Source organism: Cynocephalus volans, chromosome 1 (assembly GCF_027409185.1).
Source record: "Cynocephalus volans isolate mCynVol1 chromosome 1, mCynVol1.pri, whole genome shotgun sequence".
Classification (NCBI taxonomy): domain Eukaryota; kingdom Metazoa; phylum Chordata; class Mammalia; order Dermoptera; family Cynocephalidae; genus Cynocephalus; species Cynocephalus volans.
In genome coordinates, this window is record NC_084460.1 from 241592959 (window position 1) to 241843326 (window position 250368).

General features: G+C 36.7%; 1 protein-coding gene, 1 non-coding gene and 1 pseudogene across 4 annotated transcripts; all 3 read right to left on the bottom strand.

The window, feature by feature from the left end:
- Positions 1–33594: 33594 nt before the first annotated feature.
- LOC134369378 (heterogeneous nuclear ribonucleoprotein R-like) lies at positions 33595–34977 on the bottom strand (annotated as a pseudogene).
- A 5058-nt stretch (positions 34978–40035) lies between these two features.
- OLA1 (Obg like ATPase 1) lies at positions 40036–211028 on the bottom strand. Of its 3 annotated transcripts, XM_063099352.1 has the most exons (11): positions 210876–211028; positions 209586–209686; positions 188621–188764; positions 183130–183257; positions 115903–116078; positions 86122–86202; positions 85705–85802; positions 46747–46887; positions 45961–46057; positions 43768–43890; positions 40036–40555 (listed from the first exon to the last, which is right to left on the bottom strand). In XM_063099352.1, the coding sequence occupies exons 2-11, from the start codon at positions 209684–209686 to the stop codon at positions 40454–40456; spliced, it is 1191 nt and encodes a 396-aa protein (XP_062955422.1). In that variant the 5' UTR covers positions 210876–211028; the 3' UTR covers positions 40036–40453. The 3 variants fall into 3 exon arrangements, with proteins under 3 accessions (XP_062955422.1, XP_062955432.1, XP_062955440.1); XM_063099362.1 differs by lacking the exon at positions 188621–188764; XM_063099370.1 differs by lacking the exon at positions 209586–209686 and having other exon boundaries at positions 210876–211026.
- On the bottom strand, positions 168099–168205 carry LOC134365056 (U6 spliceosomal RNA). The gene has a single exon (XR_010021922.1). It is a non-coding gene; the product is annotated as a U6 spliceosomal RNA (small nuclear RNA).
- Positions 211029–250368: the final 39340 nt, after the last annotated feature.

Sequence of the window (250368 nt, forward strand, 5' to 3'; positions counted from 1 at the left end):
AGAAAATCAGAATGAAATATGGACTTTAGTTAATCATACTATATATCATTATTAGTTCATTAATTGTAACAAATGTACCATGCTCATGTGAGATGTTAATTAATAATAGGAGAAGCTGGGTGTAGGGTATATGCAAACTCCCTGTGCTATCTTCTCAATCTTTCTGTAAAATTAAAATGGTTCTAAAAAATAGTGTATTTAAAATAAAAATAAAAAGCTGCCCCACCTGTTTCTAAGGTAAGCAGAGCACAGAGACTCGCTATGGTTCAGCAGAGCTGCTCTGGTTGGGACTTGTGAGGGTGCCCAGAGAGAGAGAATGTGACGTGTGGCTAAGGAAGAGCCATGGAGATGATGGAAAGACAGGGGGAAGGGGACACAAGGGGTGCAGGGAAACAGAAGAAGCAGGGGTGGTGGCTTGGCAAATAAAAGGACCCTATGCTCCAGACAGTTTTTTTTTCCTTGGCTGCCCTCCCCGTGACACCTCTGCCCAGACTCCTTCCCTCTTCCCCTGCGCTGCTCTCCTGCTAGCACCTCCTGCCTTCTCAGAGGTGCCTTCTGTCTGCCCCTCCAGACTCACTCTCCTCTCTTCTCCCCCTACTTGGCTTCTCTGGGCGGGCCAGTGCCAGGCACAGTGAGAGCTCTGTGAAGGGAGGGGAGTGGGCCCAGAGTCAGCTTGCCTCTTGCTGAGCTGGCCACATCTCCAGCAGAAGCCACAGCTCCTATCAGTGGTCCCTGCCTACAGCTCCTCTCGCTGGGTCCTGGGAATTGCCCCCTGCTCTTGCCCCTTCAGGTCCAGCAACAGTAATGGCTCCCCGCAGTGGGGAGCGCTTGGGTACTGCACCAAGCGTTGCTGGTTTCCCTGGACTCTGCCACATCTTGGTAAACTCTCCCTTTATTAAACTCTTCTCAGTTACTCATCGGTTTCCAGCTGAGACTACAACAGATAGAAAAGTTCCTTACTCATTATGTTTACTGCTTACTGTTTATCTTCCCCTTTAAAACATAAACTTCACAAGGGCAGAGACTGTGTATGCTTTGTTCACTCACTGCTGTGGCATTCCATAAATATTTGTTAAATAAATGAGTGAATGCTCATTTTGTCTGTTCTGTCTCATACAGTATGGTATCACTAGTTGCATGTGGCACTTGAAATGTGGCTGGTGAGACTGAAAGACAGAATTTTAAATTTTAGTATACATAGCCACCTGTGGCTAGTGGCTACAGGGCCGTCTAGGGAGATTTCCTGTGTTTAAGCCTATTTGCCAACTATCCAAGTCCACTGCACCCCTACAGAGGTTAAGACAGCTGCTGGAGGCTGGGCAGAGAAAGTCACTCAATAGCTTGGGCTGTTTCCCTTGCTCTGGGGAACTAGGCTGCTAGGCTTTCTGGCTTCTCTCTGGGCAGACAAACCTGGGAATGTGTGCCCTGCTTTTAAACATTTACATTTTAATTTCCCTGCAAACTCTCTGCTTCTTGGATAATAGAGCTACAGTGTGCTCACCAGGCCTTTAAAAACGTGCAGCTCATAAGAGCTCTGGCCCCTAGCCAGGGAGTCTCCAGCTGCTCACGACCCTGCCTGCAAAGTCAACTTGGAAAAGACGTAAATGTCCTAATCCTCTTCCAAACCTCTCTAAGTAGGTTTATCCAGTGACCTGTAAAACCAAATTAGTAAAGGGACACTTTAATTCCAGCTCGTTAAAGAGCTTCTAAAATCGTTGAGAAAGCCAACACAGCAAATTCTGCGCTGGGGGGGCTGAGAAACACATCCCATTTTCAAAAGCAAAATGTCCTTGCTTTCTCATAATTCCTCTTACCCAAGTAATACAGCACACAGAAGACCTTTTCTGAGGCTTTCACAGGGATCCCCAATGAGGGTGGGAAGGAGTTTTTGAGAAGGAAAAAATATGGTGGCCCAGCGAGGTCAAGTGATTTTCCCCAAGTTCTGCCGAGTCCAGTCGCAGCGCTGGTCTCCTGACTCTAGCAGGGGGAGCGTTTGCACCGTTCCTATTCCTTACCCCAGGAGCTGGCTTATTGCACAATATCAGGAAATAGTCCGTATGAAATCCTGGCCCACAGAGCGTACATGTTCTGTTTTTTATTCCGCAGCCTTTTTATAAAGTGTGTTTTCCTTTCCCATAATGTCATCTGGAAGCAATTCCTCCCAACAGCTGGATTTGCTTTCACAATTGGTAAACACTTAAAATGGAAGGCCAGGGAAGATGCAGCGTCTCACCAGAGTGGGTTTTCCCCACCCGCTTGGCTGGTGTTCTGAAGCTTATCGTGGGTCTCAGCCCAAGCCTCATCAAAACAGAGGCCGTCTTCAAACAGGCGACCCACACTGCATTCCCTCCTTCAGAGGGTCAACATGTTCTTTGGAGAAGAAATTTTCTGAATACTTTGCAGATAAAATTGATCAGATGCAGGCCAGATCGCCAGCTGCCAAGATCTGCGTGCTCCACGTGGAGGCCTGCAGAGCAGCCTCTGCCCAAACTCCCCCCCACCACGGTACAGTCAGAACCTCTGGGGTCCCACAGGAGGCCTTCCCAGTGCCGCTGCCATCGAAGCCAAGAAAGAGAGGACGAAAGCCCAAAGAGCACTTACCGGGTCATCAAGGAAGAATGTCCCCCCGAACATGCTCCTCAGGAGCAAGTTTTCACACAGATACAAATGGCCACGCTGGCCAGGCTCTGGATGGCTGAGGCCAAGGGCACAGCTGTCTTGGGCGTGTTGGCTCTCCCTGCCCACTCTGCCTCCAGGTCCATGGAGGCCGCTCCTCTGGGGCTCACCAACGCATTTAGTTCTGGTCCAAGAGGCCCAGGGGCACGCTGTAATCTGGAATACAGTACAGGGAAAAAAGCTCAGGCTCCGGGCACTCCATCCTCTCATGTAAGAACAGCTATTCTTTTGACCTAAGTTTCTAACATGGGGAAACCAGCACAGCCCATGGCTGAACTCTCAGAGGGAGCGTGGGAGCACACCGCAAACCCGGCCCAGCTGCGCTCACGATCGCAGTACAGTGCTGGCCAGGGTCAGGGGTGTGTGGGACAGGCTTCCTTCCAAGCACCATCTATGCTCTAGGTAGCCAGGGCCCCAGCCCCGTGAAGGGGACTTCCCAGTGCTGTGGGCCTTTGACTGCAACATTCTCCAGGTAGAGGTGGGCATTCCTCCCACTGGACAAATAAAAGGAGGCCATCAAAGGGCAAAACTCACCAGAAGGCCCTGAGGAGGGTGACTGCCTGGCTTCTCACCATGAGCCGTGAGTGCACTTGCTCAAGTGCAGCCCACTTGCCTGGGCTCAAGGTGTGTGGGATGTGATTTCTCTCCCTCCATCTGTCCTGTGGTCTATCTTGCGGTCCCTCTACTCTGTCCCTTCTCCAGCCTGGTGGGAGCATTATCTTGTCTGCGGCAGGGGACAGAAGCTACATCATACATTTTTCAATATCTCAGGATGTCTTGCCTGGAATTTTGAAAATTTATGAGTTTCTGGTTGCATGCCAAGGCTCCTTCCTTCAGAGCCTGTTCACTCTGGTCTGGCCACTTGGACTGTTAGGCAGGGGCCTTGGAGTACACTTGCAGAAATTCACTGAAGCCTAAGACAGAGGGATGGGGAGGGAGAGCAACCCATGGTTAATACTTCAAAATGATCCTCAATTAAAGAAACTGAAGACATGTAACAACCAAATGCAATGTGCGGACCTTGTTTGGATCCTGACTCAGACAAACCAACTATAAGAAGGTATTTTGGAATAATCAGGAAAATTTGAATTTGGACTGTGTGTTAGAAAATATTAAAGAACTATTGTTAATTTTGGTATGTGTAATAATAGTATTGTGGTTAGACAAGAAAATATCCTTATTATTTTTTTTTTGAATGGCTGGCTGGTACAGGGATTGAATCCTGGAACTTGGTGTTATCAGCACCATGCTCTAATCAACTGAGCTATCCAGCCAGCACCCATCCTTATTTTTTAAAAGGTGTACATTGAAATATTTAGGGGAGAACTACAATGTCTGGGATTTGTTTTTGAATACTTGAGGGGAAACAAAAGATGAAGCAAATACACCAGGGTGTTAATAGTTAAAGCTACATGACAAGGATATGGGATTCTTTATACTATTCCTTCCACTTTATATATGTTGAACATTTTTTATAATAAAGAGTTTAAAATATAGACAATTTTATCACAAAAAGTCATAGAGGAGAACCAAACACATGCCTGTCTATGCACCCCAGTGGTAACCGAATTCTGTACTTAGGTTTTTAGTCCTCCCAGGGCCAGCTCTCGGGTGCATTCGGGAGGTGACAAGCTGGGGGCTGGTCAAAGCTGACTCCTGCGAGCTTTGACCAGGGGTTGTAGTAGCAGCCTCAGCCCCTCTGCCTGGCAAGAGGGCAAGGGAGCTTCTCCCAGAACAAACGTGGCCTTGTGGCCTTGTGTGGCCTTGTGCACCCCAGCTTTCGCTGGCCTTTAGGGCCACACTTTGTTCCTGTGCAGGTTGCATTGCTGCATGAGCAGCTGAGAGGCCTGCACAAGGGAAAGTAGGACACAGACCATATACCACTGAGTGACGACTAAGTTCCTGTTATTACAGCTCTGGATTGCTCCTGCTGCCCTCGCCGCCCAAAGTTTATATACTGTCCCATAAATGTGCTGGCTGTCATCCTGCACTGACTCATTCAACAGACCTGTATTCAGCAATAATGCTATGCCAGTCCTCTTGCTAGACACTGGGTACAGACAAGGGCAGGATAAACACTGTCCTTCAGGAGTGATGGAGAAGGCCTCTTGTCAGAAGAGTGAAAGCAGGTACACACATTCTCTTCCTGGCCCTGGCCCTTGGAACCAACTTCCATCTTCCCATTCTAGGTTGGTCTACAATCTTTAGCCTTAACCTGGTCTTGAGAAGAATGAGCTTCTTTGCAATTTTCTTGTCTCCTCTTTCTGGCCTATAATGTAGGCTTTTCTGGGAAACAGGTTTTTTCCTTCTGCACTGAAATATGCTGGGCATTCTATTTTCCTGTATGTCTGTGAGTAAAAAGTAAGTGCCTGAAGGTCTGGGCCATGCCTGTGTCCTTTCTAAGTACCGACCACGGCACCCACCCCTTCAGTGTGGAAAGGAAGACGATATGTGTGGAGGAGGTATCTAGAGGACGATATTGACAAAAACCTGCCTGAGCAATGGCCAACACGTTAAGAAGAAAAAACTGTTCTCACAGAAACAAAAACTAAATTTAAAAAATCCTAATTATAGGGGCCAGCCCGTGGCTCACTCGGTAGAGTGTGGTGCTGAGAACACCAAGGACACAGGTGCAGATCCCTATATAGGGATGGCTGGTTAGCTCACTGGGTGAGCGTGGTGCTGACAACACCAAGTCAAGGGTTAAGATCCCCTTAGCGGTCATCTTCTAAAAAAAAAAAAAATAAATAATAAAAAATAAATTAAAAAATAAAAAAATTTTAAAAAATCCTAATTATACTTTATCTGTCCGACTCGATATATGATGTCCCTATCATACTTTAAGTGGGTTCTCTTAATTTGCTTTTTCTCCTTTCTAATGGTTTCCATCTTTGTCTTAATTATAAGATGTTAATGAGAATTGTGAGTCTTGCCAAAAGCATCCACACTCTCATATTTTAAATTTTTGCTCTTTTTCTTTTTTTGGCAGCTGGCGGTACGCGGATCTGAACTCTTGACCTTGGTGTTATAACATTGTGTTCTAACCAACTGAACTATAAGGGCACGGTCACCACAAAACAGACAAGAGGGCTGACACTGCACAGACTGAGCTGGAGTCTCACTGGAGTGCGGTCACTCAATAACTCAGACATTTTGCTTGTCAGTGGTTCTCCAAAGTCCAAATTCAGTCCACGAAAGGTGATTGAAGGTCAATGTACAGCATGAAGTCTGAAAGTGTGGGTTGTAAAAAGCTGAAAATTGACCAGTCCCACCTAGAACATAAGTGCCTTGCAGGCAGGGATGTTGTCCATTTTGTACACTGCTGTATCCCAGTGCGCAGGACAGGGTCTGGCCTGCACGAATGCTTAGTACCTACTGAATGTGTGAACCGCCTACGCTTTGGAATTCTTGCAGCCACTTGTTCCATTCTACCTTGTGTTACCGTTATTGCATTTTACTTCAAGACTGAAAGTTTTTGAAAGCAGAAATAAATCTTCTCTCTAATAACACATACTTCATCCATAATCAGAATTCAATGAATCTATAGTAAATTTTCTAGTTTAGCTGATGATTTAATAATATACATTAAAAGAAATCCTAAATGGATCATGAGAAAAACCATGGCCCATGAGATAGAAATGGATTACCGCTGGAGTCCCCAGAAGGCCTAAAGAACTGTGTGGCAGGGAAGTAAATTTCCTGCCCCAGAAATCTGGCAAAAGAATTCACTTGAGGATTTAAGTGTCAGAAAAAAAGACCAAGGAAGGAGGCAGAGAAGGGGAGGTCTTTTCCAGGGCCTGTAGATTAAGGGTATTTAGATACCACTTAAGAAAGGGACCAGATGCCAGCCAGGTTTTTGCTTCAGTTTAACCGTGTTCCCTGCAAAACTTGCTTACGGGAAGATCAGAAGCTTTGACGATCATTACTGAAGAGGATTCAGAGAAATTATTGCCTACTCCAGGTTAAAGAGAGAACAAGTCCTGGTCTTTTTTTGGTGTCAACCTCTATTGAAATGTGCTGTCGTCAAATCAAAAAGGGGACAGATTCGGAATTTTACAACTCTGATGAAAGTGAAATAAAAGGAAATCTGTATCATCTTAATCAAAGCATGTGCCACCTGAGTCGGCTCCCCGTCTCGTCCCTTGGCCTTGGTGACTCTCGTGTGCTGGAGGTTAAGGGTTTGTTAAAGAAGATGGGTTTTGATTAAGTGTCACATTTAGTGTGATGTGACATGCTCTTTATCATTGCAAGGGAAGATTGGGGGCCGGGGGAGCTTTATAGCTAGTTCCCAATATAAATTAGGAGTCTTGGGGAATGGGTGCTTTGCAGTTGGCCTTGATCTTTCAAGGGCCCAATGAATGTGTGTATGTGAGAGTGTGCACACGTGTGTGTGTGTGTGTGTGCGTGTGTGTGTGTTTGGCAGAAAAGTCAGTTTCCAGGTTCCTGCGCTAATGGGCTGGTTACCCCTCTCGGAGTTTGACTTGTAATTGTTACACAAGGCTCCAGTTCTAAATTTGTCCACATTCTTGATGTAGCAGGCAAAGGTCTTTGTGCCTTTTACTCCTTTGGAATCTCAGTGTTGCCACTGGACAAATCTGAAGAGGGAGAAGCAAGAGGAAGAATTCCAAGTGCCAAATGCCATTTCTAACCAGAGGCCACGAATAATGCCTCCTCTGACTTCACCTAGAGAAAGGAGAATGGGCAGACCCTAAGCCTCCTCCCTCCAGATCTCAGATGGGCCACACCCCTTCAGATTCTGATTCTGGCTTAAGTTGGAGCAGTGAGAGCGCAGAGAAAGTGGGGGCACAGAAAAGCCCCAGACTGATTTGGAGTGCTCACAAGGATGGGGAGGCAGGGGGCGGGGATCGAGTGGAAGGGGCCACTCCCTCCCAGCGGGCACCCCACCTCCAGATTACCTTCTAAAATCTCACCCTCATTGAGTCCATTCCCTGCCCAAAATCCTTCAGTAGCCCCCACCCCAACCCTCCCACTGTCTACAAAAGAAAATCCCCACTCACCATCCTGGTATTCGATGCCCACATCCCGGGCACTGCCAAATCAGTCCGTTCACTGTTCCTGTCTTCAAGCATTTGCTCACGTCACTCCCCTACCTGAAACGCCTTCCTTGTTTCTCTCTTGTGTGGAAAACCTACCCATCTTCCAAAGGTTGACTGAAGCCCTTCCTGTTTAATGAAGGAGTCACAGCCCACTGAGATAACTCCTTTCATTTATTCCCAAAATATGAATTGATCAGGTGAAAAGCAGCCATACAAAAAATATGAATCGAGAGCCTACTAACTGCCCAGAATTGCTCTAGGAATCTGGGATACGTCAGAGAATAGAACAGATGAAGATACCTGCCTTCAAGGAGCTTGCACTGTAGTAGTCAGAGGGAATCTGAGAGTGAACACTAAATATACTGCCTTATATAATATAATGACTTAGCTAGTAGCTGACAGTCGCTATGGAAAAAGGGACAAACTAGAGCTCAGCAATTCAGGGCAGGGGCCAGTTGCAGTATTAATAAGGATGGTCTGGGTAAGTCCACTGAGGCGGTGTAAGACTCCAGTAAGGTGGGGAAAGCCAAGCAGGTACCTGGGGGATGAGAGTTCCAGGTGGAGGGAGCACCTGGAGCAAAGGCCCAGGCAGCATTGCCCAGTCCTCGGGAGGGGTGGAGCAGGGCTCTGTGGACATGAGCGTCCATGGACGAAGAAACTATAGGAAAACCCATGCAGTCGAATACTGAACGGAAAGTCCTCCAGTGTTTGTTATAGAAATAAAGAGGAGTTAGAAGGGTAACAGAGAAATGCTTGGGTTTTTATTGCTACGTTCAAACGCGATTTTTAAAAGACATCAAAATTATAAAAATACTAACTGGCAATTGTTTCTTGATGTGGGCAAAAATACTGAATACACTTGTGAAATGGAAAACACCCCTTTGCCCATAAAACAGCCCCTCCCTGTCCCCTCCCTCACCTTTGACGGACTCACCAGTTCCCCTGAGCTTGGCTTGGCCTCCCGGGGACACCTCGTCAGAGCTCTCTGACAGCGTCTCCTGGGACGCTCTTCCAGCCTGACGGCGGAGTCCGAGCTGAGCCGCTGCTCCCCGTCCCACCTGCGTGACTGGGGCGGGCCCGGGCCCTGCGCTGCGCAGCTGGCACCACGGGGAGCTGGGGGGTCATGCGCCCGCGGCCAGCTTTCCCTCTTCCTGCTGCTCACGGCCCTGCTCCCTGTCTCCACTTTCTGCCCGCACTTCCGACGTGGCCTCTTCACAGCCACGGCCGTGACCTCAACCACCGCCCATTTATGTTAGCGGCCTCCACCCCCATTCCTGCGTGCCAGCCCCTGGCCTGAGTCCCGGACCGGTATATCCGCTGTGTACCGAGCACCCACTAGAGGCCTCAGCCCACTCGATCCGTATCTGCCTCGCTGACCTCACCCCACCCCACCCTCTCCTCCTCCTCCTGACGCCTGCACATCGTCACCCCTCCTTCCCATCCATTGTTGCGTCCTTTAGCCACCAACACTCTGGAATGTCTGCAGTGTTAACAAAGATCTCTACGATGTGGTCCCTACCCTCGGGGATATCCGAGGGCAACAGACAGAGGCAGATAATTACAAGTCAAAAGTGGTCAGACAAAAGGAAGCTTGGGACTTAGGCGAGTGCAGCAAAAGGACCTACCTAGCCCAGGGACTTGGGACACTCTTTTTTTTTTTTTTTTTTTTTGGCGGCTGGCTGGTAAGGGGATCCAAACTCCTGACTTTGGCGTTACCAGTACCTGCTCTAACCAAGTGAACTAACTGGCCAGCCCTGAGACTCCTCTTAAGAAGACTTAGGAGCACTGGCAAGATGTTAGCAAGACCAGACTGGACCTGAGTACATTTTCATTTTGGAGCACTTCATGGGTGGGATGAGAGGACTCAATCAGTTGCTTATTGCCTTAGGAAAGAAATAAGACTGGCTTGGCAAGACTTCCAGGCTCCAGGCTCTCTTACTCGAGGAGACCCTGCCCCACCTGGGAATAGGCATTAAATGCAGGATTATACCACATGGCACATGATTATACTGCTGTTGCCGAGAGATCTCTAATAACTTTGCTTTGTAAAATTATTTGGCTACAGAAAAACCTAATTTGATATATTCTGGCTATGATTTCTCTCAAATGAATAGTCAAGGGCTGGCCGGTTAGCTCAGTTGGTTAGACAATGGTCCCTGCACTGGCCAGCTGCCAAAAAAAAAAATAAAAGTGAAAAACTTTTGTATATGAGAAATCTAAACTACAAATTGCTCTCAAATGTGATGAAATTTTTATGAAATCAAAAGTTTATTAAGGGAGCTGACATGTTTTACATTTTGTAGCCAGTGAAATAAATATTTGTTCATTTTAATTTTGCACTTTTCTTCTTATATTTTGGAACCAGGGTTTCCCCTCCCTCACCCCATCCCCCAGGACTTCAAATGTTTTAGTAGGACCTTGGCAAGTTTGTAGTCCTGGTGATAACGGGGCCCTCAGAACCAAGCCTGCAGCAGCCAGGGTGGAGAGGACAGTTTATTCTAAAGAGATATTTAGGAGACAGAATTGACAGGATTTAGTGAAAACTCAGGTGTTTTGCAGAAAGAATATCAGGGTGACTTTAAGAGTCTAGGTGGCTGATGGGGCCATTCTGCAAAGACATAATTGAAGGGAGAGGAAAGATAAGTTTGGTTTGGGACACATAAACTCCAAGGCTTCTGGAGGATCCTGTGATATTGTGAAAATGTATATTTGGTCTTTATCCCCAACTCTTGACATAGAACTCCTAAAATCCTAAGAATCTCCAAAGTGATGGGTCACTTCATCTGCTGATGGTAACTGGCAGCCCCTAGGTAGCTTTAGGATGGAGCTGGTCATAGGAAAGACCAAGGCAGGACTTTCACTCCCACCTCCCCACCACCAACCTCCAAGGAGGAGAGAGGGACTAAAGGTGAAGTTGATCACCAGTGGCCAATGATGTAATCAATCCTGCCTGTGTAGTGAAGCCTCCATAAAAAGCCAAGAGGCCTTGGTTTGGAGAGCTTCCCCATAGCCGAACACGTGGAGGTTCCCGGAGGGTGGCGCACCTGGGAAGGGCGTGGAAGCTCCATGCCCCTCCCCCATATCTCACTCCACACATCTCTTCATCTGTGTCCTTTGTAATACCCTTTACAACAAACCAGTAAACGTTAAGTACGTGTTTCCCAGAGTTCTGTGAGCCACTCAAGCAAACTAATCAAACCCAGGGAAGGGGTTGTGGGAATTCTGATTTCTTTTTTCCTCTTTTATTGGAACCCTGATTTATAGCAGGATGGTCAGAAGTTCCAGAGGCCTGGAACTTCTCAGTTCTTGGGGGACTGAGTCCCTCCCAGTCTTGGGACTGAGCCCTCACCGTGTGCAACCTGACACTATCTCCAGGTAGATAGTGCTGAAGTTAAATTGAATTGGAGGACACCCCACTGGTGTCCGCTGAAGAACTGCTGGCTTTCTTGCTGGTGGGGAGAAGTCCCTACACATTTGGTTACAGAAGTTGGTCTTCTGTGATGATTGTGATTGTTACTGAGAGAGATTAAAGATAGCATGTTTTTCCCACACCAATACAGACCCCCAAGTGGAGATGTCCAGGGGACTTTTGGATGTATGGGTGTGAGGATGAGAAGAGATCTAGGCTGACTCATAATCATTACATTAAAAGTGACTAACACATATTGCAGACTCACGAAGGGCTAGCCGCTGCACTAAATACTTTTTCCTCTCAACAACCCTATGGGGTAGGTACTGCCATCATCTGCACATTACAGGTGATATTGAGCTGCAGGGAGGTGAGGGAGCTTGCCAAGGTCACATGCACATGTAGGTGGTAGCACCCCATCTACTCTGAACCACTCCATTTGGGAGATGGGAGGAAATTGGAAGTAACTGACGCCTTGGAAATGGAGGTTAAGGTTATAGCAGACAGACAGAAGGGATGACTCCTGAAGGAATGCTCAACATTTTAGGAGAGTCCCTGGAGGAGAAGCAACTAGAGAAGGAAGAAGAGACCTGGAGCGGGTTGGGCCCTGGATACTTTAGGGATGCTGGAAGGAGGGGATGGAGCCAACCTGTGACGGCTGCCAAGACGGCGTTGAAGATCCATTTGGCAAACTGAAGGTGAATCAGCAGGGCTCCACCAGGGCCATGGGAGCTCACGAAGACACCTAGACTAGAGAGAGAATGAGGGAGAAAGTCTCGCCAGCATCCCTCTCCCTACACTGCACACCACTGTTGAGGCTGCCTCCCCACCAAGTACCCTATGGGCCAGAGCAGCCCAGGATCGGTGGCCCTGCTGAGAATGGGTCAGGGCAGTGGAATGCAGGTGGGGCAGAAGATGGATTTTGAAGTTTATAAAAACTTGACTTCTTGGCTGGAAGGAAAGGAGAGAGAAAGTGATGTCTAGAAAGGGAAGCAGAGTCCAACTTTTCTCCTTGAACTGGAAGAGCCAGCAGACCGAGAGGATGAATGAATAAACTGGGCACTGCAGTTACCTGGTCACCTGGCACATGACTTTCCAAGCAAGTCTTTCTCTACAAACCGTAGAACGCAAAGCTCCATTCTAAACTCCCTACACTTTCTTCAGTGTGCCCCTCAGAGGGGACAGTTTTCAGTCAGCACTGCAGAAAGAAGGAAGCCAGACAGTCAGTTTGTTCCTAAATGTGCCAGCTCCATTCAGCCTGGAATGGTGACATTAGGCATCAAAGCATAGACTGCCCAGGGTGCTGGGGGCCTGAGAGACCCAGAGGGCAGTGCATTCTGAGACAGAGTGGAAGGCACGTGGCTGACTCTCAACAGTCCCTCCTTCACCAGGGAAATACAGGCTCATTAAATAAAATGTGGAAAACAGTGGAAAGTAAATTAAAGAAAATCTATCACCCATAGTCCTATTATCCAAACTTAATCATTACTCACTTATTTACTTTCTGGTGATTTTCTCTACATAGGGTTGTTCCCTTTTTTTTTTTTTTTTTTTTTAATGTAGCTGTAATTGTGTCTACAATTTTATATCCTGCTTTTCCTACTTACTATATTATGTTTCCTTCTGTCATTACTCTTTTTTTTTTTTTTGCAGCTGGCCAGTAAGGGGATCCCAACCCTTGACCTTATCAACACCACACTGTAACCAAGTGAGCTAACCAGCCATCCCTCACTTTAGTTTACTGTAAAGAGTACATAAAATGTTATCATCTGAATTTATCAAGGTTTGCTTAACCATTGCCCTATAGTTGAACATTTACATTGCTTTCAATATTTTGCTATTATACATTTTTTGTTATTATAAATGATATTACAGTGCATATGTGCATATAAACCTTTTAGGGTTATTTCTTAAGACAGAGTCTCAGAAGTAATATCACTGAGTTAACAAATATTAATGCTTCCTAGGATTTAAAATTCATATTGTCGAATTGCTCCCCAAAGAGGACTATATTAATGTACACTGCGATTAGCAATATGTGAAAATTTTAACTTCATGATAGCTTCAATCATACTGGTTATTATCACTAAAAAAAAAAAAAAAATTTTTTTTTTTGCTAACTTAGTGAGCTTGTTTCTTTTTATGTAAACTTTATAGTAAGGTTTATCATACCTTCTGAAGAGTACACAAATCATAAGTAGATTTTCATAAAGTGGACACCTCTGAGTAACCAGCACCCAGATCAAGAAACAGAACATTACCAGCCCCCAGGAAGCACTGCCACGGCCCCTTTCCCCTACGCCCCACCTAAGGGTAGTCGCTCTTCTGACTTCTCACGCCATACGGTGGTTTTGAAAAGTGGCGTTGTTATAATTTTCATCTCCTGGATTACTACGGGAAAACATTTTTCCACGTCTTAGTCGATGAGTTGTAGTTCCTCTTTTGTAAATTGTCTTTCCAAGTTCTTTGTCCAGGAAATAGTTGATTTGTCCAGCAATCTCCTAATGTCAAGTTTCGCTGAAGTTGGAGTGTAGTCAGCATGACAATGTTCAAGACTGGAGGAACATGTTGTACTTGTGTGTGTTTCTGTGCTCCTCATCTCACCCTGACAACTCTCCTCTTACTTCTGCTGCTCTACTGCAGAGCAAGATGGCACCTCTCTAGCAACACCTGGCAGGGTAACTTTTCGGTGACACAGCTGAGCCTAAATAGACTCTGCTTTTTTTTTCAGTGTCTTGAGAATTACGGAAATAGGTCACTGAACCTTTTTAAAAATAGAACTGACACATTCGGGGAAAGCATTTTTCTGCTGAGATTGCACACAGTACAAGATGAAATGATCTCTAGAGGGGAGATGAATTTAGACATTTGGAATTAGAAATAAATAAATATTCTTAATGATAATGACTTACAGGAAATATGGTGTCTTTCATAAGAAAGGTCTCTACACGTTGTTACCTGAACAACCTACATCAAGTTTTTCCACTTCAGTTTTAATGTAGATTCCTCCAAGGTAGGAGCAGTTGCTTGCTACCCCCTGCCCAGCCACACCTGGCCACAGCTTTTGGGGAAAGAGAAGGCCACATCATCAACTGTGGGTGGTATATGCTCCCTCACCAAAGCCAAGATGTTCCGTCTGTCACACTGGGTTTGCTTTCTCCCCTTCCCTCTTAAGTTACGATATAGCCCACCAGCTCATTCTGGGATGGTTTTCCACAGCTGCGACAGGCAGGGAAAGGTGATCTCGCTGCCTGCGAGCAGCTCTGGAGTTTTGACTGATCTGTGGCAGGCCAGCACCAGCATCCTTTGCCCAAGGCGCCCCAGGAGCTGTCGAGGACCCTGATCTGCTCCATGGGACCCCTTTCAGCCTGCTCCTGAGCCGTCCTTTGAAAGCTCTCTCTGCTGTTTCCGCCCACCCCTCCTCCCACCTCGCCCAGCCCTGCTGCCTTCAGAAGCCCCAAGAATCTCACGATCACGTCTTCTCAAGGGATTACCAAGGAACTGCCTAGACCGCCATGCTTGGGCGCCACCACTGAGGGAGCCAGGCCTGCTGGCTGGGAAAGCGGAGCCTTGGGTAACTGTGGGGAAGACACTTTGATTCAGCCCCGAGAATGGTACAGGTCTGTTACCACCAGGTCTCCGAGCAGCAGCCATGGGAAGGTGGGGAGTACAAGGGGACAGAAGGACAGGTATGAGACATTTCCAGAGCAGAACATGCTTGATGACAACTCAGATGTTGGCACCCAGGAAAAGAGAAGCGTCAAAGGTGCAGATGCAGTGCTTTCTAACAAGAACACAGTGTCTTTTATGTTACAGCGGTCCCCCCTTATCTGTGGACGCCTGACGCTGCGGATGTTTTTTTTTCTCTGCGTACATACCTATGATAAAGTTTAATTTATAAATTATGCATAATTAACAACAATAATAATAAAATAGAATAATAAGAACAATATGCCAACATCACTACTCCTGTGCTTTGGGGGCATTATTAAGTAAAATAAGGGTCACTTACAAGCACTGCAAAACCTCGACAGTTGATCTGATAACTGAGAAGGCTACTAAGTGACCAAAGGACAGGTAGAGTCTACAGCATGGAGATGCTGGACAAAAGGAGGATTTACGTCCCAGGCAGCAGGGAACAGAACAGAGCAAGAGTTCATCACACCACTCAGAAAGATGCACGACTTAGAACTTAGGAATTGTTTTCTTCTGAAATTTTCTATTTAATATTTTTCGACCATGGTTGAGCAAGGGTAACTGGAAACTACAGAAAGCGGAACTGCAGATCAAGTGGGACCACTGGACATGTGTCCATTCAATAAGCATGTGTCAAGCACTTATGTAGTGTCGGATACTGGTGTAGACTCTGGGAATAACATCGTGCTCACTGCCCAAAGGATGTTTTCATTCTGTTGGGTGAGAGGTGGCTGTGCAAACAAGAAAATAAACAGAACAACAAAAAAAGATTGCCCATGGTGGTAAGTGCTCTTGAAAGATCATTTGGGCTGGGGGATTGTGTGATTAGGGAGGACTTTTGTAAAGAAATGACATGAATGAGATCTAAGCTGAGACCTGAATGAGAAGGGGCCAGTCAAGGGAACAGCCCAGGTGAGAACATTCTAGGGAAATAAGATAGCTTCTGCAAAAGGCCCCAAGGTAGGAAAGGCCTTGGCACATTTGAGGAACAGAAAGAAGACAACTGTGGCATGACGAAAAGAGTCTTGCAAAACCACATCATTTTCTGACCCGTTTGCTAAGCTGCCATTGGAGCCATGCTAACTTAGAGTTTCATCTTAGTTTCTAGACATACAGGCTCTTCCTGAACCTTTTTTCTCTTCCCTCCTGACCAGCTACAGCAAAAAGTGAGACCAGTAGCTGTAAGACCCTTCCTGGTTATTGGGGAGGGACTAGAAACAGCTCAGTCCTTCCAGAAGCCAAATGAGGAGGGGCTCTGGGGCCTGCTTGGCTCCTTTTTTTCAAGGCTGAGGTTCTCAACTGCTTTTGATCTATGAACCCCTTTAGCAAACTGACACAGGTATGAAAAAGGCACCCAACTTCAGGGGGTTTGGTGACCCTAGGAAAGCTCATTGTAGACCCTCTCCTGAGGTGTCTACTTTAGCAATCACTTTTAACCTAGTCCATTTTCTCACTGAGGCTGTATCCCTTCCACAAAGACAGAATACATGGAAAAATCATGCTATAAACATCAAGTCAGCCTATCAATACAAGTTCTTATGACTATTATATCTTTCAGAGAGATATATTACATATACAACAAAATGTAATCATAATAATGGTAAGAACATATTTGCACACTGTTTCTTTTACATTGCAGCACACGTATATCATTTTTTCCCATTAATATCTTTGGCACATGGTTAAGGAAGGCATTGTTGTCCCACTTTACAGAGGAGGAAACTGAGGAATAGAATGCTAAGTGGCATGCCTGCAATAACAGTGTCAGTTGGCAGCAGCCACCGGGACAGGAACCAAGGTCTTGTAACTCCCAGGCCTAGGCTTCCTAAGAAGCACACTTCAGGGCAATGCCATTTTGACTTCTCTTTGACTTCTCTCTGCCATTGCCTTTCCCCAGGGCCTGGAGACACTCACTGCAAAGGCAATCTTTGTGCACACACACTTGGCCCCTATTGGCCTCCTAGTGGAAAATAGGGAAATGATATTTTCTGACGCAGGGAAAGAAGCACAGAACCTGCCTCCAGAAATCAAGATTGCATGGATGGTGGGGAACGTCCTACTAAGGCTTCCTCCTGGCCAATTACACCTAAAGAGTCATTTCCATTTCCTTCTGAAGACTTACAGCATTTCCTCCTATAATCCCACAGAAATGAACCTGGAGAAATGACACCTAGTGGCCCAGACCATAATGATCATTGCTCATTTCCCCCCAAGCCACCCTACCCTATTCTGTGAGGACATCTTGCCTATTAGAAAATTGGACCCATACCTCTTACCATGCACCAGGACAAACTCCAAATGGATCAGAAATCTAAATGTAAAAAATAAAACTACACAAGTATTAGAAGAAACATGGGTGGATTTATTTATAACCTGGGTGTGGTCTTTCTATGCAAACCGAGGGCAGTTCTGGGTACCTTCTCCTCCAGCTGAGAGAGGAGACATGGGGAAGCTCTCTCCCCCATGTGGCATCTGCCCTCCCCAGTGAGAGCTAAGTGACTGTCCCCAACCTGGGCTCCTTGGGTCAAGGGAGGTATTTTTGGCAGCTGGCCAGTACAGGGATCTGAGCCCATGACCTTGGTGTTATAAGGCTGTGCTCTAAACAACTAAGCTAACCAGCCAGCCCTGGGTAACTTATAACTCATAATGAACTGAAATTTCTGAAGGTTGGGAAGTCCAAGATCAAGGTCAAGATCTGTTGCCACCAGTCTCTGTCCTCGAGCACCCATAGCCCCACCATCACCACAGACTGCAGGAACTGCTGCTTTCCAAATTACACATTTCTTTAACGCATTAATTTTCTTTTTGCCACAGTGTAAATTACTTTTGTAATCAGAAAAATATGACCAAAAGGGGGTGGGGAGAGAGAGAGAGAGAGAGAGGCCCCAAGCACCCACTTTCCACACCAATGTAAATTTATCTTCCTAAAAAGACCTATTTCCTCCTGGATCGGTCCCCCTATAATTCCTGCCGTTCTCTACCTCTCCTCTGCCCCTCTCTCCGTTTCCAGATTGCCACAAAGTAAGGGACGGAGGGGGTCACAGAGGTCTGACCTCTGGTCCTTGCTGGGGCAAGCACGGAGGACCCCAGCCCTTGCCAGCCTGGGGCTGAGAACTCCCAGTTCCCTGTCCCTGAGGGCATGTCGCCCCGTCGCTGGGACCCTGGCAGGGTGGCCACGGCCGTGGAGGGGGCAGGCAGCCTCAGCCCCCGCCGGGTGCGCACCCGCAGAAGGAAGCTTCTTGCCTAATTCCAAATCATTTTTCTAAGAACAAAAACTATGTACAAATGAGTATTTCCATCTTTATTTCAAATTCTAGGTTTCAACTGCAATATTAATGCTGCTCCACAGTGTAATTTACTTGTAATAATATATCATTATTTCTATTTTACAGTTCTCTTCTTAAAGTAGTAAAGCAAATGTTTAAAACAGCACAAATCCGCAGCCCCACCATCCTCCATTCAGGCTCAGAATGTGTGCTCTCCTTTCAGAATTGCACATAATTGAAAACAATGAAAACCCCCGATGTGCTAAATGCTCCAGTCATTAAAGTATTTTTTTACTCTGGAATAAGAAACGGCTCTGGTGGTTGTGGTTATTCCTTATTTATTTATTTTTAGAAACCCCAAACACGCTCGCTTCCTGTTCCCAGACTGACATCTGCTGGGGATGTCAGGCTGCCCGGCGACCGCGGCGGGCCCGCAGCCGGCTGCCACTCCTCTGCTCGCGCCCTCGCCCCGCGGCCGGGATCCGCCCTGATTTCTCTCCTGCAGCAGCAGGTGAGCGAAGCCCCAGCATGGGGTCCGTGGCTCAGGCACGGCCAGGTGAGAGTTTGGGGGCAAAAACAGGCACGCGGGCAGGACGGGTGTCCCCTGTGTGCTCCTTGCTCCAGTGCGCCCAAGCCGGCGGAGAGACGATGTCTCCAGGCGCATTTTTCACACTTTTTTCTTCTTGGGCAGCCCTGGGCATCTGGTCCTGTAGGGGCGGGTCTCCGTCCCTCTCCACTCAGATCCCGATTCCGGCTGTCTGACGGCCAGAGCCAAGCTTCCTTTTCCACCTAGAATGAGGGCCCCTCTTACTATTTCCCAATTTGTAGGACCCCCCACCCCCACCCCATTTAAACGAGGTGGGGAGGGAGACGTGAGGGGTTGCAGAGTGGAGTGCTCCTTTTGCCTCTTCTGGAGATGTGCTCCAGCTCTAGGGCCTATGACTACTGCGCAAGGACGGCATCTAAACCTGAGTCTGTGGCTCTGAGCTCTTTCAGCCCTTTGCAGGACATTTTCCGTGACATGCCCTTGGCCCTCTTAAAGTCATCATCCTACCCAGCCAGCCCCCTAACACACTCTCCTACACTCACACCTGCCCTGGGCCTGGATTCCTGCCGCTCTGAACCCTCCAGTCCACCTATGTCTGTTCCACATCTGTCCCCTTCTCCCTGTCAGAGGTCCAACCTGACCAATCTTTCCCTCCCGCACCCCAGTCTCTTCCCTCTCTGGCCAAACTGCTCATCCCCCATCCCCTGACAATATTCTCAAATCCACTTAAACACCTGTAATGAAACCTCCTTGCCTCAATGCCTCAGGCCATTGCCTCAGCCTGTTGTCTAGCGACAGCATGGTGTAGCCTGGCCCAGTCCAGCCAGGGTTTCCCAAAGCCTGGGAGCCTGTCTTGGGGGAGAGGGAAGGAATGATCTTAGGGGGCATGAAGAAGAGGCATTAAAAATGGAATCTCCGGAGCTGGCCAGTTAGCTCAGTTGGTTAGAGGGCAGTGGTATAACACCAAGGCCAAGGGTTTGGATCCCTGTACTAGCCTGGCCAGCTGCCAGAAAACAAAAACAACAAAATGGAATCAGTGAATGACAGAGTGATTCTGTGACAGAGGAAGTCTGGTTTGGTGCTAGCTGGCTTTTCTTTTTTTTTTTTTAAAGAGACTTTAAATTTTAGAATAGTTTTAGATTGACAGAAAATTGTAAGAACATTACACAGAGTTCCCATCCACACCACCCCGCGTTCCCCACATAACATTGCTAGTGGAGGCTTTGAACACCTCCCTGATGCCCGGGAATCTCCTTCTCAGCAAGGACTGCACCTCTGTGGCCACAGCTGGAGGGTGAGCTGGACTCTAATAACATTGCTGTTTGCAGTGAACATATTTTCTGTTTCCTTCTAGTTCCAGCAACTGATACTACTCATCCACATTCTAAAAGCTCTGAAAAATGAAAGTTTTTTCCTAAGTTTGGAGCCAAAGCTCGTTTGAGGAAGCTGTGTACAGTCTTTATCCTACTTGGTATAAATATTCATACATTTCTCTGAGACATATCCATTGATTCTTCTGCCCTCTGCGGGAGTTAACTAACGTTGGGTATATGCACTATATCACCTTTCTAAATCAGAAAAAAAATCTGAATTCCAAAATACATTTGGCACTGTGAGCTTTCTATTTATGGTTGTGATTTAAAGTTTCTTTAAAAAATAAATTTAAGTAAAAAGAGCAAGTCATTTAAAGAAAAACAGTAAGTAATAAGTACAGGTGATCTATATATTTAAGTTTCTCTTTCACTTCTCCCACTCTTCATATAAACACATAAACAACTAGCACCAAAACCAAACTAGAGAATCTGTATTGCCCTTCAGGATGCAATCCAGACTCCTCAGCTGGTATTCATATGTGCTCTGCCCCGCTCCCTCCACCACCCACGAGCCCCTCGAACCCCCCGCAACACACCAGGCTTGCTCGTGCCTCCAGGCCTTTACACATTCTGCTTCATCTCCGTGAAATGCCACTTCTGTCCCTGGCAAACTCCTGGCCCTTCTTCCATACTCAGCTCAAATGCCACCTCCTGCAGGGAGCCTTCCCTAGTTGCATCCAGTCCTTATCAGGTGGTCATTCTGTGTGGTTCCCATGGTATACTGCACACAGTACTGTGGGTAAGGAAGGGGTTTGACTCCTAGCTCTGTCCTTTTTTAGCTGGGTGATTTGGGTCACTTAATTATGCTCACTAAACTTAATTAGTGGGATTAATAATGATAGCTATTATGTATTGAATTTGTGCACTATTCTAAGTGCTTCACATGTGTAAATTAATGTAATCCTCACACCAAACCTGAGAGGTAGAAACTTTTATGATCCCCTTTTAACATATGAGGAAACTGAGGCCTGGTGAGAGCAAATTCCTTTCCCAAGGTCACAGTAGGCAGGGGCAGAGCTGGCCTGTTAGCTCAGTTGGTTAGAGCACAGCCTTATAACACTAAGGTCATGGGTTTGGATCCCCATACTGGCCAGCCACAAAAAAATCCAAAACAAAACAAAAAAAGAATCAGTAGGCAGGGGCATCCCTCTTGCTCCCCACTAGAGAGCAGCTGGGGAAGTACCTACATCCAGGGTTACTGGGAGAATAACACGAGATAACTCAGGTCAAGCGCTGAGCCTCATCTTCACAGGCTACTTCCGGCCAAGCCTGAACTCAATACTCCAGACTCGAAAGGCACCTATCTATTTGCTTCTGAGGATAGCTCAGCCAAGGGCCTGCAAGCCGCTGTTCTCTGCTGCTCCTCGTTACCATCTCCTCATTGGAATCTACCTGCCTGGCCCAAACCAGGTGGGTCCTGCCCACAGTGCTTTCTACTGTCATCAGTATTTAGAATTTCAGCCTCTCCCTCTGAGCTCAGCAGAAAGAAATGTGCCCGACTCACAATTGTCTTTCATCTAGCACCCTGTACAGGGTCTGAACCAAAACATAAGAAGATATAATGAAATAAAAGGATGGATGGATGGATGGATGGATGGATGGATGGATGGATGAACTAACAAGAAATGGACATATTTTTGTCTTTAGACTTTCTAACACATCTGACATACCGTGACTAAAGCAGAGTGAAAAATAACACTATCCAGATAATACTCTTCTAAGCAGATGTTCGGAGACTGAAGAAAAAGGGAAAGAAAGAAAGCAACCCTTCACACTGCATTGCACTCTATGTCTGCATTTCTAGTGAAGTAATGTGGTAGTGATATTCAACCCTCATGATCCTTCCTTACTTGAGATGGGAAGCTGGGAAAGGAACAATTGACATTTATGATAAAGTTAAAACATATTATCTAGCATTGAATAAATTTGATGGTATAATAGCAGTTGTTAAACAAAAATTATAGGAGGCCATTGTTTTGGACTGAGCTCCTGCACTACGCCCCAATTAAAAACCAAAATGGAATCACTCGTGCTGAGGTTCCACATCACCAAACCACAACTGAGTTGTTATCTGACCTATTGAGAAATCAGGAGGGAGATAACAGCCTAATATCCCAAACAGAACAGTTTCAGTTGGCATGATAATTAAGTTTCCTCTGCTTTAATTCTCGCAAAAGAAAGGTAACCTGAACTAACCTGATATTAACCAATCAGTTATTTCTGTATTATTTTGTTTCCCTGTTTCCCCCTTACAAGGAAAATAACTTCGAAATGATCAATCCACTTTTTGTTCTTTGTTCCTGCTTTCTTCAGCCCTTTTCTGTCTATAAAACCAAACTCTTCTGCCTGGCATTGAACACTTATTCTATGTTATGGAATGAAGTGTTGCCCAATTCTAGAATCATAAATAAAGTCAATAAAGATCTTAAAACAAATTCTTTTGCAACTTTGTCTTTTGACAGATTTATAAGTGAATCCCAGGCAAGATTCTAAATGGCAGTGAACAGCTGTGGCATGTGAGCAGATGCTGAAAGGCTTGGGGCCACACTAGTCTGGATATGGTGATTGCCACACTTCAGCACTGGGAAAGCACCTCCTTGTGGAAAAACCTCATAGATAACCAAATCATAATCCAAGAGAGAAAGTCTGTATTTCAATGACTGCAAAAGGATGAAATGTCATTGACATTCTGCTTATTAGATTACTGTTCCTTGTCTTTTTTCTCCTCTTTTAAATGTGGCAGTTGGGTAGCATATTCATTAATGATTGCAGTTTTTAAAGGTAAAAATGTCTAATTATGGGAAAAAGAGGAAATTATTTTGCTGGAGAGCGTAAAGCAGTCCATCTGGGAATGGCACCCTTAGGCACTGCTATTTAATTTATAAGCTATTTATTTCCTCACCTATACCCAGCAGAAACAATTAGCACTTGGTAATTAGTTGATTTTATCTAGGCCCTAGATGTTTTATCATAGATGCCACTAATGTAAAGACTACACTAAAATAAACAATTCAGAAATGGCTGGCTATTAAATCATGCCCATTTAAATGATTTTGAATTTATTTTGGTCTCACTTCTAAATCAATGTATTGATTTTCCAAGGGATTTTAAGATGCTTTCAGAGCCTTATAGTATCACAGTAGGGATCAAACCCTTTTCATACATTTGGGAAATGCTTATTTCACAAAGCTAAACAAATTTCCTTATTGTACAACTTCTCAGAAATTTTAATATGCTAAAATATCACATTCTGGATCTCTGAGAAAGGGGTTCAGAAGATCACTGTGTGCGCTGGCAAATGATTAAAAACAGACTCAGGGATTAACTCAGGGATTAAAAGTCCCTGATCTGTAGCTTTGCCAATTTCCAAGGTGTAAATACCCTGAAGGGCCATCCTAGCTCCAGAGCACCCCTTGGGATCTGCTGAGGCCTTTGTTGTTCTACAATTTCCTGATCCCAGTCCTCACTCCTTAAGTCTTGTTTTTATATAGCATCATCAGCTATAATTAGAGGAATCAGCTTCCTGATTCATTATAATATTCCTACATAGTTGGGTTGTTTTAAGTGATTATACCTATGTCAATATCTATGAACTATAAGGCATAACATGAAGAATGAATAAAAGACAGAGTAGCCAGCCTCTCGATGGCCCCATGAGAGGGAGCTGTCCCCTGTGTGGGGCCTCCAGCTCCAGTTGGGCCCTTTGATGACTCAGCATGGCTGAGCTGCTCCCCAATTTCTGGCTCACAGGAACTGTTATTTGTTATTTAAAACTGTTATTTTTTTATATAACAATAACATTGTAAATGTTATTGTTGTGTTAGGATGCTAACTTTGGGGGTAGTTTGTTATGCAGCACTATATAATGGATATAGCACCTAATCCATAGGAACTTTATAACTCCAGAGGGCAGAAAAGATGGATATGGATATATATTTAAAAATCCAGTATGTATATAATCATATACTGACTGTTACCAGTTCTGAGAAATGGGGGTGGGTACAGGAGGGAGGAGGTTGTACAGCTGAAAAATAAGAAGCTTTCCAGAGGCCAATTTTGGAAAAAAAAGGAGGTTTGAAGAAAGGCAGGACCACATCTTGAGTTTTCTCCTTTTTAGAGAAATCAAATTCTTGAGGAGTTTATGCAAATGTTCTTTGCAAACTGTGAAATTCACTTGAAAATCAAGAATATATCTTTAGAACAACATACGAGTTAACCTGTTGAAAGTAATTCAGCCTTTTATGAAAAATACAAAAAAATCTATTAGTATATAAAAATGGTTTACCAGTCTGCTATCTACCACCCTTTATGATGGGTTGAGAAATAACAAGATATTTTATTTATTAGATTGGTTTAAATGAAAGAATAAAAAGATTCAGTTCTTGGTGGGTTGTTTTCCATGCTGGAGAAATGGATATAAGCTGAAATAAAGGGAACAACTTCTATTTAGTTGAGAGGAATAAACAAACAAACAAAATCTCCTCCATGAACCAGAGAAAATTAATATCTCTTTCCAGCCTTTATTGTTTTTCATTTTGCTTTGCTTTGTTTTTATTTCATTTTATTTTTGGTGGTTGGCCTGTCCAGGGTTCTGAACCCTTGACTTTGGTGTCACACCACTGTACTCTAAACAACTGAGCTGAGAGGCTAGCCCATTCTTTGTTTTTATTTCTTGAAGAAAGTTTAAAACCATAGTAGAAGTATGGAAATGCTGGCTGAGAAAGCATCCTGGTATCTTTTCATTTGGCCTGATTTTCATTCAAGATATCGGTTTCTGATGACATGGGGAGGTTTGTTTAAATCAAAAAGAAAATTAAAGCACATGAATAAGCAGCTTGAAGAAAAAGTACTATAAATACAATAAATGTATAAATATATATAAAAAAGATAATTAACCTCACCAGTAATAAAGAAACACAAACTAAACTACAGGAGATTAAATTTTTAAAGACCTATCAGATTGGTAAAGACTAAAAAGCTTGATAACGCTCTGTAGTTGAGAGTACGTGGAATTTTATGCATATCATAGGCTAGGGGTGCGAATGTAAATTGGTACAACCATTTTAGAGAGCAATTTGACACCACCTAGGAAAATGTTCGAGGCACATACGCTTTGATCCAGCAATTCCACCCCTAGGAATTTATCCTAGATGTGAATGTATGAGTAAAAGCTCAAGGATATTTGTTTCAGCTTTGTTGAAAATAATGGGACTATTAGAAATGTCAATGTGCACCCTAGAGGGCTGGCTAAATAAACAAATAAATGACAATAAACACGTGGTGCTTGCTTATTTTGTGCTCTTTGTATGTGAAATCATGTGATCTCACAAGAGCCCCTAGTTCTTGATCCTGTCTTGTGATGGTACAGCCATTCAGGTAAATACCATTCAGCCATCAAAAAGCTCAGGGGTAGGTCCAGATGTGCTGACACAAAGAATATTCATGAAATAGAAGTGATAAAAGGAAGTATCAGAGAATGCTGTGGAACACAATCTCATTTATGATTAAAACATAATAAAGTGTGCATATATGTTTATATTTATGCAGAAAATGTCTAGAAAGATAAACCAGAAAGAAACAGTTAACAGGGAGAGAGAGAGAGCCTCTGGAGAAAGCCAGGAAAGGGAGAAAAAACTTGCACTTCTTACTTAAAATTGGTGTCCTTCCTTTTGATTTTTTAAAAGCAATGCCCAATGTTAGCCAAAGTGCAAAGGTTGAGGTCACAATCCCCAAGCCTGCCTTCGCTTCTGACACCAGCTGCATATTTCTGGGTTCCCCAAACCACGCTCAGGTTGGATAATTCACTAGAAGTCACGGAATTCATATTTCTGGTTTATTATAGGAAAAGGTTACAGATTAAAATCAGTCAAAGGAAGAGATGCATAGGGTAGAGCCTGGTAGGTTCCAAACATGAAGCTTCCATATCCTCACCTGCATTACTCTCCTGGCATCTATGTGTGACAATACACATGGGGTAGTCCTGACTGGGGAAGCTCATGTGAGTTTCAGTGTCCAGAGTTTTTATTGGGGGTTCATTATATAGGCATGATAGATTGATTGATTTCCCACATGGTTGATTTCATTTCACAGGTCAACTGAAACTACGTGACCTAAAGCCTAACCCTAAATCACCTGGCTGGTTCTTTCTGACATGCCAGGCTACACCCTAAGTTCCAGTGTGGTCATCCCCTGCCCTAAGCAAAAATACTCCTGTCATGTGTGACATAAATTAATCCGAGAAGCTGAGGGTAAACACCAGACCTCTTTTTGGGCAAGGTCACATTCTTCATTACACAGTATTATAACTAAAACATGGAAGAGCTATGTGGTTAATTATTTTTCCATGCGTTCCTTGGTGAATGGTATAGTTTCTAAGCTGTGTTTTTACGTAAGAGCATTGATCTGCACTGAGACTCTCTGATCATGTGGACTTTTGTTTTAAGTATGCTTTCTTAGATTCTGTATTTGTCTACAGGATATCCGTTAGTCACAAGACCAAACTAAAGGCCAAAATTGTTTACATCTCCCCTGAGATCCAGCTTTCATGAACACACAAAAATCATTTCACAAACCCCCTAACCAATCACAAGTCTGTACATTCGACCACCTCCTTACCTCACTCACACGCCAGCCAATATTTCCCCTGAAATACTTCACCTAGGGCTGGGTATCAGATGACTAGAGATCACCCCTACAGCCCAAAGCCCACTAAAATTATTCAAAATAGCCCATCCTAAGGGGTTTACTGCCCTGCTTTGCTTCTCCCAGGAAAACACAACAAAGTCTCTGGGCTCTGCTGCTCCTCAGTGCTTTCTCCTCCTGACCAAACATGGTGCTTTCCCATCCGCCCTGCATAACGCAGCACGCCCCTTTCTCTTGGGAAATGTAGGTAATAAAAATCTTCTTTCAATGGCATTGGCCTCTTGGCGCTGTCACTTAGTCACCTCCATAAATTAGAATTCCACAAGAAATTGAAGCAACTTCAAAACTTTTCCATAGGTCTAGGTTTTAAAAGGTCAATAGTCCGAACTGCCTGGTACAGGCCTGGGCTCATAAGTGCTTGTTAAATTTGTTAAATTTTATAAACAAGTTTTTTCACTACTATTTTTTGCTTGAGTGATGCAGGAGATAAATTATTCATCTTGCTTGATGCAATCAGTGCTCCACTTGGAATTTGAAAATAAGTTCAATAAGCCACTTGCAGAAATGCTCATTGGCCTACAAATCTGCACTTGCCAAATTTACTGGAAGTACTTCTCTCCTAACTTTGTCAGTGCTCTTTTGTCACGTCTGATTTCTCCTCCTCCTCCCTGCACTCCACCTCTAATTCATTTAGTTTAGCAAATAAGCTGTGTCTACTGCCAACAATTAAATCTGCCTTGACCACCTTAAAAAATAAAACCCAGAGTGAAGGAAAAGCTGTGCTTATTTCATTTAGGCTTGATGAATGGTTTCTTTTAGGATCGGAGCAAGTGTCAGCTTGTGATTGTTTTTATTTATTACAAAATATAGGGCATTTCCTGGAGTTGATTTTAACCTAAGCATCTTTGTTATACTCTCAGGCAAAAATATGAAAAACAGGAAACCTGGTAAACTGAAGATGTACATTTGGTAGTTGATTCTATAAATCTCCACAATGTTGTCATCTGCTAAAGTCACCCAGCAGTCCTCCAAATGAGGTTTGGTCACATTCTCACATTTTCAGGGACACAGGTATAAAGATATGAATGAGTTTGAAAGGAAATAAACTGTGATCAAAATATTACACACAGAATAAATTTAAGCCCCTAGTGATAAAAATGGGTAAAGTGCTGAAGTTATGGACAAATAAGGTTATCAAATGCCAAGCCATAAAGAATGAGGAATATCTGGGATTTTAATAATGCAGGTGAACTCTTACAACAGTAAAAAAAAAAGTGACTGCCTCAGGCAATAGTAGAGGATGTTTATGGTGGGTTTCCAATCATTTCCAAAGGCTGACCCAAGTAAGAACCAGAACGGTTAAAAAACATTTTAAAGAAAAAGCCTCTAAAATGGCTAACTAGGAGTACTGACATTCTCTTTTCTATAGACAGTTATTGAAAAATCATTTTATGTATAATATTACACTTAGCTAAGGTGCATTAGCAAACCAGAAGAATTAAAACACTTTGATTTTATGGTATTCTTGGATATTTAACAGTACCTAACAAGCTTTAAGGAGCCATGGCTTAACAGCCAAGTGGGTATGAGGAATTGTTTTTGTTGAGCCAGGATAAGGGGGGAAATTTATAAATGCTCTTGAGCATAACCAAGTTCTGTGAATTCGGGAGTATCTGGAGGCTTTTGGCTGCAAGTAACAGAATACTCAGGTAAAAGTGACTTAAGCAATGAGGGCATTTAATTCTTAAACAAAACAAGAAATCTGATGGGAGGCTGATCTAGATTGGTCAATAATAGATTGGCTAATAACAGTTAGGCGTTGCTTCTCTACCCATCTCTTGGCTTTCCTCTACCATAACTCCAAATACAGTTCTTCACTAAATCTATTTTCAAATAAAAAAGGAATGATGTCCAGAAGGCCCTGGAATTCACCCCAAGTCGTCACAACAGGAGGAAAAGAGAGTGAATATCTCTTCTTGTCTCCCTCTTTGTATCCAAGAAGAAAATTATTCCCCTAAAGCTCTGCCAATCCCTCTCCTGAGACCTCATATTTCCCAGGCAAGAGTGGCTCATAACCTACCCCGTCACTGGCAAAGAAGGAGTGGGAAATCAGGATGAATTGAGACCAATAACGATTCATTTCCTGGAGCTAAGCACACTCACTCTCTATTGAACAAAATTGAGATTTTGTTAGCAAGGAAGGGGGGGCAGGTAGGTGGATATGTGAGGTGGTTATGGGTAAACAGTCAACAGTGTTTGTGATATTTAGAATCATGAGCAGGTGAAAGGTGGGACATTGGTTCCAGTACCTGAATTGGTCACTACTATTCAAAGCGTGCGTAAGAAGAAGATACATCTTTCATTTGTTCTGTCGTTCAAACTGTATAAAGACCTCAGTCAAACCAGCTATGATATGTGGCTTTGTAGGAGTTAAGCCACAGGATAGGTTCCTTCCTTGGAAATATAACTCGGCCAAGTCTATTCCTTAGAAATACAGCTCTTTACGAAATCTATTTTCAAGTAAGTAAAAAAGGAATGATGTCCCTAAGTCCCTGGAATTCACCCCCAAATGACACAAATACAATAAGCCAAATGGCTGAAATCGCTTACACACAACATTTGACCAAAGCAAATAAGCTTGCTCTCACGCTGTGATCAGAAGAGCAGCAAACTGGAGGCTTTGTTCGAAGCAAAGAGAACACTGAATTCTAAAGACAAGGGTCCTTAGAGAGGAAGAAAGACATTAGTAAACAGGGCTAGCTAATCCACTCAGGCAAGAGCCTTGAAAGTTCAAGAGGTGGTCTCTTGTCTGCACTTTCATGGGATTTCAAAAGATTGAAATGAAAGGCTATGAACTGTACACACCAGTGCCCACCCCGTCTGTTCACATCACTGACACCCCAAGCCAGGACAGCTATGCTCCACTGAAGGGACTGAAACTTTTCGGAAGAAAGGTAGTTGCCCTGAACAGAAACTGCTCAGATTTGGCAGGCCTCTTGAGAGCAAGAACTGAGGGATATTATCACAAAAATAGAAAGATAAAAGGCAGAGCCTAGTGAGAAATTACCTTAAACTTGTCTGTCTTATTCCCTGGAAAAAGGCAGAGAAGAGGGGCAGGAGGAGTCAGAGGTACGCGTTCTCCCAGGACGGCCACTGAGCTGGGACGTGCAGGTGCACCGTCCAGGGGCACTGAACGTTGGAATCCTTCTGAGGTAATTGATACATGGTTGACTCAAACTCCAAGTGCTCCTCCACCTCCCCAGGATCCAGTGACTAACGGGTTCATGAATGGGGGTCTCAGCTCTTGGAACCTAGATTAAAAACACAAAAACGAGGGCAAGTTGAAGAGGACTATGTAAAAACCTCTACCTTCCTTCATGGCCACTGTCTGCACACCCCCTGTGCTGAGGGCTTCAACTCAAACTTCACTGAGAAAACGGAAGCTACACATCCCCATGTCTTCCCTGTCTGCCTTTCTATCCCAGTGGAAGAAGCATTCCTGCACCTGCTAGAGGCTCCACCATTGCTCCACATCCCATCCCGTCACTTCTCAAGGACTGTTTCTTCTGTCACCCCTTTCTCTCTTGCTTCATCAGCCTCAAACTCTCCCCTCAGCATTCCTATCGACATCTGAACACGTGCTAGCATTTCCCATTGCTAAAAAAATCCAAATTAACCAACCCATCAACCCCAAACCCTTTGCCTGTACATCTCCCTGCAGCCAGTCCCCCGTTTCCCTTGTCGCCTCATGGCAAAGCTTCTCAGAGAGTAATCTGAGCTTGCTTTCAAATGAAACAGAACTTGTCGAGCAGCACATCTCTATCTTCGTTTTTTGCCAACTGGTCAGCAGCATCTACTGTCTTCTTAAAACCCTCCTCAGGGCTGCTCCGACGTCAGGCTCTCGTGGTTTGTTCCATCCTCACTAGCAGCTTCTTGCAGTGTGTTTTTGAAGGGCCTACTCCTTTCTGAGACCTCTGCTCAGGCTCATTCCCAGGCCCTCTCTTCTCTTTCTATACTTTCTCCCCTCTGGTCCCCAGGATTTAAATATCATGCATGTAGTCACGATTCTACATTTATATATCTGCTTCCTAAATTTTCCTCTGAGCTTCAGACACATGTATCTAGTGGCCAGCTTGAATTCTACTCAAGGGTGTTTAATGGCCATCTTGAACCTACATCCACAACGTTTTTAAATTGGGTTGTTCATTTTCTCATTGTTGAACTTTAAAGGTTTTTTATATATTTTGGATAACAGTCCAGATATGTCCTTTGCAAACATTTCCTTGTAGTCTGTGGCTTATATTTTCATTCTCTTGACAGTGTCTTTCACAAAGAAGTTTTTAATTTTAACGCAGCCCAGCTTATCAATTCTTTTATGGATCATGCCTTTGGTGTTGTATCTGAAAAGGTCATTGTCAAACCCAAGGTCATCTGGGTTTTCTCCTATGTTATCTTCTAGGAGTTTTATAGTTTTGTGTTTTACATTTAGCTCTATGATCCATTTTGACTTAATTTTTGTGAAGGGCATAAGGTCTGTGTCTAAATTCATTCATTTATTTATTTTTTATTTTAAAGAAAAAGTTAAAAAAAAAAATTTTGTAGAAAACAAAAGCAGAAAAATTAAAACCCCAAACACCAGAAAAAGCCCTTAAAAATGTTTCCTTAAAAAATACCGTATAAGTCTCTACTGCTCTCCCCCCACAGCCATTCTTGTGTCCTTTCTTCTAAGTGCCCTGTACTTCACCCCACCACTCTTCATTGTTCCTGCTGTAATGCCCCCTTTTTCTAGTATCTCCCCAGGATGTTCACCCCCATCTCTTACCTGGCACCTTACTTTGTACTCCCTTGAATTTCAGCAGTCCTTAAACCCACAGTCCCATTTCCCTAGCGTGCAAGCACTGTCTCCCCCTTCCTTCTCTGGGATTCAATAATCTCTTCCCCTACCACTCCCTCTCCCCAGGATCAATATGTATACACATATATGTGTATATATATATAAACTTCATTTCTTGACATAAGCTCCATCAAGTTCAAGACACTTTTGTAAGCAACAATACCAGCCATTTAGTCCATCCCTAAAGAACTGAAAGTCCTGGGAACAACCATGTCAATGTAGCCTTTTTTTACATTATTATTAAATTTATTTTTGGCGGCTGGCTGGTAAGCAGATCCAAGCCCTTGACCTTAGTGTTGTAACACCATGCTGTAACCAACTGAGCTAACTGGCCAGCTCTTTTTTTTATATTATCAACTGAAGAAAAATGGTTGTCCTTTAAAGATTTTTTAAGATTGGGAAACAAAAAGAAGTCAGAAGGAGCCAAATCAGGACTATAAGGTGGATGCTTAATGACATCCCACAAAAACCCTCACAAAATCACCCTTGTTTTATGAGAGAAATTAGCAGGAGCATTGTCATGGTGGAGCAGGACTCTCTGGTGAAATTTCCCAGGGATTTTTCTGCTAAAGCTTTGGCTAACTTTCTCAAAAACACTCTCATAATAAACAGGTTATCATTCTTTGGCCCTCCAGAAAATCAACAAGCAAAATGTCTTGAGCATCCCCCAAAACTGTTGCCATGACCTTTGCTCTTGACCAGTCTGCTTTTGCTTTGACTTGAGCACTTCAATCCCTTCATAGGAGGAATGGCTTTGATTGTGCTTTTTCATCAGGATCATACTGGTAAGGCCATGTTTTATCTCCTGTTACAATTCTTTGAAGAAACGCTTCAGGATCTTGATTTCACTTGTTTAAAATTTCCATTGAAAGCTCTGCTCTTATCTGCAGCTGATCTGGGTGCAACAGTTTTGTCACCCATTGGGCAAAGTTTGCTAAACTGTAAGTTTTCAGTCAGAATTGCATAAGCTGAACCAATTGAGATGTCTATAGTGTTGGCTTTTCTTTCTATTAACTGTCAGTTCTCTTCAATTAGGGCATGAAGATGAATTTTTTCCTCAGAAATTGATGTGGATGGGCTGCTGCTGTGAGCTTCATCTTCAACACTGTCTCACCCCTTCTTAAAATGAGTTATTCCTTTGTAAACTGCTGATTTCTTTGGGGCATTGTCCCCATAAACGTTTTGTAAAGCATTAATGATTTCACCATTATTCCATTCAAGCAACACCATAAATTTGATGTTTGTTTTTGCTTCAATTTTAGCAGAATTCATGTAGCTCTGTTAAGGGCTCTTTTCAAATTGATGTCTTATCCTTCTTAGTGTCTCGAACTAGATCCTGTTCAGACATGTTATAACAAGTTAGTATGAGTTTATTTTGGTGTAAAAAATATTTTGAAATCCATGCATAATTGTTTTTATAATACACATCTCCTATGAACTTTTTGAAGACTCCTTGTACACTCCAGATTTTGAGGACTTAGTATGAAAGAAAACAATCTAAAATATTCTATTAATTTTTAGGTTGAATTACATATTAAAATGATAAAATTTTGGATATATTGGATATATAGGTTTTTGTTTTTGTTTTTGTTTTTTTGGCAGCAGGCCAGTGCAGGGATCCAAACCCTTGACCTTGGCGTTTTTAGTACCACATTCTCCCGACTGAGCAAACTGGCCAGCCCCTAAAAAATTTGAATTGCACACATGGCCCCCATTATATTTCTCTTGGCCAGTGCTGCTTTGGACAGTAACCCATGTCCTTGCAGTTCTCTGGCGCCCTTCCTGCTCCCAGGGCCTCTCCTGCGTCTGTCTGCACTTCAGCCAGCACAGTTCTTTCTTTCTCACTGGTGGCTCTCGTGACTGGAAGGACTGGGTAAAGACAGCACATGGGTCAGGAAGCCAGGTGATCTTTCAAAATATAAATCGGATGGTATGACTCTCTTGTTCAAAACCCTCTAATGGCTATCCATCTAAGTTAGATATAAAATCCAAGCTCTTTATCACACATAGAAGGCCCTGCGTAATTTCCTTTACTCAATACACTTTAGCCACCCAGCCTCTTGTCTGTTCCTCCAAAACACCAGGCTCTTTCCTGCCTCGCAGCTTGAAGACCTGTCTAGCAGCTTGCCGCTCTTTCCTTGTCTGGTGGCTTGGCCAAGACCATTTCAATTTCTTCCCCTTCTATTTGCCATTCTTTTCACCCATAACCTTAACAGCTGCTCCTCTGTGTTCAAAATGAACAAACGCATAATCTTTCAACTTCTTCACATTTTCAAGTTTTCCAAATTCAGAAAATGACTTTTCCAATATTCCTCCTCTCACTGTAGTAGCCAAGTTTCTCACAAACAAAACTTTCACCTTAGTCGTGACTTCTGGATCTGGTTCTCCCATAGGCTGAGCCCATATAATTGTACCTACATTTCCCCGAACTTTTACTTTTCCACTCATCAGCTGACATCTGGCTTGTGCTGCTGACTTGTGAGCCTTATATTCAAGGAAGCGGAACCCTCCACTCCTCTTTTTGTCATTGGGTTGATGATAGAGAATAACGTTCACCAAACCCTCTATGACTTTACTGAATTCTTCCAGAATGTTTTCTTTAGTTTTATTCTTTGGAATGGATCCAATAAAGTCTGTTGTTTGCCACAGAAATGCACACTCCCAGGTGTTTACCAGGGTGAATTTCATAGCTGTCGCACACTTTAACAGCTTCCTTTCCACAGGTGATACATGCATACCCTCTGTTCTGACTAGACGCTGGATCCATCATAAGACATAGACCCCAAATGGGACCAGCCTTCTCAAAAAGGGGCACCACCTCCTCACATAAACCTTTTGGTATGTTACCTACAAAGACCTCTGTTCCAATTCCAGGTTGCACTCCATAGTACACAGTCTGGTCCTCTGTCCTGTGGTCACATCCAGAGTATAACCAGTCCTCTCAAGCCGGCCTTGATCTTTGCTTCATCAGGTCCCTTGTGGACTCTCACATCTCGCTCCCTTGTTTCTCTCTTTGCCTGTAGGTCTTTATAGCTCCACATAAAAATGCTCTTTTGTTTTGAACATACGATAAGTCACTTTGAACTGTTGTAGTACAGACAGAGCTCCTTCATTAAATTCTCTGAGAGCATCAGCTGCTCCTTCGTCAAGATCGACACAAGCTACCAATCCTGTCTGAAGCATGTCAAGTCTTTCTGCCACCTTCTGTGGGAGGCCTGCCTCTATCAGTGTCTTGTAGCGTTCTGTGTGAGTTACACTGGAAGTATCCATTGGTTCTTCCTTTTCTCTTAATGGTTCTTCCTTTTCTCTTCCATTCACCCGACTAGGCAGGCGACCTGCCCGAAGCAGCGAGGCACTTTGAAAAGGACTAGAAATGGCGTGCGCGCCACCCCTCGCCCGCTCCCCGGCAGAGACCATCCCAGACCCCCCGGGTGACTGAGGTTACTTCTAGTTCACTCTTCATTTCGTTCTGTAACTTACTTTTTCACAAAGCAACAAGAATAAGAAATCTTTCTAAGCCAGCTCCTATAGATGTACTTTATTCTTTCTAATGGCTGATGGTATTCTTTTGTATGAATGTATCATAATTCATTTCACCATTTCCTCATATTATTGGATATTTAAATTGTTTCCAGTTGTTTTTGATATTACAATTGAATCTTATTACAGTTGATACAGATTTCAATTCTTTGGATCACAGAAAATAATTTGCCTTCTCATCTATGGGAACCAGTATTTTATAATAGTTTGTGAAATAATGTATTCTGTTCAATTGTGAAGTTTGCTCATCTTAAACATTAACAATTTTTTATATATTGCTATCATCTCTAACCAACATCTTTAAATTTTTAACATACATACATACATAAATACTTTATAAAGACAATATTGCCAATAACATTGCGTGTATAGGGGCTTTACCAACCAACCATTTAATTGAAGGATGCATTTTTTTTTTTTTAAATTGAGGTATAACTTAAAGTGTACAAATCTTGATTGTACAGCTCAATGACATTTTTATACATGTATACATCCGAGTAACTGTTCTCCAGATAAAAACATATAATACTTTCTACACCCTAGCAGGTTGAGGGACAGCACATTTTCATTGAATAAGACACTTTTTTTTCCCTCCAAATTTCCACAATTTTCATTTCTTTTTTTCTGGCAGCTGGCTGGTATGGGGATCCAAACCCTTGACCTTGGTATTATAACACTGTGCTCTAACCAACTGAACTAACCTGCCAGCCCACAATTCTCATTTCTTTAGGATGAATACTCCTTTTTGATTCTCACAGTACTTATAATTTGGAGAAGAGAGAATAAAGTAAAGAAATAGGGGAATCACAACAGTCTGTATTGGGTATTTTCTCATCTCGATGTATGCCTAATACTTATTTTTTTAAAGAAACTGCTCATAAGTACAGTAGGCTGGAATAATAGGAAAATCATGGATTGCTGAAAACTTTCAAGTTTATTTGATCAAGGCTGATGGGATTTTCATTCTACTCTCCCAAACTTATTTACATTAAGGCCAATATGGGTCATTTAATGCAAATAATGCTATACTGTGCTAGTTTTAAAATTACAGGAAATTATTTGTTTTTCTGAGAGGAAATAATGAGCTGTGCAATTTTGGTTAAGAAATTTAATTTCTCTGTATCTATAAAAGAAAAGGAATAATGGGAGAGAAAACTGGAGAAGTAGGCTGTGGCCAGATTATCAGTGGTTACTGGGTAGCTCTGCTCCCCAGAGTCATTCAGAAATGCAGGTTCCTCCCATATGGTTGCTCCACTGTCCTCTAGGGTGTTGTCCTAGTGTTAGTGATGAGTCCTCTGGAAGGGACAGGGTATGAGGGGAGCACACATCCAAGTTTTTAAGGCCCAGATCTGGAATCAGCCTACATCACTTTGTTCGCATTCCATTGACAAGAACTTAGTCATGAGAACTCCATCTGGCTACAAGGAAGCTGGGAAATAGTCTAGCAGGACAGCCATGCACCTAGCTATATTCTAAAATTATGAAGAAAGAGGAATGCACTCTGGTAGACAACTAGCATACCCTCAGATAATGTCCTTTTCTCAGAATAAAATCAATATGGAATGGATAACATAACCTACAAATAACCTCCTTTAAACAGACAGGACTTTATAGTCATGATCCTTAGAGTGTTTTATAAAACTACATCAAGAGGACTAGGAAAGTATGGTGGTAATTAAATGAAGATATGGCCTATTCCTTGGTTAGGCTACCAAAACGGGTTACTGCACCAGAAGAAAAAAAAGGAAAAAAAAAAAAAAAAAAGGCAATGTACATGAACACCAGAAGGAGAGTCAAAGATAGGACATATCATTGTTTCTCCATCTTTCTCATATTTTGTGGCAACAGAATGCACTGGCTTTACTAGACGGGCTCTATGGGCCTTTGAGGGCAGGTCACATACACAGGCACCTTACGAAGGCTACTTCTTTCCTTAGTTGTTTGCCAAGTGTGAAAGAAGCTCTACAATCCATAACACGAAAGCAGATACAGAAATGCTCCCATGAATGGCATCAAATAAATCATTCCCTGGTTTGGTAAGCATAATTCAGAGTGAAAGAAAGAGCTGTATCTGAGAATGACAACTCATGTGACTACAGAGTTCCTTTCATATTTCATTAAGGAATCTGTTGTTTGTCCCAGAACTGGAAGTCTGTAATGCTGAAGAGGCAAATCATTATCTCCTATTCTCATGTGTCCATAGAAATACCCATAATTAAGTATTTGTGCCTATCTTTTCATTGTGACCTGACAGAGGCAAGACTAACTTGCCTAACCAAGGTCATACAACTAGGAAATGGTACAGTCAAGATTCAAACTCTGGCCTCATGACTCCTGAGTATAGATGGGCCATACCCCCCATCTATTATTTATAAATCAGGAATATATTCTAATGTAAATGAAGAATTTGGCATTCTAGTTTATAAATTCGACTCTTAGAAGTTTGGAAAGTGTTACAACCATAGTATTGCTGAGATGAAAAAATCAGTCCTAGCCCTGTAAAAGATCCAAGGACCAGATCTGATGTGTGGTTTGAGAACACTGACGTGCTGACTGGGTGACAAAGTGAATCTCCTCTTTTTTTATATTTCCTAATTGCAACACAAGGCTGAGATACCAATTTACAAGTACTTTGGGATATTCACAGACTAGGAAGGAGATTCAAGAACTGACAATTTTTATAAGGGGCCCCAAACCAGTGAAGGGACAAAAAAGTCACTTAAAAGTCAAACCTAGCTCTTTTATTCTGTCACCATTATGCATTTTCACAAGATTAAAATAAGATGAATTTTCCCATCTAAAGCAGTTTGCCATTAGAAACAATCATCTTGCAAGTCTCTGGCAAAATAAAAAGAGCATTAAGTAAATTTAAGTAGACCAATCAGAAAAATATGAGGCAGGAAAAGAAGGGATTTTCTCTGTCTCTGACTTTCTAAATGAGGGGAGACAGACTTGTTACAAATTACTTTGAGAATATTACATATACAGAGACAACTAGAGATAAACATCAACTTGGAACTGTAGTAGAGTAACATTGATTAACCATGTGTAAGAAGACTTACTCCACAAGTGGAGCTGGCAAATTATAAGTGAACAGAGGCTTCACTCATAACTAGGTTAGTGATGAAAAGTATCTGTGCTTCTTTGGGAGACGTAGTTCTCATCTGAGCCATGCCCAAAGTGCAAGTTATGAAGCTAACGTGATAAAGCTCAACTAAATGCTATCACAAACTTTTTTCAAGCTTTCAGTACAAATCAATTTCTTTTAACTACAAATTTGATTAAGACGGATATACAGATAGGTGCAAAAATATTTACTTATAATCCTAAAATATATTAACTATCACCGATATTAAAGGAGGAGAAAACATTCTGATATAGGCATATATTTGGTTATCTATATGTAACTGTTCTTGGAATTCTCAACTTTTGTTGAAAATAAAATTTTGCACAAGTATATAGAATGGTGCAGAACTTCTAACCAAATTAAACATTTTAAACATTTAATCTCAGCCCCTAATGAATGCAGTTACCTCAAAACTAACTTCTTTCTCTTATGAATGGTTATTTTCTGCAATGTGCAACTATCACATTAGAAGTTAGAAAAAGTAAAATTACACAATCTTTAAGTCTTTTTACTGAGATTTCAAACTTCTATGCAACTTACTTTGGAGAAGACTCAACAGGAAGATATTTGATTTCTTCTCATACTGTTGAAGTCCCTAACAACCCACTAATCTATACATTACTCCAATACAGAAATATAACAATAATTTTTCACAGCAAACTTGGTCAACTATGCCTGTAGCCTAGTTTCATTTATGTTTTATTAGGTTTTTTTAGTCATTCACTTAGTTTTATTCTTATTTTCTCTGCTGTAGTTTACTCATTTTTATGTTAGCAAAAAAAGAACACTATTTGACACGCAAAAAGATCAAACTCATTAGGGAGCTTTTAAATTATATTCAGTACTCAACATCATCCTCTTTAATTACCCTTTCCTAAATATAGCCAAATTTCTTTGCCTTTTGTGCCATGTTAGGTACCTTTATGTATTAAGTTGATGTGTATTTCTTTAACACTTCTCTATCCTTAATGTGACAAACTAATACAGTAGAGGCAAAGGCTAGCCTGGATGTGATTCTGCACTCCACGGAAATGGTCCTATGATTCACAAAAGGGGTGGTGGACGGGGACAAGGTCTCACAGGAGTGTTCACATGGCGGAGCAAGGGAGGACTCAGAGATAAGAGAGCGCTAACACTACCGTAAGAGAAGGCTAAGTGACAAATGGTCTCCATATAACTAATTTGTCCTTATTCTTTCTTTCACAATTTCCTGTTACAATTTTTTAAAAAGTTCTCAAATTATACACACTAAAAGTTCAACTAGTATAAAATATCTTAATAGCAAGCATTAAAGAAGTTCTTAAATTTTCAAAGTCTAATCTTTTTAGTAATTTCAAAGCCAGCAAATGTACTTTTGTGCACACTACTCAATTAAAACAAAAATATAACCCACCAGACTTCAATGGGTCAATTTTCACAATTTAATAATTTCAAAGGGAAGATTAAAAACAAACACTCTTTCCAAGATGGTCAGAACAACAATAACAAACAAAATTTCTTAATTTTTGAAACAATTTTTTTCCTTGTGGTCAGAGTTACCTATGTATATCCTCTGTAATATCACTGCTATCACCTTTCAATAAATGTTGAACTACAAATTAATTAACTTTTTGGAGACAAATCCCTGGTATACTGTTCTCCTGATTCCCATGAAATACTCACTTTCAAGATACAATTGCAGCTGCCCCACACTGCCAGTTACTGTGTCATACACACGCCTTAAAATTCTGTAATCAGCAACCACCAGGTGCCGTATCGCATTCAGCACACCACAGTCAGTCAATACAGACATCCCCAAACACATCAAGGCTGGTTTTGTCAAATGTTTTATTGAGTGTAGACATCTGGAGTACTGTAAAACATGCATTATCTGTAGATTCAAAAAGGAGCAAGCCACATTGTCCTCACTGTCAAATGTGTCAGGCTTGGCATACATGATGGAGATTAATGAAGTATCATGAGAGTAATATGGTTCCTGAAAAGCTTCTACAATTTAGAGTACAGTCTTAATCATGTGAAAAGCAAAGCTGTTCACATTTAGTGAACTTGCTTTTCACTGGAGGTACACAGTGTTTTAATTTTAAAACAAACAAAAATAATTTGTTTGTAGAAGATTACCATCCCCCCACCTTTATCTGTCCCTTCGGTTTTCAGAAATTTTAGTTTAAAAAAAAAAAATCATATGTTTTTTGGAAGTTGTATATTTATCTGAGCAATAACTAAAATTTATTTCTTCTTCGGTTGTTGAGGTGTATTAAATTTGAAGAAGATAATATCTCCATCTTCAACAATATAATTTCTGCCTTGTTGTCTGTACTTTCCAGCAGCCTGCAAGTAGGAAATATAGAGAAAATGAGTTATTATTTTATAACTAAATACATAGGGTAAATGGTATGAGCAGATGCAGAAAGTATTATACTACTTAGGTCATATTTAAAAAAAAAGAAAAGAAAAATGAAATATAAGAAAGAAGGCATACAAGTTCAAAACTAGATTTCGAGAGAAGCAAAGTATTCCTGATTTGGGCAGAACTAGATTTTCCATATATGCATAATCATAATGTATTCTCCACTAAATTGTTGGCACATAAATGTAATTATACCAATATCATTAAGTTTCATTACATGCTGTTTATGGTACATTTCTGATGTGTCTGCAAACATCTAGCAAGTCACTGTAACAAAACAGATCAAACCAGGCAGGGGGAAAAAAAAAAAATTACATAACTGGTTAAAAGCTGCTTTATTTCCTTAAAGAAATTCTTTGATGACTCTGGTGATGCCAAAAAGATAGCTTGCTATAAGGAAAACTATGATCAACTGTAATGTACAGAAATATTTTGAACTATTATTTCCTTATAGTTTTTAATTTTGTCTTGACAATGGTTATTATATATAGTGGTGTGTACAAAAATTTATCATGAAGTTTATTGACTGATGACCCTAGTTACAAGTAGATTCTAACAGGTTGGAATTGCAAAGAGTTATTTTTTCCACTTGTACATTAGTCAGCAAAGCAACTGATTCCACCTGCTGGTATGTTGATCCAGACATGCAATCTGCTGGTAATTTTAACACAAACAAGCAGCAGTTCCAGAAAACCCAGTTCACCCCATTGCACAGCACACACACTTTACCCTAAGCACAACAGGCTCCTCTGTACCCCCACAACTGACATGGTCCCACGTGACCCCACCATTGGCTACTCAACAATAAGAACTTGATGATCTTTTGGAAAAATCCTCAATTATTTTCCTTCTGTTAGAATTTATTGAGAACTAAAAACTTTTGTCCAGCAAGATTAGTACTTCCCTTTGATGCTATTGATAAGAATGTTCAAAGTCAGGTGAAATTATTCTAATCAGTAACAGAAACACTAACAAAGATCTTATACCTGAGGTTAAAATCAACAAACCAGATCACAGAGCTCTAGTAAGCCTATTTTCAATTATCTAGACTACATATAAAATCACCGAACAGAATATGTTATTAAAATGAAGCTTATTTTTAAAAAGTCAATGTACCCTACCATTCTAAAAGGCATATGTAATTATATATTCACATGATTTTTGTAAAGACATGTGATATATTGAAGGCCGTATGTTACTTATTTCTAGAATCCAAAGACCACTGTTAAAAAACTATAGACAATCTAAATCAAATATATATTGGCATGACAAATTAGTGTAAGTTTATATACTTTGTTACCACTCAAGTTTAACATTAATTAAAAGTGTCAGTGTTCCTTTAAATTCTCTAGAGACCATTTAATCCATTTCCACTGCTATCAGAAACACTGGTTGAAAAAAAAAAATCAATACCCATTTGTGAATCTTGAGTATGTATTAAACAAGACACGTCTAACCAGTTCATTTGCACTTGAAAGCAGCCATCTGTAGAAGCCAGCTTTGCCTAAGCAGATATGATTGCTAATAATGTGATATCCCTGTAGACTACAAAGCCCACACAGAGCTATTCAGTATATAGTTCAGAGCACTGGCATTAAATTAGTTATGCTGCACTGGTGTTAGAACTACATAGACATACATACATATATATATACACACAATCTTGCTCTCAAACCTAAAACCTACTTGATAATATGCTAGTAAACATTTGTTAAATAAAGGAGCATAAAGCAATTCATAAATGCTTCATTTTACTTGAAGTTCAAATTTTAAAATTTTATTTTGGAGGTTAAAAAAACATGAAATATTTGATGGTATTCTAGGTTGAAAAGCCAGAGGTCAAATTATTAAAGGAGGTATTCATAATTCATGTATCTTTCAAGTTTACTACAACATAAAATCAACTAAGGATTGGTAAAACAGGTTTATCATGCAAGACTATAAAAAAGAAACATCTGATCTCTGAATTCTAGTAATAGAAAATATCCTCATTTTTATCTTCTTTACTCTATAAAAAAATGCCAACACAATGAAGCATATTAACAAATAATCTGAGATTTTAAAAGTCTAATTAGTATTCCTGACAAAGTTCAATCTCAATACATATCTATCGGCATTGGTACAGATGACACCCCTGAAAAATTAATGATTTGTTTAGTTGTAAAATGTAACTTCTTCCACTCTTTTAAAAAGACAAAATGGCTCTCACTCAACACTGACCCAATTACACCAAGATTTTTTCCCTCCTCTTCTTGGGGTTCCAACAGTTCAATTAAAGTCCTGCTGTTCAGTATGATCTTTCCAATGATACCAATGAGAACAAACTAAACGCAAAATAAACTTTTTTGTATGCTTTCAAAACATGAAACAATAAACCCAAGAGAGTTTTCTTTAAATTCTATAACATTTTCTATGGTAGTCTTCAGATATTAAATTAAATTAAAGATAAACAAAATCTTCCTACAATGTCAGTTTAATAAGCTGAACTACCTATCCATTAGAGGTTACTAGATTTCTCTAAGCAAAATCTAATAATCCAAGGTTAATTCTGCAAAATACTTACATTAAAAAATCATTTACAACTTGTGTATAACATTGCTTCACTATTAGTGTCTGCAAATCAAATTATATTTATTAGCTAAAATGAAGTACAATTTTGGACCTGCCCTCTAGTGTTGAGAAAGCAAATCAAATTCCCAAAGATTTTCAAACAAAAAAAAGTAAAACCATGAAGTTTCAGTAAGAACAGGTTTTATTTAACTAAGTTTCTATCCTTTTCCTTGAATTAACCATAAGCATATACTACTTCTACTTCACATATTCAGATGTATAAGCATAATTTTTCATTGGCTATCAGTGAACAAATTCTTTGAAATTATTTACAATTATTTCAAACCAGTTTACTTTTATTTTCAATTATAGAAAGAAATCTAAAAAACTGACAATTCACACACATTTTAAATGACCTAAAAGCATGTAAGCTTTTCAGTCAATTGATAGCAACACTAAACCCTGATAATCTTATTTTATTTTAGACTACACAGTTTAAAAGACAATCATCATTCATTTTTATCATGAATATCTTCACATCAGCGGAAAAACTGAAATATGAAAATAAAAAATAACTCCCTACCTTGACCGCATTTTCAGAACCTTCCTCTTTAAAATCTTCATATTTCATTACTTCGGCCATAATGAAACCCTTTTCAAAATCTGTGTGAATCTTTCCTGCAGCTTGTGGAGCCTTCGTCCCTTTCTTTGAAAAGAAAGACCACAGAAAACTAATTGCATTTAAGGTGACTGATTGTAAGCACAGAGTTTCTTTTCTCTGATCTGCAGTCGGGGTCAACTAAAACTTAGTTTAATATCAGTTAAGACGTCAGGCATACAATTAGTACATGTTCAACACTAGGTACTATCTGTGCAGCAGATTTAGCAAAGATAGATCAGTAGATATTAAAGAAGTGTAGCTTTGTTTTTTCCTAACAGTCATCTACAATTTTATTGATTTAGATGCAGTGGTCTGGTTTTGGTGTAGGTTTCATTTCGATTTTCTATTCTTCACAGCGGAAAAAATAAAGATTTTTAGGTAACTTTCATGCTGAATTATCAAAGGTTTTAAAAAGATTTTAAAAAACCCTCAAAATTTCAGCTCATCTAAAGAACATACAAAAAATCAATACATAAAAAGGACATTTTTAAGGCACTTCTAATAAAGCATATAATCTATATTCATTAAATAATTTTGAAACTCTCAAAAAATTTTAATAATAAAAATTTTTTAACGTTTTACATGATATACCTTGCCTCTAACCATCAGGAAGGAAACTCAAGTTGATATAGGATGAGAAATGTCTTACAATTATGCCATAAGTTAAATTACAAGGATGTACATTCCAGACACACATAACCATGGAAAGAAATTTGAGAAATAATGGCGACCTAAAGGCTGCTTAATAAAGCATGTTAAAGTGATAAGGAGTCTGACACTATAAAGCACAGTTTTTACAATAAAAGATGTATTGGGTTAATATGGCTACTCACTGATGCTTACCTGACTAAATATCTTAGCACATTAAATCACGGATACTTACAATCAGTCTTAAGATAAACCAGCTTTCACATTTTCAGCACAGAGCATGCTATCTTTCCCACTTCACATACTTACATTTGGAAGTTTTAAGGCTTTAAAATAATACATCTTTAAAATATATAGTAAAAATAAACCCCAGCAATTTGTTTACCAACTTGGATTTGCTTTGACATTATTTTTTAAGTTTATATAAAAGGACCTTGGTTAGAAGTCAAACATTTTTTTTACAAAGGGGAGAAGGGATAAAAGAAAAGTGAATCTCACATTCACAGAAGGCACTTAACATTATGTTGAACTGCCTCCATGTTTCTATCTATATTAAATCAAAATAATTGTAACAATATATTAGTCATCACTGAAAACAGAAATCAAAGCAGCATTAAAATTTATCATGTAGCATATATTTAAAAAGCATAATAAAAGATTGAATAAGACACTGAGTATGCCTAAAAGTTCTTGCATTATTTTTATATTCTGTAATACAGTATTTAGGATTACATATATTTCAAAATATTTTTCAATAGTAACTACTATATTACAATATATTTACATTTAAAAGCAAACCATTACAGTTCAGTTTCTTTTGTCCTCTGGGAATAAATTAGTCATTCTCGCTGGTTGTATTCAGTATACATCAATATTTAAAATACATATCACATTTTAAAAGAAGATTGAACATATAACTCTAAAAATAAACATTACTTCTATGAACTCAAATTTAAAAAGGCATGAATTATTACACATTGAGTTTATTAGCTTTTTGAGCCCAACTGTGTATCTATGAAGAGCATAATGATGTCATATTGCTTTTATTGCTGAAAATGTAATCCGAGCAAAGCAAAGGAGGAAAGAAACACCCGCAACCCAAACAAACTTAGTGAATACAAAATGAAAAGCAACATCAATTTCACTGCAGACAAACCCAGTCACACAGATTAAGCAAGCACAATACTGGTCCGTCTTATCTCTGACCACAGGAGGAGGGTAGACAGATTCTACAGGATGAAGAAATTCAGACTATGTAATAGGCAGAATCAATTGTTACCTGCCTCAATCAATGCCGCTCCACTTTCACTGTTCAGCAGCTCACAAATAATTAAAGTTATCCTGGACAAAAACCTCATCTGTAATGACTAGCTAACCGCCACCATGACAAACTTCAAAGTCAGTGATATCAATCTGAATTCAATAGTGTGGAACTGGATATAGCTGATGAATAAGTATGAATCTTACCCTGATGGTCCATGCACGCACTTCATCTGGGCCTGCAGTGAAAAAGTATTCTAGTTGGAGTGCTGCAAACCCAGCCTTAATGATCTTTGGCAGAGCGCTGAAATAAAATGAAACAAATTCACTCAACACATAAGTTGATTATGCCAGAGAACAGTATAGAGCTGAAATTATTCATTTCAAGGAGAAAATGTTAAAGATGTTAGTAAATGACCATTCACCTTTCATAATACACTTGAAGAGATCAGAAAGCAAGAAACTATTTCTAAAAACATCCCTTCGAAAATTGGTTTTAATTGTATTAGCCTGAAAATATCATTTTCAATTGTTTAGTATAAAAAAAAGAAAAATTAGATCTACCCACCCTATGACTATTCTTGTCCAATATTAGTTATTTCCAGGACTGGGCCACGAAAATAAAATTATTCGATTGAAATCCAATATTTAAACAATATATTACTGTTACTCAGAAAAAATTACAGCAACTGATTCACCCTTTCCCCTCCCCCACCGAACATGACGAAAGAGTTTTGGCGATCATTCCTCCTCAAAAATATACATAACTAATACTTATGTTATAATTAAAACACCGTACAGAGATGACAGATGACAGTTAAAAACTTAATTTAAAATAAATCTTTTCACTCTGTCTCATGGTAAAGAAAGGAGAAGATTCCCTCTTTATAATGGTAATTACTCTGTCATTTATTATTCTATCAGCGCAAGCAATTAAATTACTGCAAGGAAATAGTTGATAATAAAGTGTAGGGAAAATGAATGCTAATTAACCTTTGTGTCATGTTCGCTTCCAGATACTTCTGTCTCTCCTCAGCACTCAATTCTTGCAACTTGAGTTCCAAGGCTCCACTAAAAGGAATGACCAAGGCACCTGGGTCATACTTGTCCACCCACTCTTTAATTTTTATCAACCTGTAGACAAAAAAGGGCACAACATTATCTTGTAGTGCATGCATGACTGTACCACATTCATTATTATCAAGTAGCACATACATATTCATAAGAATTGCACAGTTTTATGATGCCATCTTTTTGTGTATAGCTTTCCAAGGTCAAGGCATTAACAGGCAGCAACTGCTTCAGGTATACGCCATAATATTTTATTGTAACCTAGTTTTACTTTAGTACATTATATATAAGAACTACTACACAAACATTTTAAAACTTTTTTCAGTTACACTAAATTCGTTCAGCATAAACACCTGTACTCTTGTATAAAGCCTCAATTTCATAATTTCTTATTTTCCTTACTTTACAAAATACATATTTTAAAAAAAGAGAAAACAAAGTTCTGTTGTATAGGAATCACACCTAAAAATCCCAGCTGATATTAGAGTCCTTGAAAAATAAATATTTGTTCCACACAGATATCTACATGCTTGATTTAGATCCTTCTAGGACTAACAATTTACAGTTGTCACTGGTTTTGAGGGAGACTTTTGCTAACCAAAACAAACATGCAGAAATACAGATTTTACAAATATAGTTGATCATGTACACTCTTCTTATGAACCTGACTTTTGTAGGATCATGAATAACAGAACTACAGAGGAACTAAATTCCTTTAATCACGAAGTATTTGCAAAGCCAAATCAGTTAGAAAACTATACCAGTTGTTACCTGAAAAGATATCAAGTCTTCTTTTTTTTCTTCCAAATCATGGAATATTATGGCAAAGTAGTAATCAGAACATAAATGAAATGAATGTAGTGAATAATTAACTAGATTCCAATCCTACCGCTTCCTAGCTTTTTATTCCTAGGAAGGTTACTAAACCTTTCTAAGCCTCAGTTTCCTCATCTGTAAAAATGGGGGTAATAATAGTACATATTATATTGTAAAGAACCTAGAAAAATAATGCCTGCAAATATTAAACAAATAATTGACAGTAATTACTATTGTTAATTTTCATTCTCAGATAATCATAAAATATATTCCTATTATTCTGGAACTGAGTTTAGTATAGAACTGATTATAGATTCCACTGAAATTTATATCAAAAATCTTAATGTATGCCACAATCTTACTTAATTCCATGAGCCTCCTATATTTAGACCAAAGTTTTAATAAGTATTATGGCAAAATAATGTGGCAGAAATCCCTTAAATAATCAATATAAATGCCAATTTAAGAGAACAGAAAAACAAAAACTAAATCATAAATCCATTTATCAAAGAAAATCTATCCAACTATCAAAGAAAATGGCAGGGGAGCAGAATCATTAGAAAATTAAGAATATGGCCCACCGAGCAGGATTCAGAACAGGAGAAATGAATGAAAAATCCACACAAAAGTTTGCACATGTTTGTTATACAAAGGAAACTACTTAACATGTTATAGTGGTTTTTGTTCTTAATAGTAAGATTTTTTTTTTCCTTTGTTCACATCCTAAAAGATGGACCAACCCCTAAGATTTATTTTGGAATAAAGTATGTGGACTTTAAAATACAATTCAAACCAGATATTTTCTCATCCAAAATTATGAAAGACAGGTTAAAAGGGGGGGGGGATTTAAATTGGTACTTCTGCCTATAATAACATCATGGCATCTAAGTTACTTCATACATTCACACTATTCAAACAAAACTCTATATTAAAATATTACCATCAATGGTTTAGTAACACTGTTATTATACCAGTTAGAATAAAATATGCTATTAAAAAAAGCAGATCACATACCAAATACAGATTCAATGAAAGTGAAATAAAACAAACCCATGTAAAAGGATAATATAAAAATATCATACACATTTTGTTTTATAAATATGGTCAACATAACTAATAAAACTAGAAGTGTTATGAAACAACAAGAAAAGAAATAATTACTTTGGCTAAAACATCAGTTCAGAATAACAATAGTTCTACTCTGTCATTTTAACAGCCTTTCCTGCAGCGTCCTCTGAGGGATTATTTGCATTCCTCAGGTGATCTATTGTACAATTCAGATGAATAAAGACTTACAAATCATTCCTCTACCGCCAATGTGAGACTTTGATCTGGTGAATACACCATTGTACCTTAACTATAATTGGCAAAAAAACCTGACAGTGTAGAGCATCACAAGCTTAATAACAAAGGAGAATATCTCAAAGTGTTGACAGATGATCTTCATAATGCAGAAGCAGAGCTGGTACATTTTAGCAATAAATGAGCATGAGGTCTAAAGGTCTCTAAAGTGACTGACATCAGACCTGCAATAGCCTTACTAAAAGAAAAAGGTACCGTAGCACTCTCCGTAAAGTGAGTTAGGCTCTTTGCCTGCAAGCTTCACTTTTGTGACTTTCGCTGTCATAGAAAACACAGGGAAGATGAAAAGTGAGTTAGGTTCTTTGGCTGTCTGCTTTACTTTTGTGACTTCTACTATCAAACAAAAGTGAGAAATGTCCCAAAGTGATTTCTAATTACATATTTAATCCTTGGGTAATTAAAAAATGACAATTTCAAGACTGTAGACTGAACTGTATATATTATATCTAATTAGGTCTGATGGTTACAAAAGTGTGATAATGAGGCCAAGATCACAAGTTTGAACCCCATAGGGACCAGTTACCTATTGCAGAAAAACGTCTATTCTCTTGCTACAAACCATACTCCAAACTATAGCTAGTCATCTCAAAAATGTGTGCTACTGGCACATGAGGGATATGGAAAATTAAAGTTGAGCTCAGCACCACTACTAGAAAAACAATTCCAAGCATATTCTGTCAAAGTGCCTGAATAATAATTGCCATGTACAAATGTTAGCAAATGTCTAAAGAAAGCCGTCTAATTGCTAGTGACCAAAATAATGATGCTGATATAGTCACAGAACATCAAATTATATGAGGGAGGGAGAGGAGGAGAAAGAACAGTAAAGTTAAAAGAATCCCAAAGAGTTAAACTGTAAAGTCTTTTGTAGTATTCATTTTGCAAATTTACATGAACAGATTATTACAAGGGGATCCATCCTTCTTGATAAGGACTTGAAGCCAGGTTTTCTTCAAAGTCTTATGGGCCGAGCCCGTGGTGCACTCAGTAGAGTGCTGCGCTGGGAGCGCGGCGATGCTCCTGCGGCGGGTTGGGATCCTATATAGGAATGACTGGTGCACTCACTGGCTGAGTACCGGTCACGAAAAAACGACCAAAAAATAAATAAATAAATAAAAATAAAAGTCTTATGAGTGACAAATGGGAGAGTTGTATTTTTCTCCCTGGTAGTGATTCCACAGCAAGGGGACAAAGCAAGGACAACCAGTTTTAAAACTAAAAGGTGATGCTTTGAGATACACTGGCAGGTTGTGATGTTAGATTCTTTGGCAGAATGAGATCTTTAGTATCAAATTAGTATTAAATTTACAAAAGATCATATGTCAAATTTACCTTTAGTCTTATAATTTGGTCTTCTTAGCTAGTCTTGAAATTCCAGATTCCAAAACTTGATTTTCCCAGGGTTAGTTTACATTTTATATTTCTTTTCCCAGATACTAATTTTATTACTAAAAATTCTATTTGTTCTTCTTCAAATCTATCTGCTCTTTTTGGGTAATATTTTACTCTTGTTTAATGAATTCTTTGTCCCTTTTAACATTACTTTAAAAGTTCCTTTAAGACTGCTCTTTACTTCTAATTTCTTGAGAATAATTCCCTCCCTCCATTTGTCATCTGCTAACAACCTCTCAGGACAGTTGGTTCGTGTGTGTGTGTGTGTGTGTGTGTGTGTGTGTGTGTGTGTGTGTGTGTGTGTGTGTGTGTGTGTGTGTGTGTGTGTGTGTGTGTGTGTGTGTGTGTGTGTGTGTGTGTGTGTGTGTGTGTGTGTGTGTGTGTGTGTGTGTGTGTGTGTGTGTGTGTGTGTGTGTGTGTGTGTGTGTGTGTGGTCATTTTAGCAAAAGCAGTTACGTTCCAAGGGAGTCCTGTGATCCCCTGGGTTGAGATGTATCTATGGGATACTTTCATGGTTGCCTTTTCTGGGGAGATATTACTATAGAGTCCCAGGCTCTGGGTCAGCTCACACATTTTTAGGCTTAGTGCTTCTGCACTAGGTTATGGGTAATGCATCTTACAATGCAGGCCCAGTATCTAATTTCCTAAGAACACCAACCAAATGGTAACTAAGCAGATGTTGACTACCTATCCCACTGATATAGGAGAAGAGCAAAAATGACAGAAAAATTCCTGGTTCAAAACCAGAGAGAAAAAAGTCACAAGAATCCCAGGAAGTATAAGGAAAATGTTTGTTCCCTTGTCTGAAAGGGGTGGGGGGCATTTTTCTAATATGTAATCATGGAAAGGACGGCTTCTTCTTCTTCTTTTTTCTTTTTTAAAGTTAAAGATCTCCATTGTTTTACCGTGATTCTAGAATCTGGCAACATGAAGAGCAGCTTCTTCTAGGCTTTATGAGTGAGCCTAGCTCTAGTACCTATAGCCTGAGAATCTGTACCTTGACTCATTTCTGTATGGACACTCAGGCCTCTAAATCACACATTAGCCCAGTTTTCTGAGGGCCATACAATGTCAATTTCATTCTCTACTGTCATTGAAATTCCTTCTTGTTTTTGGCACCTAGAGAGTCCTATTTCTTGCTTTCAATTTTTGCTGTGTGTTCTAAAACTACCACACCACCATTAATACCACCTTTTTCTGGTTATTTAATCTGGTATTTCTATACATTAAGAACAATAAAGGAGCTTCCTGTATCGGCTCAGCAAAACCACCTTAACTGGAAGGAGTTAAATCTCCATTTTATAGTGTTCTAATACAATAGCTTTCAAACTTTTTTTGACCACCACCCACAGTCAGAAACAGATTTTACACTTTGACTCAAACATATGGTATACAGACATATTATTTTCACACACATATCTAAACTGAGACAGGTTTCACAAAACAATACTAACCTTTATAAAGGAATAGAACAATCCCAATAGTGTTATTTGATATTTTCCATAAAACCAAATTCTTGCAACTTAAAATAAATCCCTGAAATAGTTTTCTCTGGCATACTTTCTTTTCTTTTTTCTTTTTTTATTTCTTGTTTATTTTATTTTCTCTGGCATACCTTAATAAGAACTTTAATGTCTTCTTTTCTACACCTCATGCCCTACTAGCCTTTCAGCTACCTTCAGTCACTCAAATTCTGACTATATTTTCTGAAAATCCTTTAAAGATAGGTCAATCCAGCACTAAAGCCAAGTTATATTACCATTTATGGTATCTTTGTTGAACATTAGAATTCTCCCAAATCTGCTTATTCTACTTTGTAACATCAAAGTATGTTTAAAATCTTTTAAAAATGTTACATATGGTATTTTATTATTAAACCCTTATACATACCGTACACAGTTTCTGTGTGAACCTTTGTTGTCTTCTTTTTTTTTTAAATCATCAGTGACATTTCTGACTGCATATAACTGGTGGCAAGAACTGTATGTCAATATTCAAAAAATGATGCAACTTACACAAAGGAGGCTCCAGAGCAGGTTAATTCAGTGACTTAACATCACTCAGGCAATGTCATTAAGAACCTGGCCTTTACTAAACTAGCTCCCTTCATGTTGTCCATGGTTTGGATATACCATTAATCCAGGGGCACTGATAAACACAAATGTCGTTTCTACTTTCCTCCCTTGCAGTTTTACTCTCATTTCTATTACAACTGCTCAGAGTCCCAAAGAATGACTTCAAGATATCACAATCCTCTTTTCCATTTTCCAAACATGATCTATCCAAATTAACATAAATTTACAGTGTTCTAAAAGAAAAAGAAAAAAAAAAAAAAAGGTAAGGCTTATCGAAGGTAAGATTGTCTTCTTAAAGATGACATATATATTTTAATTAATCTAGTTATTTCACAAACGGCAATAAACAATAGTGGAAACCTGCACTAAAATTAATACCACAAACAATATACAAAATAAAATATGTCATAAATGATGTTATCCCAAAGTAAAATAATTAGCTCTATAAAATCTACAATTTTCAACTCTTCAAAATTTTTTGTTTGAATAAAGTTATTAAAATATATCTTTACTTTCATTTTATTTCCTCTTGTAAACATTCTCTGAATGGAAGTCATTAAGGAAGTCAGTGATTAAAAAAAAAAAGAGGGAGAAAGAAGAAATACCAAAAAAGTAAATTCTAGTCTAATTGACTAGTGTCTGGAAATCTAATCCTTCTTTTAAAGGCAGCCCCATCTTTGATACATCTAAGAGTCTTCAAGTTTCAGTGTTCTTGCCTGACTTCATGGAGTTGTGTAGAATAACAATATAACTTTGCTACTCAAAGTATGAGCATATCACTTGGGTGCTTGAATCTTGGGCTCCACCCCAGATCAGAATCTGCATTTTAACAAAATCCCTAGGTAATTCATATGCATGTTTTAAAAAAAAAGAAAAAAGAAAAAGAGAAAAAACATATACATGTTAAACTTCCAGAAGCATTGAACTAAAGAACTTTAAAAATAAAAGCACATCAACTAAAAGCATGGAAATGTCTGAGTTGGTTATGCAGACAACCCAACTGGTAACAAAGCAGATGTTGACTATCTATCCCATTGATATAGAAGAGCGAAAATAATAGAATAATATATCTGGTTCAAAATCAGAGAGAAAAAAGTCACTAGAATTTCAGAAAGTATAAGGAAAATGTTTGCTCTGAATCCACTGCAGTATTAAAGCAGCTTCAGGTTCACAGTAAAAATAATTAAATAATTTAGACAGAATTACTATGGTCAACAGTTTTTAACTTTATAAGACATAATCATGCCTCTCTTATTCTAATAAGCCTCAAATCTGGAAAAACATTTATAGTAAACATTTTTAGCTTTCGAGTCTAGATTCAGAATTCAGGAAGTGATTCCAGCAGAGAGAACTTTGTGAAATCTGAATTCATATCAAGTGAAAGGAATATTACCACAAATTGTTTGCTATGAGGAACCACTGTCTGAAAAGCCCCATTTCATTTTGCAGTCACTATAGCAAGGTGGAGGGAGGGAGGGAGGGAGGGAGGGAGAGTGTGTGTGTGTGTGTGTGTGTGTGTGTGTGCGTGTGCGTGTGCGTGTGCGTGTGCGTGTGTGTGTGTGTGTGTGTGTGTGTGTGTGAAAGGAAATAAATTCTAGAGAAATGGATATTCCTTTTGCAGCAAATAAAAATCAGATTTCAGACTTTGTATTTCAAGGATTAACAAGCTTTCTGACTCTTGTGATAACTGAAAGGCTAACACAAAATTGAAACAACAGGCATTAATGACAAGCAGGCAATCTTCAAAGCAAATTTTAAAAACTGGACTATACTTATCCCAACACTTTGGGCTAACCATGATTGCGATTTCTTTAACCCTCAGTATGCTTAAAAAGATAACATATGCAATTAATCTATATGTGATGAACATGTAACAACTGTATAAAAATAGTTTCTATAACAAAAAGTCTCCATTTTTTAAAAAGTTCTTTGTAATGAATAAACACGTGGAAAGGAAACATCAGGGTAAATTCTAATTAGTTTGAGTCAATTATAGTTCTCCATTTTCCAGCTGGCAAATGGTTTGAGAGTGAGCATGTGAACCAATTCTGGTCAATAGAGCCAATGGGGCATAAGGGGACGCCTGCTAGGGGGCTTCAGAAAAAGGTTTCAAAAGGTTCCTTTGGCTTAAGAAGAAAAAAAGAAGAGAGTCTCTGCTGGACACTATTTTGGATCTTACTCCTGGAACTCTAGCAGCCATTTTGTGACCATAAGAATAGACATGGGGAAAGATGGGAAAAATCCTTGTTCTTGATTATATCAAGAACTGAATTAACTAACCCAGGAGACAAACTACCTTGGGTCTTATTAGGTACTGGGATTGTTTCTGTTATTTGTAGCTGAAAGCATCCTGGTACTGACAATGATGACATTTTGTAGTTATCCTCATTTAAATATATGACTATATCTCCTCTTAACTGATTTAACTCCAATTTGTTTTTTAAGACAGGCTCCTCTAGAACTTTCCCTGAGCTCTCATATGGGTAGGCACTATCATCACCACATTCCACTGTACATTATAAATTGCCTATTTTCTTTACCACCTCCCAGTATAGAAAAAAACTTCTTGAGGTCAAGGGCTATGTCTTTGTTCCCTGCTATATCCACAGAACCCTCCTAGCACAGTGCCTGGCACATAGTAAATGCTCAAACATTTTTTGAACGGATAATATGGTGGAAAGAGCTTTAGCTAGTAACTAGCTGAAAGACTCCAGAGAGTTATTTAACATTCTTAGTTTTACTTTACTCATCTGCAGACTGGTCTACACCAGTAGTTTTAATCTGTTCTGAGTTCCCTAAAGAATTTCCCAAGGTAGGAGGAGAAAGGGTGGGGAGAGAAAGGGAGGAAGAAATAGTGAGGTTTTGAAACCTCCACTTTTGCATTTCAACCAGAGCTGCTTCATTTCTATATACTGGGCTTCCGCATAAGATTTCAACTGAAGACAGGGTTCTGCTATTTTTAATGACTCTAAAGTTCACTGATTGAATGATACTTTTCAGATGGAAAATTTTATCATTTTATGGCTATGCCAGAAATTGAACAAGTACAAATGTTGAGATTTTCAGGCACTTCATTCAGATTTCTGCTTAAATGCTACAAGGGTACTTCAAAAAGTTTGCAGAAAAATAGAATTAAAAGATGAGGTAAAAGAACATTCAGAAGAACACATGATTTTTACAGACCCTATGTACCTTTCTTTTGCCAGAGTCAACCTTTAGAAATCAGTAAGGTATAATTGTCTTGACCATTAGAGGTATGCTTATTTTTTAGCTAGAATGGTGAAGTGAAAATCACAACAAAACCTAGGGGGAGCAAACCTAATTGTTGTAAGGCTATATTAAAAAAAAAAAAAAAAATTGATAGTACAGCGAGATTATTTTTATTTGCAAGTTATATCTGTGGCTTGAACTACTTCAAGTCTGAACCATCAAGCTACTAACCACCTCACGGGGTTCATTGTGAATGTACCAAAATGAGCACCTCAAACTTTTAGATGCTCCCTGAATCTCTGGCTTCTTACCCTCTTTCAATGTTATTAAGATTTGTGTTCACACTAAATGGCCCCAAGCAGGCTATATATTTATATTTGAAATTCTGGAGCAGTGTTTCTCAAAATATAGTTTGTTGACAACCTGTGAATCCAGGGCTTTACAAAAAAGAAACAAAAAACCCCCTAAATTTACTATTTCTGGAAGTGGGAATTTGCATTTAACTCTTACAACTTGTATTAGTCTGTTTCTGTTGCTTATAACAAAATACCTGGAACTGGGTAATTTGTAAGAAAACAAAATTTACTGCTTACAGTTTTGGAGGATGGGAAGTCCAAAGTCCAGGGAACACTTCTGGTGAAGGCCATGGTGGTGACAACAGTGACCCAGGGATCTCACATGGCAGAAATGGCAGAGCAGAGAGAGAGAGACTCTCACGTGCTTTCCTTTTAAAGCCCTGAGAAGCATGCCCATGACCACCATTATTAATCCACTCATTATGGCATGATCCTTACAATCTAATCACCTTTTAATTACAATAAGGTTTCCCACTCTCAAACACTTACAGTGGGGATTAAGCTTCAATGACTTTGGGGGGCCATTCAATCCACAGCATAGCTCTTTGTACTCTGATGTCTGAGAGTCACTGTTTTTGAATTTGTATCTGTTCTTTGCAAGTTTGTATTCTAGTCTTAAACACTACACATACAAATACTCTGTAGTTACAGGTATCATGAGGTATGAAACCAATATTTTTATCTTGAGACTATGAAACTCTGTTACCTGTGAGAAATTTTCCTATGTTATGATCCTATACACAATATGAAATTATTTCTGGCCATGTGTCCCTAGGATAAACTATCTCTCTTTTCCATTTTTGTTCAAAGAAGACAACATCAGGTTAACGCAGTCTATAATTGAAATATAAACTTATAGAGAGAGCCACAAATCTTGACTCAACTATCACAGATATATTTTCTGAGAATGTAGATGGTGTCAGAAATGTGACTTCCATATCCAGACTATTTATGAAGATGAAGAAAATCAAAAGACTACCTTTGATATTTTGGGAAGATGGGGAGAGGATGCCAGGAATAAAAGTGAGTGTGTCTATATGAGGAAGAGAGGAAGATCATGTATTGCAGCATATGTGCCATAGTGGTAATATGCCAAAAAAACATAGTACCATAAAGATACTGAGTCCTTTTGAGACTAGCCAAAATTTATGAAGGGCCAGTAAATGATAAAAACTAAACTGAGATAGAAATATATTTAACAAAACATGTGTAAGATTTATACACGGAAAACTACAAAACACCATTGAAAGAAATTAAAGAACTAAGCAAATGGAAAAACATCCCATGTTACTGGATTGGAAGACTTAATATTGTTAAGACAGAAATATTCCCCAGTGTTCTACAGATCCCTGCCTTTTTTGCATAAACTGACAAGCTGATCCTAAAATTCATATGAAAATGCAAGGACCAAAAATAGCCAAAACAATCTTGAAAAAGAACAAAGTTACAGGACTTGCCCTTCCCTCTTTAAAACTTACTATATATGTAACTGGTATAAGGCTAGACATATAGACTGATGGAATAGAACTGAGTCCAGAAATAACCCATATATCTATGGCCAATTGGTTTTTAAAAATTGTGGTAAAAGACACATAACAAAATTTACCACCTTAACCATCTTGTACATTTACCAAGTGTACAGTTCACTAGTGTTAACTATATTCACATTGTCATGCAAGAAATCTCAGAATTTCTTGATCTTGCAAATCTGAAACTCTATATCCATTGAACAACACCTCCCTGTTTCCCCCTATCCCCAGGCCTTGGCAACCACTATTCTATTTGCTTTCTGTTTCTACAAGTTTGGTTACTTTACATTCCCCATATAAGTGGAATCATATAGTATTTGTCTTTTTGTGACTGGAATATTTCACTTAGCATAATGCTCTCAAGGTTCATTCATGTTGTAACATGCGACAGGACTTCCTTCTTTTTTAAAGCTCAGTAATATTCCACTGTATATCTATACTACATTTTCTTTATCTATGTACCTGTTGATGGATATTTGGGTTGCTTCTATCTCTTAGCTATTGTGAATAACGCTGCAATGAAGATGGGTATGCAAATATCTCATCAAGATCTTGTTTTCAATTCTTTTGGGATTGCTGGATCATACGGTAATTCTATGTTCAGCTCTTGAGGAATCACCAAACTGTTTTCCACAGTAGCGGTACCATTTTACATTCCTACAAGTAATTAATGCACAGGGGTTCCAATTTCTCCCTGTCTTTGTCAGCACTTGTTATTTTCTAGTTTTGGAGTTTTTTTTTGGCAGCTGGCACATATGGAGATCCAAATCCCTGACCTTGGTATTATCAACACTATGCTCTAATCAAAAGAGCAAACCCACCAGCCTTTGCTGAGTGTGAGATGACACCTCATTGTGATTTTGATTTGCAGTTCTCTAATGATTAGTTTGTAAGCCATTTGTATATCTTCTTTGGGAAATGTCTATTCAAGTCCTTTGCCCACCCACCCACTCTTTTTTTTCGTGGTTGGCCAGTTTGGGAATCTGAGCCCTTGACCTTGGTGCTATAACACTGCGTTCTAATAAACTGAGTATTCTGGCCAGCTCCCCCTTTGTCCATTTTTTAACTGGGTTATTTGTTTGTTTGTTTTTGAGTTTATGGTAAGTTGAATTTTGACAAGCGTACTAAAACAATTCAATGGGTAAAGAATAGTCAACTAATGGTGCTTAGACAACTGGATATCCACACACAAAAATGAAAATTGACCAAACACCTAAAGGTAAGAGTTTAAAATTAAAAATTTTGTGTACCAAAAGACACTATCAAGAAAGTGAAAAGACAATCCACAGAATGGGAGAAAATATTTGGAAATCATGTAGCTGACTGGGATCCAGTAACCAGAATATTCAAAGAACTCTTACAATTCAACAAAAAAAAGGAGAAACTAAACTTAACTACAGGCAAATAATTTGAATAGACATGTCTCTCAGAGGACTTACAAACGGCAATAAACATATGAAAAGGTGTTTATCATTAGTCATCAGAAGAACGCAAATCAAAACCACAAGGAGATACCACTTCACACCCACTAGGATGGCTATAATTACAAAGCCAGACTATAATAAGTATTATATCCGTACAATGAAATACTATTCAGCCGTAAAAAGAAATGAAGTACTGATACATGCTACAATATGGATGAACATTGAAAACATTATGTTAAGTAAAAGAAGCCATATGCAAAAGGCAACATATTATATGATTCAGTTTATATGCAATAACCTGAATAGGCAAATCCAGAGACAGAAAGCAGGCTAGTGGTTGCCAGGGGCTAGGTAGAGGAGCCAAAGGGGAGTGCTTGTTAATGGGCGTGGGTTTCTTTCTGAGGTGATGAAAATGTTCTGGAATTAATGGTGATGGTGACACAACATTGTGAATATATTAAAAAACCACTGAATTGTGCAATTTAAAAGGGACAATTTTGTGCATGTGAATTTTATCCAAAAATAAAAATCCCCAAAACTAAACTGAGAACTAATCTAAAGATTTTAAAAAACGGAAATGCTAATATTCCCCACATTATGATTCTATTAATGTCTGACCTTCCTTCAGAGGTAGTATGGGCCAATTAAAAAAGCAGAGATTTTGGAGTGATGTAAACATCAATTCAAATTACAGCTCAACTGCATACTAGCTATAAAATCTTGGGAAAGCCATTTAAGCTTCCTGAGCCTCAGTTTAATCGCCTATATCAAAAATAATACCTACTCTCACAGGTGGATGTTAGGACTAAAGTGCCTTGAATTGAATATAGGAGGCCTTCAAACGTTAGCTCCCAATCTTAGCTGTCTCCTTTCAGTGAGTGGGTCATTCTCAATAGTTAGAGTTAAAAATACTGTTAGATTGCCTGACAGTAAAGAATAGGAGCTCTTTTTAAGAATAAGGTCTCTATTTCTGAGAAGTCTTGCTTAAGTAAATTTTTATAGATAGGGAGGTAACTGGGAGGGAAAGGATTCAAGCACAAAGAGTGCAAAAATATATACTAAGCAACTGTGTGTATTAATAAGCTAGATCTTGGGGATGCAACTTTGGAAAAGGAGTATAGGGGTGGGGAAAGAAAAACAGGTAATTGTAAAAGTACATGACAAGTGCAATGACCGGGGAAGTGTGATGTCATAGGCACCACAATGGGGAGAAGGTGTACAATCTCAATATAAGATTTTGGTCTCACAGCTGGTTAGAGCACAGCTTTAAAACATCAAGGTCATGGGTTCAGATCCCTGCATACCAGCCAGCCACCAAAAAAAAAAAAAAAAAAGAAAGAAAGAAAAGACCCAAGATATTTTGGCCTCATTTTTTAAATCAAGACTTTTAGGAAAAAAATCTAATACATTTAATGGTCTTTTCAACTGCATACTTAAAACATTTTTTTCAGGTCAATTTAGTTAGAGTAAGAAAGCAGAAAAGGAAAGGTTTTTGTTCACAACAGAGCTGCAATTTTGTGGGGCTAGTAAGAAACTCCCAAGGGAAAGATAAAGATTGGTGTATGTATCAGAACTCACTTACATAGACATCCTTTCCCAAATGGATCCTTCTTCTCAAAGTTCTTCTTTAAATTAAACTTCTGGAGGATGCTTCCTTATTCTAACAAGAGTCCATTCCATGATCCTATTTATCCAAATCCCCTCACTATTTACCATGTGGGGTATATGTGAGTTTCTTAAATGAGCAGACACAGGAAGATACAAAGCCAAGGCAAACAGTCATGTAAAAAAGGGAAAGTCACTGTTTCTGTATCTTTGGAGAAAAGGGATTTAGGGCAGGGGAGAAACAAGCAGCACTTAAAAAGGAATGGACTCTTCTCAAACTTCAATAGTCACAAATAGAGACATGAAACTATTCCTACTAACATATTTTCAGAGCAACTAAATGGAACCATGTTAGATGAGAAATGTCTTGAAAAAACAGCTACTCTATATCTTTTTATCTATCAGTCGTGTGTAACCTATGGCAAAACTTTCAGCTGCTTCTAAAAGAAGACTTATTCTTTCTTATCAGAATGTTTATTTTAATAACATAATTTGTGTGCACAGCCTTACACAAAGTGTCAACTAGCTTAATGGAATATTTTGGACACAAGAAAAGGAATAATTGGGAAATTTGTGAGAGTAGAATCATATCCGCCAAAATTTGAAGTTGGTTTCATAGCTTGCAGTTTGTCCTAGCAATCAATAATAAGCCAGAGCTCATTATTTCACTGAAAAGACATTGTATGTAAAATGAACTTTTGTAAATAAAATACAAAAGTTAATCTATTTAATTAAGAGGATCCTATAATTAAAGGACTCCCACAATCTGTTTGCAAAGGAGGCAGTATAGAATAGGTTACAGAACACTGGGGACCAGACAAAGGAGGGATCCTGGCCACACCATGGAACTTTCTAAAGTCTCCGTTTTCTCACCTATAATTAGAGATAATAATAATATCTACTTCACAGAGTTGTGAAGATTAAATGAGAAAGTACATGTAAGATGCTTAGCATGGTACCTGACACAAGGTAAGTGCTCAACATGTATTAGCTATATTACTTATAAAGTGAAGAACGGCTTTGTCTTCTTTGAACACCTCGATGTTCAGACCACAATTTCTTAAACAGAATTGTGTTGTATTTACCTGTGATCTGGCTGTCAATCAGATTTATCTGAGAAGGCAGGTCTAAGCACTAACCATTTCAAAGGCATTTCTTTTCTTTCTTCCTTCAATTGTCCTGTCTGCAGTACAGACAAATAGCAAATTTTGCTACTCAAAAATCACTGCTGATTGATACTCTTGCAGCTTCTAAGAAGGGGCAAAAACTACTTTAGTGTTGCAAATATCATACAAGAAATAGATTTGAAGTAAACCAATACAAAGCATATTTGACTTTGTTATATTTTCTAAACCAATATCACTTTAAGTAGCCAGTCGAGGCTACCTGGCTCTGGGTATGAAGAGCGATTTCCCATATTTTGTGCCCACATGGGGAGAGACAAAACCAATGAAACATTTGTTCCTTAGACCCCATTCCCAGTGCAAAGGTTTCTCTTCACCACCCTGGCACATTGCCTGTTACACTTTTTTACTGTTTTCAAATAAATTAATTCATTTGAAAGGAAATTGCCAAGAATAATTTCATTAATATTATAATTAAATGAATATTCTTGAGTGGTTTCTCTTACTTTAGTACAAGATTTGTGCTCAGAGTAAACATCAGAATAATAATTATAAATCAGAAATCAAATGCTATGCAATTTACTTAAGCCCATATTTAATTTTGTTCCCAGTGTTGATACAGAACAGTTTTCCATCTTCTAAAAATCAGTCTAACAGTCATTAAGTGTACCTTATCTTTCCACTGTAATCAAAAAAAGAAAATGAAAACAGTGTATCACTGTTTGTCTATCAAATCTGTAATTAAAACAACAACAGCCCAGTGTTGGCTGGGGTTAAGGCAAACATACTTTCTTGGATGGCTACATGGTTGTTCCTTGTACTTTATTTTTTAAAAAGTCAAACAACCAAAAGAAAACATAGTATATCAACATAACAATATATCACACAGCAATTAAAAACAGTATTATAAAATATGTGGAAAACATTCATGATACACTCAGAATATTTATTCACAGGAGAAGTATTCACTATGTATTAACTATGTATCAGACACTGTGCTAGCTGGCTAGATGCTGGGTTGGTGGAATTAATAAAACACTCATTGTCCTTGTCTCCACAAAGATTACCAACTCCGTCTGTTTATCTCTCTAGGTATTTTATATGCATATTTATACACACCTGATAGGAAATGAGGAGCCGCTGATAGCTTTCTAAAGAAAATTATTTTTTATTGAGGTAGAATTAACAAAGAATTACAATGTATAGATCTTAGATGTTTACTTCGATGAGTTTTGAAAATTTTATATACACATGTAACCACCCCCCCAAAAAAGATATAGAACATTCCCATTTTCCCAGGAAGTCCCGTTATGCCCCTTCCCAGTCACTCTGCACCTCTTCTTCATGTTGCTCTGTGTATTTTATTGGGAGGTGTATGATTTCCATATTATAAATATACCACAATTTATTTACCCGTTCTCCTATTGATGGACATGTGAGTTGTTTCCAGTTTGGGGCTATCATGAATAAGGCTGCTATTAATATTTCTGTGTAATAAAACATTGATAACGCATGAACATGTTTTCTTTTTTCTTGGAAATACAGCACTGAAAATTGGAATTACTGGATTACAGTGTACGGATGCTTAACTTAAAAGAAACAGCCAGTTTTCCAAAGTGGCTGACAGTTCATGTTGTTCCACTGCCTTGCCCACGTTTGGTGCTGTTGGTAATTTTGATTTTAGCCATTCTAGGAAGTATGAAATCATATTTAATTGTGGTTTTAATTTGCCTTTCTATGATGATTTAAAGTGCTAAGTACCTTTCCCTGTTTATTCATATCTCTTCTTTTCTGAAGTGTGTTCCAGTCTTTTGCTCATTCTAAAAATAGGGCCATTGGTCTTTATCATTCATTTGTAGAAATTCTAAACATATATTCTGAATACAAGTTCTTTGTCAAATAAATGTGTTGCAAATATATATATTTTTCCAGCGTGTGGCCAGTGTATTCGTTTTCTTTTCTTTTTTGTGTGGCTGACTGGTATGGGGATCCGAACCCTTGACCCTGGTATTATAACACCATGCTCTAATAACTGAGCTAACTGGCCAAACCTCATTTTCTAAATGATCCTTTTTTTCCTTAATTTACTTTTTAAAATTGACAGATAAAGTTATATGTATTTATTGTGTACAACATGATGTTTTAAAACACATATACATTGTGGAATCATTAATTAACATACGCATTACCTCACATAGTTACCTTTTTTGTAGTAAGCTTAATGATGTTTTTTGATGAACAGAAGTTTTTCACTATAATGAGGTACATGTTTTTTTCTTTTTATAGTTAGTGCATTTTGTGACTCATTCAAGAGATCTTTGCCTATCGCAAGTCACAGAGATATCTTCTTATGCTTCAGTGAAGGATGTGAAATGAGAAAATGTCAGAGTGAAAATGTTTAAAGTGAATCTAGAATGCCCTGTAGACAACAAGAAGCTACAGAGTCAAAGATGATAAGGTAGGAGGCTGTTACCTAACTAAAAAATTAGGTGATGAGGTTTTAGTCTTGTTTGATAAGCAGTGTAACTGAAGAGGAAGGAATAAACGAAGGCCAGATTTAAAAGGAAAAATATGGAACTTGGTGATTAATTGAACACAGAATATGAAAGAAGATATGTTAAAATGATTTGAAGAACCTAAGCCTGTGAAATGATTCAGAAAGTAATGATACTATTAACAAAGATAGGAAAGTCTGAAACTAGACTCTATTGTGGATGTTATTATAGGAAAAAATAAGGAGTTTAGTTTTACACATATTACGTTGAGGATGATAATGGAATATTCAAATGGAGATTTCTTGTTGATAGTCAGGAATAATGAGAGCTGAAAAGGACAAAGAGGCAAGACTAATACTGTAGACTTATGAGTCATTAGCAGAAAGCAATGCTTTTCGAAGCACCCCTGTACCAGGAACATCAGTACCACCTGGGAACTCATTGGACATGACAGTTATCAGGCCCCATCCCAGACCTACTGAATCAGAAACTCTGGAGGTGAGGCCCAGCAGTGTGTGTTTTAATAAATCCTCTAGATGATTCTGAATCACACTAAAGTTTGAGAACCACTAGCTCATAGAGTAGAGTTGAGGTATAAGCACAGAGGGCAAATGAAAAAGTTAACAGAGTCCCTCAATTACCAATCCCTAGGGAAGAGTCATGGCAGGTAGAGAGAAAATCTGTAGAGAAGGGATTAGAAGTGAAAGGCTAATATATCCGTCACCTAAAAGCCAAGCAGAAGAGAAGGTCACGAAGTTTCTAAGTTCAGCTTATTCTGCGACAGAGACAGAAAGACAAAGACAAGCATACAGAATGAAAGTACTCTTTCATCCACTACTGACCCATCTCCCCACCCCTACACCCCAAATGCGGGTCATATTGTTATGAAGAAAAAATATTATTCATGATTTTTCCATCTAGCTTTCCTTTAAATAAGGGAAATCTGCAAAGTAATAACAAAAAGTATACTGAAATACAACCACATTTCTTTAAAAGAGAAAGGAGAAATATAATTTCATTTAATACTTATAATAATGCTTTAAGTTGATATAATTTGTCTACAGCACTGGACACAGGATTCAGGCCCACTTGACTACAAAGTTCCCAATATTTCTACTATGAGTTGTCTGTTTATTTTAAAAAACTCAAGTTGTAAACGGAGCTATATTTTTCAAATGATATTTATTCTTCATGAAGCCTGCTGAACTTTTTTGGCTGCTCAAGCGACAATGAATATATACAATGCTTTAAAGGAGGAAGGAAAGAAATGAGCTGTAGTATGAAAGGCAAGTGGCGTCAAAATAAGTTGTTCTAAAGATTGGAGAAATAACATCATGCTTATATGCTACTGGGAAACATCCACTAAGGAAGGAAAACCTGATAATATAGGAGAGAGAGAGGAACTACTTCAGTAGCTGAATGGGGACATATAAATCACTTGTACAACAGACAGGCTGTTTTTGGCTAAGCACATAGCCTGGGGTTAGCAAATCACTGCCCACATTTTGCATATCCTACAAGCAGAGGTTTTTACATTTTTAAATGACTTCTAAAAAACAAAACAAGAATAAAATTTTGTGACAGTGAAATATGAAACTCAAACTTCAGTGTCTAGAAATGAAATTTTATTGCAACAATGAAATGCCCATTTGTTTATGTATTATCTGCTTTCACATTTCAATGACAAAGTTGAGTAGCTGCAACAGAGACTGTGTGGTCCTCAAAGCCAAAAATATTTACTATCTGACCTAGTATAGAAAACATTTGCTGACCCCTGGCATACAGAGTCCATCCACCTGTGCTCTAAACCACACATGTATCTAATCAGAATAGACTGACTTCTAATGATCTGCATATCTTATTAATGAAGACTAAAAGTCAGTGTTGAAACAAAGGTGATAAATTCAATGGATTTCATCCAGCCAGCCATTTGATCATGCAACAATAATGACTGAGTCCAGTGCCAAACACTGGAGATATAAAATGAACAAGACAGGCATGATTCTTATTCTCATGAAATTTAAATTTTTATGAGACAGAAAAACAAGAGACAGATAAGCAAGACTATGTATACCTTGTGATAAGTGCTCTGAAGGAAATAAACATGATGCTGTAATAGAGAACAAAAGGGAGTCTGGGGGATTACTGTAGACAAAGTAGTCAGGCAAGGAGTTTTTGAAGAAGCACAAGGAGCTAACCATAGTGGGGGATGTGGCTGGATAAAGCAGACAATGAGATGTTCATAGATTTCCACAGACATAGAAACAGGCTAGGATGGAGTTATTTATACACTGTGAGTAGCATATGCACGGACTACTTTCCCTGAAGAATTTTCCAATGGCATTTTTACTACAAAGCACACACAGTGTAATTTAATTATATAATGGGTCCAAATGGTTCAGGAACAAAATACAACAAACAAACAAACAAAAAATACCCACTGTATAATGACTTAATCACCCGAGGGGTAGAAATGGTTCCAGAAAGCCATTCCCACTTATCAGGTATATACAATAACAGTTATTTTTTTTTAAACAGGAGAGAAACATTCCACACAATGTAAGTTTTACATGATTCTGGCAAATGCCATTATGTCAAAGAAAGTATAAATGGCAAGCATTGCTTAAAATAAAATTAAGCTTTTCCTTTTTTTTTTAATTCTATGAGCATACTACAGCAATTAAATATCAAAAATGATCACAAGAAGATAAATAACTGTAAACACTAGAATGTTCTTTGGTTATAACTCATACTTAGCTAATGCAGCATAATAATACCAGTTGAAGCCTGACAAATAAGATAAGAACTTTGGAAAAGAGCTAGTGTCATTTAGTTCTTAACTCAATTTCTTTCTTGGCATATACCAACATAACTATTTAAAATAGAATCTGTCCATTTTGTGAGATGGCTATGCAGTTTGCTCCATGTCTTAAAATAATTCTTTCCTTATCTTGTTTCTAGACTACAAGCAACTTTCAACTCAAAATTTAAGTGGATTTAAGTAGCACAAAATCAACTGTTCAGTAATCTTTCAGATATTTATAAAATAATTATGCAATTCTAGTTTATTTCTCCTTATGAAAAATGATAAAACATGATTTTAGACCATTTTAAAAGCCAGATACAGGTCTATCGAAACGTAAGGTACAATTCAATATAATGATTCATAGTGTTTCTAATAGAAAGATTCAGCAGTTCTCAATCGAGACCTTTATTCCTTCTCTGAATAAATGATGCCTGAAATTTTTATTCTTGTTCTAATGGAATTTCAATGGCCTTCACTGCAAATCTACTGGAAATTTTTGCATATTAAGTAGAAAAAATTAAATGATGTTAACCACATTTTAATGTGATTAAGGCTGACAGGGTCATTATTTCTGCTAATCACTCAGTTTAAAAAGCTCAAACAAAACTTTGTAACAGACAAGGTTTTTAATTTTATGTATATCTTGTTGAAATTAAAAAAAAAAAAAAAACTGCAGAAGGAAAAGGGAAAAAATCATCCTACAGTCCTTGACAAAACCAATGAGTAGTTCCTACAATTTGCAGATGTGTTTCATTATACTTAATCTGGTGATGTAAAAACAAAAATGCAAAACAATCTTACACTGCACATGCTCCTCTGGTTTCTTTCTTTTTAAACACGAAGAGGGTAAGAAAATGTACTTTGTACAATTTTAAGTTCTGTGTTTCCTATTTGCTGCTAAATGGAAACAAATATAGTTTTTTCTTTAGATCTTATAGCAAATTAAAAACAGAATTAATGCATAATACCGCCTCAAACAATTCTTCAATGTTCTGGTTTTTGGATTAATCTATGCCATGGAACTTTGAATATTTCAAATAAATTAGGGTAAACTAAAAATCTTCACTGATAAAAATCTCCAGAAAGAGTGACACACTGCTATTAGAAGAATAATACTGATTCTAATGATCATCAATACTTATAGGATAATTTGTCTTTTCTGTTTTCTGAAAATAAATTTACTTTGCTCACTGGCCATTCTATACTAGAAGCTTAATATTAAATTAACTCTGTAATCACAGGTGTATTTAATGTACTTTTGGTGTTCCATTTGCAAAGAATTATTTCTGAAAGTACAACATTATGATATTCTCAAAGCACAAATGAGTGGAAACCCAGCCAAAAAGACTTAGCCACGATCTTCTCTAATTTTCTGGGCATTTCAATATTTTCCATAAAGAGCAACAATTAAGCTAGGTACATAACACACAACTATACAAGAATGAATCAAATACCTCACTACCTCTTTGTTGGCTGTCAACTGCTTTACTGGTTGTTGAAAATTATCTTTATCTTTCAGCTACTAAAATGATAATTTCTAAAAATGATTTGAGGATTGTAATTCATTTTGACATATGAAGTAAATATGACTATTCCTAATCTAGTAGTTATAGTTTTTCTAGAAACAAAATTAATTAGCTTTTAGAAAAATATGACGAGCAAACAATTTTTGAAAGAAACACACACCTGAAGTTCAGTCTAATTCATATTGATTCACCCCAATCTAGCAAACTTAAACCAAACTGATTAACTAAAAACAAAACACCTCATATATAAAAAAAGATAAAGTAAACATTTTGCATTGTAGTTTTCTAAAGCAGTATGTAACTATGATCATTGCAAATAATAGTCAAACTAACAATTATAAAACTTAAGCTACAGGTGCAGTACCTTTATCCAAAAAAAAAAAAGATCATCCTTTTCATGGTAAATTACTCAACTGCATGCAAACAGATAAATGAGTTTAACTCATTGATCATCATCTAAGCACCTAACAAAAGCAGAGCACCTGGCCATAAACAAGTCCTTTGAAATGCAATTTAGTACTAAAGTTTGAGAAATTACTGTTCTGCTTTCATATTAAAAACCATAACCAAACTACTTTTCAGCAAGAAGCTCAGCCTTTGTGAAGAGAAAGGCATTAGAGTGTGTAGCAGATTATATAAATATCAAGAAAAGAAGTCAATATTAATGCTGCTTAGTGGCCATAATCTTTGGTGTCTATAGAAAGAACGAGTAGTGTTGAACTTTTTTTTTTATTTTAGTGTAATGCTATGCACTGGTGCATCAACTAATAGCCCTCCAGAATTTCTGCGCTCATCTAAAAAGAGTCCCTGCTGAATGTTCTAATGCATCTTATTGTGAATCTTCAGCAAATAAAACTTCATGTATGAGCTCATGATGTGCTTTGCTGCCGGAAAGTCACAGACTCTGTGGGAAGCTCTTTATCTTCCCAGCAGTCAGTTCTCTGAGAACATCAGTGCAGCTACTGTAGTTACCTGTAGATTACTTGTATTTTCTCACATCTGTGTCCAGCAATCTAAACCATGATGATAAAGGGTCATTAGGTTTTGAGTGAGGAAGGGGACGGGCTAGACAATTTGCTCTGATAAGCTCCTTGTTGGGAGCTCCAGTTTAGAATGTGAAATGTCGGATATGTACAGTTTTACACTAAAAGGAAAAAAGAATTTCACTTTTCTGTACTAACAATTAAAAATGATGCGGTTTGACATCTCACTATAATCTACTAATTCACATTTTATTTGGAGGCTTTATAATTAAAAGTATTTGAGAGAAATAATTTTCTGCTTGTAAAATGGACGTCCATGCTCTATTAGCCACAAAGAATTCAGGTACAATTACTAAGATAACTGCTGTTTGGAGCACAGCAAAGCAATTTCCCACAGTGGGACTTACGGTTCAATTTACCAGTTGGGCAAATATTTTGTGCTCTGTAGAGGCCTAGAGAGTTAAAAGCTATAGGTAACGTTCGAGTAGTGTTATACTTGGTGAAAAGTTTCCTCAATCCAGATGGATGGTTTGGATTTTAAAGTAAAGACAGTATCCCAAAAACATTCCCTCAAATTAATATTATAAATTTTAAAACTAATAAAAAACACAGTTGTCACGGAAACCTTGGCTGACTTCTTATCCCCCCAAAACAGAGGTTCAGAATTTAGAACTCAACACGTATTTTATTTTCAGATTTGTGTTGAATCCTAAAGCATTCTGATACTTAATCACATTTTCCCAGTAATCAGCTGATAGATTATGTTATAGTCTTGGTTAGAGTGTAGAATGGGAATACTGATTACTTAATTTCAAATGGCTTTAATAATTCTATCAGATTATAGAAATTTAAAAATGAAAAAAAATTTTGGCATCTGTCAGTTATTATACACCATATAGATAGGATGACAAGAAGTGCTTTAGTTAGCAAAAGACAGAGGGGCTTAAAAAATGCTCTCTAGATTTACATTCATAATTTACCTCCTTTTTACATATGGTTATTTTAGTGCAATAGTATGTTTTTTCTAAATATCTCCTTACCTTCCTACAAAAGGAAATCTTAAGAGAAAACAGTGACTGGAACAAATAAAATACTGCCCTGTCTTAAAGAACTATATTAAAATAACAAAAGTATGTGCATAAAAGCATACAATATTTCAAAATGAAACATCAAGCACGGATTTGGGGTTTTTTTTGGGAAATAGTTTTAAAATGGTATTCATTTAGTCTGTTTGAAGACTTTCCAATGCTGCTGAAGAAGAAAAATAAAAATACTTATTTTCAAAGTTGTTTGCTAGCACTAAACACAGGCAAGCAATATTTTCCAACAGATTAAAGATAAAGTAACCATTTAAAAGCTCCTGTTCTCCCTTTTGAATACATGAATTGTCTAAAATCCTTTTATGAAAGTCTGTAAGATGGAAGACATGTCACTATTATCAATGTAGAGACATCTTAAAATAAAAATTATAAAATATAACATTTTGGTAACTAACGTTAACATCTTAAGCCAACATGAGAACACAAATCCATAATAATTATTCATACACCAAGCCACTGCAAACCTAAATCATTTCTGAAGACCTGAATGTGTCAAGAACTTTGACAATTATGACTGGAGCCAGGAAACTAGCAGTGCAGAATTTCTTATGAATTTCTCCAGTTACTTTTTATAAATGCTGTCTTGGATGACAGCTTAATGTGTACCACATGCAATATTTATTCTTCTTCAGTGTCAGACTGTCTAGCCATCCAGGGGAATACAAAGAATGTCACTTATTAGGATAAAAGCACAAGGAAGGTAATCAAGGACATATGTAACATCAGCCAATCATGCCCTATTTCAACATCCTATTCCATTCATAACAGTTCAACAATTATTTGCTTACTGATAACTTGCTTTCAGCCTGTTTGTGTTCACCATAATGGTGGTTTGCATTTATTTTGCTCTTTAGAATTGGACACTTGCTGTGCCATACATGTTTGTCAAAACTTTGGATCTTCTGTCAGAAATGGCTTAGAATATCAAATAATTTCTATTTGTCAGGAATTACTAATACAAAAATCAGTAACCCTTGATGTCAATAGGGTACAGAAATAAGTATAAAATAGCAAGTGAATAACTATTAAATATTTTGTGGCAAAAAAATTCTATAAATGATACATAGTAAGAAAATAGGTATTAATAGCTAAGCTACACACACACTTTCTATTGTATATAGCTAACAATGCTTAACAGGCATTGGTTTTTCTGTTGTTTCAGTTTTACCAGATAATGAAGCTGACAGAACTTCCCAATCTAATCTGGTGGTCTTTAAGCTATATATCCAACATGTCCAAGAAATAACAAGCTCCGCATTAAAACATATATAACAGATTTAAAATAGAATGATGTCCCATCATGCACCATAATCATGAAATGTGTAATTGTAAAAACATAATTACTTAATCATACTTAGTCAGAAAATTTTAACCAGATATGATTTAAACAATTTATTCTAGCAACATTTAAAAGCTTTTAAGAAAGGGGAAAAAAAGAAAACCTTTTAAGAGTACCAATTTCAAGAGATCTAGACAACTAAGATGTCTACCTCTGAGAACAGGAAAGGAAACCAATGGTTAATATTCTCCATATTCTCTCTGTTGGTCTCTTTTTTTCTCTTCTGTCTCTATCTCAGACTTGGCCTGCAGTAAATTCTACAATTTAAGAAATATTCCATATAAACTACATAATTTCTCAAAATATGACTTGGAAAAAAAAACACTTTTAAATAATAAAAGCATTATCACAGATTTTTCTTTTCTGGTTTATATCTAAGAGCGGTCTTATAAACCAGTGATTTTACAAGTTATATAGTATAGCTTGTAATTATCAATCAATCATGTATTAAGTGATTTTCTTAGTTACATAGTATTACACTGTAGCTACTGACTTGAAAAGTAAGCATTTAGGACTGGAACTGAACATCCATTTGGACAGGGTCGGGAAGGTATAAGGACTAATTTTGATGAAAAAAGAAAAAGCAAGTCTTTCTGAACACTGCTGTTCCATTTAAAAGTCTTGAGCATCTACAAAACAGTATAATATAATTACAGTGTTTTATATAAGCAGGACTCAAGTTAGTTAAGAAAATTTATTATGTAATTACAACTGCCAGGCACTAACCAATTAACTATCAATCTAGCTATGTTTATACACATACATATACTTTTCTCATAGAATTGTGAGAATTAAATAAAACTATATTTTAAGCCAAATGGGTCTATTTCTGCCACAGAATAATTTCATTTAATATATGCAAAATAAAATTTTATTTAATTGTCATAATTCTATAAGAAAAACATTATTCTCTCTGACAGGTGAGGAAACCAAGGGCTATAAGAAAATCAACCAAACTCTCCTGACACATGCTTATACAAAGCATCACAATTATGGTTGCTCTACAGCAGGTATGGGTTTCTTTATAATTTTCACTAGGATACAAACAACATGGAAAACTCTTTGTGTACTTTTTATTGCATGAAAAGCATGCTATAAATGCAATAAAATGTTTTATACTTTCACTCATGAGTTTGAGCTAAAAGAAGTCTTTCAAACATTTAATTAGGTTTCTTACTTCACTGAGCCTTAGGTTTTCTTTGGTAAATGAGTAGAAATTTGCCTTCCATTGTTATGAGGATTAAAACAAATAATAGAACATAAGTAAATAAATGCCCTAAACAAAGTCCAGCATATAATAGATGCTCAACAAATGGTAGCCATTATTTTTGCCCAAGACTTGGATGTATATGCATGTATATACACATATACGTGTATGTATATATATAATGTTCTTTCCATTATAGTGCTATGTACTAATGTAGTATTGAACTAGAACATTATACAAATCATCCATTTGTATTCCAGCTAATAAAGGAGATATGTACATACACACACACACACACACACACACACACACACACACACACACACACACACTCTCTCTCCCTCTCTCTCTTCTCTATTTCCCAAAACAAATCTAAGTTAATGACAATGTAAGCAAATAAAATACATCAGTATGTGGTTAAAAAAAAACACACAAATAAAACAAATAAGTGGTTGAAGAAAGTAATTATCTTGAAAAAAGGATCAATAATTATATTTTCTATGTAAAAATATAAGCTATTTTACTTTTGTCTCTACAAAGGGCTATTAAATTGGAAAACAGTGTTTAGAGATAAATCCATAAAAATAAAGACACAATTTTAGATACAATTTTTATAACACCCTCAGTTGATACTCTCTAATCAGGTTATAGTGAATTTTTAGTCTCAAATGTTACAGTGCATGAACTAACAAGAACAAAACCTTATCTAAATGAAATTTATAGTGATATAAAATGTGACTAGCATATGACAGATTTCTCAGGCCTTGTCTACCTTTTCAGCATCACCACTGACCCAATGCTGAGATACTATGGCATAGCAGTAAAAACCATGAGCTGTACAGATGAACTGCTTAGGTTTGAACCTTGGCACCGCTGACTGGCTATGTCATTTTGGCCAAGTTCCTTAATCTGTCTATATTTGCTTTCCCTTGACCAAAATTTCTATATATGGTATATGATTAAAAATGGATGCTAAAGTGGGTGCTAAAATATACTGCTGTTGCCTCTTAACAATAAGGTATTATAATAGTTAATAAAATTACAAGACAAGGCAAATACAGCAGTAACAAAAGCTTATTATCCTAAGAAAAGCATAGAGTTGTTGCTTAAGAATTGTTCTTTTTATTAACTAAAACCCTGACAACAGATGGAGATGAAACTTTCTGAGATAAAATGTAGCAAAATGCTAAAGTTGCTAAAGCAGTATTTTCAAAGGTTTCTGGAGATTCACAAATATATTTTGTGCTGTCACTTGGTCATCAGTCATCACATGTGGAGCAGGCACAAACATTCAAGTCAAATGGATCTATTTCTACCACTTACCTGCTACAAGAACTTGGGCAGTCTCGCTTTTGCAGTCTCTCTAACTGCCCTATCTGTAAAATGGGCATGATAATATGTTTTATAAATATAATACCATGAAACCTACATTCACATAAGTTTTACCTATTCCTCCATTAACATCTCTGCAATTTCTAAGCTCAGCGTGCTTGTCCCACAGCAGGAACACAATAATAAATATTGTTTTTCTATGTATGTGTTTTGGTTTGGCACAGACAGAAAAATCTAAATCAATGACATTAAATGGGGGGAGGGGGAAGCAAGACAGACGGAAGAAAAATGGCACAATTTGGAAGGTAACAATTTAAAATATAAATTATGTTTGAAAAGCACTAGTGAACTTCATGTCAAACATCTTTTAAAACCATCATAAAAAAAAAAGACTAAAAATGATTACCAATGGACAGATGCTACTTGATCTTTTCCTTTTAAATTTCAAAATGAACTAAACCCAGTGATGTTTTTCCACAGGCCATACTATTCTTTTAAAGGAATTTCTAAGGAAAATGCTGATTATTACCCCCAAAATATTGATGGCTACCCCTTGATTTCAATGACAAATATTTGAAGTATTGAAAAGTTACCTCTGAATCTCTAATAACAGAAAGACAAATCTTATCTTTCTGTTGGCATAACCCATTCCTAAACTAAAACTCAGAACTCTTAATCCAGTATGAAAATGCTTCATTTTAGTAAAAATTCAATTCAAGGTCAATGTAATAGTATAATGAGGGCCTTCAGAATCTGAGGCTCAAGTGAAGTGTACGCTGAAACACCATGAAGCTCTAGACAAATGTAGGCTCTTGTTATTATTTCTTAATAAAGTTCAATCTATTTATTTGAGATCATATATCAAAGGACTTAGAAGTACTTTATGAGTGGTAATGTGGATCATCAAGTCACTAAACAAACATGGAAAAGGAAAGATGAAATTCAAAATAAACCTAACAATACTGCAAATACTACTTTAAAGATTATTTAAAATACTTAGTAATCAAAAATATTTCTGGACTATAAGAAATCAACTACAGCAAACTAGAAAATAAATGACGGTCATTCTTAAAACCCCAAATAAAATTTTAGAATTTAGGATATGTTTAAGATCTATTTAAATACAATGTATTTGAATAAGAATCTACAGGTTCTTCTCAAGTGGCTGTATTCTTTTTCAGCGCTCCATAACACTCAGAATAAAACCAAAGGTCCTTACCATGGTCTATTAAGCTCTACACGAACTGACCCCCGTCTCACTCTCTAACTTCTTTTCCTATAACTCCTTTGCTTATTTACACTATCCATCTACCTCAGAGCCTTTGTACTTGCTGTGCCCTCTCCCTGGACTGGCTTTCATCAGATTCTCTCACGGTGTATGCCTTTTATAAGGCCTTCCCTGACCACCTCAACTAAAATAGCCTCCCCTACTCTGTTTTGTTTTTATTCATTGTCCTGATCATTTCTTGACATCATATTAAATGGTTTTTTTGTTGAGTTTCTATTACTGCCAGAAACTATAAGCCTTATGGGAGCAAGGGCTTTTTCTGTTCATGACACACAGAAAAACTAAATGACTATTTGCTTCAGAAAAGGAAAAAGAAAACATAGTACCTACCTCCTTGAGGAGCTCACAGTCCTCATAAGAAACATAAATTTGAAATTTATATTCATAAAGACAGTTCTTATGAAGCTGATTTCTTTTCTTGATATAAAGCATTAAAAAGACTGAATAATAACCAGTGTGTAGTCCCAACCTTATAAACAGGGGTATGTATACTTGAAGTTCATAAGTCAGTTATAACATTTTGTTATGTTTTTTTTTTTTGACGGCTAGCTGGTACTATAACATATTTTAAAGCAGAATTTAAAAATAGGTGATAAAAATGGCCCCAGATACCAAAGTATGTCTCACCTAAGCTGTACTATTTCTTCTACATTGTGAATTAAATAGGCTTTTGAGGGTGAATCTCACAATCTAATGTTTTGATAGGGAAACACTTTGTGAGTCAATTTAGGATAAAGGAATGCAATAGTCTGAGTAACGTTACTGGCCTCAAATACAGATATTCCAATTCTACAAACAAGTTTTGTTTTTGCTTTGTTCTCATTCTTGCAAGAGCAACAGCTACCCACCATGAAGAAAGATGGAAATAAACATGGGGAGATTCAGAAAAGACTTATTTCCAAGGGGCCAAAATAAGGGAGAATGAATGAGAATAAGGGAAAGACCAGGTATTATCTTTAATCCAGTCCAGAAGAGCTGCTCTTAAACTGGGTACCTGCAACCTAAGTAATGTTCTTTGTAGTTCCACAGTTAGGAAAAATCCTACCATGAAAAACATACTTGTGTGGCTTGACAAGATACTAGATATTTGCATAAGCATTTTTTTTTCTTTATGTATTTATTATGGTCCAATTCATTAAAATCATAAAATCCTAGCACTGGAAGGGAAACTTAGAGATGATCTCTTTGAATTCTTTACTTTTACTGCCTCACCGCCAACACACATATATACACTTCAAAAAATACAGGGCCGGCCCCATGGCTCACTAGAGAGAGTGCGGCGCTGGTAGCGCCAAGGCCGCGGGTTTGGATCCTATATAGGGATGGCCAGTGCGTTCACTGGCTGAGCGTGGTGAAGAACACACTGTGCCAAGGGTTGCGATCCCCTTACTGGTAAAAATAAATAAAGAAATAAATAAATAAAAATACAGAAGCTGAGATACAGGAGCACAAGAGATCATAATGGAACTGTTTTTAAAAGGTTTTTTAAAGGACAAATACCTATTTTTAAAATATTATGCTATTGTAACAATTTAAAAATGATTAACTTTAATGGAAGCCAAGGGGTGATAATGAAATCCTCTAAGCTGCAAATGGTGAAGTTACAGGGCCCAATCTAAGAGAAAGATGGGTGTGGGGTCGTATAGAAGATGGCAGTGACAGGGCCAGTCCATGGCTCAGTTGGGACAGTGTGGGGCTGATAACACCAAGGCCACGGGGTCAGATCCCTATATAGGGATGGCCGGTTAGTTCACCTGGGATAGCGTGGTGCTGATAACACCAAGTCAGGGGTTAGGATCCCCTTACTGGTCATCTTTTGGGAAAAAAAAAGAAGAGGGCAGTGACATCATGGGCGTCTCACTGCTATATGTACAGTATATATGTGATATATTTTGTTCCTTAATCCATATAACAGAAAGGAAAAACCAAGGGAATGTATCCAGAACATGCATTCAGAAGGACAAACAAGTCTTTTCTCTGTTATTAAATTCTTTTTGAGCTATGATAATTAAATTTGGGAAACACTGTTTATACAGAGCATATTTTATTTTATTTTTTTAATTTATTTTATTTATTGAATCAAAATCGATTATACATATTTTGGGGGTTGAACATTGAGATATGTTGATTAAATCAATATTACTAGCATATATATTGCTACAAATTGTAATTATTCTTTATGCCCCTTGTCCAATCTCTCCCCTTCCCCCATTCCTTCCCCCTCCCCCCTCTAACTTCCCTAGATTTCTTCTCTCCTTCTGAAAGAATAACGGTTACTCTGTTAACTTGTTGCCTAGATGATCTGTCTAATGCTGAGAGGTGTGATCAGGTCCCCCAATATTATCATAGAGCAGATGCTTCTTCTGTCACTCTGAAATGGGTTTTGTAGAAAGAGAAATCCTCTTCTTTTCTTTGTCTCTGCTGGTGGCTCTTTTTGTGTGAATGAACTCCAGTGGTGGGCGGACCATCTGCGTGATGGTTGGGGCATCTAGGCACTTTTGTGGCAGCCATGGTTATTGTGGTGGCTGTTGTGGGTCACCCACGTGGAGGTGCTTTTTTTGGTATGCTCCTTGGCACTGGCAGTGTGCCTGGTTGTGGAGTGTGTTTGGTCCCCTTCTCCATGCCTCTGGTCCCTGGGCAGGCCCCAAGGCACTGGCTTAGTGTGCCTGGTTGTGGGAGGAGGGTCCATTCCCTGGCTCGATGCCTCAGGTCACAGGGCAGGACTTGAGGCACTGGCTTGGTGTGCCTGGTTGTGGGAGGGGGGTCCATTCCCCTTCTCTGTTCCTCGGGTCCCTGGGCTGGCCCCGAGGCACTGGCACAGTTTGCCTGGAAGCAGGAGTGGGGTCCAGTTCCCAGATCCACGCCTTTTTAGTTCCGAGGCAGGCCCCAAGGTGCTGGTGGTATGCCTGGGCTGGAACTAATTTTTTGTCCTTTGCTTCTAATACAGGGGAACTTCCTGTGGGAACCAGTACTTGAGCTGTGTGGTTGTTTAAATTGCTGCTTTGCTGCTGTTTCCCTACAGAAGGCTTTTTGTGCACCTCAGGGTTTAATGGTTGATCTTATAGGTACTTCTGGCTCTCAAGAGACTCGGTGCACCTGGGTTGTATAGAAATTCTGATCTGGGCCTGAGTTTTTTCATCAAACTGTACCCCATGCAATTCTGCATTCCTGACCATTCTCCTCTGAGTGGTCCTGTGCTGACTGGGAGGCAGGTCGGCTGTCCTTGCTGTGTCCCAGTGTTCTCCTACTATTCCCATCTTGCCCACCACCCGTGCTCCAAACACCTCCCATGGGATGGGCCCTGCGCTGGTCCCTTGCGATGACTCACCGGCCTCTGAGTGGCTCCCTTTTTTCAGTTGTTCTGGCTCCTCGCTCCTGTGTGGGTCCACGTGAACTCTATTAGTGGTCTTGCTGTCCTGGGGGCCACCAAGGCCGTCTTCTCTCCTGCTGCCTCCAAGTAACTCCATCTGAAGGACACAGCTTCGGCTTCTGCCAGCTCCTGCTCCATGTGCTCAGCAGCTGGAGCCTTAAAGCAGCCGTGGCCTAAAATGCTCAGAGCAACTTTTTCTTTCTCTCATCGTAGTTTCTCCCGCCTTCATGAACTCCGTAGGTCTCTCCTCTTCCCCTAAGCTCCAGCGGCCCCAGCTTGGCTGATGGTACATTTTTATAGTTGTAAATTTGGTTGATTTGTGAGAGAGAGTGATGCTGGGAACCATCTATTCCGCCATCTTGACTGGAACTTGCCCAGAACACATTTTATGTGAACAACCCGAATAAACTGTCTTCTACATGAAAGGCTAAGTAATATGCCCAACTGTCCAAACAAGGACCATAGCACTAGAATTTCAAATTCTGAAGTAATAGTCTTCTTAACACGCCAAACTTCCTGATAATATCTACTCCCTAATTTATAAATATACCATATTTTCAAATTTCTTAGAATTCATTTTTCCTTACAGAAACAATGTTATTAATGGCACCCAGCATTTCTGTCTAGCTTTTGAAAGTCATTTAACTCACTGAGTAGCTAAACTACGACATTAACTCCAAAGGTAAATCTTGTTGTGACTGGGGACATGTAGATAGAGGGCAGAGAAAATAATTCTCCTCTCCTATCATGCCACAGCAGGAGATATTAGGATAACACTGAAATTGCCCAAATGAGTGAGCATCCTCCACCTTTTCTATAGCCCAAGAAAACCTGTTATTCATCCTGCACACTGCCTTAAGGCTCCATTCGAAACTCTTTACAAGGTCCTGTCCTATATCTCCTATTCCCAACAGTCCTAAGATTTCTGAGCTTCAAAACTTACCTCTACCTCTACTAACTACTAGTCAAAACTCCCGTTCTATGTCATAAGTGTAGCTCATCCCAACTCACAGTTTTGGAAGCAGAATCTGGCTCAAAGGTCCTTAATCTCTGAAGCACAGATTTTTAAGAAGATGGTCCTTGAATTATTCACCAAAATGGGTAGGGTGGGGAGAAATTCTTTATATACATAAATCATTCTTAATTTGAAGAACACTATATAATTATAAACCAAACCATGTCTTTCATTTCCTAAATCATAGATGTGTACACATGTATAAGAAATATATGTTTTAATTTCACATGAGAGAATCCTAGGGAATACTATTTTTCTAAAAAGAGCTTAAAACTTTTAGTCTCTTAAAGTAGAGAAAAATTTATAAAACTTTTCCTATTTATGTGAAGTGAAATTCTTCTAGTTTAAAAAAGATTAAAGTCTTGACATATTTGATAAATTATATCACACATAGGTCAGTAAGTAAGCAGATGGTGCTAATGAAGATTACACTGAACGCTTTCAAATATATCACTTTCTTAAATTCAGTGAACCATCTTGCAAGTAGAAATCACTGGCTGTAAATGGTATCGTGCAAAATGCAAACAGGCCAGGGGAAATTTGTAACACACATATATTGTGGAACAATCATTTAAAAAGGTATACTTTCTTCTATAATTATCTTTTTCATAATATGAAATCAGAAGTACACCAGTATGGTTTGATAAGAAAATGAAATTGCTGAAAGAGTAACCAAAAACCATTTAATGAAAACTAGACAGAAATTCACAAATATTATCTCATGTAAAACATATATTGAAATGCAAAAGTACATTTGAAAAAAAAAAAAAAGATTCCTAAATGGGCAAAGGTTTTTCCCCACCCCTACTTCTATCAGCTTTCCATCTCTTGTAATAAAAGGATTGATTTTCTTTACTATATTCTTTTTAACTCTCAAGATATTGACAAGAAAAAGTAAGAAATAATTCCACAAAATTCACTCACCAAAACTGAAATCCTAATTCATAGTGTGTATAACACTGTTTCAACACTTCATTACAACACAAATTAAGAAGCAAATAATTGAGATTGTCCACTAGTAGAAAGAAGAAAGTGTAAAATGAAGAAGAGGTCTTAAGAAAATATTTTCTTTTTAAATTCATTTACAACCTAGTTCACTCAAATTAAGAATATTTTGTATAGGAGTTCACAGATTTAATCAATCCCACTTTTTTTTTTTTTTTAAAGAAAACTGCTCAGATTAGACTTCCATAATACCCTTGACCTGCCCCATCACCCTTTCCTGTCTGTCAAAGGAACAAGTCCTCATACAGTTACCACTACTAAAATGGTATTTAGTCTATGAAAACCATTAAAAAATACAGTTTGAACAATTAAATTCAGCTAAAAAGCCTCACATGTTAAAATAAACCTACCAAAATTATGTGATTTCAAGCAGGTAAGAACACACTCAGAATAAACAATGTGTATCTCGCAGACTTCAGAATGTTAGGTACTTCAAGATGAAGCTGACATAATAACCTGTAAAACCACATGTGATAAACAATAAAAATTATAATCCCAAAGAAATCTTGCATGAATATTTCAGAGGTTTTATTTTGCCAGACTAGCAGATGATAAAATGAACTATTTAAAAATCTTATACATGTATGTCTTGCTTTATATAATAGGGTATGTTCCTCAAAACTGTTTATAGCAATTGGACCTTATTTTAAATCTACTTGGGAAGCCTCCAGAATCTAAATAAGTAATTTACTTAAGGATAATCAATCAGTCCCATTTTATTTGCTTCAATTAAATAAAATGTGTAACAATGTGATTTTTCCAAAGTAGCATGTCTGTGCTAACATTCTAACTTAAATGAATAATCCCTGTCAGAAATCGATGACCTCTTACAATAGTTTTATATTTATAGACATATGCGTATATACACATACACACAGACATACCAAATTATGTGTCAAAAATAAACACATTTCCCCTTACATACACAGTTGGTGAGATATAGTAGCTGTAATTCTTACAGGCAGCTCAAAAAACCAAGAAAATATTAGATCTATTCCATGACTCTCTCCCTAACCAGGCACACCATGTATAGTATACCCAAACCATTTTTAGCGGTTGTGTACAAATTATGTGGAAAAATAACAAAAGTAGAGAGGTGGGGGGAAAACTGAATCATGGTATAATAAGAATTAATAATAAAACCTTTTTCTATTTAAAATTCATTTAGTCAACTTGACACATTGCCCTTGATTTTACAACAGCTTAAAAGACTTTCCAAATATTTGTCTACCTATCATGAATCAATTTCATCAGTCAGATTAATTGACTAATATAATATTAACCACAAGGTAATGTTTAGGGCATATGCAAATGTGTGTGTATAATACCCACCCTCTGGAAGTCTGAATGTGTTCAATTTTAGTTATTACATTTTCCAGTTGGACATGGGTATGTAGTATAATAAACAATGAGATATAATTATTCTTTATCAACAAGTTTTAATAAAGATGGGGACAAGAGAACACAAAAATGAAACATAATTGGTAGCTATTAAGAGTACAAAATATCTAAAATTAGTTTGTTCTACTGTTTCATAATTGGATGGCATACACTCCTAACAGCAGCAAAGGTGAAAAGATTGAAATTTAAACCCCTAATTAAGCAATGGCTTGACAGTTCTAATGTCCTGTACCTGCTTGACACCACGACTCAGTCCAAACTCTCACATGAAAATTAAGATAGCATATAGTATAATCTTAGTTATAAGTAACAACTAATCATGTTTAGAAAACAAAAACCTCAAGTGTTCAAAAATCATTAGTACTCACCAAAAACAACAAAAACTTCTACATAGTTTTATTCATTCAAGAAACAGCAATTTGTAATAATAAAGAGTTCTGTGGATTTCCTTACAACATCTTAATTACTGTCATTTGATCATAACACAACTGTAACCAATCCGGCTACCACATCAGCTTCCCTTTAGGGGCTAGGTATAATCATAAATCAATGAAATGACTGATTCAACACTGTTAAAAACTAGTGAGGAGACACTTGGAACATTTTAGTTTTTACATCTTTCAAAAGGTCAATACACCTACTCGATAATACCATAGATTTATCTTTCAAAATGCTTCCTTCTTTTCTAGGATTGAAAAGTGAACTTAAATTTAAAGTGAACTTTTAACTAGTAATTAAAATGTTCACTACTTTTGAAACGGTGACCTGCTAAAATAAAGGTAGTTCTAGTATTCCTCTTGTGGCCAAAGTCACAAATCTCTCCTCCTCTTTCCTGACTGTTTAAAATAGTTTTCTAGATCTAAAAGACTCATGAAAATATTTATTACTGCTTCCTGCATTAGTCTTAATTTGCTACAGTAACATTACATATTACCTTTAAAAAGCAAAAACTTCTTCTTTTGCTAAAGGAGCAACTAACGCAAATGGAGCTTAGATATAAACATTACCAAAAAACAAGGTGCTAACACAATTAAAGGATTTAGTAGTTAAAATGAATTTTAACTATTTACATCTGCTTGCAGTGTTATAAATGATGAAAATCTAGTGTTCATATCCTTCATAATAAAAATTTATTCTGTACTTTAATATAAAGGCTATGTTGCATAAACAGAGGATTTAAAGCTGTAGCAAAGTAGCTGAATGAAAGGAAAATGGCAATCTTTCTGGCTCCAGTAGACGCCATTCCCTATCACACAATGTTTCCCACTCATAAATACATGACAAATACTTCCTCAATCATTTTTTACGAGCAGGGATGCACAGGGGGTAGTCAATGGCTAGCTTGAGGGAAAATAGGAACAGCAGGCGGCAGAAACTGTACAGAAAATGGCTATGTGGTAAATTCTCTTCTGGAACATCACTCAGTTACCCAGTCTTTGATCTTTCAGCTACAATTACACTAACTTCCATAAGATCTGGATCCCCCCCCCCCGACCCCAAAACACACACACACCAACCCCCAGCCAGATCATTAGCTATACATAAAACCCACTGAAATTTGGTTTTATAAAAATGGGATCATTCTTACCTCTACATTGTTATGAATTAAAATTTGCTATTTAGACAAGAGTTTACTTTCAATTGGCTATAACCATATCATCATCACAACTGGTCTTACAAAAAACATGGGGTGTCTGGCGACAGCTAAATCACAGACTGGCGTCTCCTAAGCAGCCTGTCTACCATTAGGGTCTGGGAAACGGTATTTACTATACAATTAGAGCCAGGGAGTTCTACCTGTAATCATCCAAATACAGGTGTGAGAAGCCCCTTTGGGCAAGGAAACTGACTCATCCCTTTTCATGTAAACTTTGATGTCTGTATTGTTTCATGGAGCCTCAGGAAACCTTACCATTCATACCACAATGAGAAGATTTATTAACTGAGGTCAAGTAATAAATTTAAAATTCCTTCCCAAAGGTAACAATTTTTAACACATTAATCATCAAATTTATAAGAATTTGAAACAAGACAGAACTGATTATTTGCAAGTTAATTACTTGCTGGAGGACACTGACCAGTCTGAACTAAATTTTTATGTTAAATTTATGCTTTCTAGAACATTACCAATAAAGAGGCTAAATTCAGCTATCAGGAACAAAAAATGTCTTACAGTAATATCAACAGGGCATTTTTAGTTGCAGTAATTTCACAGGATTTATTCTAATGATTTATTGGAGTTAACCATCTGACATTAATTATTGTTTTGGCTTCCAGTCTATGAATGTTTATTTTTCAGTTTAAAGCCTTCTCACTCTTTGATATCATATGGAAATGAGAATTTTTAATGGAAAATTGAAACCATGTGCATCTAAGTACTTAATGAAGTACAGGGAGAAACCGACAACATATTTTAGAGGAATTCAGATATTTGGCTTTGGATAGTTTTGATTTGTTTATATGACTCAATAGTATAAAATACTGAGGGTCCACTGAGGCAAGTCAAAGTGAGTACTACGCCAAATGTGTACATGCCCACATGTCCATGAACACATGATTTTTGAAGTAATTTATTAAAGAAAACAAATCTTGTACATTTTGGTTACATGTCAAAAATGACATCAATACATGAATGCATAGTTTTTACCTTAAGACACTTTTAAAGTACCTGGAACAGGTACTTTTCTTCCCCCTGACAGCTTTTTTTTTTTTTAAGTATTCAATCTGGATTTTAAAATTTATGTCCAGCTACAACTCCAAGTGGGAATTTTAAAGTCACATATAATATCAACACAACTAGAAATTTCTAGCTTAAAAAGCTTTATCATTCCAACTACACTTATTCTCATTTTCCATCAGAAATAAACAATAATGTCTAATAAATCTGATAAGTAAATATGTATGATTCAATATTGCTTAACTCAGTTTTTTTCAGTTCTCTCAGTGTAGACTCATCTCTGAATGTAAACACCAGGGAAAGCTTTCTCCTCCATTTAAAATGTTTTAATAGTAAGGAGAAAAATGTTAAAATCAAACATAGCAGTAAGTACATATGTATGTGTGTTTTTATGTGTATAGATATGACGTGTCTGGGTATATATCTGGGGAGGAAAAACTTACCATTTGTTTTTCTTTCTAATGTAGTCTTTCTCAGAAAGATTAACCAAGTAGACCATTGGTTTTGAAGTCAAAAATAAGTGTTTATTCAACACTTCAATCTAAAGTGGGAGATGGAGAAAGAACCCCTTTTAAAAGCTGAGTAAACATGGAGTGAATTATCGAATAATTTGAACGTAAACTTTTTCTAAAACAAGTAGACATTTTCATTTTCACAACTCTTGTTTCCAAAAGATTGGTTGTTACGAAATATCAAAGGGGACGGGGGGAATGAGAAGCCTGGGAATAAGCAATAAGCAATCACCGACAGAAATAAAAGTTTAACTAGATATAATAAGTGTAAAATAATGACAACTGTAATTCATTCTCTAAAAAATCAAAGCAAAGGCAATAATAGATGGCATAATGTTTATAACTTACCTCTTTGTCATTCCAATCATGATAGAAGCGAACAGGTTTCTTTTGATCTGTAACCCAGGATTTGACTTTGCACATTATGTCCTATATGTGATTGAGAAAAAAGTAAACAAGATGAATACTAAGCATTTAAATATTAAATATTTTAAAAGTCTTCACATCCTCAAAATAAAAATAAAAATTTTTAATAAAAGGATAACTGAGCCACACAAATAATTGTTTTCTATATCTCATTAAAAAATGAAATGCCAATGAAACATTATTGTAGCATTAAAATTTTAATACATAAAATGGAAAATATTAGCAAGATTAGTAACAGTCTGAAAAATTCCAAGACAATTCAATCACACCAAAGACTAAATACAAGAGTTAATAATATTTCAACATTACCTCGTGATGCCACATGCAAGACAACCATGCTATTAGGAAATGAAGTGAGGGGAGAGATGTAGGAGAAAGACTAAATTATATATTTTTTTCCTTAAAAAGAAAAACTAAACAGACAAAAGTGAGCCTATTATTGATGATCTACCCTCCAAAATATTAAATCAACTGACCAAAACTCTTTTTATACTGAATTAATTTTTTGCCAACACTTTCTCCCTGTCCACTTCTCCTGCAGCCGGACCTCGGCCCCCCTCCCTCCCAACCTGCCAAAGCTTCCATTACACAATGGCAAGAGCCCTGCACTGGTGACCTCCAACCAGCTGCATTCACTTTCAGAACATCTCTCTCTGCTGGAAATCTAAAGGCCTTTTAGTTAGCAAGCTAGTGTGCATTCAGAAGGAGTAACTGCAGGAAGAGCCCAATGTGCTTTGTTTCTCTGGCCTTTCTTCACAGAAAGATTAATCATCTGTGAAATGGAAACGGCAAACAGCAAGTGACACAAACTGAACCCTTCAAGCCTTTCCTCATCAGTTTTGTGGTTCTGAATCTAAAAGCTGCGTGTGGCAAGGTTTTCCTTACAGGCAGGTGTTAATAAAAGGCTCTCGGGTCTGAAAGGTCAAACTTAGCTCTTCCAGGAGAAGTGCACTGAGAGTCATCTGTTTTGTTTGGGCGGGGTGGTTAAAGATAATTTATGGATATGTTTTAAATATGCATTTCTCAAAATTTATTGTAACACACTTATTAGTAATAGATTTCTTGGATTTTCATCAATGTATTTTACTTTACCAGAATCAGTTATTCTCCTATAAATATCCATTTGAATAAATTATCTCAATATTTTGTAACTTCCTCCCAAATCTTGCTGTTACCAACAGGAAAAATAAGGAAAAAGCCCTATATCCTTAGATCCTGATTTGAAACCCTCCAGGAAAAGGACTTCCCACAGATTTTAACAAGGAAGGGGCAAGCTGAAAACTTTTAATGAAATCTAACATGGTCTGCTCGAGAATAATCACTTTTACTTCTATAACTGAATTTCACTCATAAATGTTTAAAAGTGGCTAATGTAACACCATTTCCTACAAGGAGAAGATCAAAGTGCTATATTACAAATGCATTATGATTAAAAAAGCCCTGTGCAGCCTTGCTATTAACTGTTCTTTAAACCCTAAAAGGCTTCCCATAGATCTCACTTGGCACTGCATATACAACCTTTGACAAGTAATGTAGACCATTTTTATTCATTGCCTAAAATTGTAGGCAATTATGTGCGTCACACTGGCCACCTGCAAATTCTGAATGCCTGCTCCAGTTGTCAGTGCAAAAAACTAATGTCGGAGGGGATTAATCTAGGGGGAGAGAGTCCTCTTTAATGGCTCCAGCAGGTGAAATGGCCCAGCTGGTTACTATGATGAGTGGCCAGAACAGCTTATGTAGAGACACGCAACAAGATTATACAAAAGAAGGAGAAAACAGTGGTACCATCTTACATTTGGTTCCATTAGTTTTTTCAAATATGTTTTTAAAAAAGAAAATATACAAAAGAAAGCAAAACTAAAAATAAGACAGGGAATTAAATTTTAATCACATAAAAAGTGTAAAATACTTTTGTAACTATAAACATTTTTACAAAACTAAAGGGTCTCAATAAGTGCTAATCACTAGTGAAGGAATTTCAGTATTTCTCTTTAATTTTAAATTAACTAGACCATTACTTCAGACATAGAAATCTTATCACAAAAGCATTTTGGCATTAGTTTTTTTACTCACAACATATATTACAAATTAGGAGCACTCAAGTTTTAATTAAAGAGAATTAACTCATAATTAAAGTTCTCAAACATTATATTCCTTAAAGCCACATTCAAATCTGTTTAGAAAAATTTACAAATTATAACCTAGTTTTTGAACAGTTGAAAGCAAAGTATTTTGTACCCAGTGTTCTTAGTCATCCCCACAAGAGATTAAACAGTGAAGAGACACCTTAGATTTACCAAAAGATGTTAGTTTTAATTACAACAAACCAAAAACAAATTGCTCTCAGATGAGATTATCTTACATAAATGATCAGTTTATGACATCGTTTCAGTGTGCTCTTTCCCTTACACAAAGAAGGTAAAAATTTTAAGTTTAGCAAAAATTAAAAGATGTTATATTCCTTATCTAAAAAGCTTCTAAACAGATGAAAAAAATTGGGGCTTATTTGGATACTTAATGGGTTGAATAAATTTTTTTCCTTATGTTTGTATGTATAAACACATATGAATAGTGATGGTTAGAACAATAAAAGTTAATTGAATTTGGTTAACTGAAAAATAAGTCTAATACATACTTTACCCACTTTTAACAAATTAGAATATAATAAAAACATAAATAGTACTTTAATCATTGATGCTTTTAGAAGTTACTTTAGGATTTCTTATTTTCTTACTATCATTATATAGAAATATAGATGTAGAAGTATTAAATCGAACTGTTCTGATAACTGTAATAAATTCCTCATTTTCAAAATAAATTCTGTACATTAAGGACATATACAAAAATTCCTGGTCATTTGAACTTTTCTGTTAGATTGCAGTTATATGAGTGTACTAATATCAGAGTTAACAGCATAATGATTAAACGTGGGAATAAAAAAAAAGTGTTGCAATAAATCCTAGGTCTACTACTTATCAAGTGTGTAACCTACTTCATTGATAAAATGCAGATGATGACATCTACCAACCTGGGGGTTGTTGTGAAGACCAAAGGAGATAATGTATAGAAACTGTTTAGCACAGTTCTTTGCACAGAGTAAATTCTCAATAAATGTGAATAGTTGCCATTGTTGTTATTATTGTTGAAATATTAGCCATCTGGTCAAGATGGCAGAATAGATGGTCCCCAGTGTCACTTTCTTTCCCACAAATCAACCAATTTACAACTATTAAAAAGCAACAACAGCCAAACTGGGGCCGCTAGAGCACAGGGGAAGAGGAGGAAAGGCCTATAGAGTTCACAAAGACAGGAGAGGCCATGATGAGAGAAAGGATCGCTCCCACCATTTTGAGCCCTAGCCACTTCAAGTCTGGAGCTGGTGAGCACACTGAGCCTCAGCTGTGCCATGCATATGAAGTTGCTTGGAGGTGGCAGGGGAGAAGAGGGCCCTGGTGGCCCCCAGGCCAGCAAGACCACTAACAGGGTTCCTGTGGACCCATATAGGAGCAAGGAGCCACAGACAACAGAAAAAAGGAGCCACTCAGAGGCTGGTGAGTCATCACAAGGGACCGGCCCAGCATGGACAGCTGATCTGCCTTCCAATCAGCACAGGACCATTCAGTGGAGACTGGTCAGGAATACAGAACTGCAAGGGGGTGCAGTTTGCTGAAAAGACTCAGGCCCAGACCCAAGTTTCCACACAACCCAGGTGTACCAGACCTCACAAGACCCGGAATTACAGATAAAGTCAACCATTAAAACCTGAGCTGCATAAAAAGCCTTCCCCAGGGAATCAGCAGCAAAGCAGCAATTTAGATCAACTACAGGGTTCAAGTGCTAGTCCCCACAGGAAGTTCCCCATTTTAGAAACAAAGGACAAAAATTAGTTCTAATGCAGAGTTTGAGTGGTGGGAACAGTGAATAATCCAACAAAGAACTGAAAGAAAAAACAAAATACCCACAGATCAGAGACAAAGTTTGATATTAACTAGTAAAGCTCTAACATCACCAAAGAACACCTATAAAACCTAGAAGGACCAGAAGCCCCCTAAGCTCCCAAACCAGGGAGAGGGAAGGCCCAGGGCCTCGGCCACACATCCCCGACATCCACAACCAGACCAGCAATGACCACTGGCCACAGCAGGAAGCACCCTGGGCTCCAGAGCTGGGGCAGTGGGGGGACTGATGGCCTCAGCACCCCACTTCACCCCGACATCCTGGGGAAGCTGAACCCAGCTGCGACCAGGTAAAGAGCACACCCAAAACACCATTTCCACACAGGCAGTCCACCATAGCCATCACAATTGCCATGGCTGCCACAAAAGCAGCTAGTCTCTATAGTAGCAGTCACAGCCACTGTGCACATGGCACACCAGACTCTCAACTTCATTGACACAAGGAGAGGCACCAGCAGAGACAAAAAAAAAAAAAAAGAAGAGGTCCTTTCTCTCCACAAAGCACAGTCCAGAGTAATAGAAGAAGCATCTATTTAAGATAATAGGGGAGGACTTGATCACACCTGTCTCAGTACTCGACAGATCATCTAGGCAACAAACCAACAGAAGAACAGTTAACCTATCAGATGGAAAGAACAAACCTATGGTTATTAGAGGTGGGAGGGGGAGGGCAAGGAAGAGGGGGAGGGGATAGATTGGATAAGGGGCATAAAGAATAAGTATGATTTGTAACAATGAATATGCTAATAAAAAACAAATTAAAAAATAAAAAGACAAAAAAATCCAAATTTAAAAAAAGGAGAGAAAGAAAACTACAACAATCATAATAATACGTGGGGAACGGGGGGGGGTTGGCGAGAAATTGGTAAAGGGTCACAAAAAATAATTACATTGTGTAATGCTGAATATACTAATTATCCTGATTTGAGCATCACATATTGCACACAGGTATTAATATTCAGTACTGTACCACACAGATATGAATAATCAATTATGTTTCAATAAAAATAATTTTAAAAGACAGAAAAAAAGAAATATTAAATAACAGCGATCTACAAAATTGCAATATGTTCTCTTGGGTGCTCCTTTAAAGCACATACACATCTTCTCCAATCTGTATCAATGTTCATTAGACCTTTTCTTCATATTTCTGAGTTATTAACAATAATGGCTTTCTTTATGAAATCTCAAGCCAGGCTTCTAATCTTAACATTCTACAAGAACTAAGCTTTTAACTGCAAAGTTAAAACTTAATCCAAACTTACCTTGAGTACTTCACTCTTCTGCTTTGACGCTTTTTAATGATAGCTTATAGCTTCACATTTAACTTTAGAAATGCTCTATTTTCTTGATGTATTTTATTATTGTTGTTGTTGTTAATAGCAACTGTAATGTATTTAGACTCAGGGAGTATGTGTGACTTGCCTAAATTTCCATGGCTAGTAAGTGGCAGAGATGAGATTCAAATTCAGGTGTAAGTGACTCAAAACCTGACTCCAACACTCTTGCCTATTTGTCTTCCTTAGTGCTTTTCTAACTGCTCCTGGTTTAGCCTAGACATTCCCAAGGTTGTTTGTTCTTCAAAGTCCTCATTCTCATTAGGGTTATTAGAGAAATTCAATATTCTTATTTTATTCTTTGGGTATAATATGTGGTTGTTAATCCATGTTTTACAAAAACAGTAATATTTTTCTTTGTATACAATATTGTTATAACCAAATCATTTACTAGACATTCCAAGACTACTTAGACTTCTCTATTTTAGTATTCTTCAGTTCCCATAGCAATTATTATTAACCTATGATCCATAAACGGGTTTCAGGGGTTCCCTAACACCCTGAAATTGTATGTAAAGTTCTATGCTTATGTGCCTTTACGGGAAGACGGCACATATCTTCCAAATGCTTTTCAAAGGGATCCATGATCCAAAAATCCAAGAACCTTTATTGTTACTGACTCAATGGCAATACTCAAATGCCCCAACAATAGCCAATTAAGTAAATGTTCTAGGTCCATGAATTCTCAGACCAGAGGTTTGAGACACTGACCCAAAACTTGCTTTAGCCAGACCCTGCATTCAATATTTATCTCTCCTGATCAATACTGTGCTTATAAAAATTCTACACATTATAATGTTTATCTAACACAATTCCAGCTCAGATCATAACAAGATTGTTGCAGAACATTATAAATTGAATATATCATTATTTTAAAAGAATTAATTGCTTAAGGGTTAAAAAAATGTTTACAGAAAAATATGTAACTTGCCCTACTATATATTAAAACAAACCATAAAACTACAGGGGTTAGAATAGTGTGACACTAATATAAGAGAGGTATAGATTAGAAACAATCTAAAAAGCCATTTATTGGAGACTTGCTTATGAGACACTGATATAACAGAACACTTTGTATCCATTAAGGGCCGAGCCCGTGGCGCACTCGGGAGAGTGCGGCGCTGGGAGCGCGGCCACGCTCCCGCCGCAGGTTCGGATCCTATATAGGAATGTCCAGTGCACTCACTGGCTGAGTGCCGGTCACGAAAAAGACAAAAAAAAAAAAAAAAAAAAAAGACAAGCTATACCTCTGTATGTACATTTATAGGGGAAAATGTCCAAAATATACTGAGTGAAAAAAGCATGTTCAAAACAATGGAATAAGGTTAAGAATATAGGATTTTGGTAACCAATCTGAGTTCAAGTCCTGGCTGTACCACTTTCTGGCTGTGTAATTTGGGGGAAGTTACCTAACCTGTCTAAATTTTTTTCTATAAAACTGGAATAATAACTCCAATTGAACATATGGTGATTGTGAGGATTAAATGAGAAAATACACGTAAAACAACTGGCACAGTTCCAGGCAAATAGTAAACACTCAATAGATAATAATAATAATAGATTAATAATATTTAAATAATATTTAAAAAACACTCAATAGAAAAAAACACTAGAATTCATAATGTGATTCCATTTGAGATTTTGAAATACATATAATACATATAAATAGATATATTCAAATAATAAAACTGGATAGAGACCACACCAAATTTTTAGCAATAGAAACCTCTAGAAGGTAGATCCCAAAGAGCTTTTCCCTTTCTGCCTCCTTTTTAAAACTTATAATGCTGTTTTAAAATTTTTTAATCAACAAACATTTTTATAATAGGAAAAATAAAAGATTCACAAGGTGACAGAGAAGGTAGGAATTTCATCTATTCTCTGTTCTCCATTTGTAATCCTAAAATTTGATGGCTAAATGGATAGACTTGGCAGTTTATCAAGGGGATATACTTATTCTGTAATAAGAATAACTTATAAGCCTGACATTTCCCTCTAACCAAACCCACCACTCTAATATCTGATGCTGATATCCAGATGAGCTCACTTATGCTAGTTAGATGGCTTTAACATAGTCAACCAACAATGTACTCAGACCAAAAGAACCGGGGCAAGGTCTCAGCTCAAAATATTCTCACTAGTTAGCACTAATATACTGCCTCTACCTCCTCCAACTATCGACTTTAAATATCCAAAATTGATTAAAAACTGAACTAGGCTTTTTCTCATAAAATGGATGTTTACTATATACCCTAACTTGATATTTAGGATCTGTCTGAATCATAGTATTAAGTATTTGTTTATTGCTCTACTGGATGAATGCTGCTGTTTACGGAGGCCAGAGTACTGATCCCTGACTGCTATCTTTCCACATACTTTAGCGGTTGAAACTCCCAGAAAAGAACAGAACTAAGACAACTGGCAGTAATGCTATACATGACTGTGTGTGTATGTATGGGAGGATGGGGGTGTATATCTTCCAAGAATTAAGACAATAGATTAATGCAAGCAATAACCTGGGTTGAATGTATTTTGACAGTTGTGGCTTTTCAGTTAAATGATTCACTGAAGCAGGTAGTGAGAAAAACACCTTAACATAAAAAAGTTCCTCACCTGTCTGTTATAAAGTGGCAACCAGAATGGACAACAATTTGCTCTTGAGGTATAGATCTCAGTAGAGGATCTGACCATTACTAAGGAGAAGGCAATTGTCCCTATGATTCCTGAAAATAAGTCTGAATGGATTTTACCATGTTCAAGGAAGTGGTATGGGTGGATGAAAGCCCACAAAAATAATTTTAATAAAAGGGCTACTGAATAAGGAGTTATAAAGGAAGAACACATTTTTGAAAATGATCAAGAAAAAACTTCAATAAATTATTTGGCACACTTGGTAGAATGTAAAAACAGTATCTATGAAACAGAAGCATGAAGCCATAAAGAGAGAGCAGAGTGAGGTTAGAAAAAAATGGATGAGATGTCAAGACAGTTGATGGAATAACAAAGATTTTTAAGGAAATCAAAATGAAAGCAGGAAAACAAAAGTGCAAACTGGAGACACAACTGAAACTGCAGAAGATAATCTGTGGTCTGCAGGTCAAACTTGACAAGGGGATATACTGAAGGATAACATACACTTGTTATAACACACATAAGTGTACTGTTCAATGAACTATCAAAGAATGAACAGATATGCCTATAATTACCACCCCGATCAACATATAGAATATTACTGACAGTATACTCACAATATTCCATTCCTCCCTAGAGACAATCACTATCCTGGCTTCTTGGTTATTGAAATTTACAGAAATAGAATCATACAATGTGTATTATTTTGTGTCTCCCTTCTTTTGCTCAGTTGTTTGTGAAATTCAAACATGTTGTTACATGTAGCAGTAATATGTTTCTCTGCTGTATAATATTTCACTGTAGTAATATTCCACAATTTATCCAGTTTACTGTTGATGGATATCCAGGTTGTTTATACTATTAGGCTATTAGTAATAAAGCTGCTATAAACATTCTTGTACATGTATTCTGGTAAATCCAAATATGCGTTCCTCTTGGGTACATATCTAAGATGGGAATTGCTTGGTCATAGGTCATGCATTTACTCAACTTAGTATATATCACTAGTCAGTTTTCAAAATCAGATGAACTAATTTACACTCCTATCAGCACTGTATGAAAATTCCATTTGCTTCACATTCTTCCCAGCATTTGGTATTATTGCTCATTAATTTATGGTAAGTGTATGGTATCTGACCATTGTCTGAATTTGCATTTCCATAATGACAAACAGGGAATTTTCTCTTTTGTGAAGTGCTTGTTCAAGTTATTGGACAATTTTTCCATTGGGCTGTCTGTCTTTTTCTTATCTATTTACAGGAGTCCTTTGCATATTCTGAAAACAAGTTCTTTGTCAGATACTACAAATATCTCCTTTCTCTGAAGCTTATCTTTTCTCTCTCTTGTCTAACAGAAGTCCTAATTTTAATGTAGTCTAATCTAAAAACCGTTTCCTTTATGATTACTGCTTTTTGTGTCCCTTTCAAAAAAAAAATTTGTTTATTCCAAGGTCATGAAGATATTCTGTTATTTTCTAGACATTTTATTCTGTAAGAGCTTTGCTTTTTTACTCTATATAAACTTTTTGTGTATAATGTGAGGTGGGTAAGGATCCATTTTCTTCACCATTTCTTGAAAAGAGCATTCCTTTCTTCACTACTCTGCAGTACCACCTTTACCACAACTCAAATTGGACATGTATATTTGTGTCTGTATATACATTCTGTCCCATTGGTCAATACAAGTCTATCCTTGCTGTCTATCCTTGACTGTCTTAATTACTGCAGCTTTATAAGTCTTAATACATGGTTAATGTGTACCAAGTCCTCAAACTTTATTCTTCTTTGAGACTGTCTTGCCTATTCGGGAACCTCTGCATTTCCATGTAAAATTTAGAATCAGTTTGTTACTTTCTACAAAAAACAAGCTGCTGGGAATTTGATTTGGAACATGCTGAATTTATAGATCAACTTTGGAAAGATTTGACATTTTTAAAATATTGAGTCTTCCAATCTAAAAACATAGTAAAACCCTCCATTTATTTATTAATTTCGCTCATTAATGTTTTATAGTTTTCTAGGTAGAAATTCTAGTAGAGCTTTCACTAGCTTTATCCCCACGTATCTGATTTATTTGTTTAATGCTACACCAAATGGTATCCTCTAAAAAAAATTCCTTTCAATTCTGGATTATAAAATACAAATCATTTTTTATATTAACTTTGTATTTCACAACCCAGGATGACTTCATTTACTAATTCAAATGATTTACATCTAAGATTCTGTTATACTTTCTAAATACACAATCATGCTGTCTGTGAGTAATGGCATTTTTATTTCTTCCTTTCCAATCTTATTTTATTTCTTTTTCTTGCCTTATTGCACTGGTTCAGAATTCCAGTACAAAAACAGTTATAGTAAGCATCCTTGCTTTGTTCCTGATATGAAGGGGGAAGCTTTCATATTTCACCATTAAGTATAATTGTTTATGCAGGTTTTTATAGATACCCTTTCTCAGACTATGTAGATTAACCTCCTTTATCCCTAGATTGCTGATTTTTTTTAAAATCATGAGTGACTGAACAGCATCAAATCCTTTTTCTAATGAACAGAGATAATAATATGATTTTTCTCCCTTATTCTTTTACATTAATTTGGTTTCAAACCTACTTTGCATTCCTAGAATTTTAGTCATGACAGAATATCACTTACTATTGGATTCAGTAATAATAATATTTATTACTGGATTGAGTTTGCTAACATTTTATTTAAGAATGTGTATTTAAGTTCATGAAAGAGATTTGCCTGTACTACTTCTTTCTTATATTGTAAGGTTTTGGTATCAGACTATTCTGGCCTCATAAAATCAGGTGGAAAATTTTCTCCTCCTTTTCTATCATCTGGAAGAGTGTGTATGAGACTATAAATGTATAGAGAAATCATCTGGGTCAGGAGTTTTCTTTATAGTAAGGTTGTGAGTTTTGGGTTCAATTTCTTCAATAGGGAACTATTTATATATTTTATTTTTTACATTCGTTTTGTTAAGCAGTCTTTTAAATTTGTCCATTTCACATATTTTCCAAAATCATTGCCATAAATTGTTTATAATATCCTCTTATTAGCTTATAGTCTATAGGATCTGCAGTAATACATTTTCATTACTGATGCTGGTTTTGTGTTTCTCTTTTTTCCCTTTCACGCATCTTACTAAGAATTTATCAGTTTTTTTAGTTTTTTCAAAGAACCAACTTTTGGCCTTTTTGAGCCTCTTTATTATGTATCTTTCCTATTTCATTAATATCTGCTCTCATTTTTATTGTTTCTTCACAGGGATACTGTCAGACCACTGATTTCACCCTTTCTTATTTTTGGATATATACATTTAAGACAATAAATTTATAAAATGTGAGTGCAATACACCAGAAAAGAATACCACAAATTTTGATGTATTACATTTTCATTATCACAGGGTTAAAAATATTTTATTCCCATAGTGACTTCTTTGAAACATGAGATCTTTTAGAAATACAGTCAGCCCTCCGTGTCCTTGACTCCAAATCCATGAGTTCAATCAGTTGCAGATTGAAAATATTTTTTAAAAAAATTATAGTTGTGACCATACTGAACATGTACAGACTTTTCTTCTTGTCATTACCCACTAAACAATACAGTATAATAGCTATTTACATAGCATTTAAATTGTGTTAGGAATTGTATTAGTAATCTAGAGATGATTTAAGGTACATATGTAGGAGAATGTGCATAAGTTAATATGCAGATAATACAGTATTTTACATATAAGTGACTTAAGGATCTGTGAAAAAAAGTTTTGGGGTCCAAGGGAGGGTTAATGCCCCACAGATAATGAGGAACAACTATATACTGCTTAATTTCCAAATATTTATGAATTTTCCAGTAATCTTTTCATTACTGATTGCTAATTTTAATTCCATAGTGGTCAGATAACATATTCTTTATGATTTCAATAGTCTGAAATTTGTTCATTTGCTTTATATCCAATGATATGGTCAATTTTGGTAAGCATTCCATTTGTATTTGAAAAGAATGTACATCCTGTGGTTATTGGATGCAATGTTCTATATATGTTAATCAGATCGAGTTCCTTAATCGAGTTGTTTAAATCTTCTATATCCTTACTAGAATTTTCTTATTCTATCAATTAGTAAAAGAAGTATTAAGATTTTCTATCATGACTGTAGATTTGTTTTTGTTTTGTTTTGCCTTTTAGTTCTGCCCCTTTTTGTTTTATATATTTTGAGGTTATAATATTAAGCACATTCAAACTTAAAAAGTTATTTTTCTTCCTGGTAGACTGAACATTTAGCATTATGATATGCCTTTTTTTAACTCCTTTAAAATCTACTTTGATATCGGTATACTGATATTACCCCAATTTTTTGTTTGTTTGTTTGTTTGTTTTTTTTTGTCTAGGGCTTGCACATTATATACTTCTCTATTCTTTATTTTCTGTATCTTAACATTTAAGATGTGTGTCATATAAGCAGCATAGACGTGGGCTTTTAAAAATCCAATCTGACAGTCTTTTTTAATTTAAAAAAAATTAACTGAGGTGCAATTCACAACATAAAATTAACCATTTTAAAGTGATTTAGTACTAAAGCATTTTGTAAATTCATAATGTTATGTAACCACCAACTCTATCTAGTTCCAAACATTTCCATCACTCCAAAACTAAAACCCTGTACTTCATTAAGCAGTTTCTCTCCATTGTCCTCTCTTCCCCAGCCCCCAGCAACCACCAATCTGCTGTTCTGTTTCTAAGAATTTACCTATTTTGAACATGTCACATATATAGAATCAAAAAATAAAGGATCTTTTGTGTCTGGCTTCTTTCACACAGCATAATGTTTTTTTTAGGTCCATGCACATTGTAGCATCAGTACTTCATCCTTTTCATGGCTGAATAATATTGGATTGTATGTATGTACCACAGCTTGTTTATCCATTCATTCCCTGATGGACATTTGGGCTATTTCCACCTTTTGGTTATTGTGAATATTGCTGCTATGAATGTGCATGTACATGTATCTGTTTGAGTACTGTTTTCAATTCCTTGAGTATATACCCAGGAGTGGGATTGCTGGTTCATATGGTAATTCTATGATTAACTTTTGAAGAACTGCCAAACTCTTTGTCTTTTAACTGAAGTATTATTAACACCTTTACTCCATTTATCTGCTCCTACCTGTTGTGCTATTATTGCCATGTATTTTAACTGAACTCCATACATTAAAGCCATAAGATGTTATTATTTTGTTTTGTTTTTACTTTTTATTTTGAAGTAATTTCACACTTAGAGAAAAGCTGCAAGAATGATAGAGAATGTTAGTACACCCAGATTCATTAATTTATCACTGTGCCATAAGTTAATTCTTCTTCTCTCTCTCTGTATGTTTATATGAATTCACACAAGAAAATATAGGAACACTTAAATATCCATATATACAGATAAACATACACACATATTGACAGAACTCAGGGATGGACTAGATATGAGAAATGATGGAAAGAAAATGGGTCAAAGATGACTAGTTTTCTGGTTTGCATAATCTAACAGGGGTACATTTCACTGAGCTAAGAAACACTAGAAGAGATTTAGGTTTGAGGGAGGGAATACTCTTAAGTTTGGTTTTAGATGTGGTAACTTTGAGATATCTCTGAGAAATCCAAAAAATGTTAAATCAAGAATCAAATATAGTGCTGCACAATGATTTTCAATCAGCAACAAACCACACATATGACGGTGATCCCATAAGATTATAACAGCTCTTCCATGTAGTCTAGGTATGTAGTAGTCTGTACCATCTACGTTTGTGTAAGTACACTCTGTGTTGTTTGCATGATGATGAAATCACCTAAAGATGCAGTTCTCAGAATGTATCCCTGTCATTAATCAGCGTATGACTGTAAACTAGTTTGGAGCTCAGAGGACAGATCAGGGCAAGAAATACAAATGTGGAACTTATTTGCAGATAGACAGTAATTGTAACCATGAATAGGGATGAGATCTCATAGGGAGAGTATTTAGAGTAAGAAGAGAAGAGGGCATAGGACTCAACTTTAATGCCAATATTTAATAGCAAAGGTATAAGAGGATGAGTCTGCAAAAGAAAGTGAGGAGTTGCTAGAGAAGGAGGAGAGAAATGAGGAGAGTGTGGTTATGGAATCCAAAAATGACCCAACAGTGTCCACTGCTACTGACAAATCACAATGACTGAAAATGCCCACTGGAAATAACAATAAAAAAGTCACTGATGACCCTGGTGAACCTGTTTAAATGTGATGGGAGGATAAGTCAGATTAGAGTGGACTGAGTTATTAGGAGGTAAAGAAAACGGACACAGTAAATATAAATACTTCTTTCAAGAGGTTTTTATGAAGGAAGATAGAGAAAATGTGATAGTTGACAGGAGAGGGATGTTTTTTGGTGTTTTTTTTCAGGAATTTTTTTTTTTTTAAGATGAAAAAGCCACCTTTAAATGCTGAAAAGAATCTAGTTTGAGAGGAACAAGTTATATATACAAAAAAGAAGGGATCAGTGGTGATCAAAACATAACTTTGTGAATATACTAAAAACCACTGAACTGTACACTTTAAAAGGTGACCGAACCAGCCATCAGCCAAAACAACAACAACAACAACAAGGGCGAACTTTATGGTATGTGAATTACATCGCAATAAAGCCACTTAAATGCAAAAAAAAAAAGAAGAAGAAGAAGAAGAAGAAGAAGAAGGGAAGAAAGAATGACTGATAGTGTAACATTTCTGAGAAATTAGGAAATGATAGGATCCAAAACAATGACAGGATAACTGGCCACAGATAAAAGGAGTGAATAAGCAGGCTTTAGGTTTGATTAGTGAAAACATGAGAGAATTCCTAAGTCTGAAGGCTTTTACTGGGGTAGGGATGGAAGGAATTAGTATGCATAAATAAAAGGTGTAAGGAGAAAAGAAAAGCAATTGCAGCAGAGAGTAGGAGTACAAATGGGAAAAAACAGGGTCCATGTAAGGTTGGTAATAATGAGTTTATGGTGATACTAACATGTCCTCTTCTTAATTTTCTACATCTGTGTTTGGTTGGCAATAGGCAAGGAGAAAGTGAACAGGTAGAAATAACCAAGAAAATATTTCTATAATATATGCACTATAACATGAGTTCTTATATGAATCATTTCCTTTCATTTCAGGGTATATATAAATTGATGATACTAAAGTAGTCTGGTCTCAAATTAATCTAATACTTGTGACCCTTGCTCCAAACACAATATACATGCTTCTGTACAAATATTATCCTGGGGCCGAGCCTGTGTCGCACTCGGGAGAGTGCAGCACTGGGAGCGATGCTCCGCGCAGCGACGCTCCCGCCGCGGGTTCGGATCCTATATAGGAATGGCCGGTGCACTCAATACATAATAGTGAGTACTAAGGACCTACAATGCACCACATCTCATACCATTTACACAATATACTAAACTCATCACCCAACATGGTGCTTTGCTCGCAGTCCTTTTCCAAAGGTATGTGACTCAGCCTACTGCTTTTACTGAGGAGACAGTCTTACCCATGACTCTTAGCCAGAAGTAGTGGGCACTTAATCTATGAAGGGGTCTGGGGCAAAAACCTCTGCCAAGATGGAAATTACCTGAGGCAATTAGATGCTCTCAGGAATCTGAATTAGGATATACCAAGAGAATAGAATAGGAGACTTAATGCTGAACAAATACACTTAAAAAATACAAGATAAACTACATAAAGTTATAAACAAGCTAATTGTAAATAAACAGAAATTATGAAGAAGCAAAAGGCAGGAATAAAAAACAACACAAAAACAGAAGATAAATTCTAGTGGAAGCTAGCTGATTAGCTCAGTTGGTTCAAGTGCTTTCTTATAACACGAAGGTCAAGGGTTCGGATCCCTGTACTGGCCAGCCAACAACAACAAAAAAGACTAGATTTAAAAAGATTATCAACATCATTTTTTTAAAAAGAGCTAACAAATTCTAGTAGCAAAAGAAGAAAGAATTCCAGTGAAGCAGAAATAGAGAATATCTGAGTTATATGAATGGCAGAGTACCAGAGAGAAGATGCACAGACCTGTTGAATTCTTGGGTGCTATCCTGGGTTATTTACAATTCAACTCCAAAAGGCCTGACTATAGCACAATTCCCACCCTCGAGTATTTTTGCATCTCCATTTCTCTTATTGCTTCGTGTTTTAAAAATAATACTCCATTTCTTAAAGTAGCCTAACTTGAATCTCTGTTCTTTTTTTTTTTCCAATGCATATGTTTAGTCTTTATTTATAAAACTACTATATTTTTTTAATTTTATTTTGTCGATATACATTGTAGCTGATTATTGCTCCCCATCACCAAAACCTCCCTCCCTTCTCCCTCCCCCACAACAATGTCCTTTCTGTTTGCTTGTTGTATCAACTTCAAATAATTGTGGTTGTTATATCTTCTTCCCCCCCCCCCCCGGTTTGTGTGTGTGTGTGTGTATGTGTGTGTGTGAATTTATATATTAATTTTTAGCTCCCTCCAGTAAGTGAGAACATGTGGTATTTCTCTTTCTGTGCCTGACTTGTTTCACTTAATATAATTCTCTCAAGGTCCATCCATGTTGTTGCAAATGGCAGTATTTCATTCGTTTTTATAGCTGAGTAGTATTCCATTGTGTAGATGTACCACATTTTCCGTATCCACTCATCTGATGATGGGCATTTGGGCTGGTTCCAACTCTTGGCTGCGATGAACATTGGGGAACAGGTATACCTTCGACTTGATGATTTCCATTCCTCTGGGTATATTCCCAACAGTGGGATGGCTGGGTCGTATGGTAGATCTATTTGCAATTGTTTAAGGAACCTCCATACCATTTTCCATAGAGGCTGCACCATTTTGCAGTCCCACCAACAATGTATGAGAGTTCCTTTTTCTCCGCAGCCTCGCCAGCATTTATCGTTCATAGTCTTTTGGATTTTAGCCATCCTAACTGGGGTTAGATGGTATCTCAATGTGGTTTTGATTTGCATTTCCCGGATGCTGAGTGATGTTGAGCATTTTTTCATATGTCTGTTGGCCATTTGGATATCTTCCTTAGAGAAATGCCTACTTAGCTCTTTTGCCCATTTTTTAATTGGGTTGCTTGTTTTCTTCTTGTAAAGTTGTTTGAGTTCCTTATATATTCTGGATATTAATCCTTTGTCAGATGTATATTTTGCAAATATTTTCTCCCACTCTGTTGGTTGTCTTTTAACTCTTTTAATTGTTTCTTTTGCTGTGCAGAAGCTTTTTAGTTTGATATAATCCCATTTGTTTATTTTTCCTTTGGTTGCCCGTGCTTTTGGGGTCGTATTCATGAAGTCTGCGCCCAGTCCTATTTCCTGAAGTGTTTCTCCTATGTTTTCTTTAAGAAGTTTTATTGTCTCAGGGTGTATATTTAAATCCTTAATCCATTTTGAGTTGATTTTAGTATACGGTGAGAGGTATGGATCTAGTTTCATTCTCCTGCATATCGATATCCAGTTATCCCAGCACCACTTGCTGAAGAGGCAGTCCCTTCCCCAGTGAATAGGCTTGGTGCCTTTGTCAAAGATCAGATGGCAGTAAGTGTGTGGGTTGATTTCTGGATTCTCTATTCTATTCCATTGGTCAGTGTGTCTGTTTTTATGCCAGTACCATACTGTTTTGGTTATTATAGCTTTGTAGTATAGCTTAAAGTCAGGTAGTGTTATGCCTCCAGCTTTATTTTTTTTGCTGAGCATTGCTTTGGCTATTCGTGGTCTTTTATTGTTCCATATAAATGTCTGAATAGTTTTTTCCATTTCTGAGAAAAATGTCTTTGGAATTTTGATGGGGATTGCATTGAATTTGTATATCACTTTGGGTAGTATGGACATTTTCACTATGTTGATTCTTCCAATCCAAGAGCATGGGATATCTTTCCATATTCTTGTATCCTCTCTAATTTCTCTCAGCAGTGGTTTGTAGTTCTCATTATAGAGATTTTTCACCTCCTTGGTTAACTCAATTCCTCAGTATTTTATTTTTTTGGTGGCTATTGTAAATGGGCAGGCTTTCTTGATTTCTCCTTCTGCATGTTCACTATTGGAGAAAAGAAATGCTACTGATTTTTGTGTGTTGATTTTGTATCCTGCTACTGTGCTGAAATCATTTATCAATTCCAACAGTTTTTTTGTAGAGGTTTTAGGCTGTTCGATATATAGGATCATGTCATCTGCAAACAGGGACAGTTTGACTTCATCTTTTCCAATCTGGATGCCCTTTATTTCCTTCTCTTCTCTGATTGCTCTGGCTAGTACTTCCAACACTATGTTGAATAGGAGTGGTGAGAGTGGGCATACTTGTCTAGTGCCTGTTCTTAAAGGAAAAGCTTTCAGCTTTTCCCCATTCAGGATGATATTGGCAGTGGGTTTGTCATATATGGCTTTAATTATGTTGAGATACTTTCCCTCTATACCTAACTTATAGAGGGTCTTTGTCATGAATGAGTGCTGAACTTTATCAAATGCTTTTTCAGCATCTATAGAGATGATCATATGGTCCTTGTGTTTGAGTTTATTAATATGGTGTATCGAATCTCTGTTCTTTACAACTAAAAGACTCAAATTTAAATATACAATAAAACTTTTGAGACTAAATGACTCAGAAGTCTTTCATCTTTAGCAGTTCTTACATGTTCACATAATGTATTACCAAATAAGTCAATTTTTTTTCTTAAAACCTTGAGAGAAAAATAAGTCTTTGCTTAAAGTGACCACAAACTGAGAAAGCAAAATATACCAATGGACCGTTAGATTAATTACACTCACACTCTCATTCTTCTTATACCAGGCCAAGAAAAAGGAGACACTTTAATGTGAGCCTTCCCTTTGCTGCTTAAGCACATCACTGTCAAAATCCCTCATCAATGCTTATAATAATTACTATAATAATCATGAAGTAGTCCTACCTACCAAAGGTTCACTCTCACATTGGTATTGCCACATCAAATTAAGAAAATTTTCACTCTCATTAAAAAAATTCACAACCTCTTTCCTAGCTTTGGGATATGTATATTATGTGGACTCAAATAATGAACTACAATAATTTTGAATTACATTCCTAGTTCATGCACTTTTAAACAGGCTGTTGTATTTAAAAAATATTTTTAACTTTGGGGTTCATTTTCCATAAATATATTTTATAAAAGCAATAAAAACAAAGAGGAAAAATACTTAAGAGGTAGGCATTCAATTCTACTTCCCTAAGTCACTATTATCACTTACTGTTTCGTTCTAGACTATTTTCAATGAAAATTTCTTAATAAATGTTATAACCACAATGTATACTCAATTTTCTGTTTTTATCATTTCATACGTAAATACATTGTCCATCTCAGACTTGGGGGCAGATTATAATTAATCTTTCTGGGCCTCAATTTACTCATCTATAAAATGAGGTAATACTTAAAATGTTGTGGAGATTAAATGAAAGCAGGGACTCCAATAGATACTTGTACAATAGTGTGAATAGTAACAGCATTATTTACAATAGCCAAAAGGTGGAAACAGCCCAAATGTCCACAAAATGTGGTATATACAAACAATGTAACAATATTTAGCCTTCAAAAGGAATGAAATTTTGATACATGCTACAACAATAAGCCAGACACAAAAGGACAAAAATTGTATGATTCCACTTACATGAGCAACCAAGAACAGGCAAATTCATAGAGACAAAAAGTAGAATAGAGGTTATCAGGAGCTGGGAGAGGAGGAACTGCGGAATTACTGCTTAAAGGGTACAGAGTTTCAGCCTGGGATGATGAAAAAATTCTGGAAATGGATAGTGGTGACAGCTGCACAACATTGTGAATTGTACATTTAAAAATGATTAATGGTAGGGCCGACCACGTGGCGCACTCAGGAGAGTGCGGCGCTGGGAGCATAGCAGCACTCCCGCCACGCAGGTTCGGATCCTACATAGGGATGTCCGGTGTGCACACTGGCTGAGCGTGGTGTGGGGCGATCCCCTTACCGGTCACAAAAAGGACCAAAAAAAAAAAAAAAAAAAAAAGATTAATGGTGAATTTTATGTTATGCATAGTTTACCACAATAAAAAAATTTTTTTTAAAGAGTAGGAAACTCCTGATACAGGTTATGTCCTGAAGGATGACAAAGAAATGGGGATGGAGGGGTAGCAAAAAGGTAGTTCTAGTAAATGAGCTCATTGGAAATCAGTATGTTTAGAGCCCTAAGTTCACTGTCAGGAGAGCTGAGAAAAAGACAATGTTAAGTCGGGCAAGGCTGAATCAAAAAGAACTTTGTAAGCCATGGACTTTATGCTGGCAGAATCTTATAGGAAGGTGATGAGGTATTTCAATCAGGGGAATAACAAGTTTAGGTCTGCATTTTATATTGGAGTAAAACAAAGTTAAGAATGGAGGCAAAGAGATCAATTAAACTGCAAAAATAAATTCATCATAAATGATGCCTAAACTAAAGAAATTGTCGTGAAAATAAGGCGGAAGGAAGAGATATGGGGAATATTCAAGAGATAAAACCAATAGGGTGGGATGTACATGGTAAGGGAGAGAGAGAAATCAAAGATTCAGGTTTTTAGTTCAACAATGTGGTTTCACTAACTAGAAACTAGGAGGACAGAGAGGATATGGGGAGAAAGATGAGTGAACACAGTTCACTTTCACTGAATACTACTCTTAGTTATTTCATGTTTTTAGAAATGATCTTTTAAGTCATATAAGAATAGTCCAGGACACAAGAGTCTAAAGAGGAGAAAAGGGTAAATGAGAAGACAAGTAAAGAGAGAATTATATTCTTACAGTATACTCTTTCGAATCTTTCAATTTTACTTAAAAACAAATATTTTAAAAGTTTTTTTCAGTTATGTAAAAATCAACTTTTAAAACTGCCTTAAGAATAATAAGAAGTGATGACACCAGGGCCAAGGATTTAGATCTTCTGCATAGCAAAAGAAACAATTAGCAGAGCAAAAACACAATCTACGGAAAGGGAGAAAATATTTGCAAACCATGCATCTAAGAAGGAATTGATATCCAGAATATACAAGGAAATCAAACATCTTAATAAAAAAAACAAGTAAACTGATTAAAAAATGGGCAAAGGGGTCAGCCCATGGCTCACTTGGGAGAGTGCAGCGCTGGTAGCGCCGAGGCCGCAGATTCGGATCCTATATAGGGATGGCCGGTGCGCTCATTGGCTGAGCATGGTGCAGACAGCACCATGCTGAGAGTTGTGATCCCCTTACCGGTCAAAAAAAAAAAAAAAAAAGGGCAAAGGAGCTGAACAGACATTTCTTGAAGGGAGATATATATATGGCCAACAGATACCTGAAAAAAGGCTAAATATCACTAAGCATCAGGGAAATGCAAATCAAAACCACACTGAGATATCTCACTCCAGTTAGGCTGGTTAATATCCAAAAGACTGAGAATAATAAATGCTAACAAGGACGCAGAGAAAAGGGAACCCTCCTACACTGTTGGTGGGACTGTAAAGTGGTGCAGCCATTATGAAAATGGTATGGAGTTTCCTCAAACAACTACAGATAGATCTACCATATAACCCAGCTATTCCACTGCTGGGTATATACTCAGAGGAACGGAAATCATCACGTCAAAGGGATACTTACACTCCCATGTTTACTGCAGCTCTATTTACAACTGCCAAGAGTTGGAACCAGCCTAAATGCCCATCATTGGACAAGTGGATAAGGAAAATGTGGTATATCTACACAATGGAATACTACCCTGCTGTAAAAAAGAATGAAATACACAGCAACATGGATGGAATTAGAGAAAATTATGTTAAGCGAAATAAGCCAGGCACAGAAAGAGAAATACTGCATGTTCTCATTTATATGTGGGAGCTAATAAAAATAAACAAACAAATAAATAAATAGGGAAAAAAGATATAATGCACATATGGAACATAATAACAATAAATAATGGCTATTGCCATTGTCTATATTTACCTTATTCCTAATTTATAAAGCCATATATTTAGCTTTACTTTAGTCTATTATTATTTTAATCAAACCCTAATTGTTGGTAAAATAATATGGGGTTTCAGATACTAAATATTACTCATTGCCTTATTTGTATTTCAACAATTGTTCTGGGATTTGCTTTGTTTCATACCATGTTAACAATTACTTAGGACAACCTGATTCTTACTGGTTTCAGAAGTATTTAATATAACATGACTCCTAACCTTAAAAAAAAAAAGTCTGCTAATAGCTATCTATTATTGAGGACATTAATTATTTACTCAGAGATATTTTCAGGAATAAAAAGACTCATTAATTACAACTTCTGGTGGCCTTCTTCAGTTATTTAATTAGATAACTATTAGTTCCATGAACATTTTTGAAGTATGATGCTTTCCAAATAACCAACACAAAATAAATTGTTCCTTAAACCATTCTAATTTCATTTCCCAAATTTTGTCTTTCCAACTGTAATGTACACACAAACACATTTAAAATAACCTTCGGCCGGCCAGTTAGCTTGGTTGGTTAGAGCACAGTGTTGTAACACCAAGGTCACGGGTTCAGATCCCCGTACTTGCCAGCTGCCAAAAAATAATAAATAAATAAATAAATAATAAAAATTAACCTTGATGCTGATGCCTTGGTGTTATGTGTTGACTTGTGTATGCCGAAAAAATACGTTGAAGTCCTAACCTCTGGTACTTATGATGTGAACTTATTTGAGAAATAGTTAAGATGAGGCTATATAGAGTAGGATGTGCTCTTAATCCTATATGACTAGTGTCCTTATAAGAAGAGGGAAATTTAGACAGAAACAGAGGGAAGATGACCATGTGAAGACTAATTGGAGTTATGCTGCCACAAGGCAGCAAGCTAGAACAGGCAAGGAAGGATTCTTCCCTAGAGGCTTCAGAGGGAGCATAGCCCTATCAATACCTTGATTTCAGACTTTTAATCATCCAGAACTATGAAAGAATAAATTTCTGTTATTTTAAGCCATCCAGTTTGTGGTACTTGTTACGGCAGCCCTAGAAAACTAATACACTTCACTGATAGCAATAGGAAATGTTTATCCCACTCCTGCCTTCTTTAGTGCCTCGGTTTTCTTTCAGACAGCAAGACCCACTACAGAAGGTCTCTCCTATATCAGAATGTATCAACCTCACTCTTAGGAAAGATTCTGTTTTAACATTAATAATTTGGCTCATGTTTTATACTAGAACATATCTAATTCAAGCTTTTCCTTCTTATTTTCATAAAAATACATGTGACATCCAAATCTAGAAACTGGAACCTTTATAGAGAAAGAGGTTTGGATACTGAATTTCTGAGACTATCCAGAAAATAAAGACATATTTGAATAAACAGGAAGAGATCAGTAATATTAAAGAATAATCAAGTAAACCTGTAACAAAATGACCTACCTATCCTTCTCATAACTTTCAAGTAGGAATCTCTTTTATATCCATCACATTTTTATACCTTTTGGCCATTTGTTAGAGAACATAAGAAAACTTTTCCTAATGAAACTCCCCTATAATAAATAACTAGTCAATATTACAATTATCATAATCATATAGGTACACTCTATTGGGAAAACTAAAGATAAATCAGAAGAAAAAAATAAAACACCACCAAAACACTTTGTGATCCAAAAGAACAACCCAAAGTAAGCACAATGATTAGGATTTAAAAAATATAAATGCATACTTAGTGAAGAGATGTTGAGCAGACGATTGGTGACCTGCCCATATTCCCTTTGCCTTCACAGGTCCAGTACATGCTGATGGCTTCTTTAGGTAAGCATCTGTCACTCTACCTGAGCACTGTGCTCAGATCACACAGACATCAGGCACCATGGAGTTAACTCTTAGGACTAGCCCATAACCAGTAACTGATGGAAATTAGTTGATAATTACTCCAGCTTCCTCACCCTTCCAACAGAAAACTACGAGGCACTTTGTACACTGTTTTCCTGAGGTCCCCAGCAGGACTGAGCTCCAGCTGCCTAGGCGTGGGGGCCCTGCTCATTTACGTACTTTGTACTGGTTTCTTTCCCTTCCCGGTCTCAATTCCCCACTCCCTGATGTGTGCCTCCTTAGACAGCTCCCAAGGAAACTATTTATTCTAATCCTTGTGTCAAGGTCTGCTTCTGAGGAAACCCAATTTGACATATTGTCTAGATTAGAAGGCAATGAGTCTTACGTGTGTTCACGTTTGTTCAGAACGACACAGTCATGAGAAAACTCATGAGTTTTCTTCTTAATCTTTATTTGCAATTTACATTGCCTATACTATTTTTCAAAGCAGTGAAGAGAAAATTGATCCTAAAGCCTATGACTTCTCATCCAGTCTCACCTCTCTCTCTAGCACAAAACCAAAATTATAATTTGATGAATAAAGGTCATAAACAGCTAAGGACAATGTGTATGCATTTAACACTTTCTTTGGAGGCCACCTAAAGGAAATAATTCCCTTAGACATTTTTTTCCTAAATAAAAAATTTCTAATATAAAAATAATACCCTGCTACGAAAGAAAGACAAGTAACAGAGATAAAGCAGGTAAACAAAGTGCCTACCCAGTCACTCACTCTCACACACTCACTTCCCTTTCCAAATACAATTATGAGTGTATTTCCATTCCTCTTTTGTTGCACTTATAAACACACACCTACCACTTTTTACATAAACAGAATTGTGCTATAAATATTATTCTGACTTGCTTCTTTTTTTTAAAGCAAAAGAAGTTATAATGTAAAAATATTCACTAATAAATCAACTACTTATAAAATTAATCCACTCTCAAACATGTTTCCCTGGTTAGCATTGGTTTCTAGCCCCACCAACTGTCATATTGTTATTTATATTATGACATAAAGCAATTTTTGGTAAAATTAAACCCAGGAGCCACAGTTCTTTGATTTATGACAGAGATGGCACTTCACTGGAGTAGAAAAAGAACAGTTTTTTAAATAAATGGTGTTGGAACAACAGATTTTCCATATGGGGATAAAAAGAAAAATCAAATCGGATGATTTGAATATCATTTACCAAAAAAAAAAAAAAAAAAAACCCAATCACAGGTGGGTTTATGACTCAAATGTGAAAGGCAAAACAATAAAACTTTAACAAGATAGATCATCTTGATGACCTTAAGGTAGGAAAGTTTTATTAAACAAGATACAGAAAAAACTAACCTTACAATTAACACCCGTTCTTCAAAAGATACGATAAAAAGAGCCAAAAAAAAAAAAAAAAAGCCACACAGAGCAGGACAAGATATTTACAATCCATTCATAAGAAAGAACTTATATCCAGAATATATAAGTAACTTTCACAAATTAATAAGAAAAAGATATTAATCCAATAGAAAAATGAGCAAATGAGCCAAAGAGTTAGAACAGACATTTCACAAAAAAGGAAATCCCAAACAGCAAATAAAAAAGATACTCAATTTTAAATAGTTAGGGGACTATGAATTAGAACCACAAACAGATACCATTACATGACTATCAAACTGCAAAAATGAAAAAAATCTGACAATACCAAGTGTTGACAAGAGGATAAACTCTCATACAACAATAGGAAAACAGTGTTATCCAGTAAAGTTGAAGATATAATACACTACTGACTTATAGATATATACCTTAGATCACCCTTATGTATGCCCTTATATAGTCACAGCAGCACTATTCATAATTATTAAAAACATGGGGAATGCCAAAACAATAATAAAGCGTAAAAAGAGAAACAAAAAAAGAATGACAATGCCAAATGGCAAAGATATGAAGCAACTGGAAATCATACATTGCTGGTGGGAATACAAAATGGTATAACAACTTTGAAAACCAATTTAATGCTTTAATATAAAGTTAAACATACACTTTCTATTATGACCCAGCCATTCCAGTCCTAAGTATCTACCAAAGAGAAATAAAACATGTCTACAAAAAGACTTGTACATAAACGTTCACAGCAGTTTTATTAATATAGCTCAAAACTGAACACAACCCAAATGTCCACCAACAAGTAAATGGATAAACAAATAGTGGTATATCTATACTATGGAATACTACTCAGCAGTGAAAAGGAACAAACTACTGGAACATGTAACAAAATAGAAAATCTCAGAAGCAATACATGAATAAAAGAAGACAAACATAAAAGAAACACACTATATGATTTCATTTATGTGAAATTCTAGAAAAGATAATGACAATCTATAACAGCAAAGAGCAAATTGGTGGTTACATAAGGCCACCTAAGGAGGGATGTGTTGATCGCAATAGGGCATAAGGGAACTTTGGGGGGTGATAGAAATGTTCTATATCTTGATTGGAGTAGTAGTCATTCATGTGCATATATTTGCCAAAACTCATCAAGGTGAACATTTATAAGGGTGCATTTTATTTATAAAATTATGCCACAATAAAGTTGATAGAAGCTTTTGAACATGTGTGGGGCAGGGAACGGGGAAAATTCAAATGCCAGTCAACAGTAGAACAGATTTTAAAAGGTACATAACCTTTCAATATAACATTTTACAGCAAGGAAAATAAATGATTTAAAGACAGATGCAACATGAACGACTTGTACAAAATAATGTGAGTAAAAAATGCTCACACACATATATACCATTAATATAAAGTTTAAAATCAGGCAAAACTAATTCATATTGTTTTAGGTGGTACATACACTGGTGGTATAAAAAGCAAAGACTAAAAAAACACTATTTTACTTTTAAGAACAAAATAAAAGATTTAAGATGAAAGAAACAACAAAAAAAGCAAGAATATTATTACTATAAAAGTTAGAATAGTGGTTAGCTGTGGGAGGATGGAGAGAGTTAAGACTGGTAAGTGACAGGGAAACCTGGGGTGCTAATAACGTTCTATTCCTTGATATGCAAGGAGGTTTTACTAGTGTTTGTTTTACAACTATATATTAAACTATACATATGAGATTAATGCATGGGGGTGGGGGGCCAAGTACAGTGATCAAACCCTGGACTAATGAAAGTTTTTGTGTGTCATATTTTACAATTAAAAAACTGTTAATTAAAAAAAAATTTAACCCTACAGCTAGACTGATCTGGTTGAAAACCTTGATCTACAATTTACATGTGAAATCTCAAACAATGCACAAAACCTCTTGAAATTTGGGTTTCCTCAACTGTAACATGGAGGAATATATATATTGCATGTTGTGTGGTTTAAATAAGATCACATATTTTAAAAGTATACAACAGTGCCTGGCTCAATAAATAGAAATATAAGATGTTCCTGCACTGAAAGATTCCTTTTTTTTTTTTTAAAGATGGCAGCTGCTGTTTTTATTTGAATTTTTTTTTCATTATACGTTTATGGGGCACAGTTTGTTGTTTCAATACATGCATATATTGTATAATGATCTAATCAGAATAGTTAGCATATCTATCACTTAAACATTTACCATTTCTTTGTGGTTATAACATTCAAGATCTTCTTTTCTGGCTATCTTGAAATATACAATGTAATATTTTTAGCTATTGTCACCCTAAGGCATTCGAACTTATTCTTCCTATGTACCTTTAACTTTGTAACTTTGTACCAGTCTACTAACCTTTCCCTGGCCCCCTCACTCTTTAAAAGATTCAATATTGTAAATGTTAATTCTCCCCAAATTGAGTTACAGATAACCAAAATCCTGTTTTTGATAAAAAGCAAACCAAAAAATATTTCTAAAAAGCCATTTGTTTTACCATATTTACATGTATTAGGTTGGCTATAAGATAATTTATACCATGCATTCTCAGTGGGGGTAATATTGCCCCCAGAAGGGCAAAAATTCGTTCAGGGGTGGGGAGAGGTGAAAAAAATCTTAGATACTTAAAAGAGTTTGCAGCACTTGAAAGCGCAAACCCTACCTGACAAAATCTTACTCATTAATATTTAATTAATGTAAATACAGCTTTAATTTTTTTCCTTAGAGTTGGTAGTAACGAAAAAAAGGTTGAGAAATACTGATCTATAATTTGTTCTGAAGCAGCTGAATCTAACATGAGGGAAGAAAAAAGTGGAATAATCCATTTTTGGGAATGAGAAAATTAGGCTATAACGCTTTCCATCTATCCAAAAGAGTTTGACAGTGAAAGGAAAAATGATTGGGGAGACGGTATTTAGATTTTTTTGGAAACACAAGTACCAGCTACACTTTCAAATCTTGTACAGGAGTTTTAGGAAAATGGTTAGAAATGGGAAGAAAGTATTGTCACAAGGAGTAACAGCACTCAACATTCTGGTTGAGTGGAGAGAAAAATCCAGGAAATGGTAGCCCGAGAATTTCAAAAGAACTCGATGCCCTTTCTCCCATTTAAGTAAAGACAAGATTGAGAAATTTATTTTTAAGTCAGTTAATGTTTCTATTATTATCTTCTCTCTTTTTTTGGCACTGGCCAGTACAGGATCTGAACCCGTGACCTTGGTGTTTCAAGGATGGGTTCTAACCAACTAAACTAACCAGCCAGCCCCTGGTTAATGTTGCTGAAAGACCTATGAATGTCAGTTAAGTTTCAATGACCAAAGGGGGGATGACATAGGATCTGCCCTAATCAGTAAACATGTTGGTTGGGGCAAATGAATTGCTTTTAATCCCAACATCTTTCTTACAATTTTTTTTTTCCCTTTTCCAAAAGGAATATTCCTTATACCCATACTTTTAATCCCCGTCTCCGTCCTATCCTTGTGCAATTTTCTCAGACAAATCTCTCTAATCTCTATTCTATTTGAATAGGAAATGAGCATGATGTTAAGAGAAGTAAAGTGACTTGGGCTTGATCCAGGCCATCAAGGATATTAGAAGCTCAACACACGTCTTCCTATTTCAAGTCCACACACTTTCAACCATAATTTATTGAAGGTGTGCTTAAATTTAGAGGTTGATTCTGTAATTGATTTCTTCCCTAACAGTGTAGTTTTCCAAATTTACTAAAACACGAATGAGGAACAATCACAGTCTTTGAAAATGAGTAAATTAAAAATAAACGGATATATTAAAAATTAATACATAAAAAACTAAAAAGAAAAATCTTTCTTATGACGGATGCATTAAAAAGTAAGAACACATTATGGAAGATGTTAATAAATGAGAAAATGTACAATTAAGGCACTGCTTTTTTAATGTAAAAGACAATTAAATCATATTTGAACTAAAAGCATCAAAACTGGTTTTGAAACATTTATTACAATGTTACTAATAATTATTCACTAATAATGTGATAGAAAACATACTTGAATATTAAGGACAATGATGCAGGTTTTCATTCCATAAAAGATTAAAATTATCTGTCTATTTTAAGAGTGCATTCATTCAGTCAACCCCTATGGAAGACCAATTCTTTATATAAATCACTTCTTCAAATCCAGGAAACCCACATATTCAGTTATTTTCTTCAAATCTGTTAAGCTTTTTATCATAAAACCACATTTCATGAACACTAGAACTGGAAGATCTACATTGTAACCATAAAAACAAACAGTGTCACTGTTAACTATGTATGGCTTGCTAAAAACACCTTAAATACCCTATCACCATGACCCTTGGTTGCCAAAAAGAAAAAAAAAGAAGAAAAAGAAGTTTCTCAACAACTTCTAAACAGAAATAACCTTCAGATTCTAAAATTCTATAACTATTAGATATTTTATGTGCTTTATTTTTAAAGCTTTTTATCGAGAAAAAATACACACAAGTACCTAAAAGAAGCTGTAAATTTTTACTTACATATTCAGGTTTTAGTTTTTTATCGCCTCCTCTCACAGCCACCTTTTCTAGTTTATCTATAATGGGCCCAATCATTTCCTCATCTTTAAGCTGAAGCTCTTCGTGTATTATTTCTATATCTCGAATAGGATCTACACTTCCTTCAACATGCGTGATATCATCATCTTCAAAAGCACCTAAAATGAATTAAAGGGAAGCAATTCAATAAACAAATAATACAGAGGGTCATATGATTAGAGCAAAAGATTCCTAGAAGGTTGAGAAATAGCTATAGTATGAATTCTAAACAAGTAGGACATAGTATTTTTTTTCCCATTTAGTAATACTTAGCGTACTATAAACAAAATAGCAGTTTAGAGCCTCAACATTTCAAAAACTGATTGGAATAAATAAAATTATGGCCTTTACAGAATGAAAATTATTTTCCAGAACTACTGGCATTTCTAAGTTTGGTACGTTGAAAGATACTGAATTCCAGGCATGAAAGCCTGAAGTTCTAAACTGCACTATTAGGGTTTCCAAGGGAAACCAGATTTGGGGGGGAGGGGCCTGAAATCATCTGGCAGACCTCTTTCCTGCTTCAATCTACTTTATCACTGTGGTTCTGACGGTGATTAGATAATGAACCACTCAGACACACAATTTACACAGCAGCTAATTTCATCGGCCTGATTTGAGGGTATGGTTTTTAGGGGGCTATCAAAGAAGCAGATGAAGGTGCATTTGTCATATATGAGTGACAACCATTCACACTATCTGATCAAAATGGTGCTGGCCCTTATTAGAAACACATGCTATTATTACATATTTAAAGTGCAGTCGAAGCCATAATTTCAAATTGCCAACTGGAAACATAAGGGTAAAACAACCAGATATTACTGAAGCATGTGTACTGACTTTATGCCCTTTTGAAGACATAATGTGGCAACATAATTCAACTGGGATTTACTCAAATTACCAGATAAAGAACAGTATCACAAAAAATGAACAAATACTAAGAAATGTTATAAGCAGAAAGCAGTGATATACCCACAAAATAATAAATACATTTATAAACAAATTAATTTCATTAAAATTACCAATTAGATTATACTTCCAAAATGAGATGTTTTCAAACATAAAGTAACAATCACTTTATTTATTTATTTATTCTGGCAGATGGCTGGTATAGGATCGAACCCTGGACCTTGGTGTTATCAGCACCACACTCTAACCAACTAAGCTAACTGGCCAGCCCTATAACAATTATTTTATATAGAAGTATCACAGAAATCATGAGACCATTTGATTGAGTTTGATAAGAGAAACAGTGAATATAGCTCATTCTTAGATACTAAAGACCAACATATTCTTGTTACAAGTTACAAAGAGTTTTTAAAATACAATTTCCCAGAATTAAAAATAATTATTTGTATTTTAATGTGAATTATTCAGTAATAATAATAAACATAAGTATATTATTGTAATTAAAATATAAATATTTAAAGTATTATTTAAGAATTTTTGGCATAGAACTGATCTTATGTCAAATTCATATGAACAAAATTGGCAAAAAATGAGGAGGTACATTATATTTTACTAATAAACACACTAGACAAATGCTGATTTAGGTAAATTGTTTGAATCTTTGAAAATATAAAAGAAGTCCCCATGAAAGCACAGCATTATTTACTTTTTGTCATGATTTGAGGCATCTTACACAAATGGCACATTAAAATAGGATAATAAAGGGCCGGCCTCGTGGCTCACTCGGGAGAGTGTGGCGCTGGTAGCGCCGAGGCCACGGGTTTGGATCCTATATAGGGATGGCCTGTGCGCTCACTGGCTGAGCGTGGTGCAGACAACACTGAGCCAGGTGTTACAATCCCATTACCGGTTAAAAAAAAAAAAAAAAGGATAATAAAAGTAAAAGCTTCCCAGCAGTCAAAGCAGTGCAAGTAACATATAGATAGAAGTAACTAAACTTTCTATGACACTCAGAACAAAAGAGTAGGGGCCACTGACTAACTACTAACTATAGTGATGTCCCCAACAACATCCCTACAGTAAATGCATTAGCAGGTTTTAAATAACAGTTTCTTAATTATAACCCTCAATTTTAACCAAGTGGATAATAGAGAAGAACTTAGTAATTGCAATTCTTCTGGAAGCAAAAGAAAACAAAGCGCTCTGATGATCAGAACTAATACAAAGGGAAAACCTAGAATAAAAGGGGAAGGGAGTGAGGAATCACTTGTCTACATTATAACCTCCAAATTATCTTCTACATTGCACCTTGCCTAGACTCTGCCAAGGATCAGCCTAGGAAAGGAGTCATGACTGTATCATCTCTAATCCATTCTCCCTACTATAAGAAAAACTCAAACCACAGACTCTGGATACCCTGGATTGCTCTGTTGTTCCCACACACAAGGTTAGCAGTATTATTATATTAACTTATTTCATAAAATGGTAACATACTATGTGAAGAATTTATTTTTGAAAAGAAATATTGCCAAATATTAAGATAAAAATTAAGCAAAGAGAACATTTAAGGCTGTCCTTTAAAACTGAATTCCCTTGTGATGACATGAGGCCTAGAACAGCTGAAAATAAAAGATCCATATAATTTGGTGGATTCCTTAGAGCTAAAAAATTAGAGGTTGTTTTCCAAAGACATGCTCCTGGGTCAACAAACTTCACCAAACAGGAATGCTATGTTATACCTTCTCTTCACATCTTGTCTTTTTCAGTCCAAGATTTAGTGGTTAAGAATATGACCTTTGAAGTCAGACAGACATACTGGCCATAGAAACTTAGACCTAAGATTACCTAACCTCTAGCTTCACATCTTTAAAATGAAAATGCTTCTACCTCTCTGAGAATGGGTATGATCAAATCAGGTAATATATGAGAGGTCTTCAAAAAGTTCATGAAAAGATTTGTATTGTCTTTTAGTTGTTTTTCCATGAACTTTTTGAAGTGCCTCATATGTGAAGTGCTTAGCAGAGAGCCCAACACTAATTTGAGAGTCCTTCACTAATTTGGGGCATGTACTATTTTTTTCATGATGTAGGAATTAGAAATTTAGAAGAATTCCACAGCAATATAGTTAAAACATTGATATGATTTGCGAGTTTACAGGTTTTTTCCCCAGTAATTCTTACTAGTTCACTAACACTAACTGACTAGCACACTTTTACCCTAGTCCATGGCCAAAGTTATTTATTTCAAATTTACATCAACTAAAACAGTGTTTAGTTTTAGTGCACTGGTAAGTTTAGAAGACAAAGACTATATGCTACATTATACTGAATTGTTTGGTGAGAAAGTTACTTCCATTTCAATTCTCTTTCAATACTGACTTTGTCAAGGAGAAAGTCATGAATTGATGCTATTGGCCTTTAATGTTTAGCATTTATAAATCAATCTTTTTACCAACAGAGTAGTCCTTAGCCTCAGAGCTTCTAAAGATTAAAAAATGTCATAAAACTGTAGTTTTTATTATATTTATACTTATTTTTAATATGTTTAATTTTGTCAAGTGATACTAATTTTCCACTCACATTAGTGACAAAAGTTTCCTGTTTAAATAAATTTAGCCAAAAAAATGAGTTATTACGTATAAAGTATTAAATTTGGATCAACGTGTATAAAATAATCACCTTTTGGGGCAAAATTACTTCTATCAAGGTAAATGTAAAACATTAACTATGGTCATTTTGATGGTAGTGGGATATTACCCAATTTTTTTATTTCTGGTACTATTCTGTATAAAATAGGGTAATGTGATACAGCATGTAGGTGTGTGCTGGAGAGAGGGAGGAACTGCTCTGCGGTATTTCAGCCAGAACTGGCAGGGAGACTTCTCTGAGGAGATGACATTTGAGCTGAGACCAGAATGGCCTGAATGAGGCAGTAATGTGACAATCTGATGGAAGAGGGTTCTAAAAAAATATAAAAGCCCTAAAATGAGAACAAGCTTGAAGTGCTTCAGAAATAGAAATAAGGTGAATATTGGTGACTATGACTCAAGGATATAAACATAAACATATCTACTTATTTCTTATAACTCGAGTCCAAAAGAGCAAAATTTTAGCACTTCTACATTCCTCGGGTTTTGAGAACATTCTTCTCTCTATACCATAAGTGGACTAGTATAAAAAGTAAGACATCTTAAGATTTCTCACAATCTGTAAAAGGGATCCTATCAGTCAAGAAGATGGAACACTTAGAAACTATAGCCACCTTCAAGTATCACATTTCAAGCCAGCTGGCATAAACATTGAAACAAAAATTAAACTTGACCAACTGCAGTTTGGTCAACCAATGATACAGAATTATCAACACCATACACATCACCAAGAACAAAAGAAGAATACTACATTCATACAAGCCTTAAAATCAAGTCACGCGTAGGCTTCAGAATTCTCCAAGGTAACACTATGCCTAAGGACCGTGGGGCAAAGTCTTCAGAGTTCTAAGGAAAGAAAATGTGACTTGAGGATTTTATATCCAGCCAAGCTGTTCTTCCTTGTCAGAAATAGAGGCCAAAAGTGAACAGACTGTGCACTCTCTATATAATTAAGACTAAACAACCAAAGAAATTATGTTAACAAAATAGAGAATACAGATTATAATCTATAAAAAGTTAAAAATAATAACATAAAAGTTGGGGGATAGAGAGAAGTAAGGTAAAAGCATAAGTGCACTCATTTCCTCATCTTTTATAATAAGGAATCAATAGATGCTATATAAAGATGAACCATGTAATTTAAAAATAATTTCTCCAAGCTTTTAGTATTTTTATAATCCTTTTTCTTTCTTTTTTTAAAAAATCATCTCAATAGATGCAGGAAAAAAATGATCCTTTTTCTTAACTATAGCAGGACCATTCAAGAACATATATTCTGAAAAAGAAAAAAAAAAAAAAAAAACCCCTGAATTTCAGTAATGTCTTCTGTATTACTTCAATTTTTTCTTTCAAATTCAAAACAAAATTAAGTATTCTATTTAAAATAGCATATACACCATATGATCACATTTATATAAAATCACTTCTCATTCTTAATGACCCCAACCAAATGCTAATGAAAATAACTTCTGGGCAGGGAGCTACTGACAAATTTTTTAAAACTTCTTAATCAGTTTGGTCTCACTTAAACCTTTCATAATGAACAATATGTTATTTTTATAAAAACAATCATTCTTTTTTAAAAGTCCCTTTTAAAAACACAATTAATTTGCAGAAAAATTTGCACAAATTTTAGTTAAAATTTTCATTTTGTAGTGACTAGTTACAGGGAGAAAACCATTATTATCACAAAAATTATTTTATGCCTAATCACTGCCACATATGGAAATAGGTGGCTGAAAATAATATTAACTATTGTAAACTCTCATTTTTAAAACAATTTGTTATAGAAGAAAATTAGCCATGAGCTAGGCTTAGGCTGGATTCTATCACAAAAATTTCTTAACTCAGCAATCCTACAATGTATCCTTTCACAAAAAAGTACTCTTTTCAAACCTTCTTGACTTCTCTCACATTTCAAATGCTTTCTTTCCCTTTCTCCCCTGCTACTCAGCAGATGACCTATCCTCATTTCTGAGAAAATGCTTGTCATTTTTGGAGAACTAACCCCCCTTTTTGTGTTTACCTTTCCTTCTTTACAGCAGTAAAGTGGAAAACATCACCTTTAAAAAAAATTTTACATTTAACGTTTACTTGTACATATTTGTGGGATACAGTGTGTCACTTCAATACATCCATATACTGTACAATGATTTATTTAGGGTAGACAGCATAGGTTTGTATCCATTAGTCCACCACTTCTCTTCTCAATTTCTCCTCCCCTCCTGGCCTCTGGTAACCATTATCCTACTCTCTACTTCTATGAGAACCACGAAAATACCACCTTCTATTATTTGTCGTCAATCTCCCTACCATCTCTGTTCTGGATCCTATCCCTCACCCCAGGGAAGTTTACTCCACATATTGTTCCTTCTATCTCCTAAGACCTCAATCTATTATGCCAGTCTCACCTACATTTGTATCACCTACATTTCCACTAATACCTTCCCATCAACATTTAAGTAGGCTTAAGATTCTATATTAAATCAATCATGTCAGTCACCCCTGGACATTAATTCCCACTCCAACTACTGCTTTCTTTCCTCCAGGACAGGAACAAACCTTCCGAAAGAGCTGTCTGCACCTGCTGTCTCCACTTCTTTACTTCCTATTTATAACTCAACCCACTGCAGTCTGCCATATACCTCCACCAAACTACCAGAAACTGATCTTAAAAAGAACAGCAATGATTTGCCTTCATGACGGTAAATCAAACAGTCATTCTTCAGGAATCCTGAATGACTGCTTAGTAGCATGTAACTTCAGAGCATTCCAATAGTCTCTTCCACTGCTTCTCTCTAACTGCATTCTCCTGATTTTCTTCTATTTTTTTCTGGTCATTTCTTCTTAGGTCGTTCCTTTTCTTGCTGTAACTTCCCCAAAAATGCTGATGTCTCTCTCAGTTCTCTTTTCTTATCCCTCTGTTACACTCTAACAGAATCTTCAACCCATAACTCCTCTGAGTGGCTCCAGTACATTTAAAGGCAATACCAAGTAAAATGAACCAAAAAACATCTTTTAGTTATGATGGAGTTTGGATGTATTGTCCTCCCAGAACTCATGTGGAAATCTGATCCCCAGTGCGGCAGTTTGAGTCATGGGGACAGATCCCTCATGAATGGATTAAGTGCTCTCTCTAGCTGGGAGAGTAATGAGTGAGTTCTCACTCTTAGCTCCCAAGAGAGCTGGTTGTTTAAAAGACCCTGGCACCTCCCACCTCTCTCTCTTGCTTCCTCTCTTGCCATGTGATCTGCTTGTACTCGTTGGCTGCCTGCCACTTTCCGCCATGAGCAGAAGCAGCCTGAGGCCCGTGCCAGATGCAGCTATCCCAGAATCACAAGCCAAATAAACCTCTGTTCTTTATAAATTATCCAGTCTCAGGTGTTCTGTTATAGCAACACAAAATGGACTAATACAGTTAGTTATTTAAATTATTTTCAATATAAAATCTATTCACTAAGTGAATAAGAGCAAAATATCAATGCTTATACTAAGTTGTGACTTTTGTAATTTCTGTGCCTCCTTCACTGAGGTCCAGTCAAAATACATATTTTGTGAGGTACATTTGAATATCCATATGATATTGTATGCTCTGCATGATATTTTCTGGTACGATGCAGCAGAAATGATGAGTCAGCTATTTTCAATGATTATAAATGAACTGAAGATTGATCAATTTACTCATTCAATCAAAGCCTGTCTTATTCCATAAAGATTTGAGTAAAAAGGATCTGCACTCTGTTTAGGATACTAAATCTATCCGAAGTTCAGAAACAAAAAAAGACTTCAGAAATAACAATAAACTTTGGAAATTCAGGACTTCAGTCAACTGGTTTGCTATATGCTACTTAAACTGGAGTTGTATTAAGTTTTCAAAAGCAAAGCATACCTAGCTAGATGTAGACACAGATTTTAAAAGACATTATGTGTTGAAAAGTACAGACTTTACAGCAGTACTTTATAAACCATCTGTCATAGAAACCTTGATATTCCAAACAGCATGTCTAGGGCTGGCCAATTAGCTCAGCTGGTTAGAGCGCAGTGTTATAATATCAAGGTCAAGGATTCAGATCACCATACCAACAAATAGCATGTCTAGAGGTTTCCTGGGAATAAGAGAGTATGTGGTCAAGATGGACCTATGTGACTTGTGCTCCTTCCATCCTCTACCACTATACAGTACAGAAATAAAGAATTCCTTAATATATAAACCAATGCATAAACTGCCACCCTTTCATACGTATGCAAACCACAATATGCTTTGCCAAATATAAGTTTTCCAATTGAAGAAGGCTTCCTTATATATCTAACAATGTGCTAAGCCTGTGAGAATTGAAAACAAAAATCAAAATAATAGAATCTTAGTCTCAGTAAGTAGACAATCTGGTTGGGAAAACAAATCTATTAAAAAGGGAGAACAATATTGACTAGCAAGCACTTTAAATATAAGTATAATTAATAACAAGTAATCAACAAGGCCTTTACAAATAGAAAAGGTTAGTACAGGTAAAGAAGATGAAGAAAAACATGACAAGTAACTAGGGAAAGTGTCAGATAAAAAATAAAGGTTGACGGATGGCTGGTTAGCTTAGTTGGTCAGAGTGCAGTACTATAACACCAAAGTCATGGGTTCGGATCCTCTTACCCGACAGCTGCCAAAAATAAAAATAAAAATAAAGGTTGAAATGAACAAAGCTTACTGGAGAACTGACAACAGTGATAAACTGTACTGAAGAGTAGCAGAATTTATTACAACAGCTAGTGGTGGAGAATAGGGACATCCAAATATCAGGGTAAGCCTGGATCTGATCTGCTAGTCAATAAGGAGACAACAATGGTTTTTATTCTAGTGAGTAATAAATGGAAAGCAGCATTTTAGAAAGACTAACCAGAAGTAGGGACCCAAGGGTTCAGTTCCTCTACTGGCCAGCTACCAAAAAAAGAAAACGTAGGAAACCTGCTAAAAGGGAATTGCTGTAATCCAAATATGACGAGAAGAACTGCACTAGAGTACTGATGGGAAATATGAAGACAGGATGAATAGTGAGACATAACTAAAGTGAAGTCTCTACTTCACTTTAGTTTTATCTAGTCAACTAGATTTTTAAAAATGGTAACAGGAGGGAGGAAGGGAGGCTGGGAGGGATGGGGGGGGAGAGAGATCACAACAAAGTTTCAAGCCAAAAGATCTTCATTTGCATTTATGGTAAAGCCAATACACGTAACATTAAAATCCCAAGTCAGGTATGACATCAAAAGGTATTATATAACCAAAATGCAGACTCTAGAAAAAGAGAAATAAAATTATTACAAATATATGGTAATATTAAATCACAGCACCAAAATGTCCTGTATGCTACATTATTTCACATTGCTTTCCAGTTTATCCTATGTGATGAACAGTAAATGTATTGAATTATCTATATTTTAATCCCGAGTCCCACCAAAATTACTAAAAGTTTTTAGAAGCCTCATTACTAAACCAGAAGAAGATAAATTATTAAATATAATGTTGGAAATCAAGATCGAGGATATCTTGCTCAAAATCTTTTTCAAATTTCAAATATATTCTTCAAAGCAAAGTCCTATCTTATGTCAGAACTCTGGTTTCCAACTTCCTTACAATTCTGTAGCTCATTAATATTGAACAAGAAGGGAAAGAGCTAAATATGCATTGGCTTTATTGACAATACTGGAAGATGCAAGTTCCTATTTATTTTCCATATGTGACATGACAAAAATTCTTTACTACATTGGGGAGAGATGGCTTACGGAGGGAGGGGAGTTAGTAAAGCTATTTATTGCACACTTCAAATGCAATGATTTAAAAATGTAGTTTAAGTTCTGGTTCAGAGGTGCACTGTAAAACTCTAGTCTTCATCTAGATAAAGCAACTTCCCATCTTGACAATAAAAGCAATTTGAGTAAAAACACGATCTAATTCATAGCTGGACCTCGAGTTTGCAATATTTATCTCTGCATTAAATAAGATGTGTAGTTTTAACTATTTTCCTTAAGTTCAGAAGTGAGAGAAGGGCATTTCAATTTATAAAATTTATTTCAAAAATCAATTTGCCTTTCTTATCAATATCAGGGAACAAGGCAAATTTTAAAACACACAAAAGAATAAATCATTCTCATAACAATATTCCCCTAAAAAGGATGTAGATTTAAGTTTCTAGCCTTCAGAGTTTGAAGTAAATGAAAAGGGTTGCATCAATCAAATTTTAATTACTTTAAGTGGATATATCTACAGATTTTTTGAGAAACAAAATATTTTGTAAACATATAAAACTGGAATAATTGGCCTAGTAATGTAAACTGTTAATTACTTGATGCAAAAGCATAAATGGAATAGTGTAAGAGGACTTGATGGGTTGTACTTATTTACAATAAATCAATCAAAAGTAGTCTTTAAAGTCTTCAACCTTCATTTTCTATGGAAAAACCTATTACCTGAGATATAGCAAAGGCCCTAACATAACCCAATCTATGCTACAGCCTAATGGTTTAATTCTGACATATAAACAGAACTGTGGGTTACCAAAAGAATTTGCTTTTGCTTTGCTTTCCTCCTCCCTCGTTACAGGAAAAGGCTCTACAACTAAATCTTGGCCAAGAGGAAGAAAACTACCATCTCTCTGACATAATCAAAAATTGATCAAGGTTTTCAAAAAGTTTAGAAAAATAAAATGAACAAGTGGCTGATTTTGAGGGACCAATCTAAAATTTTAAAAATTAGAAATAATTCATGCAGGACTTTTACACAAAGCAGTTAGCTTATATGGAAGCAAGCTATGCTATAAGTAAAAATAATTCCAAATCTTGAGACAAATATACGTTTAGTATAGGAGAGAAAAATAAAGTGGGTAAGTCCAGCTCTGAGAAACCTTAAAATTTTTTTCATTACTTTTTCCTAATTTTTAAGAGTTCATTTAAATTAAAAATAATATACTTTTAAGCAGTGAATCAAACAAAATATTGAATAGGTAGGATGTGATAAAAAGAGGAAAACAGAAAAAAAGAAGCAGGGAGAAAGTCATGAATAACGTTAAAATTGAATCTTAGAGTAGTAGCAAGCAAAAAAAGCTTTTTGGTTATGACTGACACCACTTAACTGACAGGAAGTAACAACACATTACAATATTACACAATGTGATTCTTTTAAATGTGTAGAACACCAGAAAATTCTGCCTGACAGTTACTGGTATTGTACTTACATTGTAGATAATTACGCATCCACACCATTAAGAAATCCTTAAAGTAACTTAAAAGTTATGAATTATAACCCAGAGTCAACACCTGTACTTAATTATATTCAATTGCTCAAGGGTTTAACATTTTTAGTTGCTACAACATATCAACTCTTTCCAAAGAAGTAGGCAGAAAAAAAGCACCTTAATGAGAACTAGCATTCATCTCTCAACAAGATTTTCACATCTTGTTCTATATTAATATGTTAAATGTGTAAAAGGCAAATTTAATCAATGTTATTTTAATTAATATTGAGATTCTACCCTACTTCCAATGTTGAGCAAGCTGCCTTTCCTGTATGTATCCTTCCCAATAACCACTCTCACTCACACTAACTTCCTCACCTCTAAAACATCACTTAGCCTTCTGCTAGTAGAAAAAAAACCCTGTTTACAGTGGCTTCATCCCACCCTTCCAACCTTACCACCACCACCACCACTCTCCACAAATCCTCTGGTTAAATCACACTCCTGCACTGACTCATTAAGCCTGAAATTTCCTTATGTTTAACTGTCACTGTAATTTTTGCCTACTCCCTTTCTTGGGCCTCAAAGATAATATAATATATCCTTTCTTTCTATTAGAAATTACATTTGTTTTTAAAATGCATAGCTTAGTTTGCCCTCATCTACAAGGCAAATACAAGAGAATTCAGATCTAAGAGATCTCTACCATCCTGGAGTCACAGAAGAGTTGTAGAGACTTGTTTGGAATAAAGCACACTAAAATTGATGGGTAACATATTGCCCTAAATATGGCTTCTGAGAAAATCTATTTTTATGTCTTTCCAAGGAATAATGTAAGGAGGAAAAAAAATGAAAGAAAGAATTTTAAAAAAAATAGAATTCTGTCTTTACTCCCAGTACTGTAAACAATGAATAAAAGAACTGATGAATGAATGAATGCCCCAAGAACTTATTAGCGCTCAGAATGCAAAACTGTTAGAAGGGAATTATAGATTCTACATGAAGCTAAACATGCAGCACAACAGCAAAGGATCAATTTTACAGCACATAATATGATACTTAGAGAGCATTTTAAAGAAACAAATGCTAAGCATATCAATCACATAAATTAGCAGAGAAGAAAAGTATGAAATATGGCAAATTGCAATAATACAGGAAAGAAGTTTCTTGAGTCTTATCTCTTCACCTCTGAATTGCTTAACTATTAGTGATATTCACTTCATTATTTTCTGATGACTTCTTGAGTGTGTAGCACTAGATTACATATTTCAGTAAATACAATTTTTTAAATTTATAAATCAAATTAAGAAGAGGAAAAACATATATATTTACTATAACTAAGATCAATAAATGTAACAATAAAAAGAGATAAAGGATTGGTCAGCATGAATCAGGATTAAGGAGAGAAGGCTTGAATAAGGGCTTTCAGGGACAGATACTAGCAAAGGGAAGCAGAGTGTCAAAAGGAGTCTGCTGGATGGAAGTATAAGTATGGCAGAAGTGATTAAGGGCACAGACTCTGGAATCAGAACATGTGGATTCAAGTCTGGGTTTCAGACTATCCAATTAATTATGTGATCAACTTCTCTGTGCTTTAGTTTCCTTCTCTGTAAAATGTAGATACTAACAGTACCTACCTCATAAGATAGTTCTGAAGATTAAAAGTGATAATATACGTAAAGAGCTTAGGATAGTGCCTGGCACATAGTGGGCACAAAAATATATTAACTATATTTACAAATGAAAAGCTAATGACAAGGTGTAGACCAGGGTTTCTCAACATTGGTACTACTAACATCCTGGGACAGATAATTCTTTCTTAGCAGAGCTGACCTGTGCATTGTAGAATGTTTAACAGGACCCCTGGCCTCTATAAATTAGATGCCAATAACACACATGCACACCACAAGCACCCCAGCTGAGAAGATCAAAAATGTCTCCAAACATCACCAACCTACGGTTAAGAAGCACTGGTACATATTAAAAGACAAAGGTTGTGCTACGTAGCAACCAAAAGATGTTACCACAGGTTCAAGCACGCGGATGTCAATTGATGGAAAGGTTCTAACACTGAGCTGAGGAGTTGAAATTTAATCTCTTAGATTATAAAATCCCTATGTAGATTTTTAGAGAAGTGTTCATGTGATTTTGTTCTTGCTCATTTGTTCACCCACACTCTCTTTAAATGATTCTGTGTAATAGGTTGGAGAGAAACTGACCATCACAAACAAAGCAGTTGACTGCTGGGTTCTAGTTACAGAAATGACATGAAAGCGGTAAATCCAAAAAAATACATATTAAAGAAAAGAAAGTAGAATTTACAGAGATTTTTTGTCTAGTGAGTAGGAAGCATAATATCGAATTGAGAAGAAAGGAAATGTAATTGTCACCTAATTGGAGGTGTACAGTAGCCACTTAAAGGTAACACATTTTAAGAGACATTTAACAAATGTTTACTGAATGTTAATCACAAAGAGAATGGTGCTAGAAGCTGGAAGGCAAATTTCAGAGATTAAAAAAAGCTGAATAAGATTAGTTTCTACTTTCAAAGGTGTTTACAGTCTAACAGGAGAGACAAATCAGCACATAATAAATACAGGAAAGTAAACCCAGGCTGAAGGGAAGCTGGGAGGCAGTCCGTATTAAGCGCCAGTTGATGGAAAAAAACAGCCTCAAGGTTTCATATTGGAACACTAATGTTATGTAGAATGCCATTTAAAATTTAGATTAAGATTCATGTAGAGGTTTTGATGGAACTATAAATTATTTTTAATCCCATATTTAAGTGTATTGATGCTGTGAAGAGATAAAATATTGTCTCTGCTAGAATTTGGAACTGGTGTTTAAATGCTTGAAAAATGTAAACATGTGACAGGTATTAATCAATCAAGTAAATGGCTGGCTATTAATTTTAAAAATAACTCTTTTATAGACTTTATTCATAATATCAATGGATTCTGACTTTTACCTGGTTTACCTAGTTTTTCTAAGACATAGAAGTGGGAACAGAAGGAATGTAAAAGGGAAGATTCACCAAAACATCTGGTGTTAGAATAGGAAGAGATGATGGTTTGACTAAATCCACATTACTAAACAGGAATCACATTCTTGGGTCTGAATGAAAAGCACGTGTCCTAAAACCAGATAACATATCTCACAAAATAATTACATCCTTAAATACAATAAACCACAGTTTTAAAATGAGAGCAGAAACATGGAAAGAAGGATAAAGCCTACAGACTGAGGACAGGCAAGTCTTTTGATGCAAACCACCTTAATTGGCCCAACAAAATGAGTATCACCTATGTGAGAAATTTCTAAAATATCTACCGCAATCCTAAAGTCCTTGCCAGCCCACAAGATCTAGACATCACCATCAATACCTAAGCCAGAGCAAACAATCACCACCAGGTGGTGCCAAATCAAAGCCAGTACTAGAATGGATCTGGATGGGCCTGGACCTTGTGACACCCTCACCCCACTAGCTATGCAGCTGCAATATGCAGGTTCACCCCAGTCATTTCATTCATCTAGCAATAAAGTGAACCCATATTTTATGCAACTGAAACTTTTGGACCCACATAGCACATTATAGCAGTGCAGGGTTGGTTACTGTATTAAATTATTTCGGGGGTAAGGAGGGGAGGGGGTACAACTGGGCTTATTTAAGAAGACTAATTAGAAATTGATACATTAAATTTTTCTTTGTTTTATGCCATAATTCTCTAATATAAACTCAGATACGGTCTTAAAAATAACCAGGAAATCATAAATAAGAATGCAGTATACAAAAAGTTCTCACATAATCGAGACTTTAAATATGACTATAATTAATGCTTCAAGGCTTTCCCACATGGCTCTACTAAAGAACCATAATCTTCAAACCATGATCCTCAACAGAAGTGAAAGGTTATAATATTGCTGGTTCCGCAGAAAAAAGATAAATAGTCCCATTAGCTCTTTTGTTTTTAGGGCTATTTTGTCTTGAGAGCATAAAACAACGGGACTATAGTAATAAAGTAAGACAAATCTCCCTACCCACCCCCAATGTAGAATCAAAACCAAAAAACTATGGAATAAAATTCCTTTAAGAATCACCTCAAATTTTCCAGTAAAATACTTCATGGCAAACTTATTCCCCTCTATTTCCATCCTATCCCCCCCACCACCAGATTTTAGCACTGCTGATATGTTATACCTGTCAAGATCTGATGACTGTATGTTATGTATTCATCTGAACAGAACCACTACACTTAGTTACAGGCTATCATCAACCAATTCATTCTCTTGCTAAAATCAAGTCATCCAATTACTCCTTGACTAATCAAGGCTGTTTTGGCTTTTTCTTTTTTCAAAAGGTACTCAACAGCATAAACAGTTCACTTACAAGAAATGGAAAGGGGCTAATCAGCAGAATTATTGTTTTGCTGCTACAATTTGCAGTATTTAAATTTAGTTGCTGATTGGACTGAAAGTTTTATGATATAGCATATGAAACTAGTTTAATACAACTGTGAAGCTGTGTAGCTACATTGTCTTGCCATGGCTATACTGATCTGTTTTGTAGGATAATTGACTTCTTTCTTTAAACAGGGATATTTTAAAATAATAAGTTCAGTCTACTTTCCCAAACACTGGTTTTATAAACAAAGGTACACAAGCTATTGATTCCTGAGCATTATTTTTAAAGTTAGCAACTGTGTGCACATGTATGCAAGTGTATTTGTTATGTGTGTATAAAAACCACAATCACTTGGGTTTTTCAACTACATTTATTTTGGTTTCTATGCAACAATAAACTAAGGAGACATTACTTAATTATTATTTAAGAAAATAGGTTTATCTTATACAAGTACATGTTTAAAATAAATGTTACCCTTCATATAAATAAATAAAATAGTGAAGATTACATTTCTAAAATGGGGAGTATTTCAAATACAAATAATTCTGGGTGTACATAAAATACAAATAATATTATCTATCAATATTGCTACTCTTATCCGTATAAAATTTCTGAGAGAAAACCTAACAGAATGACTAAAGTCAAAACACCAAACTAAAACCTTGTTATATTACATATTTATGTTATGTTTATATTTATTATAAATTATTTAAATAAACTATTTTTATACATGAAGCTATGACTGAAATTTTCAGAAAATTTTGAAAAGAGATGGGACGCAGTCTTTAAACTGAGATTTATTTTGTTAAATACAGAGGTACATTAACTAAAAGAACAAATTTTACTCAGCAGGAGGAAGTAAAATTACTTTTTTATAAGATTTTAAAATCCTGTTATATTATAATAAATAGTTTAGCTTTTTTAAACCTTAAACCATAAACCAATTCTTTATACATTAAAACAACGCTATGTACTAAGCATTAACCAGAACTTACACCATAGAAAGGGAAATAGGCACAAATAGATTAAACCAATTTCTGAATCTTGTATATATGTGCACGTACAAGTAATAGTACATATAAGTAATTATCCAGACTTATACGTAGTAAGACCTACCTAAAAATGAAATTCATACAGAATTATAAAACTATACTTCCATTAAATGTCTGATAGAATCATCCAACATATACATAAACATTTCAGAAGTCTTAATTTCACAAATGCATTGACAAGGCATACAAATGCCAGTACATTTCAAACAAACTGTCCTTAATATCCAAAAAAAAACTGCTACCATTTTAATAATTTTCTTTCAAAAAGATTCAATCTGGTTATCTACGCTAAAATTCAAGGAAGCAAATAAATTAAAAACCGAAATAAATTAATAACAGAACCAATATTCTTTAAAGATGACTATTTCTCAGAGTAGGCACACCTGCCAATATACTAAAAATAAGTAAAATCAACTACAAAAGTGATAAATCAAATGCCATGGTAGACTTGACTTCTCGAGACAGCATTTTCAGCCGTCTTTTGTGGCTTTGTTTGGCGCCGTAGTCCTTTAAGTTTTGTCTTCATAGAGCCCTAACTAGTTGTAATCATTTGCAGCCTAATTGTGGACATTTATCTGCTTTTCTTATGCATAGAACATAGCTATTAAAGCTGAATGGTGATGGTGTGAAGTATAGGTTAAATTGGGTGAAATTAAAGCAAATTACTCCGGGATGTGGAAATCTGAAAATAGAAACCACCAATGATTTGCAACCCTCTTGATGATCAGCTTCACAGAACCCTAAACGACAAGAAAACTTACATATTTTAAAGTTAACTAGGTTTTTAAAAATAATATGTATAAATGTATTTTTAACTACATGCACCTCTTAGTAATGGTGGAAAGATTATTTAATTCAGCTGCAATGTTAAAAAGATCTCAGGTTTCTATTTTAAATAGTGCGGTTTGTCTTTAAAGTAAGATTTCCTTTCCTTCATATAAATTTTTACCGAATGCATCCAACTATATCAAACACAACAGTTAAACACAGTATCATATTATTTTGCTAGCTAAGTTTTAACCCTGAATAAAATTGTTAATAATACTGGAGAAAATAACACTGAAGTTACAGTAACAATGGCAAGTTAATAATGTAAACAAATTATTTTAACTATAAGCCTATTTATACGTATGCCATATATAAATCTGCATGTGACTAGCATAAAGAAAAATATACAGAAGCCTAGCAATAAATGTAAAACATTAAAACTCAAGAATTTTATTTTCATTTATCTAAAAATCTTACTGCTTGACTCATAGATTTTAATAAAGAGAATAAAAATACATATTCATTTGCACCTTGCACATTCTCTTAGGCAACCAAGCCCCATAGTATGTAAAATATTTACTAGACCACAATTTAGACCAGCTTACTACTCTAAAGTGGAGAAAATTTTCTAGCAATGAAACGATATCCTCCTTGTTTCATTGATGGTTATGTAAAAAGGATATTTTAGGTATCTGGGAGAGACAAAATTACATGACATGGCCCATACCTTCAAGGAGCTTACAGTCTAGTTGAAGAAATAAGACAAGCATATATAACAAACTATGGCTGCATAAAATGATACCTGCATAAAGAGGGCTCTGGATCTCAGAGGGAAGAAAGAAAGAGCAAAAAGGGGATGGAGGCAAAGGGTTCACAGAGGTTATGAACCTTAAAGGATAAAACTTAGGCAAAGGTGCAGCAAAGACAAGGGTGGAACGCATATAGTACATTCAGAACACAAAGAGTAAATACGTCTGAGGAAAATTTAGAAGAGAAAAGAGAGCTCTGGAAAACATGCTAATGCTGGACAGTGAAGAGCCTTAAGTACCAGGGAGAAATTGGAATTCCCAGGAAGGTATGAATGTTTTACAAGAAGCACTGACATAATCAAATGCAATGACTCTCAAGCAGTGATACATCTAATTTCTCAATGGCCATATAACAATTAAAGGTGATATGCCAAACATGTAGTCCTCTGGAATATTAGCAATATCCCTGGACCCTAGGTGTTCCCCTTTCCTTGCCTCATACCAGACTATGAAGGTACTGCTTCCTATTTAATAACTGTGTGCTTAGGTATTCATTATCTTTGTGTTTTACAATTAGCATGGTACAAAACTTAATATTCATTGTAATATTCAGCAACTGGTAGATTTTTATTTGTGTATATATTTTAAACCATAGCAATAATATATACTTCTAAGTAATACTGCAATTGTAATAAAACTTAAGTTAGAAATTTAACAAAATGCATACTATTATTTCCTACTTTGTGAAAAATAGTCTTTCTTCCTCCTCTGGGGTATAAGACCCAAATTCTTGGACAGAGTAACTGCGGAATATAAGAGAGAACCACTGCTCTTGAAGGAAAAAACGGGTGGGGGGGGGAATGGAACAGTGATTCTCAAAAATCTTCCAGGGTGCATATGTTTCCCAGCCCCCTCCGTGATTCTGAATTACCAGGGTGCTACTTGGGATTCTGCATTTTAAATAAAGCATGTGACCAAGGAAAGTGGCCCCAGAGTCATACTGATCAGAAAAAGAGAGCCCCAGCAATAATCTTTTACTAAGGTCAGTTAAGTGGTAGTGGAAATAGAATGAAGCAAAATGGAAGAGAAGCACTTCCAGAGAAGACCGACAGAGCCTGATGACAAATTATAGCAATAATATAAATTAAATCAATACTCTCTAAATAAAAGTATTTCTGCTTAGAAAACTAATCAAAAAGAGGTGTTTTTTTAAAAAAATTGGAGTAAAGAACTTTATTTAACCAACCAAAGATTGTTTAAAAATACACAAAAATAAAACTTTTAAAACATGACATTTAATAAAGTTGTAGATTTATACTATGTCCTTTTTTACCCCATATAGACAAGCTTAGAATTGGTACTAACCAATACAGAGAACTATGAAGAGGTTTAAATACTATTCTGCTTTATGATTGGTGATCCCACAAAGTAATATATCAGTTTCGTTTTTATGAACAATAAACTTCACCATATATTTAATGAAGAGGAAACATTTTTACTACAATTCTAGTAATAAAATTTAATCAAAATTATATCGCTTGCTTCCTAGGAATTTCAGTGTTTTCAGGTTAAATTATTCCATCTGCCACAGTGATTGGTTAAGGACTGGGCATGTTACCTAATCTAGCCAAAGTGGAATGAATCTTGAAACTTTTTATTGGAAGCCTGGGACAAAGTTACTCTTTCTTCCCTGATGGATATAACTAAACACCACGTGGCCAGTGAGATGCAGGAAGCCATCTTAGGACCATCAGCGTAACCAGACTTAGGATGAAGCTGGCCAAGGCAGAGAATAGACACAGAAAGAAATTAAGTCCTTAGGTACAATTTTGAGTCAGTGGATCAAGTACTGCCTGAAACCATATATCCTGTCTTCTAATTAATGAAACCCAATAGACTACCTTTATTTTTTAAGCCATTCTAAACTGGAATTCTATTGTAAATGAAAGTATCACAGCTCATACATTATGCTTCCTACCATAAATAGAACACTGTAATAATGAGTACCTACTATCTCATATTTATAAATGGGATACAGCAAAGACAAGGGTGCATAAGGTACATTCAGGACACAAAGAGTAAATCTGCCTGAGGAAAATACAACCAATTGGTGTAAGGAGTGATGAAGGAGGGTATGGTCAGGCCAACAGTCCCAGCTTCAGAAATTATGAGTCCTGCCATTAACTTGCCCAAGGTGGTGTAGCTAATAATCTTTCTGACCTTAAGTTCCTTCATCTCCAAAAATAGATAACTTGTACTGAAAAGAATTGTGCAGCAAAATCTCTGAGAAAAAGAAGATACAGACAAATGTTTTTCCTATTCCCCCTTTTCTGGAGAGGAATGTCCATGTCAAGGGAATTCTTGTTCCCTTTCATCTAACCAAAGTCTCTCCAGTTCAAGTTTTATTTCTTAAACATTAAATGGTTTGTTTAAATAATGTTTAAGCCTTTATCATACACAAGAGTAGCACCTATCAAAGAAATTGGATTAGCTCGTCAAATTAAATAATTTCAGTAATAGAGACAAAAAGAAACACTTTGTAAGATAATGAGAATGTCTTTTCTCTTTTCATTGTTTAGCGAATGATTATCATTCATAGCTCAAATGTCACCTCCTAGTAATACTTAGAAGATATTATCTGATCAATTTTTTTAATCTACCTGAACATTTTATTTTTAACCCAATTTAGGGAATTTCAATTCACATACTAAAAATATACCAATTTATTTACAAGTGGGACCTATATTTACTTCCTGCAGGTAAGGAAGCTATAACTAAGGCTCTGAGAAACAGTTTCCTAAACAAACTGAGAACAGTTATCAGCAAGCAGATACAAGAGAGGAATAGGATCCTCTTCCAGTACCCAACTATGAAAAGTGGCAGTACTGGTTCACACACTTGGAAAATGTGATCCAAACGTGAACTAGGAATTCTTAACAACAACAAAAAAGATTGAAAGCCAATTAAAATTCCTTGGGTATATCATAGATGTAGCTAAGCATTTACTTGAATGGGGTTCTGATCTCCAAAAGGAAAGTCATTTCTATTGCTATACTGCAAACAATACTGTTTCCTTTATCATTTTGCTAGGTATCGCCATTGATATCATTTTAAATATCTGCAAAATTCTGTTCTATAATAATACAGATTACTATGAAATTTCTGTTAGTTATAATCATCAGTATTATCTTTCAAACAATGAAGCACAAAGATGTGGCAAAATGTTTCATGTACTGTTGATTTACCCAGCTACTATTCCAATTCATGGCCTCAAATTACCCTGCTAAAAGATTTTAACCTAGACCTTCTTTAAGGAAAAAATATATTAAAGTTCTCTACTTTTCTCCTACAACTCCTGTTAAGAATTCACTTAATATCTTCTTTTATAATAGTGTTGTAATAATTGTTGTGCAAGATAAAGATTAAACTCACATTAAAAACCATCAACAATTATGTCTTAAATCTGGAGTAAACTGAAAAAAAAAGAAGAAAAGGAAAGAACCCAGAAGTCATTACAACATTTAGCCTATCCCCAGCAAAAAAAAATTACCCCATTAGATATCAGTAAATATAAACTAGTTACAATTTAATCACTAACAAAATGGACTGAATTGTTTACATCTTCTTCAATTAACCTCCAAAGGCTACATCAGAGAGAGCACACCAGTCCTAGTAAATTCAGAATCTTTAGAAATATAATCCTTAGAGTTATCGATTATTCATTCAACAAAAATTTATTATATAATAAGTAAGGTTTGATGGTAATATATTACTACTAAAGATCAAATACAAAATAATAATCAATATAAGATTATGATTATATTTTGGTAATAAGTTGAATTTAACTATAAATTTCAAATGCCTTTTTTGGGGGGCTCAAAACCCACTGCTTTATTATGCATACTGTCACTACAGGAAATAAAGTACTGGTGTATAAATCTGGTAAGAAGAAATTTGAATCCCAGTTTTGGTTTGCCACTGACTTATTAGGTAGCCTAAAATTCTATCCAGGGGCTTTAATTTTCAATATAGCATAGTAAGATCCTATGGAAAACACATGGACAAGATACAAAAAGCAGCTACCTAAAGACACTGAAGAGCAAAGAGAATAAGACTCACTGGTTGGGAATACATGCTCAAAGGATGGGAGTTATAAGAAGTGAATTCCTCTTTTCAAGACTTTTGTCCTGGGGCCAAGTGTTGGCAGCACAGCCTGACAAGCAAATAAATCATACTCTTTCTGGCCCGGGGAACCAGAAAACTAAAGCCACAGAAACTACAGCCATGGAAGAGTGCAAAGGGAAGAGAAAGAGCCAGGAAAAATAGAAAGAATCCCCCAAATCAGCACACACACCTCTTTGACTGATAGCAGAACCATGCATAGGCAGGGCAGACTCAAAGAGGACAGACTGAAAGATGTGAAGTGAAGACTGGAGCTACCACCTAACAAATAGAGTTTATAGTTCAAGTCCAATTGCCTACTAATACAAAAGAAACAACAAATATCAGAGAAAAACAATGGAATCCACCACAACTTAATATTCAGAATGTACAGGGTACAATCAAAAATCACCTAAGGAAAATCAAGTATATTATTAAGAGAAAAGAAAACAAGTGAGACTGGACTTGAGATGACCCAGATATTGAAAGTAGCTGAGAAAAAAATTTTTACTGCCTTTTAAAACTATCTTCAATAAATAAAGTTAAATTAGGCATGCAATAAACAAAAAGATAGGCATTCCCAACAGAGAAACAGAAATGGCAGAACAAAGGAAAGAAAGAAGGGAGGGAGGGAAAGAGAGAGGGAGGGAAGAAGGAAGGAAGGAAGGAAAGTTGGTGTAGAACTGATAAACACAATACCTTACAAAAAGAAACTACACCAAGAAATTGGTTAATGGAACAAAGAACGATTACATTTTGTAATGATGAATATGCTAATTATCCTGATTTGATCACTACATATTGTACACAAGTATTGACAGTCAACCCTGTACCCCACAAATATGTATAATCAATCATGTTTCAATTTTTTAAAAACCTATAAAAAAAGAAAGACAACACATAGCTATACTCTAAAGCCAGGGTCAGAAAACCGCAGACTAATGGCCTGCTGTTTTTGTAAATAAAGTTTTAGTAGAACATACACACACAAACTATATGATTATAACAGCCAAAATGAGATGAATGTAGAAGGAGTATGTTAACTTTATAAACTATCTAGGCTGAATGACACAGAGAAATAAGACTGAGCAAAAATGAAGAGCCTCAGGGACCTAATAGACAATATGAAATGGTCCAACAGGCATGTAATTAGAGTCCTAGAAGGAAAGATAAGGAGCAGAAAAAAATATTTGAATAATAAAATTTAACTCAATTTATTGAAAGATAGCAATTTAAAGACTGAAGTTCAATGACCACTAAGGAGAATAAACTCAAAGAAGTCCATGTGGAGACACACTCAATGGCAGACACACAATAGTTGAGGTATGAAACAAATGTCAAAGGTAAAGAGCAAATCTTGAAAGCAGCAAAAGAAAAATGTTTCAATCAATGGCTGATTTCTCATCAGAAATTAAGAAGGTCAGAAGGGAGTATGACAGCATTTTTAAAGCAGGGAAAGAAAAACAACAACAAAAAATCTGTCAACCAAGAATTTTACATCCAGCAAAAATATTCTTATAGAATGAATCTGAAATAAAGACATTTTTAGATGAAAGAAAACTAAGAGAATTCATTGCCAACATCCCTGATTGATTATACACTTACAAATTTTCTGTATTTTATATGAAGTGATACAATATAAACTGTACATAAACTATAAAAAACTTAAGGACATCTGTACAGAAACTGAAAAGTTAAGAAAGTATATTGCAACTGCTAGAGCAACTACTATTAAAAAAAAAGGTCTAGAAGACTAGTTAAAAACCAAGATGAACATTAAAATAAAGTCCTAAGGGGCCGGCCCGTGGCTCACTCGGGAGAGTGCGGTGCTGATAACACCAAGGCCCCGGGTTCGGATCCCATATACGGATGGCCGGTTCGCTCACTGGCTGAGCGTGGTGCTCACAACACCAAGTCAAGGGTTAAGATCCCCTTACCGGTCATCTTTAAAAAAAAAATAATAATAATAAAGTCCTAAGAAATGTTCAAGTAATCAAAAACAGGAACAAAACAGAAGCAACAAATAGAACACAAGTAAAAAGAACAAATCCAAACCTATCAATAAGTCCATTAGACAACAGACTAAGCAATTGAAAAGGTGCTGCCAGAATTGGTAATAAAATAAGACACAACCACACTCTGTATAAGAGACACACATTAAATATAAAGATATGGGTAGGCTGAAAGTAAATGGATGGAAAACAATAAACATAATATAGCTCTAGTAGCTATATTAAGATAAAATTAATTCCAAAATAAAAATATTGCTGGAGATAGATATTTTATAATGAGAAAAACAGTAAATTCATCAGGAAGACATAATATATACCTAAGGCATAATATTCATATAATGTGTATGTGCCTAATAACAGCTTCAAAATACAGGAAGCCAAAATTGATAGAATTAAAGAAAAAATTGGCAATTCCACAGAGTTGGATATTTTAACAATATTTTCTGAGCTTAATTGATAAAACAAGACAAAAAAACCAGTAAAGACATAGAAGACATGAACAATGCTATCAATCATCTGGACTTATTTATATATTACATCCAGTAATAACTCAAGAGCACATAGTTCATCTGGCCCAGACTACATGCAGAGCCAAAAAGCATGTCTCAATAAATTTAAAAACACTGAAATAATATGGAAGATGGTCCCTGACTGTAAAGGAATTAAATTAGAAATCAATAATAATAAGAATACTAGGAAATCCCCAAATATTTGGAAATACACATACTTCTTAAAAATCAATGGACTGAAAAAGAAGTCACAAGAAAAATAAGAAAATATTTAAAACTAAATGATAAAAAAGATACAACATATCAAAATATGTGGGATGCAGCTAAAGCAGTGCTTAGAGGGAAGCTTGTAACACTATATTTGAAAAGAAGCTTTTAAATCAATAATCTGAGTTCTCACTTTAAGAAATTAGAAGGGAAAAAAAGCAAATTAAAACCAAATAGGCAGAAAGAAGGAAATAATAAAGACATGAAAAGTAACTGGTAAAACAGAAAACGAATAAAGAAAAATCAATGAAACCATGGTCCTTTAAAAAATAAAATTGACAAGCATCTAGATACTGATCAAGAAAAAATAGAAGACAAAAATTATATTTAATTTCAATATCAGGAATGAAAGAGGGGACATAATTATAGAGCCTTAGTCATTAATCATACGAGAATATTAACAACTTACTGCCAATAAATTTAACAGCCTAGATGAAATAATCAAAATGCCACCAAGAAAAAATTACCAAAACTGAACCAAGAAGAAATAAAAAATATGAACAGTCCTATATCAATTCAAGGAATTGAATATGAAATGAAAAGCTTCTCACAAAGAAAACTCCAGGCCTAGATGGCTTTACTGGTAAATTCTGTTAAGCAATTAGGGGAGAAATAACACCAATCTACCACAATCTCTTTCAGAAAATCCACAAGGAAATACTTTCCAATTGATTTTACAAGGCTAATATTACCCTGGTATCAAAATCAAAGTACACAAGAAAAGAAAACCACAGAACCAATAATCCCTCATTAACAGATGTAAAAATCCTTGAAAAGAACTTTTAGCAAATCAAATCCAAAATTGTGTAAAAAGGATTATATTCATCACATTTATCTTGGAAATGAGTGCTTTATCATCCAAAAATCAGTCTATGTAAATCACCATATAAATACAATAAAAAAGAAAAACCATATGATCATTTCAATAAATGAAAGAAATGCATTTGACAGAATTCAATACCCATTCAGGATAAAACCTCCCAGCAAACTAAGAAGAGAAGATAATTACTTCAACCTGATTAAGGGCATCTATAAATAACCTATGATATCATTTATAATAGCAAGAAAATATGAAAAATTCTGGATACATTTCACAAAATATGTACAAAATCTGTACTCTACAAAATACTGTTGAGAAAACACCTAAATAAACTAGGAAATTTACCATGTTTATGGACTGCAGTCTCCATTGATATTTTCAATACAAAGTCAAAAATCAATGAAATTCCAACAGGCTTTTTTATTAAACAAAGTGATTCTAAAATTTATACAAATATGCAAAGGACCTAGAAAAGGTCAGAAGACGTATACTATCTGATTTGAAGACTTACTATAAAGCTACAGGAATCAAGAGAATGTGGTATTGGCAGAAGAATAGCAAACAAACCAATGGAACAGAACAGTTTAAAAACAGACCCTTCACTTGATCCCCCAAAATGGTCAATTGAGTTTTGACAAGGTGCCAAGTTAATTAAATAAGAGAAAAGATTTTCTTTCCAACAAATGATTGTGGAACAACTAGATATCTATATGGAAGAAAATTAATGTTAATCCCTTATCTTATGCCAAATGCAAAATTAACTAGAAATGGTTGATAGATCTAAATGTAAGAGCTAAAGTTATTAAACTTTAATAAAAGAAAATCTCTGTGACACTGAATAGGGTAAAGATTTCTTAAAGAGAACACAAAAAGCATGAACCATCAGAGAAAAAAATTAATAAAATGAACATCCTAATGAAAAACTTTTTTGTTCTTTGAAAGACACAATGTAGAAAACAAAAGGCAAGCCATGACTGGGAGAAAATTTCACATAACGTACATTTGACAAAGAATTTATATTCAGAATATATTAAAAACTCAGCTCAAAATAAGACAAACAACCCAATTAAAAATGGGCAAAAGACTTAAACAGATACTTCACCAAAGATGATACACAGATGTCAAGTGAGCACATAAAAAGATGCTCATCACTAACAACTTGGAAAACAGAACTTAAAACCACAATGAAATATTCTCTAAGATGTTTAACGTTTAAATGGCTGACAATATTAACTGTAAGAGAATGTAGAGGAACTAGAACTCATACATTGCTGGTGAGAAATCAAAATGTCATAGCCACTTTTAAAAACAGTATGGCAGTATCTTATAAAGCTAAACACACACTTACCATATGCTTCAGCAATCCCACTTCTAGGTATTTATCCAAAAGAAATAGAAACATATGTCCACACAAACACTTGTACACAAATATTCATAATAGTAAAAATTAGAAACAATCCAAATGTCCATCAACTAATGAATGCCTAAGCAAATTGTGATATATCCATACTGATAAAAGCTACATAGCAATATGAAGAAACAAAATATTAATACACACAGTATGGGTGAATCTCAAAAACATTATGCTTGGCTAAAAAAAGGTCAGACAAAAAATTGCATAGTAGGAAACTCTAAAAATGTTAAAACTATAATGATAGAAAGCAGATGAGTGGTTACTTGAGGATAAGAGCTGGGGAAAAGAATCAACTGCAAAAGGATATGAGGAAACATTTTAGGATGATGAAAACAGTATGTATTTTTATTGTGATAGTGAATACATCACTGTATGCAATAATAAAATTCAAACTACACTAAGAATGTGTTATTTCATTATATGTATATTACGCCTTAATAATATTTGAAGAAAACATGACAGAAAAAAATTGATATATATAAATTATCTTTGATAAGGTTTCATAGTTGATTATTGAAGCTTAACATTATAGGCTCTTATGAAATTAACTGAGATTAAATTTCACCTATTTTGAAATCTTAATTTGGGAGAACAGCAGTTTACAATGATTTGCTGTCAAATGAACTTCAAAAATCTTTCTGGTCTCAGGTTTCTAGAAATAAAACTGAAAGTCAATTTTAAAAATTTAAGTTAATGAAAGCAGTAGAAGAAAATTTTTAAAAATTCCCAATTCAAAATACATGTTGTCACAAATATATATAATGAAAAACAATTTCAGGGGAGCAATCTGCAATAGGGGGATTAATTACATTCTACTCCTAATGATTTGGGAACTTTCCTAGACTCGTTCTCAATGATTTGACAGCTTTTCTAAACTCCTTCTCAGGTTACCCTGTGGTTATGCAAGAAAGCTCTTCAGATAGTATTTGGGATGTTAAAAACTGAACATTTCACCATGGTCAGGCCTTGTACCTAAAGAGATAAAGAACTTCCTATCCCAAAAGTGATAGGAAGGGATGGGGTTGGGGTCGGGGACGAAGTATGGATTAAAAAACAGAAAACAAAGCAAGTTTCTGCAAAAACTTTAAGAAGTAACCATTTTATTTTAGATGTCAAATTCATCAATACAAAACTTTTGTTTTCAAAAGATTTCCTCAGTAAAGCAGTTCATTTCTGTGCTATTTAGTTCACTGTATTTTTACAAGCACCAGGCTGAGCAAACTATGATTGAGAGAGAGAAGCCATCTTATGCACATTGCTGTTGTCCCACATCATTCAGAACAAACCTTTTTAGATCGTTAACTACCACAGGAGTGCTGATTACACAGGCACCAGCAATTTCCTAACCAATGACCACCTGAACAATGATGTGTTCAGCTTCTCAGACCCTGCAGCCTTTCAAAGGTGAATCATTTCACAGTTTGGAACTAGATCTCCATAGCAACTTCCCTTTGAGGGTTTTAGAATCACCATCCAGTAATTCTATGATCATCAAGCTCAACCATTCCCAATGGTTCTTTTCACAGCAGATGGAAAAGGAAGCCTTGAAATTTTACAGTCTATTTCAAGCAATTCATCTGGCAGCCTATTAGAATTCAAAATATTTCGACCTTCAATCACAAAGCATGTTATCTGAAGCTGTGGTGATCTCAAGTCAAGACAAGCAGACGTTTTAGTCTAATCATCCATGATGAGAAGAGACTGACAAAAACTCTTAATTCAACCACCATCAAAATGCTTATTTTAACTGCATGAAAGTCTTTCAACAGGCAATGAAAACACACCATGTACCATTTTATCACAACCTTCTGTCCAAGGAAAATATGAATTCTGAATATTGACATAGATCTCTGCACTTCTTTACACTGCTTGGAACAAATATGCTTCTTAAAAGTTATCATAAATCCAATTTAAGAGCACTATTATTCTCTGCTGCAAAAGCCAGAAACCATAGCAAATAGCAATGGACTTCTGATGTCAGTCAGTTTAATAAAATCAAGTACATTTGGACTGTTTACATTTTTTTCAGGCACACCCTACCTAACCTGATTAATCAGAAAACTAATATCAACTCCTCAGGAAATTGAAAAAGACAGATCTTTAAAAAAACCTTAATTGACAAAAAGTTGTTGACTATTCCCTAATTCAAAAAGTGCTCTAATGATTTTAAAATACACTCACCCTCCTATTTTTAAAATACTGAATTCAACCACACAAAAAAGCTGTATATTTCAAATTGCTGTTAAACTGCAGTTAACAAGTTATTTATCCAAACCCTTTTATACTTGAAGGTCCAACAGTATATAATAATTTCATCAAATAATGTTCAGTATTTATTATAGGTATTAACCAAATATATAGGTATTTCACTATTTATTATAGATATTTAGCAGCATATTAGAAACCTATGCAAAAATTAAAAATACCTATTTTCTAATTACTAATTAAATCAAAACAGTTCCCTTAAGAATAACTAAACCAACTTTAAGAATAAACTATATCAAAATAAACACTGGTAAAACAAGTCAGTTTTAATCGGTAAATCTACTTCTTTCCATAAAGGAACACTATAAACACCAGTTCCAAAGCCTCAGTGCTTGGAAAAGTAAGATGTAAATGTAATCATTTCATGAGCAAGAAAAATTTTAATAGACTTACTCTACTTCCTTAAGACAATCACACAAAGACACAAACATTCACATAGTTCACACAATCAAACTGTTATCACTTATATCAGCTAACTTAAATTGTCTTTATATGGGCCTATGAACTAAAATACATTTCAGATCAAGTATACACATTTTATTCTCTGTTCAATATCTCTGTTCAAAGCTTTATGCTTGATTTAACATCTAATTACAAATGAGAAGATAGCAAAATTATTTTATGTCATAGAACTAGTTCCAAAAAATCTGTACAAACTAGATAAACTCCTGACTGCTGAAAACTAAGTGCAAATTTTGAAAGGAAAAATAAGCAATTTAACAATTATTTCAATAGCAGCAACACTAAACTTTGCTTCTAAGTAGCATTACCTCTTATTTTCAAAAGTTCCACTTCTACCAGAAAGGAAAGAGGATAGCAAGAAAGATGCCATAAGATTATGCCTTTCTTTGGACTGGTTTGGTTTACATTCTGAGCTTTGTAACTTTTATTAAAACTGTCTTAGATATAAAAAAGAAAATATGAGTAGAAATTTAAACTAAGGATAATGCTTAAGTTAAAAGTATAATGAGCAGAAAATTATACATACATGCATGCATGCATTTTATAACTGTAAGTAGTTTATTTTACTCATATCCAGGAGTAAAATACAACCAAGGAACTAAAACAAACAAACAAAAAAAAACCTTACTAATGAAATTTTCTAATACCCCAAATTCTCAAAGTACAATTTTATGGTTACAGTTTGACAACAATGTGAGAAATTACTGGCTATTAGTACCACACATCAAAGTTTAAATAAATAGAAATTTCTCAAAATAGTTATGCATGAGCATTCTTTCATTATATCTGAATTGAGTTTATTGAATATTCCAAATTTCATGTCCATATGGTGGATATTCAGATACATATCTCTGTTAGCTTAAAGGCTCATTTATGGGAGCCCTATATTAACTTAGGAATACTTAAAAATTCGTCAATATCCAACATTCTGGACTGGTAATTAAATGTATTTTCACTTGTCAGTCACATAACAAGAACCAGAAATATAGACAGATTAATTTAATGAGAAAGCATGATAAAATAGAAAATATAGTGATATATCTTCTTTTTACTTCTATCTTCATCTTTCCTCCCAAATTTACAAGAAATCCACTCCTAACGGTAAGCTAACATACAACTACTGAATTTAACAGCCATAGGGTAACCTTAAGCTTATTTTATAACATATAATCTAACAACATAATGTAATTGAAACACACTGAAAACAGCAGTTACTAGCTAATTAACATTAGCAAAAACATTCTCAATGACGGTTAAAAAAATCCAAAGATTCCATAACAAAACATAGTTTGTTATAAATATTATATTTGTTATGTAGAAAACAATTTTACATTCAGTCTACCACTACTACAATTATAAAACAAATGTATCCATTTTTATTCTTATCAATAGCTTTATCTACATTTTGACTACAAAATTCTGGGAATGTGTAGGTAAAACCAGACTACTCAGCTTTTACTACAGCACCAAAAATCCAGTCATATAATCAGAGACCAAATTTGTTGTGTGTATGTGTGTTAGTGCTCTATTTCTTCAATCAATATAGCAAAAGTGTAGTTACCACAGCACTTGACCTCTGACTGGGGCAGCAATCTAAAGGAAAGCACCTCTAGCAAATGTGTTATTCCTCAGATTAGACAGCAGGATTCAGTCTAATGGCTAAAACCTTTTTCCTAAAGATAGTCATACTGCTTCAATGATATCCTAAGTCTCCCCTGCCCTATGAACACAAAACTTGACAAGAACTTTTTTCTGTGAGACTATCTAGCCCTAACAGAATATTAAAATATGAAACTGCAAATTATACTGGAATTCTGGCATACATCATTTGATCCTGGCAATCTGGGAAAAGATATAAATCAAAAGTAGTAAAAGTATTTATTTTAAGAAGTGCTCATGGTAAGTGCTAAAGCCTTAAAAATAAACAAATACTAAAAGTAAGTATGTTTTGGTTAAGGAAGTAGCTTACTAACAAGTAACAAAAGCCCTTAAAATGTGCATACCCTTTGACTCAGTAATTTCTACTTTTAGGAATTTATCCCAAGGGGGAAAAAAAAATCAGGCAAGTGGACAACGGTGCATATAAGGTATGTACCAGGAGGTATCATTGTTCACCCAATCATTCAAGAAATATTGAGGAGTACCCATGTGCCTATGGTCATGAGCTTACACTCTAGTAAGGTGAAACATAATAAACAAATAAACAGATGATTTGCTCATACTTAAACAGAAGGAAAAGGAGCATTTGACAACACAGAGACACTGGTGACCTAGACAAAAGCATCAAGGTTGTCATCTATCAGATTAAATTTAACATTTAAAATAAGCATTTAAAAATGACTATTTCCCCCTCCTTTGAGAGTGGGCTAACTTTGACCTGCTTCCAAAGAAAAGTAAAAATATGAAGAGGAAAACAGTAACTTTACAGTGGAAAAATCTGGCAAACACTACCTCAACCAAGTGATAAAGGTTAACATCATCACTGATGTCAGGTAGGTATCACACACCCCAGAATATGATGTGAACTGCACTTCACCTCTGAGATTGTTTCCACAAACCCACAACTCCAGTCTAATCATGAGGAAAACATCAGATAAAACTAATTTCATATTCTACAAAATTGATATTCTACAAAATACCTGAATAGTCAAAAAACTGAGAAAGTATCAGGGAACAAGAGAAGACTAAGGAAACATGACAAGTAAATATAATGTGGTATCCTGGATTGGATCCTGAAACAGAAAAACGACATTAGTGGAAAAACTGGTGAAATCCGAATAAAGTCCAGAGTTTAGTTAACAGTAATATACCAGTGGTTGTTTCCTCAGTTTTGACAAATGTATCACAATAAAATAACTTAATAAGAGGAAACTGAAACTGGGTGAGGGGTATATGAGAACTCTCAGTATTATCTTTGAAACTTTTCTGTAAATTTAATATTATTCCAAAATAAAACATTTAATTAAAATGGGCACTGAAGACATGGCAAGATATCCAGGATATATTAAATGAGAAAATTTATTATATTTATATTATATTATATTATATTTCAGTATATAGGCACAATATGTCCTCATGTTGTTTAAAAAATCGTTTTTTAAAAAATTATAAAGTAATGTGTGCTCACATTCACAGAAACACACATATTAGCTATAATAAAACTAAGCTACTGAAATACAGAGACCCAAAAATAGTTACTTAACAAACAGAAAAAGTTATTTCTCTTTCATTTCAATCTTGAAATGAATAGTCCAGCTTGATGAGGCAGCTCTCTCTGTTCTTTGTAGCCATTTACAAAACCAGGTTCCTTCCAACTCATGGCTCTGCTATTCTGTTAAGGCCTTGTCATCACCTGCATGGTCTAAGTACTTCCAACTAAATCAGCATTAAAAAAAAAAAAAGCAACTAGTAGAGGAGGCACAAACAATGTCTTGAGATGTAGGCCAAAAAGTATCATATACTTTCACAATCCATCACTGTAAACACAGACACATGTCTATTCTCAAGGTAAGTTGGGAAATGGGAAAAATACAGTAAAGATGAGCAGCTACGTGCCAGGAAGGAGAGCACGGATTTTGTTCAACAACTAGTAATTGCTACTAAAACAGGTAGGAAAAAAAAAAGGAATTATCTAGAAATCTATAAATAATCATTGTTAACATCTGAATAGTTATTTTTTGAGACTTTTTCCTAGGAGGCTTTAAAAAACAAACAAACAAAAAAAGTAGAATACTCCTATGTATACTGCTTTGTATATAACCTGCTTTTTCACTTCAATGTGTGTCACAGAAAGCTGTCCACTTTAATATGGACTGCATAGTATTGCACTGAATTAGACAAACAAATTGATCTTTAAAAGTATTTTAATACACAAACAACAATCAGAAAATATAACACAAGAGAATACCACATTCATAATGCCAATCAAAAAAAGACAAAATACCTAGAAATAAATTTTACAATGTGCAAAACCAACATGAGGGAAACCCTTTAACATATTTCCAAATGCTCCAAAAAGTAGACTTAAACAAGTAAAAGAACATACCATGTTTCTGAATGAGAAGATTCTAAGTAAGTGAACTTACTTAGTTTAAGGTCTTCATAATAATAATTCCAACAAGATTTCTCTTTCTGGGATGAGGAAAGGTGATTCTTAAGTTTATATGGGGAAGATAAACAAGCAAGTCTAGCTAGGAACACTCTGAAAAGGAAGTGAAACAAGCTCTACCAGATATTACTATATACAAACTTAATTATATAAAATATATGATGTTAACAAATTAATAAATTGACAGACTGATGAAGCAGAATGGAGAGGTGTGAATAGACCCAAACACTTACAGGAAACTAGCATATGGCAAAGGCAGCATCTCAAATCCACAAGTATAACCTTCTAAATAAATATTATTGGACAACCAAAGAGACATTTACCCCCCCCCAAAAAAAGGATCCATGTCTTTCAGTGTATATAAATAAACTTTAAATAAATTAGAGATTTACAAATAAAAAATAAAATCGTAGGTGAAATATTTTATAAAGTTGGGTTGAAGAAGGCCTTTTTGATAATAACTTAGGTTCAACTAAAAAAAAGTTTTGAATAGCACAACACACCATAAACAAAGTCAACACAAATGACAAACTTGGAAAAAATGTGTGCAACTCATAGAATATAGGGCTGGTATCCCCAAACTATAAAGAATTCTTAGTTGTGAGAAAAACATAATAAAATGAAAGAACCAAATAAGAAAATGGGCAAGCTACATAAACACGCAATCCATAGAAAATTACAAACAGCTCTTAAACATATGAAGAGATGCTCAATCTCACTCATGAGAAAAGCAAAGTAAAACTACACCAATATACCAATTCTCTCCTAGTGAACTGAAAAATCTGTAAGTTTAACACATATCCTGCTGGCAAGGTCATAGAGAAATAAGGCATTCTCATATACTGCTGGTAGCAGTAAAAAGTGGTACAACTTCTAGGAGGGAAACCTGGCAATAGCTCCCATAATCACCAACGCAGTTTCCCTTTGACCCAACAAAACCACTTTTGGAAATCCATCTCCCACTTACTTATACATGTATGAAGTGACATATATACTAAATTATGAATTGTGGCATTATAATCTGAGCATAAAACTGGAAACCCAAGTATCCAGCATTACTGAACTATTTGAATAAACAACATATAGTCATGCAAATAAATACAATGCGTATGTGTAGAAAAGTGAAAACAATTTCTGCACACTGATATGAGAGTTCTCCAGGATGTTTTAAATGCCAAAAGCAAGGTGCATGAGGCTATGTGTTGTTTAGGAAAAGGGAAGAAAAATATTTAATTGTATTTGCTTTATCTGTATAAAGAAACTGCAGAAGATTAAGAAAGAAACTAGTAAAAATAAATATTATAGGTGTGAGGGCAGATATAAGAAGAAAGAAACTAGTTAAAATAAATACTATAGGTATGAGGGAGTAGAGACCAAGAGCAACACTTCTCAGTGTAAACCTCTACATAAGACTTTGACTTTTAAGTCACATATATAATTACATTTTCAAAATAATTACTTTTGAATTTAAATTTGTATAGTATCTCTTGGTATTTATTGTTTGACATAGAGCTGGCCAGTTAGCTCAACTGCTTAGAGCATGGTGTTCTAACACCAAGGTCAAGGGTTTGGATCCCCACACCAGCTAGCTGCCAAAAAAAAAAAAAAAAAAAAAAAGTCTGACATATATTATATCTCATTTAATCCTCACTACAACAAACCAGGTATGATAATTGTCTCCATTTCACATATGAGGAGGAACCTGAAACTCAAGGAGCTTAAGAGTTACCGTTTACACAAAACTAGTAAGTAAATACAAACCTGGAACTACAAAAACACAGATCTGTTTCCAAATATTAAGCCACTTCTACGCTGAATATGTGAAATTCTATATAAGTACTGCTTCAAATAATTTACATAAAAGTTATGAACACAATATTAAGAACAGATTTTGATCTAGTACCCATTAGTATTTATCAAAGAGTAACATAGAAATATTCCTATTATAGTACACTCAGCAGTATTCCAAAGGAAAAAGTATACCTAGCTCTAGGAATGGGTGTTGCTGAGAAAATAGAATAGGGGTCTGGTGATGCAGCCTGGTGTGTGGAGGGTCTGGTGACCCAGCCTGGCGTGTGAAGTGTTTGTGACCCAGTCTGTGAATGTGCTTGAGGGGTCCTAGCGCAACAATCGGACCAGTTGGCAGGATTACCGGCAGATAAAAGAGCCCGACAACTAGCGTGGCTGTGTAGCTAGACAATTGGTGCTATGTAAGGATTCCAGGCTTTAGCCTAGCCAGACAGGGGTGTACCTAATAATATTTCACAAATAAATTTTGAAAACTTCCTACCTTAGGAAATATCTCCTGGTCAAAGGATACAAAATTTCAGTTACACAAGAGGAAGAAATCCAAAAGCTCTATTGTATATAATGGTGACTACAGTTAATAACAATTTGTATATTTAAAAATTTCTAAAAGAGTAGATTTTAAGTGTTCTCACAACAACAAAAACAAGTATGTGAGTGATGTATATGTTAAACAACTAGATTTAGCCACTCCACAATGTATACATATATCACAATATCATGTTATATGCCATAAATACATATAATTTATACTAGTCAATTTAAAAATATGTATTAAAAAAAACAAAGTAACTCCTAATCCAATGTCATTTTGGAAATTAACAAGACAGAAGAGCTTCAATGTACATTTACATTATTTCAGATACGTGTTCCTAAAGTCTGAAACACAATGTGCAGTTTTACCTCTACCCACACTCACCTGGATCAACTTCCCCCCTAAAATGAAAATCATTTCTTGAAGGGAAATTACCATTACTAGTAGGTATCACACAGCATTATCTGAATTCTTCTTTGTGCATGTATATGAGTATCTAAATTCTAGATAACCTGTAAGTCCAGGAACTCTCTTGATCACAGGATATATGTACAAACAAATGAAACTAGTTGGCAGCAGTTTGCCAATCTCTGGTTTAGATCATTCACATTTAATATTATTGATACAACTGGACTAAAATCTACCATCTTGCTATCTAGCTACATTCCACTTGTTCCATCTACTCTGTTTCTTTCTTCCTTTTTCTCTTCTCTTATGCTCATTATTTTTTTATGATTCTATTTATCTCTTCTATAGATTTATTATTTAGGCCTCTATGAGGGGATCTCAAAAGTTCATAGAAAGATTCATATTATCTTTTAATTCTATTTTTCCATGAACTTTTTGAAGTACCCGCATATTTTAAAAATTTTAGTAGTTGTCCAAAGGCTTACAATATATATTTTTAATTAATCCAAATCCACTTTTAAATGGTATTATAACACTTCAGGTGTAGTGTAAATACCCTATAGTGATATATTCCGAATTCCTCTCTTCAATCTTTTGTGCTACTGCTGTCATATCATTCACTCTTATACATGCTATAAACACATAATACATTGCTACTATTTTTGCTTTAGACAGTTATCTTTTATAGACCAGGGGTGGGCCAACTAGAGCTGATGGGCCAAATCTGCTGACCCATCACCTGTTTTTGTAAATAAAGTTTTATTGGAACGCAATCATGCTCATTCATTTACATATTTCACACTACAACAGCAGAGTTGAATAGTTGCAACAGACTGTACAGCCCTCAAAGCCTAAAATATTATCTAGCCCTTTATATAAAAAGTGTGCTGATCCATCTCAGAGCAATTAAAAGATCAATTATTTTTATTCATTCTATTCTCAGTGATCTTTGTGTACATCTAGTGTAGATTATATTCTTTCTTATAGAGTAGGTCTGCTGGCAATGAACTCCTAGTTTTTGTTTGCCCACAAAAGACTATTTCTTCTTCATTTCTGATATTTTCATTAGCTATAGATTTCTGGCTGGCAGTTTTTTAATTTTTTTTGTTTCAACACTTTTAAAATGTCACTCTGTCTGCCAGCTTCCATAATTTCTGACAAAAAGTCACCAGACAAAATTCTTATCTTTGTTCTCCATAAGTAATGTTTCTTTTTTCCTCTGAGTGCTTTCAAGATTTTCTATTTGACTTTTGTTTTCAGCAGTTTGAATATGATATGTCAGAGTGTGTGTGTGTGTGTGTGTTTGTGTGTGTGTGTGTGTGTGTGTGTGTGTATTTATCCTGCTTGTTATTTTCTGAGCTTCTCAGACCAGTGGTTTTGTATATCTCATTAATTTAAAAAAATTTCTAGTCATCATTTCTTAAAATATTTCTTTTACCCCATCCTCTCTCTCTCTTTAACTTTAGATATTCCAACTGTGTGTATATTAGACCTTCTGATGGTTTCCCACTGCTCTTGGATATTCTTTTCAGGTTTTCCCCCAAGTTTTTTCTCTCTGTATTTCAGTTTCAGTAATTTCTATTAGCATTATATATTTTTTTAAATAATCATATTTTATTGAAATGTATCTATTGACCCATCTTAAAGTTCATTGATTCTTTACTCACTGTGTGAACTCTACTAATGAGCCTATTGAAAGCATTTTTTAGTTACTTTTTTCATTTCAGTTTTTCCATTTAATTCTTTTTTTCCTTCGGTCTCTGCTGAAATTACCCATCTGATCATGCATGTTGCCCACCTTTTCTGTTAAAGCCTTTAACATATCAGTCATGGCTATTTTAAACTCCCTGTCAGACAGTTCTAAAATCTGTGTCATGTCTGAGGCTAGTTCCAATGATTCCTTTATCCCTGAGTGTGTTTTTTCTTGCATTTTTGAATGCCTCATGAAAGCTGACCATCTTGTGAGGGACAGCAGAGACAGAAGTAAATAGTTTTTATGCCTGAAAAAAGGCAAGTCTTTTCTTCCCCTAGGCCGTTAGTGGGGTGTTTGACTTTATTAAATTAGGAGTTGGACTAGGTTTGAGGTTAGCTCTATTGTTACCACATTGTACCACGGACTTTAAATTCCTATAAAGAATACCTTGTGTTTAGGATGAGAGTTTGCTTATCATCATAATGTCTATTCAATTGTGAGTTTAGGTCTTTCCTTTGCACTGTGATTCTTTGCCTATTCTTTATTCTCTCCTGTCCTTAATCTAGCAGTACTCTGCTGTTACTTATTATTAAAAATATGCTAATTTGGTGATAAGAAATGGTTGGGGAAGGGCCCAACCTCTGTTGTTCTAAGCAATCCTCAGTCTCGGTCACTCATGTGTCTCTGGGTCTTAATGCTGTAGCTTTTTCAGTTCTCTTACCCCTGACCTAACCCTGCAGTTGTGGGCTCAGCATATTCCTGAGAAAGTAGGCACATACACCACCACCCCACTGTCCTTCCCCCAGTTGTAATGTGTTTCTTCAATGCCATAAGGCTTTGTTGTGCTGGTTCCCTCCTCCCCCACTCCCAAACTCCACTACTCACAGATGAAAGCTTTCGTTCTGTAGTGAAGAGACAGGAGAAAGAACCTGGCATTGCTGTTCTCCTCCCCAGCGTGTGTGTGCTGCAACGCATACTTTGGGGGCCTCTTTCCCTTCTCCCATCCCATAGGGATTAGCTGGGTTACTGCAGCTTTCATGGATTTCACTAATTCCTGACCTATACCCAATCTTCACTAATTTGTCACAATTCTAGCTGAACTCTTCTTACCGGTGTCCAGCACTGTCTACTCTAGGTGAGTGAGTGTGTCTTCTCTTTCCCCACAGGCACTGTGTGTCTTTAGATTTTGAAGTTAGTCGGGCTATTTTTCATTTTAAGGGTGTGAGTGATATTCTTTCCAGCTCTCTACATCCCAGGGGAAAAACTGGAAGTCCTCTTTAGGAATAATAAAAACATTTCCTAATGACTGTTCTATATTTCAAAGATTTCAAAATCCCAATATGTAAATTAACATGTGCCTAATTCTTATTCTACTTTAATTACATTCATTATTTTCTTATAAAAAAGTTCAATTGAACAGCTAAGTATAAATTTTTAAGGAGAGAAAGGCAGATTGCTTCTTTAGATTGAACTCTTCAGTGAAAATTAAAAATGATCACAAGAATTTGTCTTCTGTGGCTTGTTGATTATAAAGAATAAAACACACATTCATGTATTACAACTCTCTCCATGTCATTATCATCATCTACCATTTTACAATGTGCTTTTAGTTAAGAGTTCTTACTTTGTACAAAGCTCATGAACATGCACATTCACACTCTCATTATATCTCCCTCTCTCCCTCTCTCTGCAATTTTAAAACTATAGGAATGTTCCAGTTCATCAGGGACCAACAATATGGTCTTCTGTTTTAGTTAAATATCCTATGTGAATCCTACTGTGATTAAATATCCTATGTAAATCTTACTGTGATTCACATAGGATATTTAACTAAAAATAAATATTAACTGTGAAACCTGGATTTCTCTCCTCTTATAATACCAGTATTTGTAAGAATATATCCTCTGGCAAGACATTAAGACCTAAGGTCTGTGATGTAAAATTCTATCATAAATAACTGTTTTAAAGCATGTAAAAGTTAAAGTTTATACATTTATTGCTACCCCTTCTTTATTACTATACTTAAAACCCATCACTGTAGTTTTTTTATTCAGATATTCTGGCACAAATTTTCCAGTTGCATGCATAAAAAAATTTTTTTTAAATATGCTGTCTTCATTTAGTAACTAATCCAAAATAGAAAACTATCCTCGTACCAACTGAAGTCTCAGGGACAGATGCACTGATTAGACTTCAACAACATAACTCATGCTGTCTGAAAGGCCTTTTGAGGCAGATGTTCTTATGACTCATCTAATCATTTACTTATATACCAATGTCCACTATATTATACCACTCACATAAAAGCAACCAAGTAGTGAAAAAGAAACCCCATATGTTGTTTCTGCAAATATAAAGTTCCCACTTATATTCAAGATTACTTCTACAAAGAACAGAAAAAACATTATTTGTAAGTAGTTTTCTGCTTTTTAATCACTGAATTCTATAGAGTTTCTATATACAAACAATTATTGAGGTTTATTTAGCAAGCCAATCATATTGCAGAGGCACAGCAGCAGCTACCGTGGAAACATCCTTATAACTATACTGTACCTTTTGCCTATTATTAAAATAAAAACTAAACAGTGACATTCTCAAAGCTTTTTTAAAAGTATAAGATAAACTTGCCTTAAGTGAGTAATTATATTCCATTAGTTCTGAAACCTCTTCACTAAAATAATTATCTGAAGAAAATACTTGTTAATTTAAATAATGTCAATATACCAGTACTGTTAACTTATTTAAATAAATTATAACCAGGATTATTCAACAAGTCATCAAAGCGAAAAAAATTTAGATGATTTAGAATCCACTGGTAAAGTTCTCTAAGCATCTAGACTGCTATGTAGAGTTCCTGCTACTGTAGAAAAGTTATCTAACAGTCGAAATATTTATTCTATTATCAATCTTAAGTCTTAAACAATTATACTTTGTTCCTTTTCAACAGAAAAATGAATAAAAATGACTGCAAAACGTTTTTAACTGGAAATTTAAAAATTAGGCTTCCGGTCAAGATGGTGGAATAGATGGTCCCCAGCATCACTCTCTCCCACAAATCAACAAATTTACAACTATTAAAAAGCAACGACAGCCAAGCTGGGGCCACTAGAGCTCAGGGGAAAAGGAGGAGAGACCTATGGAGTACAAGAAGGTGGGAGAAGCCAGGGGAAGAGGAGGAGAGGTCTACAGAGTGCATGAAGGCAGGAGGAGCCATGATGAGAGAAAGAACCACTCAAACCTCTCTGACTGTTTTGAGCCCTGGCTGCTTTAAGGCTGGAGCTGGTGAGTGCATGGAAAAGGAGCTGGCAAAAGCTGTAGTTGTGCCCTTCGGATGGAGTTGCTTGGAGGCTGTGAGGAAGAAGAGGGCCTTGGTGGCCCCCAGGCCAGCAAGACTACTAATAGGGTTCCCATGGACCCACATAGGAGCAAGGAGCCACAACGACTGAATAAAAGGAGCCACCGAGAGGCCAGTGAGTCACCACAAGGGACCAGAGGACAGGCTGCCCCATGAGAAGTGTTTGGAATATGGGCAGTGGGGGAGACAGGCCCACTGGGAGAACAATGAGGCACAGCAAGGACAACTGATCTACCCCCCAGTCAGTGTGGGACCACTCACTGGAGATTGGTCAGGAATATAGAACTGCAGGGGGTGCAGTTTGCTGAAAGGATTCAGGCCCAGACCAGAGTTTCTATGCAACCCAGGGGTAACAGATCTCTTGAGTCCCAGAAGCACCTATAAAGTCAACCATTAAAACCTAAGCTACACAAAAAGCCTTCCCCAGGGAATCAGCAGCAAAGCAACAATTTAGCTCAACCACAGACCTCAAGTACAGGTCCCACAGGAAGTTCCCCCATTTTAGAAGTAAGCAAAGGACCACAAATTAGTTCCAGTGCAGAGTTTAAGTGGTACGAACAACAAATAATCCAACACAGAACTGCAAGAAAAAACAAAGTACCCACAGACCAGTGACAAAGTTTGATACTAACTAGTAAAGGTCTCTCATCACCAAAGAACATGTATAAAACCTAGAAGGACTGGAAGTCCCCTGGGCTACCAAGCCAGGGAGGTGGTAGGGCTGGGGGCTTCAGCCATGCCCCCCACACCCACAACCAGTCCTGAGGGTGGGGGGCCAAGGGCCTCAGCCACAACCCACCAGCAGCCGCAACCAGCCAGTGAAAGACCATGGAGCTGCTGCAGGAAGCTCCCTGGGCTCTCCCAAGCCAGGGCAGTGGGGGCCAAGGGCCTCTGCCATGCCCCCCAACACCCACAAACAGCCCAGCCATGACTACTGAGCCACTGCAGGAAGCACCCCAGGCTCCCGAGCTGGAGCAGTGGAGGGGGAGGCTTCAGCCACACACCCCTGACATCTGCACCCAGCCCAGCAAGGATCAAGTCACTGCTGGAAGCCCCCTAGTCTCCCCTGCAGGAATGAGGGTGATGCCACAGGCCTCAAACCCCACCTCTCCTCCTTCCTCCTTTTCCCACCCTCTTTCCTTCGCCTTTTCCCTTCCCCCCCAACTGCTCCACAACATCACAGAATGTATTTTTTTTAAAAAAATTAATATTAATAAACTTAAAAAAAGAAGTTAAATTTCAAAAAAAAAGAAATTTAAAAATTAGGATACTATTAAAGTGATCATGAATATATCATATTAGAAGTATTAAACTTCTAAAATCAGATTGTATAATTGAAAGATTTTTCACACATGACTTTTCTACATTTTATTGCTTAATGTAATATATGTTGAAGGTAAATTTTAAAATTGAGAAAAATCTTTAATAATATAACCACCTTCTTACTTGCTACCAAAATAAAAGAGAAATTTTTATGAAACTGTGATGTTAAATAGTAGTCAATAGCCGCATACAATCTGTAAACAAATTCAATTCAAGGCAAGAAGAACTACATCACCATTTAGTGGTTGCAATTTAAATTATTCTAGCATGTAATACTTTAATTGTATAAAACAAAGCTGATGTCACAAATACAAAAGAACTTCTTGCAAAGCAAGTACCTCAAGTAATTTCTATGCTGCCACTGATGGCTGACAAGTGATGAGCACTTTGTCCAAATGTATACGCTATGCATGTAAGACAACAGGTGGTTTATAAAAAGAAGATACTGAAGAGAAGTTTTTAAAATTTTCACAATCAACATTTTTATAATATACCTTGTCAGAATATCTGCTATAATCTCTGAATAGCTAAAAGATGTCTTGAACAAGAAGATATAGTATTCTCAACCTATAAAAGGTAAACCTGCATCAGATAAGCTAGGATTAATACTGTACTTAAAAATGTTTATGAGACAAGTATTGATATATCACCAATGTATTGATATGTTACCGATGTATTGTATAGATTAACAATTTATATTATAATATTTTCAAGTATTTTTTCAAATCTTTCCTTATTAATTGATATCTGCTTACTGTTACTCAGTGCTGAAGAAAACTTCCCCCCAAAAGCAAGGAAAGAAAGAAAGAAACACCCAAGCTCTTTAGGCCTAATTAGCTAGCAGTGTTACACATGTTTCCTCACTAATGGAAAAAACTGCAACAGATGGCAGTGTCCAAAATGACTGGCACTCTCCACTACTATCACCACCTAAGGACTTTTAATAAAGCACTAGTAGCTATGTTGTTTTGATGATGCTGTTTCTTTAGAAAAAGAATAATGCAAAGTCAAAATGAAATAAACTTGAAAAGTTTGAGACATAGGTACTCACCCATTCCTATTCTAGTCAATCTCAGGGAAAAAACCTGATTAGGAACAGATTATGTTGTAAAGGATTCTTCCCACTGCCGTAACCCAAACATATTCTTACATACAAAAGATCCTTATTTCTCTTAAATGATGTTAGCTGTCCTAGTTCAAAGGGCAACAACTGGGAATGGAGAGGGATGGAATTCAGCCACTGAAAAATGAAGAAAAATTAAACAGGCAAGTGTTATCTACAACTTCGCTTATAGTCATATTAATACAACCAAGGAACATTGAGTTACCTCTAAAACTCACAATAAAACTGTTTAATTCTGGGGTACATATGTAACACCCAATTTATTTACACACTCTAGACAAATATTCATTTGTAAGCCAGGGGGCTTGAAACACACAATATCTATTCAAACTCTTTTCAAATGACCATGTAACTGAAAGCTCTGTACATTTGCAGTGTAATTTTGTATGCAATGCTTGCAAAACAAAACTGGTAAAATTGAGTAATAAGCTAATTTCATTTACCTGGAATATTGGAAATTGAAGAAATCTAGGTTAAAGAAAAGAAAGTAGGCAGATTCATAAAGACTTCTAGGCATTTCCAAATCATTTAGAACAGTGGTTCTCAAATTATGGTCCATGGACCTCTGGGGGCTGCAAGTTCAAAATGTTATTTTGTACTAATACTAAAACGTTCTTTGCCTTTTTTACTGTCTTGACATTTGCAGTCATGGTAAGAAAGCAATGGTGGGAAAAACTGCTAGTATCTTAGCATCAAGGCAGTGCACCAATGTGTACTGTTAGTCATTTTTATAAGAAAGGATGCAATTACAAAAAAAAAGTATGTCAGTTTCAGTCACCTGCCCTCCCAGTGGAAAGGTAGAAATATATCCTGAAAGGAACTGAAATTAATAACCTCTAAAGCAACGGCTCTCAAAACTTTTTGGTCTCAAGTCCCTGCTATACTCTTAAAATTATTAAGGGCTCCCCGAAACTTGTTCAAATAGGTAAATCTAAATCAATATTTACCATATTAGAAATTAAAACTAAGGTTCAAAAAATTACTTTTTAATTCATTTAAAAATAATGATAAATCTATTATATGTTAACATATTTTTTGAAAAATAATATTTTCTAAAACAAATATTTAATGAAACAAGTAGAATTGTTTTATGTTTTTGCAAATCTCTTTAATGTCTGGCATAGTAGAGGACAGCTGGATTCTCATATCTGCTTATACATTTAATCTACTGCAATATATTGTTTTGGTTGGGGTATATGAAGAAAATCTGGCCTCATACAGATAAGTGGCTGGAAAAGGGATGAGATTATAACAATCTTTTCAGATCATTATGGCTATTCTTCTTTGATACTACATCAAAACTTGACACATAGCAGTTTCTTAAAAGTTAACTGGATTGTGTAATCTGCAATTATAGCAATATTTTGTACTCTTGTTACATTGAAGTCCCTTAGTCTATCTTGTTCTTTGAATGGCTCTTTTACCCATTTGGTCATTTGGAAAATACTGATCTTCCAAATCTTGACACATTACATTATACAACATATTAAATAAAAATCACATCTGTTGATCTCACCATAGATCTCAGAAAAGACTTCAAATATTGGGAAACTGTCAAGCTCATGATGGTAGATGTAAGTTTTCAAAAATTCTAAATTTTACTTGAATGCCTGAATTTTATCATTTACAATAAAATGATTGCCAGATATTGAAGATTATATAATCACAGTTTGAATGTTAGTTGTTCTTTCAAGAAGAAATGGTGTCTCACAAAAAACTGGCTTGTTCTGCTTGCAACTCAAATGCTTTTCTTTGACAACAATTATTTGGTATGCAGCGTGTTTTATGCGTACTTCTATATCTTTGACCAGCATATTAAAAAGATGTATATGGAAGGGTTGAGATATAATAAAATTAATAACTCTTACTGATTCATGAAAGACTTTCTTAAGTGAAGCTGGATTTTTATTAACCTTTAGAGGATGCTAATAAACCAACTTATTATTTTGACAACTTTATCCTAGGAAAACATCAATATAATCCCATTTTTTGTATCCCGCTCACATCCGCAAGGGGGTGAGGGGGAGTTGTAAAAAAGTAAAGCTTTTGGATGGAGTCCTTATTTGGTAAAAATAAGCTTCTGTACCCTTAAATACAATTTTTAAAATTCCTGACAAAATACTGATACATACTGATGCTAATTAACAGTAAGGATCCACTTTCTAAAGTTGTATTTCCTCTACCTTACATAAATCGCCTTCAAAAAAACCTATACAACACATCTATCTTTAAGAACCAAACAAAATTACAACTTCTCTGACTAAAGATGATCTCTCTTGCACTCTGAACTCTATCCCTAGAACTGCTTGTCGACATCAAAGTATTTCCATGAGTACTTTAGATTTACATCAAATTCTATTGAGAGATTAACTGCAAAACCCTGCCAATTACAGCAAACCAGGTACAAGCCACTGCCCTAATAAATTCCAGGGCATTCTCGCCCAACAACATTCTAGCCATCAGCTTTAGAAACAGTTCCACTCTTGGGAATTCTCCAGCTCTTACTTTATGGTGGTCTCCAAGATCCTCCACTTTACTCTGGATACAGTAGTTTTTATGTTATTTTATTTTACTGAGTTATATACACTTTAAATTGTTCCCAAGGTATATTGTACAATTTTACATTCACAGTTGGTTAAATAGATTATGGTAATTTCTACAAAAAGTAAATTCTGGAAATCAATACGGCATTGTATAGCAAGAACCACTAAGAGAGAAGTGTATCCTCTGATTCATTAATTTCTCTCCAATAAATATTTTGTAAGGAAATAATTCAATAAAGGCAAAAAGGATAGTCATACATGGACAAAGTCACTCACTGAAGAGTTATCTATAATAGCAAAATAACTAAAAACCTCCAGCTGTCCAATATTTAGAGAATAACAAATTGTAGACCACTGACACAATAAAATATTACTCCTCCATTAAAACTTATTGATATTAAAGCTATTCTAAAATAAGAAAAATGTTTTATAGTATAATATTAATAAAAATACCTTTAGGAAATAGGGTAGCAGGAAAAGTTTGAGTTTTGCTAAAAATCTTGATTCTGTCACTTACTAGCTGTGTGATTTTGGACAAGTTTTTTAAATTCACTGAGACTCAGTTTCCTCATCTCTAAACTGGGGTAATAACATCTAATTCGCAGAGCACCTATAAGAATCAAATTATATCACTGAAAAGTTCCTGGCCCCATAACTCAATGAATTCCCTTCCCTATTACTCAGTTGATTCCCTTCCTATTACTGCAACCAAGAGTGTATAAACAGCAGGCCATATCTAAAATGGTGTTGGAGTGATAGGATTGTGGTTCTACATTTAAAATGATCACCTATAGTAAATTATTGATTGTATTTCCTCAGGTCTTTAAAAGTAAGATATCAACGCTTGGTAAACTGTAATCCCTAATATAACACTGTTTCAATTGTTTGAAAAATCATATTCAAAATAATTTCAATTTAGAATTCTTTCCCAAACAAAATGGTTAGCCACAATACACAAATCAGAATTCAGCCTATATATACAAAAATGGGGGAAAAAATCAAATTAGTAAAATGGATGAAGTACATGTAGTCCCCTGCACTTTCACAGCTAATACTCTTATTAGTATTTGAACAGTAAGTTTAGTTGGAGGATGAGGGAAAACACTAATCCCAAAAAAGCTATAAAGTAACATATAATTCGTAGTTTTTGGTTCTATTTATCTGTCAACCAGGAATGCAGGAGAAAACCTTCACAACTGGCCTGAACAGAAGGTGAGTACAGTTGTCCTTCCATCGTAGGGATTAGGATAGAGGAACAAGACTATGTTCCCCTGACCCAACCCCTTACCTGTGGGAAGTGCAAAGTAATCTAAAGCTCTGATGGTACATAATGGGGTCTTCTTATGTCCTATGGCAAGAGCTGAGTCAGTCAAGTCCAAGACAACCAGGTAATGCTCCTTCTTCCCTCCTATGGAGGGAGTAAGGACAGCAGAGACAGAATTGAGGTGGGAAGAGATGGACCAGGTAAGAGGCCATCATGGCCCTGTACAAGCAAATACCAGGCTCATGGCCAGTTTGGGGGTTCTGAGGGGATATCCCAACCTTACCAATGTAAAGAGAGAAAACTTCTGATTCTAAAGGACCAGAGCTGCTACACAGCCCATAGCCCTTGGAAACTTAGAGCCCTAAAGCCCTGCCTTTCCCTCAACTGCCAGGGCTGGCAAGTGGCACTACCAAACATTAAGCTCAAAATTATAAGTCACTGACATAGGAAAATTATATCTGGCATACAATGTGTGGTTTAAGGGTGTCAATGTAAAATTTGCAAAAGGACAGGTTTAAAGGAAATTAAAGACCCATTGTAATAAAACAAGTGCTCATCTGATTTTATCCATGCAAATTAAGTAGAACAACAAAATGCATTGGTTTTCAAAACCAAATCGTCTCAATACTTACATTTTTAACTTAACATAACGACGGTGTTCTGACAACTAAGAAAAATGCAGCTCAAAACTTGATCTTTAAGCAAGATCATGAGACTGCCCAAGATCTTAGAAGTTGCCCTCACATCCCTATGTAATTTCAACTTGTTAGTGACACAAGAGTTTTGAAAAGAACCCATATACTTGGCTATTTTGGGCAGAGAGGCCAGGAAATGAGACCTCTAAAACATGTCAGAAAGACACTCAAGAAAAAAATTAAAATGTCTCAATCACCTAAAGTAGATATTACACCACCATGAATATAAGGGTATGTCTGAGCAATTAAACTGTAAATAGCTAATAGATTAATTAGCTTCATACGATATTACAATGCCAAGTAGACAGAACTGTTTCCTAATGTTACAATATTTTCCACAGTAAACAGAAGTTGGTTATTAGAATGCATTGTATATGTAGATTAGAACCACTGCATAATTACTTAACCCACTGATTTTGTACTGAAGAAACAGACAAAACATATGTTTTTTGGTCAGATTGTTTACTGCAATCCAATACCAGATTAATTTAATAAATACTGCTGAAAAAGAAAATTACAGGACCCTAGGAAAAAACTCCATTATTTTAAGATACAATCAAAGACAGCTTTATATTGGCAATTTGTGTCTAGGCAAAAATGTGTGACTCATTTAAAACTTTTAAATGACGTGCTTATGGGGAAGGGAGAAGGTGGGCTCTTGAAAATAGTAATTTATGTTCACAGTAATTAAAGGTGATTTACAAAACATATAAACAACACCTAACTTTACCTAAGGTGGGGGCAATTAAATGAAGGCATTTTTACCCTCTCATTTAGCAGTTCAATAAAGTTGTGGTGCCTTGAGGGCTACAATTCCATATAAACTAGAAAGGCAACTTAAAAACTATTTTTTTCCATCACTGCCACCTTCATCTCTTTTTAGCCAAATATCCACAACAAAACTAAAGGAGCTCTCTAGAATCTTATTGTCAAAGCTCTAACTAAGCAATTTAGACATATGAAGTTCAAGCAGATACTGAGGAACAGTAATATAAAACAGAATAAAAATATATCTGTTGTTAATAACAAAGAAGAAAGGATAAGGGCTTTTATTTTTCCTAGCCAAAAATTCTAATTGTCTGCACAGAAATAATCTCTCTCAATAAGAACTTGACCAACTTAAGAGGGGTAAAGGCCAAGAAAGAAGTGATATTAGTAAAGGCTTTAAAATCATATTTACTGAGAAGGGGGAAGAGACGAAAATATTTTCAAAGACTTGTAAAACTGCATCAGAACTTTCAAAATAAAAAGAAATGGCATCAAAATCAGACAGTACAACCAGCAGTTATTCCAAAAACCGAAATGCTCTACTTACTAAAGCAGATTTTTTTTTAGGAAAATAGACACTGAAAAGTAAAATCAAATAGAAACTAAATTATTGGCTAAAAAGAAGACTTAAGTTTAATATTACAAATCTACGAGAGAAAACAGGTAATTTATTTCTATGTTCCAAAACTTGCATGCTTTAGATTTGCAAAGCAGCATTAAGAATCATAAATACAGTTAACCGCCAACTTCCGCCATCCATGTATTTAAATACAGCAAAAAAGTGGTGTTATTGCTGGGGAAAGGATGAATAGAAAACAATAAAATGGTCAGCTATGATCACTTGTCTTATCAGCCTCTCAACTCTAGACATTCAAATGGGTCATCAAAGTCACAAGTAAATATCATGTACTAAATCTTCATGACTGCTTAAAAATAGTCCAAACCATTAGTATTAAATTACAAAAGGCCAAGGTATACTATAATGCTTATATTTCCCTCCTGTTCCTTAACTTCTTTGCCCCCCAAAAAGGGGAAGTAATATGAATTTTCCTCCCTGGATTTCAAACCTCTCTAATCAGCTATACAGCATACCATGCTATTCATGACTCTCCTCCTCTCACCTCAAAAGAATATAGGGCTTGTTGTGCACATGGGATTTCAAACCCGTATTTAGTGTTAAGGCTTTATTATGGTCACCCATATCAATTTACCATGTGATGGGAGCAAAGAAGTACACAGTAGTCAAGCCCAAAATTTAAAAAGCAGAAGGTAGATAATACATTCCACTCTTCATATTCAAAACTCCACCAAACCTAATGTTCACAAGAATAAGGTTTGTTCTGTTCATACTCTATTATCTGCACTCTCTCCTCTATGCACATCCACCAGCCCCCTCCACACACACACTTATCTATTCCCTTAACCAGTTCTTTTCTCAAGGTTTTGCCAGATTAGAACAATAGCTTTAATGTCTCAGAACAACAAATAAAGCGGAAGTACACAAAAACTGTGTTAATATTAGTAAAAACTCTACCATCAACTCTAAACTCAAGTCTAAGTCAATCAAGCCTGTCCCTTCCTTTCCATTTTGAGGCTTCTAACCTGTACTGTTAAAACAATATTTTAACTGATCATCCAGCTTACAGTCTTCCTCCAATCTAGTGTATTTACATTTCCTGAAATGCTTGCAACTAGGTATTTTCCTGAATAAAAATCATTAATACACCTTACTACTTCTAAAAATAAGCCTGTATTTTTTTAATCTCGATATCCATGTGTCCTGACCCAGCCTATCTCTAGAATTTCTATCCCTTCTTTGATATTCTGTATTACTAATTTTATGCACCATTCATTTGGCACTTAACACATGCTGTTTTTCATACCTTGGATCTATATAATTTCCAATTTCATTTCTAGGCAGATGAAAGGGCCCAAGAATCCTAGTCTCAGCTAGGTTTCCTGGGCACACACGCTAGGCAGGTTAGGCTACCTGCCAAATCAAGGGACCACAAGAAACATCAACTTTCCAAAAAAAGGGGAGATTAAAAACTCAGTCTGCAATTTAGGAGATTCAAGAAATGGAGTCAGAAGAAACTCTCTATTGGTAGCTGGGTACAAGTGGGATCTTCTTTTCTAAAGAAAAAAATAATAATGATGCTGGTCCACTATCTCCTCCCAGCTGGGCCTCAGTAAGGCCTTAAAAGTAGAAGACCCTGGGATTTTCCTAGATGGAGAAATAAATTGTTGATGTGATTAATAAACTGATACGTTTTTAAACTAGTAATTTCACTTAGGATTTATCCTTCAGAACTATTCATACATGTTTGCAAAGGTTTCTTTGTAGCAATGTTCACTTCATGATTGTTTATAAACTATATAAATGACCATTTATAAGAAAATATTAACCAATGATATATCCATACCATGGAATCTGTTGTAACTGTTGAAAAATAGAGTACCTTTCAATACTGACAAGGAAAGATAAATTATATTAAAGGCAAAATTAAATTATCAATGAAGTATGTATAGGATCATTCCATTTGTGGGAGAAGATTATTTCTTTTTTTTTTTTTTTAATTTTATTTTGTCGATATACATTGTGGCTGATTATTGCTCCCCATCACCAAAACCTCCCTCCCTTCTCCCTCCCCCCCTCCCCCCCAACAATGTCCTTTCTGTTTGCTTGTCGTATCAACTTCAAGTAATTGTGGTTGTTATATCTTCTTCCCCCCCCGTTTTTTTTTTTTTTGTGTGTGTGTGTGTGTGTGTGTGTGTGTGTGTGTGTGTGTGTGTGTGTGAATTTATATATTAATTTTTAGCTCCCACCAATAAGTGAGAACATGTGGTATTTCTCTTTCTGTAAAAATATGGAACGCTTCACGAATTTGCGTGTCATCCTTGCGCAGGGGCCATGCTAATCTTCTCTGTATCGTTCCAATTTTAGTATATGTGCTGCCGAAGCGAGCATGAGAAGATTATTTCTAACAACAATTTACATTGATAAATTTGGAGAATAAAAATAAATCTGGAGGCATATGCTCTAAAACTACTGACAGTGGGTGTCTTTGAAATGTAAGATTTCACTTTCTACATTATTTCTATCACATTTTATTGAAAATGAATGTTATACAGTATACATGTGTCACACATGTAATCAAGAAAAGAAAACAAGCATACATTCTTTCTGATTTTAAAAACAAGGAAAAGCAGTTACTTCGGGAGACTGGGAACAGGAGCAAACATGAAATTTTATTGTGAACACCTTAATATTTCCTATTTCTTTTAAAATTAGTATATATCACTTAGAATTTTTTAAACATAATAAATATTTTTTAAGTAACTGTTTGGTCTGTTTGGTCTGTTTGGTCATTTATAATCAAAAGAGAGTATAAAACTGATAAAAACCAAAACTATCTACTTACAAGGTATGAGGGAAAGGGGTGTAAACACATAATTAAATTACAAATTTATATGTACAATGGAATGACCCTCCTTTTAATAAAGTACAAGGTTTTGTATTTAAATTGCATATAATTCAGTCTATCATAAGAAAACACTTTTTGTTATCAAGTAGATGACTACTGATTGTATCTTACACAACAGTGGGCTGGCATGACTAGCAAGGATTTCCTTTACTTTGACAAATCAACAAAGGAATTTTGTTTAGGTGATTCTGTGTTGTTCGTATTAAAACAATTACTATAAAGACAATTAAATTGCTATGGATCTATTTTAAAGGCTGTGCTTCTTTCCCTATCATCATTCTTACTCTTGAAAAAGAAAAGGCCAGATTAAATGAAATAGAATTATCAGTGATACATATAGTATGGAGTGCAGCTTTGTAATACCAAGGTCAAGGGTTTGGATCCCCATACCAGCCAGCCACTTAAAAAAAGAAAAAATAAGCAGCAACAGCAGCCAGCAGAACAAAATAATAAAGAAAATTGAAATTCACATAAAAAGTCCAAAATAAATCAACAGGCAGAAAATTTAACTACAACAAGCAACTGGCAAATAGAACTCAGGAAAGACAGGGGCAGTATCTTACTCCCACCATCACACAGACATATGCACAGGCCAACAGAGTTGAAAAAAATCAAATTGTATTTGAAATTTTGTTTTTCACAACTGTAACATTATGTACTTTATAGTAACAGTTCTGTACATCAGAACCTCCTATACGTGTTTCTAAATTGGGAATGAAACTGTTTGACAGCTCAGAAAGCAGAACTTCTTGTTTCTAGCCTACAAGGCCATATTCCTAAGTACCCGATGAGAAATTTTACGTGTTTTATCTGTAAATAGCTTGACAGTAGGTACAGTGATATTGCCAAAGGTGCTGTCCTTCAGATAACACACAAATGACTCAGCTTCCTGTTGAAATATAACTTCAAACCTCCTACTGCCAGCTTTAAAAAACTCAGAATTCAGTGAAATCAATAACTTCATCATGTCCAAAGCTTAAAAAATATAACAAAAGGAAGTCATATTATTTCTAAAAATTGGTGTAAACAAGTCACATTGGCTCACTAAACCCTGAAAAAAACATTTTTCTAAATAACACACTTGTTTTTGGAGAAGTTACTACATGTACGAATTTTAAAAGAATTTGCTTCCCATAATGTGGTTGTTGTTTCCCTATTCTATATTTAATTTTTAGCAAACAGTCTTATCTAAGGAGAATTCTACCTATTGGAGATGAAAGAGCTTATCATTATGTCCTATCCCTTTACAAAGTCTCTCAAGTTTGATTTTTCCCTCAACTACCACTGACAATTTTTTGAAATCCAGCCCTCATTACTTCCTCCATGAAATACTACCATGACCTCCTGACTGTTCCTTCTGCCCCAAACTTCTTCCCATTTAAATCCATTTAGAGTGGATTGATATGTATTTCCTTCTACAAACTAGAGCTTTGTTAACTAAGTGATATAATCCTGAATATTGGCCTCAAAACGGGTAAAATCCAAATTTCTGACTGACAAAATTACAAATTATCAATACCAATATGCACAATAATAGGTATGAATCTCACAGACACTATATTGAGAAAAAGGAGGGGCAAAAAAGAATATAGATTGTATGGTTACATTTATACAAAGGTTAAGAATAAATAAAACTGATGATGATGATACAAGTCAGAGTAGTGATCACCCTGGTAAGGATGACAGAAATGTTCTATATCTTGGCCTACGCAATGGTTACACAAGTATAAACGTGTGTACAAATGCATCTAGATGTATACTCCGGATTTGTGCATTTTATGCACCACATTAATATATTTTATATCACAATAAAAGAATGAGGTTAAATTAACTAGAAGAACAGAGTTGTGAATATTTGCCTGATCTCTCTCAGGGAAAATTAAAAACTTTCTAAGTAGAAAAGTAGTAGAAGAAATCCAAGGAAAAGACAAATATTTTCAACAAAGATGACACATAAAATTACTCTATACCCATATGCCTGTACTGCATGAACAAACCACAGGATTCCAAAAATTTTTCCTTGAAGTGAGTATCTTGAGTTACACTACGTACACCAAAAGCCCTCATGTTCCTCATCCTTGGCAGTTAAGGGCTTCTGGGTGAAAAAGTCTGACAAATACAGGAATCTTACCATTTTCACTAAATTCTGTATTTTCCAGGCATTTTATATGTTTTTAGATATAGGCAGCTCTGGCCATTAAGTTTAAGACTTAGTCTGCTTTAAGACAAAATTTTACTAAGAATTTTTAAAAGTTAAACTTTGGAAGAAAATAAAAGCAAAATTTCCAAAAACAGCAAGAGTGAAAAGAACATTTTGGTATTTAAAGACACCTAAAAGACCCATAATAGAATGGAATTAAAGAAAACTAAAAAAGTAAAAAAAAAAACAACACATAGAAAACCAATTCCCTCTGGATTAACCTCACCCCCCCCCCCCCAGACAGAAGTATGTCTGACGGATGGGCCCAGAGGAACTACTAATAACACCATTACCTTCCATCTGTAAACATCTTATCAAAACACAACAAAAAAAGCACATTCCTTTGATTTCATTTATGTAACTCTCAAAAAGAAAAAAACTACAGTAACGGAGGAGAGATGAGTAGTTGCCAGGGTGAGGTATGGGGAGACTGTGACTATTAAGAGACAGCATAAAGAAGTTTTTTGGGGCGATTAAAGTGTTCTGTATCGTGATTGCTATGGTGGTATCACAAATACATACATATGTCAAAATACATAAAACTGCATACCCAAAAAAGGCAATTGTACAGTATGATAATTTTAAAAATAAAATATGTACATGCCTAAACTTTATAAATAACACTTTTTTAAATGTTTTGCCCAATTAATCTACTAACAAACTTGCCTATTCCATTATTATAGAATCAAGTTTAAAGAATTCTCTGGCTGAAAAGATTCTGTACTTACCAAATTAATGTATGACAGCGACAGATAATTTCACTGTAATTGCACCAAAATTGAAGATTCTTCACAAAATTTTAAGACTCATGAAAGTCAGGTTAATTTTACTTGTAAATTAATATAAATAAGATGACAGAAAGCGTACTAAGGGACTTCAGTGGCTGGGGGCAGCACTCCACCATAACAGCAGTCAGCAGAAAGTGTGTCCAGGGACCTCAGCAGCTGCAGGCAGCTCCTGCAAGACCTGCAGATGGCAGAAAATGCTTCCACACAGGTGGTCCACCACAGCCACTGCCACTTCTGACAGCATCTCCATGCAGACAGACACACACCAATCAACTTTAATGACATGAAGAGAGTCACCCATGGAGCCAGGGAAAAGAGGTGAGCAAGTGCAGACCTGCGACCTGTGGCCCAACTCACAGGGGGAATTATACTGTCACACACAGTACCATACCTGGGTGTAGAAGGTATGTGCAGAGCCCACATGACTGCCTTGATCCGGGGAGAGACACATGCAGAACCCACAGAGAATGCAGTAACCAGGATATCCAAAAAAGAGAAGGGAAGAAAATTCGCAATCACCACCAACCCATCCCCAAAACGGGGAAGCAAGGACCTAAAAAGAGCCTCTGCCTCTATGAAAGAGGAAAGAGAACCTCTATGAAAGAGGAAAGAGAAACCCCGCCCAGGGTCACCTATTCAAACTGAGGAGCTCCAATATACCCAAGTACCCACCAGGGTAACAGGAAATTAGCCAGGGTACCAACAAGCCCACCCAGGGCCACCCACCCCAGCTAAAGGGCAACAGAGCACACAGGCACTTCCCCCAAGAACTTGAGAGCTCACCCACACCCCCAACAAACCAGCACAGTGCTACTACCCTCAGCAAGGAATCACTAAGTGCTCTAGTGCTAGGCCATGGAGGCACACATGCAACTTAAACAATGAATATGGACAATGAAAACAGAGACAAACAATAAAAGGGAAAGAAACCAACAAAAGATATTAAAAACATCCAAATGAAAATTGATAAAACGCCAGGAGTAGACAGTAACTTTCAATAACAACCCTAATTGTAAATGGATAAAACTCCTTGTTCAAAAGACACCAACTATCTGATTGGATTAAAAAGCTAGACCCAACTATATGCTATCTTCAAGAGACTCACCTCACCTATAAAGACACACACAGACTAATAGTGAAGTGGTAGAAAAAGATATACCACATAACCAGAAACCAAAAACAAGCAGGAGTAGCTGTTTTTATATCAGATAAAATAGACTTTAAAACAAAAACCATAAAAAGAGACAAAGAAGGCCATCATATAATGATAAAATGATCTATCCAGCAAGAAGACAAAACAATCATAAATATATATGCACCCAACATGGAAACACCCAGATGTATAAAGCAAACACTATTAGGGCTACAGAAATAGATAGACACCCAATATTATAATAGTTGGGACCTGAACACCCCTCTCTGAGCATTGGACAGATCATCTAGGCAACAAATCAACAGAGAAACACAGGATTTAAACTACACTTTAGGCCAATTGGACCTGGCAGATAACTACATAACATTTAATTCAACAACTATAGAATATACATTCTTCTCATCAGCACATGGAAAAATCTCCAGGATAGACTACACAATAGGTGACAAATCTAGTCTCAACAAATTTTTAGAAAATGAAATCATTTCAAGTATCTTTACAGACAACAACTGATTAAAACTAGAAATCAATAACAAGTGAAACTCTAAAAATTATACAAATACTTGGAAATTCAACAACATGCTCCTGAATGTCCTATGGGTCCAAGAAGAAATTAAATAGGAAATTTTAAAATGTCCTAAAACTAATGAAAATAAAGACACATCATACCAAAACCTACAAGATATTGCAAAAGCAATACTAAGAGGGAAGTTTATTGCAATAAGCACTTATACCAAAAAGAACAGAAAGATTTCAAATAAAGAACCTAACACTACATCTCAAAGAACTAGAAAAACAGGAACAGTCCTATCCCAAAATTAGTAGACAGAAAGAAATAATTAAAATCAGAGAAAAAAACTAAGTGAAATAGAGACCCCAAAAACAATTTAAAAAATCAACAAAATAAAAAGTTGTATTTTTGAGAAGATAAACAAAATAGAGAAAACATTAGCTAGGTGAACTAAAAAAAAAAAGAAGACCCAAATAACAAAAACGAGAAATGAAAAAGGAGACATTACAACCAATACCACAGAAATACAAAGAATCATTGGAGACATTTATAAACAATTTTGCAAAAACAAATTTGAAAACCTGGAGAAAATGGACACATTTCTGGACACATACAAACTAACAAGACTGAACAAAGAGGACAGAGAAAACCTGAACAAATAACAACCAATAAGATTGAAGCAGTAATTAGCAGCCTCTCAACAAAGAAAAGCCCAGGACCAGAAGAATTTACTGATGAATTTTACCACACATTTAAAGAGGAATTAACACCACTTTGCTTCAAACTACTCAAAAAAATTGAAATGCAGAGGCCATTCTCCCTAACTCACTCTATGAGGCCAGCATCCCTCTGATACCAAAACCACAAAAAGATACAACAAAAAAAGAAAACTACATAGGTTCTCTGATGAACATAGATGCAATAATCCTCAACAAAATATTTAGCAAACAGAATACAGCAATACGTCAAAAAGATTATACATCACAATCAAGTGGGATTCACCAAGGGATGATAGGATGGTTCAACATATGCAAATCAATAAATGTGATACACCACACCAACAAAATCAAGGACAAAAACCATATGATTATCTCAACAGATGCAGAAAAAGCATTTGAAACAATTCAACATTTCTTCATGATAAAGACTCTGCAAATTAGGTACAGAAAGAAAGTATCTCAACACAGTAAACACCATATATGACAAACCCTTTGCCAGTGTCATCCTGATAAACTTTCAGCTTTTCCCTTAAGAACAGGAACAAGACAAGGATGCTCACTTTCACCACTCCTATTTAACACAGTATCAGAAGTACTAACCAGAGCAATCAGGCAAGAGAAAGAAATAAAAGGCATCCAAATTGGAAAAGAAGAAGTCAAACTGTCCCTGTTTGCAGGTGACAAGATCTTATATAGAAAAACCTACAGACTCTACAAAAAAAACTCTTAGAGCTGATAAATGATTTCAGTAAAGTTGTAGGATACAAAATTAACACATGAAAATCAGTAGCATTTTTATATTCCAATAACAAACTAGCAGAAAAAGAAATCAAGGAAGCTAGCCCATTTACAATAGTCACCAAAAAAATAAAATACTTAGGAATAAACTTAATCAAGAAGGTGAAAGATTCCCAACAACAAGAACTACAATCACTGCTGAAAGAAATGAAAGAGGATAAAAAAAGATGAAAAGACATTCCACACTCTTGGATTAGAAGAATTAACATTGTGAAAATGTCTATACTCCCCAAAGCAATCTACAGATTCAATGCAATCCCCATCAAAATACCAGTGATATTCTTCACAGAAACAGGAAAAATAATCCTAACGTTCATGTGGGACAACAAAAGACCCCAAATAGCCAAAGCAATCTGGAGCAAAAAAATAAATAAATAAAGCTGGAGGCATAACACTACCTGACTTCAAATTATACTACAAAGCTATAGTAACCAAAACAGCATGGTACTGGCATAAAGACAGACACTCGGATCAATGGAACAGAAGAGAGAACCCAGAAATCAACCCACATACTTACATCCTATTGATCTTTGACAAAGGTAACAGGGACATACATTGGGGAAAAGATTGCCTCTTCAGTAAGTGATGGGGGACATCTGTGTGCAGAAGAATGAAACTAGACCCGAACCACTCACCATATACCAAAATGAACTCAAAATGGATTAGAGACTTAAACGTAGGATGTGAAACTATAAAACTCTTAAAAGAAAACACAGGGGAAACACTTCAGGTGGCAGAACTGGGCAAAGACTTTATGAATAAGACCCCAAAAGCACAAGCAACAAAAGAAAAAATAAACAAATGGGATTATATCAAACTAAAAAGCTTCTGCACACCTGCAAAAGGGATTAATATCCAGACTACAGAAAGAACTCAAACTACTTAACAGTGAAAAACAAGTAACCCACTTAAAAAATGAGTAAAAGAGCTGAATAGGCATTTCTCAAAGGAACATATACAAATGGCCGACACATGAAAAAAGGCTAAACATCACTACGCATCAGGAAAATGCAAATGAAAACCACACTGAGATATCATCTCACCCCAGTTAGATTGGCCATAATCCAAAACACAGAGAACAACAAATGCTGACGAGGATATGGAGAAAGGAGAATCCTCCTACACTGTGGTGGGACTGTAAATTAGTGCAGCTATTATAGAAAATGGTATGGAGGTTCTTTAAACAACCACAGATAGAACTGCCATATGACCCAGCAATCCCACTACATACATACATACCCCAAGGAATGGAAATCATAACGTCAAAGGGATATCTGCTCTCCCACGTTTATTGCAACTCTATTTACAATCGCTAAGACACAGAACCAAACTAAATGTCCATCTACGGACAACTAGATAAGGAAAATGAGGTATATATACACAATGGAATACTACTCTGCCATAAAAAAAAAAAAAAAAAAAAATGAAAGTCTGCCATTCACAGCAACATGAATGAACTTACAGAAAATTCTGTTAAGTGGAATAAGCCAGGCACAGAAAGAAAAATACTGCATGTCCTCCCTCATAAGTGGAAGCTAAAAAAATAAAGAAAGAAAGATACAACAATCACAATAATTCATTGAACTTTCAAAAGGAGAGAACAGAACTGAGGCCAACAGAGGTGAGAAAGGTGGAGGGGAAGGGAGAGTTAGTGAGAAATTGATAAAGGGCCACAAAAAATGATTATAATGTGTAAGGCTGAATGAAACAATTATCCTGATCTGAGCATCAGATATTGCACACAGGTATTGATATTCAACACTGTACCCCACAGATATGTACAATTAATTATGTTTCAATAAAAAAAGAAATCAATACAAATAGCTTTACCAACCTGCTATTACCTAGAAATACAACATCATCTCTAATGCTTACACTACTGAAAGAATCAAGGTAAGCAAAGAACAAGCAAATCTCTCCTAGCCAAAAACAAAATAAAAAAAGTTGTTTTTTAAAAAAATATCCCAGGCTTCCAGTCAAGATGGTGAAATAAATGGTCCCCAGTGTCACTCTCTCCCACAAATCAACCAACTTACAACAATTAAAAAGCAATGACAACCAAGGTGGGGCCACTAGAGTTCAGGGGAAGAGGTGGAGAGACCTACAGACTGCATGAACGTAGGAGAAGCCACTAAAGAAAAAACCGCTCCAACTGTTTCATGCCACCGCCGCTTTAAGGCTGGAGCTGCTGAGCACATGGAGCAGGAGCTGGCAAAAAGCCACAGCTGTGCCTTTCAGATGAAGCTGCTCAGACACTGCAGGGGAGAAGGCCTTGGTGGCCCTCAGGCCAGCAGTACCACCAACAGGGTTCCTGTGGACCCACATAGGAGCGAGGAGCCACAACAACTGAAAAAAAAAGGAGCCACTCAGAGGCCAGTGAGTCATCGCAAGGGACTGAAGCACAGCTCACCCCATAGGAAGTGTCTGGAGCACAGGCAGTGGGGGAGATGGGCCCACCAAGGGAATGCTGGGGCACAGCAAGGACAGCTGATCTACCACCCAATTAGTGTAGGACCACTCAGAGGAGACTGGTCAGGAATATAGAATTGCAAGGGGTGCAGTTTGATGAAAAGATTCAGGCCCAGACCAGTGTTTCTATAAACCCAGTGTACCAGATTTCACCAAATCCAGAAGTGCCTATAAAGTCAACTATTAAAACCTGAGCTGCACAAAAGCCATCATGAGGGAATCAGCAGCAAATCAACAATTTAGCCCAACCACAGAGCTCAAGTACTGGTCCCCACAGGAAGTTCCCCCATTTTAGAAGTAAGCAAAGGACAACAAATTAGTTCCAGTGCAGAGATTAAGTGGTCAGAACAGCAAATAATCCAAAACAGAACTGAAAGAAAAAAACAAAGTACCCACAAACAGACAAAGTTTGATAACTAGTAAAAGTCTCATTTCACCAAAGAACAATGATAACACCTAGAAGGACCGGAAGTACCCTGGACTACCAAGCCAGGAAGTGAGGAGGGCCAGGGGCCTCAGCCATGCCCCCTGACACCAGCAACCAATCCCAAGGATGAGGGCTGAGGGCCTTGGCCACACTCCCCACCCCCCACCCCAGACAAGTGCGACCACCCCAGCAATGACCACCGAGCTGCTGCAGGCCCAAGCCAGGGCAGGGGGGTGGGGGGCGGGTGCTGAGGATCTCAACCACGCCCCCGCCCCCCAACCAGCCTAGTGAAGACCAGCAATCCTCAGCAAGAAGGGCCCCGGGTTCCTGAGCTGGGGTGGCGGGGGGGCGAGGGCTATTGCCATACCCCCTTGACATCTGCACCCAGCCTGGCAATAACCAAGCCACCGCTGGAAGCCCACCAGTCTCCCCTGTGGGAATGTGAGGGTTGCGACAGGCCTCAATCCCACCCCTCCTCCTTCCTCCTTCTTCCATCCCATTTCCTTCCCCTTTCCCCTCTCCCTCTTCCTCTCCCTCCCAAATGCTCTACAACATTGTAGAATGTAAAAAAATAATATTAATAAAAATTTTTTAAAATAAAATAAAAAATAAAAAAATAAAATATCCCACAATTTTTGCATTATTGAGGTGAAACTGACATATAATAAAATGTACAAAAAATGTACAATTTGATATATGCATATGCCTGTGAAAATATCACCACAATCATGATTATGAACATATCCATCACCCCCTAGTTTCCTTATGCCCCTTTATAACCCCTCCCTCTGCCACTCCCCACCCCTTTGACCCCAAGCAACCACTGATCTGCTTTCTAATAGATTAGTTTGCATTTTCTAGAATCTTATATAAATGAAGTTATAGTATATGCTTTTTTCAGACTGCTTTCTTCTACTCAATATAATTATTTTGAGATTCATCCATGTTACTGCATGTAAAAAAAAATTTAATGCTGCATCTACCTACTATATAAAATTGGTCCACATTTGCTACAAACTGGCTTACACACAAGATAAAGAGTATCTTCAATAAACTATATGTGAAATTTCACATAGACAGTAGATTATAGTTCATTCTTAAATCAATATTCTTTTGGAAAAATTCTCTAAACATTTAAACTAGTTTAAAATAAGTGACCCTACACTAAGTGAAGACACTGATTCTGTTTTCTAATTAATTTTTATAAACGAGATTCATTTGTACTACAAAAATACTTCCCATAAAACTTTGCTGATAATCACAAAATAAAAAGATAAACTCTCATAATTCCCCACACAAATCTGACAGTTTTTATATTTTCATGTGTCAAAATAAGACCTAACTTTCACATCAGCAACATGTGTTTAGTGAAGATAAATTCCTGTTTATATAGCTGAATCCGCAGGTATGAATTAACACACACGAACTTGGAAAATACACTTTAAAAGACAAATATAACGCCAGATCTGCACACATGCAAACAAGATAATCTTTCATTATTTCTACCATCTCCCATGTCCTTATCAGTATATTTTGCAAACAAGAAAACCATTAAGAATAAAACTTTAAAAAGAACTCTAAATGACTAATAGGGGGAGTGGTCTGAAATATCTACACATTAGGCAACAAACTTCACGGAGCGGGTGGGAGGGTGATGCTATTTGGGGGCAAGCAAACTAGTAATGTGTATATAGATTCTTACACAAAAAAATATTCTACATTTTTTAATGCTCAAACCTCATCTATGAAAATCATTATCAGTATATCAAAAGTATAGTTTTATAACAAAATGTACCTTAGTCAATTGTGAGTTCTTAAAACATTAACAATACAACTAAACTAAATAATTGCAAAATAAGCTCCTGGAACAATTTAATCTGTCCCCGCCCCAACTCTTCATTTTAAATCCTTTATATTTAAGCCATCAGAGATGGAAATATTTGATATGGTGAACATGGTGACATCCCCAACCACATCTGTGGGCTCTTTTTTCATTGCTCCTACTCATCTTTCGTTTTATCCACACTGACATTCTTAAGGCAGCAGTCTCCCTTCAACCACATGGCCTTGAAAAAGCCATTTACTCTGAATAATCAACCTTCCTCTTCCTCCATTTGCAACTTTAGCTCCCACTCAACCTTTACCTTTCAACATAACCGTTGTTTCCTCAAAGTTATACCACACACTCACACACATGTATTTTCTGTTATTTCTACACAATTGGAAAAGGACATCTATTACGTGACCATTTATTCAATCCACAGGATTATGAACTCCATGGAGGCAAGGGTTGTATTTGTTTTTATTCACCATTAGATCTCTCAGCATCTAGCACTCTTTTAAGAGGTGCTCCATAAATAAGTGTCAAATGAATAAGATAGAGTGATCTAAAGATTTAAAGCCAAACCAAACCTATCGAAGTATATGTTTACATTTTAAACAAGTACAAATTTTTGAGAAAATTTATATATTTTAAATATTTCTAATACCAAGGGAAGTAAACAAGGTGAGGGAAAAGTTAATTTTTAAAAATTAATCATATTAACAGAGAGAAACATAACATTAATAAATTAAAATTCAAATGAGAAACCACAAAACTTCCCATTAACAATTTTTCTGTTCCCTAACTTTCAGAAGTTCTAATAGAAAGCTGAAAAACACCCTGAATGCTAATATATATCATCACCCTCTATACTCTCCTTTTCCTTAGTAGTTTGAAACCAACTGTCTAAAAGAAAAATAGAGACAATAAAACATGTAAACATAAAAACTGGATTATATATTACTCACAAAAATAAGAAATGATGAAGTTAAGAACTAAAACAAGTTTCAAACATAGTAATAGGCAAATAGACAAACAACTCACCAGTAAGTTTAGGAGGAAAAAAAAGCTCAGATCCAACACTGTAATTATACATCTATTAATACAATTATTCATTGTCTACTTCCACCACTAGACTGGAAGCTCCATAAAAGCAAAAACTTTATCAGATTCTGCTACTCACTATATCCCCAGCACCCAAAACAGAAAGCATTTACTATTTAACTAATGAATAATAAATAAATAAATAAGAGAACTGCATTTCTGGTGACTTTAAAATATTTTGAAGAAAATAATCTTCAAATAAAGAGCAATATGAAAGATAAAATTTTATTGCACACTCATATTTAATAATCTAATTGTTGAAGATGAAAATATACCATAATTTGGAATTAAAGAATTCTCAGGCTGGCCAAGTTGGTTAGGTCACTCGGTAGAGCATAGTGCTGATTGATAACACCAAAGTCAAAAGTTTGGAATCCCTTCCCGGCCAGCTGCCAAAAAAAAGAAACCCAACAAAAACAGAATTCTCTATTTTCACAGCTTCGAAGTAAGCTCTCCAAACTCTTATCTTTCTAAACTCTGTCTTCTTTTCTAACTCTGTGGAGTTTTTTAAAATGTATCATTGGGTGTTCTATACACTATACAGTAATATATACCATATTTCACCAATTCTAAGATGCATATTTTCACACTTCAACATCTCTGAAATCAATCACTATAAGAAAGGACTGTATCTAGTTTAACTAAATCTTTTTCCTTTCTTAACGATGATATCTTTAGCCCAAATGAAATAAAGTATGTATGCTGCTAACCAAATTCATCTTTTCCCCTAAGGGTTAGAAAAATATAACAGATGACTATTGACTATTACGTAAGAAACAACAAACTGACATTTATTACTACCATTTACTAATGGTTTCAGACCATCATCAAGAACTTACCATCACCCTAAACTGCTCCAGCTCTGAAAATTTTAGGTCAAATATCCCTCCCTAACCACAAAACCCCCTTATATCCAGCATACCTATTCTAAAACCTCATCAGGAAATCAGATCCTTACATTTTTAATCAGAGCCTTTCATTTTTCAGTCCTCTCCTATTTTCACTCCTACTCTATTTTAAGCTCTATTCCACTCAGTTTAATCACTCTCACACCCAAGTCAGTTCTCTTGCCCCGTCCTTCTGTCACATTTGTCCTCTCAATCCTACTTCCTGATAGATATCTATCTGGATGTCCCAGGTACAAAAATTCAAAAAATTGTCCCAAACTGAACTCATCATCTCTCTCTCATCTCATCTTGCTGCTCTTTCTATTTTTAACATCTCTGTGAATGGCATTAGGATTCATTCAACTGTCACAGTGCAGAAACACAGGAGTCACACTTGACTCCACCCTCACTTTAAAATCCTGACATCAAAATCACCAGAACCAGTAGAAAAACAAACCATCGGGAAAACAAAGAGGTTCTTGCCAATGTACAGAATTTTGGTTAACACTTCTCTACACAACTGAATCTCTCCCCCCTACATAACCTCATTCTTTGCCTACACCGCAAAGCCTTCCAGAAGGTCTCTGCATAACTCTACCCAAGGTGAAACAACACAGATCAGTGCTTCTCAAATTATCTGTGGTGAGTCTTTGTAAAATGAAAATGAGTTAACTAGGCAAATCAATTTTTTTGAAAGGCATACAAAAAGTACTAACACAGTTTTTAAAATTATTTCATTCAAATGACAAAAAAATTAGTCAAACTGCTATAAAATTTCCTAAATGCTCATTCTCAATTGCTATAGTTATCCACTTGAGGACCAGTAACACAAAAGTACTGAACCAGACAACAGCTGGCACCCATGTAAAACTTGTTTTCTTTGTTTGTATTAATTTACTCATTACAATACTATTACCATAAAATGCATTCTTGACCTAAGCCTTAACCTGAACCCTTCTATTTTGTCAAAGAATTACTATGTTTTTGACTCACTTTTGTAGTCAAAAGAAAACAAAACAACCCGCAGTTCTACCTGTTTTCTTAATTTGCTTTATCTCCCTCTCTCAGGACAAGCTCATCTATCATTTCTCCTTAATACTTTCATTTCTAATAGATAATCTGGGTGCCCTTATCTCCTTTGAAATTAATAGAATCCCCTTTTCTATCAGTTCTGCCTTCTCAATACGTGGAAAAGCAAGAATGCAGAAAAATTCCACAACTTAAGAAAATTTCAAAATGCCTTTACAATCAACAAAGTTCCACTCAGAAACACTTCTCAATGGCTCTAATCCAGAACAGGGGATAAAATTCAATTAGAGTATAATATCAATTCAGCATATACTTGCAATGAAATAAGACTTCACATATTGAGATGATACTTACATTAAAGTCACAAATTAACAAACCCATGATTCATCTTGTAAAGCAAAGTAATCTTCTATTAATCATTTCTAATTTTATTTGAACAATAACAGAAAGAAAACACTGACTTTAATGAAATCAATGATTCAATAAACAACTATACTTACGTGTTAGATGAAAGATCCCATCACAGGCACTAATATGAGATAAAAAGGCATTTCCCAGGCCCTGCCCATTGTGAGCTCCTTTCACAAGGCCAGCAATATCCACTACATTTAGAAAGGCAGGAATTTTGCTGAAAAACAAAAGATGGTTTTATTATGAAATAGTACTAAGAACCTGTTTATTAACCAAATGAATTCTCCAAACATTTCACATAAATTAATTCTTTCCTTTCTAGAACAATGTACAGAAGGCACTCAATAATCATTTGATAATGAGCATCTGCCCCCCAAAAATGAAATTTAAAAAAAACTGTTAATGCATTAGGACTTTCCTACCTAGGAAAATGAAGGAGAAAACTAAAGCAGAATAGATGTACTCACTGCGTCTCTGTGGCTAAAACTCTTATTGATTTTATTATAACACTTAACTGGCAAATGCTTATACACACTAAAGAAGCAGAGAATATTTAAACAGTATACTGATACAGGGCATGGTAATTGTCACAAAATGAGCCAACTTACTTTGCTGGCACAACAAAACTTTGTGCCAGGTACTAGACTAAGTACTTTACATGTATTATCTCATTCCAAAGTTCAAAACAACTCTACAAAATAAGTGTTGTTTAATAAACATAATTTACAGAGAAGCAAATGAAGAACTCTATTGCATACAAGATCATTCAGCTAGCAGTGACAAAACTGAATTCAAACGCAGATTGTCTGGGTTTGCATTTAATCATCATATATGTTACATAGCCAAAAATGACATGTAATGGTGAGAATCAGTTATAAGCACAGTAATAACCTAGATGTTAATAATAGCAACAGAATTAGATGTATATACAAAATAACCTTTGCTTTGCTAAGAAAATGCATAGTTAACACAAGTTAGAAACCAAATTAGGAAAATTAGTCTGCCATGTAAAAATGGAGATTTAAGGGGCTAAAAGGTTAGATAAGTTTGTTCGAGTATGGTGCTGATAATACCAAGGTCCAGGATTCAATCCCTACGCGAGCTAGCATCAAAAAAAAAAAAAAAGGAGATTTAAGTATATGAGCAAATAAAAGCTACTGTCAATATCATATGACAAAGATATATGGTATAACCTTGCATCCTTTGTCAATTTTTAAGAGCATTCATGTTTCAGAATGTGAATTTCACTACCCAATAAAGTACAATATAAAAGCTCAACAAAAGACTTCCCTATTATCTGCACGGAAAATGAGTCCTTTCAAAACAATTGTTCTATAAACAAGTATTACAGATAGAAATTAATTGATAATTATTACCAGCAAATCCGCTGAAAACACATAAACATGGTTAGTTTTTTATTGTTGGATACTGCAATTGCCTCCTCAGCATCCCTTGCCTATTTCCTTGGTAACTACACTGATTTCTATTTGGGAGCCATACCTCTCCAGTGTAGCCCAGAACTTTAGAGAAGCTTGCTGTACTTCATCGGCCCCAACTCTCCAAGTGGGGCATGTGGCTCAGGCCTATACTAATCAGTTTAATCTCATCCCTAGACACAATCAATGATGCTAGGACCTTCACCTTGCCCTATTTGCCTCAAAAGACTTAAAGAGAGGTTTGCTAGAAAGGATGAGGAAGGTTTTTGAATACAAACTCATCAAGTCTTCTGAGAGAGCTTCTAGAAGCAATTCTCTTTCACTCTGAAAACAGAAGAGAAAGTATACAGTTCCAAGAGTCAAGAGACATCCTGTGACCATCAGGGGAAAGCAACTTTATTATCAAGCTGATGAAGAACGTAAAGTGGAATGGGGAAAGAAACTAGGTCCTTGATGGCACCACTGAGCTAAACACAGTGCTATCTGTTACTAACTCAATAAATCAATTCTTTAAGTCAATATGTTAAATGCAACCAAACTTATCCTACAAGATATAATTTCTAACAACTAAAACCACCCATATGATAAATATGAAGTACGGTAGCATGCAGATGAGTAAAAAGACACTGAATTTGCAGCCTTGGGTTCTATTCCTGGTTGACATTAACTAAGTGTGATTGTGGGCAAATCATTTCAACCTTCTAGGCTTCAAGTTTCTTTTTATAAGAAAACTAGACAGGAAGATCTCTAGCTCTGAGATTTGATTTTTTAATGAAAATGAGTTTCTTAATTATGATTCTTGATTTAAGGACAGGACAAAGGTTTAAATTATTAATACAGCATCTCAAAAAATAAAAACTTAAGGCTTAATTCAAGGATTTTTGTTTCTATTAATTCAAGGATTTCTGATGTATTATACCAATGACTTCATGACTACTTGGGCAAAATATTACTTTTAGATCCTATGAAACTCTTTTTAATTTAATTTAATTTAATTTAATTTTTATTTTTGGCCACAAGTCTTAATACATTTTAAAAGACTAAGATCGTAGAAAATACGCTCTCTGACCACAATAACAGAAGGAAATTTAGAAAATTCACAAATGTGTGGAAATTAAACAACACTCCCCTAAATAAACAATGGGTAAAAAGAGAAATCACAGAGAAATTAGAGAGTACTTTGAAATAAAAATCAAAGCACAACATATCGAAATTTATAGGGTGCATGGTTCATGCAGTGCTTTGAGGGAAATTTATACTTGTAAACACCTATATTAGAAATAAGAAAAATCTCAAATCAGTAATATAAACTTCTACCTTAAGAAAACAGAAAAAGAAGAGCAAAGTAAACCAAAAGCAAATATAAGTAGGAAATAACAAAGATTACAACAGAAATATATGAATATGAAACTCTCTTGAGACTAAAATGTTAAAAATCTTTTTAATCACTATACTGTAATGAACAAAGGATACCAAAGCATTTATAAATTTTTCTTCAATAAAAATAGATTGAATGATACTTCTAAGTATGATTTTTCTTTTATCCAGAAAAAAAAAATAAGACCTGCTATATAACTAAGAAGTTTCGAGTACTCTAGCTCCACCCACTGAGAGGACAACATAGGAACAGCAACACTCCAGTAGCAACAAGCACAACTATATCCAGACTCTTTGTTTCTAAGTATCACTCTCTTCTAAAAAGAACCAGGGCTCTTTGCAGGAATGGGTAACTCCAAGGCCAAGGGAGGGAAAATACAAGAAGAATAGGGAATACCTTGAATACCTCGTTGCACCAGTAGCAAGGAAATGCTCAGAGAATGACTGGGACATGTAAAAAAAAAAAAGAGAGAGAGACAGAAGCCAGCAAGAAAATAAAGAATGCTACTAACAAATTGTAATTTTACAAGCAAAACCATGAGTCTATAATGATATAAATATATAAACGAACAAATAAATAGGGGATAAGCAAAACCTCTCCCCTATAGTAGAACACCAATTAATAAATCTACAAATAATGATGGAATTAGAAAATCACCATTTGGAAATCATCAGCCTAATAATGATGGGTTGGGTGAAGACTTGATGAGGAAGAGGGTATTTACGGAGTTTTAAAAATATATACTAATTACTTGTTAATTAATAAGTACAATGTTATTAACTACCTTGACAGTGGAGAAATCTAGCAAATACCCTATAAATCAAGTGATCAAAGTTATTTTTACCAGTAAAGGGACAAATCAATATTGGGTACTTTCTGAGCACCGCACTCTCCCGAGTGAGCCACGGGCCGGCCCCAATATTGGGTACTTTCAGATATGATATACTGCGAAGAATATAGCATCACTTCTGTGTTACACCAAAAATGTATAAATCATGAGGAAATATCGGGCAAACCCAAACTGAGGGACATTCTAGAAAATAACTGGCTTATACTCTTCAAAAATGACAAAGGAAAGACTAAGAAACTGTTTCAGATTGGGGATGACTAAAGAGATAAAACACATAAAACCCATAACATATCATCTTAGTTTGGATTCTGAACCTTTATATAAAGCATAAAGTTATTGGGACAACTAGAAAAATCTAAACGGGGTCTGTGAATTAGATGGTAATATTGAATCAATGTTAATGTCCTGATTTTGATGGTTTACTGCGGTTATGTAGCAGAGTGACCTTGTATTTAGTAAATACAAACTGAAGAACTGACGTGCAATGTGGCATTATGCCTGCAACTTATTCTCAAAGATTCAGAGAATCTGAGTTTATATGGGTATATAAGAACTGTGTGTAATTTTGCAGCTTTTATATAAATTTGAAATTATTTAAAAACACAAAGTTTTTTAAAAGGACACTGAAGTAAACTTGAGGACCCAATTTGAGGGATATAATTTGACATGATATTAACAGTTGTGACAGATTTTAGCCAATTGTATGACATTGATCTGAATAAATACATGAATAAATAAATGAAGGCAAGAAAGTTTTTCCTAGCAGCAGAATGTCAACCAACAATGAAGAAGGAATGATGGAATTACAAAATCACCATGTGAGAATCACCATAGCAATAATTCATCAAAAACATAAATGGATGATACAACTAGTAGACAAAGTGGGAAAAGAGAATAAATTTAGTATACATTTTGTAGTCAGAACTCACAGGAATTGCTGATAGACTGGATGTGAGGCAGGCCAGGGGCAGAGAAGAATCAAGGATAAATTTGGGGCACTGACTTAAACAACCGAGGAAATGATAGTGCTACTTATTGAATTATGAAAGTCTTCAAAGAAAAAATTGGGCACAAGAAGGTGAAATTAAGAGGTCCATTTTGGGGTCTGGCCAGTTAGCTCAATTGGTTGGAGCACCACCTTATAACACCAAGGTCACTGGTTCGGATCCCTGTACTGGCCAGCCACCAAAAAAAAAAGAGGTCCATTTTGGACATGTCAAGTCTAAGGAACCTATTCAGACATCCCCAAGTTTAAAAAGTATCCTATTTCTGTAAGTAAGTGTGCATACATTGAAGGGAAAGTATGGAAAGATATACCCCCAAAGTATTTACACCTGTTATATCAAAGTAGAGGAAGTACAAGTGATTTTTACTCCTCTCATTATATATTTCCCTATTGTGTGAACTTCCCACAATGAACCTGTATTATCTTATTATTCTCTAATAAAGCAGTTTTAATTTTTTCTAATTAAAGATATAATAAATGCTTATTATAAAAAAAAATCAAACAGTATAGAGGAACGTTAAGAATAAAGAAAAAATTACCTAAAAATTCCACTACCCAGAGATAACCATCAATGAGTTTGTGATTTTCATTTCATACATTTTTCCTATGCATATACATATACACATACAGATATAATTTTACATGAATAAGATCATATAATACAGACTACCCCCTCTACTTCATATTCCCCCCGCAAAAATAACTGCAATGTTAACTGGGTATATCCTTCCTCATCCTTCTCCGTACTCTACATTCCTTTTATAAATACCAAAAAAAAAAAAAAAAAAAAAAATGCTATATTAATTTTGAAAGAAAAACTCTTCTACATGACTTTAAACATATTACATACATATATTTCCTCAGTCTACACAGGGCCACCAAATGAAAAATGGCATACAGTATTTCTTACCTTGCTGGTTTGTGGTACTGGCAAAGAAAGTCAAACCTTTCATCTGGCACAGGTACTCTGCTCTCATTAGGATCAATAGTGCAGAATGGGAAGTTTTCAGCTGAAGCCTGACTATTGGTTAACACATTAAAGAAGGTAGATTTCCTAAAATGAATAAAAGCAATTTCAATCAATTCTTAGGTTAAAAAGAAAAAAATGTCTCACTCTAATTTCAGTGCTCAAATAAGATCTATGAGGAATTATAAAACCAATCTGGGAAGGAGGTTGGGGGAAAGAGAACGAATACATTTTTAGTAAAAGAAATGAATAAAATTTACAACAATGCGGTTTATGATTTATAATTAGGTTATATTCCTTTCTCAGTCTATTTGGAACTTGAAAAGAATGTTCCCAAAGAATTTTTATTACAAATGATAGCTAGAGTATCCTATATCACAAAATCTATTTTTTCATAATGTATCTGATAGTAGCAGTTACCATTTCACCTATATCTAACATAACCTCCTCTAGCATGAAATACAGAAAGGTGTGTCTAGTTAGGTAAATCACTTCCCAAGCATACTGAATTGGTAAACAGATGCTTTATCTCGTAGGAAATGGAAGGTTGGAGTTCAGACTCCCTTGTGAGGATTACTGATAAGTCTAGAATTATGAGTTGTGAATTATGAAAGTTAAAATGTAAATTTTTTTCAAGGTATGACAAATCAAGAAAAATATTAATATGAAATAAATTGGCTGCTAATTTTCCAATTATCTGATTCTTATCAGGTAATATGTGCTCAGAGAATACCAACTCATATAAACACTAGCCACATTTAAAAAAATATAACTATAACGTCAAAAATTAGAGTAAAATCCAAAACAAAAATTTTTGGACTTTTAAAGGCTTACTAATTTCTTTTGTACTACTTTTCAATTCCATCACTAATAGAAACAGTAGTGAATTCACAATAATGACTTTTCTTTGCTCCAGATATAGGACACGTGAGGAATTTAAAATGGGAATTACTGTCATATAATCTTTTTTTTTTTTTTAACTGGAGGAAATGAGAAAGTAGCTAAGGATTACCTGGTAATTGTGAGACTGGTACTTGCAAACTCTGACTAGATATAATTTTGTAAAAATGTTTCCATATGGACCAAATTTGATAACAAAGGAATACGCAAAAAGTAAAATGGTCATGTTAGCATGGTAGAATTTGTGGATGATTGTTCTCGCCTTTCCAAACATTTTTTAAGGTTAAAAAATGTCTATTCAGACGAGATCTGATTCACCTATACTCACCAGCAGAAATTTATACTTACTAAAGTTAGCTCATCTGATTGTACTTTTAGACCAAAGAACTAGTCACCTTTTTTCTAAACTCTGAGAGCCCTATAAAGAGTGATAAACAAAAGGCAATATTCAAGGCTCATCTAAGTACTACTAGTGAGAAGTATGTTTTAGCAACAGAATACTTAACTATACCTGCCCATAGGTCTTTTTTTTTTTTTTTTGGCGTTTTTCGTGACCGGCACTCAGCCAGTGAGTGCGCACTGGTCAGTCCTACATAGGATCCGAACCCGCGGCGGGAGCGTCGCCGCGCTGCCAGCGCAGCACTCAACCAAGTGCGCCACGGGCTCGGCCTCCTGCCCATAGGTCTTTAAACACTGTTCTTACATCACATTCAGACTAAACATTTCAGAGTCAAGTAGAAATATTTGCTACAATAGGCACATAACTCATTACTGGTTACTTAGAGCACCACTGGTCAAATCGGTAGCTTTCTTTTTTGTGGGGAGGGGGGATACTGTTTGGCTTTTTTTCTTTCTTTTTTTTGGTTATGAATATTCATGAAATACAAATTCCTGGTTATAAAAGAATCAGTTCAAAATAAAGGTATACACTATCAGGTCTCTTTCCAGACCTACTGCTGTAGGTCTCTGCAATATCTCAGGTAATGCAGATGTAAAGTCAGGTTTTGAAGACACTGGGCTAGATTCAGACTCAGCTAACAACCCATGAAATAATGCTGACTGTTGTAGAATTTATACTGGCAACCTGAGAGCCTAGTAACAATTCCAAAACTCCAAGAAAGATGATTAAGAGGAAATCACCGGTTTCTATACAGTTGGCTTTTAATTTCCATCCTGTTAAGATAAATGGCACAATGCTTAATTTAAAATAATCTGTATATTTATAAAGGTATACTCCATCTACTTCCAAAAAGACTATGAAACTTAATACAATTTAAAACACATATAATAGAGCAGATAATTTTTTAAAAGAGAATTCATATTCAGACTATGATCTTTAAACACCACGTCCACTAAAAACAACCAGGACTACTTGGAGAGATAGCTAGTTGCAGGTCTGGAACAAAAACTATAAAAGATGAATCTCAAACAACTTTATCCAAGGAAAAACAAGGAAGTTATTAAAGGCCGTAGAGTCCCACCAAAAACACTCGGGAGCCAACTTGACCAGGCCCACTGGCCAAAAATGGGCCAATGTAGGCATCAATAAGAATAGCTACAGTGGATTGTAACAAATCAAATCATTTTATATCCATGAGTTGTTAATACTCTTCAACAAAACAAAATTAAAAACTTTTTCTGGCCAACTTTTAAGGATGTTAGGTGATTAAATCTTTTGAAGACTACTAAAAGTATTTATTGTGTCTTTCCTATACAAACTATACTTTCAGAGTAACCAAAGAGTTGATGAAGAAAGGTTATTTTATAGACATATCCAGCCAATAAATGAGAAAAGAAAAAAAAATTAGAATACCACCATTTTGCAACTCTTAACAATTTAATGGATCTGGGTAATGATCACCAATAATGGTTAATATTGCAAAAAGAGGGGGAAAAAATAGTATCTCCTGACAGAAGTACATACTGTACATCATCTTTGACTTTAATCTGATCAAGCCTTTAGATGTTACTACCAGTTTATAGGAAATATTGAAGACAAAAGACCATATTAAATAAAACAAAGGGATGCAATCCACAAAATCCAGACTTTGGAAAATTCTATAAGACAAACAATCAGATTTCTTCAATAGTCAACTGTAGTATGGGGGTACAAAGAAAACCTCTGCTTTTGGATGAAATGCAAACACTAACAGCTGACCAGAGATTCCATCCAGAACAAGAAAAGCCACAAAGAATGCATAATACAAAAATCATCTGTTTGAAGGGCCTAGAATTCTGGAAATGGAAAAAAACATGTAAGAAGCGATTTTTTACCCTGAGGACTTTTGCCCATTCTGAGTAGACAAAGGAGGCAGGAATCCAGGCTTTACCCTCATGGAAAGCTGAAGCTGGAGAAGAGAAAACCAACAAAGCATTTGGGAGAGACTTGGAGGATCGTAAGCACACTGCCAGTTTTCCCCTCAGGATATTTCCCTCAAGTAAAAATACTACAAAAGTCTGTTCAAATAATTGGTAATGCAGATTAGCCTATTCTCCATATCTTCTTCCCCTCTCCACAAATAAATAAAAAATAAAAAGTAATAGGTTGCCAGAACAGTCCATGAGTCCTTATTTAGCTAAAATGTAATGAAGCTTCTGGTCAAGATGATGGAATAGATGGTCCTCAGCATCACTCTCTCCCACAAATCAACCAGTTTACAACTATTTAAAAGCAACGACAGCCAAGCTGGAGCCACTAGAGCTCAGCGGAAAAGGAGGAGAGACCTACAGATGCATGAAGGCAGGAGAAGCCACCACGAGAGAAAGAAAGAACCGCTCCAACCGTTTTGAGCCCTGGCCACTTCCAGGCTGGAGCTGCTGAGCACAAAGAGCAGGAACCAGCAAAACCACAGCTGTGCCCTCCAGACAAAGTTGCTTGGAGGCTGCAGAAGAGAAGAGGGACTTGGTGGCCCCCAGACCGGCAAGACCACTAATAGGGTTCCCATGGACCCACACAGAAGTGAGGAGCCACAACACCTGAAAAAAAGGAGCCACTCGGAGGCTAGTGAGTTATCGCAAGGGACCTGCACATGGCCTATCCCATGGGAAGTGTTTGGAGTGCAGGCAGTGGGGGAGACGGGCCCACTGGGAGAACACTGGCACACAGCAAGGACAGCTGATCTGCCCTCAGTGAGCACAGGACCACTCAGTGGAGACTGGTTAGGAATATAGAACTAACTTCAGGGGTGCAGTTTGCTGAGAAGTCTCAGGCCCAGACCAGAGTTTCCACACAACCCAGGTGCACCAGATCTCAGGAGACCAGAAGTACCTATAAAGTCAACCATCAAAATCTGAGCTGCACAAAAAGCCTTCCCCAGGGAACCAGCAGCAAGGCAGCAATTTAGCTCAATCACAGGGCTCAAGTGCTGGTCCCAACAGGAAGGTCCCCATTTTAGAAGTAAGCAAAGGATGACAAATTAGTTCCAGTGCAGAGTTTAAGTGGTGGGAAGAGCAAATAATCCAACACAGAACTGAAAGAAAAAACAAAATACTCAAAGACCAGAGATAAAGTTTGATATTAACTAGTGAAGGTCTAACACCACCAAAGAACACCTATAAAATCTAGAAGAACCAGAAGTCCCCTGGGCTACCAAGCCAAGGAGTGTGGAGGGCTGGGGGCCTCAGCCATGCCCCCAACACTGGCAACCAGTCCCGAGGGCGGGGGTCTGAGGGCCTCAGCCATCCCCCCACCCCAACACCCACAACCAGCCCAGCAATGACCACTGAACCACTGCAGGAAACACCCTGAGCTCTCCCGAGCCAGGGCAGAGGAGGGCGAGGGCTTCAGCCACACCTCCCTGAGATCTGAACCCAGCCCAGTGACAACCAAACCACCACTGGAAGCCCCCTGGTCTCCCCTGCAGGAATGAAGGGGGTGCCACAGGCCTCAACCCTATCCCTCGTCCTTCTTCCTTCTCCCACCCTATTTCTTTCTCCATTCTCCTTACTCCATCCCCCCCAACTGCTCTGCAACAACATCATAGAATGTAAAAAAAATATTAATAAACTGTAAATAATTAATTAATTAAATGTAATGAAAATATTGTATACCTACAATGGAAATATTACAACATAATGTGGCAATAAAAGTACTTAAGACAAAATTTAAGTATACTGATTCAAACATTTATGGAACATCTGGGCCCAACATTATGAGGACAAATAAAGTACTGTTACACTTTTGTATACTGTAGTTAAAAAACTGCTCATTGCTATTATCGGAGTCAACTGTAATTCTAAAAAGGCCATACAAGCAGAGTATTAGTCCCTTTTCTGTTACTTGAAACAGAACACCTGAAACTGAGTAATGTATAAGAAAATGAAATTTATTTTTTACAGTTTGAAGGCTGGGAAGTCCAAGGTCCAGGGGACACATCCAGTGAGGGCCTTCTTCTTGACAGGAACTCTCTACAGGGTCCCTGGTGACACAGGCCATCAAATGGCGAGAATGGCAAGAGCTCTCCAACATGCTCATTTGCTCTTCTTATAAAGCCACCAGAGCCAGTCTCTGATAACTCATTAAGCCATTAACTCATTACTCCATAAGTGGATCAATCCACTCATAAGAGCATAGTTCTCATGATCCAATCACCTCTTAAAGGCCCCACCTTTTGACAATGATTTCCTGCCCACTTAACACTGTTTTAATAGGGAACAAGCTCCAAAGAGTTCTGGGGGAACATTCAATACACAGCAGTTTACAGAGTTTTTTTCTAATTATAGCCATTACTAAGTATAGTATTTTTAACTGTCTACCTAGACGAAAGTATGTTTTGTAATAAAGAAAAAAAGTTTCTTAAAACATATCATACGATAAAATAGAGCAAAAAATGTTCCATAATTTTTTAGGCAGAAAAAATTCCTCCATACAAACTAAACTTGGGAGGCCGGGCCAGTTAGCTCAGTTTGTTAAAGTGTGGTGTCAAGGTCAAGGGTTCAGATCCCCATACCAACAAATAGCATGTCTAGAAGTTTCTTGGGAATAAGAGTATGTGGTCAAGATGGACCTATGTGACTTGTGCTCTCTCCATCCTCTACCACTATACAGTACAGAAATAAAGAATTCCTTGATACATAAACCAATGCATACATTGCCACCCTCTTCGCACATATGCAAACCACAATATGCTTTGCCAAATATAAGTTTCCCAATTGAAGAAGGCTTCCTTATATATCTAGCAATGTGCTAAGCCTGTGAGAATTAGAAACAAAAATCAAAACAATAGAATCTTGGTCTCAGTAAGCGGACAATCTGGTTGGAAAAACAAATCTAACCCCATTAAAAGGGGAGAACAATACTGACCAGAAAAAAATTTAAATATAACTATAATTAATAATAGGTAATCAGCAAGGCCTTTACAAATGGGAAAAGTTAGTATAAAGAAGATGAAGAAAAACATGACAAGTAAGAGGGAAAAGCATCAGATAAAAAATAAAGGTCTAGGGCCGGCCAGTAAGCTCAGTTGGTTAGAGTGCAGGGTTGTAAAACCAAGATCAAGGGTTTGGATCCCCTTACCGGCCAGCCACCACAAAAATAAGTAAATAAATAAATAAATAAACTTGGAAGACAAATCTCCATTTTCACAGATTGTCTCATCTTAGATTTTCAATCTCATGAAGTCCGTCATCTGTATCTTCCAATAGCTCTGTGGGTGTAAAAATGTAAAAATAAATAAACGAAGAAGAAGAAAAAAGAAACATTTTTTTTATTTTTTTTTCTGACCAGTAAGGGGATCGCAACCCTCAGCACGGTGTGGTCTGCACCATGCTCAGCCAGTGAGCGCACCGGCCATCCCTATATATAGGATCCAAACCCATGGCCTCAGCGCTACCAGTGCCACACTCTCCTGAGTGAGCCATGGGGCCGGCCCAAAAGAAACATTTCTAAGTATAATTATATAGGCTTCAGTGGCAACTTAGGACATTTTGATCTATTCAAATCTATTTTTAAAAACCTTGTGAAAGCAAAGAATTTAAATGGTTTGATCCCCTTACTAACCAGCCACCAAAAAAAAAAAAAAGTTTTGGCCTAAGCCTGAAGTGATAAAGCCCATAAGCATATTGTAAAATGAGAATTTTAAACACACACACATATACACACACACATTTAGATCTCTTGAGGTTATTATCAAAGTTTGAAAGTAGGAGAAAGATTCAAAATTGTGAGAATTTGTCTTATGCAGGAATGGATTTACATAAATATTATTTCAGCAATAACAGCATTAAAAAACAAAACAAACAAAGAAAAAAGTGGCTAGATTTAATGTATGCCCCGCCCCCTCCATTTAAGACCTAAGCACCTACTTTGGAAATTACTTATCTTACCATATTAAGTAAATTTAACTGAATACATGTTTTATCTAAAACCTTATGCAAAACTACAGTATGTACTGGAAAGTCAGGACACCAATGCAAATACCCACAGCATTTTAAATTAACCATTTAAACAACATACATCCAAAACAAAGAAAAAACCAGAATGCTCTTTCAAAATGTTTTGAATTTAGATATAAGTAAACTGTTAAAATAAATACAGATGACAGAAATAAATATCAATGTGTGTATACATGGGTTAGTATAACTACATATATTTCCTAACTCTGCCAGGTAAGAATGTCTAAAAGCAGTTAATACACCAGCAGCAATGATCAAACCTAGAACCCAAATCCTACTTTCTATACACCATTCTCCAGTAAAAGACCAGGGATCCCAGGAAACAAGGCTGGGGCAGGAAAAATATATTAGCCTAAAACATCATTTTTTTCTCTCTCTTTTTTGGGATATGTCAAAAGGACAAAGGAGTTAACCTGAAAGATGAGAAGCAAAATAAATTCTGACAACACTGTATTATAACCTCAAAGAAAAATATATTAAGAAGCCCAAATAGAACTATATAAATGAATGATTAACAACTCAATGTGAGGAAATAGACAAATCTTCCTTACAAAAGAATTCCAAACAATAAATGTAGATGGAATAAGAAAAGTAGAAAATCACCATTAAAACACCTCACTAACAATAGCTGCAGGCTAGATACACTGAAGAATGATAAAATTAGTCAGTGAAACTTAAAAAAGAAACAGGATATTTGAACAACCTCAAAATATCTTTCCCCCATAACAGCAATCAATTATTGTGATGATTTTAACAAATGTCATAAATTCTTCAAAATTCCTTCAAGGAAGTGGAGTTTATGCCCCTCCCCCTGAGTATGGGCTGGACTTACTTACTTTCTTTTAATGAACAAAGTATGGAAATGGAAATGGGATAAACTTACAGTAAAGAACTCTGGCAGATACCACCTTAACAAAGTGATCAACGTTAATATCACCAGTAATAAGTTGTGTTGATATCATGTACCCCTTGATACAATGCAATGAGAGGGGCACTTTGCCCCCACGGTATTCTTTCCAAAAGTCCATAGCATGATTCCTGATTTCAAAATATATTACAAAACTACAGTAATCAAGACAGTGTGGCAGTGGCATACAGACAGACCTACAGACCAATGGAACAGTATAGAGAGCCCAGAAATAAACCCTCATATGTATGGCTGAGGAGTTTGGATGTGTTGTCCCCGCCAAAACTCATGTGGAAATCTGATCCCCAATGTGGCAGTGTTGGAAACTGACTGAGTCATGGGGGCAGATCCCTCATGAATGGATTAGTGCTCTCTCTAGGTGGGGAAGTAATGAGTGAGTTCTCACTCTATTAGTTCCTGTGAAAGCTGGTTGTTTATAGGACCCTGGCACCTTCTCTCCCTCTCTCTCTCTCCCTCTCTCTCTCTCTCTCTCTCTCGCTTTCCTGTCGCCATCTGATCTGCTTGTACCTGCCAGCTGCCTGCCATTTTCGCCATGAGTAGAAGCAGCCTAAGGCCTGTGCCAGATGCAGCTGTCCCAGAATTGTAAGCCAAATATACCTCTTTTCTTTATAAATTACCCAGTCTCTGGTATTTCTGTTAAAGCAACACAAAACAGACTAATACAATGGCAAAATGATCTTCAACAAGGGTTACAGGACCACACAATGGGGAAAGGACAGTCTCTTCAACAAACGCTTTTGGGAAAACTAGACATCCATATGCAAAAGAATGAAGTTGAACTCTTACCTTATACCATGTACAAAATATAACTCAAAATGAATTAAAGACCTAAACATAGACCTGAAACTACAGAACTCCTAGAAGAAAACATAGGAAAAAAGCTTCTTGATGTTGAATTTGGCAATAATTTCTTAAATATAACACCAAAAGCACAAGCAACAAAAGCAAAAATAGAGAAATGGGACTACATCAAACTTAAAAACGTCTGCATATCAATGGAAACAATCAATGGAGTGAAAAGGCAACCTACAGAACGGGAGAAAATAATGATGGTGCCCAACTTAACGATGGTTCAACTTACTGTTTTTTGACTTTGTGATGGTGCAAAACTGTTCTGCTTTTCACTTTCAGGACAGTATTCAACAAATTACCTGTGATGTTCAACTCTTTATTATAAAATAGTCTTTGTGTTAAATAACTTTGCCCAACTGCAGGCTAATGTAAGTGTTCTGACATGCTAAGGTAGGCCAGGCTAAGCTATGATATTCAACAATTTAAATGTAGTAAATGCATTTCTGACTTTTGATATTTTCACTCTACTATGAGATTAACAGGACATAACCCCATCTTAAGTCAAGGAGCATCTGTGATTGCAAGTCATATATCTGATAAAGGATTAATAACTAAAATATATAAAGAACTCCTACAACTCAACAACAACAAAAAACAAGTGACCCAATTAAAAACTAGGCAAAAGACTTGAATAGACATTTGCCCAAAGAAGACACACAAATGGCCAACAAGCATATGAAAAGATGCTCAAAATCACTAATTACCAGAGAAATGCAATTCATAACTACAATGATAGAATGCAGCCTTATAACCTCAAGGTCATGGGTTCAGATCCCCACACCAGACTGCCATAAAAAAAAATTTTTTATTAAAAAAAAAAAATACTACAATGAGATATCACCTTACATTCATTAGGAGGGCCACTATCAAAAAAACAAAAAGTAACAAGCATTGGCAAGGATGTGGAAAACTGGAACTGCGTGTACTGCTGGTAGGAATGTAAAATGGTACAGACATGATGGAACACAGTATGAGGTTCCTCAAAAAAATAAAAATAGGATTATCATATGATCCAGCAATCTCACTTCTGGGTATATATCCAAAAGAATTGAAAGCAAAACCTCAAAGAGATATTTGCACACCCATGTTCACTGCAGCATTATTCTACCAAGAGGTAGATTGTACAAAGAAGAGTTACATACATAAAATGGAATATTATTCAGCACTAAAAAAAAAAAAAAGGAAATCCTGTCACATGCTACAACATGGATAAACTTTGAGAACACTATGCTGAGTGAAATAAGTCAGTCACAAAAGGATAAGTACTGTATGATTCTACTCATACAATATATCTATAGTAGTCAAAATCCTGGGAACACAAAATAGAACAGTGGCTACCAGAAGCTGTGGGGGAGGGGAAATGGGAGTTGATCAATTGGTACAGAGTTTCAGCTGTGAAAGATGAAACAGATATAGAGCTCTGTTACACAAAATGTGAATGTTGTTAACACCACTGAACTGTATACTTAAGAATGGTTAAGAGGGTAAATTTTATAGTATGTGTTTCTTACCACAATAAAAAAAAAAAAGTCCATAGCAGGAAAAAACATTAGACAAACTCAAATTGACAGATATTATACAAAATACCTGACCAGTACTTTTCAAAAATAAATGGCGTTTAAAAGATCATGAAAAATAAAACACTGAGAAATTGTCACAGATTGGAGAAGACTTAGGAGACATGAGGACTAAATGCAACATGAGTATTTGATGGAGTTCGGATGTAATGTCCTCCTGGAACTCACAGAAATCTGATTTCCAATGTGGCAGTGTTGGAAACTGACTGAGTCATGGGGGTGGATCTCTCATGAATGGATTAATGCTCTCCCTGGGGAAGGAGGGGTATTGAGTGAGTTCTCGCTGTTAGTTCCCTTGAGAGCTGGTTGTTTAAAAGACCCTGGCCCCTCCTTTCTCTCTCTTGCTTCCTCTTGCCATGTGATCTGCTTGTACCCATTGGCTGCCTGTCACTTTCTGCCATGAGCAGAAGCAGCCTGAGGCCCATGCCAGATGCTGCTGTCCCAGAATCATAAGCCAAATAAACCTCTGTTCCTTATAAATTACCCAGTCTCAGGTATTTCTGTTATAGCAACACAAAACGGACTAATACATTATTCTACACTGGAAAAGACAAAGGATATTAATGGGAAGACTAGTGACATCCAAATAAAGTCTATAGTTTAGTTAATAGTTAAAAAAGTAACTAAATTAATGAGCATCTGAAATTATGTGGTGGTACAGCAATAAAGACTAGCATTCTGAAAAAGAAACTAAATGAAAATTAAAAGACTTAAAAGAAAGTCAATTAATCTAAGAAGTACTGCTAAGGCACACAATTACTGCTGAATAACAGGAAAGAATGAATAGGAGAGCAGATCTATTGGTCCAAAAGATCATTTAGAACATATTAAAAAGAGAAAGCAAATAATTCCCAAATCACGAATTTCCATGAAAGAACACGCACTCTGAAATGCTGACAAGTATACAGTAAGGTTTAAAATGGTATTGGGGAGTTTTGCTTCCCCTTCTGTTATGACAACTGCCTTCCTGCCATAAACAGGTAGAAAACCAACAAAATATATGAAATAACAGTTTTCAGACACAGGACCTATGCAGCACAAAACTGTGTTCCCTGAGAGAACAACAAATGAAATAAACTCTACAATTGTCCCAGCTTACTGCCTAAAGGTGGTTTCAAAGCCACAGTACAGGGAGGGGGAACTAACAAAACCCAGCAGTCATGCCAAGTTGAGGAGGCTGAGATGACAGTCAGGAGGCCAAGGCAGCTACAATTTAAATGGAGTATACTAGAAAGGTGAGAGCTGCACAGAGGGCTCTGAAGAAGTACAGAGAGTCCTCTCAGGAACATAGCTGAGGGCTGGCCACTAGCTCACCTGAGAGAGCATGGTGCTCATAACACCAAGGTCAAGGTTTTAGATCCCCTTACTGGCCAGCCACCAAAAAAAAAGAGCATGGCTGAGTAATGACTTGTACATGATGAGTAAGTTCAATCTCCACAAGGCTAGGAAAAGAACCACCCAAAAGCACTAGAGTGAACAATTCTCAGGCTCACACAGAGGTTGGAATAGTTCACATTCGTACTAGGCCAGAGTGGAGAAGAAACCATATAATATAAGAGAATTTGGACAGAGTCCTCAAAAGGGTCACATCTCAATACTAGGGCTAAAGTAGCACCAGAACAGAAAATCTTATGAACCTATCACAAGAAAATATAATAAGAAGCCTCAAAACAATCAAAATGACACACAAATAGCTAAATGCCAGGCCAAAGTCCAACACTCTTTAAAGAAATAACAATGAAATTCAGCACTTAACGTAAACTCCACAGTGTCTGGAATCCAAAAGAAATTACAAGGCAAGCAAAAAAGCAGGAAAACATACACCAAAATCACAATAAAAGTCAATAAATACAAACAAACCCAGTAATAACAAATGATGAAATTACCATACAAGGATCTTAAAATAAAAGTTATAAATCTTTTAAAAATTTTCTGAAGGATATAAAAAGAAATATGAAGACATTGAGGAATAAAGTAAAAGACATGAAAAACATCCAGAAAGAATTATTGCATGAAAAATATAATATTCAAAATAAAAAGAAATTAAAATGAAAAATATGATTAACAGCAAATTGGATACCACAGAAGAAAAGATCTTTAAGACAGAGCAATAGAAACTATCTAAATGAAGCATGGAGAAAGATTAGGGAAAGAAATTATCAGAGCTTCAGGAGGATACTACCTAGGGGACTAATATACATGTAACAGCAGTCCCAGGAAGGGGGCAAGGTAGGTAGGCAAAAAAGTATTTGAAGAAATACTCACCAAGTATTTTACAAATGTAATGAAAACCATAAACTCACAAACCTAAAATCCCAACAGATCCCAAGGAAAAGAAGCATAAGGAAAACCACAGCAAAGCACATAAAAATCAAATTGCTGAAAACCAGTAGTAAAGAGAAAATTTTAAAGGCAGCCAGAGGAAAAAAATATATATAATACAGAAGAACGAAGATAAGAATAACAACAGACTACTCATTAGAAAGCTAGAAGAAAAGAAAAGATACCTTAGAATGCTAAAAGAAAAACTGTCAACCTGGAACTCTATCCAGTAAAAACATCTTTCAAAAATGAAGATGTAGTAAGCACACAAAAAGATGCTCAATATCATCAGCCACCAAAAAAACACAAGTAAAAACCATAATGAGATACCACTTCATACCCGGACTATAATCAAAAAGACAAGTGTTAGAGAGGATACGGTGAACTTAGAACCGACATACGCTGCTGGTGGGAATGTAAAATGGAGCAGTCACTTTGGAACAGTTTGGCAGTTCCTCAAATAGTTAAACACAGAATCACTATATGACCCAGAAATTCCACACCTAAGAATATACCTCAGAGAAACGAAAGCATATATCTACACAAAAAAATTGTGTATTCTAAGGCTGGGGCAGAGAGACTTCAAATAAGCCAGAAACATATTGTGGTGCCAGAAAGTAGAAAGTACTGAAAAAATAAAGCGGACATATCAAAAGGAGTATGAGTGAACATAAGGCTCCTAATGGCCAAATCTGGGCAATTTGAACAACAATATAAATAACAATAATAATGGATTATAACCAACAGAATAGAATAAGAATCAATGCTGATATAAATAAATTATAATTGGCCACAATAATCAATCATATTGTATATTGACAAAATAAATTTAAATAAATAAATAAATTATAAACAAATACATGAATAAATGGGGGAGTTCTTCTTTACAACAGAATTCTTTCTATACAATAGAATTTCCACTGTTCCTTCTATAAATGTCCACTGTTCCTTCTATAAATGTAGAAGGAACAAAGGAAATTTTAAAATCAACATTTGGTAAATAACATGATATTAACTGTTTCAAGATAGAATCATTAATAATGCCAAAATTAGGGGGCAAAAGTATGAGAAACAAGATATGTACACAATTTCAAAGAACTCCCACAAGATGCTTATTACTTGCAATGGAAATAATAACCCTTTCAGTGAAGAAATTTATCTGACATCTCCTTAGACAAGTGATCAGTTATCACCAATAATGGGACAGATCAACATCATGTACTTTCTGATGCAGTGTTCTAACAGCACATCACTTCCAAGCCCCAAAACGCAATTTGAATTCAATCACAAGGAAGCATCAGACAAATGCAAAATGAGGACTCTACACAAAAATTGGCCAGTACTCTTCGAAAGTGTCAAGGACATGAAAGACAGAGACTGAGAAAGTGTTCCAGATTAAAGGAAACTAAGGAGACAAAACAATTAAATGCAACATATCATCCTTGATTGGATAATCCAGAAAAAGGACATTAATGGGAACAATTGGCAAATCAATGTTTACTTCCTGATTTTGGTAATTGCACTATGGTTTTAGCAATTGTACTATAGAAGATATGAACACTTAGGGAATATAAGCAGAGGTTATATAGAAATACTTTAAACTATTTTTGCAAGTGTGAAATTTTTTAAGCTTGAAATTACTTCAAAAAATTTTTTTTAATTTAAAGTGAAGTCAAGCAAACTAGAAAGAGACAGTTGTACTACACATCCAACAAAGAACTCATGTCCAGAATAAAAAACACCTAATCATTAAGAAAAAAACAGACCTTTCACAAAAGGTATCCAATAAGTATATGAAAAGGTGCTCAAAATCACAAGCTATCAGAGATACACAAAACAACAAGAAGACACTACACATAAATATGGCCATAATGAAAAAGACTGACAATACCAAATGTTAGAGAGGATGCACAACAATTAAAACCACAGTGGAAAATTGTGTGGCAGTATCTACTAAAGCTATTTAACTCCTGGAGTGGGATGTGAGGGTGAGTATGTGTGTACCCACTCACCAAACAGAAATGAGTTCTTAGGTCCACACACCAAAAGACATATACATGAATATTCAAAACAGCTTTATCCATAATAGCCAAAAAATGAGAAACTCAAATGCCCATGAACAGCAGAATAGGTAAATAAATTGTGTATTCTTTCAGACATGATGCTGACTTAGACATAAAGAGTACATTATGATTCCATCTATATCAAGCAAACTAGTCTATGGTGATAGAAGTTAGAATATGGGTATCCTGGGGAGGAGGGTACTGACTGAGGAGCGGTACAAGGGAGTATTCCATGGTGCTGGATATATTCTATATCTTGATGCGGGTACATGGATGTATTCATATGTAAAAATATGATATGTACATTTATACTTGAATTAAATAAAACTGTAAAAAGATAATGCCCTGACAGTCCACTTAAGCCTCTGCAATAATTAAAGAAATAAGTGAAAATGAAGACATGAAGGAAATAAATCACAGAGATATTTAGGCACCATGTTTGGTGCTCTAAAGAAAAATACGATTGAGGGGAATAGATGCAAATATAAGTCTCTCAAGTCTCTGGCTTAAATACTGTGGTGGAAAATGGAATTGTTACCCAAGACAGGGAATATAAGAGGAACTGAGCTCAGTTTGGGGCATGCCAAGTAGAGACATTTAACTGCAGATATTCAAGGCAGTTAGATATACGAATCAGCAACTGAGGCAACCTTAGCAGCATGTATAAATTTAGAAAATGGAAGCCAACAGATGATTAAAATCAGGAGAGGATGAGACTGCCCAGGAGAATGTATAAATGAAAAGGTGGCCAAGAACAGAAATTTATTATTAGGAAGGAAACACTGGAAGTGTAGCAAGAATAAAAGACGGAAGGAACAGTAAGAAAGGTGAGAAATTACTACTAACAGTGTCAAATAGGGCAGAGAGGTTAAGTAAGGTAAGGACAAAAAATGAGTATCATCTTTGATCATCAGACTACTACTGCCTTTGCTATAGTTTCTGTCAAAAGCAAACTTTTAAAAGGCCTTAAAGACCCCCCAAAAAAGTTTAAAATACACAATTTGCACTTCCCTATACCTTCACTTACACATCTAGTTACAACTTACAATTAGTTCATACATGCACTCCTTACAAAAATATAAAATTATTAACTCATAAACAGAAGATATTAATGTTAAGAATTCATAAAAGGAAAATACATATACATATTTTGGGGGAGGGGGGACAGCTAGCCAGCTGGTATGGAGATCTGAACCCTTGACCTTGGTGTTATAACACGGCACTCCAACCAACTGAGCTAAACAGCCAGCCCAAAGAGAAAATATAATTTATTCCAGGGACAGATTAAACATAAGTGTTTATTGTTTCTTATATATACTGTATATATAATAAACATTATTACATATAAAAATTCAGAGGATTTTCTGTGTGAAATTGTTTTTATAATAAATATTGAAGAAAATCTGATCAACAGGAAAAATAAATACATGCATAAAAATATGTCAATTATTTATTAAGCCCCTAACATACATTCGAAAAAGGTATTTAAAAATCTTGCTAATCTGAGGGCCGGCTCATGGCTCACTTGGGAGAGTATGGTGCTGATAACAAGGCCATGGGTTCGGATCCCTATATAGGGAAGGCCGGTTAGCTCACTTGGAGAGCATGTGCTGATAACATCAAGTCAAGGGTTAAGATTCCCTTACCAGTCATCTTTTAAAAAAATAAAAAATATAAATAAATAAATAAAAATCTTGCTAATCTGTCTATTCAGCAGACATGGGAATCTCTGACTCTCAGCTTAACTTCATCAGCTCTTTAGGAAGAAAATACTCTGATCACCAATAATAATCTTTCTCCAGTGAGTTCCTTTAAGCAATCAAGTATGGAGCTTCTAAGGTAAGAACAAGAAGTGAGCTAAGAGTCAGCCAGGAAGACTTCTCCAGGGAACACCTGGGCATCACACAAACCATATTAGGGAAATAGTTGATTACAGTGGACTAAAGATAGCCACACATTTTTTGCCACTCCTCCCATCAAGAGGTGGAGTCTATTTCCCCTCCCTCCTTGTCTGTGGGCCAATATCATTCCTTCTTTGACCAAAAGATTTTGGTGGAAGTGTGCTATGCCATTGCCACACTTCCACTCTCGTGGGAGCCAGCCACCAGGCTGTAAAGAAGCCTAATCAAGAGACCACTGGGAAGGAAAGAAAAAGAAGCCGTGTAACAGATAACTGAAGTGGTCCAGATTTCCAGCCAACCCTGACAAGGCCCCAGACCTGTGAGAGTGGCCATCTTAGATCTTCCAGTCCTGACTAGCCACCAGCTGAATGTAGCCACATGAGGGATCCCGAGTGAGACCAGCAGAAGATTCACCCACCTAACCTACAGAATTGTGAGAAATAACAAATTGTCGTTGTTTTAAACCACGATCTTTTGTGTGGTTTGCTACACAACAATAGATAACTAAAAAACTGATAATAATTGTGATTTAAAAAAATTTTTTTTAGCACTTGTAACACCACAGTAGGATCCCCATACCAGCCAGACACCAACAAATAATTTTTTTTTTTTTTAAACATTTCCTACAACCCTTTCCTTCAGCAATAGTAAATACACTCTGTATTGGCTTCTGGCAAATTGGGAGAAAGCAAGTTGTAGGAACACCAAAGCACATCCCCAGAAGCATCAGCTAAGCAAGACAATTTCTCCCTTGGGACAGTTCTGAGTGTTTGAACAAAGTATGCTAGTCGCCCCCAATATCCATTCTCCCCTTCTTTCAGGGTAATGGAATTATTAACTTAACATATAGCTGTCAAAATAAAGACTACATTTCATAGCCTTCTTTACAACTAAATTCTTGTAACTAAATTCTGGCTAAAAGGATGTTAGCAGACATAAGATGTAGCAGTTTACAAGAAAAAAAAGACTGCTAGCCAAGTTATTTGGCCCTTTGACACTTAGGGTAACTAGCTACTAAGAATTCACAGTACCTTAGATCATGAGGATGAGGCTACATCCTAGAGTTTGCAGAGCTGTGAGCTGAAAGAAGCTTGAGTTCCTGAGGACTTTATAAAGCAGATCCACTATACCAATCTATGACTGCAAAATGCACACTTGTACATAAAAAAGAAACTTCTGTTTAAGCCAAGTTTATCTAGGGTTTTCTGACACTCAATTGAATCTATCTTGATTTTTTTTTTTTTTTTTGGTAATAGCAAATGTCATTTTATTTATTTGTTTGTTTATTTATTTATTTGTTTGTTTGTTAATTTTGACAGCTCACTGGTAAGGGGATCAGAACCCTTGACCTTGGTGTTATCAGCACCATGCTCTAACCAAGTGAGCTAACCAGCCAGCCTCTTAATTGAATCTAATCCCATCTAATGCAATGGTAGCAACAAAAAGAGCTGTCCCTCACATAAGTAAAAAAGTATGAAATATCAAAATGTGTAGTTTCCCCAAACAGCCTCTAAGCCTCACACCCACAATAATACACTGGTCCAAGAGGAGCTAATTTATAAAGGGTCACTCACAAGAAAAAGCAAGGACAGAGTTAGAAACCAAATCTCCAGACTCCTAGTTTGGTATTCTTTTTACTTCACTAAACCTACACACAGCCATCAAAAGGGAAAAAATATCCCATTTACAAATAATTACTGCCTTCCACACATAATTACTAAGTGCTTACAATGTTCCTAACACCAGTCTAGGCACTAGAAATATACCAATAAACTAGAACAACATAATTTCCTGACTTCATGGAATTTAAATTCTAATTTGGGGGAATGTCGAACTACTTATTAAATTAGATAATAGATATAAAGCACTCAGAATGGTTTGCATATGGCAACTGTTCAATAAATATCAGATTAGATATAAATATTGCCTCTAAGTTTCCAAGTAATCAGACTTATGCATACTAAAAAGCAAGCCTTATTCACCCAGCTTTCTAAAACTCAAGAAATTCTTTAGATGTTTTCTGTACTGAATGTCCTTATTTTTGATCATCAGGCCATCCTTTAGAGAACTTCTCCCCTCCCCCAATCTATTTCTTGTGAACCTATCCAAAGGTAGACATGCCCAGTCAGATTTCCCTACCCAAGAATTCTGAATCATAGGAGAGGCAGCAAGAGATGTGAGGCACACCGAAAGTTCAGGAGCTCATGTGGCTAAGCTCCACATGGACCCTTCTCTGCCAGCACCACCCTGGCTCCTGCCCCTCCTGAGGACTGGCTGTTCAGCATCTCCTTCAATTCTTCCTTCCAATAAACCTCTTTTTCTTGCTTAAAATAGCCAGAATTTGTGTTGCTTACAAAGAACTCTGCCTGAACAGTTGGGTAAAGTAAGATCATTCTACAAAAAGAAGTGTTTATAACCAAACACAATTTCCAGAACTCACAAAACTATACTGAATGAGTGAATTTTACTGTTTGTAAAGTATACCTCAATAAAACTGGAGGGGAAGGAGTGTATTTAATTTAAAAATATAAACAGCATATTTATGCTGGATAGTAAAATATTTTTTGGTTGTTTTCATATACACTGATTTTATTTCACTCTATGGCTAAAAAGCTTTACAGGAAAGACTTAAGATGGTCCATTTTAAAGTAGTCCCATTTGAAGTTAGGTTGCATTGACTGCAGCAATTCAAGAATAAGTATGCTAATATTTAAAAACCATGTCTCCCCTACTAGAGCAATAAAGCTCACAACATACATAATGATCATATCTTGCTTTCAAGTTTATTGATAGCAACCTACAGTACTTTGCTTAATTATTTGTTTTGCTTATATTTCCACTCTGTATTTAATCTTACTTTGCAAGCAGACTATCACAGCAGGAAACCCCTTCAAAATGCAAACCTCTCCAGCTCCAGGAAAGACTGAAATTAGGAGAGCCACACTTGATCAAGTTTTTACATTACAAGATTTTAAGAACTGCCTTGGTTGGTCAAACCACGCTACATTCACTGAGGAATCTCTTATGACAGGGACTCCAAAGAACACATGGAAGAACATGGTTGTTCTACTTGCTACCAATATAAAAGCCCAAAGCAGATCCCAAAATACCCTCAGTCACCTTCGTAAATCCATATTGTATTTGTTACCCATTAGTAGGCCCTAATCACTTTTGAAATATTTTATATTTTAAAGTTAGTGAAAGGTATTATAATAGAAGGGTAAGTAATTTAAAAAGCAGACTTTGAACATTTAAGTTGCATATGTATAGATTTGTATGATAAACCCCACATATTTCCTATCACTGTCTTATTTGCAAATATATGATTCACTTTAATTTTTATGACATTACAAAACTCAAATTTCTGCTCTCACAACTTTCCAATTTAGACACTTTATAACGGAAACCCTTTTACCTAACAAGTTCCAATACTAAATTCAAAATTGTCACATCTTTCTCCAGTAAAAAGTCACCTACCTGACCCCTGATCACCCAAGAATCTAATCAAACTTCAGAAAATGATACTTTCCTAAAGTATCCAACCTCATGGCCTCTAGTAGCCAGCCTAGGTAGGTACCACACATAGCCAGCCAGTACTGCAATCAATTTCAAACTACTCCAATTCCAGTTAAATACAATACTGTGTCTCTCAAAAGTGTTTCAAGCAAATATAGATGGTCTGGTTCAACTAGGTATTTCAACTCTCATTGCTTTTTCCTCTGAGTTTAGCAAAACAGCAATATAAGTAACTCAAGTTTCAACATAATATCTGTGCAGGAAACCAAAAATAAAATACATCTACACTAAAGCCTAGTTTTGCAACATTAATATTTCAGCTTCCTAGTTTGTTTTCTTCAACTTAAAATTTAATTACCTCTGGAGTTCCCATTTCTACAACAGGACCCAAAATACAATATTTACAAATTACAAATTTACAAAATGAAAATAAGCAAAGCCCTGAATTCCACCTACCCAACATTTGGCAATCCAACAATACCAATTTTCAGTGAGGTTCCAAATCGTCCAATGATTGGGGGTGGTTTAATTCCATCACCTCCCTTTTTGGGGGGCATCTGAAATGTCAAAACAAACATATGAACAAAACTTTTTACTATCGCCATGTACCAAAACCACATTCATCACATAAAATATACCATTGAATAAAAGATTTAAAATAAAACTACTATACATATCAATCCAAAACTACCACAGAGCTAAATCCACCTTATTTTTTAACAAAAAGAAAAAAAGTTTGTAAACATCTGACGTGATGGTTGTCAAAGCAGTCACTCCTGAGAAGTCCTAGAAAGACTGATCTAAAAATATGTGGCACCAGGAATCAAAGATAAACTTAAAATTTAGCTACCAATCTTCCATCCAGACTAGAACCACCAGCCACAAGTCATCTCTCACTAAACCATTCCTCTATCATCTGGAACCTGTTCTTCATTATTCCATAACTCCATTTTTCACATGGATAAAACACACACCAGGTATTGGGGTCTTTCCAACCAAGTCCCTTCCAGATTTGGCAATGCAGGTACGGCTCATCAGTCCTCGTAAGCAACCTCCGAAATCTACACTTTGGTTATTTCCAATAAATTAATCTATTAAACCTTTTTACTTACAAGTTCAAAACTTTCTCTATCCCTTGCTAGTTCCGGCTTCAAGCTCCCCCGTGCAGAATTAATCCCACTTTATTACTGCAAACTGAACTCACGAGGACTGCTAATCACACATTTTAGAAGCTGGGAACTAAAACTGTCCGTCTTCTGGCTATGAATTGTACCTTCCAGGGCCACGCTGGTGCCCTGCTACTTAAGTGATATTCCAGTCTGATCCCTGGCCTCGAGGGCCAAGAATCTCCCTTCTCAGGGTCTTGACACCTGTTCCCGGCCAAACCCCAGGCCTCCAAAGAACAGCTGCATGAGCAGAGCCTGTCCAGTCCTCTGGCCTGCCCAGCGGTGGCCGGCCGCCCAGCCAAAGCAGGCCCCCACCCAACATGCTTCCCCTCTTGACAGGGACACTGGCCGTCCCGGCTTCCGGAGAAGGCTTTCCCCAGGCGCGCCGGGATAAGGCTCGGGCCGTTCTCGGGACGCGCGGCCTAGTCCGAAGGCGCCTCATTCATCCACACATCCCACGCCGCCCGCTGCTCTCGCCCCATCCTGGCCACCGAGCCAGGGCCTGGCGCCGGCCTCAGAGCAACGGGCCCAGGCTCCCAAGACGAAACGGAGAGTGCACGCGTGCTCCCTGAGACCTCACCGTGCTCTGGGTGGACGATGATACGGGGATCCCAGGAACAGCGGGAGACTGGCCCTGCCGGCAGCCGGAGGCGGGGAGGAAGGAGGAGAGAGCGCAGGCCCGGCCCCTCCGCCCAGCGGCACGCACGACGGCTGCGGTGGCGGCGGAACGGAAGCGCCGGGCGCCGTCGGCACCTGCGCGTAGGCCGCGCGCCCCGCCTCGCCCCGCCCCGCCCCGCCCCGCGCTACCGCCCGCCCCGCCCGCTGGCCCACCCAGCCGGAGGAGGTGGGAGCAGGGTAGGAGGAGCCATGCAGCACCAGAACCTGTAGGAGCCGGTAACTTGTCCAGACCCTCCCGGCACCCCGCGTCTTCCGTACTCTCAGCACATGGGGCTTCTCGGCCCCACTTCTCCGTTTCCTTCTAGCCGCACGCCCCGCGTTTCCTGCACGCTCTTGCTCACTGATCTGCAGCCCACACTTTACCCGCCGGACCCCTGAACCGCCCGGCCAGAGATCGGAGTCGCCTGAGGTCGGCCTAAGAGCCGCTGTATCCCCTGTCTACTGCTTGGCCGGCAGCCCGGCTCTTCGGAAACCACGGCCCTCCCCGCCTTTCTTTTGCGATAACTTCCTTCAGTCAGTCCAGACGGCGAGAAGCTGTTAAATAAACTTTCTTAAAGGAAAAAAGGGTTAAGTGAAGCTTATGATCTAAGGATTCCTTCCTCACCTTATGGTTCAGTAATCGCACACAGGCACAGGATCACAGAATGCATTTAATAAAGCCAGTTTTCCCCCGTTCTTCTGCGTGGTTAAAAACAGAGGGTTTTGAAATTTGGGAAACGTAGTTTCCAATCTGGATTCCACCACTCATAAATTATATGAACCTAGACATAAACTTCTCTGGGCTTTAGTTTCCTCATGTGTAACATGAAGCTATTGAGAACTACCTTAGGTTACTGTGAGGATCAAATGAGATAATGTGTGTAAAAGCTTGTAGAAACAGTACCCAGCACGTACAGGGAAGGCTTGTGAATAGTAGCTATTGTTAACATCAGGGTTTCATCCCATTTCATTCACGTCTACTGACAACACCATGAGTTCCACTGTAGAAGGAAGGAATTCTTCCGTTTTGATCCTGGCCTAACGTTTAGGTCCTGGCCTAACGTTTAGGTCCTGCAATTGGCATTCAAGTATTTGTTGCAATGAAAGTAATACCTTTTTAAAAATTGTGACACTAGAAGCTTCTTTCAAAGAGACTAGTTGCTAATAAAGGAAAGGATGTTAATTGGTTTCTATCCCCATTTTACAGATGAGGGAACAATATCAGAAAAGTTTAGTAGTTTGTATGAAGTCACACAACAAGTTAATGGCAAAAGCCATATTTCAAACCCCAATCTAACAGGAAAATCTGTTCCTTTTCAGCCAGAATTCTTTTGAATAGGGACTCCTCATAAGCAGCAACTGAGCCACTATTTATAATAAAATTGCATTAAGGTTTCTCCTTGACCCTGGGAGAGGTACATTAAAGAGGTTTTACTATAATTTTATAAATTCTCAAGGAGACAGGCAGCTTGATTTGCTTTAAGTTTTTTATTATTTTTTGTTAACATCATTCATAAATATGCACTACGTATACTCTCTCAATCTAGTTCCCTTGTCACCAAAACCATGTACTTACAAAACAAGTGTCTGGGGTGTACTTTAGATACCAAAAAGAGGGAACCTAACTAGCCCACATTTTGTCGTCACTCATGAAGAGCCCTACAAAATAATTCCTAAATCATTTACTGCTATTATAGTAGTGAAGTTCTATAGCTGGGTTCACACTGCTGCTTTTGGAAATAGAGAGGAACCATTACTTAGAAAGCTCAAGAATCCCAGAGAGCCCTCTGTCCAGCAACCAGCCACTCCAATTCTAATTGAAAACCTTCCCCAGTCATGGAGTAGTAGAATCATCTTCAACTTACCCCTGTCTTTTGGCCAAATCTAGCCACTTCTTCAATCTCAGTATTTCTCCCATCTACCCATTCTCTTAAATTCACACTGTCAAGTCCTTGAGTCAATTACCTGTTTCTCTCTCTGCAGCTACATCTTTCTTACCTGAACTTTTGACCACCTTTACAGTGCCTTGATAAAGCAGGTCACACAGATCTCAGTGAGCTAGGCAGTTTCAGGAGTGGCCAATTGCTACTAACAGTTGCCCAATAACAGGACTCTATTTCCAATTCACAGTCACTGGGTGTCAATTTGTATTCCCAGGAAAGAAGATCTGATTAGCCCAATTCTACCAAGGGTCCAATTAACCATGGCCAGGTGGGCAGGAGTCACAAAGTTGAAATATCCCTAAGAGTGACCTTTCCCTACTAATGAAGCAGGCAGTTCTAAGAGAAGACCCTAGTTGTTACCTACTATCCTAGACAATAAAGGAAGACTCAGTGAAACAAACAGGATATTGAGTTAACACTAATGCCAAGCCTAATAAAGGGACTTCGAATATAGGAAAGCTTGTCCTTGAGCATTTTGCAGAAAGGGAAGTCAATTATTTAGTACCTGTTGGGCTCAGTGATTAAGTGAAGCCTAGAGGAAAGAATCAGAAGTGGTCTACACTGGAAATTGAGCAAAACATTTCTGTCAGAGGTGGAATGGGAATAGACCATCAGGTCAGGTCAACATAAGGTTGCTACTGAGGAAAGATCAATGGGATGAAAAAAAGTAGACAGAGCCCCTATTTTCACTATTTGCTGTCATTAGCCTCTCTGGATTTTTCTTCCTTCCCAGGTTTCAGCCAATGATCAGGATCATATGAGTTGACCTAATGTCACTAAGGATCTAGAGCGTGGTTTGTGGTCAGTAATTTATCCAATACAGAATAGCTCAGTTGGAAACCCAGAGATTTACTGGTCCTGTACAGAAAGCTAAGGGACAGGAAGCAGCAAGAATATACACAGAGAGGGTGAGAAGGAAAGGAGGAAACTAGGAGCAGCAACATGTTCACCATGTGCTTGCACAGCTTGACTATACCTATTGGCCAGCCTTGTCCACATCTGTTACTGGCATAACAGAAAACAAAATAATAGTGACGACTACACTGAAAGGGAAACTGAGTCCTGATGATATCTTTACAGGGGGAGGAGACAGCTTGCAAAAAAATAAATACCCTCCATGGAAAAATAACATATTTCTCTATTATCTGTATCAGATTTTCTCCTCTCTCTACACTAAGCTTACTGTCATATCCATTGTCAAGAAAGTAGTCCCATATACAAAGGGACTTCAAAAAGTTTGTGGAAAATAGAATTAAAAGAGAATATGAATCTTTCCATGAGCTTTTCAAAGTACCCTCCTATTTAGAATATCCTATTCTTCACATTCTTCTTGTTGTTTATATAAAATTACGTTCTTGAGCACCTATTGCATGCCAGGCATTGCTCTAGGCATTGGAGCAGTGGAGAACAAAGTCAATATGGTCTTTGCCCTCCAGAAGCTTGCGATCTAGTGGGGTAGACAAACAAGTAATTACACAAATAACTGTATAAGAACCTGGCAAATCTGTACAAAGGATGCCTAAGTACTTTGACTTCAATTTGAAAGTTTAAAATAAACCACCTTGATTTTCACTTACTTTCAGGACTTCTGATATTAGGTGCCAGGCAAGTACTTAATAATCTTCCCTTTTCTCTGTTCCGTTACCAGCAATACTCAGACCCTGCTAGGCATCAGCAGATTTTCCATTTCAATCTTCCACTTGACATATCATGATTTTTGAGTTTTGAAATTTGATTGTAAGTTACCTGTGAAGTAAAACACGTTTAATCATCTGCTTCTATTCCAGAATTGCTCATAGAAGTTGAATGAATACTGATTAAAGGGTCCCACTATCATCCGAGAACTACTAGAGTTTTGTTATCCAATCTCTATTGTAATTCATATTAAAGATTTAGAATTTTTTTTTTTTTTAAAGATGACCAGTAAGGAGATCTTAGCCCTTGACTTGGTGTTTTCAGCACCACGCTCTCCCAAGTGAGCCACATGCTGGCCCTAAGATTTAGGAATTCTTAAAAGAAAAATTTACGTATTATTTTCCTAGAAGCAATATAAAAAGGCATATGCTAATTCAGAAAAGTCAATATAATACAGTATATTATCAGTGTATTAGCTAGCTAATGCTTTTAGCTACAAGTAACAAAAATTCTGGTTTAATGGAAATTTATACTGTATAACAGAAATTTTGAGAGTGGGCAAACTTCAGAGCTGATAGATTCATAGCTCAACACTATTTTCAAGGATCCTGGTTATGTCCATGTCATGACTCTGTCTTCCTTGGGTTTCCTCTGATTTCATTCTCAGGCTAACAGCAAGAAGACTGGTGTAGCAGTTCTAGGCAACACATCCAGAAATGACAATATGGGGGTGGGCGGACCATCTCTTTCCATAGCTCACTCTTAGGAAAAAGGAAACATGTCTCAGAAGCCCTCCAGCAGACTCCTTCCATTTCACTGGGCAAAATTGGGTCTCATGCCTGCACCTGAACCAAACATTGGCAGGGAAAATGGGGTTACCCTTCGACCATTTAGTCCATCCTTTGGGCTGGAGGAGAGGTCAGCTTCCTCAGAGGCACAGGGCCATGTCAGATGGATAGATATCTGAGCAAAATCAGGGTCGTATAAGAAAAGGACACCAGCAGTGTCCACTATACTTCCTGAACCATTTTTTCAAGGTAACACCTTGAGCAGAATATGGTAATTCTAAAAGATATCAGTGGCATCGGTAGTCATCTGGTGAAATGTATAGAAACCGTGATAAATGTTGCCACACCTAATTCACTGTGAAAACACTGAAGAAAATGGCCATCTTCTAACAAAACTTAATGGTGTTACTAAATGAAAGCCTGAGAAAATAATATTTTTATTAAACTTTACAAGATACTAAAGATTTCTGTCATGGAAAGGGACCAGAATGTGTCACAAGGGTCCCATCAATTGAACTGGAAATTGGTGACCTAGGCCCAATTTTGGAAATTGGGCCTAGGTCACCAAACTAATGGGCTCTCAATTTAAGAACAGCTCAGCATATTTTACCTTCATTATAGTTTTGAACCTGTGTTGCTCATTTCAAAGAATATTTGTATAAGTCAGAATAGGCTAAATGATTATATAATAACAGACAACTCCAAAATTTGAGGGTCTTAACAGAATAAAAGTATTTCTCTTACATGGTCCCCTGGAGATCTGCCAGCTGTCCATGAGTTGGCTCAGCATTGTCAGGCTGCTTCAGTCTCAAAACCCTTCCATATCAAAGTACTCCCACCCCAAAGTTAAGTTATGTGGCCACATTTAATTTCAAGAGACTGGGAATCCTCCTTGTACCCAGAAGTAGAAGAGATTAGACATTGGATAAATAGTGATAATGCCTCACATAATGTTCTATGTGTATTCTGTGAAGAACTTTTAGAATCACAAATAGATTCTATGAAGGACATTTCATTCTAAATCAATTTGCTATTGTTGATATATGAAATTATGCAATCAAGGCTGCCATTCTTTCTAAGATGATTCTTAGAAAGAAGTCATGACTAATGCTACTTTGGTGGTTGTCTACCATGCCATGGCCCCTTCCCTCTAAGAAGGGTGTATTCCTGTATTAGTCCATTTCTGTTGCTTATAACAGAACACCTGAAACTGGGTGATTTATAAAGAAACAAAATCCATTTCTTCCAGTTTCAGAGGCTCTTGAGTCCACAGTGCAGGGGCGCATCTGGTGAGGGACTTCTTAGTGGGAACTCTCTACGGGGTTCCGTGGCGACCAGGGTATCACATAGTGAGAACGGGTTCAACAAGAGCGCTGACTTCCTCACTTGCTCTCCTCTGAAAGCCATCGGAACCACGCCCATTGCTCAATAAATAGATCAATCCATTCCTGAATGCACAGTCGCCACAATCTAATCAGGCCCCATCTTCCAAATACCATAATTGGATTTCCCACCTTCTTAACACTGTTACAATGGAGATTAAGTTTCTAATACATGAAATTGTGGGGGACATATCTGACCCATAGCAATTTCTTTCACTGAACTGAGAAGGTAGGCCTAAGTCTTCCAGTTCATAGCACATGAACAGTCCAGCCACAGCTGATTGTACTAGGGGTGGGTGAAAACCTGATCCAAGCTGGGCAAAGCAAGATTCTCTTTCTCTCTAGAAGCTGGACTTAGAATATAGCAATAAATACTATTGTCTGCTTAAAGGAGAATATAGGATCAGAGCTATGTCAGACACATTCTTGACAGGTACAGAGAAAACTATTCTGAAGAAAAAGAGAAATACAAAACAGGCAGGCAGGAAGAAGGATAGGTAATCAATCATATATATGGTCCTAGGGACGTGAGAGAGGAGAAAGTAATCACGAATTCTGAGTTTCCAGTTCCAGAGTATTGTCCTCTTAAAGCCCTGTATATTTTCTGACTTTGGACTCTGTGATATAACCCAGTGTTCTACCATGATCTTCTATTTTCTGTTTAGATCATTTTACAGTGGGTTTCTATTTCTTGTAACCAAACACTGGTTGCAGTGGCCCAAACAAGAATTTATGCTCACCTGAAAACTGTTAATGAATGTTGGGAGCACATTGGTCCAATGTTCCTCTTACCTGTAGCTTTAAATTACAAGACACTGTTTCCCAGAGTGTGTTCTGTGGAACAATGATCCTCCAAGCTACTCTGTGGAATAAGGGATCCAGGATCAGATGAGTTTAGGAGGCGGTGCATACCCCCTTTGGGAGACTCATAATAAATATTAGTATATGTAAGGTTTTGAGAAATTCTGCAACTGTTAACTCTCCTTAACCCAGCGTTGCTAAATGTGTATACGCTTTTTTACGTAAAACACATTAAAATTTCTTGAGACGTGCTCTGTGAAGAGCACCTCTTTGAAAATTGCTAATATCGTGATTTAGGAGGAATACTTCATGTTGCAGTAAAGGATTTAAACCGACCTGAGGTTTCAGAGTGCAGCCATTGGGGCGCTTCAGGAGGCCCGTGAAGCGTACCTGGTGGGTTTGTTTGAAGAGACTGATCTGTGTGACTCTAGGAGAGTCACCATCATGTGCAAAAATATCCAGTTGGCTCGCCGGACACGGGGAGAGAGAGCTTAAGTGAAGGCAGTTTTTATGGCTCTTTGTAGTAAAATACTTTGGTTTAACTTATGACTTTTTTTTTCTAAGAAAGTGCTTATAATTATGTTGCATTTGTATTTAAGTCCTTCCATCTTTCACTCAGGATGAATGCAAGAAGTGACTGTTCACAAACCTCAGTGATGTCAGCGCTATTGCTCCAAAGGGACAAGTTGCTAATATGCAGAAGGGATGGCTGATATTTCTTGCTTCTCAAGATGCATGTTTCTGTATGTTAATGACTTGTTGGGTAGCTATTAAGGTACTAGAACTGATAAATGTGTACAAGGTCCTTTTGCAATAAAACTGGTTGGGACTTGATCCAAGTGTTTAACAATTAGGGCTGTTAAGTCTGACCATACATAGCTGTGATAGAATGTGGACTTTTTCAAGGGTGAAGATACAAGTCTTGACCACAGTGTAACTTACAGTTTCCTTTAAAAAAAAAAAAAAAAAAAAGTAAACCTGGCAGCTACAGAATACCGTATGTCCATTTATAATAGCTATTTTATATATTGTAGTGTCAACATTTTTAAATTAAATGTTTTACATTCACACACACACACACACACACACACACACACACACACACACACACACACACACACAAAGAATCTTGTGCTTCATTACTCTGGAAGAAAAAAATTCCTTTTCAAGTGTAGTAAAAGATCTCCAAAAAGTAGGATGAAATTTGTAGCTTTTCATGAGTGACCCTGGCAAATTAGGGATCTCCCTCCAGAAACTATGTTCAGGATGCCCTGTCTGACAGCGAATAGGACAACTCTTGATTAGAATAGCCACTTTTGTGCGTTACCTCTGTGTCCTATATAAATTAGCAGGACTAAAACTACTACATAATACCTTGGCTTCCTGGCCAACTAATAAATAAGAGCTCAGTTTGGCACTCCTTTTAAAGTAAAGCTATATTACATAAAATGACCCAAGAATCAAGAGAGGAAGTAGGATTGTACTAACAATCATCTTCTAGATCAAACCATTTTCTCTGTTTCTGTTTGTCTTAAGAGGTTTTTAGGTTGACAGAAAGATGATTATTAAATGTGTGCCAGACACTGTGCTAGCCACTTTACATTTGGGACCTAATTTAATAGTCAGGGTAACTCTCTCTAAGTATGTATTATTTCAGCTCAGGACACCAGGTCTGCAAAAGCTTAGGCAATTTATTACAGTGTCATTGTTTGTAACTGTTAGACTGCATAAAACCGGTTCCATCTGACTTCAGAGTTCTCATATTTTCTATTTAGACATGTTTTTCCCACAGTAGTCTAATGATGTTTTATACATAGTGAAGAATGCAGTCTGGCTAACAGTATAGATGAACAAAGAAGTGACTACACACCTATTAGAATGGCCAAAATCAAGAATACTGAAAATGCCAAATGCTGTAAAAGATGTGGAGCAACAGGAGTACATTCTTTACTAGTGGGAATGCAAAATGGTACAGCCACTTTTGAAGACAGCTTGGCAGTTTCTTACAAAACCTAACATACTCTTGCCATACTATTAGCTATTGTGCTCCCTGCTATTCTTCCGAAAGAGTTAAAAACTTATGTCCACACAAAAGAAGTTAAAAACATGTGCACACAAAAACCTGCACATAGGTATTTATAACAGCTTTATTCATAATTGCCAAAACCTAGATGCAACCAATATGTCCTTCAGTAGGTGACTGGATAAATAAACTGTGGTATATCCAGATAATGGAATAATATTCAGTTCTCAAAAGAAATGGGTTATCAAGTCATGAAAACATATGGAGGAAACTTAGAATGCATATTATTAAGTGAAAGAAGCCAGTCTGAAAAGGCTACGTACTGTATGATTCCAAGCATATGACATTCTGGAAAAGGAAAAACTGTGGAGACAGTGAAAAGATCAGTGGGTTCCAGGCGGTGGGAGGGAGGCAGAAATGAATGAGCTGAGCACAGAGGATTTTTAGGGCAGTGAAACTACTCTGTATGATACTGTAATGGTGAATACATGTCATAGGTCTGTCCAAAACCATACAATATACAACACCAAGAGAGAACTCTAAGGTAAACTATGATCTTTGTGTGATAACGATGTGTGAATGGAGGTTTATCAACTGAAATAAATGTACCACTCTGGTGGGGGATGTTGATAATGAGGCTATGCATGTGTGGGGGCAGGGAGTATGTGGGATATCTTTGCACCTTACTTTCAGTTTTGCTGTGAACCTAAAACCACTCTAAAAAACAGTCTATTTTTTAAAAAAGAAGGAAGTGTGTGTGTTTGTGTGTGTGTGCGCATGTGCGTGCACACGCTTTTTACTTGAACAAAAGGTTAATTCAAATATTTCATGTAAAAAAATTATCTCAAAGGGAATTTCTGGCTAGTATTTCTTTTTTTTAATTATGACTATTTCGTTTCAGTAAATATGACTATTAATGGTGTTGGAAAACATATTCAATATATCAGTAGGCTTTGATATTCAAAGACAAACAAGAGCCCGGAAACAGTAGGGCTTCGATGTTCATGACATGACCAGAATTATCTAAATTGAGGCAATTATTAAAATGTTTTGTCAGGAAACAGTTTATTCAGGGAATCCTGGATGAATTGCTGTGAAATCACTAGTGATGTGAAATCACTATTAAATGATGCATGTAAGTAGGATGATGAGATTCCAGAACTGTTTCTTCCCATTTCTTCTGTCTTTTAACCTCAATTCTCATTACAGCTTAAAGACAACTATTTTCTAACAATGTTTATAAAATAAAACAAAGAACATTGTCTGACAAAGTACCAAAAAGACTGTTCTAAAACAAATGAACTTAACTGTATATCAATCTGATGACATAATCATACAAAGAAAAGAACTATTTTCAGTTCTTTTAGAAATAAGTCTTGACTGGGTATTCTTAGAAATATGTACAAAGGTGCTTCAAAATTTTTGAGAAAAAATAGGATTAAAAGATATTATTAATCTTTCCATGAACTCTTTGGAGATCCCTCATATTCTTTAATTTTTTGTTTGTTTTTTGGCAGCTGGCTAGCATAAGGATCTGAACCCTTGACCTTGGTATTACAAGGCAGTGCTCTAACCAACTGAGCTAACCATCCAGCCCAACCCCTCATATTCTAAGGACAAAATGGCAAATTTTAAACTTCATTTAACAGTCTGTGGTTAATAAAAATTTCTAGTATCATTTTGAAACTTTTATAGATACTATAAAACAAATGATTGTGTTAATGTGTTAGGATCTAAAACTTTCTGTATAAGAGATGAAAGATACAAATAGAAAAACAAAAAAGTAAAATCCCTGTAATTTTTTATTTCCTGAAAAAAGCTTAGACATGGCTTCAACCTAGTAGCAATAAGTAGTGCTATGTCCCAAAAAACTTGTGTTTTGGAAAACTTATCAGCATTGTAACAATGTTAAATGGGTGGGAAATCCAATTATGGTATCTGAAAGGTGAGGCCTTTAATAGTTGATTGGATCCTGAAGACTATGCTATCATGAATGGATTAATCCATTCATGGAGTAATGAGTTTTCATGGGTGTAGATTGGTGGTTTTATAAGAACATATGGAAGAGTTCCAGTCCTCCTTGCCATGTAATACCCTGGTTACCATGGGACCCTGTAAGAGTTTCCACCCAGAAGAAGGACCTCACCAGCGGTGTCCTCTGGACCATGGACTTCCCAGCCTCCCAAACTGTAAGGAATAAATTTCATTTCTTTGTAAATTACCCAGTTTCACATATGCAATTATAAGAAACAGAAATGGACAGAATACAGAATACAGAAAATTGGTACTGAAAAGTAGGGTTGTTGCTTATAATGAATACCTGAAAATGTGGAAGTGGGTTTGGAACTGAACAATGGGCAGAGGCTGAGAGAATTTAGAGGAGCAGGTTAGAAAAGGACTATATTCTGGTGAGGGCCTAAAAGACAAGAAAACCAGGAAAAGTTTAGAATTTCTTAGAGACTGGTAAAATGGTGGTGATCAGAATGCTGATAGAAATATGGACAGTAAAGGCCATTCTGAGAAAGTATCAGATGGAAATGAGGAAAAGCTTATTGGAAAATGGATCAAAAGCCACCCTTGTTACGAACTGGCAAAGAACTTGAGAGGGGATTGTATCCATGACCAAAAGTTTTATGGAATGTGGAACTTAAAAGGGATGAACAAGGGTATTTGGTAGAAGAAATTTCTTTTCTTTTCTTTTTTTTTTTTATTCTGACCAGTAAGGGGAGCGCAACCCTCGGCTCGGTGTTGTCTGTGCCACGCTCAGCCAGTGAGCGCACCAGCCACCCCCATATAGGATCCGAACATGGGGCCTCAGCGCTACCAGCGCTGCACTCTCCCGAGTGAGCCACAGGGCTGGCCCAGAAATTTCTAAGCATTGAAGCATTCAGATAGCTGCCTGGGTACTTGCAAAAGCCTATGCTGAGTAGAAGCAGAAAAGGCATGATATAAAGCTGGAATTAATAATTAAAAGGGAAGCAGAGGATAAAAACTTGGAAAACTTTCAGCTTGGCTACATAAACAGTGAGAAAGTCTGTTCAAGAGAGGAAATCAAGGGTGTACCCCAGACCATTTGCTAGGAAGATCAGGACAGAAAGAAGGAATCATCAAGAGAATGAAAGAAAGACCTGAAGGCATTTCACAGATCTTTGAAGCTGCCCCTCTCATCACAGACCCAGAGGCCTCGTGAGAATGACTGGTTTCAGAACTGGCCATATGCACTCTCCAGGGGCTTGCTGCCCAGGGCCACCTCAGGATGCTGCTCCCTGCACCCTGGCTGCTACAGCTATGGCTATATTGTAGTCCCCAGGTTGACTGGACCCACAGCTTTGGAAGACATAAGCCAGAAGCCTTAGCAGTGTCCATGTGGTGTTGTCTGCAAGCTTGCAGAATGAGAGAGCTGTTGAGGCATGGCAGCCTCCACCTTGATTTCAAAGGATGTATGGAAAAGCCTGGGGGCCCAGGAAGAGATTTGCCACAGTGTTGGAGTTACTTAAGAGACCCTTCACTAGAGCAATGCTGAGTGGAAATGTGGGGTCAGAGTTGCTGCAGAGAAACCCCACCAGGGCCATGCCTAGTGCAGCCAGGGGAGTGAGACCAGCACTGAGAGCCCAGAATTGTAAAACTGCCAGCAAGTAATACCACCCTGGGAGAGCTGAAGCATGGGCTGAGCCCTGTAAAGCCATGGGGGTGGAATACTGTGGTTTGAATATCCCCCCAGGCTCATGTTGGAGCTTAACTCCCAGTATGGTAGTAGAAAGTGGGACCTTTAAGAGGTGATTAGATCATGATATCTGTGTCCTCATGAACTGATTGTCTATTCACAGAGTAATGGATTGTGGTTTAATGGGTGGTTATGGGTGTGGTTCTGATGGCTTTATAAGAAAAGCAAATGAGAAGGTTAGCTCTCTTGCTCTTGCTGTTCTCACCATGTGACACCCTGTGTTGCCACTGGGCTGCGGATGGAGTCCCCACCAAGAAGATGGGCCTCACCAGATGCTCCCTCAGACCATGGACTTCCCAGGCTCCAAAACTGTAAGAAATAAATTTCATTTTCTTATAAATTACCCAGTTTCATGTGTTATGTTATAAGGAGCAGAAAATAGACTAATACAAATAGTCATATATCCAGATTATACAGTAGTCCTCCCTTGTCCACAGTTTCACTTTCTGCAGTTTCACTTAGCTCAAGGTCCACTGTGGTCCAAAAATATTAAATAGAAAATTCCAGAAATAAAGAACTCATAAGTTTTAAAGTGCACACCGTTCTGAGTAGCATGATGAAATCTCACCCCATCCCGCTCCCTCCCACCCAGAATGTGAATCACTCCTTTGTTCAGCATATCCAGGCTGCATACACTACCCACCCGTTAGTCATTGACATTATCTGCTCCTGATATCCAACCATTGACATTATCATGGCTTGATGTGAAGCAGATGATTCTCCTTCTGATGTATCATCAGAAGGTCGACAGTAGCCTAACGGTACATCACATTCATCTTGCTTCTTCTCAACATGTAGGCATTTTATCATCTCACTTTATCACAAGACGGTGAGTACAGTACAATAAGCTATTCTGAGCACGTGAGAGAAAGAGACCACATTCACATAACTTTTATTGCAGTATATTGTTATAGTTGTTCTATTTTATTATTGGTGTTACTATCTTACTATGCCTAATTTATAAATTAAGTTGTATCATATATAGGAGAAAACATGGTACATACAGGGTTTGGTACTGTCCCCAGTTTCAGGCATCCACTGAGGGGATCTTGGAACATATGCCCTGCACACAAGGAGAGACTACTGTATCATTTTAAAATAGAGGATTCCAGGTCTGAGACAGAAAACGTACAAAATAAGCCTGGAACATCTTGTATCTGAAATCAAGGAAGTTATCAAAAACTGCTGGGGTCATACCGAAATAACAAAAGTCAACTTCCTCTGGGGCTTCCTCTGGCCAAATATGGAAAAATTTAAACATCCAAATGAAAAATGACTACAACTGATTGAAACACATTAAATGTATAAAATCCATGAGTTCATAATGATATATAATTAACTAATTAAACAAAAAGTCACTGGTCACCATTAGAAGTAGCTAGGGCATTGTATTATTTTCATTGGGCTGCCATAACAAACTACAACAGACTGGGTGATGTAAACAACAAAAATTTATTTTCTCATAATTCTAGAGGCTAGAAGTCTGAAATCAAAGTCTTGACAGGGTTGCTTTCTTCTGAAGTCTCTGTCCTTGGCTTGTAGATGGCTGTGTTCCCTGGTGTCTTCATGTGATCTTCCCTCTGAAACTATCTGTGTCCAAATTTTCTCTTTTTATAAGGACACCAGTCATACAGGATTAGGGCCTACCCTAATGACCTCATTTTAACTTACTTACATCTTAAAGACCCTATCTCCAAATATAGGTACTGAGGGTTTGAATTTCAACATATGAACTTCAGTGGTCACAATTCAGTAAGGATAGGCACCTTTGAAAATTAGAAATTGAAGGAAAAGAAAATAATAATTTATCCTGCCTGTCCTGTACAAACTGCATTTTAGAATCACTAAATAGCCCTAATTGAAAGGAGAAATCCAGTTAATAAATTCAAAAGAAATGACAGATTTAGAAAACCACTATTATCTGGGTTTGGCAATGCTCATCAAGGGATAGTAAAACTATTAAGAGAAAGGTTGATAGTTCACTGTACAATGTAAAGGTTAAGCTGTTACCCCTGAATCCACCAATTTGGCATGACCAAAAGTAGGACAGCTGGACGTTATAGGCCTCTTGATGTTATGCAATATAAAGTACACTGATTGCATCATCAATTAGACATTCATGCTAAAGAAGTTAAAACTGAATCTCACTGAACCTTTAGTTCTAACTCCCAGTTTATAGGAAATACATTGGATAGAAGGACAAGTTAAATGACACTACAAGAAAAACTGAATCTCACTGAACTTTTAGTTCTAACTCCCAGTTTATAGGAAATACAGTGGATAGAAGGACAAGTTAAATGACACTACAAGGAAGCAATTATCCAAATCCAGAGAGTAGGACATTCTACAGGATAATTTACCAGATTTTTTTCAACAGGTCAGTGGCATGAGAAAATAAAAAAGGGAGAGACCACTGTTCTAGATTAAAAGAGACTTAAGAGTCTTGACAATGAAATGGAATATGTCGACCTTGTTTGAATCCTGATTTCAACAAACCAACCATAAAAAAGTGTTATTGAGATAATCAGAAAATTTTAATGATTATCAGTAAGATGATATTAAGGAAGTATTGTTAACTTTTAGGTATAATAACATGTAAGAAGAAAAACAAAAAACAAACAAACAAAAAACATGTAAGAAGATAGTCCCTGTTTTGTAGATACATACAGAAGTATTTAAGGGTAAAATGATAGAGAAGTGTTAGCAATTTGCTTCTAGAGACTACAGAAGAGAAAGAAGGGATCAATGATAGACATAGCAAAATGCTGATAACTGTTGATAACAATAGATTTATAGTTCTCAAAATATGGTCCCTCAACCAGCAGCATCAGCCTTATTTGGTAACTTGTTAGAAATGCTCATTCTTGGACCCACCCCAGATCCAGTGGGTCAGAAACTCTGAGGATGAGGCCCAGCAATATTTGTGTTAACCTCTGTGGATGATTCTGATACATCTACAGTTTGAGAACCATGGTGCTAGACAAAAGGGCTTCTGAGAATTTTAAGGATGATGAATATTTTTCAGTATGTTTGGAAACTGAATATAAAAACTTTTTAAAAAAGAAAGTAACTGCTTGTGGTGTATGTGATAGCCTGAATGAAGGAGTATACATTTTAACTACCTCCAGCAGTTCATCATAGCAGTATAAATAATCCTAAGAAGTGACTTGTATGGCATGTGAATGATCTCTCAATAACGCTGTTTGAAAAAGAAAGTAAGATAGTATTTTTCTATCTTTCTCCATGAAGGTGCCTTTTTAATTCTTGATTTATCCCCCTCTAAGACAGAAAGCCTACTCTTTCATTTTGTCCCTTAACGAGCATTTTTTGAACTTAATGCCATGCCAGGCACTTTGCTGAGGGCTGGGAAATAAAGATGGATAAAATGTAATTCCTTCCCTCAACTTTCCCATAGCCTAATGGGGAAAAGAGACAAGGCATCAACGTGGTAAGTGGAACCTACTGTGGAGGTGAAGAAAATGCAATAAGGCATCAAGACCAAAAATAGCTGGAGGGTGTCCTGGAGTGGGAGATATTTGTGCTGACTTGTAAAGACTGATTAGAGGTTAAATGAGATGGCAAGCAAGTCTCAGAGACATGCAAGAATACAAGAATACAGAGTCACCAATAAATAGCTGCATGTGACTAGGGCAGAGCATAGGGTGCACAGTGACAGAGGATGGTGGCAAGATCCTAAAGGGACTTGCCTGCCAGATCCTTCTCACCACTGCTTTCTCTACCAATATTTCTGTTAATGTACACAATTAAAGTGTAGTAAAGTCCCTACCAACTGGAAAAATAACCCTAAGAAGAGCCACATTATGAAACTGTGAAAATCTATAACAAGCAAATAGAAAGAACAAATTTGGCCTCAAACTATTGCTTACGTTTATATAAAACTATCCTGCCTAAGAGAATGCTAAGAGATTCCTTTGTATACAATTGTCAGCTACATATAACTACCCAATCACTTGTGAATAAATTGAAATGAGCTATCTTGGGAAAGTATAGAAATGTCACAAACCATAGATTCCATCTCAGATATGGGGCTTTGAAGTAGATATTTCATGCTGTTTAAAGATTTTTTTAATGTTAATTCTTCTAATCCACATTATTTCTTTTAAAAGTCAAAGTCTTAGGAATGTTGTGCCTATCAAATGCATCTATTTTCTGTGGCACTTTATATCTATGCCACAAATAGTAACTTTAAAGAAAATGTAATGTAATGAATAGGTTTTTGTCACGTTGTTTGACAGCATTAAGCCAACCAAAGAATCACATAAGTAACAAGAGCAAAAGATTTTTTCATAGAAATACAATAGAAATTTATTATCAAAATAAGCAACAAACATATCTTCCTGTTATTTGAATAATACGTGCTAAAAGAAAAAATTAAGTTCAATAAAAGTCTATCGAGACTATGAGAAAGCAAGGATTTGGCTATACATATAATTAGCATTTTATATAAAATAAGGATTTGCTTGTATTTATAACATAAACAAGATTTTAAAAATAGTGCTGTATAAAATTACAAGTCATGTTTTTCACTAAGTTACACTTGAAGTTTTTCTACAAATTATAAGATGTTGACGAGTACTATACTAGAAAGAACACAGTATACTAGAAAGAAGGCAGACAATCCAGATTTGAATTCTGGTATTACTACCTACCGGCTATGACATTTTGGTGAATTTACTTTCTCAGCCTGTTTTCTGATCCTACCACCATCTTCTTCACAAAGGTTTTGTGAGAGTTAACAAAAATGGTGTGTACAGTGATGGCACAAGATGAGAGCATTCTACAGATATTGTTAGTTCCCTTCCCATACGTCTTTTATCAACCAAAACGTAGTAGCTTTACACAATAATTTAGTATTTCTCCCATTTCTGTGGGCTGTCTAGGTAGTTCTTTTGCTTCATGTGATATCAGCTAGGGCTCTAGGATCGCTAGAAGATCCACAGTGGCCTCTTTCATTGGCTGGCATTTGGTGCTGGTCAGCTGGGGTAATTGGTTGGAGCACCTCAGTTCTTCCCTATGTGTCCTCTCCATGTAGGGCAGGCATCTCACAGCATGGTGGCTGGGTTCAAAGACGGAGCATTTCAGGAGCAACAGGAAATGGAAGCTTCCAGTTCTCTTAGGGTCTGGGTTCAGAAGACCTAGAACATCACTTTGTCCATAGTCTTTTGATCAAAGTCAGCTGGATTCAAGGAAAGGAAAATAAGCCCCATCTCTTAATGTGAAGAGTGGGAAATACATACAAGTAGGAGAAGCATGTGGAAGTTGGAGACTTGCAACTAGAGTTCACCCTCTGGCTACAACAATTCACATGTGCACAATATTCTCACCCCTTCTCAAAACGCTTAAAAGTCTCATACTATTATGGCATCAGCTCAAAGTCCAGGATCTTGTCATCTAAATAAGATCCAGGAGCAGGGGAGCCTCTTCAGGTGTCATCTCTCAGATGCAGCACCTTGGTTGCAAAGGCCTATGATCTGAAAAGACTATCTGCCCCATATGCATCCAAAAGTACAATGATGAAAAAGGGATGAGATAAACACAGTAGATGCCTCTATTTAAACAAGAGGCTGGGGAAATGGGAGGCACGTAGCAGTCACCAGACAAGCAATTCTGAAATTTAGCCAGACACGTATGGTCGTTTTCTCCAACTCTGAGATCAGAGGAATTACCTAGATTAAGGCCCAGTTCTGCTTGCTGAAAGTAGTTCTCCCAGATTCTCTAGGCCCTCTGAGTCATCTTCCTATTCCATAAGAAATGGCCCATGTTTGCCCCTTAGTAGTTTTCTCAGTTTGCTTCTTGACTAGAGGACATCAGGACTAAGAGGGCTCTTAGTTTTTGAACTATCTCTGTCCCTTTAGTCCATACTTGTGTAATTCTTTAAAAAAAACATTGTGAGCTTCCTGTGTATCAAATTATAATCTACTCTATTAGGTAAAAGTTTCACCCACAAATGTCTTTGAGACAGATCCCTTTTATCTTGGATTTGGAGACAGGTGCTGTGGAACAATGCCCTTAAGATTGTTAGAAATTCTTTTGTTTAGCAGGGAGAATCTAAGAGGTGTGCCATAAAATTCTCAGAAGTCCTATTGTCTGGCTGGAAGCACGTTAGATTTGATCTTTACCAGCAAAGCTCTGAGTTGGGCTCTTTATGTTTATATTTTGTCATCTGCAGCTGAAAGAAACCAATTAGTACTTGCAACAGTCTGCCTGAAAACTTCCTTAGCCACATCCACAAATTCATTAGGAATGTTTTCTATCTTGCACATTACCATAGTTGACAGTGTTGCCAGACTTTCCACCACTACATAACAGGGATTACCTTTTCTCCAGCATCCAATAACAATTTTATCTCTGTCCTTCTGCTTCATTCACAGCCTACTAAAGGCCCTTCTCGCCTCTCGCCAACAGTTAGTTACAAAGCCATTGCCACATGTTTTAGGTTTTGGTTACAGTAACACCCCACTTCCAGATCCCAATTTTGTTTTAGTTATCTATTGCTATTTTAAAAAGAAAATCCCCAAACTTAGTGACTTAAAACAACAGAAGCTTCATTATTTCTCATGATTCTTGTGGATTGTCAAGGATTTAGTTGGGTGATTCTTCTAGAATTACTTGGGATCTCTTGTGTGATTGCAGTCATAGTGATTAGATTTTGTAATGGACCAAAGATTTGTGTCCCCCAAAATCCATATGTTGAAATCTTAACCCTAATATGATGGCAGTAGGAGGGGGACCTTTGGAAAGTAACTAGGTCATGAGAGTGGCAACTTCATGAATGGGATTAATGCCCTTGTAAAAGGGACCCCAGAGAGCTCTCTCTCTCTCTTTCCTCCAGGTAAGCCAGCACACAAGGAAAAATCAGCCATCTGTAACCTGGAAGTGTGCCCTCACCAGTACACAACAATGCTGGCACTCTGATCTCAGGCTTCCAGCATCCAGAACTGTGAGAAATAAATTTCTGCTGTTTATAAGCCACCCACTCTATGGCATTCTGTTATAGCATCCCAGACTAAGAAAGGTCTGGAACATGAAAATGCTTCTTTGCTCACATATCTGGCACCTCAGTGCTCCTACTTGTGGCCTTTCTCTCCATCTCATATCTCATCCTCCAGAGTCATTCCAAGTGGTCTCTCTCTATGAGGGTCATCTGGACTTCTTTAATGACTTAGGGTTCCAAGAGGCAGGAAGTAGAACGCTTAAGGTCTGAACTTGGAAGTCCTGGGAGGCTGTTTCTGTTGTGTTCTGTGTGGCAAAGCAAGCCACAAGACCAACTTAGTTGGAAGAGGAGGGGAAACAAGCTCCACTTCTAAATATGAGGGGCAGTATGTGCACTCAGGAAGGAGAGGAATTGTTAGGGGCCAATTTTGGACACCAGCTATTAGAACAGGTAAGTCTAGCACTGCCTTGTTTGGGATAAATTGGAGGAAGACTGAGTCTGACTCCCCTGTTCTTATGTATCAGTGCACTCCCTTAAGTGTGGGTGTAGACGTCTGACTAGATCAAGCACTGTTTGTCTCCATCTCAAACCCTGTGTCAGGTCTTCAGGGAATGTTAGGCCAGATATTGCAAGGTTGCAAAGTTCCATCTTCTTTTTTCTCTTTCCTTTCTTCATTTCCTCTTTTTTTTTTTTTTGAAGAGGACATGAATGCATTTAACTTGTCTTGGTAAAGAAGAAAATCTTGTGTATTAGTCCATTTCTGTTGCTTATAACAAAATACCTGAAACTGGGTAATTTATAAGAAAATGAAATATATTGCTTACCGTTTCTGAGGCTGAGAAGTCCAAAGTCCAGGGAACACATTTGGTGCAGGCCTTGTGGTGGCAACAGTGACCCAGGGGTCTCCACATGACAGAAAATGCAGAGCAGAGAGAGCGAGAGCCTAACCTCATTCACTCTCTTTTTAATGCCCTCAGAGCCACATCCATGACCACTATTATTAATCCATTCACTACATCATGGTCCTACAATCCAATCACCTCTTCAAGGCCCTACCTTGCAATTACCGTAATAGGATTTTTCCACCCTCAACAGTTACAGTGGGAATTAAGTTTTGGGGGACATTCAACCCAAGGCATCTTGCTCCTAAGCCAAATTACTAACATCTTCTTTGACCTGATCACCTACTTTGCTTGAATTATAAAATGGTACCTCAAACAGCTACCATTTGTTCCCCCAAGCAGTGTAAGAGAGAGCATGTCAAGTAGTATAGCACTTATTGCCCATTGATCCTACGCTTGGCTGTTTGACTTATAGAGTATAGGCCCGGATTCACCATTACGGGTTTGGACTGCATAGGGATACTTTTCAAACTATGGGTAAAACTAAGAAATGTTTAATGTGTGCAGAAATCTTAAATTCAAACAAAAGAAACACCTGTATGACCAACAGGTTAAAAGATGTTCTGCCCCATTTTTAAAAAGCTTAAGTCAGGTAGCTTAACAGCTTAGGGGCGATGAAAGATTATAACAAGGCAAAATAAACCAGTCATACAGGCGTTAAATTGCAGCAATTGCTTTATTTCTATGTAGCAAGCCCTATGTGTCATATAGACCTTACTTCAATCTCTAGTAGCTTTATTCATTTTATTTTTCATTAAGATATAATTCATATACCATAAAATTCTCCTTTTTAAGATGTACAAGTCCGTGTTTTTTAGCATATTCACAATGTTGAACAGTCATCACCACTATCCAATACCAGAACATTTTCATCACCACAAAAAAGAAATCCTGTACCCATTAGCAGTCATTCATCATTTCTCTGTCCCTCCATCCCCAGGAAACCATTAATCTACTTTCTGTCTGTACAGAATTGCCTGTTCCGAACATTTCATATAAACGGAACCATACAATATATAGCTTTTTGTGTCTGGCTTCTATCACTTCATATATTAGTCAGGGTTCTCCAGAAAGCAGACTAATAAGACAGATAGATTAGATAGATAGGTAGAAAGGTAGATAGGTAGGTAGGTAGAGATTTGCTGTAAGGAATTGGCTCATGCAATTGGAGAGGCTTTGAAGTCCATGATCTGCCCTCTGCAATCTTGAGACCCAGGGATGGTGTAAATCCCAGTCAAAGGCAGGAGAAGACTGATGTCCCAGCTCAAGCACTTAGGCAGAGAAAATGAATTCTCCCTTCTTCTACTTTTTTGTTCTATTCAAGTTCTCAATGAATTGGATGACATCCACCCATCCCCAGATCAGGGAGGGCAATCTGCCTTACTCTGGGGCCTCCAATTCAAGTGTTAATCTCATCTGGAAATACCCTCACAGACACCCCAGAATAACATTTAATCTGGGCATCCCATATCCCAGGCAAATTGACACATAAAATTAACCATCATACTTAGCACATTGTTTTCAAGATTCATCCATGTTTTAGCATGTATCAATACTTCACTTCTTTTTATTGCCAAATGATATTCAATTATATGGACAGACCACATTTTATCTATTCATTCATCAGTTGATAGACAATTGGGTTGTTTTCATTTTTTTCTATTACGAATAATGCTGTGAACATTATTTACAATTTTTTCGCTTTAAAGTTTCCTACGGAATAACCTAAATAAGGTTAAGGTGTGTTTTTGTTTTTAGTTTATTTTTTTATTCTTGTTTCGGTTTTTTTTACTTTAAGATTGCAGACAATATTTTGGAAAAGAAAGCTGTCTAAAAGAACACCGATTTCTGGAGAGAGAAATTAAGTTAATTATAAATACTTAGATAAAGTATAAGAGTGTGAAGTTAGAAATTATAGGTCCACTTTACTAATCAAACTCATAACCCCAGGAGCATGACAAGAACATAAAAGAGAGTTCAAGCTGCTTTTTCAGGGGCAGGGGGGATTTGTATAAAAAAACTTAAATAAAAGTTCTCTTGTTTCAAGATTTATAGGAAGTATAAACCAAATAAAATTGCCTTATTATGAAGATTTGGGCAAAGAATTCTTTTCTAGCTAGTTATTTAACATAGCAAGAGGCAGAGTGCTTACCTCCCTGTCCTGTTTCTGTTTTGAGGGTGTTTTTGGTTATACATATAATTAATGGTCCCCAGATGTACTTGCTTTTCAGAGCTCTATCTTCTCACTTTCATCTTCCTTAGGGAACAGAGGTTTCCAATATTTCCCTAATCCCAAAGTTAAAAAGAACCAAACAATAGAGCCGTGTTGACAGAACTTTTAGGAAATGTTTCCTTTAGGTCTAATATAAATCTCTCCTGAGTAATCGCAGCACATATCTCCTCTCATTTAATACTGACTTTAAGACCTTGTCACTACCTGAAACTGTTCTTTCTCTGAAATCTCTCATCAGAAATTTATTTTTTCACCACCACATTTATTTCACACATCCTCCCTGTCATTAAACCTGCTCTTCAGCCTTCTCTTGACCTCTGGTGTCTTAGGTTTTCAGACTTCTAGCCCCTCCTGGCTCCTTTCCTTCCCCTCATGCCTGGATCTCAAATAGTCAGTCACCCTCTCACCAGCCCCCTCAGTCCCTCAGCCTGGGCCTTCGGCCTCCTCCGTCCTGTCAGCCATCCAAACAGAAATCAACCCAGGTCAATTTCTCTTTTCCAGGACTACTATCCTCTGGTCTTATGAGAGCCTCACCTCTGCTGGGGTTTCAGTGTGGCTCAGAAATTGTTTTATTCCCCTTCTGTTCACAGTGGATACTCCAAACCCTCACTATTCTTTTCAAGACTCAGACCTTATACACCATTCTCTCAGCAGAAGCAAAAAACAAACAAGAAAAACTAAAATATAGGTCATCAGGCTGGGACTCCTTTAATTCCCCACCACCACCCTCCCACCCCACCATCTGCAAACTTACCTGAATCTCTCCTCATCTTTACAGCTTTCCTCCTTTCTTCATTGTTCTTTTTCTCTGAGCTTTTTGTAACCCCTTTGGCTTCTTTTAGGACCTTATTCTGTCAGCTTCCTCACTTACAGCGGCAGGGTCTTCCACACCATCTCCCCCCTTACAGTCTCTGCATAGCATCCTAAAAACCCTCTTCTTCTAGCTTGTCCAGTCTCTGGATTCACCTTTAAGTTTCTGTTTAGTTTCCCTGCCTTCAAACACTTTCCTTTTTATAATCCAGTCCCTACTGTGCAGACAGAGCATTCAAAACAAAAATTTGGTTGTCTCATTTCCATAATTTAAATATTTCCTCAGTGTGCTCATTGCTTTTAAAGAAAATAAATAAATAGAATTTCCTGTGGCTCCTCATATGCTACAGGATGAAATCCAAACTCCCCAGCTTGGTAGACAAGACATTTAATTCTGTGAGCCCCATCCGTCTCTCCAGCCCCATCTTTCTTCACTCCCCCAAGGAGCACATTACACTTTTGTTACAGCAAATACTCATTTACTTTCGTATTTTCATGCCCCTGCCTAGAAAGCTCATTGTTATGGGCTGAATTTTGTCCCCCTCCAAAATTCATATGTTGAAGTTCTAACCCCTAGTGCAGAATAGAAAATGGGACTGTATTTGCAGATAGGGTCTTTAAAGAGGTAATTAAGAAAATATGAGGTCGTTAAGGTGAGCCCTAATCCAATATGACGGGTGTCCCTATAAAAGATTAGGACGCAGACACACACAGAGGAAGACCATGTGAACCCACAGGGATGGCCATCAACTAGCCAAGGAAGAGGCCTCAGAAGAAACCAACCCTGCTGACACCTTTATCTTAGACTCACAACTTAGCTTTCACAACTGTGAGGACATAAATTTCTGTTGTTTAAGCCACCCTGCCTGTGGTACTTCGTTATTGCAGCCCTAGCAAACTAATACATTCCCCATGCACTCCTCCAAAATATTCTTCTAAATACCTACTATACTTCAAAAAGTTCATGGAAAAATAGAACTAAAAGATAACATGAATCTTACCATCAATTTTTTGAAGTACCCTCCTACATGCCACCTACTCTTCCCTTCAAACTCTGTGAATCCCATCTCCTCTTCAACGCCGTTTTTCTACTGATACACAACCCCCCACCTTCAGCTGCATTCCTCCAGGGAGCACTGCACTGCCTATAGGCACCATTACACTGTCACCATCAGCTGTCATTAGGGTTCTGTATGCCTCAGTGGTTTCAACCCAGAAGCAGCAAAGGTAGCATTTATACTACTGTTGTGATCAGACTCTTTCTTTGGACACCAAATATCTTGTTGCGTGTACAGCTGGCCCTCTGTACCAGTGGGTTCTACGTCTGTGGATTCAACCAACTGTGGATTGAAAATATTTGGGGGAAAAAACTGCATCTGTACTAAACATGTACAGACTTTTTTCATGTCATTATTCCCTAACAATACAGTATAACAACTACTTACATTGCATTTACATTGTGTTGGGTATTATGAGTAATCTAGAGATGATTTAAATTGTATGGGAGGGCGTGTGTAGGTTATATACAAATACTACACATTTTATGTCAGAGATTTGAGCATCTGCATATTTTGGTGTCTGCAAGAGGTTCTAGAACCAATCCCCCAAGAGTACCAAGGGACAACTGTGTTTCTTTTCTGACACAGGCACCAATAGCCTTAGAAACTATCAAAATTTCACATCCATATGAAATTTTCTCAGTATCTCCTAGTAAACCAATAACTTGATGTGGTCTGAAAATATAGTATTATATTGTACAATGTTCATTCAAGAAGTTTCCGTTGATTTTAAAGAAACTTACCATGTATAGTTAATAACATTTTTATAATTCTTAACATTGAACTTTTCAGATCTTACCTGTAATGTTTATGCTTCCTAAGTGAGATTTTGAGCATAGTAGTTATGGACATGGGGAAATTTTACATAAGGAAACAAGTAGTTGTAGAGCATTGCTTTTTTAAAGACACCCCAAAATAAAGAGTTACAACCTTTGCCAGATCTGCTGGAGTTCTTACAAAACTGAAAAAGATATCTTCCTTTAAAGATAGCACTTTCTGCAGTAACGATGGAGACAGAAATGGGCTGCGTGCTATCTGAGGTCAGAGGAGTAAAGAGAAAGGAGCGGTGACATGTGTCTGTAGCCTTACTCATTAGAGCCGGAAAGAGCCTCTTAGGCAGGCATACAACAAAAGAGACTACAGGAAGAGCACCTCTGTCATGATGAAGGTATTGGGAGAACCATGCGCTTGCCATACAGTTTGAGGTTGGAATCATCTCACTAAAGCTTTGCTTCAAGCACTTTTCAAGATGATTGCGTGGCTATCCAGCTTTGTGACTTGATTCTTACATGTTAAAGGAAATGAGAATTTGGTACACACTTCGGCTGTGGAATTTAAGGGCAGAAATTCTATTCTGAGTAGAAGATAATACCTCCAAAAATCTTGTCTGTGAAAACAAACAAAAAAGACAGCCCAGGAAATTATGGAAAAAGAGTCACCACAGATATGAGGATACTTCAAAAAGTTCATGGAAAAATAGAATTAAAGGATAATATGAATCTTTCCATGAACTTTTTGAAGTACCCTTGTAATAATGCATGAGAGATTATATAGCATGATTTTTTTTTTTTTTTGGCAGCTGGCCAGTATGAGGATCCAAACCCTTGACCTTGGTGTTACAACACAGCTCACTAACCAGCTGAGCTAACTGGCCAGCAATTTTCACTGGTGCAAAATACTCTGGAGCAATGAAGGAAGATGGTCCCATTCCTCGGCCTTTGCCATCATCACTTACTGCTTACATCACTGTTCTCCTTAGTTTATGGCAGAAATCACAGTCTAGAACCAATCGGGTTCAGTTTACTCTTGCTCTATTTCCTTGTCTGCTTCTGACTTTGCCTTATCTATCTTCCACCCTACATAAATTGCGATATGGTATAAGTGTAGAGGAGGACTGTGACTTAAGCAATAGGAGAAGAAGTCAGGGTCCCAGAAATGGAAAAATCTCCCTTTGTTACTCCAGAGCTTTTCACAGCAATGGAAATGAGATTACAGGACAATGCTCTTTCTTCCTTTGTGGGAATCAATGTCAGATATCTCTCTTTCTCACCCTCTCTTGCTCTCATTCACCATCAAAAGATACCTGTTTCAAGTGCTGTGAATTCTCACTTTAGCCCCTAATTGCCAGAGGCATAGCAGCTAATTTTTAGGTGTGAGGGAAAAGGAAAGTAACGAAACTGTGGTACTACCCACCAACCCCCTATGTGATCTTATGTCTGCACATTTTCCCATCCTGTTGGTAATTTTAAGTTGTGTCTATGGAAAAGACCCTGGACTCCAAACCTGGGTTTAAAGTTTAAGTCTATTAACTCTTCTATCGTACTAAGCACCCCGATTACTGCCCTGCTTTGTATTTCTGGTGGTTAGGAACAGCACGCAGTCTCAATGCCTCCCCTGCTCACTTGGTTGTTATAACATTCAAAGGAGGTGATGCACGTAAAAGCTCCCTGTAAACTTTCAATTGTTATACAAATATTAGTAGTAATTTTTATTGTTACTGTTCTAACATTTCAGACACACTGGGAAAAGTGCCCCTGTAATTCATTTGTTTCTTCACTCATTCTTTATCCATTCCACAAACTTTTGACCGTGGAGATACAGAGGTAAATAAACATATGTTTATAATAATAGCTGCCATTTTTTCATTGTAATTTGTGTTAAAGAAAAAAAAAGCCTGTATATATACTTTATATAATTTATCTCATTTAATTCTCACCAAAACCCTGTAATATAGGCATTATTCCTATTTGCGTATGAGGAACTTCTGGCTCCTATATAGCCCACAATCACATGACTTTTAAGTGTCAGAAGTGCTTCTCATCCAGGCTGCTTTAGGGTTTTTTTAAAATTGTGGTGATATATGTATAACATAAAATTTATTGTTTTAACCATTTTTAAGTGTACAATTCAGTGGCATTAATTACATTCACATTGTTGTGTAATTACTATTCATCTCTAGAACTTTGTAATCATCCCAAACTGAAATTCTGTACCCATTACACAATAATTCCCCATTTTCCCCTCTCCCAACCCCTGGTGACACTATCCTACTTTCTGTCTCTCTGAATTTCACTATTATAAATACCTCATATAAACAGAATCATATACTACATGTCCTTTTGTGTCTGTCTGATTTCACTTAGCATAACATTTTCAGGGTTCATCCATGTTGTAGCGTGTGTCAGAATTTCACTCTTTTGTAAGGCTGAGTAATATGCCGTTAAATGTATATACCATATTTTCTTTATCCATTCATTCCTTGATGGACATTTAGATCAGTTCTTTTGAAGGACAAACCTCTTAGCCACTAAACCAAGCCCAATTGTTACTCTAATTGCTATTATGGTATCAAATGAAAACTAATTCGTTGCCTTTAGAATCACTCTGGGTGATTCTAAACATTATGTAATTTCCCTAGCATGATTAGATATTAAATTTAATAAGATTTCTAGCCTACTATAATAGCACAAACTCATATTATCAAGAATGGTAGAAAAAAATATCTGGATGAATTGTATCATTCTAAAATCAGAATTTTTTAAATTTTATTTATTTATTTATTTATTTATTTTAAAAAGAATGACCAGTAAGGGGATCTTAACCCTTGACTTGGTGTTGTCAGCACCACGCTCTCCCAAGTGAGCAAACCAGCCATCCCCATATAGGGATCTAAACCCGTGGCCTTGGTGCTATCAGCACCACACTCTCCCAAGTGAGCCACGGGCCAGCACTCAAAATTTTTTTATTTTTAATTTACATGAATTGAATGTTTGTATATATGGGGTACAGAGTTATATTTCAATGCATGTATACAATATGTGATGATCAAATCAGGGTAATTAGCATATTCACCATTATAAAAATTTATCACTTCTTTATGATAAGAATCCTTGAGCTCCTCTTTTCTAGCCATTTGAGAATATACAATAAGTCATTGTTAGTTACACATAGATGCCTAGCACAACTATACACCACTAGAACTTATTTTTCCTACCTAGCTGTAATTTTGTATTCATTAGCCAACCTCCCCCATCCCCTACCCCATCCCCTTCCCAGCCCCTACTAACCACAATTCTCTCTATTTCTAAAAGTTCAACTATTTTTTTTAGCTTCTCTATATAAGCAAGAACATGTGGTATTTATCTTTCTGTGCCTGACTTATTTCACTTAACATAATTTCTTCCAGGTTCATCCATGCTGCTGCAGATGATAGGATTTCATTCTTTTTCTTGTCTGAGTAGTATACCATTTTGTGTGTGTGTGTGTGTGTGTGTGTGTGTGTGTGTGTATGCCACAATTTCTTCATCCATTCATCTGCTGATGGACACTTAGGTTCATTCCATATCTTGTCTATTATTAAGATATTATATATCTTGTGACTAGTGCTGAAATGAGTATGGGGGTGCACATATGTCTTCAGCATTCTAATTTCCTTTCCTTTGGATAAATACCCAGCAGTGGGATTGCTGGATCATATGGTAGTTCCATTTTCAGTTTTTTGAGAACCCTTCAGACTGTTTTCCAAAATAGTTGCATTAATTTATATTCCCACCAACAGTGTATAAAGAGTTCCCTTTTCTCAGCATCCTTGCCAGCGTTTTTAATTTTTTGTCTTTTTGGTAATAGCTATTCTAACTGGGATGAGATGATATCTCACTGTTGTTTTGATTTGCATTTCCCTGATGAGTAGTGATGTTGAGCACTTTTTCATATATCTGTTGGCCATTTGTATATCTTCTTTTGCGAAATATCTATTCACGTGATTTGCCCATTGTTAAATTGGATTATTTGTTTTTTTGCTATTGAGTTGTTTGAGTTCTTTGTGTATTCTGGATATTAATCACTTGTCAGATGCACAGTTTGCAAATATTTTCTCCTATTCCACTGGTTGCCTCTTTGCTCTGTTGATTATTTCTTTTGCTGTGCAGAAGTCTTTTAGTTTGATGTAATCCCACATGTCTATTTTTGCTTTTGTTGCCTGTGCTTTTTCGAGTCCTGTCCATAAAATTTTTGCCCAGACCACTGTCTTGGAGTGTTTCCCCTATGTGTTTTTCTAGTAGTTTTATAGTTTTAGGACTTACATCCAAGTCTTTAATCCATTTTCAGTTGACTTTAGTAGATGGTGAGAGACAAGAGTCTAGTTTCTTTCTTCTGCATATGGATGTCCTGTTTTCCCAGAACCATTTATTGAAGTGGCTGTCCTTTCTCAAATGTATGATCTTGGTGCCTTTGTAAAATATCAATTGTCTGTAGAAATGTGGATTTATTTCTGGGCTCTACATTCTGTTCCATTGATCTATGTGTCTGTTTTTATGCCAGTACCATGCTGTTTTGATTACTATACCTTTAAAGTATTTTTTGAAGTCAGTAGTGTAATGCTTCCAGCTTTGTTCTTTTTGCTCAGAATTGCTTTGGCTATTTGGGGTCTTTTGTGGTTCCAAATGAATTTTAAGATTGTTTTTTCTATTTCTATGAAGAATGTTATTGCTATTTTGATAGGGATTGCATTGAATCTGTAGATTGCTTTGGGTAGTAAGTTCATTTTGATAACATTAATTACTCTAATCCATGAACATGAGATGTCTTTTCATCTTTTAGCATCCTCTTTAATTTCTTTTATTAGTGTTTTGTAGTTTTCATTGCACAGATCTTTCACCTTCTTGGTTAAATTTATTCCTAGGTATTTTATTTATTTACTTATTTATTTTAGGTAGCTGTTATAAATGGGACTGTTTTCTTGATTTTTTTTTTCCAGCTAGTTCCTTAGTGTATCAAAATGCTACTGATTTTTGCGTACTGATTTTGTATTCAGAAACTTTACTAAATTTTTTTTATCAGTTCTAAGAGTTCTTTTGTGGAGTCCTTGTGTTTTTCTATATATAAAATCATGTCAAAAAGGGACGATTTGACTTCCTCTTTTCCAATTTAGACGCCCTTTATTTCTTTCTCTTGCCTAATTGCTCTGGCTAGAATTTTCAGTATTATGTCAAATAAGTGAAAGTGGGCATCTTTGTCTTATTCCTATTCTTAGAGGAAAAGCTTTTGACTTTTCCCTATCTAGTATAATGTTAGCTGTGGGTTTGTCATATATGGCCTTTATTTCATTGAGATACTTTTCTTCTATACCTAATGTGTTGAAGGTTTTTATCATAAAGAGAAGTTGAATTTTATCACGTGCTTTTTCTGTATCTATTCAGATGATCATATGGTTTTTGCCCTTCATATTGTTCATGTGGTGTATCACAATTATTGATTTGAATATATTGAACATCCTTGCATCCTGGGGATAACTTCCACTTGATTGTGGTGTATAATTCTTTTCATGTGCTGTTTAATTCCATTTGCTAATATTTTACTAAGAATTTTTGCACCTATTTTCATCAGGAATATTGGCCTGTAGTTTTCTTTTTTGTTGTGTTCTGGTCAGATTTTCATATCAGGGGATGCTGGCCTCACAGAATGAGTTTGGAAGAATTCCCTCTGCTTTGATTTTTTGGAATAGTTTGAGAAGAATTGGAATTAATTCTTCTTGAAATGTTTGGTAGAATTCAGCAGCAAAGCCATTCGACCCTGGGCTTTTCTTTGTTGGAAGACTGCTGATTATTGATTCAATCTCATTACCCATTATTGGTCTTTTAAGGCTTTCTATTTCTTTTTGGCTCAGTCTTGGTAGGTTGGATTTCTCCAGAAATTTATCCATTTCTTCTAGGTTTTTGAATTTGTTGGCAAATAGTTCTTCATATTAGTCTCTAATGATTCTTTGCATTTGTGGAATCAGTCATAATGTCTTCTTTTCCATACTGATTTTATTTATTTGGGTCTTCTCTCTTTTTTTTCTTAGTTAATTTAGCTAATGGTTTTTCAATTTTTTTTATCTGTTCAAAATACCAACTTTTAATTTCATTGATATTTTGTATCATTTTTTTGGTGTCTATTTCATTTAGTTCTGCTCTGATATTTATTATTTCTCCTCATTTGCTAATTTTGAGATTGGATTGCTGTTGCCTTTTTAGTTCCTTGAAGTGCAACATTAGGTTGTTTATTTGAAATCTTTGTACTTTTTGATGGAAGCACTAATTGTAATAAAAATTTATCTGAGTACAACTTCTGCAGTATCCAACAGGTTTTGCTATGTTGTGTTTCTATTTTCTTTTATTTCAAGAATTTTTTTGATTTTCTTCTTAATTTCTTCTTTGACCTGATTGCTTGTTCAGGAGCATGTTGTTTAGTTTCAATGTGTTTGTATAGTTTCTAAAGTTTCTCTTGTTATTGATTTCTAGTTTTATTCCATTGTGGTCTGAAAAGATGACATAATTTCAATTTTTAAAACTTTGTTGTGACTTGATTTGTGGCCTAATGTTTGGTCTATCCTGGAGAATGATCCACGTGCTGATGAGAAGAATGTGTATTCTGCAGTTGTTGGATAAAATGTTCTATAAATGTCTTAGTCCATTTGGTCAATAGTACAGTTTAAATGCTATGTTTCTCTGTTGATTTTTTTGTCTAGGTGATCTGTCCAGTGCTGAGAGAGGGGTGTTGAGGTCCCCAACTATTACTGAATTGGGGTCTATCTCTAACTTTAGATCCAATAATACTTGCTATATATGTCTTGGTGTTCTGATGTTGTGTGCATATATATTTACATTGTTATACCGACTTGCTGGACTGATCCCTTTGTCATTATATAATGCCCTTTTTTTGTCTCTTTTTACAGATTTTGTTTAAAGTCTATTTTATTTGATATAAGTACAGCTACTTCTGCTTCTATTTGGCTTCCACCTTTGTGTGATATCTTTTACTATCCCTTCACTTTCAGTCTGTGTGTGCCTACATAGGTGAAGTGAGTCTTTTGTAGGCTGCATATAGTTGGGTCTTGTTTTCTGATCCATTCAGCTAGTCTATGTCTTTTAAGTAGGGAATTTGATCCATTTATATTCAAAGTTATTATTGAAAGTTGTTGCCTTACTTCTGACATTTTGTTAATTGTTTTATGGTTGTCTTATATATCCTTTGTTCCTTTCTTTCTCTTTTATTGTTTGTCTTTGCTGTTTGGTGATTTTCTGTAGTGACAAAATATGATTTCTTTCTCCTCCTTGCTTGCATTTTTGCTCTACTAGTGAGTTTTATTCTTTCACATGTTATCATGACAGTTGTTATCATCCTTTTGCTTCCAGATGTAGAAATCCTTTAAGGATTTCTTGTAGGACCAGTCTAGTGGTGATGAATTCCCTCAGTTTTTGTTTGTCTGAGAAAAACACTGTTTCTCCTTCATTTCTGAAGGGTAACTCTACTGGGTATAGTATTCTTGCCTGGCAGTTTTATCCTTTCAGTATATTGAATATATCATCCCACTCTATTCTAGCCTGTAAGATTTCTGCTGAGAAATCTGCTGATTTCTGATGGGGATTCCCTTATAGGTGACTTGATGCTTTTCTCTTGCTGCTTTTAGAATTCTCTATGTGTCTGAATTTTGACAATTTTATTACAATGAGTCTCAAAAAGGACCTTTTAGGGTCAAATCTGTTTGGGGATCTTTGAATCTCTTGGATCTGGAAATTCACATCTCTCTCAATACTTGGGAAGTTTTTCATTTTTTGTTATATAGGATTTTGATAATTTTTCCTTTCTCTTCCTCTTCTGAAATACCCATAATATGAATGTACACTTAAAGTTATCCCATAGATCTCATAGGTTTTCTTTATTCTTTTCCTTTTTTTTTTTTTTTTTTTGGTCCAACTGGGTTATTTCAAAAGACCTCTCTTCAAATTCAGAAATTCTTTCTTCTGCTTGATCTAGCCTGTTGCTTAAGCTCTCAGTCATATTATATATTTCATCTAAGGAATTCTCTGTTCCCAAAATTTCTGCTTGGTTCTTTCTTATGATATCTGTTTCTTGAATTTCTCATTCAGATCATAAATTATTTTTCTTATTTCATTATGTTGTCTATGTGTATTCTCTTGCATCTCACTGAGTTACCTTAAGATTATTATTTGGTATTCCTTTTCAGACAGTTCATAGATTTTCTTTTCTTTGGGATCTGGTACTAAAGAATTATTGTATTTCTTTGGGGGTGCCATGTTTCCTTGTTTTCTCATGTTTCTCATATTCCCATGTTGGTGTCTGGGCATCTGATGGGACAGTCTATATTTTTCTGCAGTAGCTTTTGAATTGAGAGACTCTTCTGCACTTGATCTTAGCCAAAAGGCCAAAAAGTAGTGAAACACTCTTTCCTGTAGATGTGTTCTATAGTGTCAGTTGGGTAAGGTATGCTAGGTTTGGTTCTGGGTGAATCCCCATGTGATTTCATCAACCGTGTTCAATATCAGAGTAGTCTGTGAGTCCTAGGATGCTTGGCAGCTCCTTGCTGGAGTGGGTGACACTGGGAGGGGTTGCTGGGGCAAGACCTTGAGCCCCTGGGAGAAGTGCTGGTGTGCATCTCAGTGATTCCTTAGCTGAAGTGGTCACTGTCAGGACTTCAGGGTTCTGAGAGAGGTGCTTTGGTAATCAGCTCTTCCTCTGCTAAAACAGGCAATTTTTCTGGGAAATTGGTGGGACCATGGAACCCTTGGATAGGAACTGGGGAACTCTGTATCTCCTCAACTAGAGTGGGCAACCCTTGGGGGCATTGCTGGGGCTTCAGCTGGGACCTTGAACTCCTGGGAGAGGCACTGGGAAATTCTGCAGCTCCTTAGGTAGAATAGGCAACACTGGGAAGGGTCACTGGTGTCTTGGGTGGGATCTTGGACACCTGGGAGAAGCATTAGAGTGATCTTCAGCTCCTTAGCTGGAGTGGGTGACCCTGAGCAGGCTTGCTGCTGCTACGTCCAGGGTCCCATGTTTCCAAAAGAGGTTCTGGGGTGCTTCACAGTTCCTCAGTTTATTTATTTTTATTTATTTTATTTTTTTTTATAAAGGTGACTGGTATGAGGATCTTAACCCTTGATTTGGTGTTGTCAGGACCACACTTTTCCCAAGTGAGCTAACTGGCCATCCCTATATAGGGATCTGAACCTGTGGCCTTGGTGTTATCAGCATCACACTCTCCCAAATAAGCCATAGGCAGGCCCTAAAGCTCCTCAGTTGAAAAGATTGACCCTGAGTGGAATTGCTGTGGTTATAGCCAAGATTTTGGATTTTCAGAGAGACACTGAGGCTCACAGCTGCTTCTCAGCTGAAGAGGGCAACTCTGTGTGCAGTCACTGGGTCTTTGAGCAGGATGCTGCACCTCCAGGAGATGTTCTGGGAACTCTGCAGATCCTTGGCTGGTGTTGGCAATGCTGGGTGGGGTCACTGGGGCTTTGGTCAGGGTCTTGGACACCCAAGAGAGATGCTGAGGCACTGTGAAGCTACTTAGCTGGAGTGGGTGAATCTGGGCAAGGTTGCTGGGGCCATGGTTGGGACCCTGTGCCCCTTGGACAGGCACTGGGTTACTGTACTATTCCTCAGCTACAGTATGTAACTCTGGGTGAGATCTCTGGGACTATGGATGGGACCCTGCACCCCCAAGACAGACACTGGGGCAATCTGCAGCTCTTCAGCTAGTGTTGGCCACTCTGGGCAAGGTTGCTGGGATTGTGAGCAGAACCCTGTGTACCCAAGAGAGATGATGGGGTGCTCTTAAGCCCCTTAGCTGCAATGGGACACCCTGGGCAAGGTCACTGGGGTAATGGGTGGGACCCTGCACCCCCAAGACAGACGTTGGATCATTCTGCAGCTCCTCAGCTGGGGTGGGTGCCTCTGAGCAGGTTCATTGGAGCTATAGACAAAACTCTGTGCCCCTGGGATAGGTGCATGGGTGCTCTACTGAAGAGAGAAGGGCCAGTGGTGATGGTAGAAGGCCCCAGTTGTTCAGCTCTCAGTATCTGGAAAGTGTGAACATTGGCTCTCTCTGCCTCCACACTGTGCTCAACCACTTGTTCCCAGGGGTGCAGGGTGCTGCATGGGCTTAGGGGCCAGAGTCATGGTGTGATGAGGGGACTATTGGTCTTCAGGGAAGAATGAATTCTGGTGTTGGCTTCAATCCCAAAATAGTGACATGCTGCAGCAGCCTGGGACCCAGGGGATGGGAGGCTTAGTGTGAATTCCCTCTCTGGAGCAATGCAGTTGTGTGGGCTCCAAGAAGATCCCTATATTGTGCTCATGGCCTGTAAAGGTTGTGTGGCTGTCTTGCAGTTTGGAGGTATATGGGTTGTGTGTGTGGACTGTTTGGGATTTTTCTTGCTTACTTTTTCCCTGCAGCAAGGAGTCTATCCTGGCTCTAAGCTGATCTCAGTCAGATGCTTTATTTGTCTTTCTATGCTGCTATCCCGAGTTTCTGAGCTGCAGGGCATCTTTTTCACTATTTTGCTGAATTCTGGTGTTTTTTTCTGGACACTCAAGTCAACATGTAATCATCTATTTGTTGTTTTGGACTTTCTTTGTGTCAGAGGTGAGAGTTGGACACCTCTAGTCAGCCACCTTGAACCACAGCCATCTAAAATCAGAATTTATTTTGGAGATCTCTCATTTCACATTTCAAATCTATTCTTTTAGCAAAAGTGATAATTGGTTTTGATCACCAATTTTAATTGTATACAGTAAGAAAAGTTTTCATGTTCAAGGGAAGATAATCTAATGGTAGCATCTGAACTTAGCCTGGTGAGAATTTACCAGGAGGAAGGATGGCCTCGACCAAATTCTAACCTCTTGTGTTTATCCATCCATGGGAGAGCCTAAGCTAGATGACATTCCAGTTATGACTTGAAAGACATCTGACGATACCATCTTACAATTACACATTGGTTTTTCAGAAATTATATCTTTATGTTTTTTAAACAGCTATATTGAGGTATAAATGACAATGAACTGCACATATTTAAAATGTGGTAAGTTTGGACATATATATACACCCATTCATTTTATTTTATTTTTGCATGTGTATATCCAAACATCCCAGCACCATTTGTTGGAAAAATTGTCTCGAATTAATTTTATACCTTTGTCAAAAAAATCACTTGTCTGAATATGCATGGGACCATTTCTCAACTTTCTATTCTATTTCATTGTCCTATTTGTCTATCCTTGTGCCAACATACCTAACTGTCTTAATTACTGGAGCTTTATAGTCTTGTAATCAGCTAGTGTAAGTCTTCTAACTTTGTTCTTGTTTTTCAGTTGTTTTGGCTACTCTAGGTCTTTTGAATTTCCATGTGAATTTTAAAATCAGTTTGTCAGTTTCTACAAAACAGCCTGCTAAGTTTTTTTATTGGGATTGCATTAAATCTATAGATCAATTTAGGGAGCATTGACATCTTGGCAATATTGCTTCTTCAATTCCTGAACAAAGTATAGCTCTTCTTTTATTTAGATTTTCTTTGATTTCTCTCAACAATACTGTCATTTTTAGCCAGAGAAATATTTCATATTTTTCATGCCATTATAAATGCTTTAAAAAAAATCAGATGTTTAAATTGTATTAATTTATCTTTAACAATGGAATATTTGAGTATATGAGGATATGGCTGTCTATTTTGAGTGTAGAAATGTTTTAATGTTAGGAATCTGAAAAAGTTCCCATAGTTATAGTTCTGTTTCTTATTGACAAGGAGTAGAATAAGTGGTTTTGGTGGAAAGACTTCATCCAAATGGCCAAGCACTTCAGTTTTTATTTATGATTATACCTTTTCGACTACAAAGAAAACTTGCTTCTCTCTCTTTCTAATTAGGAAACTCATGAAAAAAAAAATATATTCCAGTTGGAATTTTGGAGCCAAGTTCTATTTTTCTAGTGAGCGAAAACATTTCCAGCTTCCTGTCACAATCCTGGAGAATTCTTAACAAATATTTGTTTTGAAGAAATGAATCATTAGCATATGGGGCACAGAGGCTCTCTAGGAGGCTGCTTTCTGCAGTTGGAGGAATCATAATCTTTTATCAAAGTTCTGCCTGGCTTTTACTATTTCACTCAATTTAGTTGTACTCACTGCTTCGTATTTCATAGAGAGACTTTAAAATGAGAAATACTTGAAGATGCTTAAATGTCAATGGGAAGGAGCTAGTAGAGATGGATTGGTTAAAGTCAAGAATAGGAAAAAGCAGTAATAGTGTAAGTTTGCTGAGAAACAGAAGAGAATGGAGCCCAGGGCACGTGGAGGGGCTGATCTTACACAGGAAGAGGGTGAATGCCTCTACCAATAAAGTTATAGGAATAGAGGTTGAAGATGCACTGTAGGTTCTAAGTGTGTTGCCAAGACATTGTGAGAGTTCTGGTCTAATGGCGTCTACTGTCTACTTTCTCCAAGAATTTGGGGTGGCATGGGAAGGTGGGAAAACAGGGAAGTTTAGTAGGAGAAATCCAGTAGAGAAAGAATCATATTCTAGACTGTCTATCAGCAATAATGTATCTTTAGGCTACAAAATTATTCTGTTTTCTTTTCCCCACCACTATCTCACCCTAAACCTTTGCCGACATGTTGGCCAGAGCTACTGTCATCTGAAAATTGACTGCAGCTAGAGAATGGCTCATGTATATGGTTCCTGACAAAAGGTCTCACTTACTCCTGTTGGCTGCTGGTGGGAGCCTTCAGTTTCTTGCCAGGTGGGCCTCTGTATAAGACTGCTTGAATGTCCTCATAAGATGGAAACTGCTGTCCCCAGAGTGAGTGATTCAAAAGAGAACAAGGAAGAGGCCTCACTGCCTTTCATGACCTAGTCTCCAAAGTCATGACCCATTATTTTCATCATATTCTATTTGTCATTAAGTCCAGCCACCTATAAAGGAGAAAGGAATTAAGTGCCACGTCCTAAAGGGAAGCATTCCAAAGAATCTGTGAATATATTTTAAAATCCCCACAGTGCTAATATTATTTCCTTATGGTAGTGCAGAGAGCAAAGCTTTGCAAAAGGGTCCCTTACTTTAAGTTCTCCGGAAACACCCATAACTTCCTACCCATCTTTTGGCGGGACACTGGCAAAGAAACTGGCCTTATAGAGGCTGTTTTGTGCCAGATATGACTTACTTTTCTAACTGTGGAAGGGAAGTGATTCTCACTGTGCTCTTCCTTCCCATTCAAACAGGCTTTGGCTCAGCTAGTAGTTAAAATCGCCCAACAACGTGCAATCATAAATGTTGTAGAGCTATAGGAAGAGAGAAAAACTTGAAGTGAGTGTTATTTTCTCCCTCTGTGGTACACACAGCAATGGAAATGCTGAGTGGAAATATCACAGAACACAGATACACAGTCCCTGGACCTGTCCCACTGGAGGTCAGAACTCTATATCCCCATAATCAATGGGGATATGATCAATTGCTTTTTAATAAACAGACCTTCATTTTATAAAAATTTGGAGTACAACATTGGTCTAAGTAGCCAGCACTATCGCTTCTCAGCCTTTTAGCAAAGATCAAGTGAAGTAGTCACTGTTATTAGTACATTTAAACTAGCTATTTTCAAATTTGATTTGTAGGGATGCATGAGAGATAGATCCACAGAACTCTAGGAGCCTGTCAAAGTTATACAGCTTCCAAGAGCATCTCGTTTATAACCAGCAAGCAGTTTAAGCCGCGGAAGCATTGGGCTGACTCCAGGCCTGCTTTAGCTGACAATCTGAAGGCAAAGGGAGTGCAACACAAGATGAAATCAAACTCTGATCTTTCTTCAAATGCCTATTGTCGTGTTTTATCACAGACATTTGATATTGACGTAGTGCAGACTACTGAATCTCAAAAAAATCTATTCTTCACTTTCTTCTACCTCATCTGAAGATGGTTGACATTTTCTTTTATTTCAGCACTGATGTTTTCCTTCTACATTGGAGATTTTAGCACTGATGTTGTAATTGCTTATCACACAGCTGGCCCTGTTATGATGTTCTTGTGAATGTCCCTTCATTTTCCTGATGGTCCTGTGATCCAATCTACAATCCATTTAAAAACAAAACATTTCATGTGCCATTTTATGCTGTAGCTCTTTTGGAGTTTCATTTCAGCTTCATTAATATTGATGCTGTCTGTCTCCTTGCTTATTTCAGAAGATTCTTTGAAATTAATCTTCAGAATTCACTGTGATTTGTTGCTGTTTTGTGCGTCAGCCCCAGTACAGCTTGTCTCTTGTTAATTTTGTTTTTCTTTATTTTTATGCGTCTGCTATGACTGTTCTCCTACTTGTACTACTGATGTGTGTC

Coding starts and splice junctions, on each gene's coding strand:
- OLA1 (XM_063099352.1), bottom strand. CDS start 209,686: ATGCCCCCCAAAAAGGGAGGTGATGGAATTAAACCACCCCCAATCATT. Junction 183,258..188,620: donor CAGTACCACAAACCAGCAAG/GTAAGAAATACT, acceptor TTTGTTTTTCAG/CAAAATTCCTGCCTTTCTAA. Junction 85,803..86,121: donor ATGATTGGAATGACAAAGAG/GTAAGTTATAAA, acceptor CTCCCACTTTAG/ATTGAAGTGTTGAATAAACA.